This window comes from Chiloscyllium plagiosum, unplaced genomic scaffold (genome assembly GCF_037043375.1).
Source record: "Chiloscyllium plagiosum isolate Xiang-an unplaced genomic scaffold, Cpla_swu_hap1 HiC_scaffold_30, whole genome shotgun sequence".
Taxonomy (NCBI): domain Eukaryota; kingdom Metazoa; phylum Chordata; class Chondrichthyes; order Orectolobiformes; family Hemiscylliidae; genus Chiloscyllium; species Chiloscyllium plagiosum.
Window position 1 is genome coordinate 1,489,818 of NW_028270168.1, and position 288,358 is coordinate 1,778,175.

Below are 288,358 nucleotides of genomic sequence, written 5' to 3' on the forward strand. Positions count from 1 at the left end.
AATAATTTGGGTGATGTACTGAAGTAATCCTGAGACAGAGTGTCCCACGTCATTGGTCATGAGTTGCACCATTCATACCCAACAAAGGGGCTGCTGGAGGAGTGTTGTGTGAGGGTAGGAGATATAGGAGTGATAGGCCTCTTTCAGTGAAGAAGGGGAAGGCAAGATTCCTGGTGCGGGCAAGGAAAGTCGTTAACACTTGGGAAGAAGCCAAGGCAATGGTCTGCTAAGGCAGAGACACCCTGACAATCTTTATTGCTAATTGCATGGTGTCTAAGCTTCCTAAACTTGTTTGCTTTTCCAATGTGGTGTTTGGTTGCTGATGTCTCTGTGGGATGTGAATTCCAGAGGCTCACTACCCTCTGAGTGAAGAATAATCCCTCATCTCAGTCCTAAATAGTGTACACCTTATTCTGAGACTGTATCCCTGGTCATAGACCCCCCAACCAGGGGAAGCATTCTCCTGACCTCGTGTCTTTCCAGTCCTGTTAGAATTTTATACATTTCAATCAGATCCCCTGTCATCCTTCTAAACTCTAGTGAATACAGGCCCAGCCAGACCAACCTCTTTTCGATGGACTGTCCTCGGTATCAGCTCTGTAACACTGCAGCAAGGATATCCTTTCTTAGGTAGGGAGACCAAAACTCCATGTAATAGTCTAGTTATGTTCTCACCAAGGCCCTGTATGACGACAGTAGGACATGTTGATGCCTGAACTGAAATCCTCTTGCACTGAAAGTCCAAATATCATTTGCCTTCTTAATTGCTTGCCGCAGAAGCATGTCTATTTTTGTTGACTGGTGCACATGAACACTCAGATCCCATTATATCACCATGTCAGTAATACTCTTCCTTTCTGTTTTTCACACCAATGTGTACAACTTCACATTCAGCCACATTATACTGAGTGTGACGCCCATTCACTCAACTTATCTAAATCGCCCCGAAGCCTCCCTTGTATCCTCCTCACAATTGTGTTTTGGCATCACAATTCCACTCAGATTTGTATTGTCAGCAAATTGGAAATGTTGCATTTGGTTCCCTTCTACAGATCACTTATATTCATTGTAAATAACTGGAGCCAAAGCACTGATCCTTGTGATACCCCACTAATCACTGGCTGCCATTTGGAAAAAGACCCAGTTATTCCCATTCGCGGTTTCCTGTCTCACTGTGGTGCTGGAAAAGCACAGCAGGTCAGGCTGCATCTGAAGAGTAGGAGAGTCGACATTTTGAGCGTAAGCTCTTCATCAAGAATTCCTGTCTCAGATGTTGCCTGAGCTGCTGTGCTTTTTCAGCACCATACCTTTTGACTCTGAACTCCAGCATCTGCAGTCCTCACTTTCTCCTAGTGGTTTCCTGTCTGTCAAACAATTCTCAATTCATGTTAAAATATTATCCTACGTCCCATTACCTTTGCCCACTAACTGCTCATGAGAGATCTTATCAGAAACCTTTTGAAAATCCAAATTCACCATATCCACTGGTTCTCCCTTGTCTATTCTACTGGCTAAATCCTCAAAAAACTCCAGTAGAATTGTTAAGGATAATTTCCCTTTTATAAAGTGATACTGGCTTTGTCCAATCCTGTTAATGTTTCCAAGTGTTGTCACATCTTTTATAATAGACTCTAGCATTTTACCACGACTGATGTGTGGCGAACGGGTCTGTAATTCTCTGCCTTTGTACCTCCCTCCTTTTTTAAACAATGGCGTTACATTTGTCTTCCTCTGATCCGTGGGAACTGACCCATAGTCCTTAGAATTTTGGAAGATAGCCACCAAATCATCCAATATTTCCACGGCCACTTCAATTAGCACTTTGAGATTTAGATTAACAGGACTAGAGGATTTGTCAGCCTTTAACCTCATCAATTTCCCCAGTATCATTTTTTTACTAATAATGAGTGTTTTTCAATTCAGTTAGACCTTTAGCCTCTGAACATTTCTGAAAGATTGCTTGTGTTTTGGCATCATAGAATTCCTACACAGTGTGGAAGAAGGCCATTTGACTCATTGAAGGACATCCCACCCATACCCACTCTCCTATCCCTGTAACCCTGAATTTCCCATGGCCAATCCACCTAACCTGTACATTCCTGAACACTATGGGCAATTGAGTCTGGCCAATTCACCTGACCTGCACATCTTTGGACTGTGGGAGGAAACCGGAGCACGTGAAGGAAACTCACGCAGACACGGGGAGAATGTGCAAACTCCACACAGTCAGTCACCCAAAGGCCGCATTGTGCCCGGGCCCAAATGCTAATCACTGAGCCACCATCCTCCCCTTTTGTAAACCTGTGATTGAAATCAAGACTCAGTGATGGTAACTATGGAGTTATTATTGATTGTTGTAAAAATCCATATGTCTAACTAATGTTACTCAGAGAAGGAAACTGCCATCCTTACCTGCTCTGGCCTACATGTGACTCCAGATCCACAACAACGTGGTTGACTGTTGACTGTCATCTGAAATGGCTATGCAAGCTGTTCACATCAAGAGCAGGTAGGGATGGGTGAGAAATGCTGGGATTCCCAACAATACCCACATCCCAAGAAAGAACAAGGAAAATAGAAAGCCCACTTGATTAGTAGCCCAATCATCACCTTCCACCATCGATGCTCAGTTGCAGCAGTATATACTATCTACAAGATGCAGTGCAGCATAACAAAGGCTCATCAGACAGCACCTTCCAATCCCAGGGCCACTTCCATCAAGGAGGACAATGGCAGCAGGTAAGTGAGAATGTGCAAGTTCCGCACCAAGCCGCTCACCATCCTGACTTGGAAATATATCACCATTCCTTCCGTGTTGATGGGTCAAAATCCTGGAATTCCCTCCCTAATGGCATTGTGGGTCAACACACAGCACACAGTGGGTTCAAGAAGGTAGCTCACCACCACCTTCTCAAGGGTAACTAGGGATGGACAATAAATGCTGGCCCAGCCAGCGACAATCACATCCTGAAGAATGATGATAAAAAGTGTTCCATTCCCTCCTCTCCACTCTGACTGTTTATGGGTCTGAAGGTTGTTTCTTGAAACTCGGCTCTCGTTGCTCAGTTGCAACTTGAGGTTGGATAGTTTTAAACGTGCAGCTCATTCACATGCAGCCTAACAGATAATCACCAGGAAAACTGCTTTCAACATAAAATTACTTGTTTGACTTCATGGAAAAGTTCTAGAAGCACAGTGGTAGTGTCCCTACCTCTGAGCCAGGAGGCTCTGATTCAAGTCCCACCTGCTCCACAGTGAATCGTAACATCACTAAAGATGGTGATTAGAAACTATCTACTTGAATGTGGAGCAGGTAGAGGAATTCTCCTCTCAACCCTCCTATCCAAAAGCCACAGGATTCTTCAGAGTATCAATTTATAGTCTCCCTACTCCCATCATTACCTGCCAGTACCCTTTTCAATCCTGGCCACCACTCTACCCTTTGAGAGCTCACCGCTCCCTCAGCTTCCTTTGAGGATTTATCATCTCCACTGAGCTGTCGGTAAGATCCATTTAGTTTCTGAGGCTTCTCCACAGGAGGTTGAAACTAAAGTAATTGTTGATGTAGATAGTCTCGTCTGAAACACTAACGGTGGTGAGTTTCATTGAGTGTTAACTCTAACTGATGCCAGGTAGTAACATAGTTAAATTATGGGATTACTAATTCAGTTTATGAAGCAGTGTCTGTATTAGTGAGGGTGAAGAACTCTGAATAGTCTCTTTGTGTAGAACAGGGAATGTGTTTTCCTTTGGTTGAGGTTAAAGGGCATTGTTGAAATAACAAGTGGCTTTTCTCTTGAATCTAAACCATGCAGCAGTTGATTAATGTAGTGGCAAGGTGAATAGGTCAAATGTCGCTATTCTGGACTCCAAGCTGATATGAAATATTTCATTGTGCGCTTTAACACATGAACCTATTAATTTAAGTCAGTTTAGTCAATGAAGAGTAAATAGTCTTCGGTTTATGGTTCGTCACATTTACAAATTAAAGAGACAATAGTACTTAGGTAAGTGACTGATTAAATCCTCAAGCTATTTGTGAACTCTAAATCAAATATAACTCACCAGGTACGGCAATGTTAAATCCATCAGCTGGTGTAAATTCCAGGTGCCTTATCAAACAGGTTGAAGCTTGTTTCATTCATTCATTCTCGTTATTGGGATTTGCGCCTCACAACTTAATAGATTATTTTTTAAAAATGCATACTTTGGATGTCACCATTTCTGGCCACTCCATCCCTAATTGTGCTTCAGAAGGTATGGACTGTCTTAGAGACTGTCTTCTTGAATCACGATAAATGACATGGCTTACTCACAGTAAGTCTGAGAGGCTGTTCCACGTTTTTAACGCAGTGACAGTGAAGGTATGGTGATTTTCCTCTTCAAACTGAGGATATTGTGTCCATAGGAGGGAATCTTGCGGGTCCCTATAGATTTGCTGCCCTTGTCTTTCTAGATGGTGGGGATTGCTTGTTTGGAAGATGCTGTTGAAGGAGCCTTGGTGAGTGTCAACAGTGAACTTTGTTCTTGGAATGTGCATTAATAAATAATCTTCTGTTCTCTGTCATGAATGATGCTGTAATTAACAAGTCCTTTGATTACATGCAATTGTGTTTAACTCTGGGTACATAACAGTGAAAATGTCTTTTTGAAACAAATGTCACTGTGCATTAATAATTTGGGATGTTGAAATGTGCTGTTTTTGAAGTTTGAATTATATATCTTCATTGAATTCATGATTGGCTTCCTGTTTCAGCAATAATTACTTTCTAAAGTCTGAAAGGACTATTTCATGTTTGTATTTAAAAGTCAGACAAAGCCTGTGTTATCATAGAGTTAATACATTATCTGATAATTTAAAAGAGAAGTTCTTAGATGGTAGTGAGCGGTTCAGATTCTATTACACTTCAGTGTCAAACAGACACTTTGAAAATGTGAAATCCACGATGGCAAATCACCACATGACTTGATTAGGCAGGTTGCTGTGTGGCAAACTAGAGGGAGAGGGACAAGGGGAGATGAGTTATATACCGAGTATTGGCTGAGAGGGTTGATAGATTGAAATAAATCACTTCCCCCACTGTTTCTAAGGACAAAGACTGACTCTCTATATTCCACGATGGAGGTCTGAAGAGATATTTACTGTCTGGACACAGTTGGCAAAGACCACTGCAAAATCTACGCTATCTCAGAATCTCAGCTGCAAATGCTTAATTTATTTAAATAACTCATTTTTCATTCTATGGAAAGTTAAACTTCGTGTACCATTGTGTTTTGAAGAACTGCAGTTTGTCACTGTATTTTTAATATGTACTATGTGGTTATAGATCTCAGTCTGATCGATGTGTTAAAGAAGTTTGAGTTAAAAAAAAACTTGAATATTTATAACCCAAGTAACAAAAGGCTGGGAATAAAGTTTCTATATGAAATCATACATGGTTAAATGTTTTATGCAGCAGCATTTATTATCAGAGAGTAATTATGATCAAGCTATTTCATTGTAAATATGAAGCACAGTAAACTGTAACCACCTGGAAGGGTGTTTCTAACTTTGTGAGGATTCTGTGCATGATTCTAAAACCTAGGTACATTTGGATGAGTTTGATTCAAAAACAAAACCGTTGTGACTGTTTGTCCCTCTGCCCACACTCCCCAACCCTACCCCATCAACACCCTCAGCAAAACATCCCTTCTGGCATGTCTTCCTTCTGGTATATTAAGACATGAGGAATATTCACCTGTACAAGTTGTGTTTGTTCCTTTTCGCTGGTGGGCTGGTGGGCTGATGGGCTGATGGGCTGTATGTAATGTTCCTGTGGGAATATTCTCAGTTGTAATGTGGTGATATAGTAATGGTACTTTCCTTAGGATATGTACAGCAAAATGCAAAGGCTTTCATTAAAAGTGCTTAATCTTCATTTAACATAGTGGTACAGGGAATTAGGCCTATAGTCCTGTATTGTTTAAACGTTTACAAGTTTAAATTCTAATTTTCTCAATGTTTTCTTTAGAATTGATCTGATAATTCACTAATGTCCTTTCGGGAAAGAAATCCACTGTCCTTACCAGGTCTGGCCCACATGCGACTCCAGACTCACAGGAACGTGGTTGACTCAAAACTGTCCTGTGGGCAATAAATACTGTTCTGGCCAGCAGTACCCACACTCCATGAACACATTTTTTAAAAAAAAGCTCGTGAGAAGCCAAGAGGTTCAAAACCAGGCCAGTGTTCACTATAGAGTCTGTCATAATGGGTGGATTTCCAGTAAAAGATCACAATACCACAATATGTAGGAGTAGAATTAGGCCCTTCGGCCCACTGACACTGGTCCACCATTCGATCCTGCCTGATGTATTTCTCAACCTATTCTCCTGCCTTCTCTTAGTAACCCTTGATCCCTTATTAATAACAAACTTATCTACCTCTGTCTTAAATACACTCAATGACTTGGCCTTTGGGGACAGTCATTCCACAGATTGACAACACTCTGACTGAAGAAATTGCTCCTCATCCTAGTACACACTCAGTAATCATCATGCTCATGCTGGGTCAGTGTGACAGGCCCTGAAGTACTGAGTAAATCTGCTCATCTTTCACAATTATATTTTTTGGTGCACCCTCACAAATGGCTGGATTTTTTGCTTTGAAACTTGACCTGGTGGGATTGACACTCTCATCCTCATTATAGCCATTTCAAATGACAAGGAGTATATCATTGTACCCACAGTGTCATTAAAATTCCAGAGTAGCAAATCTTCCAATGTCGTCAGTGAATACAGACAAAAGCAACATGGAGACACAGTGCAACTCCCTCATCTGAACAAAGTTGATAACAGCCATCCGTTATTTCACGTTTCAGGGCAATGAACTGACCAATCAAAATCTACAAGCCTGGTTTAAAATATAAAGTCTGGCTGTTACCTTTCAATTAGCATTGATGGGTAGATTCTCCATGGCAACACCTCCACCAATCAGAGGACACCTGCCAACCATCACCATGCTCATCTCAGGTAGTATAATTTTTTCTCTTAATTTTTGTATTTCTTGCAAGTTGCCCTGATGATTTGACAAAATATGTCTTTTTACAGCAAAATTAGGGAGCTTTTCCTACAACTATACAAGGCACTAATCAGATCACAGCTGGGATACTGTGAACAGTTTTGGGTCTCTTACATAAGGAATGAATACCGGCATTGGAGAGTGTCCAGAGAAGGTTCACTAGACTGACTCTAGGTATGGAGGGATTGTCTCATGAGAACAAACTGAGGTGATTGGGCCTGCACTCACTGGAGTTTAGAAGAAGGAAAGGTGACTTATTGAAACTTACAAGGTTCTTCGGGGACTTGACCAGGTAGATGTGGAAAGGTTACTTCTCCTTGTGCAGGAGTCTAAAACCAGAGGCATAATCTCAGAATAAGGAGTCACCAATTTAAGATGGAGATCAGGAGGAATCTCTCCTCTCAGAGGGGAGTGACTCTGTGGAATTCTTTACCACAGAGAGCTGTTGAGACTTGGTCATTAAGTATATCCAAGGCTGAAATAGATAGATTTCCAAACAGTGTGGTACCAAGGGTAGTGGGAAAAGATGGGAAAACAATTAATTGATAAGTTATGATCTCATTGAATGATGAAGCAGACTTGATGGGCTGAATAGACCACTGCTGTTTCTGCGCCTTATGGTCTCATTTAAGTGTTGTGGCTGGCATCTGGTTTTCTATGTTGTTCCTGTTTATTGACACAAGGAATTAATGTATTGCAGTTTGAAATATATTTTCACTTTTGTATTTCTTGAATACTCTGCTTCCTTAACTCCTGTGAAGTTCCGTGCACCAATTCCCTCCCTGGCCATGCTGAGCTATTAGCTCCCAATACAACAACATTCTTGTACTTGTTTTTAAATCCTTCATTATCTCCGTGGTTCCCTCCAACTTATAACCTTCGGAAATCTCTTCACTTCTCCCACAGTTTACTCACACACTCCGACAACCTTCAGCTGCTTGGAGCCGATGATCTGGAATTCCCACCTTAAACCTCTCACTTCTCAAGCTCTCCCTCACCATCTCATGCACTCCCTAAAACCTATCTCCTTTAAGCAGTTTGGTTGTCTGTCCTAATATCTCTTTATATGATTCTGTGTGAAATCTTGTTTGATCAAGTTTATCAAGTGGCTGGGATATTTAAATCTATTAAAGTTACTGTATAAATCTACATTGTTTTTATAGGAATGATTTGATTTTGTTCAGGTGCTGCTTGTCACTGTGTTACTGAAGATAACACATATTCAATAGTTTAGATCAGAGTGGTGCTGGAAAAGCACAGAAGGCCAGGCAGCATCCGAGGAGCAGGAAAATCGACATTTCGGGCAAAAGCCCTTCATCTGGAATAGAGGCAGGGAGCCTCCAGGGTGGAGAGATAAATGGGGGGTGGGGCTGGGGAGAAGGTAGCAAAGAGTACAATAGGTGAATGGGGGTGGGGATGGAGGTGATAGGTCAGAGAGGAGGGTGGAGTGGATAGGTGGAAGGGAAGATAGGCAGGTAGGACAGGTCATGGGGATAGTGCTGAGCTGGAAGGTTGGAGCTGGGGTGAGGTGGGGAAAGGGGAAATGAGGAAACTAGTGAAGTCCACATTGATGCCCTGAGGTTGAAGTGTTCCGAGGCGGAAGATGAGGCGTTCCTCCTCCAGGCGTCTGGTGGTGAGGGAACGGTGGTGAAGGAGGCCCAGGGCCTCCATGTCCTCGGCTGAGTGGGAGGGGGAGTTGAAATGTTGGGCCACAGGGCGGTGTGGTTGATTGATGCAGGTGTCCCAGAGATGTTTCCTAAAGCACTCTGCTAGGAGGCGTCCAGTCTCCCCAATGTAGAGGAGACCACATCGGGAGCAATGGATACAATAAATGACATTGGTGGATGTGCAGGTAAAACTTTGATGGATGTAGAAGGCTCCTTTGGAGCCTTGGATGGAGGTGAGGGAGGAGGTGTGGGAGTAGGTTTCGCAATTCCTGCAGTGGCAGGGGAAGGTGCCAGATTGGGAGGGTGGGTTGCTGGGGGGCGTGGACCTCACCAGGTAGTCATGGAGGGAACGGTTTTTTCGGAAAGCGGAAATGGGTGGGGAGGGAAATATATCTTCGTTGCAGAAAGCACTTATCCGCTCCACCCTCCTCTCTAACCTATCACCTCCATCCCGACCCCCATTCACCTATTGTATTCTTTGCTAGTGAAGTCGGAGCGCAGAGGGGGGGTTGGGAAGGTGAGTGACTGTTATTTAAGTAGGTGTGTTCTAAACCTCAGGTCCTACACAGTCGGGCCTCCTCTAAACTAAATTAAAAGTCCGCAGACATGCACCAATAAAAAGGGGGTCCAGGGAAGTTTCTGTTGAGGGAAGAGCGAGTCTTTAGCTCAGAAGTTTTCGACAAGGAGGTTGAGTGAAGTGAAGTGATGGGCGGCATGGTGGCACAGTGGTTAGCACTGCGGCCTCACAGCGCCAGAGACCTGGGTTCATTTCCCGACTCAGGCGACTGTCTGTGTGGAGTTTGCACATTCTCCCCGTGTCTGTGTGGGTTTCCTCCGGGTGCTCCAGTTTCCTCCCACAGTCCAAAAATGTGCAGGTTAGGTGAATTGGCCATGCTAAATTGCCCATAGTGTTAGGTGAAAGGGTAAATGTAGGGGTATGGGTCTGGGTGGGTTGTGCTTCGGCGGGTCGGTGTGGACTTGTTGGGCCAAATGGCCTGTTTCCACACTGTAATTAATCTAATCTAATTACACCACAGTTGAAGAGGGTGAAGACATGACTGCCAAGCTGGTTCAGTGTGCCACGTGCATTATGTGGGAGGTCAACGACTCTGGTGTGTCTGGCTCGTATAAGTGTGGAAAGTGTGTGCACGTTCAGCTACTGACAGAGCATATTGCAGCACTGATGAAAGAACTAGATGACCTCAGGCTCATCCAAGAGAACGAGATCTTTCTGGACAGGACCTTCAGCGAGGTTATTACACCGACCATACCAGAAGAGAGTCGAAGGGAGAAGACGATGAGGAAGGCAGAGAGGAGACAAGTGCAAGAGACCCCGGGGGAAATACCTGTCAGGAACAGGTTGAATCTCTTGGAAACTGTAGAGACAGACGACACTGCCAGTCCGCGAGGCGGTCAGGTCTGTCAATCAAACGTTGGTGTAGAGGCAGAGCCGAGGAGTCAGACATCAAACAGAGCCGTGGTGATAGGTGACTCCATAGTGAGAGGGACTGAACAGGGTTTCTGTGGCAGCAGGCAGGACTTAAGGATGGTGTGTTGCCTTCCTGGTGCCAGGATTAAGGATATCACGGACAGAGTGCAGGAAATGCTCAAGGACGAGGGTGAAGAGCCAGAGGTGGTGGTACGTGTCGGCACAAATGATGTCGGGAAGAAGAGGGACATTCTACAGTGGGACTTCGGAGAACTCGGAAGAAGGCTGAAAAGCAGGACGTCCAGTGTGGTTATCTCCGGTTTGCTTCCAGTTCCTCGGGCTGGTGAGGCCAGGAACAGGGAGATAATGGATTGAACGTGTGGCTGGGGAACTGGTGCAGGAAGCAAGGATTTAAATTCTTGGATCACTGGGGTATGTTTTGCGGTAAGGATAAATTATACAAGAGGGACAAGTTGCACCTTAATAGGTGGGGGACCAGCATTCTGTCAGGCAGGTTTACCACTGCAACACCGCTGCATTTAAACTAAACAGCGGAGGGGGAGGGGACAAACTGGGAGTTTAAGAAGGAAATTGAAGGGAAAGTTAGAACAAAAGAAGTCAAGAAAGACAACGGTATCAATGGAGCAGAAAACTCAAAAAGGGATCATGCCGTAAGGTTGAGTGAAATAGGGATTGATGGGAAGGGTGAGGGCAGTAACAAATTAAAAATATTATATATGAATGCACAAAGCATTAGAAATAAGGTGGATGAGCTTGAGGCTCATTTGGAAATTGGCAGTTACGATGTTGTGGGGATAATGGAGACGTGGCTTCAAGTGGACAGGGCCTGGGAAATGAATATTCAAGGCTATACGTGCTATCGTAAGGACAGACTAACGGGCAGAGGGGGTGGGGTGGCCATGTTGGTAAGGATTGATATTCAGTCCCTTGTGCGGGAGGACCTAAAATCAGGGGATGTAGAGTCAGTATGGATAGAGCTGAGAAGTTCTAAGGGTAGAAAGACCCTCTTGGGAGTTATCTTCAGGCCCCAAAACAGTAGTCTGGATGTAGGGTGTAAGTTGAATAAGGAGCTGAAATTGGCCTGTGGCAAAGGTATAACTACAGTTGTTATGGGGGATTTCAACATGCAGAAAGACTGGGAGAATCAGGATGGTACTGGACCCCAAGAAAGGGAATTTGTGGAGTGCCTCCGAGATGGATTCTTAGAACAGCTGGTGCTGGAGCCGATCAGGGAGAAGGCAATTCTGGATCTGGTGTAGTGCAACGAACCAGAATTGATCAGGGACCTCGAAGTGAAGGAGCCATTAGAAGGTAGTGACCAAAATACAAGGACCGCAATTTCCCCCCCGACGTGGTCGACGATGCCTTACACCACATCTCTTCCACTTCCCGCTCCTCTGCCCTTGAGCCCCGCCCCTCCAACCGCCACCAGGACAGAACCCCACTGGTCCTCACCTACCACCTCACCAACCTCCATGTACAGCGTATCATCCGCTGTCATTTCCGCCACCTCCAAACGGACGCTACCACCAAGGATATATTTCCCTCCTCTCCCCTATCAGCTTTCCGTAAAGACCACTCCCTCTGTGACTCCCTCATCAGATCCACACCCCCCACCAACCCAACCTCCACTCCCGGCACCTTCCCCTGCAACCGCAGGAGGTGCAAGACTTGCGCCCACACCTCCCCCCTCACCTCCCTCCAAGGCCCCAAAGGAAACTTCCATATCCGCCACAAATTCACCTGCACCTCCACACACATCATCTATTGCATCCGCTGCACCCGATGTGGCCTCCTCTATATTGGGGAGACAGGCCGCCTACTTGCGGAGCGTTTCAGAGAACACCTCTGGGACACCCGGACCAACCAACCCAACCACCCTGTGGCTCAACACTTCAACTCCCCCTCCCACTCCACCAAGGATATGCAGGTCTTTGGACTCCTCCATCGCCAGATCACAACGACATGACGGTTGGAGGAAGAGCGCCTCATCTTCCGCTTAGGAACCTTCCAACCACAAGGGATGAACTCGGATTTCACCAGTTTCCTCATTTCCCCTCCCCCCAGCCTGTCTCAGTCAAATCCATCGAACTCAGCACCGCCTTCCTAACCTGCAATCTTCTTCCTGACCTCTCCGCCCCCACCCCAGTCTGACCTATCACCCTCACCTTGACCTCTTTCCACCTATCGCATTTCCAACACCCCTCCCCCAAGTCCCTCCTCCCTACCTTTTATCTTAGCCTGCTGGACACACTTTCCTCATTCCTGAAGAAGGGCTTATGCCCGAAACGTCGATTCTCCTGTTCCCTGGATGCTGCCTGACCTGCTGCGCTTTTCCAGCAACACATTTTCAGCATAATACAATAAGCTTCAATCTGCAATTTGAGAGGGTGAGGGTACAGTCGGAAGTGACAATATTTCAGTTGAATAAAGGGAACTATGGAGCTATGAGGGAGGAGCTGGCCAAAGTTCAATGGTGCAATACCTTAGCAGGGACGACAGTGGAGGAACAATGGCGAATATTTCTGTGATGAAGATGCAGGATCAGTTCATTCCAAAAAGGAAGAAAGATCCTAAGAGGAAGCAAGGGCAACTGTGGATGATGAGGGAAGTTAAGAAACATATAAAGTTAAAAGAGAAAAAGTATAACATAGCAAAGATAAATGGGGAAACGGAGGACTGGGAAGCTTTTAAAGAACAACAGAGGATTACTAAGAAGGAAATACGCAGAGAAAAAATGAGGTATGAAGGTAAACTGGCCAAAAATATAAAGGAAGATAGTAAAAGTTTTTTTGGATATGTGAAAAGGAAAAAAATGGTTAAGACTAAAACTGGGCCCTTGAAGACAGAAACAGGGGAATATATTACAGGGAACAAAGAAATGGCAGAAGAGTTGAATTGGTACTTCAGATCTGTGTTCACTGGGGAAGATACAAGCAATCTCCCTGAGGTAACAGTGGCTGAAGGACCTGAACTGAAGGGAATTTATATTTGCCAGGAATTGGTGTTGGAGAGACTGTTAGGTCTGAAGGTTGATAAGTCCCCGGGGCCTGATGGTCTACATCCCAGGGTACTGAAGGAGATGGCTCTACAAATTGTGGATGCGTTGGTGATCATTTTCCAATGTACTATAGATTCAGGATCAGTTCCTGTGAATTGGAGGGTGGCTAATGTTGTACCACCTTTTAAGAAAGGAGGGAGAGAGAAGGCAGGGAATTATAAACCAGTTAGTCTGACCTCAGTGGTGGGAAAGATGCTGGAGTCAATTATAGAGGATGAAAGTACGACACATCTGGATAGTAGTAATAGGATAGGTCAGAGTCAGCATGGATTTATGAAGGGGAAATCATGCTTGACTAATCTTCTGGAATTTTTTGAGGATATAACTTTGAAGATGGACAAGGGAGATCCAGTGGATGTAGTGTACCTGGACTTTCAGAAAGCCTTTGATAAAGCCCCACATAGGAGGTTAATGAGCAAAATTAGGGCGCATGGTATTGGGGGCAAAATACTGACTTGGATTGAAAATTGGTTGGCTGACAGGAAACAAAGAGTAGTGATAAACGGCTCCCTTTCGGAATGGCAGGCAGTGACCAGTGGGGTACCGCAGGGATCAGTGCTGGGACCACAGCTTTTTACAATGTACATTAATGATATAGATGAAGATATTAAAAGTAATATTAGCAAATTTGCTGATGATACAAAGCTGGGTGGCAGGGTGAAATGTGAGGAGGATGTTAGGAGATTACAGGATGACCTGAACAGGTTAGGTGAGTGGACAGATGCATGGCAGATGCAGTTTAATGTGGATAAATGTGTGGTTATCCACTTTGGTGGCAAAACAGGAAGACAGATTACTACCTAAATGGAGTCAAGTTAGGTAAAGGGGCAGTACAAAGAGATCTGGGTGTTCTTGTACATCAGTCAATGAAAGCAAGCATGCAGGTACAGCAGGCAGTAAAGAAAGCTAATGGCATGCTGGCCTTCATAACAAGAGGAACTGAGTATTGAAGCAAAGAGGTTCTTCTGCAGCTGTACAGGGCCCTGGTGAGACCCCAGCTGGAATATTGTGCGCAGTTTTGGTCTCCAAATTTGAGGAAAGACATTCTGGCTATTGAGGGAGTGCAGCGTAGGTTCACGAGGTCAATTCCCGGAATGGCGGGACTATCTTACGCTGAAAGATTGGAGGTTAGAAGGCTGAGATGGGATCTGATTGAGACGTATAAGATTATTGAAGGATTGGACACTCTGGAGGCAGGAATCATGTTTCCGCTGATGGGTGAGTGCCGAACCAGAGGACACAGTTTAAAAATACGGGGTAGGCCATTTAGAACAGAGTTGAGGAGAAATGTCTTCAACCAGAGAGTGGTGGCTGTGTGGAATGCTCTGCCCCAGAGGGCAGTGGAGGCCCAGTCTCTCGATACTTTCAAGAAAGAGATGGATAAAGCTCTTCAGGATCGTGGGGTCAAGGGTTATGGGGATAAGGCAGGAACAGGATACTGATTGAGGATGATCAACCATGATCATAATGAATGGTGGTTCTGGCCCGAAGGGCAGAATGGCCTACTCCTGCACCTATTGTCTATTCTCCCCAGCCCCACTCCCCCATTTATCTCTCCACTCTGGAGGCTTCCTGCCTCTATTCCTGATGAAGGGCTTTTGCCCGAAACATCGATTTTCCTGCTCCTCGGAAGCTGCCTGACCTTCTGTGCTTTTCCAGCACCACTCTGATCTAAACTCTGGTTTCCAGCATCTGCAGTCCTCACTTTTGCCTGCATACTCAATGGTGTCAAATGTCAGACTAAGAGAAATTTTAAAAGGCCAGTGTGAAATACAAACATAGGCTTGCATGAATCTTTTGTGATTAAGAGGATTCAACATTTAGAGACTTCTATTATGAAGCTGCAAATAGTCAAGTTTCACCCTTAAGTAAACTAATCTGAAATATTCTGGCAGCAGAATTCTTTTCTATTTTCTACATTCCCTTGTGTCCCATTCAGTTTGATGTCTAAATTAATGCCAAAAGCTGGACAGTTCTAATTGGTTGGAACTTTGCTGTGAGCTGGACCAGGGGCATTCTGATGCAGAACATCCTGCCCTGAAAATGAATCACATCAATTCCTTTTTCTTCCTTTTGACAGATCTTTAAGCAAACTTTGGTCAATCTTTAGGCAGGAAACTCAGTGGCTCAGTGGTTAGTACTGTATCCTCACACCGCCAGAGACCTGGGTTTGATTCCAGCCTCGGGTGATTGTCTGTGTGGAGTTTGCACATTCTCCTCTGTTTAAGTGGATTTCCTCCTAGAGTGCAAAGATATGCAGTTTAAATTGGCCATGCTAAATTGCCCATTGTGTGCAGGCTAGGTGGATTAGCCATGAGAAATGTAGGGTTAGGGGGTGGTATACTCTTTGGAGGATTAGGGTGGGCTGAATGGTCTGGTGCCACATTGTAGGGATACTATGATCAGACTGAAATCTGTGAGCGTAAGGAGATGTTACCACTAAATAAGTATCCCTTCTATTTTTTTTCTGCTATTAGTCAATATGTTTTCTCTGATTTTGCTGCTCGTCGGATGCTGCCTGAATTGCTGTGCTCTTCCAGCACCACTGATCCAGAATCTGGTTTCCTCAGTCTGCTTGATTTAGGAGCTGCAGTTGATCTTGTTGCTTCCGTGTTTCTTGCTGATCGGGGGTTTCTGGAACAATGTCTCAGCTCCTGCCCCATCAGTTGTATTGGGTGAAGTGAAACTCACTTTAATTTTGATCTGGAGAGGGATAGGAAAGGGAGGGAGGCAGATATCCATCAAGCTTTGGTCTACTTCAGACTTCAGATACTCTATGAAGTTGAATTTGTGATAATTGGGTGCTCTATACTGGCATACTGATCAATCAGAGACCAACACATGTCTCATTAAACATGGAAGAATTTAATTATTCAATAATCTTTAATGAAAGATTTTAAATTTATTTGGACATATAGTGAGCTAAAGGACAAGGCAGTAGTGCTAGATACTGATACAGGCAATGATAACCAAAGCAGAAGGGGACAGAGTTAGTTTAAACACCAATGCACTTGAAGAAAACTGAAAAATTCCAGTCTGCAGAATTTCAGCCTTGGTGAGTATTGATGAGGCAGCCTTAGGATCGACAAACCTTCAATCCCAACCTTCCTAGGAGAATGAGAAAATTGTACCAAGAAGCAGCAATAAGTGTATTTTAATCTATACATTACATATATATTTTAATCTATACTTAACATATAAAGCGTACGAGACCCCCCTTCTCCACTCCGATAACAGGATTGTTTGCAATCATTGCAGAAAGTGAGTATGGACAATGGTCTCTGCCTCTTGGAGAAATGATGGTTCTCCTGGGACACAACCAACATCTTCCCTGGCAAAAGGAAGTGATAGAAATTTCAGCTTACAGAGTAGATGGATAATGTAATGATGTGTTTGAAAATAAGATGCCACCTCCGTTTATTCTGTTTAAATATAACTGTGGCATAAATCAATTTATTATCACTAAGCCAGTTCCACAGGAGAATGCAGCATTTCTGTCGAACCACTCCCCAAGCAGATGTGAACTTCTTGCAGAGATTACTACTGGAAAATTTCTCACACTCTACTCTCAACAAACCACAAACAAAGTCAGCAGATTTTATAATAACAAGTACAGTATACAAACAGAAAAACAAAGGATGGCAAAAAATTGTCAAACTTAAAGTCTCAACCAGAGTGGATAGAAGGGAACCAGTAGATGTATTGTATTTGGACTTCCAGAAGGTGTTCAACAGGGTCTTTCCCCATGACTGAACTTCTAAAAATAGAAATGACTACCAATGTATCTTTAGCTATGTAAGAAAGAAAAGATTAGCTCAGAATTGCATCAGTCCTTTACAAGTAGAAACGGAAGAGTTTATAACAGAGAATATGGAATGGCAGAGGAACTGAACATTACTTTTTGTTTATTTTCCTGGAGGGCAATATAGTAAACCTGCCAGATACACTAGGCAACTAAAAACAATCTTGTGACTGAGAATTTTTTTAAATGTTATGAATAAAGAGGGAACAGTTGAAAAATTCATTTGATTGTTGGTGTTGGTGTTAACACATAAATGCCTGAGATTTTTCCCTTCATATTAACACAGTAACAGCTTAATATTAACACGGTAACAGCTTCATATTAACACGGTAACAGTTTATCACTAATTGTTCAAAGTGTATAAGGAAACAAAATGGCTTCATGTAGATTCAACATTGCTCTGTGCTGAGGCATAGTAACAGGTAATGGGCCAAATCCCTGGCTTTGTGGCTAATTGCTAAGCATGTTGAAGCTGTCTAGATACATTACTGTGACTTGACACTTTTACAATTTCTCACCCATACCTTCTGATCATAAGACCATAAGATATGCGAGCAGAATTAAGCCATCGGCCCATAGTGTCTGCTCCACCATTAAATCATGGCTGAGATGTTTCTCAAACCCATTCTCCTGCCTTCTCCCTGTAACCCTTGATCCCCTGACTAATCAACAACCTATCTATCTCTATCTGAAGTACACTCCACAGCCCTCTGTGACAATGAGTTCCACAGATTGACCACCCTCTGGCTGAAGAAATTCTTCCTCATCTCAGTCTCTGCCATATTGAAGGACAGCACAGTTTATGTGAAGGTTGATTGTTCAGCATGTTGTAATACAGGCCTAGGAAACTAAACCCAGTCAGCCCTGCAAACACCAGATTCACAACACACTGACGTTAAAACAGTTCATGATCCTCAAAATTGACCAATTGTTTCCAACCAGATTTTAACAGACTGAAGTCACCAAGTTGGTAACTTAAACAGAAATTAACAATTTTTATTAATACAGTATCTTCAGTAGAACAAATCTAAACAGCAAGATAATCTATTTAATGTCTAGATTCAAACCTAAGCTTCTTTGATTGTAATCCCCTATCACGCACATAGTTAGTCTCTCTCAGACACAGTTAAGGGGTCAGTTCAAAACAAGAGTTGTCTCTGGCCAGTATGATAATCATTCCAACAGTGAATACCAGGTCTTTACAGAATCCTTGGACAATGCATTGTACTCCAGTGACATAGGATCATATCTTGTTTGAATTCTAAATGCACCAATCAATGCAAACAACTTCCAGCAGGCTCTGATGAATATTCACTTATTTCTTATGAACTGAGATTGTTTTCTTAGAAGATTCAATAATGCTTTAACTGCATATAAAACTAGAGAGAGTGAGACACAGAAAGAGAACACACAGCCTTCTGCCCCTAAAGCCCAGTTAAAGACCATTCTATAGTAGTTTATTTTCCTTTGTCCACATTCTCTGTGGTTGGATGGCCAGCACCATCCTCCCCTTGATTGGCCACTGCACCATCCAGTCAGCTGCCTGCCCTTGAGCATAAAACAGCCTGGTACAGAAATGTTGCAGTGTTTTTAGAATAATAATTAACCTGCAATTGTCTTTCCAGGCCAGTTTCTGTGAGCAAAGATCAGTTTGATTTTTCTCATTTTTTATATAATCAGCTGTTGTTCGAAGTCCAGTTTTCAACTTTACCTCACAGTTCCAAACCAAAACAACGCTAAACAGTGTTCGCCTCAAAGAGAGATGGAATAGTTTTAAACAGAAGTTGTTCTTACAGATATGTTTTATTCCTGATGAAGGGCTTTTGTCCAAAACGTCGATTTCGCTGCTCCTTGGATGCTGCCTGAACTGCTGTGCTCTTCCAGCACCACTAATCCAGAATATGTTTTGTCAGATCCAAGCCTTTCAATAAATCAACTAATATGAGTTAGTTAATGGATGAATGGGCGGTCAGTTCTGGTTGGAGGACTAGTAGAAGAGGGAAATTGTTTTATTCAAGTGTAGGATGTGGGTGTCACTGCCTGGGCCCAGCATTAATTGTCTTTCCATAGTTGCCCTTCTTAAACCATTACACTCCACATACTGTAGGTCGACCCATAATGTCATAAGGGAGGGAATTCCAGGATTTTGACCTAGTGATGCTGAAGGAATGACAATACATTTTCAGGTCGGGACAGTGAGTGACTTGTGTTCCCATATATCTGCTGGAATGAACAATTTTTCAGGTTGTATTGATGGGTCCTTCAGAAACTGGTGGCTGAATCTTATGTATTTTGACCAAATGTCAGTTGTGAATTTCACGGAGTATTTTCATGCTGAGATTTCTGGCCTTCTCTTAGCAAACTCGCTTATTAACTACCTACTCCCCTCCTCTCTAACTATTCTGTCACTATCTTACTGCCTGTTGTTCCACTGGCAATATATTTCCCAGTCAGGGTGGTGAGTGGCTTGGAGGGGAATTTTCAGTGGGTGGTGTTCCCACGTATCTGCTGCCCTTGTCCTTCTAGGTAGAAGTGGTCATGGGGTTGGAAGGTGCTGGTGAGGATCTTTGGTGAATTTCTGCAGTGCATCTTGTAGATAGTACACCTGCTGCTCCTAATACTGGGGACCACTGGAGGAGTCCGAGATGGATCATCTACTTGGCACCTCTGGCTGAAGATTGCCACAAATGCTTCAGCTTTGTCTTTTACACTTATGGGCTGGGCCCTTCCATTATTGAGGATGGGGATATTTGTGGACACTCCTCCTCCAGTGAGTTGTTTAATTGTTCACCACCATTCACAAGTGGATGTGGCAGGACTGCAGAACTTAGATCTGATTCATTGGTTGTGGGATTGCTCAGCTCTGTCTATCACTTGCTGTTTATGCAGTTTGGCAAGTAGTCCTGTTTGGTGGCTTCATCAGGTTGACACCTCATCTTCAGGTATACCTGGTGCTGCTCCTGGCATGACCTCCTGCACTCTCCATTGAACCAGGGTTGATTCCCCGGCTTGATGGTAATGGGTGAGTGGGGGATATGCCGGGCCATGAGGTTACAGGTTGTGCTAGAGTACAGTTCTCCTGCTGTTGATGGCCCACTGCACCTCATGGATGCCCTGTCTTGAGCTGCTAGATAGGTTCAAAGTCTGTTCCATTGAGCACGGAGATAGTGCCACATAACACAATGGTGGTTATTCTCAATGTGAAGGTGGGACTTTGACCCCACAAGGACTGTGCGATGGTCACTCTTTCCATACTGTCATGGACGGACGCATCTGAAGCCGGCAAATCGGTAAGGATAAGGTCAAGTACGGTTTTCTCTCTTGTTGGTTCCCTGATCACCTGCCGCAGACCCAGTCTAGGAGATATGTCTTTTAGGACCCGCTGGTTGTGGTGTTCATTGAGTTACATTAGTCCAGGTGTTAAAATGCCCAACATCTCCAGCATAAATGTTCAGGCAGGTGCTGTGCATCTGGCCCATGTATCCTGCCTGGGATGAAGGTCACACACATTCGTGGGGACTCCTGGATGCAGCAGAATTGCTTTTCGGAAATTTCCGTGCACATGGTCAGTGTGTCAGAATTTCCAGTGGGATGCTGATACACTTCTGACCAGATACTTCCCATCTGTGATGGTGCATGGACAAGAAAATGTGTGCCAGAGGTTATTGATGGTGCATTCTTAATCACTTTACAGTGAATTGGAAAAATGGTCAAATTGTGAGCTTTATTCTCAGAGTATTTTGAGGGTCAGGCAAAGCTGTCTAACCTGATATTTATAAAGGGTTTTCCATTTGCTTATCCTTGCGCTGACAGGTGTTTGCAGGGGAGAGAGTGGTCGGCAGTCTCTACAAATTACTGGAACAATGGATGTTGAATCATTTTCCCACCTGTGTGTGCATGTGTGTATATGTGCATGAGAGAGTGTATGTGTGTGTGCATGTATGTGTGTGCACATACTTAAGTGCATGTGTGTATGTGTGCATGTGTGTTTGTATGTGTGCACCTGTGTGTGTGCATGTGTGTATATGTGTGTGTGTGCATGTGAGTTTGTGTGTGCACCTGTGTGCGCATATTTATGTGTGCGTGCATGTGTTTATGTGTGCATGTGTATGTGTATTGTGTGTTTGAGTGTGTGCACGTGTGTGTCTATGTGTTTGTGTGTGTGCATGTGTGCTTGTGTGTGTAATGTGTGTACATATGTGTGTGTGTGTGTTTGAGTGTGTGCACCTGTGTGTGCTTGTGATGTGTGTGTAATGTGTGTGCAAGTGTGTGTGTGTGTGTGTTTGTGTTTATGGGACAAAAGCAGAGGCCTCAATCTGTCACTCAGTTGAGACTTGTGTATGATTGTAACTTGGACCATGGCATTAGATCGGCATGGCTGGATGGCTGAGACTGGAACTGTGGGCTCCACTGAACGTTGCCCAACAAATGCAAACTAGAAAACCAGAAAGTATCTGCACACTTAAATAGGCTGGTCTCAATAAGTTATACAACACATGTTTTTACTCAATCATTGCTGAAATTCCCAAGCATCCCCAGAGAGGGTCAAAAGTTACGCTTTCTCAAGTTAAAACACAACAAGAGCTGGAATTGTACTGTCTTTTGTTTCAGTATAACATTTCACAGATTCCTGTGGATTTCTGACCTTTGAAGTTCCCTCTCCACACTGTCCTTTTGGTCCTATATCAGATAATGAAAGGCTTGTCCATTTCCTCTCCTATTTGAATGCAAGACAAACAGAAAAAGATAAAAAATTGTCTGCCCCTGTTTTTGGATGTGGGAGAGGAAATTCACAAATGGCTTGCACTAGTTGCTTTGAGTCAGGAAGCACACAAGAGCCTTCCTACTGAGAGGGATTACAGACCGAAGCTGAGCTGGAACCATGCATCAGGCTGGTTGCTCAACAGGGTGTAACAGCGGGTAACACAGGCATGGATTCTGCCGACACATCAGTTTTTAAGGATAGTCTGTCCCTCTTGAAGAGAAGCTGCTGCTGTTTGCCAGTTCTGTCACTGGAGTCAGGTCTCGAGGACTCAGGTGGAGAGACAGTGCCCAGGTTTCTCAATGTAATGATGTGGGATTTCCTTCAGGAGAGCTTTAGCTGAAGATGCAATATCTTCTATAACAAAAGAAACTGGGGGTAGATAATGTGGTATCATTTATTACATTTAACTATTATGTTCAAAAATTACCTTCCTCGGTCACTTAGTTGTCTGAACTAATATTAAGTTAATAGCTTGCTCCCTGCAGTGTGTCCAGCTCTGGATGATCCTGGGCTCAGACAAAGTCTATGACCTTTAGATCTTTAGTGCACAGGCCTGTTACAAGTGATGATATGAGCATGTCATCTAAAGGTATCTTGACATACTGACTATAGGACATCACAAAGCATCTCCCTTTTTGCAAAGATACAAAGTTACCCTGAAGTATATATGATTATATACCAACATGTGGTGATTATACAAGCAGGTAAGTCTGAGTTCTGAGGAAGGGTCACTGGACTCATAACGTTAACTGTGATTTCTCTGCACAGATGCTGCAGACCTACTGAGCTTTTCCAGCAATTTCTGTTTTTGTTTTTACAGCATCCACAGTTCTTTTGGTTTTTATGCCTACAAGAGATATTTAAGTTTTGCTAGTTGTGTAATGATGTGATATGGTTCAGTACAAATGTCCCTGAAATAATTTCCCAATAAACCACAGTCCAGTATTGGGCAATATCTGATCTTAGATACTGGATAAACTGAAAATGTTGTTCTTTATGTCAGTGATGGTAATGCTCACAGTGTGGCTGGTTTGTTACACAATAGGGAATTTAGAGAATGAATCCATCACAGGGTGTAATTTTCCTCATGCATTGTGATTTGTTGTGACTTTCTTCCAAGGAGTGGTTGGAACATTGTACAGATGGGGAGAGAGGCTCCAATTGTCTTTGAGGTCCATATGTTTGGCATGCCTTGTGTATTCATGTGTAGTTGAATATCCTGATTCATCCCTGGCTGGCACTAGACATCTCATGGGTTCCATCCCCATGTGTCCCTGATGTTATATGGTCATGATAGTTTGATTTTTGTAAGAGGACTTGTTTGCCCTTGAAGATGACTCACTCTGATGCCACAAATTTGTCTCTGTATCACTAAAATGAATAAATTTTCTCAGGCATTTTTAATACTGTCAGGCCATCTCTGGATAATGGTAACAGAAATTGCTAGAGTACCTCAGCAGGTCTAGCAGCATCTGTAGGGAGAGAAACAGAGTTAACGTTTTGGGTTCAATATGACTCTTCAAGTTCTGGGGTTGCTGTCTGTATGGCATGAGTTGGAGTCAGTTAAGCCTGAAATTAATTCTTATCCTTGGATGGTGTTTGAGTTTGATTTACTGTTGTCACATGTAACAAGATGCAGTGAAAAGTGTTGGTTTGTGTGCTATACAGGCAGGTTGTACCATACAAAACACATCAGGGTAGCAGAACAGAGTGCAGAGTACAGTGTACAAGCCACAGAGAAGGTGCAGAGAGATCAGAATTAACATTTGAGAGGTTTGTTCAAAAGTCTAATAACAGTGGGGAGAAAGCTGTTGGTGCATATATTCAAACTTGAACCTGTTGGTATGCATATCCTAACTTTTATATCTTTTTTCTAATGGAGGAGGGTGGAGGAGAGCGTAACCGGGGTGGGAGGAGTCTTTGATGATGTTGGCTGCTTTCCTGAGGCATTGTGAAGTGTGGACAGAGTCAATGGAAGGAAGGTTGGTTTGTCTGATAGACTGGACTGTGTTCATAACTCTCTGTAGTTTCTCTGTATGGGAACAGCAGTTGTCATAACCCACTGTGGTGCATCTGGATAGAATACTTTCTATTGTGCATCTATAAAAATTGGAAAGAGTCCTTGTGGACATGGCAAATTTCCTTAGCCTCCTGAGGAAGCAGAGACGTTGTGATTTCTTGACTGTCGTGTTGACTTGGGTAGATCAGGACAGATTGTTGATGATCATCACTCGCAGGAACTTGGCGCTCTTGACCATATCCACCTCAGCACCACTGATACAGACAGGGGCATGCCCTCCACTCTGCTTCCTGACGTCAATGACCAGCTCCTTCATTTTGCTGATGTTGAAGGAGAGATTGTTGTTTTTGCATCATGCCACTAAGCACTCAGTCTCTTTCCTGTATTCTGTCTCATCATTATTTGAAGTTCGACCAATGATGTTGGTGTCGTCAGCAAACTTATAAATGAGGTTACAGCTGAATCTGGTCTCACAGTCATGTGTGCGAAAGGAATATAATAGGGTGCTGAGTACGCAGCCTTACAGGGCACTGGTGCTGAGGATTATTGTGGAGGTTGTGTTGTTGCCTATTGTTATGAAGATGTGGGTGTACTGTATCTTTAAGAGAGTTAAAAGCTAGCAGAACAACCTGACAGCACAAGTGTTCTGAACAAGATATATTGTAACAGGTGGTTCAGTAGCTAGTGTAGCTTGTTGCCTAGAAACGACAAAACAGATTCAAATTAGGCCAATCAGTTTAAATGCACCCCCCAAAACACCAAACTCCAATCAAGTTTTAACTTAGTATATTGACAATCTTAAAAGCCAATGGCACAATCCGATGCTTTGGGGAAAATTGAACAATTGGGAGGAGAACTGCCATGCCACCAGCATGTAGACACTGCCTGAAAAATAGCTCTCTTAAAGGTACCTTGATTGATCAGTGATCTGTGAAATAGAAATCACTAAGAAGAAGAAAAGAAGACCGAGGAAGAGAAGATTTGACTCCTGGTTGGTTTTGAAAACTTGAATTTTTGGTAAACCTTAATTAGGGATTTTATCGGACTCGTATTGTAGATGGGGAAGGTAGAAGATAGGTTAGAGGAAGGAGTTGTAAATACTGGTTAGTTAATTATTCTATTATACTTTAAGAAATAAATTTGTTATTTTTTACTTTAAGTAGTTCTTGGCCTCTCAAATTTTCACAGATTACTGCATAGGATAAATCTTTTCTGTGTTGCTGGTTTAATTTCAGCAGGAGTGTTTACCCCATGATGTAACACCTATTCTTACGGATTGTGATCTATGAATTAGGAATTCAAGGATCCAGTTCCAGAGGGGAGAGATCAGACCTAGATCTCAGAGTTTAGAGGTGAGTTTGTTTGGAATTATGGTGTAGATGTCAATAAGTAGGAGCCTGAGGTAGATATTGTTGTTATCCACATGTTCCAGAGATAAGTGTAGGGCCAGGGGGATGGTGTCTGCCGTGAACCTGTTGCGTTGGTTGGTGAATTGTGGTGGATCAAAGCAATCTGGGAAGCTGGAGTTTAATGTGAGCCATGACTAACCTCTCAAAGCACTTCATAAGATGGAGGTCACAGTCACCGGGCAGTAGCCATTGAGGCACGCTGCATGTGTTTACTTTGGCACAGGGATGATGGTGGTCTTCTTAGACCATAATACCATAAGACATGGGAGCAGAAATTAGGCCATTCAGCCCATTGAGTCTGTTCTGCCATTCAATCATGGCTGATAGGTTTCTCAACCCCATTCTCCCACTTTCTCCCTGTAATCCTTGATCCCCTTGATACTCAAGAACTTATCTATCTCAGTCTTAAATATACTCAATGACCTGGCCTCCACAGCCTTTTGTGGCAGTGAATTCCATAGATTCCCCACTCTCTACTCTCTAAAGAAGTCTCTACTTATCTCTGTTCTAAAATGGTCATCCCTTTACCTTAAGGTTGTGCCCTTGGGTCCGAGTCTCTCCTACCAATGGAAACATCTTCCCACCGTCCAATCTGTCCAGTCCATTCAGTATTCTGTATGTATGAATTAGATCCCCTCTCATCCTTCAAAACTCCATTGAGTATAACCCCAGAGTCCTCAAACGTTCCTCATATGTTTAGCTTTTCATTCCTGGGACCATTCTTGTGAACCTCCTCTGAACATACTCCAATGCCTGTACATCCTTCCTGAGATATGGGGCCCAAAATTGCACACAATATTCCAAATGTGGTCTGACCAGAGCCTTATAGAGCCTCAGAAGTACATCCCTGCTTTTATATTCAAGTCCCCTCAAAATAAATGCAGCATTGCATTTGCCTTCCTAACTACTGACTCAACCTGCAAATTTACTTTTAGAGAATCCTGGACGAGAACTCCCAAGTCTCTTTGCACTTCAGACTTCTGAATTTTGTCCCCATTTAGAAAATAGTCCATGCCTCTATTCTTCCTACTAAAATGCATGACCTCACACTTTCCCATGTTGTACTCCATCTGCCACTTCTTTGCCCACCCTCCTAATCTGTCCAAGCCCTTCTGCAGCCTTCCTGCCTCCTCCATGCTACATGCCCCTCTACCTATCTTTGTTTGTCTGCAAATGTAACCAGAATGCCCTCAGTTCCTTCATCTCGATTGTTAATGTATAAAGTGAAAAGTTGTGGTCCCAAAACTGAGCCTTGAGGAACACGACTTGTCACTGGCTGCCACCCTTTTATCCCCACTCTCTGCTTCCTGACAGACAGCCAGGTGTCTATCCAAGATAGTACTTTGCTTCTGATACCATGGGCCCTTATCTTACTCAGTAGCCTCCTGTCTAGCACCTTGACAAAGGCCCTTTTGAAGTCCAGGTATATAACATCCATTGGCTCTCCTTGGTCTAACCTGCTTGTTGCCTCCTCAAAGAATTCTAGCTGATTTGTCAGGTATAACGTCCCCTTGATGAAACCTTGCTGACTTTGCCCTAATTTACCATCTCCCCCCTCACTTCTCTCCAAGGCCCCAAAGGAAACTTCCATATCCGCCACAGATTCACCTGCACCTCCACCCACATTATCTACTGCATCCGCTGCAGCCGGTGTGGCCTCCTCTATATTGGGGAGACAGGCCGCCTACTTGCGGAGCGATTCAGAGAGCACCTCTGGGCCACCCGGACGAACCAACCCAATCACCCTGTAGCACAGCATTTCAACTCCCCCTCCCACTCCACCGAGGATATGCAGGTCATTGGACTCATCCACCGCCAAACCACAACAACGCGACGGTCGGAGGAGGAGCGTCTTATCTTCCGACTGGGAACCCTCCAACCACAGGGGATGAACTTGGACTTCACCAGTTTCTTCATCCCCCCTCCCCCCACCTTGTCTCAGCCGAATCCCTCCAGCCCAGCACCGCCTTCCTGACCTGCAGTCTTCTTCTTGACCTCTCCGCCTCCACCCTACTCCGACCTATCACCTTCACCTTGACCTCTTTCCACCTATCACATTTCCAACGCCCCTCCTCCAAGTCCCTCCTCCCTACCTTTTATCTTCTCCTGCTGAACACTCTCTGCTCATTCCTGAAGAAGGGCATGTGCCCGAAACGTCGAATCTTCTGTTCCCTAGATGCTGCCTGACCTGCTGTGCTGTTCCAGCAATAAAGTTTCAGCTTTGATCTCCAGCGTCTGCAGACCTCACTTTCTCCTCCTAATTTACCATACACATCCAAGTATTCAGAAATCTCATCCTTCACGGAGAATTGATCTTACCTATGACTGAGGTTCAGTTAATCGGTCTGTATTTTTCCCTCTTTTGCCTTACTCCCTTTTTAGACAGGGGTGTCACGTTAGTGATTTTCCAGTCCTCTGGGACCCTCCCTGATTCTAGCGATTCCTGAAAGATCACCACTATCGCCTCCATTATCTCTTCAGCTTTAGAACTCTGGAGTGCAGTCCATCTGGTCCAGGAGATTTATCCTCCTTCAGACCATTCAGTTTTTCTAGCAACTTCCCCTTGGTGATGGTCACCATACTCAGTTACGCCCCACACTCTTTTGATTTTTTGGGATATTACTCATGACTTCCACCGTGAAGACTGATGTGAAGTAATTATTTAGTTCCTCAGCCATTTCCTTATTCCCCACTACTATCTCTCCAGTGTCATTTTCCAGTGACCCAACGTCCACATTTGCCTCTCTTTTGCCCTTTATATATCTAAAGAAAATCTCACAGTTTACCTTGATATTACTGGCTAGCTTACCCTCCGATGTAATCTTCTCCCTCCGTGGGCGGCACGGTGGCACAGTGGTTAGCACTGCTGCCTCGCAGCGCCAGAGACCCGGGTTCATTTCCCGCCTCAGGCGACTGACTGTGTGGAGTTTGCACGTTCTCCCCGTGTCTGCGTGGATTTCCTCCAGGTGCTCCGGTTTCCTCCCACAGTCCAAAGATGTGCAGGTCAGGTGAATTGGCCATGCTAAATTGCCCGTAGTGTTAGGTAAGGGGCAAATGTAGGGGTATGGGTGGTTTGCGCTTCGGCGGGTTAGTGTGGACTTGTTGGGCCGAAGGGCCTGTTTCCACACTGTAAAGTAATCTTATTTCTTTTTTTGTTGCCCTCTGTTGGTCTTTGTAAGCTTCCCAATCCTCTGGTGTCCCACTGCCCTTTGCCACATTATATGCTTTCTCTTTATGCTTTTATGCTATCCTTGGCTTCCCTAGTCAGATGTGGTTGTCTCACCATCCCTGTACCATGCTTCTTTCTCCTGAATGCTCAGCTTCCAATCCTGATCCCCTTGCAGCCACATCTCCATGAAGCCCACCACATCATACCTGCCAGTTTCTATCTGCATCACAAGCTTATTTACCTTATTCCATACACTGCTTGCATTCAGATATAACACCATCAGTCCTGTGTTAACCGTTCCTCTTCTCATTGTCATACGTTTGTCCAGTGTGTTTGAAGTTTGATTGCTAACCCTTTCCATACACTCTGTCATGTTTGTGTCACTGCTGGAGATTTTAATAACCTCGGCTGAGTTCCTCAGTCTTACCTCCTCTTTTTATTTGGGTTTTCCAATTTCCCCTATAACTGAACCACAACACCCCACCCCACTCCTTGTTAGATTAAAGCCCTTTCTATAGCCCTAGTTATGTGATCCACTAGGACACTGGTCCCAGCATGGTTCAGATGAAGACTGTCCGATTGGAACAGGTCCCTTCTTCTCTAGTGCTGCTGTCAATGTCCCTTCTTCTTGAAGCAAGTGAGAACTTCAGATTGTAGTGAAGGGGTTAAAGATTTCTGCAAATACTCCTGCCAGTTGTTCCACACAGGATCTGAATGCACAGTCAGGGACTCCATCCAGGCCAGTCACTTTCCAAGGGTTCACTCTCAAGAAGGCCGATCTGCCGTCTGCCGTGGTGACCATGGGTACAGGTACACACCAGGCTGTTGGGAAAGATCACATCATTTCTCCGACCTTCTGTTCAAAACGAGCGAAGAATACATTGATTTCATTGGATGGGGATATGAAAACTTTCCATATCTTTTCTGCATACTTCTGATCACATATGGAGTGACCAGATATATCAGTTCTGCAAAACCCTTCCTTGCTGGTGGCAAATAAAATCTTTAGAGCTTGTTTCTCAGGATCATCTATCACTTCATCTGAAAATCAAGTATTGTACATTGTTTGAAGAGTTGTAATTCAGTAAAGACTGTCCCTGATGCTGCACAATCAACAATCAAGTGTTTGTCTTCCAATTCTCTTTGCAAATTTTGATTTTATTACGAAGCACAGTGCAGTACAGTGTTTGTTTATTTATTTATTTATTTTACTGGTCTTGCTTGCCCCTCCATTTTAATTGTCCCTTTTTCACATCGGGACAATCTGGATGAAGGAATTGAGGGCATTGTTGCTAAATTTGCGGAAGACATGAAGGTGGGTGGAGGGATGGGTAGTGTTGAGGAAGTGGGGAGGACAGGTTAGGAGAGCAGGCAAAGAAGTGGCAGATGGAATACAATGTGGGAAAGTGTGAAGTTATGCCCTTTGGTAGGAAGAATAGAAGCATAAACTGGTTTTTAAATAGAGAAATACTTCAGAAATTTGAAGTACAAATGGACTTGGAAGTCCTAGTTCTGGATTCTCTTAGGGGGAACATGCAGGTTCAGTTGGCAGTAAGGAAGGCAAATGCAATGTTAGCATTCATTTCAAGAGGGCTTGAATATGAGAGCAGGGATGTATTGCTGAGTCTGTGTAAGACTCTGGTCAGACCACATTTAGAATATTGTGAGCAATTTTGGGCCCCGTATCTAAGGAAGGATGTGCTGGGGAGGGGGTCCGGGGAGATTTAAAAGCATGACCCTGGGGATGAAGGGCTTATCACATGAAGAGAGGTTGAGGATTCTGGGCCTGTATTTGATGGAGTTGAGAAGGATGAGGGGGAATCTGATTGAAACTTACAAAATACTGAGAGGACTCAACAGAATGGATGTGGAGAAGATATTTTTGCTCATGGGAGAGAGTAGGACCCGAGGCCACAGCCTCAGAGGGAAGGGACGAGCTTTTAGAACTGAGAGGAGGAGGAATTTCTTTAGCCAGCGGGTGGTGACTCTTGGAGTTCAGTGCTACAGAGGCCTGTAGGTGTCAAGTCATTAAGTGTATTGAAGACAGAGATAGATAGATTCGTAAAGAGTAAAGGGATCAAGGGGGAAAGCAGGAGAACGGGGTAGAGAAACAATCAGCCGTGATCGAATGATGAAGAAGAATCGATTGACTAAAATGGCCGGATTCTGCTCCTTTATCTTATGGTTTTATGGCTTCCACTTATATTTCCCTGGTCAATGCACCTTTCAGAATTGCAGGATGATAGTCACGGGTTTCTGTGTCTGGTAGCATTCACGCTAAAGCTGGTGTGATCATGTCACATGGGCTTTTTAAAGTTTTTGGCCAATTTGGAAAACAAATAGCAGGACCACCTGACTGTCTGGACTCAAGTAAGATTTTGTAATGTATGAAACCACTTTGGGAAGTGTTTTAGGATGTATTCTGTTCTCAGATGGCTTTTGAATCAGAGTTTTAAGGAGCATTTAATTGTTTTTTGATTAGATCAGCAGCCTCTCACTTTATTGCATAGAGAGGGCAGGTTGACTCTCTGTTGTGGTGTTTCATTATAGGTCTGAAACTTTTAGCTTTGATTGTCTGTGAAACTTCAACCTTTTTTAAGTAAAGCATTTTTAGAAATTTGTTTATTTTGAAACAACTTACATTCTGATCAAAAATCAATTAGTTTTGTCTTCTTTGTGCTCAATATCCTATCTACAGATCTGTCTGGTACTGACAAGTTGGTGCTGCTGAAGAGTTTGAGACTGTCTATTTGTCCAAATTCTTATTGTCTAAGTTGTCGTCTGGATGGTCCCATTCGGTTTCCAAATATCTGCCACGTAGGTCTTTGGAGTCTATTTAGATTGCCACCACTGCCACCATGCAGTGAGTTTCTGTCCAGCACAGTGTTTTAACTGATGCAGCAATATTAATGTCATCTCTCCAACTTAAGAAACTGAATATTGATATTTTGGGACTGCTGAATCTAACAGATACTTATTACAGCTCATTTTTACATGCAAACTGAACATTGTCAGGCACAGGAGTGTCAAGGATAATATTAATTTTACAACAGAGGAGCCAGCATCTAGCAGTTTCTTTCTAAGGTTAAGATGTTAACCATCCCAGGTTGAGAGGAAGTGTAAAACCCCGTGCCCTTGGGTCCCTTGCTATGGTACAGAGAGATAATATCATAAAGCATCAGAAAATACTGAGCTGAAAACTGTGTTGCTGCAAAAGGAATCCTGAAGAAGGGCTTATGCCCGAAACGTCGATTCTCCTGCTCCTTGGATGCTGCCTAACCTGCTGCGCATTTCCATCAACACATTTTCAGCTCTGATCTCCAGCATCTGCAGTCCTCACTTTCTCCTATAAGAAAATACTGACCATGAATCATAAAATAACACACTGTGGATCTTCATCATAGACAGAAACAGTGGGAATGAAGACATTACTTTGGGAATTTTTAACAGTGATGAGAGAACTGATTTGAAGAAGTTATTGAACATGATGGTGGTGAAGCTAATAATCCCTTGTTGCAATTGCAGTTCTAATGGATTCTGCATCCATCTGGGTGTCATTTTAACAATGGATGATCATTTACTCTTTACACAGTCAGGAAAAAAACCTCATTTAGCCCATTAGGTTGGATATTATCTGCATTTATTCTTCAAATATTGTGGAAGTCAATAGAATTTGGCCTGGCTCTGCAGAAGAACTGTAAGTATTTGTAACAGATTTATTTGTAAAGAAATACTTTTGGTGATATATATTTGTAATGAAGCTGTTAGTTGCCATATATATTTCCAGCTTTAATAACGCTGTCCCACCAGGACACACTGTAATGGGCAGAAAGGAGAAGCTTTTGACCCACCTGATAGATTTTGTTAAAATGTTTTCTTTTTTTTTAACAGACAGCATACATACGTCAATTAAATCATTGCCAGTTACCAGATGATTGAGTTTCAATATTCATTAACGGTGACTTTGCCTCTAACGGTGAGTATGTAAAATGCTGAATTTTCACTCCTAATTAGGTTTGAGTGCACTGTAGCGACAGAATTGCAACACCTCCTGAAATGAATCTCAGACCCTCTTTTGATATTAATTCAATGGTAACCCTGTGGGACCACTATGTTATCTGAATCTGTAACAAATAAAATGATAGAGTCCCTTCTCTAGGATTAACTAGCGGTCACAATTCCAAGATCATCAGCAAGGGAGTGAGGAGTAAGAGGAGGAGAAACCTCTTTTCTCAGAGAGTTGTTTAGATTTGAAAAGTGCTGCCTGGGCGAGTGGGGGGAGGTGGATTCCATTGGAGGTTTCAAAAGGGAGCTGGAGAGATATTTGAAAGGGATGAATTTACAGGGCTATAGAAATAGGGCAGGAGGGTGGGACTCATTGGATAACTCTTTTGGGAGCTGATACAGACACAATGGGTTGAATGGCCATCTCCTGTCCTGTAGGATTCTAAGATTCTATGATTCTATTAAATATTGAACTTCATGACGTGTTATATTGGAAGGCCATCGCATATCATATCTATTTGGGAGAATGGACTATGAAGATGGAAATAATGAGAGCTTGTCAGAGAAAAGTATGATGATAAGTATGGAGAATTTTAATTTGGACTGGAAACATTGGATAGACAAAGGCACCGAAAGGAAGATTTCAGAGAATGTTATCCAAGCAGTTTCTTGGAACTGCATATTGAGCAGCCAACCAGAGAGCAGGCTACACTCAAACTGGTTTGTGCAGAGAGATAGGATTGATGGACAACCTCAGAACTAAGGCACCTCCAAGTTACAGTGGTCACAATATGCTTGCACTTTGCTTTCAGTTTGAAGGGGAGAAGAGTGAATCCAAGACTAGTGTTTTGGACTTAAATCTCAGGGGTTGGTGAATCTTTGGAATTCTCACTTCGGAGACCTGTGGAAGCTCAAGGAAGGCACTTAGAAAAAAATCAAGGTAATCAGGCAAGGTCAACAGAGTTTTTTGAGAAAGAAATCATGTCTAATCAGTTCTTTGAAGTAGTAACATGTGATGTGGATGATGGGGGAATTGGTGCACTTGGATTTCCAGAAGACATTTGTTAAGGTGCTACATCAAAACTTATTGTGGAAAATAAAAGCTCATGGTCTATGGGTTACACACTGGCAAGGATAAAGATTGGCAAGCCAACAGGAAGCAGACCACAGGAATAAACAGGTCTTTTCAGGTTGGCAGGACATCATGAATGGCATGCCGTAGGGGCTGGTGCTGGGTCTTAAGGGAATATTCAAAGTTTGTGAGAAGATTTGTAGTTCGGGTGCTCGTTGTTGTGGTTCTGTTCGCCGAGCTGGGAATTTGTGTTGCAAACGTTTCGTCCCCTGTCTAGGTGACATCCTCAGTGTTTGGGAGCCTCTGTGAAGAGCTTCTGTGATGTTTCATCCAGCATTTATAGTGGTTTGTATCTGCTGCTGTGAACGGCACTGTTCACCTCTATCAACAAAACCCCAGCCAGAGAAACAATAGCCAACCTGCTTGATATACAGAACAGACAACAGGACGTTGAACCTATCAACAAAGACGGCATACTCAAACTACTGGACCTGTGCCTCACAACACACTTCACATTCAACAACCAAATATATGAACAAATCAAAGGCACATCCATGGGCTCACCCATCTCTGGACTCATAGCAGAAGCGCTAATGCAAAGGTTAGAACAAACAGTCTTACCGCAAATTCAACCCAAACTCTGAGTCAGATACGTTGATGACACCTTTGTAATCATTAAAAACACAGAAATAGAGACCACACACCGGATCATCAACGCCACACTCACAGGAATCCGATTCACGAGAGAGGAAGAAAAGGACAACCAACTCCCTTTCCTAGACGTGATGGTACAGAGAACACCAAACGGAGAATTCACCACTAAAGTACACAGGAAAGCCACACACACACAGACCAAGTCCTGAACTACGAAAGCAACCACCCCAACACACACAAAAGAAGTTGTATCAAGACACTGTTCAAAAGGGCCACAACACACTGCAGTACATCAGAACTGCAAAAAGAGGAAGAAGAACACCTATACAATGTATTCGCCAAAAACGGATACCCCCGCAATTTCATCAACAGATGCCTAAGGGAAAGACAACGGAATGAGGACATGCCACAACCCAAAGGACTAGCTACACTACCATACATCAAGAGCATTTCCGAACTGACAGCCAGACTACTGCGACCACTAGGACTCATAACAGCACACAAACCAACAGCCACGCTCAGACAACAACTCACCAGGACGAAGGACCCGATACCCAGCATGAGCAAAACCAACGTAGTGTACAAAATCCCATGCAAGGACTGCACAAAACACTACATAGGACAAACAGGAAGACAGCTAACAATCCGCATCCATGAACACCAACTAGCCACGAAACGACACGACCAGCTATCCTTAGTAACCACACACTCAGACGACAAGCAACATGAGTTCGACTGGGACAACACTACTATTATAAGACAAGCCAAACAGAGAACAGCCTGGGAATTCCTAGAGGCATGGCACTCATCCACAGATTCAATCAACAAACACATCGACCTGGACCCAATATACCGGCCACTGCAGCGGACAGCTGAAACTGACAACCGGAAGCGGCAGGGACAGGCCACTATAAATGCCGGAGGAAACACCACAGAAGTGCTTCACAGGAGGCTCCCAAGCACTGAGGATGTCACCTAGACAGGGGACGAAATGTCTGCAACATAAATTCTCAGCTTGGCGAACAGAACCATAACTTAAGGTTATATATTTTTTATCAATGATTTGGATGAAGGGACTGAAGGTGCGTATGCTACATTTGCTGATGACATAAAGATAGGTAAGAAAGTGAGTTGTGAAAAGCAAAGAGATATAGATGTAGTATCACGAGAACATTGACAGCCTATTAATCCCAAGACCCAGATTCAAATCCCACCATGGCAGATGGTAGAATTTGAAAAAGAAAACAACCTGGGCATTAAGAGTCTAATGATGACCATGAAACCATTGTCAATTGTTGGAAAAACCCATCTGGGTCACTGATGTCCTTTAGGGAAGAAATCTGCCATCCTTACCTGGTCTGGCCTACATGTAACTACAGATCCACAGAAATTGCTGGCTGGGCAATTAGGGATGGGCAATAAACACTGGGAGAAAGTGAGGACTGCAACTGTTGGAGGTCAGAGTTGAGAGTGTGGTGCTGGAAAAGTACAGTAGGTCAGGCAGCATCCGAGAAGCAGGAAAATCGACGTTTTGGACATAAGCCCTTCATCAGGAAAGAGGCTTGTGGCCCTGGGTGCTGAGAGAGAAATGGGAGGGGGTTGGGGTTGGTGGGGGTAGGTAGCTGAGAATGTGATAGGTAGATAAAGGTGGGGGTGAAAGTGATAGGTCAGAGAGGAGGGTGGAGCGGATAGATGGGAAAGGTGATGGACAGGTCAAGAGGGCTTTGCCGATTTGGAGGCTTGGGACTGGGATAATGTGGGAGGAGGTGAAATGAGGAATCTGGTGAAATCCACATTGATCCCATGTGGGGGGTTGCAAGGTCCCAAGGCAGAATATGAGCATTCTTCTTTCAGGCGTTGGGTGTAAAGGGTTTGGCGATGGAGGAGGCCCACGACCTCATGCTCTTATACTGGTCTGACCAGCGACGTCCACGTCTCATGAATGAATAATAAAAAAGAATTGTTGGAGTTGTAGGCTGACTGGTCTCTGGGTTTTGATGGACTTCATCCTAGGATCTTAGAAGAATTGGCCACGAGGATAATAATGCATTGATTTGAAATTTCCAGAAGTCCCCAGATTTGTAAGGTTTCACTAGATTGGAAAATAGCAAATTTCTTCAATAAGGGAGGGAGACAGAAAGCTGTAGGCTAGATGATTCAAGATTAGTCACAGGGAGATGTTAGAACAGTTAGATTGGGTGGGTGAGTGGCTGGTTGGACTTCAAAATCCTGCAATTGGCTGGTAAGTATTTTTGTACATTGAGGTCATCGGCCTCACCCTGGATTAGATGCAAGGCACAAGAATTAAGGGTCATTGCTTAAACAGAAAGGGTCACCTATTTAAGATCAAAATGTGGAGAAATCTTAACTCTCAGACGATCAAAAGCCTTTGCAACTTGCTTCCTCAAAAGGTGGGGGAACCGGAGTCTTCGGTTATTGTTACAGCAGAAGGGGGTAGGTTTTTGATGAACAAGGGGGTGAAGGTTTAATCAAGGTAGGCAGGAATGCAGAGTAATCAGATCAGCTCCGATCCTACTGTATAGCAGGGGCTGGAGGGCTGAGTAGGGCTGAGTGGCCTACACCTCTTAATGCATATTTTCCTGTCAATTTAGCTGCATTTTCATGGCAAAATCTGGCTCATTCTTCTAATTCCCATTGTCCATTAAAAACAGTAAAATGTGGAGAGTCTTAAAGTGCTGATAAATGCATTATGTTGTTTGGCCAAGTGAAAGCAATTTCGACATGTAATTCAGGAGTATTGAACACGAAGCAGCAATGCTTCCTGTGTCTAACTGCACATGAGATTAAAGTATTCTTTGTAAAACATTGGTTTCTCATTCACTCGTTCAGAAATTAAAGATATTTCTATCAATAAGCTACAGAAATTGAGACTGATTTGTGTGATGAATTTGACCCCTGAGAATTGGATGAGACTAATTTCATTCTCAGTCTCTGTAATAGCTAGCAGCAGAAAGCTTTTATCTCCACTCTCCAGCCAATATTAATGTCGCACGCAATTCCCAGCTTCAATTTTACAAAGTGGGGGATGAAAGCAGAGAAATTTCAAATATTCAAATTTAAATACAATGTTGACACATTGATAGCTAGTGATTGTGCAGGAGAAATTAGGTTTGGCATTGAGTCTCTGCTCGGTGTGTTTATATTGGAATAGTAGACAAGTAGAGCAAGAAGAGGTCATTTGGCCCATCATTGCCTAACCTTCCATATCTACTCCATTTTCTTGCTCTAGTCTCATTTGCCTTTCTATTTTTCCTGAACAGTCGACAAAGACCAGTGTCACAGTTACACTTGCACCTACTCTCTTTGGGGCATTTGGTGGCAGTAGATTTTCAGTTATTGTTTTGGGATAATCATTCTTGGTATTTACTGTTGGTTAAGGTTGAGTCAACTCAGGTTCTATTAACAGTGAAAGAGAATGAACAATGTGAATCACAGAATCCCTACTGTGTGGAAACAGGCCATTCCACCCATCCAGTCCACACTGACCCTCCAAAAAGCATCCCACCAAACCCACACCCCCTACCCTATCCCTGAAACCCTCCATTTCCCAAACCCACACATCCCTGAACACTACAGGTAAGTTAGCACGGCCAATTCACCCCAACCTGCGCATCTTTGAATTGTGGGAGGAAACCAGAGCACCCGGAGAAAATCCACACCGACACGGGGAGAATGTGCAAACTCCACACAGACTGGCAGGCATTGTGAGGCAGCAGTGCTAACCATTGAGTTACTGTGCCACCCCGTGTCAATCCGTGATGCTCCGTGCCGCTCCGTGATGCACCGTGATGTTCCGTGATGTTCCGTGATGCTCCGTGATGCTCCGTGATGTTCCGTGCTGCTCTGTGCCGCTCCATGATGTTCTATGATGTTCCATGATGTTCCGTGATGCTCTGTGCTACTCTGTACCATTCCGTGATGTTCCGTGATGCTCCGTGTTGCTCCATGATGCACCGTGATGCTCCGTGATGTTCTGTGATGTTCTGTGCCTCTCCGTGCCACTCCGTGATGGTCCGTGATGTTCCGTGATGCTCCGTGATGCTCCGTGCCTGTCCGTGCCACTCCATGATGCTCCGTGATGCTCCGTGCCTGTCCGTGCCACTCCGTGATGCTCCGTGATGTTCCGTGATGTTCCGTGCTGCTCCGTGCTGCTCCGTGATGCTCCGTGCTGCTCCGTGATGGTCCATGATGGTCCGTGATGCTCCGTGATGCTCCGTGATGTTCCGTGATGTTCCGTGATGCTCCGTGCTGCTCCATGCTGCTCCGTGATGTTCCGTGATGCTCTGTGATGGTCGATGCCGCTCCGTGATGTTCTGTGATGGTCCGTGATGCTCCGTGATACTCCGTGCTGCTCCGTGATGTTCCGTGATGCTCCGTGATGCTCCGTGCCGCTCCGTGATGCTCCGTGATGCTCCGTGATGGTCTGTGATGGTCTGTGATGTTCCGTGATGCTCCATGATGCTCCGTGATGCTCTGTGATGCTCCGTGATGCTCCGTGATGGTCGATGCCGCTCCGTGATGCTCCGTGATGGTCCGTGATGGTCCGTGATGGTCCGTGATGTTCTGTGATGGTCCGTGATGGTCCGTGATGTTCCGTGATGTTCCGTGATGGTCCGTGCCACTCTGTGCTGATGTGGATGCAAACAAGTCAATATCATCTTGACAGCTCTGAGCTTGTTCTGATACTTGGTCAGCTTTTGGCTGAGAAAAATCAAATTAATTTACCATTTGCGCATTTTTTGATGTTGAGCATGTTCTGTTGCTATATTGCCAGCTCCAAATCACTGAAATGCTTCTATCAATCCTTGCTACAGCTGAGTATTGATCATGAACTGCACAGGTCACTAAAGGTGAAAACTGAACCTCACCTCCTCACTCCCTCACCCCCTCCAATTAGCTTCACTTAAAGTTGAATTGAAATTGACTCCGGATCTTGCATGACAGAATTCCATTGTCCAAAGTCATTGCGTTTCCTGGTCAGTTTGAATAGAAAGTTCATCAGTGAATTGTTGTTGACACTGCTCCCAGTGTAGATGAGAAAGGTGAATGCGTCTTTGCTTATTGATTCAACTCCTGTTTGGAACTGAAGAGAGAGGTGGAAAAGTGATGGGTTGTAAGACAGAAAATTGGGGAGGAGCAAGTGGAACAGAAAGGCAGGTCAGGGAAGGATACAGGAAGATTAGAGATGTCACAGAACACAGGACAGAAAGAGCAGTGATGATTGTCGAGAAAATGGATTGGAGTTCTTACAGGAAACAGAGTGTGAGGATGTTTAGTCAAGGTAACTGTGGGAGTCCGTGGGTTTGTAGTGAAAATTGGTGGCCAGCCTATCCGCTGGGATGGAAACAGAGAAGTCAAGGAAGGAAAGGAAAGAGTCAGAGATGGCCCAGGTGAAGGTGAGTGCTGGATGGAAAAAGGAAGCAAAATCAATTAACTTTTGCAATTCTAGATGAGAGCAGGAAGCAGGACCAGAGCAACAGTAGTGGGTGACTAATCCCCACAATAATTGGGAGCCACAAGGGTACCCACAGTAACACTTCACATTTGAAGGCAGTGAGATGTAATGAAGGAGAAGTTGTTCAAAGTGAGAGTGAGCTCGGCTGAGCAGCGGAGGTGGTGGGGGGCCTGGGGTCAGGCTCCGGTCTCTTTTCAAGGAGTAAGTGGAGAGCTTTCAGACCATCCTGATGGGAAATGGAAAGGTAGAGGGACTGCACAGCCATCGGGATGAAATGTTAGTGTTCCAACAAAATTCACCATGACGTTAGTCTGAGCAATGACAGTAGCAACAACAGACTGAAGGAAAGTGAACCTGGGGGTGAAAAGCAGGATAAATACCTGAGGAGAGGGGTCAGAGTGAACCTGGGGGTGAATCTAGGGGTGGAACACCAAAGGCGATGTCACAACTCAAAAGCGACCTGGGTTTGGCTGGTGATGAAGCAGGTTTGCAGACTGTTAAAAATCACATTATAGTCCAACAGGTTTCAGAGTGCTGCTTCATCAAATCATGGTTTGCAGACTGAGTGAGTACTGTCGAGAGAGAGAGAGATAAAGTACTTCATAAAGTTGTAATCTACTCGGAATAAAGAGTGAGAGTGAGAGACCTGACTTTGATGATGAGTGGGTAAAGTTGTCTAATCAGTTTCTGGATTGTTTGTAGTTAATAAAGTTCACAACAGCAGGAGAACTCAGCCCCATGGAATGCTCCTCCCCCAACATGTGGGAAATCAGGACACTTCGAATCTCCACAGTAACTGCGTACACGGGAACTGTGTCCAGCTGCAGCTCCTGATTTGCTGCGTGGAGCATCTGGAGCTGTGGATGGACTCACTATGGAGCATCCATGTGACTGGGAACGTTGTGGAGAGCACGTTTAGTGAGCTAGTCGTGCTACCAGTAAGAGCTATATAGGCCGAGAAGATTTGGGTGACCACCAGGGGGATGAATAAACATGAGCAGGCAGGTACAGGACTGACCATTCCCCTCTCAACCAGGGATAGAGTTTTGAGTACTGTTGGGGGCATGGCCTCTCAGGGGAACGTAGCAGTGGTCTGGTCAGTAGCACCTTGACTGGCTCAGTTCTACAGCAGGGAGGGTCAAGAGAGCAGTTGTGGCTGGGATCTCTATGGTCAGGAGCACAGATTAGCGTTTCTGTGGTGGCCAGTGAGACTCCAGGATGGTGCATATTTTTTCCTGGTGCTAGAAGTGAGATGTAATGAAGGAGAAGTTGAGAGAGAGAGAAGTTGAAGTGAGAGATAAGAAGATAATGCAGTTAAATACGTGGTTAAACAGCTGGTTTAGGAGGGAGGGCTTCACGTTTGTGGATGTCTTCTGGGGCAGGTGGGACCTGTACAATAAGGATGTGTTGCACCAAAATTGGATGGGCACCAATATCCTGACAGGAAAGTTTACTAGTGCCATTCAGTTTAAACTAGTGTACAGTGTGGAGGAAACAGATCAGTAGGTCAGCAAGTGAAATAACTGAGGAGGAGTCAAAGACTAAGGCCAGATTAGGCTTAGAGAAAGAACAGACAGGGAGAGGTTACTGAACACGGCAGGATTGGTCATCTGAAGTGTATATGTTTTAGGCAAGGAGTATACCAGGTAAGGCAGATGACCTTAGAGTTTGGATGAATATATATATAACTATTATGATATAGCTATTACAGAGACTTGGTTGAGAAAGGGATGACTGGCAGCTTAATGTTCTGGGATTAAGGTGAGAGAGGGATGTAACAGGTGGGAGAGTTGTAATTGGAGAATATGACAGATGTAGAAAGGGAAGACACTTTGGATGGCTCATCTAGCAAGGCCTTATGGGTACAGCTCAGGAGTAGGAAGACAGTAATCACTTTGGGATTGTACTACTGGCTTTCCAGCAGCCAGCAGGTGTTAGAGGAATAGATCAGTGGAGAGATTGTGGAAAAATGTGGTGGATAATATTAACTTCCCCTATTGACTGGAACTCACTTAGTATCAGCAGCTAGGATGGAGGGGAATTTATTAGGTGTGCCCAGGACAGATTTTGAAACAATATGTAAAGAGCTCAACCTAGGGAAGGGGCCATGCTAGACCTTGTATTGGGGAATAAGCCTAGCCAGGTGATCAAAGTTTCAGTGGGAGAGCATTTTGGAAACAGCGACAGTAATTCTGTAAGTTTTAAGTTATTTATAGATAAGGATAAAAATAAAAGTAGTTCTTGTGTGAAAGCACTAAATTGGGGGATGGCTACCTAGCACACATTAAGTAGGAATTGGGGAATGTAGATTGAGGGCAGATGTTTGAGGGTAAATCTACATCTGACAATTGATTAGAATTCAGGACCAGCATGTTCCTTGAAAATGAAAGACAAGGATGATAACAGTTGGAAACCTTGGATGACAAGAGAAATTCAGAGCTTACTCAAGAAGAAAAAAGAGGCATATGTAAGATTTAGGAAACTAAAGACAGTCAACCCGGAAGAATACAAAGATACCAGAGAATAACTCAAACAAAGAATTAGGAGAGATAAGTGATTTTGGCAAATAGGATTAAGGAAAATCCCAAGGCATTTATATATGTTTTATACATGCATAAAGGAGCAAGAGGGGAACTAGGAAAAGGAGATCTACTTAAGGACAAAGGATGGAATTTATGCTGGAGGAAGTGAGTGAGGTTCTTGATGAATAATTTGCATCAGTATTCACATAGGAGAAGGACATGGTGGATGGTGAGTTTTCGGGAGGGGTATGTTGATATTCTAGGGCAACTCAATATAAAAAAGGGAGGAGGTGTTGGGTATTTTGAAAAGCATTAAAGTCGTTAAGTTCCCAAGCCTGCCGGGATCTATCCCCTAATGCTGAGGAAGGAAGGTGAGGAAATTGTTGGGACTTCGAAAAGAATCTTTGTATTCGCTTCAGCTAATGTTGTTCCTTTGTTTTCGAAGGGTAACAGGAATAATCCATAGGATTACAGGCTGGTGAGCCTTCCCTCAGGCGCTTGGAAATCATTGGAGAACATTCTTTGGATTTACTCACATTTGGAAAAATATAGATTTGTTAGCAATAGGCAGCATGACTTTATGTGGGGCAAGTTATGTCTCACAAACTTGGCTGAGAGTTTTGAGGATTGATGAGGGCAGATGGTGGATGTTGTCAACTTGGACTTCAGCAAGGTCTTTAACAAGGTCCGTCATGGCAGGCTGGTTCAAAAAGTGAGTCACATGGTGGTGAGCTGGTAAGATGGGTACAGAACTGGCTTAGTCAGAGAAGACAGAGAGTAGTGATGGAAGGGTGGTTTTCAGACTGGAGATCTATGACCAGTGGTGTTCCACCTGGATCAGTGCTGGGACCCCTGTTGTCTGTAATATACATAAGTGATCTGGAAGAGAATGTAGGTGGCATGATGAGTAAGTTTGTGGATGACATCAAGATTGGGGGAGCTGAGGATAGTGAGGAGGATTGATTGTGGATATAGAGTCTATAGATAGGTGGAGAGAAATGCAATATGGAGTTTTATCTGGATATTTTTGAGGTGATCCATTTTGGAAGATCTATTGCAGGAGAGAAGTATACACTAAATAGCAGACCCCTTAGTAGTAGTTAGGCAATCAGGGATTCAGTTCCCTGAAAGTGATAACATTGGACAGAGTGGTCAAAAAGGTAAATGGTTTGATGCCTTCAGTGGCCAGGACATAGAGTATAAACTTCCCAAGTCATATTGCAGCTGAATAGCACCATAGTTAGGCCATATTTGGAATATTGTGTACAGTTCTGGTCTGCCACACTACCAGGTGGAGGCTTTGGAGGTGGCACAACAACAGTTTACCAGGATGTAGCCTGGTTTGGAGGGTATTGGCTATGAGGAAAGATTGGACAAACTTGGTTTGTTTTCACTTGACTGTCGAAAGATGAGTGGTGACCTGACAGAAGTTTGCAAAACTATGACAGGCATGGATAGAATGGATAGTCGGAGTCTTTTTCCCAGTATTGAACTGTCAATTACGAGGGGATATAGGTTTAAAGTAAAAGGGGGAAAGTTTAAAGGAGATGTGAGAAGCAGGTTTTTTTACACAGAGGGTAGTGAATGCCTGGAATGTGCTGCCAGAGGAGGTGGTGAAGTTGGATACGATAACAACAATTAAAAGGCATCTTGTCGGATACACGAAGAGGCAAGGATTAGAGGGATACGGACAGCCTAGAGGCAAAAGTTTAGAAAGGCCTCATGTAAAAAGGGCCTGTTTCTGTGCTGGACTGTTCTTTGTTCTTCATAAGCTGAAGAAACAGCACCTAACCTTTCACACTGGCACTTTAAGCGTGCAGGATTCACTATGAATTCAATACATCAGAGCACAACCTCTGCCTTTCATTTTGATTACAACTCCTGTTAATATTTCAATTCTGATATGACTTTTCTTCACTTCAGAACAGTTAGCTCTGTTTCTCTCTCCATATCTCCAGATATGACCAGATCACGTTTCTCCAGCAATTTATGCTTTAGTTATTAATCTAAAATGCATTCTAACTTGTTCCCTGGATTTCTCTGCCGTAGTGTTTCTTATTGTCAAAGCATTCCCACTTGTAGTCTTTCTTCAGAACCTTCCATCCAGAGCATGATCATTACTAGAATAATTGCCCTTTTCTGTGAACTTGCTTCTTTAGATCAACTTGTTTCTCTGGTTTTGTTTTCCTATTTTCTTAAATTCATGCAGATAAATTGTACATTGAAGAGATTTAGTTGCTCCAGACATTTCACCTGCAAAGGATCATATGTCTCAGTAACAGACTATTGCACCAGGGAGGCCCCACAAGTGGCCACATATCCCCGAACACTCAGAACTGAGGATCCTGTCCCCATGTTTTCTCACTTCTCCTGGGAGAGCTAACACTATTTGTGAAATGCCACATACTAACAGGATTTAAATTGGGTATCTCTACACTTTCCAGTCCCTGCCTTATTTAAACTGTTCATGGAATGAGCACATAGGCTCGAGAGAACAATTTTATTTTGTTAAATTCACAACTTGAATTGTATTGATGGAGACCTAAATGTGCATGGACTACAAATCCTTAATCCTGAGGGTATCCACATCATTTCAAACATACTGCATCATTCTCCACTTGCTATAATCTCACAAGGAAGAAGCAACATTTGAAGATGACTGAACAATTGAAATGTAATCTTGCTCTGGCTGTTCTGGGATATTAATAGATTTATGAAAGAATGAAGCTCTTTAGAATAAACTGTAATCACAAAGTATTGAAGGGAGGATGTTCTGATTCAGTGACCTTATTGTACAAAGACATTTTTCAAGGGCGTGAAAGCTGAAACCCTCCTGTTATTTTTATAAAAAATACTACAGGGATCTTAGTCACAGCTGCTGAGGAGAAGACATTTAGCTTCATTAAGCAGGTCCAAGGACTGCTCTTTATGTGTGACCTGATCCTGTATTTCAAATGTCAATATTTGTTTTGGTTATGATTGTAAATATTTGGAGACCTGGATGGGTGCCTACACGGTTGAAATATTTTAATGACTTTCTTCACATCATATTCTATTGGTTTGAACTGAGGAAAACATGTTGGGTCAGGATTAGTTTCTCTGTTACAAATTTACAGATCCATGGTAGAAAGCTCTTCAGCATTGGTGCCTCTAGACTGTAGCTACTTGAGTAGGCTGTGTCTGTTTTCTCTGGATCGTCGGATGCTGAGGGGTGACCTTACAGAGGTATATAAAAACCATGAGGGGCATGGATATAATAAATAGCCAAGGTCTTTTTCTAGAACTAGAGGGGATCGGTTTAGGGTGAGGGGGAAAGATTCAAAAGGGACCTAAGGGGCATTTCTTTTCACGCAGAGCGTGGTACGTGTATGGAATGAGCTGCCAGAGGATGTGGTGGAGGCTGGTACAATTGCAACATTTAAAAGGCATTTGGATGGGTATATGAATAGGAAGCGTTTGGAGGGATATGGGCCGGGTGCTGGCAGGTGGGACTAGGTCAGACTGATATATCTGGCCAGCATGGACAAGTTGGACTGAAGGGTCTGTTTCCACGCTGTACATCTCTATGACTATGACTGTAGAAGCCAACAAACATTTGTCTAATCACTGCAAATCAGCCCTTAACCAAGTTTTTCTTTTTAAACACACATTAAAGTGTTTACTAAATAATTGCTAAGTAATAGAACTCTCAGCCAAAATAGTTACTCAGTTGGCATTACTATACATTCCAACCCCAGGTGAGATGGAGACAATTTCTCAAAGGCAACTAGGAATGAGAAATAAAACCCCTGGCCAGCCAGTGATGCTCACATCCCATGAATGAATAAAAGAGAGTGTGTTTGTGAATGAGCTATAACAACTATTCTGTTAGTACAACATCCAGATGCTCAACCTGCAGAGACATGTCATCAAAAACTAATCACTTGGAGAATAGGATCTTGGTCAGTGGGAGAAATGCAAGATCAGATCCAACCAGGTTATGATTGGAAAACACAATTGTGATTGAGTTACTGGTTAATTGGAGAGGATTGTCACATGACAAGGTGAGGCTCTCTCTAAATTTTAAACACCTGTTTTCTCGGTAGGTCATGAGGACAAACCACTTAAAGAAAACTCTTAGGAACTGGGTCCTTTCTACTTCCCTCCTTTTCTATCTCTCTGTCTCCTGATAAATCTCAGGCCTGTGCTGACTGCCCACCTAGGGACATCATGCTGTCAACAGAGAATTCTTTTAAAAAGAAATTCAAGCCAGCATAGCTGCCTGCGGGAGAATAGCCAAACTAGTCATCTGCATCTTTAAATAGGCAGCATTGATACCACTGAGTTCAGCTTAAAGCCAGGTAAGTCACCAAACTATGGATTGTATACTCCCTTACTATAGCCTCTATTTGGCCAATGTGAAGGTTACTCAATAGAAACAGTGTGCGGGATATGGGGAGAGGGGAGAAGCTTGGCACTGGGTAACAAAGCTACTGCAGGCCTGATGGGTCAAATGTGGTCCTCCTGTGCTAAAAAAATTCTGATAGTGCCCCAGAATGGGTTGTACACTTCCAGACCCTGTGTCAATAAGCTGACAGCAAATGGCCCTCTCGATATGCTCCATCTCTTTCTAAGCCTCTCTATTTTGAACTGATTGGAACTTTTCCTCTGTCATATAGAAGGCTGAGCTAAGTTTTGTTCAGAAACTACTGCATTATATTCAATCCCTCTTTGAACTATTGTGTGAATTTTGATTTGCAGCCGACTTCTGGAAAGTGATTCTGAGAAGCTTGAACTGTAAAAAGCAACTTGTTATCGTAAATCAATCTGTTTTAAGAAAAAATAAGAAACTAGAGTTGATTTTCTCTGCTTATTGTTCTTTCTTTTTTCTTCAAATAAGATGAATCTCACTTGAAATCGAATTGCCTTGCGTTGATCTGTGAGAACCAAAATTATTTAAGTTTCCTGCTTAGGGGTGAATCCAGGTGAAAGGTTCTGACATCAGTCGGACTAGCTCTGCACTGTTTATACTTGATGATTTTGGAAAATTAATGTGTATTTAGCAATCTATAACATCTGCCTGTTTTTTTGTGTTGTAATATCCTGACTGAAATAGCAAGGTGAACCATCCTGAGATGCTGCTTCCACAATCACTTGACCAGCATCACTTGGCGGCACAGTGGTTAGCACTGTTGCCTCACGGTGCCAGAGACCTGGGTTCAATTCCTGTCTCCGGCAACTGTGTGGAGTTTGCATATTCTCCCCGTGTCTGCGTTGGTTTCTTTTGGGTGCTCCGGTTTCCTCCAACAGTCCAAAAATGTGCAGGTTAGGTGAATTGGCCATGCTAAATTGCCTGTAGTGTTAGGTGAAGGGGTAAATGTAGGGGAATGGGTCTGGATGGGTTGCTCTTCGGAGGGTCAGTGTGGACTTGTTGGGCTTCACTAAGTAATCTAATCTGATAAAATTGCTAACATGGCACAAGTCAGGAGTGTAATGAAATATTCTCCACATGTTTGGATGGATGCAACTCAACAATACTCCAGAAGCTTGACACCAGCCAGTGCCCAACTCGTGAAATCTCCTCCAACAGCTCCTTCCAAACCCACTACCACTTCCGTCATGAAGGATAAGGTACATGGGAACACCACCATCCTGGAAATATATTGCAGTTCCTTCACTGTTACTGGATCAAAATCTTGCAATTTCCTCCTAATGGTAACTAGGGTAACCAGAAAATCCTAATCAGCATCTAAATCCATCTTTAATGAAATTCTTCAGATTCATTGGCTGTCGGCCTCCGGACGGTGTATATCTTTCCTGAGCACAGACAAACATCCTGGCGTTGACACTCTGCACCAGTGTCAACAGGCCATCCCCATTGCACCTTTGTCATTGTTCACTAACCTGGGGGGGGGGGGGCGCGGGCCCTAACTTCTGACCTCTCCTGTTCCCTCCCCTCCCCTTCTCCCAGTCCTCCCCCTGTTTCTGCTCCTTCAAAACACTCCTTAAAATTGACTATTTTTATCCCACTTTTGGTCACATGTTTTAACATTGAATCATGTATCTTGTTTCATTTCGCTATATGAATGCAGGTCGTTGTATTAGAAATCAGTATGAGGCAATGAATTAACCCGGTAATCCTACACAAATTGAATCTGTAAGGGCTTGATTGTGTTCTGTAAATGTGATATGGGACTGAGTGAGGGGCAGGTTTACTCCCATCAGGGTAACATCTTCACCTATTCTTGCTTCTCTTTCTTATTAGACACTGACATAAAGTAGATCCAAATTTTCCGATGCACACAGCTCTTTCTCGAGTGAAGATTGAAGATGTGTACAGGAGCTGTGCAGAGATTGAGGACAGTTCCCGTGATTCCCTGGGCAGCCTGGAATGTATCCATTAAAACAAGAGAATCCAATGAAAAGAGCTCTAATGTACCTCACACCTCTCCAAGTACAGCTCCCCAGACTCTGACTCAACTCCAAATCTCATCTCTGACCTTTCACTATTTATTTGGGCTGCTCCTGTACAACATTGCGCTGTCCACTTTTGTCGAGAACTGTTGTTACTTAGACTCAGGATTAATCCTGAGTCTATCTTACAGACTAAAGTAACATGAATTCTCTCTTTAGTTGGATACAGGCAGTTTAGGTCTGTGTGTGTATAGAGTCAGATATACAGCACGGAAACAGACCCTTTAGTCCAACTTATCCATGCTGATCAAATATTTTAAATTAATCTAGTCCCATTTGCCAACACTTGGCCCATATCCCAGTAAACCCTTCCTATTCATATACCCATCCAGGTGCCTTTTAAATTTTGTAATTGTACCAGCCTCCAACATTTCCTCTGGCAGCTCATTCCATGCATACCACTTTGTGTGAAAAAGTTGCCCCTTGGGTCTCTCTTATCTTTCCCCTCTCACCCTAAACCCATGTCCTCTAGTTCTGGATGCCCCTACCCCAGGGAAAAGACTTTGTCTATTTATCCTATCCATGTCCCTCATGATTTTATAAACCACTATAAGGTCACCCCTCAGCCTCTGACACTCCAGGAAAAACAGCCCCAGCCTGTTCACCCTCTCCCTGTAGCTCAAACCCTCCCAACCTGGCAACATCCTTGTAAATCTTTTCTGAACCCCTTCAAGTTTCTGGTAGGAAGGAGACCAGAATTGCATGCAATATTCCAAGTGGTCTAACCAATGTCCTGTACAGCCACATGACCTCCCAACTCCTGTACTCTATGCTCTGACCAATAAAGGAAAGCATACCAAATGGTGCCTTCCTACCTGAGACTCTACTTTCAAGGAGCTATGAACCTGCACGCCAAGGTCTCTTTGTTCATCAAGACACCCTAGGACCTTGCCATTAAGTGTATAAGTCCTGCCATGATTTACTGAGATTTTGTAGAATCTGACCAGGCAGAGTTATTATATCAAAATGAGCAATTTGGAACATGAAGCAAGGAAATAGAAACCATTTGATTGTAACACTTAACTGTAGTGTAAATGGAAATGTAAACAACCTGATTTGGAAACGAATTGTCATTTGAATAAATTGGTTGGGATCTTTTAAACAATCTACATGTCTTTCACCCTCCAGAAGACTGATTTTGTTTGCCTATGCAACAAAGTAAACTGGCTGTGTAAACAGTTCACCATTCATTCCCTGGATATATTGCTGTGGAGTAAACCAAGCTGCTGATTGTACTCATCACTGACCACCTTTCACTCCTGCAGACTCAGCATTGAAACTAAAGACCCATTTGTAAATTGGTTTGTACAAATTGCACTTCAGTGGATTCCTTTCTGTGATTTAAGTTCATTGTCCTCTGGTTCAATGGCAATCGATCATCTTGTGAAGAGACAGTATTACCTATGATTGAAGTCATTCTTCTGAAATGCTTTCCTTGAAACTGGGTTTCTCCCCAGCTGTAATAACGTTTACTTTCCATTAATCTGTACTGGGCTTCCTTCCCTTCTATTTCACCCAGCCTGGCACTGGGGATTGGAATAAGCACCACATTATAATGGCTGTGTTTAAATGTTCTGAAGTTCAGAACAAGGGGCCATGTCTCCCCATTTTTTTTAAGAAAAAAACAATGTGGAGTAATGTCTGCTTTTGATTAAAATATGACCCTCTAATAACCTTAAGAGAATGTTTGTTTGATTTTGTGGTGTGAGATTCCTGAGAATATGATTTTGCTAGAATTAGCTTTATTATCATGTGTACTTAAATAGTTCAGTGGAAAGTTTAGAAGTCACTACTTAGTGTCATCTTCAGAACAAGGTACTGAGGTACAGATTCTTTAGTACAGGTTCTTAAGAGGAGAAAAAAAAAGTGAAAATTTATAACATAGATTATAAGAAGAAACGCAGACTAACAGTCTGCACCAGGCCATTACTCCAGACTACGCTGGGCTTCACCTCAAGGCTGGGAGACTGCTCTAGAACCATCTCGGCTAAAACCCATGCTGAGGTCGGGCTGAGCCAGGCCTGTTAGTGACTGGGAGTTCAGGACTTGGCCAAGAAGGGAAACAAATCACAAAGGAAAAAACAAAGTAGCTTGTTGTCAACACTGAATATTTAAGCAGTCAATAACAATACAATTGGAATATCAATCTTTTCACTGCTCCAAAAAGTGCAACAGCCTATTCTGTATCCTGTAAATGTCAATGCTTGTTGAATGGCTGAATGTCTGCTTGGAGGAGGCTGGATGGATTGATGGGTGTTGCTGTGGAGAAACAAAACCAGGCCAGTGCCAGAGCTCCCCAGAAAATACAAACTAGGCACCAACAACAACTGTATCTCTTAAAAATCCATTGGGATGCCATAGCTCCAAGGCCCAACTGAGTACTCAAAAGGAAGTTTAAAAAGGATAAGACTATGGCAGCAATAACAGTAAGGGAATTAACAGCTTTCAAAATATATTGATACAAGGAAGAAATAAACTCTCGTAATTATGGGTGAGAAGACTATTCTGACCTCTCTCATTCTTTAATGAAGGAAGCTTCTAAAGCTCATTGTAACCTTCAGCTGATTTTTCAAATAATTCCTGTGCTTTTGCCTCCTGTACTTTAACCAATTCTAAAGAATTATTTGTTTATTTTAAATTTAGGTTTTAATAGTTCGTATTGGTATCTCCATGATTTGCAAGGTCAGAAGTCACAAGACACTGGATTGTGGCACAATAGGTTTATTTGAAATCACAAGCTTGGCGAGTGCTGCTCCTTTGTCGGGTGAAGGGATGTGTGAAGGACTTTACCTGATTAAGGAGCAGCGCTCTGAAAGCTTGTGATTTCAAATAAACCTATTGCGCCATAATCTGGTGGCTTGTGACTTCTGTCCTTGAATACCCTAGTCCAACACTGGCACCTCATTTTGCAATCACAATTTAAAATAATATTGACTTGGAGGAACGATTAAGTGATACGAAGTACCTGAGGGTCAGGACTGGAGTTCAGATACAGAAGGAGGTTTTAAATGGTTCCAGTGTTTGGCAAATGACATTTTAACATAATTGTACAGTGCATTCATGTATGCAGGCAAAATCCCAAACATTTGTACACCCTACAGGAAAATTAAAGTCAGTGCTGGTGGAGATCAGTGAATACCCAATGTTTTATGATTTGTGGTAAATATTGTGAAATTATAGCTAAAATTGGAGTATATTGTAATTCCACAAAAAACCCACTAAGGTTTATGGTTTTATTTTTCCATAACACTCTGTTCGGGGGAGTACCACTGTTGGCATCTTTAACAACGTGAGGTGATATTGAAGCTTTGGGAAAAATACAAAGGAGGCCACAATTAATTAAATCATTCCAGTTTTGGAGCAGTCTCCATGTCCTATGCAGGGCTGTAATTTAGTAGAAACACTGAAAGGTGACAAATCCAGAACTGTGGTCAGGGTGAGGGTGCTGTCAGTTTAAAAAGCTCTTTTATAGAAACTAAAATGAAAGATCATCATTTGAGTTTTGAGGAATGCAATTTGTGCTGTAAATCCCATTATCCACTGTACTGATTCAATAGTTAAGAAAATACTTTCAAGAAATAACTTCTAAAAATTGAACAACTGAGCTGAAACTCCAGGTCAGTATTCATGGGAAAACTGGATCTAATGTATGTGGTGAGTACTTAATTTATGTATAATCTAATCTATATGTCTATAAAAGAATGATCATAAATTCTTCTGATTTGAGCTGTACTGGATTGGTTTTGAGTTCAGTGTTGTTTGCTCATCTCTAACTGTTGGAAATGATTGGCATCAAGTTTACAGCAACTCTTCAATTCCAATTGTCAGCCTCAATCTCATTGTACCCACCATGGAATACATGTTATAGACTCAGTTTTTTAGATATTTAAAACTGACATAAAGGAATGTTAACTTGATGGTAATGTGACCATCAGGGTCTGAGAGACAGTTTATTTTGTTGTGAAACTGTCCATTTTCAATGTCTGTGCTCTGATTGTAAATATCCAAAACATTTGTGGAGGTAAAAACATTGACTCCCTATGTAGCAGGCCATTCTGTTCAGCAATCCCACACCAACCCTTCAGAGACCCTCCCACCCAGATACAACAGGTTAGACCACCTGACCTGCACATCTTTGGATTGTGAGAGGAAACCCACATAGACACAGGGAGAATGTGCAAACTCCACATAGTCACCTGAGGGTAGAACTGAACCCAGGTCCCTGGTGCTGAAAGGCAGCAGTGCTAACCACTGTTGCCCATGTACATAAAATGACCACCTGACCACAGACTGAGGCAAGGAAACCAATGTGGAACAAATAATTATCTGAACTTAAATTGCCATTTTTATTCAAAGATATTGAAACCATGAGGCGAGAATGACTCCTCTTACTATTGAGGCTGCATTTGACTGAGTGAGGCAGCAAGTGACCTCAACAAAACTGGTCAATGGGAGATGCGAAAACTGAGTTAGTCATACCTGGCACAGAGGAAGATGGCTGTCGTTGTTGCAGGTCAGTCATCTCGGCTCCAGGATATCTCTGCAGGAGTTCCTCTGGGTAATGTCCTAGATCCAACCACCTTCAGCTGCTTCATCAATGACCTTTCCTCCATCATAAAGTCAGAAGTGGGGATGTTCAGCACCAATCGTAACTCCTCAGATACTGAAGCAGTCTATGTCCAAATACACAAACACTACGCTACTTAGGCTTGGGCTGACAAGAAGCAAATAAAATTCACACTACACAAATTACCATTGCCAACATTAGTGAATCTAACTATTTATCTCTTAACATTCAGTAGCATTACCATCCCTGAATTCCCCCACTATCAAAATCCTGGGGTTATCATTGATCAGAAACTGAACTAGACTCATCACATACATTGGTTATAAGAACAGGCCAGAGGCTAAGATGGTGCTGGAAAAGCACAAGATCAGGCAGCATCTGAGGAGGAGGAGAAGAATAGACGTTTCGGGCAAAAGTCCATCAGGAATGAGGTAGAGCACCTCTAGGGTGGAGAGATAAATGGGAAGGGGGTGGGGCTGGGGAGAAGGTAGCCAAGAGTACAATAGGTGGATGGGGGTGGGGATGGAGGTGATAGGGTGGAGTGGACAGGTAGGAAGAAAGGTTGGCAGGTAGGACAGGTCATGAGGAAGGTGCTGAATTGGCAGGGTGGAGCTGGGATAAGGTGGGGGGTGGGGGAGGGCAATGAGGAAATTTGTGAACTCCATATTGATGCCCTGGGGTTGAAGTGTTCTGCCTTGATTTTCCTGCTCCTCAGATGCTGCCTGACCTGCTGTGCTTTTCTAGCACCACTCTAATCTAGATTCTGATCTCCAGCATCTGCAGTCCTTACTTTCACCCAGAGGCTAGGAATACTGCGGCGAGTAACTCCCTTCCTGACTCCCCAAAGCCTGTTCACCATCATTCCTGAAGAAGGGCTTATGCCCGAAACATCGATTCTCCTGTTCCCTGGATGCTGCCTGACCTGCTGCGCCTTTCCAGCAACACATTTTCAGCTCTGATCTCCAGCATCTGCAGCCCTCACTTTCTCCTCCACCATCTAAAAAGGCACATCTCAGGAGTTTGATCATATATTCTCCACTTACCTGTTTCAAGTTCCACCTGCTTTTGGAGGTTGATTTAGAAAATACCCATATCCCTGTTCCTTCAGGGTTGCTGGGTCAAAATCCTGGAGTTTCCTCTTTTAACAGAGACTGGATCAGATAGGATTATATTCACCAATTTAGCAGAAAAGGAGGGAAACTCATAGAAACCTGTAAAATTCTAACAGGATTAGACAAGGTGGAGACAGGAAGGATGTTGTCAATGGCCAGGACTCAGTCTACAATAAAGGGGTAAGCCTTTTTGGATAGTAAATGTGTATTTTGCTCACCCAGAGAGTAGTGAGCATCTGGAATACACTGACACAGAAAACTGCTGGCTCAAAAACATTGAAGACCTCCAACAAAGCTGTAGGTAGCATTCTTAGGACTAAAGGGGGTAAAACAGGAACTGGGGACTGAGATGGATGATCAATAATAGAGCAGGGTTGAATGGCCTACTCCTGCTCTGACAGGAGTAGGCCATTTCTATGTTACAGCACTGTGAGCGTGCCAATAGCAAATGTACCGACAAATCAAAAAGGCAGCAGATTGCAGATGGGAAACAATGTTGGTCTGGCTAGTAATGCCCTTGTCCCTTGAGTTTATAAATTTGAAAAGCCACTGTATAAATGTCAAAAAACACATACATCCCCTGTTTTACGTTAAGTTTGTTTTAAGTTTGTGAGAAGATTTGTAGCTCAAGTGCTCGCTGTTGTAGTTCTGTTAGCTGAGCTGGGAATTTGTGATATCATTACAAATGCCGGAGGAAAGATCACTGAAGCGCTTCACAGGAGGCTCCCAAGCACTGAGGATGTCACCTAGACAGGGGACGAAACATCTGCAACACAAATTCCCAGCTTGGCGAACAGAACCACAACAATAAGTTGTTTATGAATTTTGACCAATAGGACGAATGCATTCCTCTATGCCAACTACTTCATCCCCTGCTCGCGATCAGACTGGAATACTGTGCTCCTTCTCCCCGTTTACAAGCAGAAACTGAAACAGGAGGATCCGGTACAGAAAGGTGTACCATACTGCTCTGGGGTAATGGATGAGCTCTTGCATGAACGTTTGGAGTCAGTGGCCTGGTCCATATTCAAGAACTCAGCGGCCAACCTAAATGAGTATGCCACTACAGTTACAGACTTCTTCCGTAAGTGTGGAGAGGGCTGTGAACCAAAGACGTTGATCAGTGTTCCCCCCAACTGGAAACCATGGATGAACAGGGAGATCCAGTCCCTACTGAAGTTCAGGTCTGGGGTGTGCAAGTCAGGAAATCGAGGTAGTCTTTGCAAAGTCATCAAGAGATCATACCAGACTAAAACACTACCAGACTGACCACACAAACACATATAGACTGCGGCAAGGCTTACACAATATAACATCAATGCATCCCTCCCCAATGAGCTCAATGCATTCTATACTCATTTGGAACAGAGGCTTAGTGAAATGATGTCGCCTGCTCTAACAGCCTTTGCTGCCCTTGTATCCACAGTCCCTGCCGCAGGGGCAGACTGGCCTTCGTGAGGGTGAACCCTGGATGGAGTCCCTGGCTGTACGCTCAGGTCCTTGTGTGGACCAGCTGGTGGGAGTATTCACTGAGACCTTTAACCTCTCCTCACTGTGATGAGGCTCACACCTGTTTCAAGGAGACCACTATCATGCCGGTGCCAAGGAAACATCAGGCAACATGCCGTAATTACTACCGACAGGTGGCTCTGACATCCATCATTATGAAGGGCTTCACGAGATTAGTAATGACTCACATAAACTCCAGCCTCCCAGATTGCCATGATCCATTACAATTCACCTTGTGTTGCAATAGACAGATGCCATCTCCCTGACCCTACACACATCTCTGGAACATTGGGATAACCAGAGCACCTACATCAGGCTCCTATGTATTGACTTTAGCTCTGCCTTCAATGTAATTCTAGCCAAAGTCATGGACTCTGCTCCCCAGTCTGCAACTGGATCCCAACTTTCTGACCCACTGACTGCAATCAGTCAGATTAGGCAATAACACAATCCCCACGATAATTCTCAAAACGAGTGCCCTGCTAGGCTGTGTACTCAGCCCCTTACTATACTCCTTATACACTCATGACTGTGGCCAAATTCAGCTCGAACTCTATTTACAAGTTTGCTTATGACTCTACCATTGTGGATCAGATATCAAGCAAAGATGAGACAGTACAGGAACGAGAGAGAGAGAGACTGCTTAGTGGTATGGTGTAAAGACAACTACTTCTCCCTCATTGTCAGCAAAATGAAGGAGCAGGTCATCAACTTGAGGAGGATGACACGTCCATGTCTGTATCAATGGTGCTGAGGTGGAGATGGTCAAGAGTGCAACGTTTCTAGGAATAAATATCACCAACAATCTGTTCTGGTACATCCACTAGAGTTGACAGTACAGTTAGGAAACCATACTGTGGAAGATCCAAGATGGCAGTGATCTAGGAAGATCGTGTTGCAGAGTTTTGCACCGCATCACAAGCAGAATGAAGTCCTAGCCTGCCCTATCTGGACTACCAAGATATCCTGGGGCTCTGGAAAGGTTGTAGAGTCCCAGGAGACTGTCAGAGAGCAACTTACCTTGGTTTTTGCCATACAGGAATGCCAAAGAAGGGGGGGGGAGGTACGTCTGAGGCTGGGCGCGTGGCCCAGCCTGCAGGATCCTCGGACTCTTTCTTACCAGGACCTGATGAAGGAGCTCATGAAATCTCTCGATGTTAGGTAAGCAGATAGAGGAGAAGCTGGTCCCAATCTCTTGATCATGCTACAGAAGCTTGAACAGCAGCTGGGAGCCTGGAGAAAAGGATGGATGAGATAAAACAGTCACAGTGGTGGAAGCTGAGACCGATTCCTCTACAGATAGGATCCAGACCTTAGAGACCCAGGTCCATAATTTGCTTGACCAAGTTGATGACCTTGAACAGGGGCCAGAGAAAAAGTATTCAGATCATCGGTTTGCCAGAAGGAAAGGAAAGTGGGTGGCCAGTGGAATTTATTGAGGACTGGTTGGTGAAATTCCTTAACTTGGAGACTGGAATAAGAAGCTTGAAGATCGAGAGTGCTCACTGGGTCATGGCATGGAGGTCAGGTCTGGGTCAGCATCCTCATGCTGTCTTTGTGCAGTCTTATCATTATAGAGATAAGGAGAGAATCATGGAAGCTTCCAGAATCCAGGGGAAGGATCAGAAGGCCCTAATTTACCAGGGCTCTAAGATAATGTTCTTCCAGGACTTCTCAGCAGCTTATGTAGGTGATAAGAGACTGAGGGAGCTCGAGATCCAGTACTCTGAGGTATCTGCTGGTGCTTCGGACATCTTAAATGGATTTGAACGTCTCTTTGACATTTCGGAGAAGGCAAGAGACTTTGTGGGCAACTTTAATATGAACAATTTTTAGTTTGGACAGATAGCGTTGTTGTTTGGGTATGTCTTTGTTTTTCTTTTTAAAAGGTGGAAATCCAGTCGAGGCTTCCATTTCCTCTTTTATTTTTATTGGTAATAATCTAGTCTAAACTGGTTGGAATGTGTACTTTTGATTTCTAAGTTATACCAAAGGATGGCTGGGCTCCTTTCCCTTTTTTTTTTAAAAATGTTCTTTGTTCACATTGTTATTTCATGGTGTATTTTCTTTCTTTTCTGCTGGTGTTTGCGATGTGGTTCCAGCTAGGAGGGAAATTTGTTGGGATGACTAGATGCCTACTTATGGGCAGTTTGTACCTGGTTCAGGGATTTAAATGCTCTGGCAGCAAGATGGGAAGTTGTGTTCTGGGATATGTAGATGCCCCCTTTGAGCAGGGGGTGAGTTCCCTATTCAGTGCCACTGGCACTTTGTGTTGGTTTGTATTTTGTTTTTTGTTGTGTATATAGTCTTTGACAGGTTTGTTAACTGTAGTGGTTTTAGTTTCTACAGTTCTGTTTGATAGATCTTGAGACACTAAAGCTCAGCTATTTGTAATTCGACTTGCTCCTCTCTGGAACCTAAATGTTACTGCAGAACATTATGGCTAATGACTTGATTAAATGGTGGACCTGCAACAACAAGAGGAGTCACTCATCAATTAAGAGGAGGAAGGTACTATTGAGTCTAAAAGGAAAAAGTGGATATGGTGTTTTTAAACACCCTCCGGCCCATCTCCTCAAATTTCTGGTAGGTGTGTTCTCTGAATTGATCAGTCCTGAGCCCTGGCACATCATTATCGGGGGAGATTTTAAGTGTCTTCTGGATCTCTCAGTAGATTGCTCAAAGGCCCCTCGATACCCTTTGTACAAACTAAACAATTAGTGGATCTGTGTATGGAGTTAGGATTGGTGGATGTCTGGAGGCATTTTTTCCAATCCACACAGATGTCACATCAGGATTGTGGTTTTTTTTTCTAAACCCCCACCTGAATTTGGTGGCATCTTGTATGATTGGTAACATTACCATCTCCAATCACACTCCAGTGTACCTGTTAGTTAAGATTAAGGATGCTATAGTGGGCCCAAGACACTGGCAACTGGATCTCTTTATCCTCCCGGGGTAATAAGTTTGTGGAGTACTTCTCTAGGGAATTTCGGGCGTTCTTAGACATTAATTCAGGCTTGGTTAGTAGCTGATCCATCCTTTGGGGAAACTGCCAAAGCCTATGCCGGGGGTTAGTTATTTCCTACTCTGACGGTGGGAAGCGGCAGAAGGGTGAGCAGCAACATCTCCTTGAAGCACGGTTGAAGGCAGCCGAGAAGGCTTACTTTGACAGCGTCTCGTTGGTCAAACTACAGAGGATTTACAGTGCTGTGGTCTGCATTGAATTCCATGCTCATGCAGACAGCAAAGAAGGAGCTTACTTTCGCAAAACAAAGGTAATATGAGCATGGTGACAGGCCAGGCAAATACTTAACATATCTTGCCAGGAAAAGGAGTGCCCCTCAAGCCGTTATGTTAATTAGGGAAGGGTTTGGGAACCTAACGTATGATTCCAAAAAGATTAGTATAGCATTCCAGCGATTTTACTCTGAAATATACCAAACTGAGGGGCGGGCCAAGATGGAGTTGTTTTACAAGGATCTGGAGCTCCCGGGCATGACCCCCGAACAAGTCTTTTCTCAGTGCCCCCTTATCAGAGCAAGAGGTGCAGGAAGCTGTGAGGCAGCTTCAGAGTGGAAAGGCGCCTGGTCCTGATGGACCTCCCGGAAAATTCTATAAGGAATTTATGAACCTATTGTCGGGCCCGATGTTCAACATGTTCAGTGGCTCATACAGTCATGATTGTCTCCTGCCATCTCCTAAGAGAGGCCAATATATTTCAGTTTTTCTTAGAGGACTGTGCTTCGTACAGGCTCATTTCACTCCTAAATGTGGACTTTAAAATCCTCTAAGACACTCGCGTTAAGGCTGGAGTCTGTTACCTTCTATTGTTAAAGAGGAACAGATGGGCTTCACAAAGAGCCTCCAAAAATGATAGGAGGCTGCTTAATGTAATTCAAGTGTCAACAACAGTCAGTATAGGGATTGGTGGTTTCACTCGATACAGAGAAGGCATTTGACAGAGTTGCATGGCCATACCGTTTTATACTCTGGAGCGGTTTGGCTTGGGCGAAGCTTTTAAGGTGGGTAAAAGTTCTCTACAGTGACCCTTTTGCTGCAGTCATCATTAATGGGGTACAATCAAGCAATTTTAATCATTTTAGGGGCAGCTGACAGGGCTGTTCCCTTTCACCATTGCTTTTTGTGTTGGGTGGTTGAACTGTTGGCAGAGGCCATTCGTACGGATCCCAATGTATCAGCTCCAGAAGTGGGGTCAAAATTGCTTAAGATGTTGTTGTACATGGACAATGTCCTTTTTTTTTGTCAAATCCAGTTTCAGTGCCTTGCCTGACGCAATGCATCAGCTCGTTTGGCACCTTTTTCGGGGCACAAGATTAATTTTGCAAAATCAGAGGCTATGCCTATGGATGGTCTTACAAAGGTGCTTGGTCTTACGGGTGAACCTCTATTCCCATTTAAGTGGTCACGGGGGGTGGTTTTCTGTATTTGAGCATATTCATTACTCCAGTTCTTGATCAGTTGTTTAAAGCTAATTTTCAATTATTTGACAAAATCAAACCAGCCCTTCAAAGATGGGATGTGCTCCGGTCTCATGGTTAGGTTGGATAGTGCTTATTAAGATGAATATTCTCCCCTGTTTATTGTACACTACATGAATGCTCCCCCTGATTTTCGATAAGCAAATGTTCAGGAGACTGAACAGCTGGTTCAACTGTTTTATTTGGCATCGTTAGTAACCCCTCATTAAATTAGCTAAACTGCAGTTGCCTCACAGATTGGGGGGAGTGGATATCCCCTAAGCTCGCTTTTCTCTTACGTGAGTGAGTGGGCTTGTGGGGTCCCTCTTTTAAAATGGTTAGATATTGAAACCTCTCAGGCAAAGTGCCCCCTTACTGGCTTGCTGCTGTTGGACAGAATGAGGACAGCTGGGGAATATTGCCACAACCCAATAGGTATTAATACTGTTAAAGCATGGAAGGCAATATTGGCAAAACATTTTTTTTTCTTGTATAGTGGGTATGATGGGTTTTCAACCGGGGAGGATGGATTCAAGACTCAAACATTGGGCAGCTGGGAGTATGTCTTGGGCAATTTATTTGAGGGAGACAGAGGTCCTTTGATTAGTTAGCACGGAAATATGAGCTTTCGTTTTTTCAAGTTAGGAATTTTATTCAAAAAAAGACTACACTTCTGACTGTCCCTACAAATCCAACATAGAGAGGAGGATGCTCAATGCACTTTTTATCGTCAGTTGGGGAGCAGCCCCTCAGATGTGTTCGATTGACTCTGCAGGCTATGGGAGAGAGCATTAAGCATTGAAGTGTCCTCAGGCATGGGAAGATATTTGGGGAAAATGCAAGAAAGATATCAATTTGCAATAGGACCCATGCTTTACATTGAAGATTCTCCACAAGGTCCACTTGGCTCTGGATTGTTTGTGAAAATTTAAATCGGGGGTATCTTCAACATGCCACGAGTGTAAAGTTAGTATGGACAATCTTACCCATTGTCTCTGTCTCTGGTCCTGTGGCAGACTTCAAACATTCTGGAGCGCTGTGGTGGCTGCAATGGAGGGGTTTTTGGGTGTAAGGGTGGAGAAGGACCCAATCTCTCCTCTTCTTGGCCTGCCCAGTGTGTTCCCTGTAGATGCGCATAAGAAAAAACTTTACAAAATCCTCACTTCCTGCGCTCGAAAGAATATCATTTTAGGATGGGTGTCCAAAAATCCTCCAGATCTGTCAGGTTGGCGTAAGATTGTTATGGAGCATATCCCCTTGGATTTTCTCAAGTATGGTACACTACAAGACTGAATTTCTATAAGACATGATGGCCCTTTTTGGAATGCCTGGACACAGATTTGTCTGCCACCTTAATAAGGGCTTTTATATAGCTGAAATGGTTGTGTTTTACGAGTTCAATATCCAGAGTGGGGAACCTGCAAATGTAGGAATAGGTGAAAATTAATGCTCTTAATATTTGAGTTAGTTTTGTTTAGCTGAGCTGTATTTTTATTGTTGTTGTTATTTATTTTTAGTAGTTGGGGTTTTAAAATTTTTTTATGTACATAAATATCTGCATACGAGGGCGGTTTGGGCTTTTTACTTTTTGATGTTCTTTCTTTGTATTGTTTTGAATTGTATTGTTTTTATATTTGTAATATTAAAATCATTGTCAATAAAAATATATTTTTAAAAAAACATTGCTTTCTCAGAAGTCTACAAGATTTAGCATTTACACAATTCTTGCCAATTGTTATAGATACATCATGGAAAGCATCCATTGGGTCGAAAGCTAGTGTGGAAACACATTTGGAAACACGTACTAACAGATTCAAGAACAGCTTCTTCCCTGTTATGAGACTTATGAATGGACCTCCCAAATATTAGAGCTGATCTTTCTGTTCACCTTTCTCTGTAGCTGTAGCACTGTATTCAGCATTATGTTCTATTACCCTGCTGTACTTATGTAACATGATTTGTCTGGATAGTCTCTGTCCCTCTCTCTGTTTTTATTATTTTTCTTGGAGGTTCGTAAGTAATAAAACTCCTTTTCCTTCACTCAAGAAAACATTGCAATAATCTCCTTGATCTGGCTTGTATTACACTTTTAATTGAAATGTGATATAACTTGTGAAATGGGATTAAAGATCTTTGTCATGGCTGGTTGAGGCAAGAGTTCATCACCCTGCAGGTAAGATCAAGGGAACTGTCTCCGGTGTTGGGAGGAAGACATTTGAGACCTAAATACCAAAAGTAATTGAGAGCATATTTGACCTATTGTGGTTATTGAATATAAATCCACACCCAGTTATCACATTATTACATATTTGTGAGAATTAGTCTTTTGTTCTATGCTCACAGACTTTACCATTAATTTTTCCTCATTTTGGAAACCATTAGATTTATTTTCCTGTTGCACTTGAATGCAGTGTGTTTAGCTCCATAAATGATTGTAAATGATATGATGAATCTAAAAACTGCAGGAAATGCTTTATATCTGCAGTGTGTAAACTGATCCCACCATCTGATTTATTCTGGCCTCAGAAAACTCCCTCACTGCGTGGAAGGTAATTTGTGTAAGTGCCTGTGCTGCTGACAAAGTGACACTCCCAGCCAGACAGTGTCAGATCATAACGTCAGAAACATATACAACAAACATGCAACTCTTTCCAAATACATGCAGGTTGTATCTAGGGTTTAAGGGAAGTACAAACCAGAATTGAATTTATCAAGATTTATTAAACTCAGTTAAAAATCACACACCAGGTTATAGTCCAACAGGTTTAATTGGAAGCACACTAGCTTTCGGAGCGCCACTCCAGGTGGTAGTGGAGGATACAATTGTAAGGCGCAGAATTTATAGCAAAAGTTTACAGTGTGATGTAACTGAAATTATACGTTGAAAAATACTTTGTTTGTTGAGTCTTTCATCTGTTCGAATCCCATGATAGTTTCACTTCTTTAATGTAAAAAAAAATTCTTTCATTTAAATTCAAGAGAATTAAATTCTTCAACAATAGCTGTTTCTCTTCATGGAATGGTTCTAATGACAGGAATTATTTGATGCTGTTACAAACTGTCATCAAATTATGGAAAATTTATCAACAAATTAATGGAAGATGATAGCAAAATTCACATTGTCTAAGTGTGAGCTATGATTTGTTCTAGTATGGGAAATCTCTCACTGAAAGGAATGTGGGACTTACATTGTTTTAAATACAGCCTATCAGACAATGAATTTACACTGAAATAGTCAAACACTACAGGTTGTACAGATTTAGATGATGCTCATTAAATTCAAATTTGGGGGCCCTCTTGTAGTGTCATTTTCCCTGGAGCAGGAGGCCTACATTAAAGTTCCACCTGGCCTGGAGGTGTGCAATAACATCTCTGAACAGGTGGATTAGAAAAACAGGTTAAATTGAACAGAATTTTTTTTCAATATTAGGAATTGAGGTCTGAAATTGTTTTTGTTTTTTCCTAAAAGGAATGTCTCGAGCATTGCTGTTTTTTGGATTTATTGTCACCTTGGAGTGCAGGTTCATAGCTCCTTGAAAGTGGAGTCGCTGGTAGATAGGATAGTGAAGAAGGCGTTTGGTATGCTTTCCTTTATTGGTCAGAGTATTGAGTACAGGAGTTGGGAGGTCATAGTGCGGCTGTACAGGATATTGGTTAGGCCACTGTTGGAATATTGCATGGAATTTTGGTCTCCTTCCTATCGGAAGGATGTTGTGAAACTTGAAAGGGTTCAGAAAAGATTTACAAGGATGCTGCCAGGGTTGGAGGATCTGAGCTACAGGGAGAGGCTGAACAGGCTGGGGCTGTTTTCCCTGGAGTGTCGGAGGCTGAAGGGTGACCTTTATAGAAGTTTACAAAATTGAGGGGCATGGATGGGGTAAATAGACAAAGTCTTTTCCCTGGGGTTGGGGAGTCCAGAACTAGAGGGCATAGGTTTAAGGTGAGGGGAAAGATATAAAAGAGACCTAAGGGGCAACTTTTTCACGCAGAGGGTGGTACGTGTATGGGATGAGCTGCCAGAGGATGTGGTGGGGGCTGGTAAAATGTAAGAGGCATTTGGATGGGTATATGAATAGGAAGGGTTTGGACGGATATGGGCTGGGTGCTGGCAGGTGGGACTAGATTGGGTTGGGATATCTGGTTGGCATGGACGGATTGGACCGAAGGGTCTGTTTCCATGCTGTACATCTCTATGATCTGAAAGCTTACTGTTTTACAGCTAGAATTATTGTGTGGTAGTGTTTCTCTCTCAGAACCAGGAGGCCCATGTTCAATCTCACCTACTGCCAAGGTGTATGATACCATCTCTAAACAGATTGATCAGGAAATATCTACAATGAGACTTTTTAACCATAATGGAGACAGTACATAAATGCAGCTTATTATAGTTGGTTAGCCACTTGAAACGGGAATGATCAGATTATTCTTCTTAAATACAAACACAAAGCTGTAATGCCATCTCAGTTGATCCCAGTCAATGTTCAGTCTTTCGGGATTGGAACACGGCTTCCTTTTGAGATTTGGGTGTAGATGTTTCCGGATTTCGTTGGCAGTGAAAGAGGTCCGGTCTGGATCTAATTCTCCCATTTCCTTGTGGTGCAGGAAGGAAGAGAATAACGTCTATTGGTTATGAAGCTAAACTAATGAAGTTTCAATTACACAAGCCATTCCAAATTCTGTTCAGTGTGTGAATACGAAGAAGCATGTAAACATGTGACCTGAACACAATTGGAGTGGTGTTAGCGATAAATGAGTGTGGTGCTGGAAAAGCACATCAGGGCAGGCAACATCAAAGGAGCAGGAGAATCGACGTTTCAGGCAAAAGTCCTTCATCAGGAATAGAGGGCTTTTGCCTGAAACATCGATTTTCCTGCTCCTCGGATGCTGCCTGACCTGCTGTGCTTTTCCAGCACCACACTCATCTAAACTCTGGTTTCCAGCATCTGCAGTCCTCATTTTTGCCTTAGGGATAATGAGATGATTCTTGTTTCCCATTTCCCTTAATTTGTGTTTTGTAATGAGAGGCTTATGCTCAAAATGTCAATTTTCTCTGCAAATTATGAAGGAAAGTGTAAGATCTTTATATACCCTTTGTCTCAGACTGTCCCTGATGATTCATAAAGGCTTGTTAATTGTTATTATGTGCAAGGACCAGCAGAATTGAAGCAGTTCTTGACAAAGTTTCAGATGTCAACTTATTCATGTCTAGCAGGTAAATAATTACTTCTTGGCTCTCACTGTTCACTTTCTTATTTTAAACCTATCTCCGAGATCCGGTGTCACAATTCGGTGATAAAGAGCTTGAACAGACGTATATGGCATGTCCTGCATGTCACCAACATTATTAGCCAAATTGCACATTGCTACATCAAACCTTGATAAATCCCAGGAATAAACTTTTTAACCATCATTATTTATAGTCATAATAAAAATCATAATTTAAAGTGATAATCTTGATGAGATTAAACCAAATCCTAATCCTTTTTCCATAAATATCAACACAAGGAGAATTTCTGCTGTCAATATACTGGGAATGGTGACCGTTTGGTTTGGGTGTTATTCGGTGGTGCAGTGTAGTGACAGGGTGACATTATCTTATACGTTGGGAATGTCTGTCCTGATTTCTAACCCTTTTAGCCGGATGATTTGATAGTGGCATTAGTGACTTTTGAAGGTGATGAAACAGTTCCTTTGTCCCAATGAAGAAGGAAAACTCTGACAACACACAAGACCAAAACAAGATTTGATTCCCCTTAGACAACCAAAACCCTGACCATGTGAACATGTGAATGAGAGCAGGAGAAGGCCATTCAGCCCCTCAAGCCTGCTCCACCATTCAATAAGATCATGGCTGATCTGATTACTCCACACTGTCTTGTCTGTCCTCAATAACCTTGCACCAGCTCCACCACCCCCTCCCCCGCACCACCAGCCCACCACTTTGTTTAGCAATTACCAATCTTCCTTCCTACCCCTCTTCCCACCACCCTGCCCTGACCTCTTTTAACCACCTCTCAATCCCTCCAGTTCCGATATCCTTCTCCCTTCCCCCTCTCTCGCTGTATTCCCCTGAAATTTGCACACCTGCAATTCAAAGCTGGCATGGTGTGCATGCATTGGTGTCCGCAAACATGCGCAGCCTTTCCTGCAATGTTTTTGAGACAGAATTCTACACACTCAACCCTCTGCAAGAAAATAATTTTTCTAATTGCTGTCTGAAATTGGTGGCAATTTTTGTTTAAAGTGACTCCTAGTTCTAGATTCTCCTAGAAGTAGAAATGTCCTTTCCACATTCACCCTGCCAAGACCTCTCCAGTTCAAATATATATTTCAAACAGGTCACCTTGTATTCTTCTAAACACAATGGATACAACCCCAATCTATAAGACCTTTCCTCATAAGACATCCTCCCCATTTGAAGTATTACTCTGGTAAACATTTATCCGAATTCTTTCCAATGCATTTATATCTTCCTTAAGGATATTGGCCAATACTGTAGACACTGTTTCTAATCTGATTTCACCATTACAGACTATAATTATTCCTTTACCTCCCTATGTCTGGATTACATAACCTCCCAACACATGGATTCCATTCTCCTAGCAATAAATGACAGCTTTCTCTTTAGCTTCCTGATTATTTGTTGTGCCTGTATTCTAACCTTTTGCGATTCCTGTAAAAAGGACACCCAGATCTCGCTATATCTCTGAGCTTCATAATCTCTCACCACTGAGATAGTTTGCTTCTTTTTATTCTTCCTGTTAAAATGGATAATTTCAGTTTCCTTTTATGTTTGATTTACCAGATCTTTGCTCACTCAATTAACCTATTTACAATGAAAGAATTGTTATAGTTAGACCACTTTGTAGTCTCCCTGTATTGTCTTCCCAACTTTACATTCCTATCTTTGTGTAAAAATACTTTCCTCCTCTTCGTCCAAGTCTTTTACGTAAATTGTAAAAGATTTGAAATCACAGAATTGATCCCTGAGGCATTTCACTCTCACATCTTGCCAATCCAAGCATCACCCATTTATACTCTCTCTTTCCTATTCGTGGCCAGTCCTCTCTGTGCAATAAACTCCCCGCCTTTATTTTCCACAATAACCTTTGTGGTGCCTTATTCTGGAAGTCTAAGTGCAACACAGGCTTCTCTTTACCCACACGTTGTTTCTTGAAGGAGGTCCAATAAATTGATTAAACTCTATATCCCTTTTTTACAAAGCCACATGATGTTGCCTGGTCACCTTGTATTTAAGTTATTTGCTACAATATCTTCAATTCTACCTTCTAACATTTCCCAATAACAGTGATAACCTAACTGACCTGTAGTTTCCTGCTTTCTGAAAATGACAAATGCTGGAGATTACAGTGGGTCAGGCAGCATCCATGGAGAGGGTGTCCGCTAACATTTCAAATCTAGATAACTACTCATGACAGCTTTGAAGAAGAGTCATCTAGACTCCACATTAGCTTGCTTTCTCTCCATGGATACTGTCTGACCCATTGTGAGCTCCAGTATTTGCTGTTTTCAATTCAGATTCCAGCATCTGCAGTAATTTGCTCTTGCATTGTTTCCTGCTTTCAATCTCCCTTTTTGTTTTGAATGAAGGAGTTACATTTGTTATTTATCAGCCTAGGGAAACCTTTCCCAAATCTAGGAAATGTTAGAAAATTAAAAGCAGTGTATTGACTATCCCACTAGCCTGTTGTTTTAAGACCTGAGGATGAAGTTCACCATGAACTAGGCACTTGTCAGCCCGCAGCTCCACCAAAGTCCTCACTATCACTTCGCAGGTGACTCTGTGTAGTTTTCATGAATTCCACCTTGCCTTCTATTATATTTCTTGCTAACTTTCTCTCCAGCTGAAACTCCTTTCCCCCCCCGCCACCCCTCCCCACCCCCTTATTAATCTGGTAACCATTCTTTGCAGGTTTTAATATTCTGTCTAATCTCTGACCTGCCATCTATCTTTATTTAATTTAATTCCTTTTCCTTCAGTTCAATGCTATCCTTAACTTTTTATAAACTTAACAATTGATGGTGGGAACTCCTATTGGAATATTTTTCCTTCTTGTTGGAACGTACCAATTCTATCTATTCAGAAATATCTCATTAAATGCTTGCCTCTGCAATTCTATTCATCTATCCCTTAACCTAATTTGTCAATTCACTTTTGTACAGTGTTTTTAGGTTCTCCTAATTGCCCTTTGATTTGATTTGTTGTCACATGTGCCTAAGTACAGTGAAACTTTGTTTGTGAGCAGTACAGGCAGACCACAGTAAACAAGGACACACAGATTATAGGGTGAAAACATCTTGGACAGAATGAAGCATACAGGATGCATGCAAGGCAAGGTCAACATTAACAAGATCAACAATATTTGAGGCTAGAGAGTCTATTCATCAGTCTAATAACGGTCAGGGAGAAGCTGTTCCTGAACCTGTTGTTGTGTGTTCAAGCTTCTGTATCTTCTGCCTGATGGAAGAGGTTGTAGGAGATCATTTTCAGGGTGGGAGGGCCTTTGATGATATTGTTAGCTTTTTTGTGGCAGTGAGCCGTGTAAATGGAGTCCATGGATGGAAGGTTGGCTTCTGTGATGGTCTGGGCCATGCTCACAACTTTCTGTAGCTTCTTATGGTCCTGGGCAGAGCAGTTACCGTATCAGGCTGTAATGCACCTGGACAGTGTGCTCTCAATGGTATACCTGTACAAGTTGGTGAGGGTTCTTATGGACATGACTAGTTTCCTGAACTGCCTGAGGAAGCGCAGGCGTTCATGACCATTGTATCCATATGGTGTGTCCAGTTCAGGTTGTCGGTTCTCGTCACTCCAAGGAACTTGATGCGCTCTCCACCCTCTCAACCTCAGTTCCACTGATGTAGATGGGGAATGTGTTCTCTTCCTTTCTTTATGAAGTCAAGTTCATTTAGTTCAGTTCTTTAGTTTTGCCGACGTTGAGAGACAGGTTGTTCTCATTGCACCACGTCACCAAGCTCTCTATCTCCTTTCTGTATTCTTACTCATTGTTTGATACTACCACGATAGGATAAATATCATCGGCAAAGCTGTAGATGGTGTTCATTTGAAATTTGGCACCACAGCTGTGGGTGTACAGGGAGTACAGTAGGGGCTGAGGATGCATCCTTTGGGGGGGGGGGGGGGGGCTCTAATGCCCTTATTTAAGTTTGAAGTAATAGTCTTCTACCTACTCTTCAGTCCCTTCGATTGTATGTAAATTTCAATCATAATGTAACTGTCATCTGAATTTACTAATTCATCATAAACCCATTATATAATACCTGTTTTACTGGAGCTTACTTTCAGCTCAATTCCAGAATGAGCTATTGTCAGAAACTATCCCCAAAACATTCTGTGAACTCCAGACCAGCTTTGCCAGCTGATGTTTCCAGTCATTGAGGACTAGAATCCCCCATCATTGATTATTTCTGTCTGACCAGGTAATTACTCTTCGGGGACCTGTACTTCACTCCTGCTTCTTGTCATCTTTATTATTTCTCATCGCTACCCAAACCATTCTACATCCTGATTTCCTGAACTTGGGTCATCCTTCTCTATTGTACTAATACCGTTGTTATTAATCCTTTCCTTGCTGTCAGTTCCTTTGAAATATCTTCAACCCTTCAATATTCAGATCCCAATACACATCCTCCTACATCTATAATCTCAGAAATGACTATCATTTGTATTTGCATGCTCAGTTCATGTTTTAAATGCTTTATGTTGTCTTTAGTGTTGTCCTTTTATGACATTTTTAGCCTCTAACCTTATCTGCTGATTCACTGTCTTAGATTTGTACTAATACTTCCTGCCATGGTCTGTTTATCATTGACTCTCTGCCTTATTGATACTGTTGCTGTGGTTCTGTTCGCCGAGCTGGAAGTTTTTGTTGCAAACGTTTTGTCCCCTGTCTAGGTGACATCCTCAGTGCTTGGGAGCCTCCTGTGAAGCACTTCTGTGGTGTTTCCTCCGGCATTTATAGTGGCCTGTCCCTGCCGCTTCCGGTTGTCAGTTTCGGCTGTCCGCTGTAGTGGCCGGTATACTCGAAACGACACGACCAGCTATCCTTAGTAGCCACACACGCAGACGACAAGCAACATGAATTCGACTGGGACAACACTACCATTATAGGGCAAGCCAGACAGAGAACAGCCAGGGAATTCCTAGAGGCATGGCATTCATCCACAAACTCCATCAACAAACACATAGACCTGGACCCAATATACCGGCCACTACAGCGGACAGCTGAAACTGACAACCGGAAGCGGCAGGGACAGACCACTATAAACACCTGAGGAAACATCAAAGAAGCGCTTCACAGGAGGCTCCCAAGCACTGATGATGTCACCTAGCCAGGGGACGAAACGTTTGCAACAAAAACTTCCAGCTCGGCGAACAGAACCACAGCAACGAGCACCCGAGCTACAAATCTTCTCTCAAACTTTGAACAATTATTGATACTGTTTTAACTTCGTGTTTAAGTAACTCAGTCCCAAAGTCATTGGTCAAACAATGATAGGAGCTTGTGATTCTGAGAGGATTGATGCAGAATTCATTCACCTTTACATTCTGCCAGTCACAAAGACAAGCTTTATGTCACCTCCACATTCTGATGATCTGTAAGCTACCCAATTAAAGAAAAGTCAAAAGTCAATTAAATTCTTTCAGTTTGTCCATCTCCAACCTCCAGGTGGTAAAGAGTCTCTGACCTGTTTACCAGGCAGTGTCAAGTAACTGCAGGCAACTCTTTCAGTTTCATGCTGTTTGACAGCGCTGCTGTGCTGGGAAGCATTAGTGGAAAATCTGTGTCAAAGAGACATTGATTTGGAGGAGCCTGTTGGAAGTTAAAGATGATCCATCTGTCTGTACATCTTTAATTCCAAAATCTGTGACTTCCTGAGGAGCCCGTGGCTCTGATGTCCCTTTGACTTTGCCATTCTGTATATTTGGATGTAAAACTATCTTAGGCTCATTTGGTAAAATTAATTTCTTGTAGATCCTATCTCAATCCAGTTTATATAGGAATACTTTGCAAGAATTAACATTTCCAGAATGTGTCACTAAACCCCTCTTCAGATCTGAACTGATTTGTCTTTTGTTCTTTTAATGTTGAGTTTGGAAACACCTGAATGGGACAGGAATATGAATACTTTTTTTCATAGCAAACAGATAAACAATTAAACTTCTACATTTCACACTAATGAATATAGTCAGTTCAGTCAAAAAAAAATCACCCTGTAATAAAAAGACAATAAGTGTCTTGTATTTCTCACATCAAGTGCTATCAAGCAGCACCTGCTCAGTGACACCAGTTTGGGTTCCACCAGGGCCACTCAGTTCCTGACCTCATTACAGCCTTGGGTCAAACATGGACAAAAGGAGCTGGATTCCAGAGGGGAGGGGAGAGTGACTGCTTGTACTAGAGTCTGAACATTAATGTTTAACACCAAACTATCACTGATGATACGACCAGTTTGGATATCAGCCCCGGTGAAGTGAAATCAGTACGGGGAGAGCTCAGAACCACCAAGGGGCAGAAAATTGCCTCGATGGAAGTGGGGAGATTGTTTATAAATCCCCAAACTGTAGTGGGAAAAGCTTTAAATAGTAAATTAGAGATGCAAGCAATAAATGTCAAACTGTAAATATGGGCAACATATATAATTGGGCAAAACAAATTGATAACAGTGTCTAGGAGAAGGAATTTCTTGTGTGTATCAGATGGTATCTCAACATATTGATCCAGGAAAACAACTTGAGGATAGAGTAAGTCTTTTAGGAATATAAAAGGAGTAGGAGTACTGTATACTTAAGAGGGAAATCAGGAGGGCAAAAGTGGGACATGAGAGAGCTTTAGCAAATAGGGTTAAGGAGAATCCAAAGATTTTTTTCACAAATACATTAAGGGCGAAAGGGTTAATACGGATCGAATAGGACCCCTCAAAGATCAGCAAGGCAGCCTGTGTGTGGATCCGCAGGAGATGGGGGAGATACTAAACAAGTAAGATATAGAATGTGGGGAAATGGATGGTGACCTCTTGAAAAATGTCCATATTACAGAAGAGAGGTGCTGGATGTCTTGAAATGCATAAAGGTGGATAAATCCCCAGGACCTGATCAGATGTACCCGAGAACTCTGTGGAAAGCTAGAGAAGTGATTGCTGGGCCCCTTGCTGAGATATTTGTTTCATCGATAGTCATAGATGAGATGCCGGAAGACTAGAGGTTGGCTAACGTGGTGCCACTGTTTAAGAAAGTGGGTAAGGAAAAGCCAGGGAACTATAGACCAGTGAGCCTGATGTCGGTGATGGACAAGTTGTTGGAGGGAATCCTGAGGGACAGGATGTACATGTATTTGGAAAGGCAAGGACTGATTAGGGATAGTCAACATGGCTTTGTGTGGGAAGCAAATTTAAAACAGTAGAGGAGAAACTACTTCTCCCAGAGAGTTGAGAATCTGTGGAATTCCCTGCCCCAAAGTGTGGTGGATACTGGGACAGAGAGTAAATTCAAGGAGGAGTTAGATTTTTAATTGGTAATGGGTTGAAGAGCAGGAAAATAGGTGTGAGGAGCATATCAGCAAAAGATCAAATGGCGGAGCAGACTCGATGGGCCAAATGACCAAATTCTGCCCCTATATCTTATGAAATCATGTCTCATTTGTTTAAGTTTTTTTGAAGTAATGAAGAAGATTGAGGGCAGAGTGATGGACATGATCTATATGGACTTCAGTAAGGCATTTAACAAGGTTCCTCTGGTTAACTGGTTAGCAAGGTTAGGTCACATGGAATACAGGGAGAAGTAGCCATTTGGATGCAGAACTGGCTCGAAGATAGATGACAGAGGATGGTGGTAGAGGGTTGCCTCTCAGACTGGAGGCCTGTGACCAGTGGAGTGCAACAAGAATTGGTGCTGGGTCCTCTACTTTTTATCATTTATATAAATGATTTGGCTGTGAACATAGGAGGTATAGTTAGTAAGTTTCAAATGACACCAAAATTGGAGGTGTAGTGAACAGTGAAAAATGTTATCTCAGAGTATAACAGGATCTTGATCAGATGGGCCAATCGGCTGAGGAGTGGCAGATGGAGTTTAAATTAGATAAATGCGAGGTGCTGCATTTTGGAAAGGCAAATCAGGGCAGGACTTATATACTTAATGGTAAGGTCCTGGGAAGTGTTGCTGAACAAAGAGACTTTGGAGTGCAGGTTCATAGCTCCTTGAAAGTGGAGTCGCAGGTAGATAGGATAGTGAAGAAGGCATTTGGTATGTGTTCTGTTATTGATCAGAGCATTGAGTACAGGAGTTGGGAGGTCATGTTGCAGCTGTACAGGACATTGGTCAGGCTGTTTTTTGAATATTGCATACAATTCTAGTCTCCTTTTTATTGGAAGGATGTTGTAACACTTAAATGGTTCACAAAAAGTTTACAAAGATGTTGCCAGGTTTGGATGATTTGAGCTAAAGGGAGAGGCTGAATAGAACAAAGAAAATTTACAGCCCAGCAACAGGCCCTTCAGCCCTCCAAGCCTGAGCCAATCCAAATGTAATGTCTAAACCTGTCAGTCAATTCCTAAGCATCTATATCCCTCTGCTCCCCACCTACTCATGCATCTGTCCAGACGCATCTTAAATGAATCTACCGTGCCTGCCTCTACCATCTCTGCTGGTACCGCGTTACAAATGCCCACCACCCTCTGTGTGAAGTACTTGTTGCGTGTATCCCCCTTAAACTTTCCACCTCTCACCTTGAACGTGTGACCTCTGGTTATTGAATCCTTTACCCTGGGAAAAAGCTTATCTCTATCCACCCTGTCTATACCCTTCATGATTTTGTAAACCTCAATCAGGTCCCCCCTCAATCTCCTTTTTTCTAATGAAAATAAACCTAACCTACTCAACCTCTCTTCATAACTAGCACCTTCCATACCAGGCAAAATCCTCGTAAACTTTCTCTGCACCCTCTCCAAAGTATCCACATCCTTTTGGTAACGTGGCGACCAGAACTGTACACAGTATTCTAAATGTGGCTGAACCAATGTCTTGTACAATGTTAACATGACTTGCCAGCTCTTATACTCAATACCCCGTCCAATGAAGGCAAGCATGCTATCTGCCTTCTTGACCACTCAATCCACCTGTGCAGCAACCTTCAGGGTACAATGGACCTGCACTCCCAGATCTCTCTGCCCATCAACCTTTTCCAAGACCCTTCCATTCATTGTATAATTCACTCTAGAATTAGATTTGCCTAAATGCATCACCTCACGTTTGTCTGGATTGAATTCCATCTGCCACTTTTCCGCCCAACTCTCCAGTCTATCTATATCCTCCTGTATTCTCTGACAGTCAGTTATGCTTTCTGCTACTCCACCAATCTTCGTGTCAGCTGCAAACTTGCTGATCAGACCAACAGTGCCCTCTTCCAGATCATTTATGTATATTACAAACAACAGTGCCCCCAACACTGACCCCTGTGGAACACCACTGGTCACCTCTCTCCATTTCGAGAAACTCCCTTCAACTACTACTCTCTGTCTCCTGCTGCTCAACCAGTTCTTTATCCACCCAGCTAGAACACCCTGCACTCTATGTAACTTCACTTTCTCTATTAGTTTACTATGGAGAACCTTATCAAATGCCTTACTAAAGTCCAGCCCTTCCTTCATCTATCAACTTGGTAAGGAACGATCTCCCCCTCACAAAACCATGTTGCCTATCACTGATAAGCCCATTCTTTTCCAAATATAAATAAATCCTATCCCTCAGTACCTTCTCTAGCAACGTCCGCACCACCGATGTCAGGCTCACTGGTCTGTAGTTACCCGGAATATCCCTACTACCCTTCTTGTACAAAGTGACAACATGGGCAACCTTCCAGTCCTCCGGCACCTCACCTGTGTTTAACGATGCCACAAAGATATCTGTCAGGGCCCCAGCTATTTCCTCTCACCTCCCTCAGCAACCTGGGATAGATCCCATCCTGTCCTGGGGAATTGTCCACCTTAATAACCTCTAGCCTACCCAACATATCTTCCCTACGTATGTCAACGTGATCCAGACTAATCAAACTTTTATCTCTAATCGCAAGATTCATCATGTCCCTCTCCTCAGTGAACACTGATGCAAAGTAATCATTCAGAATCTCACCCATTCTCTCAGGTTCGGCACACAGCTTCCTTCATTATCCTTTAGTGGACCAATCCTTTCTCTAGTTACCCGCTTGCTTCTTATATAAGAATAAAATGCTTTGGGATTATCCTTAATTCTGCTCACTAAAGCTATTTCATGACCACTTTTAACCCGCTTGATTCCTCGTTTAAGACTTGTCCTCCTCTTCTGACATTCCTTCAGGGCCCGTTCTGTTCTTAGCTGCCTGGACCTTATGTACGCTTCCCTTTTCCTCTTGGCTAGTTGTACAGTTTCTCCTGTCATCCACGGTTCACAAATCTTGCCCTTCCTATCCTTTGCCTTCAACGGGACATGCTTATCCTGCACTATCTTTGATCTATCTTTGAAAGCCTCCCACATCTCAAATGTGGACTTCCCTTCAATTGGCTGTGTCCAATCCACATTTCCCAGCTCCTGCCTAATTTTGATATAATTGGCCTTGGCCCAGTTTAGTAATCTTCCCTTAGGACCACTCTCGTCTTTGTCTACGAGTATTCTAAAACTTACAGAATTATGGTCACTGTTCCCAAAGAAATCCCCCACCGCAACTTCTACCACCTGTCCTGGCTCGTTCCCCAACACCACATCCAATATGGCCCCTTCCCTCGTCGGACTATTGACATACTGCTCTCGAAAACTCTCCTGGACGCTTCTTACAAATTCTACGCCATCCAGACCTCTGATACTAAGTGTACCCCAGTCAATGTTGGGAAAATTAAAATCCCCCAAAACCACTACCCTATTGCCTCTACATCTTTCCATAATCTATTTACCAATTTGTTCTTCTACCTCATGTTCACTGTTGGGAGGCCTGTAATACAGCCCTAACAATGTAACTGCACCCTCCTTATTTCTCAGCTCCAGCCATAATGTCTCACTGCTCAAGCCCTCCATAGTGTAGGCTGGGGCTGTTTTCCCTGGAGCGTCGGAGGCTGAGGGTGAACTTTATAGAAGTTTATAAAAGCATGTGGGGCATGGATAAGATAAAGAGACAAGGTCTTTTCCCTGGGGTGGGGGCGTCCAGGACTAGAGGGCATAGGTTTAGGGTGAGAGGGGAAAGAGGCAATGTTTTCACAGAGGGTGGTGCGTGTATGGAATGAGCTGTCCAGAGATACTTGAACTCAAACAGTAGAGGCACTAGCTGGGTCAGACAGTAGTCAGTTTCTTTCTCGTGTAAATCATTTCCAACATTTTATTTATTGATAACTAGATACCTATAACCTTTTTTAAAAAGTAAAAGATCTTGAATTGATAATTAAATAGTACCTTTTTAAAAATCTCTTTTCATTGCCTGAGAAGCAGAAATTCTGCAAACATTTGAGACTGGGGAAGCACAGATGAAGAAAAAATCCATTTTCTTCCCCAAAATTACTGAAACAAAATATTTCATTTTTGTTATGAACTATAACAGCACCAGTGGAATAGAATTGTGATTTATTGAATGATACATGTTAATTTTTCAAATTGAAATCCTCCAACTTAAGATGTAAACTTGTATCAAATGACATTTTCATGTCATTCTTTGTAACTCTTTTATTTTTAACATAAATAAGCACAGCCATAAATTTTGTTTGGACTTTTATTTGATTTAAATGACTTCAAAGAGAAGGAGTACTCTCTGAGCTGGCATGCTTGTCCGTTTGGAGCAGATCCACAAAATATCATATGGTTTAGTTATGGATTTAATGTAAGAAATTGAATTGTTGAACATCCTGTAATCAGTCCATTGATTTATCCCCACCTTAATTTCTAAACATTAAATACAGCTGACAAGGGTGAGTTTTTTATTTCATCCTCAAGTCCAAGTCTCAAAAATCTTTTTATACTAATGTACTCTTGCTGCCAGATTCATCATTAATTTACACTGTGGTTCCCTGTTTGTTTTCTTCAATGAGCAAGCATGGAGTGGACTACAACAGAGTTTCTGCACACCGTTCAGATGCAAAATTAGATTTCTCATTTTTTCTAAACCCATGATCACGAAAGCTTTTCCCATATGCTTCTGGGTACTTAGAAGGCAGATTCGTTCCTTCATCCTTAGTAATGTTTGACCTTTTAGGTTGTAGCTTGCCTAGACCACATCAATGAGCAATTTAGGACTCTCTTGTTCGGAGTCAGTTGATTAATCATGAGACAATAGGAGCAGGAGTAGACCATTCAGCCCCTTTGTCTCTCCTACCATTCTATAAGAATATGGCTGATCTTTCTTTCCCAGTCACATTTCATATCCCCTGATTCTTCTGGGACACCAGAAATCTGGTGCTGGTTTAAATATATTTAATGATGGAGCATTCACAATTCTCTGGGATGAAGTTAAAAATCACACAACACCAGGTTATAGTCCAACAGATTTAATTGGAATCACTAGCTTTCAGAGTACAACTCCATCAGGTGGTTGTGGATACTCCACAACCACCTGATGAAGGAGCGGCGCTCCAAAAGCTAGTGATTCCAATTAAACTTGTTGGACTATAACCTGGTGTTGTGTGATTTTTTAACTTGTACACCCCAGTTCAACACCAGCATCTCCAAATCATGACTACCATTGACACCACTAACTCTGGGATGAAGAATGCCAAATGTTCACAAGCCTCCAAGTGAAGTTACTTTTCTCCTCTCACCCCAAAATGACTGGCTCTTTCTCCTCAAACCATGCCCCTTTGTCATAATACCCCAGCCAAGAGGGAACAATCTCTCGGCATCTAACCCACGACGACCCTTCAGAATCTTGTACATCTCAGTGAGATCACTCGAATTCTTCTAATGCCTAGAGGAGATCAGCCTGGTTTATTGACTCTCTCATCTTAGGCCAGCTCCCTCCAGTTGGGGCTGCTCTAGTGAATCTTCATAGAACTGCCTGCAATTGAGTCTATCATTCTTTAATAATGGAAGATGCTTCCACCCAAAATTCTAGCTGTGGTCTCCCCATTGTTCTGTATGACTGGAGCAAGATTTCATTATTCCTATACTCCAATCCCGATCCATTAAAAGCCAAGCTGTCATTTGCCTTCCGAATTATTTGTTGTACTACATGCTAATTTTCTGAGGACACAATCTCTGTACTCTGAATATTTTCTCTGGGTATCAACATTTACAATTTGCATACCTTTCAAAAAGTATTCTGCTGTTCTATTCTTATAGAAAGAGAGTAACTTTCCACTTTTCCACATTGGAGTCCATCTGATGCTTGTTGGGAACTCACTTAATCTGCTTATTTCCCTTTGCAGCTTGTTCGTGATCTCCTCCACAGTTAATGTTCTCACCATGTTTTAGGTCAATGGCAAACTAAGATATATTAATTTCTGTCTCTTTGTTTAACTCATTAACATAGATTGTAAGTAGCTGTGACCTCAGCATTGATTCATACAACAGGCCACAGATGTTGTGGTTCTGTTCGCCGAGCTGGAAGTTTTGTTGCAAACGTTTCGTCCCCTGGCTAGGCGACATCATCAGTGCTTGGGAGCCTCCTGCGAAGCACTTCTTTGATGTTTCCTCCGGTGTTTATAGTGGTCTGTCCCTGCCGCTTCCGGTTGTCAGTTTCAGCTGTCCGCTGTAGTGGTTGGTATACTGGGTCCAGGTCGATGTGTTTGTTGATGGAGTTTGGGGATGAATGCCATGCCTCTAGGAATTCCCTGGCTGTTCTCTGTCTGGCTTGCCCTATGATAGTAGTGTTGTCCCAGTCGAATTCATGTTGCTTGTTGTCTGCGTGTGTGGCTACTAAGGATAGCTGGTCGTGGCGTTTTGTGGCTAGTTGATGTTCGTGGATGCGGATCGTTAGCTGTCTTCCTGTTTGTCCTATATAGTGTTTAGTGCAGTCCTTGCAAATCTGATTACATCCAAAAAGCACAACAACTACTTGAAGATACCAACACCTACCAAAAGAGGGAGTTTGACCCCACCCCACAGCTCACCAATAGGATAAACAACACACTGAGGAATCTACAAAAAAACGGACAGATAACCAGAGCTGACCAACAAAGAATGAAACCGGAAAGCAACAACACCCCCAGATTCTATGGATTACCTAAAGTACACAAACCAGACATCCCACTCAGACCCATAGTATCACTACCAGGGACACCATCATACAAACTGGCCAAAGAACTACAACAGAAACTGAAACACCTGGTCAGCGGATCCAAACACTCTATACAATCAACACAGGAATTCTTGGACATCATCAGAAATATACACATAGATAAAGAAGAAACCATGATATCATTCGACGTGACGGCACTGTTCACTTCGATTGACAAAACCCTAGCCAGAGAAACAATAGCCAACCTACTGGACATACAGAACAGAAAACAGGACGCTGAACCTATCAACAAAGACGGCATACTTAAACTACTGGACTTGTGCCTCACAACACACTTCACATTCAACAACCAGATATACAAACAAATCAACAGAACACCCATGGGATCACCAATCTCGGGACTCATAGCAGAGGCAGTTATGCAAAGGTTAGAACAAACAGTCCTACCACAAATTCAACCCAAACTCTGGGTCAGATATGTCGATGACACGTTTGTAATAATTAAAAACACGGAAATAGAAAAAACACACCAGATCATCAACGCCACACTCACAGGAATCCGATTCACGAGAGAAGAAGAAAAGGATAGCCAACTCCCATTCCTAGACGTGATGCTACAGAGAACACCGAACGGAGAGTTCACTACAAGAGTATACAGGAAAGCCACACACGCAGACCAAGTCCTAAACTATGAAAGTAACCACCCCAACACACACAAACGAAGCTGCATCAGGACACTATTCAAAAGGGCCACAACACACTGCAGTACACCAGGACTGCAAAAAGAAGAAGAGGAACACCTATACAAGGTATTCGCCAAAAACGGATACCCGCGCAACTTCATCAGCAGATGCCTAAGAGAAAGACCATGGAACGAGGACATACCACAACCAAAAGGACTAGCCACACTACCATACATCAGGAGCATCTCGGAACTGACTGCCAGACTACTGCGACCCCTAGGACTCATAACAGCACACAAACCAACAGCCACGCTCAGAAAACAACTCACCAGAACGAAGGACCCGATACCCAACATGAGCAAGACGAATGTAGTGTACAAAAGTCCATGCAAGGACTGCACTAAACACTATATAGGACAAACAGGAAGACAGCTAACAATCCGCATACATGAACATCAACTAGCCACGAAACGACACGACCAGCTATCCTTAGTAGCCACACACGCAGACAACAAGCAACATGAATTCGACTGGGACAACACTACTATCATAGGGCAAGCCAGACAGAGAACAGCCAAGGAATTCCTAGAGGCATGGCATTCACCAAAAAATCCATCAACAAACACATTGACCTGGACCCAATATACCAACCACTACAGCGGACAGCTGAAACTGACAACCGGAAGCGGCAGGGACAGACCACTATAAACACCGGAGGAAACATCAAAGAAGCGCTTCGCAGGAGGCTCCCAAGCACTGATGATGTCGCCTAGCCAGGGGACGAAACGTTTGCAACAAAAACTTCCAGCTCGGCGAACAGAACCACAACAACGAGCACCCGAGCTACAAATCTTCGCACAAACTTAGGCCACAGATTGCCACCTTTCTCCATTTACACCTTCTCTTGGTTTCCTATCTGGTAACTAATCCCATCTCCATACTAATAACTCACCCCTAACTCCGTAATCTTGTGCAGTAACGATTAGTTTATTTAATGAAATACCTTTTTTGAAATCCAAGTGTGTTGACCGATTCCCCAAAGGTTAGCTCAGGCGGCCAATCCTACTGTTTACCTGGTGTCTGTGAGTAGGTAAAGATAGATCTGACTTTCAGCAGCTTCCTTCAAGATTTCAGACAGTTTTAAGGCAGTTTATATCCATGAGGCAGTTGTGAAGTGTTGTCACTGTTTCAGTGTGGGAAACATCCTACAATGTCTTTCAGATAGTGCACTTTTCCTGTTCTACCTGACAGACTTGTGCCTGAGACAGAAAGGAAAATGGATTAGATGTGTCTCTGTCAGGTAAAACATTCAAGCTCCATCGATGGAGCTAAGTGTCAAACTTAACAGTTCTTCAACCATTTCATTAACGTATGTGGTTAAGCTTCTATCCCATGTTGGACCGACATTGAGAATTTGTTGAGAGAATGAAATCACATGTAAATCATCAAAGGTTAAAGTTAAAGGTTGCAGCAACTTCACAATACTTTGGTAACATGGAAATCTATTCAAGCCTGTTTTGCCAGCACAAATTAAACAGCAGGCATAGTGTGAAAGTCAAGGGTTTGGTCGGGAAGCAGGTGGCATGGATCTAAGTGGTGAACGAACATGAAGTGGATTGACTGATGTGGGAACAAAGAAGTTGCTTCTGCTTCCCAATCCAAGAAATAATCATCTCCTTGGAATAAGAACAACATTGGAATGTGAGTAAGGGCACATTTTGGTAGGAAAAATAAGGTCTATACTCTTTGCAAATGAAGTCAATCTAAGTGAGATTGAGGAGTAGAGTAATGTGGGTGGGGGAGGGGAACAGATACACAAGTGCTAAAAGTTAATAAGGTAATTAATTACAAAAAACAAATATAGCGCTGGAGTTTATTTCTGGAGGGATACAGTTGTGAAGAAATGTGATGTTAGCTTTGTATAGAACTTTAGACCACACTCAGATTACAGTACACAGTTCTGGGGCCAGATTTTCTACTTGGTCTCAGGAGCCTAATGCTGGTGTAATTTTTGAGTCCTACCTCACAATGCAATCATCAAATATAGAACCCTAATCAGGACAGGGTGAGTTCACTATCTAATTAACAGGATTGAGGATTGGCAGGAGACAGGAGCTGCCACCATAACACAAGCAGCAAACACAGACTGCAGCCATAATGAAGCCTGCTGTCTTGTGGAATACGAGAGTCAGCCAATCAGTGGGTGAAAGGGAATGACAATACTCTCAATCCTGACCACCATTTAGAGGTTCCTGACCTTTTCAGCAGAAAAGAAGTTGTTCCTTTCCGATCATGTTGAACCTGAGCACTGTCTACAATCATCATCAGATTGTTTGGGTTCAGTAATTCACAAATTTAAAATGATACTCTGATTCTTTTCAGATCATTAATAGGCTGCTAAAGGAGTTTGATGTGCTGTGAATTGGAAATGCACAAGTTCATGATTTTCACACCCTCCCTCCTGTCCACATTTTGACAATCCCAGGTGTTGGGATAATGACACTATTCTAGACATAATATTTAAGTGTGACTACTCCCATTCTAGCCCCCAAAGCAAATGAAAATGCAACCTTGCCTCTAATTGGAGCCTCTGGACCAATTTTCCAAGGAGCTTCACGTGGATGGAAGCAGGTTATGATTGGAGTAGATTCCCTACAGTGTGGAAACAGGCCCTTCGGTGAAAACCAGATCGCACTGACCCTCTAAAGATTAACCCACCCAGACCCATTTCCCTCTGACTAATGCACCTAACACTATGGGCAATTTAGCATGGCCAAAGATGCACATCTTTGGACTGTGGGAAGAAACCAGAGCACCTGGAGGAAACCCACGCAGACACAGGGAGAATGTGTAAACTCCACACAGACAGTCACCGATGGCTGGAATTGAACTTGGGACCCTAGTGCTGTGAGGCAGCAGTGCTAACCACTGAGCCACCGTGCCACCCTTATATCTAAGGGTCGGAGCATTGGGCTGGTGGGGATTTCAATGTTGTCAGTATGTGATGGGTGAGTATTGTTAATGGATTTTCTTTCACTTATACATTCCTGGGATTTGAGTGTCACTGGACAAGCCAGCATTTATTGCCCTTCCTTAATTTCCCCAGGAGGGACCTGCCTCTTGAACTGTTGCAGGTTTTGGGATGGGAGGAAGACTTATGACTTGTGTGGGAGGGAGTGGACACAAAGTTCCAGGATTTTGACCAAATGACACTGAAGGAGCAGTAATATATTTCCAAGTCAGGATGGTGAGTGGTTTGGAGGGGAACTTGCTAGTGGTGGTGTTCCCATGTATTTGCTATCCTTGTCCTTCTAGATGATAACAGTAGCTTTTTGTTAGTGTTTTTGCCTGTAGCGGGGTGTTTTTACATGAGGTAGCAATAGTTATGTTAACTACCGGTACATCAGAAAATGGGTGAGGATATTATGGTGTTGAAGAGTCTAACAGACATTTATCACACCTACCTATTGTACAAAAGCAATACGTTCACAGGCACGTGAGTGTGTGGAGATTCCCAAGGGTTGTGGAGTGATGTGAGCATGAAGTTTAAAGGGAATGTTGATGACAATAGAGAGTAGCCTGCTTCCTGTAGTATGTTGGGTGATTCCAGAGTAAAATGCGATTTGAGACCTTTATACTTTCACATCACATGCTTCTCATTGTTTTATACCATCGACCTGGAGTGGGAAGTTACCAATAGTGAAAGCTTAGTCATCTTCTAAAATTTGACTTTTGTTTGGTTGTCTCTGAACCCTTTTTGACGAGTTTCAGTTTATGAATCTTTTTTATACCTGTCTATCTGAAAGTGTCATTGTGTTGGGCTATCTCATGGGTCATCTGTGCTTTGTCCTGGTCTCTGTTTCTTGGTCTTCTGAATCAGATTTCCTGCACATGCCCAGTGTCCCTCGGTGCCATATGCATTACAGATATCAAGAAGAGCTAGACAGGTTTTGTGTTGGAGTTACAATTGGCATTTGTACTCAATTGTTGTAAGTTTGACGGGGGTTGCAATAGGGTTGGCTGCATCTGAAGCAGGTAACTATTGTTATTCTCTCACTGTAGCTTTGTACTTCTATCCATCCTCAAGTAATGTGTCAGTGGCATGGTCCTTTCTCCTCCCCAAAATGACCTTCTTAAAGCCTTTATTGGTGAGGAGGCAATAATCAACTCAATGAGCCACTCTGACAGATTCTTTTTGGAAAAGTCATTCTTAGGCTTTTCACTGTGGCACCTTCAGAAAGGTTGGTCAATGGGCTTTTGGGGTGACTGTGTGAATGACATGGGCTGGAGTCTGTTAATCCTGAAATTAAGTCTTACCTTGAGCTGGTCTTTGAGAACCTTACACATCTTTTATTGGATCTTTCTGATTGTCCAAGCAAAGACTTCATGTATGAATCGACCTTTAAGCCAACTAGCTCCTTGTAATGAGAAGCAAAACCTTTACAGCTATTTTCTTGGAATCATACATCATTTTATTGGTAAAATAGAACTGTGTGTCATTTGAATAGTTGTGATTCAGTTAGGATGCCAATGGATACCACCGAATCCATAAAGAGTTCTGTTATCCAATATTCCTCCATTAGAATATTGTGCTGTATTTTGAGATCATTGTATTATTTTTAAAAATGCTCCTTGATTTTGTGTCAGTGAAATTAAAAGGGCACCTTCTATAAGAGCCACTCACTGGAGCTGTTGTGAGGGATTATTACCTTTTAGCATTAGCTTTCAGGTTACAAACATTCTTGTCTCAGTGTTCAGTTGTGAATGATGCTGAGGCTCTGCTCAAAAGTAAATTGCAGCATCGTTATTTTTAATTGAGGCAATGCTAGAAATTTGTTTTACCTCTTAAAAAGTTTATACTCCAATCAAATGAAATGAGCTCTGCCTCATTGATGGATAACACCTTAGCTGCAGATCTATGCAGCTGCCTGTTCTCAAAGAAACTGCTGCTGCTGATCGCCTGAATTCTCTGATGTCAAAATCTATTGTCTGGTTTTTCTTCAGTTAGCTGTCCAATTACCTACTATCAAAACATTGGAGTCATCTTTACAGATGGTCACTGCTGCTAAAATTGATATGAACTTGGCCTCCAGTAGGGTATTTTAACCTGTTGTAGCTTTGGGAAACTGGGAATGAATGTCATGGTATTGAAGAATCTAACAGACATTTATCACAGCTACCTATTATCCACAAAAATTATATTCATAGGCACACAAGTGCCTGGGCTAACCTTGAACTATTAGATTACAATAGAGAGCTCCATACCTCTAATTGTGTCTTGCTGCAAACAAATCCAGGGATAAAATGGAATATGATACCTTAATATCTTCAGGTTGCAAGCAAAACTTCCATGAAGATATCATGAATATGTCTCTATGTTATAATGACATATCGTCAGAATACCATAAAGATCATATACTTTTATTTTCTGTTTTTGTTTGTGGACTATTTTAAAGCCAAAGGATTGTGGAAGGAATTGCTGCACTCTTTAAAAACAAGTTCCTGAAACTCTGTGTGGGGTTTACACTGCTGCATTGATCAAGCAGTGGGAGTTTGACTCTGTGTCTGTGTGCATGTCTGTGTGTACGTGCATGACTGGTTGCAGTCTGACCCTCTCTGGTTCCTAGACAGTGGGAACAGTTTATGGCTGTGAACAATGTATACTCACAGTCAAAGTAGCAGAAGAGTAGTTAAAACGTTCACAGACAAATATGAAAGGATAGGCAGAAAAGCTGAAACCAGACCCTTTGAACAGGAAACAAAGTGTTAGTGTTACTAAATCTACAGGCTGAACCTCTGAAAGCAAGGTTCTGTGGTCCATACAAGCTTTTTAAGAGAATTAGTCAAAGAATTGTGGGTGGCACGGTGGCACTGTGGTTAGCACTGCTGCTTCACAGCGCCAGAGACCTGGGTTCAATTCCCGCTTCAGGCAACTGCCTGTGTGGAATTTGCACATTCTCCCCGTGTCTGTGTGGGTTTCACCGCGTGCTCCGGTTTCCTCCCACAGTCCAAAGATGTGCAGGTTAGGTGAATTGACCAGGCTAAATTGCCCGTAGTCTTAGGTGAAGAGGTAAATGTAGGGGAATGGGTCTGGGTGGGTTGCTCTTCGGCGGGTCGTTGTGGACTTGTTGGGCCGAAGGGCCTGTTTCTACACTGTAAGTAATCTAAATCTAAAATGACCAGAGAGATGCTCCACATTACAGGAGGTTTAATCAGTTCTGCCTTATCAATATGTTGCCGCAATGCCACTGTAAAGAGGAAGGTAAGAAGGAGTGAGTATGTCAGGTAGTAAAAGCAGTGGAAGATGAGAATAGAGAGAGTCAAAGTTTGGGTGAAGATTTGTAGCTCGGGTGCTCGTTGTTGTGGTTCTGTTGTGCAGCTCGGCGAACAGAACCACAACATAGAGAGAGTCAAGTAGAGGGAAAAATCAACAACACACAAACTGAATCTCCTACTATCCAGTTAGTTGATACTGAAATACTATTAGACCCTCTATATTTTTGTATCTGAAAGAAGCCCAAGAGGAGAATCCAGTGAGATTGCTTATGCAGTTAAAGTAATCTGTCGAGTTAAATCACAGTGGGGGTGGGGGGGGGTGAAATACAGCACAGTGGCTCCATGGTTAGCACTGTTGCCTCACAGCACTAGGGTGCTTTATTCCTGATGAAGGGCTTTTGCCCGAAACGTCGATTTTGCCTGTCCTCGGATGCTGCCTGAATTGCTGTGCTCTTCCAGCACCACTGATCCAGAATCACAGCACTAGGGACCCGGTTTTGATTCCAGCCTTGGGCAACTATCTTTTAGGAGTTTGCACATTCTCCCTGTGTCTGCCGGTTTCCTCCGAGTGCTCTGGTTTCCTCCCACAATCCAGAGATGTTCAGGTTAGATGGATTGGCCATGCTAGATTGCCCGAGGTGCTCATGGATGTGTAGGTAAGGTGCATCAGTCAGGGGTAAATGTAGAGTAATAGGGGAATGGGTTTGGGTAGGATACTCTTTGGAGGGTTGATATGGACTTGTTCGGCTGAAGGATCTGGTTCCACACCGTAGGGATTCTATGATTTAGCATTCACAGTATTTCATTGTGTGAATGCAGAGAAACTATACCACAAAAAATGACAGAGTTGTGAACACAGCTCAGTCCATCACACAAACCAGCCTTCCATCCATTGACTCCATTTATACTTCCCACTGCCTTGTGGTGTCAGATCTCATGGTGGGAGAACACTTTGGTGACAGTGATCACAACTGCCTAACATTTACCATGGCCTTAGAGAGGGAAAGGAGCAATTACCGAGGGAAGATATTTAATTGGGGAAAAAGAAATTATGACGCTATCAGACAGGAGTTGGGAAGTACAGACTGGGAGCAATCGTTCCACAGAAAGGGCACAGCAGACATGTGGAGACTGTTTAAGGAGCAGCTGTTGTGAGTGATGCATACATTTGTTCCTCTGAGACAAACAAGAAGGGGTAAGATTAAGGAACCTTGGATGACGAAACAGAGGAGCTTCTCATCAAAAGGAAGAAGGCAGCTTACGGAAGGTGGAGGAAGCAAGGATCTAGCACAGCTTTAGAGGATTACAGGCTTGCTAGAAAGGGGCTCAGAAATGGACTGGGGAGAGTCAGGAGGGGGCATGAAAAAGGCTTGTCAAGAAGGATTAGGGAGAACCCAAAGGCATTTTACTCCTATGTGAGGAATAAGAGAATGATCAGGGAGAAGGTAGGGCCAATCAGGGATAGCATAGGGAACTTGTGCGTGGAGTCTGAACAGATAGGGGAAGCCCTATGTGAGTTTTTTGCTTTGGTTTTCACTAAGGAAAGGGAACCTGTTGTGAATGAAATCTTTGAGGAGCTGGGAAACAGGCTTGACCAGATCGAGATTGAAGAAGTTGATGTGCTGGAAATTTTGGCAAGATTGATAAGTCCCCAGGGCTAGACCAGATTTATCCCAGGCTGCTCCGGGAAGGGAGAAAGGAGGTTGCTAAGCCGCTGGCGAGGATATTTGCCTCCTCACTCTTCACGGGAGTCGTACCAGAGGATTGGAAGGAGGCGAATGTTGTTCCTCTTTTCAAGAAGGGGAATAGGGAAATCCCTGGCAATTACAGACCAGTCAGTCTTACGTCTGTGGTCAGCAAGGTTTTGGAAAGAATTCTGAGGGATAGGATTTATGACTATTTGTCAAAGCATAGTGTGATTAAAGGCAGTCAGGACAGCTTTGTGAGGGGAAGGTCATGCCTCACTAACCTTATTGAGTTCTTTAAGGAGGTGACAGGACAGGTCAACAAAGGTCGAGCAGTGGATGTGGTGTATATGGACTTCAGCAAGGCATTTGATAAGGTTCCCCATGATAGGCTCATTCATAAAGTCAGGAAGTATGGGATACAGTGAGATTTGGCTATCTGGATTCAGAATTGGCTGGCTGACAGGAGGCAGAGAGTGGTTGTAGATGGAAAGTATTCTGCCTGGAGGTCAGTGGTGAGTGCGGTCCCGCAGGGCTCTGTTCTCGGGCCTCTGCTCTTTGTAGTTTTTATAAATGGCTTGGAGGAGGAGATTGAGGGGTAGGTTAGTAAACTTGCAGATGACACAAGATTGGAGGTGCCGTCGATAGTATCGAGGGTTATTGCAGGCTGCAATGTGACAGACAGGATGCAGAGCAGGGCTGAGAAATGGCAGATGGAGTTCAACCTGGATAAAGGTGAAGTGATGCATTTTGCAAGGTCGAACTCGAATGCTGAATATAGGATTAAAGACAGGACTCTTGGCAGTGTGGTGGAACAGAAGGATCTGGATGTGCAAGTATATAGATTCCTCAAAGTTGCCACCCAAGTGGATAGTTTGTTAAGAAAGCATATGGTGTTTTGGCTTTCATTAACAGGGGGATCGAGTTTAAGAGCCGCGAGGTTTTGCTGCAGCTCTACAAGTCCCTAGTGAGACCACACTTGGAATATTGTGTCCAGTTCTTGTCACCCTACTATAGGAAAGATACAGAGGCTTTGGAGAGGGTGCAAAGAAGGTTTACCAGGATGCTGCCTGGACTGGAGGGCTTGCCTTATGAAGAAAGGTTGAATAGGCTCAGACTTTTCTCTCTGGAGAGAAGGAGGAAGAGAGGAGACCTGATCGAGGTGTACAAGATAATGAGAGGAATAGATAGAGTCAATAGCCAGAGACATTTCCCCAGGACAGGACTGACTGGTACGAGGGGTCATAGTTTGAAGATATTAGGAGGAAGGTATAAAAGAGACGTCAGAGGTAGGTTCTTTATGCAGGGAGTTGTGAATGCATGGAATGCATTGCCAGCTGTGATGGTGGAAGCAGAGTCATTGGGGACATTTAAGCGACTGCTGGACATGCAAATGGATAGCAGTGAGCTGAGGGGTGCGTAGGTTAAGTTACTATATTTTACATTAGGATTAAACCTCGGCACAACATCGTGGGCCAAAGGGCTGTTCTGTGCCGTACTTTTCTATGTTCTGTGCCTCGGGAAAGCAGCCATCATCATCAAAGACCCTCCTACCCTAGTTATACTCTCTTCCATCCTCTTCCATTGAGCAGCAGATACAAACGTTTGAAAGCACATACCAACATATTTAAGAATAGCTTCTTCCACGCTGTTATTAGACTTATCTGGGCCACATTGCAGGTCAAGGGCAAGAATTGACAAGGGCAGAAGAAGAAAAGTTTTTGAGGGATTTCCCCATTCCTCCTTTGCTAAATCCTTTTAAAGTAGCAATTGATGCTAGTGACTTGGGTTTGGGGGTGGGGCGTCATCTTATTGCAAAAAGACAAATCAAGAATAGACCAACCACTATAGTAGTTTCCTAAAATGACCCAATCAGCATTAAAATAATTAGTATATAATAGAGAAGGAAACCCTGGAATTATTACCGGATCTTAAAAATTTTGGAATTTACGTTTGTAATGACCACAAAGAAATAATCATTTAAACTGGCCATAATCCATTAATTATTGTAGAATGGTCAAAGGTTAACAATGTTAGATTATTTCAATGGAGTTTGCTGATTCAGCTTTATAACATAAAGATTGTTCATATTATTGGGAAACATAATATTATTGCTGATGCACTATCATGACTACAATGATGTTGGAATTATTTAGAAATTAAATAAACAAGAAACTGCATAGATTTTGTGTAATGAGTGAATGAAGATAAATTAATGTAAGTTTTTTGTGCTTTGTATATGTTTTAATGACTAAATCACATTGAAATGCATTTGGAAGTGGCATTTCATTTTTCCAAGTGAGAGAGATATATATATGTGTACAAATATGTATATACACACACGCCCGCGTACACGCGCGTATATGGGAGTGTACACGGCTCTTCAGCCGTCAATGTTGTGCCAGTCTTTTATCCCATTCTAAGGTCAGACTAACCTACATCCCCTTCATTTTATTATCTTCCATGTGCCTATCCAAGAATCGCTTAGAAGTCCCTAATGTCTCTGACTCTACTACAAGCACTGGCAGTGCAATCCATGCACCCACCACTCGGTGTAACGAACCTACCTCTGACATCTTCCCCCAAACCTTCCTCCATTCCCTTAAAATGATACCCCCTCGTGACAGACATTTCGGCCCTGGGGAAAAAGCCTCTGGCTATCCACTCTATCTATTCCTCTCAACATCTTGTACTCCTCTATCAAGTACCTCTCATCCTTCTTTGCTACAATGAGAAAAGCCCTAGCTCTCTCAACCTTTCTTCATAGGGCATGCCCTCCAATCCAGGCATCATTCTATTAAATCTCCTCTGCACCCTCTCTAAAGCTTCCACATCTTTTCTATGATAAGTCAACCAGAACTGAACACCATATTCCAAGCGTCGTCCAACCAGGGCTCTCTAGTGCTGCAGCATAACCTATCGGTTCTTAAACTCAATCCCCCTGCTAATGAAAGTCAACACACAATACCCTTTCTAACAGCCCTATCAACTTGGGTGGTAACTTTGAGGGATCTATGGACATGGACCTCACAATCCCACTGTTCCCCCACACAGGCAAAAATCCCAGTTATTCTGCATTCAAATTTGACCTTCCAAAGTGAATCACTTCACACTTTTCAAGGTTGAACTTCAACTGCCAAGTCTCAGCCCAATTCTGCGTCCTGTCAATGTCCCATTGCAGCTTACAACCACCCTCCACTCTATCCACAACTCCACCAACCTTTGTGACATTGGCAAACTTACTAACCCACCCTTCTACTTCCTCATCCAAATCATTTATAAAAATCAGAGTAGAGGTCCTAGAACAGATCCCTGTGGAACACCACTGGTTACTGAGTTCCAGGTTGAATACTTTCCATCTACCACCACCCTCTGTCACTTATGGGCCAGCCAATTCTGTATCCAGACAGACAGGATTCCCTGTATCCCAGGCCTCCTTACTTTCTGAATGAGCCTACCATGGGGAACCTTATCAAACACCTTGCTAAAATCCATATTCACCACATCCACTGCCCCGCCTTCATCATGCTTTGTCCCTTACAAAGCCATGCTGAGTATCTCTAAACAAACTATGGGTTTCTATGTACTTGTCAAACTGACTGGTCTGTAAGGAGTGTAAGGCTGCAAAATCTCTTCCTCTCTTTCTCCTGTTTGAAATTTGGAAACCTGATAAAGTCAGCAGAGTAGATAACATTCTGATAATGTTGAAAACTGAAAAGCTGATCATTATCCAAACACATGGATCCAGTTTGATTTCCAGTTGAATGAAAGCTTTGTTTAAAAGAAAACATCACTCTATAGCTGAAAACAATTTAATTTTGTCAACAAGATGCTCAGTGGGATGTGAGAATTCGTTAGCCTACATTTTGTTGTTTTACAGATCATTATGGATGCATTTTTTGCTTTGGTGCTTTTGTGAGATAGACTTCGGCAGGTGTGAGTGTGAGTGGACGTGTTTAAGTGTCCATATGTGTTTGTGTGTTTGCTTAAAAGGGATAAAATTCTAAAATTGGATTTTAGCTTTGATATTAATCAGTTTTTTCACCTGTTTCAAGAATGAATTTATAATATGTGGATTATTTTGAGTTTACTGTAGAGGTTGGTAAAACTGCCTTTTATTCTGGATGCCAATACCATAGAGAAACAATTGTTTTACACAGATGGTGTCATTTGTTGAGCAGTGGGACTGGAGTATCACCACATTCCTTCTATCATCTTTATAACAATTGAATGTGACAGCGGACCAAAAACTGATCCCTGAACTCTATTAGTAACACCTAGCCATCCTGAGAATAATCTGTTTATTCCTATGCTGATTTCTATCTATCAACCAATTCTCAATCCATATTCTGCCAATCACATGTGCTTTAATTTTATTTACTACCTTCCTGTAGGAAATTTATCAAAAACGTTCAGAAAATCCAAAGGCACCACATTTACAGCTTCTCCTATTATCTCTGCCATAAGTAACATCTCCCAAAAACTCCAAAAAAACTTCATTTTCTTTTCATAAATCCTCGCTAACTCTGCTTAATTTTGCAACATTCTAAAAAGCTGCCCATTTGATTGGCACCACATCCACAAACATCCACTCTGTTCCCACCGACACTCAGTAGCAACAGTATGTACCAGCTACAAGACGCACTGCAGGAATTCACCAGAGATCCTCAGACAGCACCTTCCAAATCCACAGCCACATCCATTTAGAAGGACAAGGGCAACAGATAAATGGGAATACCACTCCTGAATGTTCCCCTCTACTCACCATCCTGATTTGGAAAAGTATCACTTCCTTCATTGTTGCTGAGTCAAAATCCTAGGAACTTTCTGTTTAGATTAGAGTGGTGCTGGAAAAGCACAGCAGTTCAGGCAGCATCTGAGAAGCAGTAAAATTGACATTTCGGGCAAAAGCCCATCATCAGGAATACAGGCAGAGTGCCTGAAGGGCACACTGCCTGTATTCCTGATGATGGGCTTTTGCCCGAAACGTCAATTTTCCTGCTCCTCAGATGCTGCCTGACCTGCTGTGCTTTTCCAGCACCACTCTAATCTAAACTCTGGTTTCCAGCATCTGCAGTCATTGTTTTTACCTAGGAACTTTCTCCCTAACAATGCTTGGGGGTCCCTATATCAAATCTACTGCCACAGTTCAAGAATAAAGCTCACTGCCACCTTTTTAAAGGGCAACTAGGGACAGGTAATAAATATTGGCCCACCCAGCGATATCCATGTCCCATGAATGAATAAATATAAATTCAGTTATCGCAACCTTTATCTGCTAATGCGTCTGTTATCTCTGCTGCTACTTCGGTCAACACTCTGGGATGAAGCTGATCTATGCCAGAGGACTTTTTTTCAAGTATTATCTATTTACTAATGCTTCTTTCAGCTCTTCAGTTACTCAAGGTCCTTGGTTACTCAGTATTTCTGGGAGTTTTGTTTTGTATTTTCTTCTGTGAAGACAATCACAAAGCAAATGGATTCTAAGGGGCACTGTGGAGTAAATGTTACAGATTCATTTTGCAGTTAATTAGGTTATGGGGAACATAAAGGGGAATGGAATGGGAGGATATATACCCCTCAGGTGAGATGAAGAAGAGTGAAAGGAAGCTCATGTGGAGGAGAACAAACACCAGTATAAACCAGTTGGACCCAATAGCCTGTTTCTGTGTCGTCCATCCTGTCACTCGGTGTGGTATTGACTGTAATTATCCCAGCATTATTACTGAACATCCCAGTTTCTCTCCTTGCCACTTGGTGGAGCACTGATATTGCTGGGGATTGTGTTTTGTGGTTTGGGATTTGCTGCCTTGCTATGAGTCTTTCCATCTCTGGATATTCTGAAGCTGGATTCACTTTCCAGGGTGAACACAAAGGTTAGTTTGCAGAGGAAAAAAAATCTGCAAACACAAAGGAAAAAGACAAAGCATTTTACCAAAGTAATTTCAATAAATGGGGCAGTTCAGATAATTGGAATGTAGAAAGAGAGGGGGTGAAGCTAGACTCAGTGAAGCCCCTCTCTGTTTTAGTCCTGACTGCTGAACTGTAGCCAGCTCCCAACATGTATAGGATATACAACTCGACAACTGTAAATTGCAATGCAACACAGCTGGACAGGGTTAATAGGGTTATTGTTGGACTATAATGACCCGATAGGAAAGCCATATCAAACTGTTATTTCAATTGACAGTTGTCATTACCACGCACTGTGAAGCTTCTTTTTCAATCAAGACTGCGTTTTAATAAATGCTTAAATGTTTAGCTGATGAAATACTCACTGATAAAGGTTGGAATGAAGCTGACTCAGCCTTTGTGCAAAATAATTGTTGCAAATGTAATTTAAGCTAAGTGTAGACCACAAAGACCTTCAGTCATAATTAGTAAAAGATTAGAGATTCTTCCCATTAAATGAGGGGCATGGATAGGGTAAATAGACAAGGTATTTTCCCTGGAGTGGGAGAGTTCAGAACGAGAGGGCATAGGTTTAGGGTGAGAAGCAAACGGTATAAAAGGGACTTAAGGGGGCAATGTTTTCACACACAGCGTGGTGCGTATATGGAATGAGCTGCCAGAGGAAGTGATGGAGACTGGTACAATTACAGCATTTAAAAGGCATCTGGTTGGGTATATGAATAGGCAGGGTTTAGAGGGATATGGGCCAAGTGCTGGCAAATGGGAATAGATTAGATTAGGATATCTGGTCAGCATGGAGGAGTTCGACTAAAGGGTCTGTTTCTGTACTGTACATCTCTGACTCTATAACTCTAAATAGAAACAGCTTTGAGTTTAACACACAGTTCATTTCTGCTACCATAGTAACAGAACACTTGCTTAATATGGTGGTGCAGGATAATATTGTTGAATACAAGGAATGCTGAGTAAGATTGAGGACATGCTTCATAATCACTAGCTTGTTATTTGCTTAAGGTGGTGTTTGTTAAAACATTACTTTGTTCTGATTTGCTATTTATTGCTTCAGAGAAAAGAATTGAACAAACAGGACACCTTGAGGGTGAGAGCAGCTTTGGTTCTCTGATTACATCGGAGGGCTATAACAACATTGTCAATGAGCTAAAAACCTGAAACTTCACATAAAATTGCACTGGTTGTGCACTGAATGCTGAAATGCATCAAAGGACAGTCCATGTCTGAAAGGGAACAATTTAACTGTTTTTGGATTTGATCCTTCATCCCAATTTATCCCCAAACATCCACCAATTATGAAGCTGACGTTGTGAGTGTCAGTAATGAGTACTGAGCAGCTTAATGGTTAATGAATTTATCTCTCAATGTGCTACAGCCTTGGCAGTAAAGATGTGTTTTGCTGGCACTGATTGCTAAATATAGCAGTGGATGATGATGTAATTGAATACATGGCACTGTTCCAATGCCTAGTGATGAAATTCTGTGCAATATTGGAATATTTCACGATACCTCTGATACAACCAGAATCTTCAATATATTCACAGCTCATTTACTGCACAGAATTACAAATTGGCAGTGGAACAAAGTCTGTTTGACCAGCACCCTCGTCCATTGTTACCATGTCAACAGAAAACATAATTGTTGACTGTTCCCTCTCCCTACAGTTACGTGTCATTAACCCCCAGAGCACTCGCCATTCTATTTGTTATGACAACATATGGGGCTTGTCTACGCTCAGCAGGATGGAGATGAGAGTTACCAGCTCCCAATAGCGTGTACACAGATCATTTCAGTTTCAATGCAGTTTGCACTTGTTCCCTTAATTAAAAGCTTGGATAGAAATTTTTGAGTACTGTATAACTAAACAGAAAATTTATTTTGCTTTGCTGGTTAGGACATCTTAATTAATGTTCTGTGTTTTACACGATTATCCTTTGTTTGTGAAACTGCTTCTCTTCTGTCTCAGAGTCTCTGCCGGGGTAAATTTTCCTGGATACAGTGGTAATCTGGTACCTTACCAAGGCAAGAACTGTTCATATGAGTTACCTTTGGCCTGGTTACCTCTCCTGAGACCGTCTTCCAGAATACCGTTAAACAATGTCAAGGGGCATGAGTGAGACTGGTATCAACCAGTGGGGACAGTGACATTATGTCTATGTTACTGGATGATAATCCAGAGGCAGAGTTGATGTCCCATAGTGACAACTGGGGGAATGTGAGCGCAAATAACTGAACTCAAATCTGGAATAAAATGTTTGTCCCAGCGTGTTGGATTAATTCATCAAATGGATGGCTGACGGTCATTTTTTGCCCAGGCGATACCTTTGTTTGTAATGGAGAGTGAAATATAACTGACACATGATAGTGGCCCAGATACCAAGCATTAACCTGCTGGATGGGCTGATCATGCTCACATACTAATTGCATGCTGCAGGAATGGAATAACTTTAGATTTTGTAAGAGGAAGTATTGAGGGTATTCCTCCAGCCCTTGTATCTGCCATCAATGGAACCCTGCATTTGGAAGTCATGTGAACAAAGACCAAAGAAAATTTACAGCCCAGGAACAGGCCCTTCGGCCCTCCAAGCCTGAGTCGATCCAAATCTACTGTCTAAACCTATTGCCCAGTTCCTGTATCCCTCTGCTCCCCACCTACTTATGCATCTGTCCAGATGCACCATAAATGAATCTACCGTGCCTGCCTCTATTACCTCTGCTGGCAACGCGTTCCAAGCACCTCTCACCCTCTGTGTAAAGTCCTTTCCACGTGTATCCCCCTTAAACTTTTCACCTCTCACCTTTGAAAGCATGATCCCTCGTTATTGAATCCCTTACCCTGGAAAACCTTATCTCTATCTACCCTATCTATACCCTTCAAGATCTTGTAGACCTCAATCAGGTTCCTCCTCAATCTCCTTTTTTCTAATGAAAACAATCCTAACCCACTCAACCCCTCTTCATTACTAGCACCTTCCATACCGGGCAACATCCTTGGAAACCTTCTCTGCACCCCCTCCAAAGCGTTCACATCATTTTGGTAATGTGGCCACCAGTATTCTAAATGCAAGGTTTGTGAAGGTTTGTAGCTCAGGTTGAGGTTTAGGGTGTAGGTTTGCTCACTGAGCTGTCGGTTTGATATCCAGATGCTTCATTACCTGGCTAGGTAACATCATCAGTGGTGACCTCCAAGTGAAGCGAAACTGTTCTCTCCTGCTTTCTATTTATATGTTTGTCCTGGATGGGGTTCCTGCGGTTTGTGGTGATGTCATTTCCTGTTCGTTTTCTGAGGAGTTGATGGTATCTAGATCTATGTGTTTGTTTATGGCGTTGTGGTTGGAGTGCCAGGCCTCTAGGAATTCTCTGACATGTCTTTGCTTAGCCTGTCCCAGGATAGATGTGTTGTCCCAGTCAAATTGGTAGGGCTATGAGGGACAGAGGGTCGTGTCTTTTTATGGCTAGCTAGTGTTCGTGTATCCTGGTGGCTAACTTTCTTCCTGTTTGACCTACGTAGTGTTTGTGACAGTCCTTGCATGGAATTTTGTAGATGACGTTGGTTTTGTCCATGGGTTGTACTGGGTCTTTTAAGTTTGTTAGTTTTTGTTTGAGAGTGTTGGTGGGTTTGTGTGCTACTAGGATTCCGAGGGGACTTAGTAGTCTGGCTGTCATTTCTGAAAGTTCTTTGATGTATGGTGAGGTGGTTAGGGTTTCTGGCTGTGTTTGGTCCAACCACAACGCCATAAACAAACACACAGATCTAGATGCCATCTATTAACCCCTCAGAAAACGAACAGGAAATGACATCACCACAAACCCCAGGAACCCCCATCCAGGAGAAAGATATAAATAGAAAGCAGGAGACGACAGCTTCGCTTCACTTGGAGGTCGCCACTGATGATGTTACCTAGCCAGGTAATGAAACGTCTGGATATCAAACCGACAGCTCAGTGAGCAAACCTACACCCTAAGTATTCTAAATGCGGCCGAACCAAAGTTTTGTACAATTTTAACATGACCTGCCATCTCTTATACTCAATACCCCGTCCAATGAAGGCAAACATACCATATGCCTTCTTGACCACTCTATCCACCTGTGCAGCAACCTTCAGGGTACAATGGACCTGAACACTCAGATGTCTCTGCTCATTAACTTTTCCCAAGGCTCTTCCGTTTACAATTTTAGTTGGCTCTAGAATTAGACTTCCCAAAATGCATCACCTCACATTTAAAACATAGAACATTACAGCGCAGTACAGGCCTTTCGGCCCTCGATGTTGCGCTGACCTGTCATACCAATCTGAAGCCCATCTAACTTACCCTATTCCAAGTATATCCATATGCTTGTCCAATGATGACTTAAAGTTGGCGAGTGTACTACCGTTGCAGGCAAAGCATTCCATACCCTTACTACTCTCTGAGTAAAGAAACTACCTCTGACATCTGTCCTATATCTATCACCTCTCAATTTAAAGCTAGGCCCCCTCGTGCTCGCCGTCACCATACTTGGAAAAAGGCTCTCCCTGTCCACCCTATCTAACCCTCTGATTATCTTATATGTCTCTATTAAGTCACCTCTCAACCTTCTTCTCTCTAACGAAAACAACCTCAAGTCCCTCAGCCTTTCCTCGTAAGACCTTCTCTCCATACCAGGCAGCATCCTAGTAAATCTCCTCTGCACCCTTTCCAAAGCTTCCACATCCTTCTTATAATGCAGTGACCAGAACTGTACACAATACTCCACAAGTGCGGCCACACTAGAGTTTTGTACAGCTGTAGCTTAACCTCATGGTTCCAGAACTCGATCCCTCTATTAATAAAAGCTAAAACACTGTGTGCCTTCTTAACAACCCTGTCAACCTGGGTGGCAACTTTCAAGGATCTGTGTACCTGGGCACCGAGATCTCTCTGCTCATCTACACTACCAAGAATCTTACCATTAGCCCAGTACTTTGCATTCCGGTTACTCCGACCAAAGTGAATCACCTCACACTTGTCCGCATTAAACTCCATTTGCCACCTCTCAGCCCAGCTCTGCAGCTTATCTATGTCTCTCTGTAACCTACAACATCCTTCGTCAGTATCCACAACTCCACCGACCTTTGTGTCGTCTGCAAATTTACTAACCCACCCTTCTACACCCTCATCCAGGTCGTTTATAAAAATGACGAACAGCAGTGGACCCAACACCGACCCTTGCGGTACGCCGCTAGTAACTGGACTCCAGGATGAACATTTCCCATAAACCACCACCCTCTGTCTTCTTTCAGCAAGCCAATTACTGATCCAAACTGCTATATCTCCCACAATCCCATTCCCTCGCATTTTGTACAATAGCCTACTGTGGGGAACCTTATCGAATGCCTTGCTGAAATCCATATACACCACATCAACCTGTTTACTCTCATCTACCTGTTTGGTCACCACCTCAAAGAACTCAATAGGTTTGTGAGGCATGACCTACCCTTCACAAAACCGTGCTGACTATCCCTAATCAAATTATTCTTTTCTAGATGATTATAAATCCTATCACGTATAACCTTTTCCAACACTTTACCAACAACTGAAGTAAGGCTCACTGGTCTATAATTACCAGGATTGTCTCTTCTGGAACAGGGGAACCACATTTGCTATCTTCCAGTCTTCTGGCACTATTCCTATAGACAATGACGATTTAAAGATCAATGCCAAAGGCTCCGCAATCTCCTCCCTGGCTTCCCAGAGGATCCTAGGATAAATCCCATCCGGCCCAGGGGATTTATCTATTTTCACACTCTGCAGGATTTCTAATACCTCTTCCTTGTGAACCTCAATCCCACCTAGTCTAGTAGCCTGGATCTCAATAATCTCCTCGACAACATTGTCATTTCTAGAGTGAATACTGTTGAAAAGTATTCATTTAGTGTTTCCCCTATCTTCTCTGACTCCACACACAACTTCCCACTACTATCCTTGATTGGCCCTAATCTTACTCTCGTCATTCTTTTATTCCTTAAATATCTATAGAAAGCCGTAGGGTTTGCCCTGATCCTATCCGCCAACAACTTCTCATGTCTCCTCCTGGCTCTTCTGAGCTCACTCTTTAGATCTTTCCTGGCTACCTTGTAACCCTCAAGCGCCCTAACTGAGCCTTCACATCTCATCCTAACATAAGCCTGCTTTGACCTCTTGACCAGAGATTCCACTTCCTTCGTAAACCACAGCTCCCACGCTTTACAGCTTCCTCCTTGCCTGACAGGTACATACTTATCTAGGACACACAGGAGCTTTTCCTTGAATAAGCTCCACATTTCTAATGTGCCTATCCCCTGCAGTTTCCTTCCCCATCCTATGCTTCCTAAATCTTGCGTAATCGCATCGTAATTGCCTTTCCCCCAGCTGTAACCCTTGTCCAGTCGTATACACCTATCCCTTTCTATCACTATTGTAAACATAACAGAATTGTGATCGCTATCACCAAAGTGCTCACCTACTTCCAAGTCTAACACCTGGCCGGGCTCATTACCCAATACCAAATCTAATGTGGCTTCGCCCGCCTATCTACATACTGTGTCAGGAAGCCCTCCTGTACACACTGGACAAAAACTGACCCATCTAGTGTTCCCAGTCAATATTTAAAAAGTTGAAGTCCCCCATGACAACTGTCCTGTCTCTCTCGCTCCTATCGAGAATCATCTTTGCTATCCTTTCCTCTACATCTCTGGAACTATTCGGAGGCCTATAGAAAACTCCCTACAGGGTGACCTCTCCTTTTCTGTTTCTAACCTCAGCCCATACTACCTCAGTTGACGAGTCCCCAAACATACAGTCCTTGACGAACAATACCACACCTCCCCCCCTTTTACCATCTTCTTTGTTCTTACTGAAACATCTAAATCCTGGAACCTGCAACAGCCATTCCTGACCCTGTTCTATCCATGTCGCCGAAATGGCCACAACATCGAAGTCCTAGGTACCAACCCATGCTGCACCATATAGAACAATAGAACAATACAGCACAGAACAGGCCCTTCGGCCCACTATGTTGTGCTGAACATTTGTCCTAGCTTAAGCACCCATCCATGTACCTATCCAATTGCCGCTTAAAGGTCACCAAAGATTCTGACTCTGCCACTCCCCCAGGCAGTGCATTCCATGCCCCCACCACTCTCTGGGTAAAGAACCTACCCCTGACATCCCCCTATACCTTCCACCCTTCACCTTAAATTTATGTCCCCTTATAACACTCTGTTGTACCCGGGGAAAAAGTCTCTGACTGTCTACTCTATCTATTCCCCTGATCATCTTATAAACCTCGATCAAGTCACCTCTCATACTTCACTGTTCCAATGTGAAAAGGCCTAATACTCTCAACCTATCCTCGTACAACCTATTCTCCATTCCAGGCAACATCCTGGTAAATCTCCTCTGCACCCTCTCCAAGGCTTCCATATTTTTCCTAAAATGAGGTGACCAGAACTGCACACAGTACTCCAAATGTGGCCTTACCAAGGTCCTATACAGCTGCAACATCACCTCACGACTCTTGAATTCAATCCCTCTGCTAATGAACGCTAATACACCATAGGCCTTCTTACAAGCTCTATCCACCTGAGTGGCAACTTTCAAAGATCTATGAACATAGACCCCAAGATCCCTCTGCTCCTCCACCTTACTAAGAACCCTACCGTTAACCCTGTATTCCACATTCTTATTTGTCCTTCCAAAATGGACAACCTCACACTTGGCAGGGTTGAACTCCACTGCCATTCCTCAGCCCAGCTCTGCATCATATCGAAGTCCCTTTGCAGCCGACAACAGCCCTCCTCACTATCCACAACTCCACCAATCTTCGTATCGTCTGCAAATTTACTGACCCATCTTTTGACTCCCTCTTCCAAGTCATTAATAAAAATTACAAACAGCTGAGGACCCAGAACTGATCCCTGTGGAACTCCACTTGTAACTGGGCTCCAGGCTGAATATTTACCATCTACCACCACTCTCTGACTTTGACTGGTTAGCCAGTTCTCTATCCAACTGGCCAAACTTCCCACTATCCCAAGCCTCCTGACTTTCCGCATAAGCCTACCATGGGGAACCTTATCAAATGCCTTACTAAAATCCATATATACTACATCCACTGCTCTACCCTCATCCACATGCTTGGTCACCTCCTCAAAGACTTCAATAAGACTTGTAAGGCAAGACCTACCCCTCACAAATCTGTGCTGGCTGTCCCTAATCAAGCAGTGTCTTTCCAGATACTCATAAATCCTATCCCTCAGTACCCTTTCCATTACTTTGCCTATCACCGAAGTAAGACTAACTGGCCTGTAATTCCCGGGGTTATCCCTATTCCCTTTTTTGAACAGGGGCACAACATTCACCACTCTCCAGTCCCCTGGCACCACCCCAGTTGACAGTGAAGATGAAAAGATCATTGCCAACGGTACTGCAATCTCCTCTCTTGCTTCCCACATAATCCTAGGATATATCCCGTCAGGCCCGGGGGACTTGTCTATCCTCAAGTTTTTCAAAATGCCCAACACCTCTTCCTTCCTAACAAGTATCTCCTCTAGCTTACAGTCCGTTTCACACTCTCCTCTTCAACAATACGGTCCCTCTCATTTGTAAATACTGAAGAAAAGTACTCATTCAAGACTTCTCCTATCTCTTCCGACTCAATACACAGTCTCCCACTACTGTCCTTGATCGGACCTACCCTCGTTCTTGTCATTCTCATTTTTCTCACATACGCATAAAATGCCTTGGGGTTATCGTTGATCCTACCCGCCAAAGATTTTTCATGCCCTCTCTTAGCTCTCCTAATCCCTTTCTTCAGGTCCCTTCTGGCTATCCTGTATCCCTCCACTGCTCTGTCTGAACCTTGTTTCCTCAACTTTATGTAAGCCTCCTTCTTCCTCTTTACAAGACATTCAACCTCCCTCGTCAACCAAGGTTCCCTCACACGACCATCTCTTTCCTGCCTGACAGGTACATACATATCAAGGACACGTCGTATCTGTTCCTTGAAAAAGTTCCACATTTCCACGACATCCTTCCCTGACAGCCTATGCTCCCAACTTATGCTCCTCAGATCCTGTCTTACAGCATCGTAATTACCCTTCCCCCAATTGTAAAACCTACCCTGTTGCACGCACCTATCTCTCTCCATAAGCAAGGTGAAAGTCACAGAATTGTGGTCACCATCACCAAAATGTTCACCCACTAACAAGCCCATCACTTGTCCCGGTTCATTACCAAGTACCAAATCCAATATGGCCTCCCCTCTGGTCGGACAATCTACATACTGCGTTAGAAAAGCTTCCTGGACACACTGCACAAACACCGCCCCATCCAATCTACTTGATCTAAAGAGTTTCCAATCAATATTTGGGAAGTTGAAATCGCCCATGACTACTACCCTGTGGCTTCTGCACCTTTCCAAAATCTGTTTCCCAATCTGTTTCTCCACATCTCTGCTGTTATTGGGGGGCCTATAGTAAACAAGGTGACTGTTCCTTTCCTATTTCTGACTTCAGCCCATACTACCTCCAAAAGCAGATCCCCCTCGAACTGCCTTTCTGCAGCCGTTATACCATTTCTAATTAGCAACGCCACCCCCCCCTCCTTTTTTACCACCCTCCCTAATCTTACTGAAACATCTGTAACCAGGAACCTCCAACAACCATTCCTGTCCCTCTTCTATCCACGTTTCTGTGATGGCCACAACATCGTAGTCCCAAGTACCGATCCACGCCTTAAGTTCACCCACCTTATTTCTGATACCCCTTACGTTGAAGTATACACACTTGAGCCAATCTCTGTGTCCGCAAGTATTCCCTGTCAGTGTACCTTCTCCACAGCCTCCCTACATTCTTGGACATCCTGAAAAACAGCTAAACTACTTGCTGGACTACAAGTCCGGATCCCATCCCTCTGCCAAACTAGTTTAAACCCCCCTGAAGAGTGCTAGCAAACCTACCTCCCAGGATATTGGTGCCCTTCTGGTTCAGGTGCAACCAGCACCCACCTTATTCCGGATGCTCCTGGCGTTGAAGTAGACACACTTCAAACCAACTTCTTGCTTGCTGGTGCCATCTTGCATCCCTGAAACTTGATTTTGGACCTCCCTACTCAACCTTTTCTATACTCGAACTACAATTTTGATTCCCATCCCCCTGCTGGATTAGTTTAAACCCACCCCAATAGCATTAGCGAATTCCCTCCCCAGGATATTGGTACCCCTCTGGTTCAGATGAAGACCGTCCCGCTTGTAAAGGTCCCACCTACCCCAGAAAGTGCCCCAATTGTCCAAGAATCCAAAACCCTCCCTCCTGCACCATCTCTGTAGCCACGTGTTCAACTCCTCTCTCTCTCCCTATTCCTTGCCTCACTAGCACGTGGCACGGGCAACAAACCAGAGACAACAACTCTGTCCTAGCTCTAAGCTTCCATCCTAGCACCCTGAATTTCTGCCTTAAATCCCCATCTCTCTTCCTATCTATGTCGTTGGTGCCTTTGTGGACCGCGACTTGGGACTGCTCCCCCTTCCCCTTAAGGATCCAAAAACACAATCAGAGACATCACGAACCCTGGCACCTGGGAGGCAACATACCAACCGTGAGTGTCTCTCATCCCCACAGAACCTCCTACCTGTCCCCCTAACTATGGAGTCCCCAATGACTACTGCTCTGCTCCTCTTCCCCCTTCCCTTCTGAGCAGCAGGGACACTCTCTGTGCCAGAGCCCTGTGCCCCACTGCTTTCCCCTGGTAACGCCACCCACCCCCCCCCCCCTCCCCCCCCCCCCCCCCCCCCCCCAACAGTATCCAAAACAGTATACTTATTGTTGAGGGGAATGGCCACAGGGGATCCCTGCACTGCCTGCCGGTTCCCTTTCCGTCCCCTGACTGTAACCCATTTGCCTTTTTCTTGTACCTGAGGAGTGACTACCTCCCTGTAACTCCTCTCAATAACTCCCTCTGCCTCCTGAATGATCCGAAGTTCATCCAGCTCCAGCTCCAGATCCCTAACGCGGTTTTCGAGGAGCTGGTGTTGGGTGCATTTCTCGCAGATGTAGTCAACTCCATCTACCACTTCTCCGCCCAACTCTCCAGTCTATCTATATTCTCCTGTATTCTTTGACAGTCCCCTTTGCTTTCTGCTGCTCCACCAATCTTCGTGTCTTCTGCAAACTTACTGATCAGACCAACAATGCCCTCTTCCAAATCATTTATGTATATTACAAACAACAGTGGCCCTTTAGCCTACTCAACACATCTTCCCTATTTATGTCAACGTGATACAGACTAATCAAACTTCTATCTCCAATCTCAACATTCATAGTGTCCCTCTCCTCAGTGAACACTGATGCCAAGTATACATTGAGAATCTCACCCACTTTCTCAGGTTCGACACACCTTCCTTCCTTATCCTTTAGTGGACCAATCCTTTGTCTAGTTACCTTCTTGCTTCTTATATATGAGTAAAAGGCCTTGCGATTCTCCTTAAATCTGCTTGCTAAAGTTAGTTCATGACCCCTTTTAGACCACTTGATTCCTCGTTTAAGATTGGTCCTACTCTCCAATATTCTTCCAAGGCCTGTTCTGTTCTTAGCTGCCTGGATGTTGTGTATGCTTCCTTTTTCCTCTGGGCTAGGCACACGATTTCTCCTGTCATCCACTGTTCATGAATCTTGCCTTTCCTATCCGTCGTTTTCAAAGGGACATGCCTATCCTCCCGCATATCAAGTGTGGACTTCCCTTCAAATAGTTGTGTCCAATCCACATTTCACAGCTCCTGCCTAATTTTGATATAATTGGCCTTGGCCCAGTTTAGTACTCATCCCTTAGTACCACTCTCGTCTTTGTCTACGAGTATTCTAAAACTTACAGAACTGTGGTCACTATTCACAAAGAAATTCCCCACTGCAACTTCTACCCTGGCCTAGCTCATTCCCCAACACCAGGTCCAATATGGCCCCTTCCCTCATCGGACTATTGACATACTGCTCCAGAAAACTCTCCTGGACGCTTTTTACAAATTCTACCCCATCCAGAACTCTGACATTAAGTGTATCCCAGTCGATGTTGGGAAAATTAAAATCTCCCCAAATCACCACCCTGTTGCCTCTACATCTTTCCATAATCTGTTTGCCTATTTGTTCTTCTACCTCACACTCCTATAATACAGCCCCAACAATGTAACTGCACCCTTCTTATTCTCAGCTCCACCCATAATGCCTCACTGCTTAAACCTCCAGAGTGTCCTGTGAGTCAAGATAAGTCACAAGCTCACTCGGAATTACCGGATCATGGAATTGTTACAGTTCAGAAGGAGGCTATTCAACCTAATGCCAAGTTGCTGCCTTTTCCCTCATCTCCCTGCACGCAATTTCCATCCAAATCATCATCCGCTAGTCCTTGAGTGCCTCGGTTGATCATTTCTCCACCTCATTTCCAGGCAGTGCTTTCTAAGAATTAACTACTTGCTGAGTAAAATGTTTTTTCCTCACTTTACCTTTGCTTCTTTGGCACATCAATTTGAACCCTCTTTCTTGTTCATTTACAAGTGGGAACAATTTCTCCCAATCAACTCCATTCAGCCCAATCATGATTTCAAAAATCTCAGCACAACCTCCTTTTACTCTTCTCTCAAAGGTGAACTGTTCCAACTTCTTCAATCTAACCCCATAACAGAAGTTTCTCATTCCTGTCTCCATTCTTTTGAATCACTTTTGCACTCTCCCCAATGCATTTACATCTTTCCAATAATATGGCATCCAGGACTGTATGCAATATTCCAGCTGAGGCATAACAATTGTTTGAACTTGTCCTGCTTCTCTCTGACAAGCGAGAATGAAATAAAATTAACTCTGATCAAGTTATAGAGTCATGGAGATGTAAAGTACAGAAACAGACCCTTTGGTCCAACTCATCCATGCCAACCAGGTATCCTAATTAATCTAGTCCTATTTGCCAACATTTGGCCTATATCCCTCTAAATCCTTCCAATTCATATACCCATCCAGATGCCTTTGACTCAGGAGCCTATCCTTACACAACTCTCACTGGCAAATGCCTCCAGTTGCAGCCTAAAAAGCCCTCACTAGGGACAGCCTCACAGCCATAGTGCCCAGGATTCTGCTGTGAGGTTGTACTTTCAGATACAATCGATGTCAGATTCCAGTGATAACCTCCTCCCTAAATCACAAACATTGAGCATTGTTGACTGAGGTTCAAGCAAGAGAATGACTGACTGACTGACTGACTGACTGTCTGAGCAACCTGAACAGATGTGGTCTCCCACAAAGAGATTTCCTCCTCCTCCTCTCTCTTTCAGCTGCTTGCCCATCTCTGTCTGTCCTCTGCCCATTCTCTCAGTCAAGCTGTAAACCAAAGTAAGTGTCTACCCCATGAGCATCTCTGTTTGGGAGCAGCTGGTTCATTCAGGAACCTTAAAATCAGAACAAACTCCTTCAGCAACTCCCACCTCATTCTCTGCAGACATTTGCAATTTTAACAGTTGAAAATGGCAAACACTTCTAGAATCATAGCAACAGTCAGTTGATATCAATTGACAAGTAGCAAATAATTAAAAGATAATCCTTTTAAATTGAACTGAGGGGTGAGTCCCTGTGCTGCTGAATGTGCATGTAACTGTGTGGGAGTAAGACTGGGCCTGGGCTGTAATGCTGAGCTCCAGAATGGCAGAATCTAACATTATCCACAGATTGACATGGTGCTCAGCCTATTCTGCACACCTCCAGCAGCATTCACTGCATACACATTCACACCTTTAAACTGTGTCTGTGTGGCATGGAGATCAAAGCACACTCGCCATTCAAAATATCAAAGCAGACAATCCCAATTTCCTATCACAAAAGTTTTAGTGCCACCATTAAACCAGCAGTTAGTGGTGTTGATAGTAGTAATGATTTGACAACCACCTGATGAAGGAGCGTCGCTCCGAAAGTTAGTGTGCTTCCAACTAAACCTGTTGGACTTTAACCTGGTTTTGTGTGATTTTTGACCATTAAACCAATGTATGATCGTGATGAAAATCATAGAATCCTTACAGTGTGGGAGCAGGCCATTCAGTGCATCAAGTCCACACCAACTCTCTGCAAACCATCCCACCCAGAGCCACCCCCTACCCAATCCCTGTACCTGCATTTCCCATGGCTAACCCACCTCGTCTGCATATCCAGAGACGCTATGGGGCAATTTAGCATGGCCAATCCACCTAACCTGCACATGTTTGGACTGTCAGAGGAAACTGGAACACATGGAGAAACCCATGCAGATATGAGGAATACATACAAACTCCACACAGACAGATGCCTGAGGGTGGAATTGAACCCAGGTCCCTGATGCTGTGAGGCAGTTGTGCTAAACATTGAGCCATGCTGCTGCCGCTCTTTGCTCACTCAATAAATAAACACTAAAATGATCTTGAACCTGAAATGTTCGCAATTCTACACACTGCACAATCATTTGACTTACATATCACTGACTGCCAACATGTGGCTTTTGCAGATCACAAACCTTTAACTGGCGTATTTGTGTTGCCAAACATGTGTCCTGCTCTTAATACATCTTCCCAAATCTGATCATTTTGCTGACTGCATGCAATGATGACCAGATACAGATACAGCTGCAAGTTATTAAATGGATAGCGATAAGGAATTCAATTAATTTATAGCTTTACTTTCTAAAATTCTGTATTTCTACTGATATGAGTTATCATCCCTGGGATCACGACAATGATCAGCTGTCATTTTCAAAATGAGGGAGACATAATTCAGGCAGCATGCAGAAAGATTGATATGATCTTTTTCCTTTCACCATGTAAGTTGAAAGTAAGAAGCATGTTTTTTTCAACAAGACTATTTTCTAATTTATTCTTTCACAGGAATTGGGTATTTATTGTCCATCCGAATTGGCCAGAGGCCAATTAAGAGTCAACCACATTGCTGTGAGTCTGGCGTTATGTGTAGACTAGACCAGGTAAGGATGGCAGTTTCCTTCCCTAAATTACATTAGTGAACCAGATGAGTTTTTTCACAAATATCAGAAATGATTTCATGGTCATCATTAGACCCTTAATTCCAGATGTTTTATTGAATTCAAATTCGCCAAACTCGCCATTCTGAGTCTCCAGAACATTACCTGGGTCTCTGGATTAATAATAATTAATATTATATAATTAATTAAATCTACTGATTCCACAGGGCCATTGCCAAGTTGCAAGTTACTCAGATAGTGACCAAAGTCAAAAGGAGGAGAGTGGCACATCTGTATGAAATAATCATCAATCAAATGGACAGTATTTCTCTGCAGCACCAACTAATCACTGGTGTTACAATGCAGAAGAAGGCTTTTCAGTGCATTATGCCTACACCAGCTTGTGAAGTGAACAAGTTGCTTCATGTCAATCTGCTTTCCTCCCCTTGCACATTATTTTTCTCCAAATAATCATCCAATGCCCTCCTTGGATGCCTCAGTTGAACCTGCCTCCATCATACTTTCAGGCAGTGCTCTCCTTTTCTAACTTCTCACTAAGTGAACACATTTTTCCTTACTTCACCCTTGCTTCCTTGCAGATGACTTTAAATCTATGCCATGTCCTTTCTGTTCCTTTTCCAAGTGGGAACAGCTTCTCCCAATCTACCGTACCTAGTTCACTCATGATCTTGAAAACCTCGATCAAATCTGTTTATCAGGTTTTTTTCTCTCTAAGGAGAACAGTCACAATTTCTTCAATCTATCCTCAGGACCACTTGGAATAAGTCAACACTTTCAGAAGAAAGGAAATTTGTTTCTGTTTACAAAGATATACAATATGCCCCCCCCAACCTCCGAACCCATGGGGATATGTTCCACAACCTACCTTGGAAGCCCAAAACTGCAGATAGGAACGAACCCAATCATTTACATTCCCAGCAGCCTCCTAGTCCCTGGTTCCAGAAGGTTCCCTGTAGTATGTGCAGGCCGTGGTAAACCATGGGTAACTGAAACCATGGAAAATGATTACGCAGACATGGCGGTGACCTGTATCTTATAGTTAAAGTTAAGCCGAAATTATAATAGTATGGTAGGCTTCCATTCTCTAAATAACCAAAATAATATGTGCAATGATAATAAGGCAGAGTTTATAAAGATTTGGTATGTTATTGTTGGACTTACAGAAAAATTATGGAGATGTATGAATTGAGAAGAACACAAGCTTTATTCATAGACCGTATCGTGTTACTGGATTGCAGATTCATTGCAGGTAGAGGTGTTCTAATTGGTGCAGAATCTCGGCTTTAGGAGTAGATTCCCATTGGGATCTATATGCCCAGCTCAATCTGCAGCCTCCTCTGTTTACAATTACTGTCAGCGCCGACACATCAGGAATGAGCACCTGGACATAGTGACTACCATCAGAAAGTTAGTTTTCATTTGTAAAGATTTGTTTCTGGAAGTTTCAAGTAGATTCATTAATATGCTCCAATTATTTTTTTTCTTGCTTTTTCTTTTGGAAACACAGAGTTGATCCTGGCATCAACTCTCACACAATGTGTAGCTCATTATGTAATTACATGCTACAATGTGAAGCGAAAAGTGAGGGTTTTGATTAATTAATAATTCACTCCATGAATTGCCAATTAACCTATTCTAAATCTGGACTGTGTTATTGCCTGTAGGGATTTGATTTGATGGAACGTGGCTTTAGGAATATTACCTGAAGGAAAAGTATCTTTAAAAGATGTTGCTCTGGAGTCTATGCCAATGGAGCTGCTTTGAATGTGTGAAAGTGGAATCTTCAGCCTGTTCTCTTTGGGTAACAAGGTCATAAGTTGGTTTATCAGAAATGAATTTTGATATTGTCAACATTCCCAGGGAGTGGATTTGTTGATATCAGTGAGAACCCTGAGTATATTTATGATATTGGGGACAGTGTGACACTCACTTTGAAGTGATTTAAATTTAATTCTTGGGGCTTGGATGTAAGGTTCAAATTGGCTTTTGGCATCAAATTCAAGAATGAATTTGATGAATTTCGAAGCATCTTCCAATTTGAATTTCAGGTTGTGAATGTACTTTTCTTCATTTGAAACTGTAATCCATGAATTGGATTTTTCAATATTTACTCATGATGAGAATTTAAAAATCTCATTTAAAATTGAAAATTAGAAAGAAACATGAATTGAAAAACACTGAAATGAATTCTATAAAGATCTGATTCTCACTTTTCTGGCTTCCTTGATTACCAGGATTACAGTATAAATTTAGACAGCTTTTCAGTTGTAATTTATTTAACTGAGGTTCATTGCTCCGTATTAACATTATAAGTACACTTCTATAAAACATTGGGAAGAAGAGCCTACACTCTCTCAATGAAGGGCATTTTCTTGTCACATGAAGCATGCCCTCCTCCTATCACAAGTGAGCTTTGTTTCACTGACAATTGTTGGGGTGTGTGAACTGTACTGGCATCTATCCTCTGGGAGTTAGTAACAGCTTCTCATGAGATTTAAGTCATTGTTAATTGATCAGGAGTGGCATGATGATTCACATTCACCATAAAGCCATGAAACCCACACTGCAATACATTAATTAGTATGGATGCATGTGTACCTAACTGTTCAGTGCTTGCAAAATACTCATAGTTTTTTTTATAAGTTGTAAGACCTGCTCAAGAATGTAAGGCTTTTTATCCACTTATCATGTCATCAATTGTATAGAAAGGAACAAGATTGTGTGAGAAATTATTTACATAATTTGTGCTACATTTAAATATTTTGATGATTCTATTCAGCCCCTGAGTGGTCTGAACAGAAAGACCAAGAGGCACAGTGCCGGCTTTCCTTTTCTTGTGTTTCAGATTGAACAAATTGGCCATCGCTAATCAATGTGAGCATTCTTCTTTCTCAGTGTCTGAAAGAATTCCCTTCATTGTTCGTTTCTGCACAAGTGTTAATCAGTCAGGATACACACTTTAATTCCTCAGCTGTCTGCAGTCCAATGCTATTTTGTCACAGGCATAAATTGATTTAAACATCAATTGCTGCAAAAACACACGAAAGGGCTTGCCAGGCAGGTTGGGCCTGTTGAATGCACAATAAGCCTCAGACCCTCTTTTCCCACCATCCACAATCAAAGCCTGTTCCACCCTCACAATATGAAGGTCACGAGTTCAGCTTCCAGTTGAAAGTAGCATCTTGCCAAAGAAGGACTATTCATGCAATTCTGCCAGTCAGAAAAATCTTCCCTTCAGTTCAGATATTGGTGACTGGGTGCTGGGCCTACTTTCTCTGGTATCAAAATGGATGTAAAGCATTCCAAATTTAACAGTGAGATTAATAACTGACTGTAGAGGCATGGGCCCCTTCCTAATTATCAGGGACCTATGCTTTAGGTGAATTAGGCAGATGCTTCAACTCAGAGATACAGTCTGGCCACATTTTCTGATAGTTTTCCACTCTGTTTCAGTCTGGGGTGAAAAACTGCAGAGTATGAGCATTAAAGGGTTAAATTTATAAAGCCCAGGACCAGAGTTCAGGTAGCTACATTGTGATATTGTCAGAGGAAGAGTCTTCCTTTAGGATTGTGAATATATGACAGACCCGAAACGAGGAGAAGTTAATTGTAAAAGGCCAACAATTGCAGAAGTGAACAGCTGTTGGTTCAGCGTCACTGGTCAGGGTCTCACCTGAGTCAGGAGATTGTGGCTCAGTTCTCACCCCGACCTTTACTCCAGGCTGACATTAGATTAATTGAAGATTTCTCTTGTAACTTAAACAAAACCAAAGGCTGTAAACTATGGTTTGTGACACACCTTTAAGGGACATGCTCGTGATGTCATCACCATATCAAGGTGTAAAGCTCACAGACTCCATCTTACTGTCCTCTTGCAGCATGACAAGCTGCAGCATGTCCCAATTTGTGCTGTCAACTTATCTTGTTACAAATGTTACGTGCAGTTAGAGAAAGAGCCTCTAGATTTGGCAGAGGGATTGAGTTCTGGAACCGCAATATCATGCTGCAACTATACAAAACACTGGTGCGGCCACACTTGGAATATTGTGTACAGTTTTGGTCCCCATATTTCAGGAAGGATGTGGAAGCATTGGAAAAGGTGCAGAGGAGATTTACCAGGATGTTGCCTGGTCTGGAGGGAAGGTCTTATGAGGAAAGGCTGAGAGACTTAGGTCTGTTCTCATTGGAAGGAAGAAGGCAAAGGGGGGATTTGATAGAGACATACAAGATGATCAGAGGATTAGATCGGGTAGACAGTGAAGGTCTTTTTCCTAGGATGATGACGTCAGCTTGTACGAGGGGGCATAACTATAAATTGAGGCGTGATAGATTTAGAGCTGAAAATGTGTTGCTGGAAAAGCGCAGCAGGTCAGGCAGCATCCAAGGAGCAGGAGAATTGACGTTTCAGGCATGAGCCCTTCTTCAGGCCCGATTCTCCTGCTCCTTGGATGCTGCCTGACCTGCGCTTTTCCAGCAACACATTTTCAGCTCTGATCTCCAGCATCTGCAGTCCTCACTTTCTCCTGGGTGATAGATTTAAGACAGATGTCAGAAGCAGGTTCTTTACGCAGAGAGTGGTAAGGGCGTGGAATGCCCTACCTGCTAATGTAGTCAACTCAGCCACATTAAGGAGATTTAAACAATCCTTAGATAAGCACATGGATGATTTTGGGATAGTGTAGGGGGACAAGCTGAGAATAATTCACAGGTCAGCGCAACATCAAAGGCCGAAGGTCCTGTTCTGTGCTGTATTGTCCTATGTTCTATTTGACTTTGTAACAAGCCTGGGAGCAGAGGGCTTGAGTATCAGCACAGATTCTGTGGAGAAAAACAAACCATTCGGCCTGCCCATCGCTTGCTCATAGAAACCATGTCTGTCCTTAGCCAAACAGAGCTTACCCATAATGCTACCAGCACCTCAGTTTGACTATACTCAGCTCAGGAACTAACAGTGAAATGAGATATTACCTAAGCAGTTTCCTGACTGAAGGAATACACTACCTAGATGACCTAACTGGTTTTCCTGCCTCACAATAGTATCACCGCTCCTGAAGCCCTGAGGGCATCCCCTGTCACCCTAGGTACTCAATCACCACAAAGCCCACACAGACTAGGTGGCACCAAGATACTTGGTAAAAACAATAACTGCAGATGCTGGAAATCAGATTCTGGATCAGTGGTGCTGGAAGAGCACAGCAATTCAGGCAGCATCCGACAAGCAGCGAAATCGACGTTTCGGGCAAAAGCTCTTCACCAAGATACTTGACAAGAATGAACACTACCCTAGGGACCCTTTGGAGCCAGGATGCTGGCCGTTAGAACCCGCTTCTGCAGATTGTGAAACCTCCTGTTACAATTGTTAACTGGTGGATACTGCTGGACAAGCAATTGTTTTCTATTAACTGTAATCAAAACTGCATTGTTTTACTACTGTAACCCTATAATAACTGTCTGTATCTGAAGGTCAGGGAGGAGAGTCCTTGACTTAGCTGTGCAAAGTGTCTGTTTGGTATCAGTCCAGTCAATTTCTCCTCCACACCATATTGTGAGAAATAAATCAGTGTTCCTCAATTTCACAAGATCTGTTTGTGGCCTCAATTAGTAATTGGACAATTCTCTGACAGTTTCCCAACTGGGTCATAATAAACAATTGGGGATGCTTTTCAGCAGTATTTTGAAACAAAAACAATGAGGTTTTGTGTCTGTTATTAGACAGTGTCAAAGGTCACTGAAACACCAGGATGAACCCTAGAATCATGGATATAAGGCATAGCTTTGGAAATTGCAAAGAACTTACTGCAGGTGGTAGAGTTGTCCCTGATGGACAGAAATACATTTCAGAATCTAGGTTGGTTGAATTGGCAAGTATGTTGGAGATAGAATTTCCTGCTAAAGCCAAGATGATACTAAAGTAGGTGGGAATGTAAGTTGCAATGAAGAAATGGATATGGATAGTTTAGGTGAATAGGTCAAAATCTGCCAGATGAATTTTAATGTGAATGAGTGTGAAGTTATCCATTTTGGTCAGTGGAATAGAAAGGCAATTTATTATCTCAAAGAAAAAAACTTCAGAATGCTTCGGTGCAGAGGGATCTGGGTATCCTTGTGCATGATTGTTGAATTGAGAGAAAACTGGTCCTGTATTCGCTAGAGTTTCAAAGAATGAGAGACAATCTTGTTGAAAGTTAAAACATTTAGACCCGGTTTTAGTGTGAATGGAGATTGAATGTTTCCCTGGCTGGTGACTTGAACCAGCCGATATAATCTCAGAATGAAGGGCGGGCTATTTAAAACTGACATGAGGAGGAATTTCTTAATTCAGGGAATGGTGACTCTTTGGACTTCTTTAACACAGAGAGCTGTAGAAGGTCAGTCATTGAGAATATTCAAATCCAAAATCAATAGATTTCTGGAAACTAATGACATTGTGGGATATAGTGATAGGATGGGTATGAGGCTTTGAGTTAGAAGATCAGGTCCTGATCTAACTGAAAGATGAGAAGCTTGATGGATTGAATGGCCTATGTTCCTGTGACATTGATCTGGGGGATGTCAATGTCAAGGATAAAAGAATTGTAAGATTTCTTATTAATGGATACACTTTAAAACTAAATATCAAATGGATGGTTCATTTATGAAACAATTTTCTGAGGGAAGCACTTAGTAACCTGTATGAAAGTGCACAAATAGATCCATAATGTCTCATTTCAATGTGATCCTGGCAGTGATCCAGACCAGCATGGATACAGTGGGGCAAATGTCTTCCAACGTAATTACCATTTTATTGGTTCAAAGAATGGGGCAGGCTGGATTATGTCAGTGACATCATTTGACAATCATCAATTCGACTCAGAAAACGTATAATTTTGGTTACCATAGCAACAACTTTCCAGTAAAATACTAACCTAATAAGTTCACCATGACCTGCCTGGTAAGTAGACATGAAACAGGAACTGGATCAGGATTAAGAACTTGGCAAAAGTGAGGACTGCAGATGCTGGAAACCAGAGTTTAGATTAGGTCTGGCAGTAGGTCTGGCAGGATCGAGGAGCAGGAAAATTCTCGTTTCGGGCAAAAGCCCTTAATCAGGAATAGGGGCAGGGAGCCTCCAGGATGGAGAGATAAATGGGGGTGGAGGGGGGGGTTGGTGGCTGGGGAGAAGGTAGCAAAGAGTACAATAGATGTATGGGGGTGGGGATGGAGGTGATAGGTCAGAGGGGAGGGTGGAGTGGATAGGTGGGAAGGGAGATTAGCAGGTAGAACAGGTCATGGAGACAGTGCTGAGCTGGAAGGTTGGAACTGGGGTAAGGTGTGAGGAGGGGAAACGAGGAAACTGGTGAAGTCCACATTGATGCCCTGGGGTTGAAGTGTTCCGAGGTGGAAAATGAGGCGTTCTCAGGATTAAGAACTTGTCACTTCCATGTTGCCAATTGGTTAAGCATTATGTTTAAAAAGTCTTGGGGTTTTGCATAAAATTGTTTCTTGCTGAACCATTATTGGCTATGTAAATATCACCATCTTTATATTTCAATTGGCATTCAATATCACCAAATACTTTGAAATCATTTGGCTGACTAATTGAATAGATTTCAAATCACCCAGTCATGTCAAAATATTTCCCTCTAACTGATTGTATTCGTGGTATATTGAGATCACTTTAAAAACCCTTTTATTTAAAAATATAAAGCACTGACTGAGCTTTCACAAGATTTGTAAAACCACTTGGAAATCTGTTGAAGAAATATTTTAGTTGAAACTTTATTGCTGGAACAGCACAGCAGGTCAGGCAGCATCCAGGGAACAGGAGATTCGACGTTTCGGGCACAGGCCCTTCTTCAGGAATGAGCAGAGAGTGTTCAGCAGGAGAAGATAAAAGGTAGGGAGGAGGGACTTGGAGGAGGGGAGTTGGAAATGTGATAGGTGGAAAGAGGTCAAGGTGAGGGTGATAGGTCGGAGTAGGGTGGAGGCGGAGAGGTCAAGAAGAAGACTGCAGGTCAGGAAGGCGGTGCCGGGCTGGAAGGATCCGGCTGAGACAAGGTGGGGGGAGGGGGGATGAAGAAACTGGTGAAGTCCAAGTTCATCCCCTGCGGTTGGAGGGTTCCCAGTCGGAAGATAAGACGCTCCTCCTCCGACCGTCGGGTTGTTGTGGTTTGGCGGTGGATGAGTCCAATGACCTGCATATCCTCGGTGGAGTGGGAGGGGGAGTTGAAATGCTGTGCCACAGGTTGGTTGGGTTGGTTCGTCCGGGTGGCCCAGAGGTGCTCCCTGAATCGCTCCGCAAGTAGGCGGCCTGTCTCCCCAATATAGAGGAGGCCACACCGGCTGCAGCGGATGCAGTAGATGATGTGGGTGGAGGTGCAGGTGAATCTGTGGCGGATATGGAAGTTTCCCTTGGGGCCTTGGAGAGAAGTGAGGGGGGAGGTGTGGGTGCAAGTGTTGCACCTCCTGCGGTTGCAAGGGAAGGTGCCGGGAGTGGTGGTTGGGTCGGTGGCCCAACCACCACTCCCGGCACCTTCCCTTGCAACCGCAGGAGGTGCAACACTTGCACCCACACCTCCCCCCTCACTTCTCTCCAAGGCCCCAAGGGAAACTTCCATATCCGCCACAGATTCACCTGCACCTCCACCCACATCATCTACTGCATCCGCTGCAGCCGGTGTGGCCTCCTCTATATTGGGGAGACAGGCCGCCTACTTGCGGAGCGATTCAGGGAGCACCTCTGGGCCACCCGGACGAACCAACCCAACCAACCTGTGGCACAGCATTTCAACTCCCCCTCCCACTCCACCGAGGATATGCAGGTCATTGGACTCATCCACCGCCAAACCACAACAACCCGACGGTCGGAGGAGGAGCGTCTTATCTTCCGACTGGGAACCCTCCAACCGCAGGGGATGAACTTGGACTTCACCAGTTTCTTCATCCCCCCTCCCCCCACCTTGTCTCAGCCGGATCCTTCCAGCCCGGCACCGCCTTCCTGACCTGCAGTCTTCTTCTTGACCTCTCCGCCTCCACCCTACTCCGACCTATCACCCTCACCTTGACCTCTTTCCACCTATCACATTTCCAACTCCCCTCCTCCAAGTCCCTCCTCCCTACCTTTTATCTTCTCCTGCTGAACACTCTCTGCTCATTCCTGAAGAAGGGCCTGTGCCCGAAACGTCGAATCTCCTGTTCCCTGGATGCTGCCTGACCTGCTGTGCTGTTCCAGCAATAAAGTTTCAACTTTGATCTCCAGCATCTGCAGACCTCACTTTCTCCTCGAAGAAATATTTTAGTTCACCTTGGGTGGGTGGAATGACGAATATGGCATTTATCTGCTGAAATTTCTCTTACTTTAGCAACTCAGCATGAATTAATTGTTTAATTTTAATGTATTTTCTGTTCTGATTTGAATTTCAAGGCTCCAACTGTGAAAATAAAATATACTTTTGACAAAAATCAAAGACCAAGGAACAATTTGGATACTTGTAAATTTAATGTCTTCCAGCAACGAATTGTCAGATTTAGCCTGTATAGTGTCTGCGGCAAGAGAAACAAAGTTGATGTTTCGAGTCCCGGAACAATTCCTCTTCAGAATGGTTCCAGCATCCACTGTACATTGCTTTTATTTGAGTCAGAAATAGTTCTTTTTGCAGGAGCAACTGTTAATAGTTACAAACTGGAAAGAAGCAAGTCACACAGGCAATAAATCTAGACAAACTGTAATTATAGAGTTCACAAAATATGCAATTTCAATATGATCTCATTTTTATCAGAGAATCCCTACAGTGCTGAAAGAGGACATGCAGCCCATCAAATCTACACCAACCCTCAGAAGACCATCCCACCATACCCAGCCATTGCCATGGCTCACCCACCTAACCTGCACATCTTTGGACTGTGGGTTGAAAAGTGTGGTGCTGGAAAAGCGCAGCAGGCCTGGACTGTGGGAGGAAACCATGAGAGAACATGCAGATTCCTCACAGTCACCACAGGTTGGAATCAAACCTGGGTCCCTCTCACTGTGAGGCAGCAGTGCTAACCACAAAGCAACTGTGCCACACAAATATAGTTGACTGGATTATCTGTAATGCATAGAATGACTTACATTGTACAGTGGGTTTGATTAGTTTTCACACATGTTATAGTTGGGATACATTAGAAAAAAGTAACAGTTGGTTCCTTAACAGGTAGAATCCTGTTAGCTTAGAACTGCATTTAGAATACTGTGTACAGGTCTGGTCGCCACATTACCAAAAGGATGTGCACACTTTGGAGAGGCTGCAGAGAAGGCTTACAAGGATGTTGGCTGGTATGGAAGGTGTTAGCTATGATGAGAGGTTGAGTAGGTTAGGATCGTTTTCATTAGACAAAAGGAGATTGAGGGGGAACCTGACTGATGTCTATAAAATCATGAGGGGTGTAGACAGGGTCGATAGAGATAAGCTTTTTCCCAGGGTAAGGGATTCAATAACGAGAGATCATGCTTTCAAGGTGAGAGGCGAAAAGTTTAAGAGGGATACATGCGGCAAGTACTTTACACAGAGGGTGGTAGGTGCCTGGAATGTGTTGCCAGCAGAGGTAGTAGAGGCAGGCACGGTAGATTCATTTAAGATGCATCTGGACAGATGCATGAGTAGGTGGGGAGCAGAGGGATACAGATGCTTAGGAATTGGGCGATAGGTTTAGACAGTAGATTTGGATTGGCTCAGGCTTGGAGGGCCGAAGGGCCTGTTCCTGGGCTGTAAGGTTTCTTTGTTCTTTGAACTAGAAAAGAACCAAGAATTGACTCAGAATAAAAGAATGTCCATTAAAGAGGAGCATCCTTAAATGTGAAATTTTCAAATTATATGCAGTTTGCTTTTTAATACTCCTGCTAATGCTCAGTGAAAGTTTACAGAAGATATTTATGAGATAGGGAAAACAATTTTCGACTTAGCAATTGCTCCAAAGCAAGGGCTCAAACAGCAAGTTTAAAATTTGCAATACTCTTTGTTATTGGTATTTTGCTTTATTTTCATATTAATGATCGGAAGTGAAATTCTGAGCCAAGTTTCCAAGAAATAGGACAAATTAACTTTCGGAGTAGGGTAGGAATTTGTAATGGTGCATCTCAAGTGCAGATCGGGAATGGTGATAAAAAGTTTCTGATGGAAGTGACGACCGCTGGAAGGCTACCTGAGTTTATTGAACTCAGTGAAAGTGATTCCAAGATATCAAGGCATGTTATTCTGAGGAAAGGCCATTTGAGCCAAAATGTTAACTTTGATTTCTCTCCACAGATGCTGCTAAACCCGCTGAGCCTTTCCAGCAATTTTTGTTTTTGTTTCACTAAATCTTGCCTGATTCAACATTTCAAATTCCAAGAATGTGCTGCTGGAAAAGCACAGCAGGTCAGGAAGCATCTGAGGAGCAGGAGAATCGACGTTTCAGGCATTAGCCCCTCAACTGGAATAGTTCAAATGCTTGAACATAAACGTGCATAGAGTATTGAGCATTTTAAATTTGCTCTTGTACATAAGAGGTGCATTGCGAGCCATCAAGTGACAAATGAGACCAATTTAAGGGGCGACTGAAACCAAACATCAAAGTTCTTTGTTCTATAGTTTCTCCAGAGTTTGCACGGTGTAACCCTGTAGCATCCACTTCACACACTTTCCCAGGGAGGCAATCCAAAACTCAACCTGACTGCATTTTGAGGGTGAATTTCCCATTCATGGATTGGTTGGGAGGAATGTTACAATATTGTTCAGCAAGAGCTTCAGGAACCTTCTTCTGAACATCTCTTCAGAGTGAGGCCTGGCAGAGGGGGACAAAGGAGTGTGAAGCCCCAACAGGTGAATGGAGGGGGATGGAAAGGATCATATGTGCTCTGCAAGTGATTTTCATGTCCATCTAATAGAGGACATCTTCTCAACACATATTTGTCACTGTGAATGTTGTTTATGGAAATGGTGAGGGTCCCCATCCACAGACTCTGTCCATCATGAGATCCACATTCAAGCTGCCCGCAGATTCCCCTGCCCACGAGAGGACACTTTGTTCTAACAAACATCAATATGCACTTCCCACTGGAGTACAGTAGCAGAGCATTTGAAACAGGGGCAAACTAATAAGAATTCTCAATAAAAAGAACTATTTTGTTAATTTCCCTCTTTTTGCATCACCAGGTTTGATGTTGTGGCTGTAAACATATCTGTCAAGTGTTACACTCGGGTGAGGTTCCCTTGTTGGTTACACCTTCAGATGTGATACCACAAATTCTGGGCTGGGGAGAGATTAATCATCTCCCTTTCCACAGTCACTTGGCCTCTTGGTTGGTTGTAACAAGATTAATGTTGAAAAGTGTCGTGCTGGAAAAGCACAGCAGGTCAGGCAGCATCCGAGGAGCAGGAAAATCGATGTTTCAGGCATAAGCCTTTCATCATCAACATTCCTGATGAAGGGTTTATGCCCAAAATGACAATTCTCCTGCTCCTCGGATGCGGGCCAGCCTGTTGTGTTTTTCCAGCACCACGCTCTCTACCCTGATCTCCAGTTGATCTGCAGTCCTCACGTTCTTGTGCAACAAGATTAATGTAAAACTGGATCCCTTCCCTGTGGATACTGTCACTCACATGAACTTGTGCTTTAAAAGGAACCAACATTACCCATATTTCTTGAGTTTAAAAATGGAGTGAGTTTATAAATCACTAAACACAAGAAGAATTAATATTGTTACACATAAACACACAGATTAGAAATAACAGGTGAGACCTAGAAGATAGACGTTTTAAAAAAAAAATTGTTAAAAAAAAGATACACCAAGGAGTCTCCAAATTGTTTGTAATGGGTAGATAGTTGACTGTTGCAGCTGCTGAGTCAGTTACCATGTTGATATTGGTGACTGAAGTTTGGTTGAAATTCTGTTGTTCAGATTCCTTTCAATTTTGTTCCGTTCATTCATGGATGTGGTTAATTGTTGTCCATTCCTAACTGCCCGGTTATGGTCCAAACACAATGCTGTGGGTCTGGAGTCACATGTAAGCCAAACCAGGTATGATGGCAACATAAACAGAAAGTGCTGGAGAAACTCAGCAGGTCTGGTAGTATCTTTGGAGAGAAAGAAACTGAGGTAATGTTTGGGGGCCAGTGACGCTCCTTTAGATCTGATAGCAGTTTTTTTTTAATTCATTCATTGGATGTAGGTGTCGCTGGCTAGCTAGCATTTGTTTCCAGTCCATAGTTACCTCCCCTAAAGTACATTAGTGACCCTGATGTGTTTTTCTCCACGCGGTCCCATGGTCATTATTACACTCTTAATTCCAGATTTATTTAGGAATTCATATTCCACCAAGTGCCACAACAAGATTTGAACCCAGCTCCCCGGAACATTACCCAGGTGTCAGGATTAAGCACCTAATGATAATGCTATTATTCCATTGCTTCTCCTACTCATGGTGAGAGGGAGACATTTTGTTGTCTTGTTTCCTTTGTCTGATTTACTGGTTGGCTGGCTGCTAGCACTCAGTGAGAGAATCCATTTATCAACAACACAGGTGACTAGGGATACCCCTTTGACTGTCACCTTCACAGCACACAATGCTGAAACCCAGGCTGGTACATACAGGTATCTTAGCTCACTGACATACATGAGAATATTCAGACCAACTAGTCAACTCCAGCAGAGTTGAAACTGCTTTTTAACCCCTGTCTTTGAGCATTCTTCAAAGAGAGTAGGCAAGTTTTGTTTCCAGCTCTGGACTTCATCTGCAGGAGTCGTAAACTCCTTGTCATTTTTGTTACCAAGGAGATCAGAGACCAATCTGTAATGATTTGGAGATGCCGGTGTTGGACTGGGGTGTACAAAATTAAAAATCACACAACACCAGGTTATAGTCCAACAGGTTTAATTGGAAGCACACTAGCTTTCGGAGCGACGCTCCTTCATCAGGTGGTAGTGGAGGGCTCAATCCTAACACAGAATTTATAGCAAAAATTTACAGTGTGATGTAACTGAAATTATACAGTGAAAAATTGATTGTTAAGTCTTTCATAAATCTGTATTGACCTGCCTCTTCCCTCTTTGAAGATGTTGCATCTTTAGTGTGACATTCCATAAGTGTCTCTTTCCAGACAGACACCTAATTTAATTCACAGTGCAGCAAAAATATATTTTGCAATTACAAGTTAGAAATGTCCACTTAGCATTCCAACCCATGAGCTATGAGAAAATCCTCAAACTGTCACATAGGTCTGGAAACAACTATGTTATAAAAAGTCATGAATTTGATTGAGTTTTTTGAAGAAGTGACTAAGAAAGTAGGTGAGGGCAGTGCAGTAGATGTTGTCTATCTAGACTTTAGCAATACCTTTGACAAGGCTGCACATGGTAGGTTGTTGAGAAAGGTTAAATTTCACGGGATCCAGGGAGAGCTAGCCAACCGGACACAAAATTGGCTTGATGGCAGAAGATAGCAGGTGATGGTAGTGAATTGCTTTTCAGGATTGGTGCTGGGTCCACTGTTATTTATTATTTATATAAATGATTTGGATGAGAACTTAGGAGGTATGGTTAGTAAGTTTGCAGAGGACACCAGAATTGGTTGTACATTGGATGAAGAGTCAACAGAACCAAAACATTAACTCTGATTTCTCTCCACAGATGTTGCCAGACCAAAAGAGCTATGGAAGCTGTAAATCAGAAACAAAAACAGAAGTTGCTGGAAAAGCTCAGCAGGTCTGGCAGAATCTGTGGAGAGAAATCAGAGTTAATGTTTTGGTTCTGTTGATCCTTCATCAGAACTGACGGTGGCTAGGAAAATGTTGGTTTATATGCAGAAGATAGGGTTGGAGTAGGGGGTAGGAAGTAAAGGATAAGGGGGTTAGAGCTTTAAGACAGAACAGTTGGACAGACAAAGGCGTGGATAATGATCTGGCTGGGAGAGCAAATAACTGTTAATGGAAACTGTTAGAGGCTAACGATAGGTAGTCCGTAATGGCAGACCATGTGATAACAAGGCCTGGTGTGTGTGGTAGGGGGCTCGGGCCATGGGAGAGCTCAGGCCCTAAAATGATTGAACTCGATACTGAGTCCAGAAGGCTGCAGTGTCCCCATGGGGAAAATGAGGTGCTGTTCTTCCAGCTTGTGCTGACCCTCTCTGGAGCACTGCAGCAAGCCTCAGACAGAAATGTTGGCCAGGGATTGGAGTGGGGTGTTAAAGGGGCAGGCAACTGAAAGCTCAGGGTCTTTTTTGCAAGCAGTTCGAAAGTGGTCACCCAGTCTACACTTCGTTTCCCCAATGTAGAGAAGACCACATTGTGAGCAGCAAATGCTGTAGACTAGATTGTGGGAAGTGGAGATCAAGTGTTCTTTCACCTGTTTGTATGTTTGGGCCCTTGGATACTGGGAATGGGAGCAGTAAATGGGCAGGTGTTACACCTTTCAGCAGTTGAAGGGGAATATGCTGTGGGACTGTTGGCGGGGTGTAGGGAGTGAAGGAAGAGTGGACCAGGGTGTCCAGGAGGGAATGGTCCCTGCAGAAGATGGACAAGGCAGGAGACGGGATATGTGTCTGGTGGTGGCATCTTGCTGGACGTGGCAGAAATGTGAGCTGATATCTTCTCGATGTGGATGCTGGTGGGATGGTAGGTAAGGACATAGGACCACGTCCCGCACCTCCGCCCTGGAACCCCGCCCCTCCAATCGCCACCAGGACAGAACCCCACTGGTCCTCACCTTCCACCCCACCAACCTCCGGATACAGCGTATCATCCGTCGTCATTTCCGCCACCTCCAAACAGACCCCACCACCAAGGGATATATTTCCCTCCCCTCCCCTATCAGCGTTCCGGAAAGACCAGTCCCTCCATGACTCCCTCGTCAGGTCCACAACCCCCACCAACCCAACCTCCACTCCCGGCACCTTCCCCTGCAACTGCAAGAAATGCAAAACTTGCGCCCACACCTCCCCCCTCACCTCCCTCCAAGGCCCTAATAGATCCTTCCATATCCGTCGCAAATTCACCTGCACCTCCGCACACATTATTTACTGTATCCATTGCACCCAATATGGTCTCCTCTATATTGGGGAGACAGGCCGCCTACTTGCGGAACGTTTCAGAGAATACCTCTGGGACACCGCACCAACCAACCCAACCACCCCGTGGCTGAATACTTTAACTTCCCCTCCCACTCTGCCAAGGACATGCAGGTCCTTGGCCGCCTCCATCGCCAGACCATGGCAACATGACGCCTGGAGGAAGAGCGCCTCATCTTCCGCCTATGAACCCTCCAACCACAAGGGATGAATGCAGATCTCTCCAGTTTCCTCATTTCCCCTCCCCCCATCTTATCTCAGTCCCAACTCCCGGATTCAGCACCTCCCTCTTGACCTGCAATCTTCTTCCCAACCTCTCCGCCCCCACCCCCTCTCTGGCCTATCACCCTCACCCTCACCTCCTTCCACCTATCGTATTCCCAGCGCCCCGCCCCCACCTTTTATCTCAGCCCGCTTGACACACCAGCCTCATTCCTGAAGAAGGGCGTATGTCCGAAACGTCGATTCTCCTGCTCCTCCGATGCTGCCTGGCCTGATGTGCTTTTCCAGCACCACACTTTTCAACTCTGGTCTCCAGCATCTGCAGTCCTCACTTTCTCCTAAGGACATAGGGAACCCTATCACTGATGCGGGAAGGAAGTGTAGGAGATGAGTCAGATCCAGCTGAGGGCCTGTCAATAATGGTGCTGGGGCATCCTAGGGTGAGGAAGAAGGTGTACATTTCGGAGGCTCCTTTGTCGAAGTTGGCATCATCAGAACAGATGCAACAGAGACAGAGAAACTGAGAGAATGGAATGGAGTCTTTGCAGGAAACAGGGTGTGAGGACATATCGCCCAGGGAGCTGTGGGAGTTGGTAGGTTTATAGTTGGTAGGATATTAATGGCCAGTCTATCCCCCGAAATGGAAACAGATGTCGAGGAAGGGAGGAGGCGGAGAGACACCAGATGAAAGTGAGGGGTGGAAATTGGAAGCAAAATTGATTAACTTTTCCAGTTCCAGACGAGAGAGGAAAGCAGCACTGATGACATCATCAATATATCGAAGAAAGAGTTGAAGATGGAGGCCAGAATAGGACTAGAACAAGTAATGTTTCACCCACCCCATGAGGAGACAGATCTAACAGGGGCCCATGAGAGTACCCACAGCCACCGCCTGACCTGGAGAGTGTGAGAAGAGTTAAAGGAGAAGTTGGTGAGGGTGAGCTCGGCAAGGCAGAGGAGGGTAGGGCAGGTGGGACAGTTCAGGAAGAAGCTGAGACCATCCTGGTGGGGGATGGACGTGTAAAGGGATTGTCCTTCCATGGGAAAGGGGAAGCAGCTGGAGCCCACAAACTGGACAGTCCAAAACAGGGGTAAAGTGTCAGAGGAATCGTGGATGTGAAGAAGGTTACTTGAGAATACAACAAGATATTGATCAACTGGGCCAGTGGGCTGAGCAATGGCAGACGGAGTTTAATTTAGATAAACGCAAGGTGTTTTTCTCAGCAAACCAGAGCAGGACTCACATAGCCAATGGCAGGGCCCTGGGGAGTGTTATAGAACAAAGAGATTTAGGGATACAGATTCATAGCTCCATGAAAGTGGATTCACAGGCAGACAGGATGGTGAAGAAGGCTTTCAGCATGCTAGCTTTCATTTGTCAGAGCATTGAGTACAGGAGTTGGGATGTCTAGTTGCAGCTGTACAAGACATTGGTGAGGCCACATTTAGAATACTGCATGCAGTTCTGATCACTCTACTATAGAAAGGATCTGATTAAATTAGAAGGGGTGCAGAAAAGGTTTACTCGAATGCTGCCTGAACTGGAAGTTATGAGTTATAAGGGTAGCCTGGGATTTTCTTCCCCTGGAGTGTAGGAGACTGAGGGGTGATCTTATAGAAGTCTATAAAATCATGAGAGGCAAAGATAAGGTAGATAGCCAACAGCGTTTCCCCATGTAGGCGAGTCTAAAACTAAAGGGCATAGATTTAAGGGTCCAAATGGGCAATTTGTTTGAGACAGGATGTTGAGCATCTGGAACGGGCTCCAGAGGTAGTGGTGGAAGTGAGTACAATTTTGTCATTTAAGAAACATTTGGGCAGGTACATGGATGGGATAGATATGGAGGGATATAGAGCAAATGGGACTAGTTTAATTGTTAAAAATGGGTGGCACGCGTAAGTTGGGCTGAAGGGCTTGTTCCCAGGTTGCAACCTCTATGAAATGTTACAGGAAAGAGAGGAGGGGGAATGGTGTTTTTGATAAGGGATAGCATTACAGCTATGCTGAGGGAGGATATTCCTGGAAATATATCCAGGGACGTTATTTGGGTGGAACTGAGAATTAAGAAAAGGATGATCACTTTATTGGGATCGTATTATAGACCCCCCAAAAGTCAGAAGGAAAATGAGAAACAAACGTGTAAGGAGATCTCAGCAATCTGTAAGAATAATAGGGTAGTTATGGTCGGGGATTTTAACTTTCCAGACATTGACTGGGACTGCCTTAGTGTTAAGGGTTTAGATGAAGAGGAATTTGTTAAGTGTGTACAAGAAAATTTTCTGAGTCAGTATGTGGATGTACCTACTAGAGAAGGTGCAAAACTTGACCTACTCTTGGGAAATGAGGCAGGGCAGGTGACTGAGGTGTCAGTGGGGGAGCACTTTGGGGCTAGTGACCATAATTCTATTCGTTTTAAAATAGTGATGGAAAAGTATAGACCAGGTCTAAAATTGAAGTTCTAAATTGGAGAAAGGCCAATTTTGATAGTATTAGGCAAGAACTTTCGAAAGCTGATTGGAGGCAGATGTTCGCAGATAAAGAGACGGCTGGAAAATGGGAAGCCTTCAGAAATGAGATAACAAGAATCCAGAGAAAGTATATTCCTGTCAGGGTGAAAGGGAAGGCTGGTAGGTATAGGGAATGCTGGATGACTAAAGAAATTGAGGGTTTGGTTAAGAAGAAGAAGGAAGCATATGTCAGGTATAGACAGGATAGATCGAGTGAATCCTTAGAGTATAAAGGAAGTAGGAGTACACTTAAGAGGGAAATCAGGAGGGCAAAACGGGGACATGAGATAGCTTTGGCAAATAGAGTTAAAGAGAATCCAAAGGGGTTTTACAAATACATTAAGCACAAAAGGGTAACGAGGGAGAGAATAGGGCCCCTCAAAGATCAGCAAGGCGGCCTTTGTGTGGAGCTGCAGGAGATGGAACAGAAATTAAATGAGTATTTTGCATCAGTGTTTACTGTGGAAAAGGACTTGGAAGATACAGAATGTAGGGAAATAGATGATCACATCTTGAAAAATGTCCATATTACAGAGGAGAAAGTGCTGATGTCTTGAAATGCATAAAAGTGGATAAACCCCCAGGACCTGATCAAGCTGGACCAAACGGTCAGTTTCCATGACTCTATGACTCTACGACAAAAATAAACAAAAGTAGGGTGATTATTTGGACAAACGTGCAGTACCTCCAATTGTTTAAGCAAAAATAATGAGATCCAATATCCATCAAAAGATAATTGTGGATAAATCTTCAGGACCTGATCAAGTGTATCCCATGATTTTGTGGGAAGTTATGGAAGAAATGGTGGAGCACCTAGCAGATAGGTGAGGTGGCGGAGGACTGGAGGGTGGCTAATTCTGTGTCTTTATTTAGGAAGGCTGTAGGGAAAAGCCTGGGAACTGTAGACCTGTGAGTCTGATATCAGTGGTGGGTAAGTTAGAGTCATAGAGATGTACAGCATGGAAACAGACCCTTCGGTCTAACCCATCCACGCCGACCAGATATCCCACCCCAATCTAGTCCCACCTGCCAGCACCCGGCCCATATCCCTCCAAACCCTTCCTATTCATATCCCCAGCCAAATGCCTCTTAAATGTTGCAATTGTACCAGCCTCCACCACTTCCTCTGGCAGCTCATTCCATACACGTACTACCCTCTGTTTTAAAAAGTTGCCCCTTAGGTCTCTTTTATATCTTTCCCCTCTCACCCTAAACCTATGCCCTCTAGTTCTGGACTCCCTGACCCCAGAGAAAAGACTTTGTCTATTTACCCTATCCATGCCCTTCATGATTTTGTAAACCTCTATAAGGTCACTCCTCAGCCTCTGATGCTGCAGGGAAAACAGCCCCAACCTATTCAGCCTCTGCCTATAGCTCAAATCCTCCAACCCTGACAACATCTTTGTAGATCTTTTCTGAACCCTTTCAAGTTTCACAACATCTTTCCGATAGGAAAGAGACCAGAATTGCATGCAATATTCCAACAATGGCCTAACCAATGTCCTGTACAGCCGCAACATGACCTCCCAACTCCTGTACTCAATACTTTGACCAATAAAGGAAAGCATACCAAACGCCTTCTTCACTACCCTATCTACCTGCAACTCCACTTTCAAGGAGCTATGAACCTGCACTCCAAGGTCTCTTTGTTCAGCAACACTCCCTAGGACCTTACCATTAAGTGTATAAGTCCTGCCAAGATTTGCTTTCCCAAAATGCAGCACCTCACATTTATCTGAATTAAACTCCATCTACCACTCCTCAGCCCATTGGCCCATCTGGTGCAGATCCTGTTGTAATCGGAGGTAACCTTCTTCGCTATCCATGACACCTCCAATTTTGGTGTCATCCGCAAACTTACTAACTGTACCTCTTATGCTCGCATCCAAGTCATTTATATAAATGACAAAAAATAGAGGACCCAGCACGATCCTTGTGGCACTCCACTGTCACAGGCCTCCGGTCTGAAAAACAACCCTCCCACCACCAAGTTGCTATTGAAGGTGATTCTGAAAGGCAGGATTTACATGCATTTGGAGAGGCAAGGACTGATAAAAGATAGTCAGCGTGGCTTTGTGTGTGGAAATCATTTCTCACAAATTTGAGTTTTTTTTCAGGATGTAACCATAAAGATTGATGAGGGCAGTGTTATAGATTTGTCTAAACGGATATTAGTAAAGCATTAGAGAAGGTTCTGCATGGTTGACTAATTAGTAAAGTTGAAGCACACGGGATTCAGGAAGAGCTTGGCAATTGAATACAAAATTGGCTTAACTGTAGGAGACAGGATGGTGGGGGAGGGTTGTTTTTCAGACTGAAGGCCTGTGACCAGTGGTGTTCCCCAGTGAGGTGTGCGAGGTCCACATTGTTTGTCATTTATGTAAATGGTTTGGATGACAATTTAGGAGGCATGGTTAATATGTTTGTGGATGACATTAAAATTGGTGGTGTGGTGGACAGTGAAGAAGTTTATCTAAGATTACAACTGGGTCAATGGGCTGAGGAGTGGCAGATAGAGTGTAATTTGGATAAATGAGAAGTGTTGCATTTTGGTAAAACAAACCAGGGCAGGACTTATACAGTTGATGGTAGGGCCCTTGTAGTGTTGTCAAACAGAGACCAGGGTTCAGGTACATAATTCTTTGAAAGTTGCATCACAGCGAGACAGGCTAGTTAAGGAGGCATTTAGCACAAGTGCCTCCATTGCTCAGAATATTGAGTATGGGAGTTGGGATATCATTTGCAGGATATTGGTGAGGCCACCTTTGGAATATTGTGTATAGTTCAGATCGCCCTGCTGTAGGATGTATATCAATAAATTGGAAAGGGTTCAGAAAATATTTAGCTGGATGTTGTCGGGGCTGGATGGTTTGAGTTATAAGGAAAGGCTGGATAGGTTGGGTGCTTTGTCACTGGAGTGTAAGTGGTTAAGGGGTGACCTTATCTGTGCACCTTGTGATTTTATAAATCACTATAAGGTAAATAGCCAAGGTGTTTTCCTGAAGGTGGGGGCATTTTTTAAGGTGAGAGGAGAAAGATTTGAAAGGGACCTGAAGGGCAACATGTTTACACAGAGATTGGTTTGTGTGTGGAATGAACAGCCAGAGGAAGTGGTAGATGCGGGTATGGTTATGACATTTAAAGGACATTGCAATGGTATATGGATCGGAAAGGTTCAGAGGGATGTGGGCCAAATGTAGGTAGGTGGGACTAGTTTAGTTTGGGAACATGGTCAGTATAGACTTGTTGGACCGAAGGGTCTGTTTTCATGGGCCAAACACAAACTTTCAACGATCTGAAGGGTCTGTTTCCATGCTGTACATCTCTATGACTCTATAACTCTATGGTGTACAAAGATGCTCAGGTCTCCTTGCACCTCCCCTTTCCCAATCTATTGCCATTTAGATAATAATCTACCTTCCTGTTTTGTGGCCAAAGTGGATCGCCTCACATTTAACCCCATTATAATTCATTTATCATATATTTCCCCATTCACACAGCCTGTCCAAATCACAGTGGAGCATCTTTGCATCCTTCTCACAGTTCAGTCTGCCATCCAGAATTATGCTATCTGCCCATGTGGAGATATTACATAAAATTCCTCATGTATGGATGTATTATGTATAGATTGTTAATAGCTGCATGCCTGGCACTGATCTCTGAGGTACCTCACTAGTCACTGGCTGCCACTTTGCATAAGACCCATTTATTCCTACTTTTTGTTTCCTGTTTGCCAGCCAAATAAACTCTCTCTTCTCTCTTCATGTCAACACATTACTTCCAATCCCATACACTTTGAGTTTTTACACTCATCTCTTACGTGGGGCCTTACAGAAGTTTGTCTGTAACTGCAGAGAGGATCTCATTAAGCAGATTGTCAAAGAGAATCAGTTGTTTACTCATGTTCAGAGGTTGTGCTGCTGACTGTGAACATACAAGGGACTGTTTATACAAAGAACAGATATTTTTTGGAAACCTCACCCCACATTCTATCAAGTTATACCACTGCTTATTGCCACATCTGGTTTGTTTTCCAATCAATCAGCCAAATCCTTCTCACTATCGAGTGCCAAGAAAATACTCAGACCTTTATAAGAAATATTATTTGAGATTGTTCCATTTTTCTAAGCTGAAGCTGTGAAATTCCAATATCTTTTTGCTGGCTTCAGTCAAAGCAACTCATCTCGATGGTCATTAGCAGGGGTTTGAGGATATCCTTCCATCAATACTCATCTATGGAACTCAATGACATTTCAACGATCTACATATTGTCCCAAACTCATGAATGTTGGTGAGGGACTAACTTGGCTGAGAGCTCCTCAACAATGATTAGGATAGCCTCCTATCTAATTTTGGATCAGTTTATCCATGTCAGAAATAGAACTTTGTCTTTTTCTTTGTCTTTGGACTCCAGGCACTGAAACTAAAAAGCTTTCTTAAATAGTAAAAAATGGACATTTAATTATTAATCTCTGTCTTATGAAGAGATAGAATTTATGATTAAAGTGAGAATCCCATTCTAGGAATCCCTGGTTGATGCTTAATGAATGGCCTTAGGCTGGGTGACAGTTTAGGGTGTTACATAGGAACCAGGAACAGGAAGAGGCCATTCAGCCCCTCGAGCCTGCTCTGTCATTCATATGATCATGGCTTTCATGGTTCAGTCTTGATCAAGGGCTTTTGTCTGAAACGTTGATTTTCCTGCTCCTCAGATGCTGCCTGACCTGCTGTGCTTTTCCAGCACCACACTAATCTTGACTCTGATCTGCAGTCCTCACTTATGCAAACAACAGTGTCCCCAACACTGATCCCTGTGGAACACCACTGGTCACCTTTCTCCATTTCCTTCAACTGCTACTCTGGCTCCTGTTGCTCAACCAGTTCTTTATCCACCTCGCTAGAACACCCTGCACACCATGTGACTTCACTTTCTCCATTACTCTACAATGAGGAACCTTATCAAATGCCTTACTAAAGTCCATGTATATGACATCAACAGCCCTTCCTTCATCTATCAACTTGGTCACTTCCTCAAAGAACTCTATTAAGTTGGTACGGCACGATCTCCCCCGCACAAAACCATGTTGCTTATCACTGATAAGCCCATTCTTTTCCAAATATAAATAGATCCTATCCCTCAGTACCTTCTCCAGCAACTTTCCCACCACTGACGTCAGGCTCACAGGTTACCTGGAATATCTCTAGTACCCTTCTTGTACAGGGGAACAACATGAGCAACCCTCCAGTCCTTTGGTACCTCACCTGTGTTTAAGGATGCTACAAAGATATCTGTCAGGGCCACAGTTATTTCCTCTCTCAGCAACCTGGGATAGATCCCATTCAGTCCTGGGGAATTGTCCACCTTAATAACCTCTAGACTACCCAACATATCTTCCCTACTCATGCCAACGTGATCCAGACTAATCAAACGTCTATCTCTAATCTCAACATTCATCATGTCCCTCTCCTCAGTGAACACTGATGCAAAGTAATCATTCAGAATCTCACCCATTCTCTCAGGTTCGGCACACAGCTTCCTTCATTATCCTTTAGTGGACCAATCCTTTCTCTAGTTACCCGCTTGCTTCTTATATAAGAATAAAATGCTTTGGGATTCTCCTTATTTCTGCTTGCTAAAGCTATTTCATGACCCCTTTTAGCCCACTTGATTCCTCATTTAAGATTGATCCTACTGTCCCGATATTCCTCCAGGGCCCGTTCTGTTCTTTGTTGCCTGGACCTTATGTACGCTTCCCTTTTCCTCTTGGCTAGTCATACAGTTTCTCCTGTCATCCACGGTTCACGAATCTTGCTTTTCCTATCCTTTGTCTTCAACGGGACATGCCTATCCTGCACTACCGTTAACCTATCTTTGAAAGCCTCCCACATCTCAAATGTGGACTTCCCTTCAATTAGCTGTGTCCAATCCACATTTCCCAGCTCCTGCCTAATTTTGATATAATTGGCCTTGGCCCAGTTTAGTATTCTTCCCTTAGGACCACTCTCTTCTTTATCTACGAGTATTCTAAAACTTACAGAATTGTGGTCACTGTTCCCAAAGAAATCCCCCACTGCAACTTCTACCACCTGTCCTGGCTCGTTCCCCAACACCAGGTCCAATATGGCCCCTTCCCTCGTCGGACTATTGACATACTGCTCTAGAAAACTCTCCTGGACGCTTCATACAAATTCTACGCCATCCAGACCTCTGATACTAAATGTATCCCAGTCAATGTTGGGAAAATTAAAATCCCCCAAAACCACTACCCTATTGCCTCTACATCTTTCCATAATCTATTTACCTATTTGTTCTTCTACCTCACGCTCACTGTTGGGAGGCCTGTAATACAGCCCCAACAATGTAACTGCACCCTTCTTATTTATCAGCTCCACCCATAATGCCTCACTACCCAAGCCCTCCATAGTGTGCTCCTTTAGCACAGCCGTGATATCATCCCTGACCAGCAATGCAACTCCGCCCCCCTCTTTTAATCCCTTCCCTGTCCTGTCTGAAGCATCTATATCCTGGAACATTTAGTTGCCAATCATCATGCCCTTCCTTCAACCAAGTCTCTGTGATTGCAGTAACGTCATACTCCCAGGCACCAATCCAAGCCCTAAGTTCATCTGCCTTACACACAATACTCCTTGCATTAAAGTAGATGCATTTCAGGCCACCAGTTCTTTTGCAGTCACCTGCTCTCTGCCGACTCTTCCCTTTATTAATGTATCTTCATAATTCTTACAGTCTCCAGTCTCCACCTCGCTGTCTACTTGTTTTCTCTTCTGGTTCCCAGCCCCCTGCCACATTAGTTTAAAACCTCCCCAATAGCAGTAGCAAAGTCTCCCCCAAGGACATTGGTTCTGGTCTGGTTCAGATGTAGACCGTCCCTTTTGTAATAGTCCCATCTTCCCCAGAACCGGTCCCAATGTCCAACAAATCTGAACCTCTCCCTCCTACACCATCCCTCAAGCCACATGTTCATCCTGGCTATTTTTTCATTTCTACACTGGTTAGCACGTGGCACTGCTAGTAATCCCAAGATCACTACCTTTGAGGTCCTCCCCTTTAATTTCTCTCCAAGCTCCCTGAATTCTACTTTCAGGACCTGATCTCATTTTCTACTTAAATCATTGGTACCTATATGCACCAAGACAACAGGCTGTTCACCCTCCCCTTTCAGAATGCTCTGCAGCCAATTGGTGACATCCCTGACCCGATCATCTGGGAGGCAACATACCATCCGGGAGTCCTGTGTTTGGCCACAGAACCGCCTATCTACTCCCCTCACAATAGAATCCCCTACGACTATGGCCCTACGAGTCTTTTTCCCGTCCTTCTGAACAGCAGTGCCCGCCACGGTACCATGATCTTGACAACTGCTGCCCTCCCCTGGTGAGCCATCTCCCCCAACAGTATCCAGAATTGTATACCTGTTTTGGAGGGAGATGACCGCAGGGGACACCTGCACTGCCTTCCTACTCTTTTTCTGTCTTTTGGTCACCCATTCACTGTCTCGCTCAGCAATCCTAGCCTGTGGTGTGACCAATTCACTAAACGTGCTATCCACGACCTCCTGAGCATCGCGGATGCTCCACAGTGAGTCCATCCACAGCTCCAGAGCCGTCATATGGTCAAACAAGAGCTGCAGCTGGACACACTTCTTACAAGTGTAAGAGTCAGGAACGTCAGACACGTCCCTGAGCTCCCACATCAAGCAAGAGGCACATGCCATGGGTCTGAGGTCCCCTGCCATTGTAAGCCTTAACTTTATATCAACTAATTAAAACCAAACAATGCACTTAAATATATGAAAAAGAATAAGAAATAAAAGCCTTACCTTACAGAGTCTTTTCCTTCTGGTTAGAGGAGGGAGATGGGAGGGAGATGTACTATCTCTGGTTTAGCCACTGCCCAAATATATACCAAGTCTTTACCTTCCCGGCACCCTCCTGGTCTCCACATCACCTCTGCTGTGTCTGCTGCTGCTCCCGGACTGGAAAACCCTTAAACCGTTATTAATTACAAATCTGTGCATTTCCTTTTACATTTAATTCATGTCTGAGCATCCCCTGCCCGCTGGGGGAGTGAATCCCACAGATTTGTGACCCTTTGAGAGAAGCTATCCTTTATCTTCAATCTACAACCTCTTATCCACAAGGGGAATCAACCTCTTTATATCAACTTTATCAATATTCTTTAGCATTTTATACATATCAGTTAAATCCCTATCCTTCTAAACTCCATACAGTATCAGCCTCAATATATCTTCGTAAGAAAAACTCCTCATTTCTGAAAGCAATCCAATGAATCTAATTGGTTACAACTGACCTCCCCATTGCTTTTGATCGGGAATGAAATACTCTACACCAACTCTGGCTGGAAGGTATACATCTGTGGGTCTGGGATCTCAGTTACATCAGACTTGTCCACATCAGTAAAGCAAACACTTGAACTGAATAAAAAACAACAAATGCTGGAAATAACAGCAGCTCAGGCAGCATCCATGGAGAGAGAGAAAGCTCACATCAGCTCTGATGAAGAGTCAACTAGTCTCGAAATGCCAGCCCGCTCTCTCCCCATGGATACTGGCTGGCCCACTGTGATCTCCAGCATTTGTTGTTTTCAGTAGATTCCAGCATCTGCAGGAATTTGTTACTTGAACTAAATGATTGGTTCGGTTTACTTGCCAACACAGCTTTAGCCTTGATAATCTTTCAAATTTAACTGACTGTTGGCTTTTAAAAGCCGAGTTTTGTTGTATTCATCGGGTGATTAACTTAGTTAGCCCCCATCCCGAAAAGGGATCAAGTGGTTTACGTGAAACTGTTTGAAAATTCAGGTTTCAAGTTTATTTTCCCAACTTGCAGTGTGTACTTGGCTTTTTGTTACATCACATTTGCCAACCCTATTACTGTAAATATAAATTCAAATGACAAAATAACATATTTTTCAAAAGGATTCATTTTGAATGCAGGAACAGTATCACTCCCTCCTGGTTACACTCGGATATTTCCCTGATCATTTCAGGAATGGTTCTTTACCAAGGTTCATGAGTCCAGCCTTCAGTCAAGCAGGAATTTGCTGCTGATTGGTCACATGCTCAGTAAGGGACCCAGCAGTCCAATGCAACAGCTGATAGACCTGTTAAAGGTGCTCCCCTCTTAAAGGGAAGGTTCAGTCAGGCTCCAGCTGGCTCAGGAAGAGTTTGAGAGAAGGAAGAACATTGATAAGGGAGCAACAGGCCAGAGAGCCATCTCTCTGTTTCTCAGAGGTAGTGCTGGAGGCTTCAGTGATGCAGGTCAGGAGCAGGAGAGGGGCCATGTGTTCATATGGGGTTAGAGTCACATACTGTGAAGGGAATGGTAGAAGGTGATGAGTGAGGTGAATCAGCACACTGTCCCCAAGGGAATACTCACTAACAGAGGAAAAATATTCAATTGTAACATTTAAGAGGCATTTGGATGGGTATATGAATAGGAAGGGTTTGGAGGGATATGGGCCAGGTTCTGGCAGGTGGGACTAGATTGGGTTGGGATATCTGGTCAGCGTGGACGGGTTGGACTGAAGGGTCTGTTTCCATGCTGCACATCTCTATGACTCTATGACATGGTGTGAGGGTAGAGATTCACTCATTACAGGAACAGTTTTTACTTTTATTCATTTGTTTCAATCTTCAGTATTTTTGTTGGAATATTGTCCAGACCCACAGCCTTTGCAGTATCCAGTATCTCCAACTGTTCCTTGATATCACACGAAGCGAATCAAATTGGCTGAAGCCTGATATCTGTGATGCTGGGGACCACTGGAGGAGACTGAGATGGATCATCAACTCGGCACTTGTGGCTGACGATTGCTGTGAAAGCTTCAGCCTTATCTTTTACACTGATATGCTGGGCTCCTCCATCATTGAGGATGGGAATATTTGTGGAGCCTCCTCCTCCAGTGAGGTGTCCACTACCATTCACGACTGAATGTGGGAGGACTGCTGAGCTTAGATCTGGTCCATAGATTGCTCACCTCAGTCAATCACTTGCTGTTTATGCTGTTTGGCAAGTAATACTGTTTGGGGCTTCACCAGGTTAACACCTCATTTTCAGGTGTGCCTGGTGCTGCACCTGCCATGCCCTCCTGCACTCTCCAGGGTTGATTCCCTGGCTTGATGGTAATGGGTGAGTGGGGGATATGCCGGGCCATGAGGTTACAGATTGTGCTGGAGTACAGTTCTGCTGTTGATAGCCCACAGCGCCTCATGGATGCCCTATCTTGAGTTGCTCGATCTGTTCAAAGTCTGTTCCATTGAGCACGGTGATAGTGTGACACAACACGATGGAGATTATTCTCAATGTGAAGGCAGGACTTTGTCTCCATAAGGACTGTGCGGTGGTCACTCTTACTGATACTGTCATGGACAGATATATCTGCAGATGGCAGATTGGTAAGGATGGGGTCAGGTATGCTTTTCCCCTTTTGATGGTTCTCTCACCACCTGCTGCAGACCCAGTCTAGCAGCTATGTCCTTTAGGACCCGACCAGCTCGATCAGTGATAATGTTGAGGCAGCAGAGAAAAACATAAATATTGCTAGTTATCACAGGCAGTATCCTTACCCAACGCTTAATTCAGATGTTGCTCCTTGTTTGGTGGCTCCTGAACTTCCAGTTGCCAACCACTTTAACGCCCCACCCCACGCTGTACCCTGGCCAACATCTCTGTCTCAGGCTTGCTGCAGTGCTCCAGTGAAGCTCAGTGCAAGCTGGAAGAACAGCATCTCATTTTCCACTTGGGGACACTGCAGCCTTCGGGTCTCAACATAAAGTTCAATAGCTTTAGGGCTTGAGTTGTCCCATATCCTTACCTCAACCCCCTACAATCAGGCTTTGTTACCACATGGTTTGCTATTACATACCAGGAGAAAGTGAGGTCTGCAGATGCTGGAGATCAGAGTCGAGAGTGTGTTGCTGGAAAAACACAGCAGGTCAGGCAGCATCCAAGGAGCAGGAGAATCGACATTTCGAGCAAGAGCCTTCATTCCTGATGAAGTGCTCTGGCCTGAAATGTCGATTCTCCTGCTCCACAGATGCTGCCTGACCTGCTGTGCTTTTCCAGCAACACAATCTCGACTCTGCTATTACACACAACCCATTGGTAGCCACTAACAGTCCCCATTGACAGGTATTTACCCTCCTAACTAGATCATTATCCACTCCTTTGTCTATTTAACTGCTCTTCTCTCTGTTTGGGCTCTACCCCCATCCATCAGTAACTCCTTACCCCCCACCCCCACCCCCACCCCCACCCCCACCCCTATCTTCTGCATATAAACCAATATTTTTCACACTACCATCAGTTCTGAGAAAGGGTCACTTGGCTTGATACCTTAATTCTGATTTCTCTCCACAGATGCTGTCCATCCTGATGAGCTTTTCCAGCAATTTCTATTTTTGTCTCTGATTTACAGCATCTACAGTTCTTTCTACCTATCTTTGTATCATTAAATGTAGCTCCCACACTTCCTACTTCTGCATTACCCCTACACTATGAGCTCTTTGTTCCCCAGTAACATTTAAAGTTGCACCTTGTCAAATACCTTCTGGAAATCTAAGTACAGTTCCCCTTTTACCCATGTTGCTTATTACTTCCTCAAATAATTTAAATAAATTAGTCAAGCACATTCTCCCTTTTCCAAAACACTGTGGGTCTCCCTGGACTGAATGGTCTGTGGTGGTCCCAGAAGGCAGCACCCACCAGGGGCGTGGTTGCTCAGTGGTTAGCCCTGCTGCCTCACAGTACCAGAGACCCGGGTTCAATTCCCACCTCAGGCGACTCTCTGTGTGGGTTTCCTCCGGGTGCTCCGGTTTCCTCCCACAGTCCAAAGATGTGCAGGTCAGGTGAATTGGTCATGCTAAATTACCCGTAGTGTTAGGTGAAGGGGTAAATGTAGGGAATGGGTCTGGGTGGGTTGCGCTTTGGCAGGTCGGTGTGGACTTGTTGGGCTGAAGGGGCTGTTTCCACACTGTAAGTAATCTAATCTAATCTAATCTAATCTAATCACCATAAGGGGAGGTGATGACCGTGTGGTATTATCGCTGGACTGTTAATCCAGAGATCTAGATAACATCACAGGGGTCCGGGTTCAAATTCCAATATGGCAGATGGTGGAATTGGAATTCAATAAAAATCTGGAATTAAGAACCTAATGCTGACTATTGTTGGGGAAAAATCCACCTGGTTCTTTAGGGAAGAAAGTGCCATCCTTACCTGGTCTGGCCAAATGTGACTCCACACCTACAGCAATGTTATTAACTCTTAACTGCCCTTTGGGCAATAAATGCTGGCCTAGCCAGTGATATTCTCATCCCACATTTGAAAATAAAATGTAGGAGCAGATGTCGACTATTCAGTCCATAAAGTCCACTCTGCCAATCAATGAGATCACAGCTGATCTGATAATCCTCAAATTGGCTTTACTGCCTTTTCCTCGTACATCCTGAGCTCCTTTCTGATTAAAAATCTGTCTATCTCAGCCTTGAATATACTCAATGACCTCTCTGATAAAGATTTCCACAGATTCACTCCCTTCTGAGAGCAGATATTTCTCCTAGTCTCTGTCTTAAATGTACGACCCCGATTCTGAGATTGTATCCTCTGGTACTAGACTCCCCCACGACCTTTCTGCACCTACCTTGTCAAGTTTCCCAAAAATCTTGTATGTTTCTCATTCTTCTAAACTCCAGTGAGTACAGGCCCAACCTACTAAACCTCTGCTCCATAAGACAGTCCCTCTATACTTGGTATCAGTCAAGTGAATCTTCGAAGGGGCACCTCCAATACCAGTACATCGTTCCTTAGATAAGGAGATCAAACTGTTGACAGTATTCAGTATTCTGTCTAGTACTTTGTATAGTTTTAGCAAAAAACCTCATTATTTTTATCCTCATTCACTTTGAAGTAAAGGTTCATGTGTTTTGTGATTTGCATAAATTATCTTTTCATCCTTATGTCCATCTACGACACACTGCTGAAGCAATATTTCCATCGAATCAATGTCTATTTGCTTTATTCAGACAGTTTAGTGTCTGCAGTGGCGTTTTGACTCAAGTGAATAGTATCCTTGACAACTTGCTGAGAGATTTAAGTATCCAATAGTAACCGACAATAGCACTTTACCTCGGTTTCCCGAATATGAATTGAACAGAGAAACGAGGAGTATACAGTCATTGCTGCAAAATGTTTCCTGTTAAACATGGCCGTTAAAATCCGTGCAGTTTATAGGGTCGAGGGTGGAGAATTGTCGAGGCAAATGGAGATTAATGCTTCAATGTTGAAGCTTGCAGCTGGTGAGATTGAGTGAAAAAGACAAACCCACATCTAGCAGGAATACAGGGCACTTCCTATCTGTCCTTTTGGGAACACAGACTAAATCAGGGCTTTCGTTTATATTAATCTGTCCTTGACACTTCAACAAGAGAAACATAACATTTACTGAGGTTGATAAATGTGTAGGCTAAGTAATTTCTGACATTTGAGAGAAACATTGCTCTGTATTTTGTATTAAAGAGTGTTAGGGGGCTTTATGCATTTCTGGAGTAGAGACTATTTCAGTTGAATCCGATTTTCTAATTTATTTTAGTGCAATGCTTCATTAGTAATGATAATTTATTACTGTGGAAGAGAATCATGGGATTCTCAAATGTTGAATCTGCTTAATGAGATTTACAGAGGAGAAGCTCTGGTGAACCCACGTGACCCCATCTCTCTTGGGATAAAGTGATTTACCATCAAAAAGAAACAAAAACTCTCTTGTTCCAGGGAGTTGCTTCTTGTTGTGTTTTTTTTGTTTGAATGTGGTCAGCATGTGAAGGAAACAATTCCTTTTGAATCAACAGGATAGGATCTTGGATGTGAAGGAATTCATTCCAAATATTGGGAGTTTTGCCTGGCTTTTGTTGGCCAGATGGTTTAGTTATGTGCTGTGTTTCTTTTGCTAGACTCATAATGATATCTGTGACAAATACATCTGGGAATTTCCTAGTTCAGGAGATGGGGAACAGCAACAATAGACCCTTCGTGATCTTCAGGAAGAGGTAGGGTCAGGATCCACCCTCACCAGTCTCTCCCTCCGTAGACTGGCCCTGCCCAAACACTGACATGGGGAGAGAGGGAGGGTAAGTATTGGTGCTAGCAACATTTCTCTTTTGTACAGGTCACTGAATCTGGAAGTGATAAACACTACACACATTTTAAAATCCAGCCTTGAGCATGTAAAAAGGTAAGGCAGAGTGATATCAGAGAGAATCTGTTTTGTGTAGGACATGGACTCTGTTTGAGAATAGGTTCTTCCTGCGAATTGGCCCAATGCATTGAAATTGTTAAACAGAGACACAGATACTAATGTTCTGTCCAACATCTAGTATTTGAAGGCCTGAAGACGGAAGTTTCAAAATCAACAAATGAAGGGCTTATGCCTGAAACATTGACTTTCCTGCTCCTCAGATGTTGTGCGAGCTGCTGTACGTTATCAGTACTGCACTTTTCGACTCTGACTCTCCAGCGTCTACAGTCCCCACTTTCATGTCAATGTCTGACAGTCACTTAATCCATCAGGACTGCAACAATTTTCACCTATGATTCTGTGAGAAGGAGCAAACCCTTTTTGGTTCTTGTTTCAGTACATTTTCAGCATCCGTGGGACAGGATGAGAGGCAGTCCTGTTACAGCGCACTGAGCATGGAGCCTGAAACAGTTATATGGCCTGGAAAGAGGGATTCATGGTGGAGAGGAGCTCTACATGCGTTTGTGTGCAGCTGAAGCTTTGGCCATGGAGAGACTTGAGGAATCCCGTCTGTGGAGAAATCGTGGAAGTTTGGTGACTGCGGGAAAGTCTTCCATGCCCCATCTGGCCAGGAGACTCACTGACGGGGGGGAGGCTGTTCTCCTGCCCCGAGTGTGGGTGGACGTTCACATTTTCCTGCAACTTGCTGAGTGCTCCCAACAACTAACATCCACTGGTAACGTTGCTGTGAGTCACCCCTAGGACTGAACCTCCTGCCCATTTTGGCAGGGGGTGTAGTAGGAGAGTCAGTGGGCCTTATTTTGTTTTCTGCTGGAATACACCTCCCTCCCTCCGCGCCCCCCGCAACCCCAAACCCTACAGTGGCTAGCACTGCTGCCTCACTGCACCACGGAACTGGGTACAACTGTCTGTGTCGAGTTTGCACAATCCCCCCCCCCCCCATGTCTGCATAGGTTTCATCTGGGTGCTCTGGTTTCCTTCCTACAGTCCAAAGATATGCAAATTAGGGTGGATTGGCTATGCTAAATTGCCCATAGTGTTCAGAGATGTGTAGGTGTGGTGCATTAGTCAGGGGTTAATGTAGAGTAATAGGGTGGGGAGAATGGGTCTGGGTGGGTTACTCTTCGGAGGGTCAGTGCGGATTTGTTGGGCCAAAGGGCCTGTTTCCACACTGTAGGGAATCTGAGTCTATTTGATAAGATCATGGCTGATCTGTTGGTGGTCACATTCTTGCCTGTCTCCAAAACCAGATTAACTCCTCATTAGACAAGAATCAGACTTGTATGTGTATCTTGTTTTTAACAGAGCTCGCTTTTAAAGATGGCACGTGGTACATACACACTGTTTACAGCTCTGCTTTATGCAGTCAGCCTGTTGTGGTTTATTAGGCATACACTCAGTAATGGAACCATGGAGAAGTCACAGTGCAGGAATAGGCTATTCAGTCCATCATGTCTCTCAGTCGTCCAGTCTGTTCCCACTGCAGCCCCTGGTCTGTCACCTTGTAAATTCCTGTGTTTCAGGGGCAGCTCCAGGTTCCTTTCAAATGATTTGAGGGTTTCTACTTCAACTCCAAAGGAGGCAACAAATTCCAGACACCTACCACCCTCCAGATGTACAGGTTTCTCTTCATATCCCCTCCAATTTATTTACCAATCAGATTAAACCTATGGTCCCTGATGTCTGCTCGAGGACATCCGTTAATTTGCTGTAATGTCGACTTAATGATGTGTTTCACTGTTTTAGACCAACCCACTGAGTCAATCAGTTACTGATGGAGGATTTGTTGGTGGTAACATGGTGATGACACCACACGGCTGAGGCCTCTCAGTCAGTAAGTTCGACAGTCAGTCAGTAAGTTCAGCATGTGTGCGTGAAACACATTGTCCACAGTCTTATACCGCATGGAAGTGCATTTGACAGCTCTTAATGGGTTTGCTCATAACGGTGTCAGAGAGCGTTAAATACTTTTGTTACCTGCAAAGATTGACACGGGGGCAAATGCCAATATATTACAGCTGCAAATGATCAAAATCACATGCCCTTTGATACGGAAAACCATGACATAGACCAGCTAGCACCTGGTGGCTGTAATAACTCCTCAGAGACTGGTATCCTGTCACTGAGTCACCCTTTATTTATATATACACAGTACACTGCCTGTGACCAGCCAGCTCAGAGCCAGTCCTTATACTGAGGAGACCTTCAGGATCTCCTGTTTATATCTGCTTGACAGAGCTCCCAATTGACACAAGTCAAGAACCCCAATCAGGGATCTCATAGCCAATGAGATCTTTCTGGCCATTGTTCTAATCACTACAGTGACAAACGTTACTATATGGAAGGCTGAAAGAACTGTGGAAGCTGGAAATCAGAGACAAAAACACAAATTGCTGGAAAAACCCAGCAAGTCTGGTATCATCTGTGGATACATTTTGTGTCCAGTGATCCTTCTTCAAAACACTGGAATATGAGAGAAGACTAGGCCAATCAGGTAATAAGTGGCACCAAACCTGGGTTTGCAAAGATTGTGGATTGAGAAGGGAGAGGAATGCTGAGCAATTGGAGAGTCCACGAGGTAAAGCTGCCTCGATGGAGCTGCACAGGAATCGGAAATGAAAGGTTTTTGTAAGTTTCACACTTGACTTTGAATGATTATATAGTGCTTTTCTATTCAATTGAAGTGTTTATCAAATGACTAACCTTGAGCTTCACTCTAGAAAGTGAGAGATATTTAGGACCGAGATGATGAGAATTGTGGTGAGCCTGTGGAATTACAATCAGAGCGAGCCAGAGAGAGTGAGCGTCAGAGATCCAGACAGAGAGAGAGAGAGCCACAGAGAGAGAGAGAGAGAGAGAGCCACAGAGAGAGAGAGAGAGAGAGAGCCACAGAGAGAGAGAGAGAGAGAGAGCCAGAGAGAGAGAGAGAGAGAGCCACAGAGAGAGAGAGAGAGAGCCACAGAGAGAGAGAGAGAGAGCCACAGAGAGAGAGAGAGAGAGAGAGCCACAGAGAGAGAGAGAGAGAGAGAGCCACAGAGAGAGAGAGAGCCACAGAGAGAGAGAGAGAGAGAGAGCCACAGAGAGAGAGAGAGAGAGAGCCAGAGAGAGCAGTGAAAGTCAAAACATTGTACTATTTCAAGAAAGAGTTGAAGATAGCACTTGGGGTTAGGGATCAAAGATTGTGGGGGAAAGTGGGAACAGGCTAATGACGTGGATGCTCAGCCATGATTGTAATGAATGGCAGAGGGGGCTAAATGCCCTTCTTGTATTTTCCATGTTAAGCCATTACCAATAAATCACCAAACTCTCACTGGGTCACAAACAGAGCCAAGTGGGGAGTGGGTTGAAGAGCAGATAATAAAAATTCAGGAAGCTAAGGTATTTTGTCATGAATTATTCCATTTTGTTTCCATGTCACAATGTTAACGAGTGAAACACAAAATAATTGCTTCATGCTTCTGTGAATAAATGGAACAAAAGCCAGATAGGGTTTTACATCCAACATTCTCATGCAAAGTAAATTCATTTGTGGCCCAATGTTCTTTAATAAACAGGGCGTAAAATCATCGCACATATATTAATTCCAGCTTCCCAATCTACCATTGGTTTTATTATGTTGCTTTGAGAGCAGTTATTGTGTATTTTATAGACATTTATAAATTAAGTGACATTCTGGATAAGTGAGTGTGGAGGATCAGGGTTATATAAAGTGAAATGCATTGAATCAGAGCGTATAAAGTTATAGTAACAACAAATAAAGATCAGCTAATATTTAATAGAATGGCTGAACAGACGTAAGGGACTGAAAGGCCTCCTTTTATTCTTGTGATCATATGTCAGTTTTTCTACATTTATATATGTTTTCTTTTTTGACATTTAATGAAGTATTTTCAGTTTCCTTTCATTCCTCTATCTTGTCTTCATTGCCATATAACCTGGGACAGGAGAGATGGGCACACAGAATTGTAGCCTGCACTCCCTGCATTTACTACCACCTGACAAGAAAGCTCCTCATCAGGACAACATGGATTCATTCAAATCATTGCCAGCACATCCTGGACTATACGGAGTTCATCTGATGTACTTGGACAAGCTAATGACTTTTATCTCTAGTATACTGCTCCATAATTGGTGGAAAGCTGCCCTGTTATATATGCATCATACCCTGGGATATCCAGGATCTGGCACAAATGAATGAGATCACAGCTTCCAGTATCATAGGGTTTGCTGTATTGCTATGATAAGATCAGATAACATAGAACGTTACAGCGCAGTACAGGCCCTTTGGCCCTTGGTGTTGCACTGACCTGTGAAAATAATTTGATGCCCATCTAATCTACACTGTTCCATTATATCCATATATATGTCCAATGCCCTTAACAGCGGTGAGTCTACTCCTGTTGCAGGCAGGCTGTTTCACGCCCCGACGACTCTCTGAGTAAAGAAACTACCCCTGATATCTGTCCTAAATCTATCACCCATCAATTTAAAGCTATGACCCCTCATGTTTGCATCCAAATAAAAAGGCTTTCACTGTCCACTCTATCTAACCCTCTGATTATCTTATACATCTTGTGGGCGGCACGGTGGTTAGCACTGCTGCCTCACAGCGCCTGAGACCCGGGTTCAATTCCCGACTCAGGCGACTGACTGTGTGGAGTTTGCACGTTCTCCCTGTGTCTGTGTGGGTTTCCTCCGGGTGCTCCGGTTTCCTCCCACAGTCCAAAGATGTGCAGGGTCAGGTGAATTGGCCATGCTAAATTGCCCGTAGTGTTAGGTAAGGGGTAAATGTAGGGGTATGGGTGGGTTTCGCTTCAGCGGGTCGGTGTGGACTTGTTGGGCCGAAGGGCCTGTTTCCACACTGTAATGTAATCTAATCTAATCGACTAAGTCGCCTCTCAACCTTCTTCTCTCCAATGAAAACAGCCTCAGTTCCCTCAGCCTGTCCTTGTAAGACCTTCCCTCCATACCAGGCAACATCCTAGTAAATCTCCTCTGAACCCTTTCCAAAGCTTCCACATCCTTCCCATAATGCACCAGATTATGCAATACTCCAGGTGCAGCCAACCCAGTGTCAGTGTGACGCTGCACATTGTTATTCATTTCTTGCATGTTCTTCCTTTGGTTTGGAGATTAACTTTGCCTGGTTTGGGTGATAATAAGGCAGTGTTAGTCTAGTAAGGTGTGCAGTAAAGGGTTAATTATACCTTTACTCTAAGATTGGTCCTTGCACACATGATCAGTAGTTAATGTCATAGTGACATTAGGAATTCACAAGGCTCTTTAGACAGTACCTTCCAAATCCACAAACACTTCCATCCCGAAGAACAAGGGCAGCAGATGCATGGGAACACCACTATCTGCAAATTCCTCTCCAAGCCACTCATCATCCTGACTTGGAAATAAACCATCATTCCTTCAATGTCACTGGCTCCAAATTCGAGAGCTCCCTCTCTAACGGCATTATGGATCCACCTACAACACATGGACTGCAGTTTGTCAAGAAGACAGCTCATCCCCATCTTCGCCAGCTCACCTAGGGACAGGCAATCAATGTTGACCCAGCCAGTGCCATCCATGACCCATGTGTGAATAAAAACAAAATCATGTGAAAGTGGGACTTGAGTCTGTCAGGTTTTGGGGATGATCTTTCTTACCATCCCTTGTATGTGTTGTATAAGATCTGAAAGGGTTAATGCTGAAGAGTGCCTGAAACACCTCCCACAATAGTGATGTCAGACAAAGTTGGTGAGGGAACAGCTTAGAATCTTTGAAGGAGTTGGACTCATCGTCATGGAATCAACTTGATGAGCAGGGTATAGATTGCTCATTTGTCATGGTGGCACCTGATGGGCTCTAGTTAGCTGCTTCCAACACCGTGGGAACAGTAACAGTCTAGTGATATCTTCAAACACAGATTTAAGAAGCTGCACGTTCAGACACATGGAAGCTGGGAGAGCTCAACTTTCACCGCCCCTTCAGAAGGAAACCTTGTGGTAAAATTCAACAAGGCAGAGTCTCCAGTCAATTGTAAGAGCATTTCAGACCTGACAAGAGACACATTGCAGCAAGAGAGAGCGCAGATCTCCCTGGAGCTGAGTATTGATCTCTCACTAAGTTCCAGATTCCATCAGAGGATCTGTGAGTGAAGTAAAAATCTCTGGTGGCCAAGGGAAGACATTAACAAAAGGGACAGATTTCCAGGTTGGGATAGTAAGAAGTGAAGAAAAGAACTTACAGCTCATACAGAGTGGGCAACACAAGGTAGTGCTACAGTAAGGGAAATCAAAGGGCATAAAAGCAATTTAAAAAGAGGCTTTATACCTGGGAATGGCATGGAGCCAGAATTAACCTGATAAACAGGCAGGTTGGAAACCCAAGCAGATAAAGTCTAACAGAAGAAGAAAGTTAAAAGACTATTGAGGCTATAGATAATTAAATTGCAATAAAGGTTCAACTTTCATGTTACAAATATTCAAAGTGTATGGTTTGGAAATAAAACAGTTGATATTTTCAGCTTGACTTTTCACAATCTCAAGGACCATTGGGAATATAGCATCAAACTTAACTTCTTGTCAGGAATGCCTTCCTTTTTCCTCTTTGCCATTAAGAATATTCCAAGTGATTCCACTGGATTCAGTCCTTCTGGATTAGCGTACTGACAGGAGGTGAGAGCATTTACAATTCTTGAATGAATTGTTTAATTGCTTACCAATTTTGTCATAAGTTTAGTCAGAAGTGAAATTGTTGAAATGAAGATAACGTATTTGGGCCACACTGTGGGACAAGACCAAGTGGCACCCAAAGAAATGAATGTAAGGAATGCTGTGGATTTTCCAGTTCCGAAGAGGAAATAAAAGACAGCGGGGTGTCTGTACGTGAATAGAGTATATCAAAACTTTGTTCCAATTTTCAGCCAGTAGAGAAAGAGGGAGAGTAGATTTTATTTATCATTTCTACCATATACACTGATACAGTAAAAACGTGACAGCGTTCCTCCAGGACCATGGTGTTACATGCACCAGCATAATCATACACAGGGTCGCATAAAATACACAAGAAGTGCAAAACACGCAAGTTACAGTGTAATAAAAGAATGATAATTAATAGACATTGCACAACTTCAATTGCTGCTAAAACAAAGAATTTCAGATGGAAAAGAGTCCAATCATATAGTGTTAAGGAGCCTGATGGCTTTGGGGAAGTAGTGGCTACCCTAACCAGCTTGTTAAAGAAAGACTAGACATTTTAGTGAACTTAGGGGTCTCAGAGTGCGTTTGACAACCGGAACACTATTATCACTACTGCATCAGCTTTAGCAGCAGCTAATTTATTAAGCCATTTCAACTGGCTGTAGATGCCAGTAATTCTGGTGTTGTTGCAAATTATTCTTTTGTCAGCAGAAATATTCAACAATGGGAAAAGAAATGAGTTTGGTATTGGTGTTACAACATTTTGAATGTACATTTTTTTTATATATATATATATATATATATATATATATATATATCCAGTATATCTGTAGAGACTTAGTTATATGGACAATTCATTCACTTTCTCAGCAAAGATGTGGAGGAGCCTGTGTTGGATTGGGGTGGACAATGTTAAAAATCACATAACACCAGGTTATAGTCCAACAGGTTTAATTGGAAGCACTAGCTTTCGGAGCACTGGCAACAACACAAAGTGGCCGAGCAGAGGCTGATAGCCAAGTTCGGTCCCCATGGGGATGGCCTCAACCGGGACCTTGGGTTCATGTCACACTATAGGTGAGCCCACTGCACTATACACTCACACTCACACACACAAGCATGTGCACACTCACAGACACACACACACACTCTCACACTCATGCAGACTCTCTCTCACATACACAGACACATACATCCCCTACACTCACACCCATACACACACCCTCTCTCAGGCTTATACTCCATCTCTCTCACACACACACACTACCAAGCTTTCGCACACACATTCTCCCACATGCACGCGCATACACATAAGTCAATGGTGTGAATTTGTATTTGCAGAATTATATATGCAGGTACATTCTATTTTGCTCAAAAATGCACAACCTACAGGCAGTCAATCCATGTAATATTTTGTAAATTCCACTTTGGAAATCGAACCAATCTGACCCAAGATTGGGATACAGACAGACTCTAACCTCACACTTTTAATGCATTGTCTGAGCTGAGATATCACCTTTTGTTATAAAACCTTAAGTTATCTCAAGAAGGTGACTGAAGTTGTGGGATTTACATATTAATGAACTGAAACCTGCAACCCATTCTAAAAGATGAAAGACTTAACAAAAATCCAGATTTGTTCAATATATAATTTCAGTTGTGTGACATTATTATCTTTTGCTGTAAATTCTATGTCTTATGATCTTATGCTCCACAACCACCTGATAAAGGAGCGTTGCTCCGAAAGCTAGTGCTTCCAAATAAATCTGTTGGATGAGAACCAGATGATGTGTGATTTTTAACTTTGTCCACCCCAGTCCAACACTGGCTCCACTAAATCATTGTCAAAGTGAACTCTATATAAGTAAAATAGAAATGGTGTTAAGTGGAAATCGTAAAAGAATTGAAAATGTCCCTTTGATGTACCTTCTCACTTTTTTTCCTGCCAGGAGATGTTTTGAAAGCTCGTAATATGTCAGTATTATTTGAGAACATAGGTTTTAAAGTGGAGGAAAATTAGATTTTAATTTTTCAGTCTTGTGAAGAGCCACTGCTGTGAGTATAGAGTATGTAGGCCAGACCAGGTGAGAATGGCAAATTTCCTCCTCTGAACCAGCTGGGCTTTTTTTGAGAATTGACTATAGTTTCATGGTCATCAATAGATTCTTAATTCCAGATTTTTTAAAAATTGAATTCAAATTCCACCATCTGCCATGGCAGAATTCAGACCCAGGTCCCTGAACATGAGCTGAGTTTTAGCAACAATACCATTTGGCCATTGCCTCCCCGCCATCTACATTAATTTATAAATATTCACAATCGGGAAAAGTGCTTGGGGAGAGATATTGTCTGAAGGTGTAAAGCTCTGAAATGGTTAGTCCTGTGTTTGGCTTAAGCTTTACCGACTATGATAATACCATATGGACCCAATAAAGGAACAGCTTCAGAATCTCCAAAGCAGTAAGACGCACAATCTGAATCTCCCACCCAGTCTCTATCCCAGTGTCCCTCACATTGGTGTAACTTGTTGCTATCCTGCAACAAACAGCATTTTGTTTAAGACTGGAGCCTGTTCTCATTAGACCCCCCTCGTGGTTTTCCTCTCCCACAGCAGACTCTGCAAGTCCTGTTGTAGACCGCCACCCTGAAAGAGAGTACCTTATAGTGAACAATTGCCTAGACAGCTCATGCAACAGTGTCTCATCATGCTTAATGAAGCCTGTGAAGATTCACTTGCCTGAGTATAGATCTACTGTTATGAGGTAAGGTTCCTGACACACAGTTAGTACATGGTCAAGTGCTGAAATGTGAAAGGATAACATCTCAATGTTCACATGGAAACATCGGATGACTCTAGGATTGTCTGACAGATCACACTGTAACGTTTTGCTAATTTAACGATTAACAAAACTGTCAGGCCTAACAACTTGAATCACGACCATAACAATACATTTAAATATATTCTTGGGAAGGTATGGAGAAAGACTGGTTCTCTGTATATAGACCTAGGTTTTGCAATAAAATGCAGAAGGTTGTCAATAAGCAATACACTGTCACACTTTGACTCACATCTTCCGATTTAAAACAAGGCATTTGGCAGGTAATTAATTCATTGTGCACAGATCTGGTCTTTTTTTTCAATAATATGTATGTAATTGGAGTCTTTCACTCTGAGAGATCTTGTTTGGAAGATAGTGTAAAATTTTAATTAAGATGACTGTGGTCAGGTCACAGGCAGTAAAACAAATATTTCTTTAAATAAACTATTGGGGACAATATTTCTTGGTATTGCCCATTCCACACATCTGTGTTTATGAACAGTTCAAACATTACAAACAGGACAGCAAATCCCTATTTATAAAGAGTGCAAAAAATGTATACAAGAGGTTTATGCATGGGAATGCTTACTGTTCACAAGCACGTACCGAATAGTAAAGCCTGAACTTCTCCTCGGCTCTTCAACCACAGGACTGACTTGCCATTAACATTATTAGTTGTCTTATTCAATCCTTTTTAAATCCACCACAGGAAGATTCTTAAAATATATGAATGAAAGCTCTTCAAAAACAGAATTTTTTTGTTACAAATTAAAGGCAAGGAATTCTGTGAAATATATAAGAAGCAAAATGGCATTGAGATTTCTTCAAAAAGTTTACTTAAAAAAGACCCTTAACTGACACCATCAACTGTTGCCTCACTGAGGGAAATAAAGCACTTTCCTAATGACTCTGATGAGGAAAGAGAGCGGCAAAAACCTTCACAACTCTGTCTGTGTTGCTGAGGAATGAATTACTTTGCGATTGTCTCGATGGGAGAGATTTGAGCTCCTCTCGTCCAGAGAGAAGGTGCCTGGATGACTCCCTCATCGAGGGAAGCAGCACCAAGTCTCTGCAAGGTCAGGACCTCATTTAACCTCTAACTTGATTACCTCATTGTTATGGCAGTGTGACATTTGGGAAGCTCCGGGGAAGTCCATCCAAGGTTGACCCCACTCTCCCCCAGAGGATGCTGGAGAGACACAGAACAGCCAGCAGAGGGCAAGCTCTTTGCAGAAGGAGCAGAGAACAGGTCTCTCTTCCCTTGCTGTATGACCACTTTTAACATGATGTCCCTTTAAGGAAAATCAACATGCAAATGAGCCAAATGCCTGATTATCACGTGATGGTGCTGTAGGCTCTCTGCATTATAGCACTCAGGGAGTAGACTGTGTTTGGAGATCACTGTTATGTATTGATTTAGCTGTAAGTAACTTTGCCAGAAATTTTCAAGTAAATGGAATCATGTACCTCTTTAGTGTTACACTTAGAATCACAAGAATATGATTACGTGGTGTGCAGCTGGGATTTCTGTTTCTTTAGAAAGGTAACAAGGAAGAAATCAACCTTAAAGTTTAAAGAAAAAGGGCCTTCCAAGTATAACAGCAACCTAGACATTTTGACAGAGCAGAACACAGAAAAAAAGGTTTGTTTTGCAATTTGTGAATATCTCTGAGTTGACCAGTTTCATGCTAGCATCTAATTGATTTGAACTGCCATTTTCTATAAACTATTACAAAACTGAACAACCACTAGTAGTCACCCCACTGTAAATTAAATGAAATTCACCTACATTCAAACAACAAAGACATGGGTTTCATCTGAGAAACAGTGTAGAGCCAACAAAACACCTCATACAAGGTTCAAGCCAAGAAATAGAAAGGAACAGGATGTCTAATGATGAAAGTGCTGAAGAAATGGGTAATACAGCATGAAAAAAAACAAACAAACAGCAGTAGATGGAGATTAAATCCCTGAGAAAAGTTCAAGGTAATGAAAAAGAGTCACCATTGTTTTAGGAAAGGGAAGTCATGTTTCACCCATTCATTGGAATTCTGTGAAGAAAAATATTGACACAGCTTTATACTTTTTCCTTTTTTTTGGTATTCCAACTCAACCCTCTTCATTTTATCATCTTTTGCTTATTTCTAAAATGTTCTCAATCTTCCAGTCTACCACTAATCTTTGCAGCATGGTACACCTCTCCTTTCAATTTAATTGCACTCTTAATTCCTTTGTGAGGCACGAATACACCTCTCTCGGAGAATCTCTCTTTCTCAGTCGGATATATATTTATTAAGAGCAATCAAATACATCCTTAAAGATGCTGCTCAATCTCTCCCATAGTAGTTTTTAAGCTACTTTCCCATTCCACATTAGGTAACTCTGTCTTCATAACCTTGTAATTCTCTCATTTAAGTTTGAGACACTAGTTTTAATTGAATTTCTCACTCTCGGGTTGATTGCTATGACATAATTAATTAATTCTGCCTTATTACACATTACCAGGTCTAACCAGCTCCCTAGATGGTTTCAGAACATATCATTCCAAGAAACAGTCCTGAATACACTCTATGAATTCGTAGGCTCCAGGTTACTTTGCTAATTTGATTCATCTGATGATATGAAAGTTGAAATAGCCTACAAACCCCTATTACTTTTGAATTTAATATAAAGTATAGCTCATACAGCTTAGTTACCAAGGAGTTATAAGTCAATCCGACCAGTGACTACTTTGCTATTTTTCATCACCTCTCAAACTGATCCCAAATCCTGACCTTCTCAACCAAGACTTTTTCTCAGAACTGTACTGATCTTATCCTTTATTAACAGAGCCACCTTCCAAAGTGACAAACACTTGAATGTTCAGAAATCAGCATTGTCACTGCAGCCTTGCCTCTATCGTGGTTATCATATCCTTCATCTTCATTCCTATTTGTACAACTAATTCATCCATCTTGTTCTGAATGCTCCAAGCTTTCAGGTATGGTGCCTCTAATTCTGTTTTTTTAAACATTTTTCTCTACTCCTGCCTTACCTGCTGATGTGCTTATATGTTTGTATGTTCTGTACCTTCTTGTTGCATTTTTGTTTTCTTTACCCTGTCACTACACTGCAATACTGCCTTGTCATTTGACTTTAACTTTCCAAATCTCTCATCCAGATCCTTCCCCTGCCCTCCTCCACAACTTGAGTAAGTGCTCTAGCTCTCTACAATCCCAGTTGTGTGAGTTGTTGAGACATTGGTCCCAGTGCTGTTCATGTTGCAGGTCACTGTCCGTCAGTACCTTTGGCTGGTCACAGAGGTCATACACAGCTGGAGTGAGGATTTCTTTGTCTTCTGTCTAAACAGAGAGGAGCAGGAGGAGCCAGGATATGACAGTGCCGGAACCAGAAACTATCCTCAAGCTACAGAGAGCCTAGACTGACTGGACACACGTGGTATGGCGGGCAAGTCACATCTCAGTCTCTTTAATATGGCTGCATTTCCCATCAGGATCAGTTTGAGAAATTCTGACCTCTACCTCCCTGCTGAAACACCACCATCTCCCTCTCCCACACCCCCAACCTCACACCCCACCGCAACATACAACATCATTTGATAAAAACACAGTTGATCCCAGTAAAGTCATGTGACAAAGGCAACGTGATGTGATGGTACAGCAGCAATGAGCACATTGTACAGTGACTTTAATATTTGCTCCTGAATCATCACATAGTCTGCTTCACTATTTCACCCTGGATGTGAAAATCTTGATGGTACATGAAATCCTGATTGCTGTCTCATCCTTTCTCATATTCCATTGATTCGTATTTCATTTATTACATTTGGAAGATGGATCTGGGATTGTTTTCTGCTATTGTCATCCTCTTGATGTTTCTCCAGCTTCTGAACCTCTCCGGGAGTCTGATTTCTCAGCTGCCTTGAATTTTTCTCCTTTACTCACCTTCAGAATCATCAAAACTAACTAATGTTCTCTCCGACCCTATGGCAGGCACTGACAATGAACCCTCCGTAAACTGTGCTGTAGGTGATTCCTGTGAAAATCAGAATGCACAAATTATTTATATAAGGCTTTTAGCAGATCATCTGTGAATGCATTTTTAATTTGAAACCATTTCAATTTTTAAAGAATGCAGATATTGTATTACTTTTCTTCATTAACTGCTGCATAAAGTGATCTATGACTGAATTGTTCAACATGTAAGTTTAGTTAAAGTTAAGATTTACATCAAGGTTTGGAAATGTAAAACTTGGCCGAGCAATTTCATCACAGCAGTGCACCCCAAACCCCTTCCTGGTGTCATCCAATTTTAATGCCTCATTATGGGACTCAGAGGAACCTTTGAGGGTCTGAGTATGTTGGGTTTCTGGGTCAGATGAGGATCTGAATGTGAGGATGAAAGGACAGGGCTTTTACAAAAGGAAGGAAGCATTGCCTGTTCTGAACATCATTGTAGCAACCAGGCTCCAGGGAGCAGCCCATTAAAGTCACGGGAGTCAGTTAGCTCAGTTGGTTGGTGATACAAAATGAAGTCAGCAGCATGGGCTTAATCTCTGAATTGGCCGGGGGTTGGGGAGGAGGGGGCGGGGGTGGTGGTTGGTGGCAGTGATGATGAGGTTACCAATGAAGGACTCTCCTTCTCAACCTCTCTTCTCGCCTGAGGTGTGGTGACCCTAAGGATAAACCCCCACCAGTTGGCTCACTCTAACGAGAGAGCTGCTTCAAGATTCTTTGGGACTGGGGAGGTGTTAAAGCCACCAACACAATCAGTGCAGCGTTGAGAGTGACCTTGCAATTGTCAGCAATCAGCCTGAGCTCCATTGCTCACAACCCCAGATCCCCCACCCCCCCCCCCCCACCGGACCCTGAGGTAAAGGTCACAGTTCACCATTTGGGAAGGCTTGGTCAAAGGTCTCAGACAGGGCAGCAGGAAGCAAGTCACCCCTTATATTGGCTAGGGGCAATTGCAAATCCTCTTTGGGGCCCTCTACTGTTTCTATGAATATTTTGTATTTTTGCGTGTTTTATATTTCTGATTAAAGAAAAGTTTGTACTGCCACGGAGGGCAGCCAAGGAGACCGGGTGATTTCAATGAAAGGGGCATATTCTAATGTTGAATTATTTCAAGGCAAGTGAGTGGGAGTGGGGGTGAGACAGGATTTAGGATTGCTGGCGCTTTAAGGGTTAACCGAATAAGTGCTGGGATTTTGGGTGGATGACATTGCAGCCAGCTGTGAATGTGAAGGGGCGAGGGAGTAGGAACTGAGGGTAGTTTGAGGAATGAGAGGGAAGGAGATAGAGGGGAATATCAAAAATTATTAGAAGTAGATGGATCTGTGCAATTTGCAACACAAACATATTAGCCATGATCTCAGCAATGCAAGATTGAAGGACTGGATGGCCTGGTCCCCTAACCATTGAATTTTCAAGATTAACAACTCTCTTTGAGAAATAATTTTGTTTCATCTCTGTCTTAAATGGGCCCACACCCTCATCCTTTAATAATGGCCTCTAGTTCTAGATTCTCCAACAAGAGGGAATATCTTCACTGTACCCAGCCAGTCAAAACCTCTCAGGATCTTCCATGTTTCAATCAAGTCACCCCTCATGTTTTTCAACTCCAGCAGATACAAGCCTAACCTGTTCAACCCTTCCTCATAAGACAACCCATCCATTCCAACTATTAGTCTAATAAATCCTTTCTGAACTGTTTCCAATCCAATTACGTTCTTCCTTAAGTAAGGTGACCAGTACTGCATATGATATCCCAGATGTGGCCTCACCAGAGCCCTATATGTCTGAAGCATAATGCCTTCACTCTTGCAATCAACTCCTCTCTCAATTAAACATACCATTCTATTAGCTTTCCTGATTATTTGTTGTTCCTGCAGATTAACCTTGTGTCATTCTTGCCCTGGGACACTTAGCTCCCATTGCATTTCAGAGCTCAACAATTGCTAACCATTTAGATACTAAGCTCCTTTTTTTATTCTTCCTGACCAAATAGATACTTTCATATTTCCCCCCATTATACACCATTTGCCATATTTTTACCACCCACGTAACCTATCTATATCCACTCGTAGCTCCTTACATCTACTTTACAACTCACTTTCCCACCTATCTTTGTGTCATCCACTACTGTACCTTTGGTACCTTCATCCAAGTCATTTGTCTAAATTGTTGAATTTTGAGTTCCCAGCACTGACCCTTATGGCACACCATCATTACATCTTGCCAGCCAGAAAATGTTACATTTAAGCTTATTATCTGTTTCCTGTTAGCCAGACAATCTTCTATCCAGGCCAATATGCCCTGATACCATGAGCTTTCATCTTCTGCAGTAACCTTTGATGTATTTTGTACTTGCGTAAGGTATGATTTGTCCGGTTAGCATGCAATACAATATTTTTCATTGTATTTCAGTACATGTGACAAGAATAAATCAAATATTTTGGCAGCGGCAGGGAGGTGGGCAGAGGGGGCAGGGTTGTCCTGTTAGTTAAGAATGAAATTAAATCTATGGCACTGAATGACATAGGGTCAGAGGATGGGGAGTCTGTGTGGGTGCTGAGCTGAGGAACTACAAAGGCAAAAAAACCATAATGGGAGTTATGTACAGACTTCCCCGCAGTGGTCAGGACCAGGGACAGGAACGCAAGATAAACCAGGAAATAGATAGGCATGTCAGAAAGGCAATGTCACAGTGATCATGGCGGACTTCAATATGCAGGTGGACTGGGTGAATAATGTTGCCAGTGGATCCAAAGAAAGGGAATTCATGGAATGCTTACAGGATGGCTTTTTGGAACAGCTTGTGATGGAGCCCACAAGGGAGCAGGCTATTCTGGACTTAGTGCTATGTAACGAGCCAGACTTTATAAAAGATGTTAAAGTCAGGGAACACTTAAAAGGCAGCGATCGCAATATGGTAGAATTCAGTCTGCAGTTTGAAAGAGAGAAGGCAAAAATTGGATGTAATGGTGTTACAGTTAAATAAAGGTAATTACAGGGGCATGAGAGAGGAACTGATGAAAATCGACTGGAAGCAGAGCCTAGTGGGGAAGACAGTACAGCAATAATGGCAGGAGTTTCTGGGTATAATTGAGGACAGAGTGCAGAGGTTCATCCTAAAGAAAAGAAAGATTATCCATGGGGAGATTAGACAGCCATGGATGACAAAGTTAAAAATCACACAACACCAGGTTATAGTCCAACAGGTTTAATTGGAAGCACTAGCTTTCGGAGCGCTGCTCCTTCATCAGGTGATAGTGAGAGACGCTCCGAAAGCTAGTGCTTCCAATTAAATCTGTTGAACTATAACCTGGTGTTTTGTGATTTTTAACTTTGTAGACCCCAGTCCAACACCGGCATCTCCACATCATGGCTGACAAAGGAAGTCAGGAAATACATCACAGTAAAAGAGAGAACCTATAAAGTGGCCAAGAGCACTGGGAAATCAGAAGATTGGGAAGACTACAAAAACAAACAGAGGATAACAAAGAGAGAAATAAGGAAGGAGAGGATCAAATATGAAGGTAAGCTAGTCAGTAATATTAGAAATGACAGTATAAGAAACAAACAAGAGACAAAAGTAGAGATTGGGCCACTCCAAATTGATGCAGGAAGGCTAGTGATGGGAGATCAGGAAATAGCTGAAGAACTTAATAAATACTTTGTGTTAGTGTCACAGTGGAAGATGTGAGTAACAGCCCAACAATTAAGGAGAGGCAAGGGCAGAGTTGAGTATGGTGGCCATTACAAAGGAGAAAATATTTGATAAGATAAAAGATCTAAAAATTGATAAATCTCCTGGCCCAGATGGGCTATGTCCTAGAGTTCTGAGGGATGTGGCTGAAGAAATAGCAGAGCGTTGGTTGTAATATTTAAAAAATCACAGAGTCAGGGAAAGTCCCAGATGATTGGAAAATCACTGTTGTAACCCCCTTGTTCAAGAAAGGATCAAGACAAAGATGGAAAATTACAGGCCGATTAGTCTAACCTTGGTTCTAGGTAAACTTCTAGAATCCATTGTTAAAGATGAGATTTCTAAATTCTTGGAAGTGCAGAGTCGGATTAGAACAAGTCAGCATGAATTTAGTAAGGGGAGATTGTGCCTGACAAACATGTTAGAATTCTTTGAAGAGGCAACAAGTAGGTTAGACCAGGGAAACCCAGTGGATGGCATCTATCTAGACTTCCAAACGGCCTTTGATAAGGTGCCTCATGGGAGGCTGCTGAGTAAGGTGAGGGCTCATGGTGTTCGAGGTGAGCTACTGGCATGGGTTGAGGATTGGCTGTCTGAGAGAAGGCAGAAGATAAAAGTTCTTTTTCAGAATGGCAACTAGTGACAAGTGATGTCCCTCAGGGTTCGGTGTTGGGGCCATAGCTGTCCACTTTATATATTAATGATCTGAATGAGGGGACTGGGGGCATTCTGGCGAAGTTTGCTGATGATACGAAGTTAGGTGGACAGGCAGGTAGTTCTGAGGTGGTGGGGAGGCTGCAGAAAGATTTAGACCATTTAGGAGCGTGGACCAGGAAATGGCTGATGGAATTCAATGTGAGCAAATGCGATGTCTTGCACTTTGGAAAAAAGAATACAGGCATGGACTACTTTCTAAACGGTGAGAAAATTAATAAAGCCAAAGTACAAAGGGATCTGGGAGTGTTGGTCCAGGCTTCTCTAAAGGTTGACTTGCAGGTTGAGTCCATTGTAATGAAAGCAAATGTAATGTTGTCATTTATCTCAAGAGAGTTGGAATGTGAAAGCAGTGAGGTGCTACTAAGACTTTATAAAGCTCTAGTTAGGCCCCATTTAGAATACTTTGTCCAATTTTGGTCCCCACACCTCAGGAAGGACATACTGGCACTGGAGCATGTCCAGCAGAGATTCACACGGATGATCCCTGGAATGGTAGGCCTAACATACGATGAATGGCTGAGGATCCTGGGATTGTATTCATTAGCGTTCAGAAGGTTGAGGGGAGATCTAATAGAAGCTTAGAGGATAATGCATGGAGTAGAAAAGGTGGACGCTGGGAAATTATTTCTGTCAGGCAGGGATAGTAGAATTAGTTGGGGATCAATTTATAACGGACATTTCTTCAGCCAGAGAGTAGTGGGCCTGTGGAGGTCGGGACATTAAATGTCTTCAAGGCAGAGATTGATAAATTCTTAATCTCATAAGGAATTTAGGGCTACGGGGCGAGTGTGGGTAAGTGACATTGAAATGCCCATCATCCATGATTGAATGGTAGAGTGGACTCGATGGGCCTTACTTCCACTCCTATTTCGTATGTTCTTAAGGTCTTAAATCAAATATGGTCACCTTTATCAAATATCTTTTTGTGATAGGTTTGGCTTAGAGTCAGTGAGATATAAGGTCATACAGCACAGAAACTGACCCTTTGCTCCAACCAGTAATGAGTTGATGACATTCTCCTGCTCCTATTTCTTCATATCTTATGTTTGCAATGTTAGTGGTTCTGGCCTGTTAAGATCAGTTGGTGTTAAAATTCAGCCCCACTGTTACCTTGACGATCATTGGTCAAACTGTTTACTCTCCAGGTTTCATCCAAAAGTCCTCGTCAGCATATTGTCAGAGTTGTTCAGGAGAGCCCCTCCCTTCTCCATCTTGCTTCGGTCTCACCAGCTCTAATAGCAGCAGCTCCCGATAAAGCCAGGCAGCCAGCTCTAGATTCCAAATCCAGGCAGTTTTCCTGGGATGTGGTGAGCAGATTGTGGTTACTGCAATATTTGAAAACTGCCAGTTCTGGAATGTGTGATCTTACAGACATTGACTTCTTTTCAGCTGCCCCAGAGATTAAAAGATTATGACCAGCCCATAAAATAGATAAGTAATAAATTGGTCTGACAGATATATCAATAATATAAAGCTGACTCTCTTTGGCATCACTGCAAATGTGATTCTAGTTTCAACTCAGTTCCCTCCAGTCATAAAAAGTAAACAGCACTAAATGTCAGATCAAATAAGCAAGAACACATTTCCCATGGCTAACACTGTCTAACAAGCCAGCAGGGTAATGCAGCTTTTCTATTCTTGGCTTCATCTCTGTGTAACCTCAATAAAAAGGGACAGGGCTTGGGAACAGAGTGAACATTTTACATAAATCCTAAATTATTTATTTTCTGAATTTGGGACATGGCGCTGTCTACGTGTAAGGTCAGAAATGTTCAATCTAACGGAGATAACTCAGGAACTTTGGTCAACCTCAAATTAACCTGCAAATAATTTTAAACCTTCACATATTTTAGTTTGAATTTTACTTTGACATTTCACTTTTTTACCTTGACCAGAACAAAATCATTTGTGTCATGTAGCTACCTGGTTTTCATTTTAATTAAATAGATTCACATTGGAAATTGCCATAGTCACTGAGATGCCAGGCAGATTTCAGGGAAAATGGTATGGAATTGGAGATTGGTAAATGTGATAAGCTGCGCTGTAGGCACCTTTACAATGTTGTTGTCATTTTAAACCGATTCAAGTACATACAATCATTGGTAAGGTAAAAACAATGACTGCAGATGCTGGAAACCAGATTCTGGATTAGTGGTGCTGGAAGAGCACAGCAGTAGCACAGTGCGAGCTTAGAAAGTGGGGAGATGTAATTATCTCAATTGCTGGATATTCCTCTGTAATACCAGCCCATACCAGATCAAATAGCAGTGGAAACAGGAAAATTGGAAAAACAGTCCATTGGTCTGATCTCTACATGATGTTTACTAGCTCCAGTTACAAAGGTCATGAGTTGCCCTTCGGGAGGAAGGGTCAGGATGGAGGCAAGCTGAAGCTGAGGGAGAGTAAGGTGGGCAAGAAGCTACTGGCAAAGTGATCTTTGGGAAAGGAAGCTTGGAATACCATTAATGCAAAATCAAGTGGATTTAGGAGCAATCGGGAAACATGGTGTAAGTGGTTTGGAGTACTGGGTTAAAATGTGCTATTGCTAACATATAAACCACCATTACCATCCCTGGATATGTCCTGTCCCTCCAGCAGGACAGACTCAGCAGAGGTGGCAGCACAGTGGGATGCAGTCGGGAGGGAGTTGCCCTGGGAGTCCTTGACATTGACTCCGGACTCCATGAAGTCTCATGGCTTCAGGTTAAACATGCGCAAGGAAACCTCTTACTGGTTACCACATACCGTCTTCCTTTGGCTGATGAATTTGTACTCCTCCATGCTGAACAACACTTGGAGGAAGCAGTGAGGGTGGTAAGGGCACAACATGTCCTCTGGGTGGAGGATCTCAATGTCCCACCATCAAGAGTGGCTCTGCAGCAGCATTACTGACCAAGCTGGTTGGGTCCTAAAGGACATAGTCGTTAGAGTGGATCTATGGCCTGACCTCATCTCTACTAACCTGCCGGCTATAGAAGCATCTGTCCATGACAGTATCAGTAAAAGTGATTGTGGAGACAGTCCTTGTGGAGACAAAGTCCCACCTTCACATTGAGAATAACCACCATCGTGTTGTGTGGCACTATCTCCGTGCTCAATGGAACAGACTTTGAACCTATCTAGCAGCTCAAGACAGGGCATCCATGAGATGCAGTGAGCCATCAACAGCAGGAGAACTGTACTCTAGCACAACCTGTAACCTCATGGCCCAGCATATTCCCCACTCATCCATTACCATCAAGCCGGGGAATCACCCTGGTTCAATGGAGAGTGCAGGAGGTCATGCCAGGAGCAGCACCAGGTATACCTGAAGATGAAGTGTCAACCTGGTGAAGCTACCAAACAGGACTACTTGCATTCCAAATGGCATAAGCAGCAAGTGATAGACAGAGCTAAGCGATCCCACAACCAACAGATCAGATCTAAGCTCTGCAGTTGTGAATACTGGTGGATAATTAAACAATTCACTGGAGGAGGAGCATCCACAAATTAAATGATGGAGAAGCCCAGCACATCAGTTCAAAAGATAAGGCTGAAGTGCCGAGTAGATGGTCCATCTCGGGCTCCTCCAGTGGTCCCCAGCATCACAGACACTAGTCTCCAGCCAATTCAATTCACTCCACGTGATATCAAGAAACGGCTTAAGGCATTAGATACTGCAAAGGCAATGGGCCCTGATGACATTCCGGTAATGGTACTGAAGATGTAAGCTCCAGAACCTGCTGCTCCCCGAGCCAAGCTCTTCCAGTACAGTTACAACACTGGCATCTACCTGACAATGTGGAAAATGGCCGAGGTATGTGCTGCACACAAAAAGCAGGACAAATCCAACCCAGTCAATTACCACCCAATTGGTCTACTCTCCATCATCACGAAAGTGATGGACGGTGTCAACAACAATGCTGTAAAGCAGCACCTGCTCAGCAACAAACTGCTCAGTGATGCCCACTCCCCCAGGATCACTCAGCTCCTGACCTCAATACAGCCTTGGTTCAAATATGGACAAAAGAGCTGGATTCCAGAGGGGAGGAGAGAGGGACAGCCCTTGACATCAAGGCTGCATTCGACTGAGTGTGGCATCAAGGAGCCCGGGCAAAACTGGAATCAATGGGTATCGGGGGCAAACTCTCCACTGGTTAGAGTCATACCTGGCACAAAGGAAGATGGTTGTGATTGTGGAGGGTCAGTCATCTCAGCTCCAGTGCATCTGTGCAGGAGTTCCTCAGGGTAGTGTCCTAGGCCCAACAATCTTCAGCTGCTTCATCAATGACCTTCCCTCCATCATTAGGTCAGAAGTGGGGCTGTTCGCTGATGATTGCACAGTGTTCAGCACCATTCGCCACTCCTCAGATTCTGAAGCAGTTCGTGCTCAAGTGTAGCATGAGCTGGACAATATCCAGGCTTGGGTTGACAAGTGGCAAGTGACATTCGTGCCACAGAAATGCCTGATTATGAGCACCACCAATCAGAGACACTCTAACCACCACCCCATGACATTCAACAGTATTACCATCACTGAATCTCCCACTGTCAACATCGTTGGAATTACCATTGACCAGAAGCTCAACTGGACTCACTATAAAAACACAGTGGCTACAAGAGCTGGTCAGGGACTGTGGATACTGCAATGAGTAACTCACTTCCTGAGACCCCAAAGTCTATCCACCATCTACAAGGCACCAGTCAGGAGTGTGATGGAATACTCCCCACTTGCCTGGATGGGTGCAGCTCCAAAAACACTCAAGAAGCTTGACACCATCCAGGACAACGCAGCCCGTTTGATTGGCACCACATCCACAAACATTCAATCCTTCCATCACAGGCATTCACTAGCAGCAGTGTGTACTATTTACAAGATGCACTGCAGAAATCCACTAAAGATCCTCAGACAGTATCTTCCAAACACATGGCCACTTCCACCTAGAAGGACAAGGGCAGCAGATACATGGGAACACCACCCCCTGCAAGTTCCCCTCCAAGCCACTCACCACCCTGACTTGGAAATATATCGCCATTCCTTCACAGTCATTGGGTCAAAATCCTGAAATTCCCTCCTTAACAGCATTGTACATCAAACCCTCAGCAAGTGAACTGCAGCAATTTAAGAAGGCAGCTCACCACCACATTCTCAAGGACAAATAGGAATGGGCTATCAATGCTGGCCAGCCAGTGATGCCCATGTCCCACAAAATGAATTAAAAAAAAACTTCCTGTTTGGTATGCTCCATGAAACTGATCCCCAAGCCACAGGTCTTTGGGTACATGGTGCAGGGTGACCCATGAGGGGGTGGGATCAGTATTCATTTTCCTTTCATTCCTTCTCCAACATGACTCTGCCGCATCACTCAGGTGTTTGGGATCAAACTGTGAAGCAGCTTGATGGATGAGATGTCATCATTCGGAGCTTAATGCTTTGAACAAAATGACTGGGAAGAGCTTCTAACCACTGAACATGATGAATCGGCAATGTATCTGCTTCCCCTGCATCACTGTATTTATAATTATTCAATATTTGCTCGTGTTGTTTCAAGGTCTAGATCTGCAATTATCAATTCTTTAAATAAATGGGTTATCATCAGTGCTTTAATAACCCTAATTAGAAAATGCATCCCATGAATGGGATACTTTACTGGGAAAGTGTAATGTAATGGGAAGGCGATGGTCTGGTGGCACTATGTTCTGGGGACCCAGGTTCAAAACCAGCCATGGCAGACGGTGGAATTTAAATTCTTAATTCCAGGTTTTTATTGAATTCAATGATGACCATTTTGATTGTCAGGTAATTCTCATCTGGGTCACTAAGGAATGAAACTGCCACCCTTCCCTGGTCTGACGTACATGTGACTCCAGCAACGTGGTTAACTTCTAACTGCTCTCTGGGCAATGAATGCTGGGCTGGCTAGTGATGGTCTCATCCAGTGAATTAATGTTTAAAAATCTATATATATATATATTATTTTATATATATATAATAATTTACTTTCAAGTCATTTATCCTTTCCCTTTGAAACATATTCTTCCTCTCGGATTGTTGCTTACATAAGGCAATGCCAGCTGCTTCTAGATCAGTCACTAATATAAAGACCCTACGAGTTTTAATCTGTTGCTGTATCCCCAGCAGCCTCTGCTGGATCTTTCTCCAAACGATGTGTTTGCTCTCTGAGGTCAGTGAATAATAAAACGTTACATCTAGCATAAGACAGGCATATTCCCACTGGTAGAGCACTGTGTCCAAAAGATACAGAATCAATTGATAAATGTTTTCTTCAGGAGACGTCATATCAATTCCAAAAATAAAAGCTTCTGCATTTAGGGATGCATTCAATTCTTCCTCCAGAAATTGTATCTTTGTTTCTGTATCAGTATTCAGGGAGGGCTTGCTAATTGGGTACAAAACTGGCTTGACAGTAAGCAATGGACGGTAATGGTAGGGGGTTGTTTTTCAGACTGGAGGCCTGTAATCAGTGGTGTTCTGAAGGGATTGGTGCTGGGTCCACTTTTGTTTACCATTTATATAAGCTATTTGGATGAGAATTTAGAAGGCACAGTTAGTAAGTTTGTGGATTACATCAGAATTGATGGTATAGTGGACACTGTAGATGATTATCTAAGATTTGCAAAGGGATCTTGATCAATTAGGTCAATGGGTTGAGTAGTGGCAGATGCAATTTGTGGATAAATGTGTGGTATTGCATTTTGGTAAAACAAACAGGGGTCAGAATTATACAGTTAATTGTAGGGCCCTGAGTTATGTAGAGACTGAGGAGTTCAGGTACATAATTCTTTGAAAGTTGGATCTCAGGTAGACAGGGAGTTAAGAAGATGTTTAGCATTCTTACCTTCATTGCTCAGACCTTTGAGTTTAGGAGTTGGGACATCATTTGAGGTTGTACAAGATGTTGGTGAGGCCTCTTCTGGAATACTGTGTACAGTTCTGGTTACCCTACTTTAAGAAGGATTTTATTAAATTGCAGAGTGTCTGGAAAAGATTTACCAGGATGTTGTCATTACTGGATGGTTTGAGTTATAAGGAGAGGTTGGATAGGCTGGAATGTTTTTCACAGAAGTGTACGAGATTGAAGGGTGACCTTATAGAGGTTTATAAAATCATGAGGCATGGATAAGGTGAATAACAAAGATTTTTTCCCTAGAGGGGGGAGTTCAAAATCAGGGAGCATATGTTTAGGGTGAGAGGAGAAAGATTTAAAAAGGACAGGGGGTAACTTTTTTACACAGAGATAGTTAGTGTGTGGAATGAACTGCCAAAGGAAATGGTGGATGCAGGTACAGTTACAACATTTAAAAGACATTTAGATAAATACATGAAGAGGAAAGGTTTGGATATGGACCAAACACAGGAAGGTGGGACTATTTAATTTGGGAAACTTGATAATTGTGGACAAGCTGGACCGAAGGGTCTATTTCCATGCTGTATGACTCTATCAGGCTGAAATAGTGCAGCCTCACTCAACAACATATTCATGTGAGGTCTAAGTTGATAGACAATGTCTGTCTGACACAGTAAAATCCATTTCAAATGTTCTCGCGCTGTTGATAAAGTTTGTTCAGAAGAAAGAAAATGTCAATCCAGTGAACTTTGTTCTGTTGACCGAAGGATGGCTGAAAATCTTTATAGTTTTTTTAGAAGCTGCTATAGATTAAAGGAAGTGTGTAGGTGCACAGTATTGCTTGGATCTTTGTCTTTCCAACCTGGGTTTCAAACCCAAATTAAATTCAAGCTGCAGACTTTGTAATAATCGGTCATGTTGTGCTGCAGTTGCTTTCATTTATCAACCAGGTCAATGTTTCTTATTCTTTACCTTCTCAAAATGGATCGTTCCAACAGGACACTGTGGCCTAACCCTGATGTTATAATCACAATGAGAAATGTGAACATTAGTCACTGTTGGTTCTCTCTGAAAGCTAATGCCGTTACCATTGGTTTTATGGATTACTTTGGTATTTATGAATTACAAATCCAAAGCCTTGTCTGTGTTTTATCCAATTAAACTCTCTGCATTTAAAAAGAGCTCATCCAGACTTGTTGAGTCACCACACTGTCATTTTAATTTACATATTTGTTAAAATTTGTTTTATGTTATTGTGTGGTGTGCAATCATAACTAAAATAAAACACTTAAGATTTAATCTACTCAATGGTGACAAAAAAATTGAAGTCAATTGGTTTGAGAGATTATTTTTGAAGCAAGGAATTTAAGTAAATTACAAAAAGGGAAAAAGCTGAATTGCTTTCTTGATTTGACTCAGACAGAGAACATTTGCTGTTGGATCTGGTAGTCTGGGTTGCATCGCACTCTCGAGCAAAGTTGTTACTTCTGCACAGACTTAGCTCTCTTTATAAAAGCAGCATGCGGCTGGAAAGCATTAGGCTGGAAAATTCAATCGGTCATCATACATTCGCTTTCATTTCACAGGTCAGAACATGAGGTGAAAAACCACCTCTCCTGTCAATCAGAGAGAGAGAGAGAGAGCGCGTGAGAGGCAGTGCCTGCAGTCTTCCTGAATATGATTCAGGAAGAAGTTACAGCCCCCCACCCCTCCTCCATGATGTGAGAGATGGTGTGACTGAAAGGGCAGTGTCCGTACACACTCTGATCATGGTCTGACATTTAGAGGTTCGGGAGAACAGGCTGGGAGATCAGGGAGACTTAAAACAATTTCATTTCCATTCCTATCCTTTCACGATCCAGTGCAGGGCTCATTGGGTCCTACCACTGCAATAGAAGAGCTCCTATTAGAGTCACGACTGTCCAAGATACAGTCAGCTGAACACCCCCTGCAGCTGATTGCTCCAAGCATTGTGCCATTCTCACAGGTGCCTCATTGAGGGAACATTTTCAGTAAAGGGACGAAAAGCAGTTTATGCAAAACCAGCAAGAAATGGAAACTTTGCTGAAATAATTTCCTTTTAAATATTAATTCAGCATTTCATAGATACAGGATTACTTGTTGAAATACTCATGAGAGAGGGGTGGCACGGTGGCTTGTGGTTTGCACTGCTGCCTCATAGCCTCAGGGACCAGGGTTCAATTCTAGCCTTGGGCGACTGTGTGGAGTTTGTACATTCTCCCCAGGTCTGTGTGGGACACCTCCAGTTTCATCCCACAATCCAAAGGTGTGCAAGTAAGATGGAATAGCTATGCTAAATTGTTCATTGTGTCCAGGGATGTGTAGATAAAGTGGATTAGTCATGGGAAATGTCACGTTATAGGGCAGTGGGGTGGGTCTGGGTGGGATACTCTTCGCTGGCTCAGTGTGGACTTGGGCCAAATGGCCGTTTCCAACACTATGGGGGGAAACATGAAATGACAGAGAACTGTGTCTCCATCTGGAAAGAGAGGAGACAGGTTAATGATTCAATTCAGGATCTTTCATTTAAATTGGAAGATGGGAACACATTATTAAGGCAATGAAGGACTAATAAATCCAACCTGTTATGACAGAGCTGGATGTTAACCTAAGTAATGCTAAGCCAAGGGTAAAGCATCAGATGCTGAAGCTGCTTCAGCAGAACCCACTAAGTACAGCCTGTACAAACACCTGGGTCTCTGTGGGAGGGTGGGCTGGAAGGTGCTGCCCCAAGACATGCCTGACGGAGAGATTGTGACTCTGAAGAACAAGGTCACCACTGAAATTACAACAAATATCAAGGTCTGTCGGTAGCTAGCATCATGGAAGCTGTATCCGCCTGCGTAGTCCTTGTCAATCTGCAGATCCTGGCTGAAAACGTCCAGCTGCTTCCAAGAGCAATTCCCAAACTGGGAGATGGACATTGACCTGATTGTTTCAGTCCAGCAGATCCTGTGATCTGTATACGTGTGGATCCTGTGATCTGTATACGTGCTGATCCTGTGATCTGTATACGTGCTGATCCTGTGATCTTTATGCGTGTGGATACTGTGATCTTTATGCGTGTGGATCTTGTGATCTGTATACGTGTGGATCCCGTGATCTGTATACGTGTGGATCCTGTGATCTTTATGCGTGTGGATCCTGTGATCTGTATACGTGTGGATCCCGTGATCTGTATACGTGTGGATCCTGTGATCTTTATGCGTGTGGATCCTGTGATCTGTATACGTGTGGATCCTGTGATCTGTATACGTGTGGATCCTGTGATCTTTATGCGTGTGGATCCTGTGATCTCTATGCATGTGGATCCTGTGATCTGTATACGTGTGGATACTGTGATCTTTATGCGTGTGGATCCTGTGATCAGGTGCTGCTGTGTAACCTGGGGAGACATCGTACTGACTGATGACTGTTTCTTCTGTTGCAAAAGGTCCACTCTCTGGAACTTACCCTGATCCCTTTCGATTTACCTTACCCGGCTTTTCAGACACTCAATGGCACTTACTTGATGGAAAGGGTTTTTTGCTCATCTGGCCTATTATCTCCTGATATGACTCAGTGTTATATTTTGATTCATATTGTTTCTGAGAGGCATTTCAAAATATTTATTAAGGGCGCTATAGAAATATAAAAAGAAGAACTGCAGATGCTGGAAACCAGAAACAGAAATAGCTGGCAGAATTCAACAGGTCTGCAGCTTCTATGGAGAGAAAGTAGTGTTAATGTTTTGGGTCCAGTGACCCTTCTTCAGAACAGTCACTGGGTCCAGTCACTTCAGGAGTATAAGCTGTTGTTGTTGTATGACTATTCCAGTGTTTACCATTTGTGGCTCCCCTGGATTTGACTGGCACCACTGGCCTTGCAAAGAGACTAACTGCAAAAAGGGGAAGGTTAGGGCTAACAATTCAGACAGACAGTTGTTGAAGAATCTGTTGGAGTGATACCGGGAACAGAATGAACATTTCGAAGGATCAGTTTAAATATCACTTACATGAACAACTTTAAAGTGTACAATAAGCAAGAACTGATATTATTGTGAACTCGAGAGCACAGCTGATGGCAACACCAATTCCTTGAAATGAGTGTGCAACATACCTTACAATGAGATTCAAGAGGTTGTATTTGTAATAAGGAGTAACACTGCTGCTTCAGAAGTATTAGTCATAACATCAGAGCAGAATACAGCTGAAAGAATATGGAAATTGATCTATTTGGTTGGCGCTAAGGAACAGAAAAGATGCAATTTCATTTCTCAATGTAAATTACTGAGGTGTGCACTTAAATGATTTTGATATAAATCGGGAAAGCAAATAAAAAAATAGTAAAAAGGGACCAGAGTTCCTAAAGCCTGTTCAGGAGCGTTTTGACAGCAGTGTGTTTGCAGTCCAGTGAGAAAGGGGGCCCTGCTGGAGTCGGCTCATGGGAAGGAGGTAAAACCATCAATGATGACCAGATATGAATGGATTCTTCATGTCAATTTTCACAAAGAATGACTTGGGACTGAACTTCAGGGTCTCCTAAAGATGGAAATAGAAGCGGGGGCCCTGAAAGTGCTTGTGCCAGGGAACCAGGGAATGTCAAAACCCAGTTCCTGATGCTGACAGTAATCACTGGTGCAGGGAGGTGGAGGTACAGGACAGCAGGGTTCTCTCCATTTGACATCAATTAACATGTTCGAGTCTTGGTAAGACCATACCAGTAGCTGGGCCTTTCAGTTGAGAAAAGGTGACAAGTCACTGGCTGAAGTAAAGCCGTGGGTGTCCCAGGTGTGGTCAGGTGACCAATGGCCCAAAGTTGGACATTCCAAATGGATCCACAGCCGGAGAAATCAGCCGAAAATTGTCCAAACTAAATTAAACAGCAGTAACAGCAACTGAGAACCAAGGTCAAAGACATCACAGAAGTTCATGGAGCAGCAGTTACAATCAGCCCCAGCATCAAGTATTGGAGAAATATTGGTCACATACCAAAACAGAAATTGCTGAAGAAACTCTCATAGGGCAAGTCTGATCTCCCAGTCATAGCCCATTTTAATTCCCTTCCCACCCCCTCTCTGACATGTCCATTCTCATCCTCCTCATTGCTGCACTGAATCAGATGCAAATTGAAGAAATAACACCTCATCTTCCACCTGGGCAGCCTACAGTCCAGAGGACTCAACACTGAGTTCTCTAATTTCAAATAACCTCCCACTCATCCCTCGACTCCCTTTCCAGGCACGCCTCCTCCCTTCCATCCCTCTGACTGACCCCTCCTTCCATCTACTGGACTCATTCCTTCTATCGATCCACCAGTTTGTACCCATCACTTGCATTCTCCAATCACCACCTCACCACTCTGCTGCTCTCCCCACCCATAACCCTTCCCCATTTTATCTGACTTCCCCTACCCCCACCCCCATTCCTGAAGAAGGGTTATAACCAAAACGTCTCCATCTCCTGATGCTGCCTGGCTTGCTGTCCTCTTCCAGCCTCCTGCCTGTCTATGTGCAGAGAAAGCAGAGATAATGTTTCAGGATCACTGACCCTTCTTCAGAACTGATGGTAGCTAGAACAAAGTTGGTATATATGCTGAAGATGGGGTGTGGGGAGGGGGAAGGTGTAAACAGAGCCCAGAGAGAGAGAGAGAGAGAGAAAGAGAGACAGAGAACAACAGCTGGACAGACAAAGGAAAGGGTAAAGGTCAGCCCGGGAGAATGGGCAACCGCTAATGGGACCCTTAGTGGCTGACAATGGGGTGTTTGTTGTAGCTGCCCATGGGATGACAAGGCCTGGTGGGTGGGGTCGGGGTAAGGACATGGAAGAAGATGTCTAGGCCCTAAAATAATTGAACTTGATATTGAGTGCTGAAGGTTGCAGGGCCCCAAGTGGAAAATGAGGTGTTGTTCTTCCAGCTTGCACTGAGCTTCACTGGAGCACTACAGCAAGCCTGAGACAGGGATGTTGGCCTGGGTACAGGGTGGGGCATTGAAGTAACAGGCAACTGGAAGCTCAGGGTCATTTTTATGGATGGATTTGAATTCTACCGTGGGAAAGTGAGGACCACAGGTGCTGGAGATCAGAGTCGTGTGTGTGTGGTGCTGGAAAAGCACAGCAGGTCAGGCAGCATCCGAGGAGCAGGAGAGTCGACCTTTCAGGCAAAAGCCCTTCATCAGCCCTTGAATTCTAACATAGCAGGCGGTGAAATTTGAATTGAATAAAAGCTGCTAACCTAATGGTCTTTATGAAACAACTGTCAATTGTCATAAAAACCCACCTGGTTCACTCGTATCATTCCAGGAGGGAAAGCTGCCATCTTCATCTGCACTGGCCGACACGTGACTCCAGACTCAGAGCAACATGGTTGACTCCCTAATGCACTGTAGATGTTCTCCAAGGCTCCTTAGACAGCACCTTCCACATCTGCAACTTCTAACAGCTAGAGGGAGAGAGGCAACAGATACATAGGAACATCATCAACTGCAAGTTCCCTTCAAAGTTACACACAGGTCCTGATTGGAAATATAGTTTTGGTCCTTCATTATTGTTGGCTTCAACCCCTGGAATTCCTTCCTTAACAGCATTTATGTGGAATTTTTGTTTAAAAATTCCAAATGTTCTCTTTGAAATCGATTATTATGTTACATGGGATCTGGATGCGATACAGCTTGTATACAGTTGGCACAATCATGGACAACTAAACAAATGCCCCAACATGAGCCTTAACCCCTTAACATAGAATCCCTACAGTGCAGAAGGAGGCTATTCAACCCATTCAGTCTGCACCAACCCTCTGAAGAGCATCCCTCCCATAACTAACCCCATATTCTATCTCTGTAAACCTGCATTTCCCATGACCAATCCACCTAACCTGCACATCCTTGGACTGTGGGAGGAAATCGGAGCACCCAGTGGAAACCCATGCAGACACGGGGAGAAAGCGCAAGCTGAGAATTTGAAATGTACAGTTTGTGGAAGAAGCTGATGTCAGACCTTGCATCAGTAAACTGTTGCTATCACCCTCACTGGCCAGCTGTCCCGAGGGAGGAAAGAGAACAAGGCTGAGGGAGGTCAGTGGTACTTGTTTCTGACTGGTCATTAATGTATTTATCAGTGTTGTAGCAGGAGTTGTATTTCTGTTTGTCTTGTACTGGATACCGGCAGATGAGAGATATTGCATTCATGAGCAGATCATGAAGAAAATATGAAACAAAATCAGACATTTCTGGAGAAATGCAGCATGTGCAGGCAGCAGTTGTATTCATGGTCACACTGAAAAGAGTTTATGATTACTTTGACCTGTAAATTAAACTGTGAACCTGATTACCACCCCACTGTGATAATGAAAGGTTGTGAAATCAGTCATGTAGCGCAAATCCTGTAATGATGACCCTCAGGTTTATGACAAGAGGGAAAGTGAAACAGCAAGTGCTGATTTTTTTGAACATTGTAGGTGGTCTTCTCCAAATATTTAAAGAGAAGAATGTTTAACTGCTTTGAAAATGTTTCAGTTTTCTAGACAGCTATCTTGACAACTTCAATGAGTTTACAAACATAATGCACTTTATATCTGCCTCCTAGTAACCTCCAAGGATACTTCATTTTCTTGCAAAGATGTCCCAGAGTCAGATCCAAAATGGCAGTTTAACTCTCCAAAAGAAGAACTCTGGTAGATTTAAATCTTCTCCTACCAGGCCTCATCTGCCGAAGACATGTTTTGGACAGCCCATGGACAGCTGCACTTGAACATTTGCAGGGACCTCCATGGATAACTGGTGAACAAATTAGGCCCCTCTCACCCCACCTCACACCCTCATCCCAATGTGAAAATAGTACTGGCCAGATGCAGGGGTGGGACATCTGGATTTTAGCCTCCATCCCCATTTTCACAAAAATTGAGATCCTCTCTGTCTGGGTGAAAATTCTTGGGAAAATATTTCATGTGTGGCCCACCCTTGTTGGTATTTAAGGGCCATTCAAGTCCAGGCTACACCTTGAAATGTAAAGAATCAGTCAGAGGAATTTAGTCCAAAGGTCAAACCTATCACAAACCTCTTAGTGAAAGAATGTTCTAGGATCTGACCCTTCACTATGGTTGTGATAATGAAACTATCTACTGGAACAATAACAGCAACAACCTGAAATTAAGTAGCTGCTTTAACAGTGATGAGACATCCCATAACCCTTCACATGAGTGTTACTGGACACACCTGGTCACTGAGTCACATAGATGAAAGGAGGTCAGGTGTAGAAACCTGGTCAAAATGGTGGATTTGAGGGCGATCCTAAAGGAAGTGAGATGTAGATGTAGTTCAATGAGCATAGGACTGAGAGGAAGTTACAAAACAGTGCAACAGAACTTTGAATAACCTGCTATTGAAGAGGTTTGTGTTGATTGCAGGAGACCATTGGAATGGCCATGTTGTGTGCAGAGATAGAGCTGTCAGGGGCAGCAGAGATAGAGCTGTCAGGGGCAGCAGAGATAGAGCCGTCAGGGGCAGCAGAGATAGAGCCGTCAGGGGCAGCAGAGATAGAGCTGTCAGGGGCAGCAGAGATAGAGCTGTCAGGGGCAGCAGAGATAGGTCTGCTGCGTTCTGATAGGCTAACAATGAACCAACCCCACCAACAGAAGCTGGTCACAAAACAAACTGACAAATGCTGATTAGAGCCTGGAGCATCCTGTCAATCAGATAAATCAGATCTGGATTACTCATCAAACCAAATTAAACTGACATTGTACACATTTCATTTTATTCATTCATGGGATGAGGGAGTCACTGGCTGGGCCAGCATTTATTGCCCAACCCTAATTGCCCAGAAGGCAGTTAAGGATCAACCCCATTGCTGTGGGTCTGGAATCACATGTAGGCCAGACCAGGTAGGCCATAGCAGTTTCCTTCCCTAAAGGACATTAATGAACGAGATGTGTTTTTCCTGACAACCAACAAAGGATTCATTAGAATCTTAGTTCCAGATTTTTATTGAATTCAAATTTCTGCCATGGTGGGATTTGAACCCAGTCCCCAGGATATAATCTGGATTAACAGTCCAGTGATAACACCACTCGGCCATCACCTCCCCACATTACATGAAAGACGATGGCAATTCTGAAGAATGTTGTGAAACTTTGGACATTTCTGTAAAGGATACAGTGGTAGTAATATCAGTGCAGCTGGGAGTTACCAGGATAACAGCAGACCTTAGGAGTCTGTGTCATGTAGAAACACTAAGGAACTAAATTAGAAAAGACTGAGAATGCTGAATATATTGTAGCATTCAGATAAGGTTGAAGCAAACAAACTATTGAACTCAGGCAGTTGGCAGAGAATTTGAACAAATGAGCTGCTGTAGAGGACACACTTCCCCAATCTGTTACAAAACCCGACAGAAACCACAAATGGCGAAGATCCTGAGTGAGCTGGAATGATCTGGCACCTCTTCCTTATTCAGCCATCACCTTAATTGGTTGCAACAAAGTTAATTTCAAAGTATCCTTTCTCTTGTGGATATCTTTCTCCCAGACAAAAGGTGTTTAGGTTTTTAGAAGAAGCCAATTTAAGCCAGCTGTAATAACTCAGGAAGCCCAATTGGAAAGCAGTTTCACTTACTGTTACACACCAAAGTAGAGCCACTCCTTGTTACATTCAGAGGCGACCCTCAGCCCAGTCAGACGGTTCTGCAGATTCAGCCCTGAACCTGCTTTACTTTTTGGTTTCCCTTTTATATCCCAAAGTGTTCTTACGCACAATGGAAATTTTTTTTACTCATCAGCAAATCACCTTAACATTTTTTATTCTTCATGTATTAACTGCCACCAATTATCTGTGCAGCCAATTAACTACTTACATACAAAGACCACTATGGGCAATGCAACCATTAAAGCAAAGGAGAGGTAGAGAGAGTGGGAAGGGACTAAAACAACATGAAGCTGGAGGGGAAAATAAAGCATTTACATCCTCAGTCAGCTTTAGACAGTAGTAGCCCTCTTTTTACAAAAACTCATGAGGAACTAAAAGTTCAATATGTTGAGTTCCAATCAATGGTCATGACAGTACCTTTTGGTAAAATAACATTTCCACCGAATGGTAAATCCACGCTCAGAATTGTTCATCAATCCAAAGTGAATTCACCTTTTTAAAGAGAGCTGTCCATTTATTCGAACTTAGTTTCTTGAGGTTTCCTGAGCTGCATCCATTCAACTCATTTTAACACAGTGTCGTGTTAGGGATGAGAAGTGAAACTGTCATGGTATTCTAACAGATGAAAGGCTTAACAGACAATCAATTTTTCAATGCATAATTTCATTGTAAATTTTTGCTATGAATTCTGTTTGTTAGGATTGCGCCCTCCAAAACCACCTGATGAAGGAGCGACGCTCTGAAAGCTAGTGTGCTTCCAATTAAACCTGTTGGACTATAACCCGATGTTGTGTGATTTTTAACTTTGTACACCCCAGTCCAACACCGACATCTCCAAATCATGTTAGGGAGACTGGATCAGTCACTAGTTAAACATTTTATTGCCATTTTCATTAACGTTAGCTGGGTTGCTCTTTCCTCTTGGAGATAGTAGCGAGTTTTGAGAAGATTTGTAGCTCAGGTTGAAGTTCTGGATGTAGGTTTGCTTGCTGAGCTGGAAGGTTCATTTCCAGACGTTTCGTCACCATACTCGGTAACATCTTCAGTGGGCCTCAGGGTGAAACACTGCTGATGATTCCTGCTTTCTATTTATATGTTTGGGTTTCTTTGGGTTGGTGACGTCAATTTCTGAGGTGATGTCATTTCCTGTTATTTTTCTCATGGGGTGGTAGATGGGGTCTAACTCGATGTATTTGTTGATAGAGTTCCGGTTGGAATGCCGTGCTGTCCTCTGTAAGTCTCATGAAGCTTCTGTGTATTGCATCACAGAAAAACAAAAACAGATCTTTTGGTCCAACCAGTCCATGCTGACCATGCAAAGCTAGTTCCACCTGCCTGCTCCTGACCCGTATCCCTCCAAACGTTCTGTATTCATGTCCCTGTCCAAAAGTCTTTAAATGTTATAATTGTACCTGCATCCGTGAAATGCATCTCAGAGATTGGCTAAAGTCATATAGAGCAGAATGGAGATGCTGCTATAGTGGTAATATCAGTGAAGATTTATTCCAGAGTTCAGGGTTCATGTTCTGGGGAGGTGGTATTAAATCCCACCATAGCGGATGATGAAATTTGAATTCAATGAAAATCTGGAGTAAAAAGCTAGTCTCTTGATGACCATATAACCTTTGTCACTTGTCGTAAAAACTCCATCTTCTTCACTCACGTCCTTTAGAGGAGGAAATCTGCCATCCTTACCCAGTCTGGCCTACATGTGACTGCAGACCTAAAGTGATGTGATTGATTATTAATTGCTTCTGGGCAGTGACTCCCATTCCCTGTGAATGAATTAAAAGGGTAGAGAAATTTGGAAAAACAGAGAAAAGGGTGACCAGAAATAAACTAAGATAATTTTGGAGCAACTCTTCATAAGTGCTGTGTACAAGTTATGAGATTAGATAGGAGCAACAAATTTACTGACAAAACAATCAAGAATTACAGCTCAGCGAGCAAACCTACACCCTAAACAATCAAGCCTGAGGCATGTTCTCATTTAATATTTCTTGTGTTTGTAGGATTTTGTTCAAATATTTATAATCCTCCAGTTCACTGCTCACAGAATTTGGGACTAAAGGCTTCATTCCTTTTTGTGGTCTAACTGTCTTTTTATTTCCTGCCCATTTCTTCCGACAGCTTTATTTTGATGAATATTTAATGTGACCTTAAGGAGCTCACAAGGTTTGTTTTCTCAAATTTGCACAGTTCCTGCAAGTTCATTGGAACTATAACTAACATGGATAATTATCAGAATGAAGGGCCACCCACTGATATTAGCACATTCCTGTGCCCTGTTCCTATTTTCTAACAAAGGAAATCACTGCTATCAGTCCAGAAGGTTTTGTTACGAGCTGCAGAATGTGGTGCTGGTATGCTAATGAACCAGAAGAATTCAGAAATAGAAGTTTGAATGCCTTCTCCCTGAGGGAAGCTGGGCCTTACTCTATAGTACTTTAAGATTATTTATTTGTTTCCATTCATTCCTTTTTTCTCTGTTTCTCGAATGATATTTGTTTGTATTCAATATCTGGTCACATTTTGGCATCTGAACTTCTCTTGGGGTGGTACGGTGGCTCAGTGGTTAGCACTACTACCTCACTGCACTAGGGACCCGTGTTCAAGTCCACTCTTGGGTGACTGTCTGTGTGGAGTTTATACATTCTCCCTGTGCCTGTGTGGGTTTCCTCCCATAGTCCAAAAGCGTGCAGGTTAAGTGGATTGGCCATGCTAAATTGCCCATCACAGCTAGAGATATGTAGGTACGGGTCAGCTCATCTTGGGAAATGCAGGGTTACACGGATTGGGTGGGATGCTCTTAAGAGGTTTGGTGTTGACTGGATGGGCCAAATGGCCTGCTTCCACACTGTAGGGATTCTAAGAGAAGAACAGAATTTTATTTCCATTTTTCCTGTGATTTCTTTTCCTCTGGGAAGCTAGTCCTGGCAGGTCCAGCCTTTGTTGCCTCGTTCCTAATGTCCTCTGAGTCAGGCAGCTTGCCAGGTCATGATGAGATAACCACATCACTGTGGGTCTAGAGTCATGTATATGCCTGACCAGGTAAAGATGTCAGATTTCCTTACCAAAGGGACTTCCTGACAAGGCTAAGGAAATTCATCATACCCTTAAGGACTCTTACCAATTTATATGGTTGCACCATAGACAGCATTCTATCTGGATGCATCACAACTTGGTACGGCAACTGTTCTGCCCAAGTCTGCAGGAAACTACAGAGAGTCATGAACACAGCCCAGTCCATCACACATACCAGCCTTCCATCCATTGACTCCGTCTACACTTTCTGCTGCCTTGGGAAAGTAGCAAACATACACTGATTATATTCTTTTTCACCCTCTTCCACTGGGCAGAAGATGTAACAGTTTATATACAAATACAAAAAGGTTGAAGAACAGCTTCTTCCCTGCTGTTGTTAGACTTCTGAATGGACCTCTCAAATTTTAAACTTAATGTTGACCTTGCTCTCTGTGCACCTTCTCTGCAGCTGTAACATTGTATCCCTCGCTCTGTTCTATTACCCTAATGCACTTTGTATGGTATGATCTGCCTGTACTGCACCCAAAACAAAACTTTACACTGTACCTAGGTACAATGTGACAATAATAAATCAAATGATTGAATCTTGCAACAATCAATGACAGTCTCAATGATTATTAAGACTAGCTTTCAACTCTAGAGATTCTTAATAGAATTTAAATTTCACCCTGAACTTCTCAGTTACAATTCTAGCGACATTACCATTCCACCATTCAGCCTGTCCCAGCATCGTGTGGGTGTCAAGCTAGCTTTCTGTTCTCACCACTCCTCTCTCTGAGAGTAGACTTTTGGTGGGTTTTGTCAACAAAAAAAGAAGAAAGCAATCGTTTCCATTTCACTTCCCTGGGGAGAGGATCTGAACTTGTATTCCTTGTTGGAATTAGTCCAAGGATATTTTATAATTATTTAATTGTGTGGGAATATTTTACATTTTTTTAATAGGAAAACAGAACGAGGGAAAGGCAACAGTGAAAAAGAGAGGACAGTAACAGTGTGTTATGTTTAATCAGGTTTTATGATGTGAGGATAGGGAAGGAATCATGATGTTGTATTGTATGGTGTTGGCTTTGTCCAGACATCAAAAGGTCAGTTTTACCAATCAGTGCTCCCACTGAGCTACACACATTGGGAATCGGGATGGGGTGAAAATTCAGGGGACTGAATTCCTGAAGGATGGTGTCAAGAACTTGCTAACTGCTATGAGAGCTGTGTCTCTGTATCGGCTCATCAAGTGGAGACATAATCTTCTTCAGTAAAATAATAACAAGTGGATATACATGTCAAAGATATTTGAGAATGAAGAAGCAGTTTTGATGTTCTATTTTCCATCCATTCTGGAAAATTTAAGTGAACTCCAGTTTTAAATAATAAAGACCGCTGATTATTGCAGGTTTTTGGCAAAACGTAACCATCCCCCTGAGAAATGGATACGGGAACAGTGAGAGAGAATGGCTGATTATTGATGGGGAGTAAGAATCACGGTGTCATTGGTCAGCTTGATGCACAACGTCCCGATCCCAGCTGCTGTGGCTTCATATATCATAGATTTAATCATTGCAGTTGGTTACCATGGTGATTGCTCATTGAAACATATTCACATGATGCTGTAGATTTTTTTAACAACAGAATATAGCTTTATTAGACAAAAGGAGAAAAAAGCATTGGTCTCTCTCTCTGTATATAAGGCTGAAAGCTCAACACTAATGTCAGAACAGAATTTCAACCTGTTTCCCAACGTTACCCTTTACAGAGACTCAATCCTAGAGAAATATATCTCCTGTCTCAGCTTTTTAAAATTTTAATTAACTGACTTTCCTCGTTTTTTGCTTCATGACTGCACAGACAATATTATGACTCCTTTCTGAGTCCACTGCCTTGAATCCCTCCCAATTCTAATAGCCTAAACTTTCTTAGTTCTTAGAACTTGAAGATTTCTATCCAAACTTCACAGACAAGAAACTATTGATGATGATGTGACTGGCTTGTACTAAGAGAAAATATTCTACTTTCTAAACTAAGCTCGAATTCTTCTGAACTCAACCCAATATAAACATTTTTAACAATTAATTCAACAGGGGTTTTCCCAGTAATTCAGTTGCAATCTCTAGCTTTTTTGAAATTGATATAGATACGTCACTGTTCCAATTTGACTTTCTGACCCTCCAAAATAAATCTTCACAGTTACTGACCCATGTACATTTGCCTCTATTTTGAAATCTAAAATTAAAAATGACATGTTATACATATTTATCACAGCAGACAGCAAATAAAGATTTACAGGTGGAAGATTTCTTAATCGGTGTTTGTCCTCACTGGGAGAACACTATCGAAGACCCAGGAAATAAATGGGGAACACTTTTAAAAGATGGTTATTAGTTCGAATTGGTCAAAAAGTCTGCCTCTGTTCTTTCAAGGTAGATTTTGGGTGAGCTTTCAGAATCCTTCATTATTAATAATCCTGTGAGACATAAATACCTTTATGATTAAGCTTCATAATTACAGTTGTTTGCAAATCCTACCACCTCGTCCAGGTGTTTGGGTGCAAAAGGTCCTCCCAGGATAGAGACCTTGTGGAAATAATTGATCCAAACATTCAAAACAGTGTGGAGCTAATCTCTAACCCAATTCAATATTCATGAGAATGACTCACTGAACTCAGTGCATGCATTAATCCTTCAAACAGGACCTGGACATGACTTGTGCACTTACTGTAGGCTCTGGCGTGGTTTAACAGAAGGTTTGTCGTCTTCCCCAAGGGAGCATAAAGCTTTGGTTTGGGTAATAAATTGAAACCTACTCTTGCACTCACAGGGCCACTGCTAACATCATTCCTAACAGGTCATTAACAGGGTTTTAACATTACATTTTACCATGTTGTACAAAAGCCTTAAGCAGCACTAAATATATCCAGCACAGCGAGGGACTGGGACTTAATACCAATGAATAATTCTTCTTTAGCTCTCAATTCAAAATGTTGCCTGTTTGCTGCTGGTTACTAATATGGTTAGCATGGATAGCTAACAGATAAGTAAACATTTATTGATGTATAGAATACGTAAGAAAGCAGAATGGTCCACCGTATTTAGGATGTATAATTAGAATGTGTGGAGAATGATGTCCTCAATCTGTAGAGACTGAGAACTGGCTTGTTTCTCAATAATGGAAATGTGTTGCTGGAAAAGCGCAGCAGGTCAGGCAGCATCTAGGGAACAGGAGAATCGACGTTTCGGGCATTAGCCCTTCTTCAGGGTTTCTCAATAAGCAGATTTTGGTTTGAATTCTGATATGTGTAGGAATAGAATCAGAGGGGCCACAGTGGGCAGGAAATGGGCCAGATCAGGTCCATCACTGTTACACATATAAAAACCAAAACAACTGCGGACGCTGTAAATCAAAAACAGAAGTTGCTGGTAAAGCTCAGCAGGTCTGGCAACATCTGTGCAGAGAACTCAGAGTTAACATTTCAGGTCCAGTGACCCTTCCTCTGAGTTAATGGTAGCTAGGAAAAAATCGGTTTATGTGCAGAATTTAGGGTGGGGGGAGGGTTTAAGGAGTAAAGGATAGGTGGGGATAGAGCCCAGAGAGAGAGGAGAGCAGTTGGACAGACAAAGGAGTGGATAATAATCTGGCTAGGAGAGTGAATAGCTGTTAATGGAGACTGTTAGAGGCTAACAATAGGTAGTGTGTAATGGCAGACTGTGTCATAACAAGTTTTTGGATTAGTGGTGCTGGAAGAGCACAGCAGTTCAGGGAGCATCCAAGGAGCAGCAAAATTGACGTTTCTGGCAAAAGCCCTTCATCAGGAATAAAGGCAGAGAGCCTGAAGCGTGGAGAGATAAGCTAGAGGTGTGTAGGGGGGGCTAGGGCCATGGGAGATTTCAGGCCCTACAGGTATAAATGGTTAACTCCACGTTCTCAATGCAGCTTCTGTATCTGAATTCGTTAGATAAAACTAGTTGATGCAAAGATTATTCAATTGTGTCAGCTTTCTGTTTCACAAGACAGTGTTCTTTGTGATGATCCACCCTGTGAAGTATTGCTTTGTGATGCCCCACAGCCGCACTCTATCATGGCAGGCTCTGCCTCATGCTCTGCTGAAGGGAACACTGCACTGAGGAAGTATATGATTCACTCGCTTCTGTCTTCCCTGGAATCTCTTCTCAGTCAGCTCAGGTATTTTCATTTCTGATCGCGTCTTCCAAACAGTCAAGTGCCAGAGGGCATTGCGAGGAGGGCCTGCTGTCCAGTTGGCAATATCAATATCTGCCAACTTTAATTCTTGCTCACAGCTGTCAATGTAACAGAGGTGTGGACACTCACACCTAAGGCCCTCAGGTCACCATGTTGAAGGACTTTGGGCAATTGGCTGCCGTCTATGAACGTGGCTGAGGCAGCACAGGCATTGCTCGCTCAAGTCCAAGTGGATTCACCTACTCCAGGACCTTAGAGTTCGTAACCATTACCTTGAGATGCTGAGGATATGAATGAGAGAGCGAACGTAGAATCTGTCCAACATTGTCTCCTGGTTGGCAAATATTGTCCAGGTCTCTCCACTGTCACAGGGGGACACTGGGGCTCAGTAAACTCACAGTCTGGTCGTTTCAGTCAGGCTGCTGTTGGTCCACACTCTCTTACTCAGCTCAGTCAGAGCAGCTGCACTGACTGTGAGATGTGTGCACTCAGTTTTAGCTTCAGATGATGGATTGTTGGTGATTGTGGGGCTGAGATATGAGAAGCCAGCAGCAGGTTCCAGGCCCACACTGACAGCACAGGCAGGGACAGGTCTGATAAGACCCTGAACACCAGGAAGGGCTTATGCCCAAAACATTGACTCTCCTGCTCCTTGGATGCTGCCTGACCTGTTGTGGTTTTCCAGCACTACATTCGCGACTCTGATATCCAGCACGTGCAGTCCTCACTTTCTCCCAGCTTCAGGGGTGACTTGATTGAAACATGAAAGACCCTGAGGGACTTTGACTGGAGTAATGGGAATATTTCCTGTGGTGGGAGAAACTAGAACGAAGGGTCATTGTCAGGGGTTGCCCATTTAAATCAGAGAGACGGTGAATTCCTTCCTGTTGGAAGTTTTCAAACCTTTGGAACTCTCTTCCTCAAATCATAATGGAAGCAATAGGGTCAGATCAGGGTCAGGGATAGGGTCAGATCAGGGTCAGGGATAGGGACAGGGTCAGGGTCAGGGATAGGGACAGGGTCAGGGACAGGGTCAGGGATAGGGACAGGGTCAGGGATAGGGACAGGGTCAGGGTCAGGGTTATGTTTAGGGATAGAAGTTAGGGTTAGGGTTAAGCTCAAGGTTCAGGTTAGGGTTATGATTAGAGATCGAGTTAGAGTTAGAATTAAGGTGAGGGTTAGGGTGAGGGTGAAAGGTTTTTGGATATACTTCATAGGCTGAATGGCGAGTCACTAAAACTGTATGATTACTTTATAAAGAAAGTTTTGAGCCCTCAGTGCTATGGTAGTGTCCCCACCCCTAGACCGAGAGACCCAGGTTCAATTCTTACCTGCTCCAGAGGTGTGTAATAACATCTCTTCACAGTCGATTAGAAAAATAGGTGAAATTTCAAAAAAATAAAGTTTTGAAGTGGGTGGCTCTATCCTGTGGCAGTGTCCCCAACTCTGAGTTAGGAGGCCTGGGTACAAGTCCCACCTGCTCCAGAGGTGTGTAATAACTTCTTTGAAAAGGTTGATTAGAAAATGTCTATAATGACAGTTTGAACGGGCTGGGCCTGTGTCCATTGGAATTCAGGAGAACCAGAGGTTCTGTGGTTAGAATATTAGATTTGGAGGAGGCTGGATAGGGTGGATACCCGAGGCATGTTCCCTGTTGTGAGGGAAATGAGCGCTCAGGGCCACCGTTTAAGAATAAGAGTCTCCCATTGCGGTGAAGCTGAAGAGAAATGTTTCCTCTCAGAGTCAAGTAACTTGAGAAACTGTCTTCCCGAGACAGCTGGGCAGGCTGGTCAGTGAAGAGATTTATGGCTGAGCTTGATTTTTGATGCATATCAGATTTGAGGACGATGGCGGGGATGGGGTTTGGGACAGACTGGGAAGTGAAATTAAAATCCCAACGAGAGCAGCCATAATTTTATTAAAGGTCTCGAAGAGCTAGATGCCTAATCATGATTTTAAATCCCATAATCCAATTTTGACATCAAGCAGCACCTGATCATCTTATCAATTGCAGAATGGGCAAGAATGGTGAATGAGCACAGCAGGTCCGGCAGCATCAGAGGAGCAGGAAAATCGACATTTCGGGCAAAAGCCCTTCATCAGGAATTTCATGCTCTAACATTGATTTTCCTGCTCCTCGGATGCTGCCTGACCTGCTGTGCTTTTCCAGCACCACTATAATCTTGACTCTAATCTCCAGCATCGACAGTCTTCACTTTTGCCAAGAATGGTGAATGGCTGCAATGATTCTATTCCATCACTTGGTGGCAATGTGTTAATTCTGTAATTAAAGGATGGGTTTTACCTTTTTTCTTTTAGAGACCAGGAGTTCTCAAAATCTCTCAGGGTCAGGGTCAGGGTTAGATCAGTCTGGAATTGAAAACAGTGATGTAGTGTCAGGGGCTGGGTTAAAATCTGTTCTAAATCTTTATAAAGAGGTACCCAAGAACCTGATAGAAGGCGTTGTCCTCCTCTTCCTGTGGTCTGTCAATGTCATAGTGATGGACACATGAAATTTTCAAACATGTTTTGAAAACTTCTCAAAATTTTCATTAGAGAGGTAGAGCGAAGATCTGAAAGGATCATTATTATGATGGATTGTTGTCTTATGGTTTTAACTTTTCTCTCCTTGGTAATTAATTAAAAATGCATCTCATTTCATTTGCACCGTGGGTGAAATGTTATAATGACAAGCCAGAACTCCATAGTATTTAGAGATTTTTAATACTTTTAATTTCAAATGTGCTTTTTATTTTAGAAACAGACTGCTTAAAACAAGAGCTGCAAATGTCAATTCAGTATCTGCCCAAGTCCTGTTGAAACCAATGGAACGACACACCTTCGAATCCCTACAGTGTGGAAGCAGGCCATTTGGCCCATCAAGTCTACACTGACCTTCCAAAGAGTATCCCACCCAGACCCATCGCCCTTACCCACCCTGCATTTCACCTCAAATAGCCTACATGCCCCTGGACACTATGGGCAATGTAGCAAGGCCAATCCATCAAATCTGCACATCTTTGGACTGTGGGAGGAAACTGGAGAACCCGGAGGAAACCCATGCAAACACGGGGCAAATGTGCAAACTCCACCCAGACAGTCGAGCGAGAGTGGAAAGGAACCTGGGACCCTGGTGCTGTGAGCCACCGCTGAAAGGTGTGACATTGGAAAAGCACAACAGGTCAGGCAGCATCCGAGAAGCTGGAGTATCGCTGTTCCTGATGAAGGGCTTACACTTGAAATGATGACTCCCTGCTCCTCAGATGCTGTCTGACCTGCTGTGCTTTTCCAGCACCACACTTTTCAACTCTGATCTCCAGTATCTGCAGGCCTCACTGTCTTCTAGTCACTGACTTCATCAGACTCAAAACATTATCTCTGCTTTCTTCCCATAGATGCTGAGTTTCACCAGCAATTTCTGATTTTGTTTGCTACAATTCTTCCAACTGAGAATCACATACATTTGAAATATTTCAGTAGGCACTTAAAAATGTTTAGGAAGCAAATTTTGTCACCTAACTGATGGAGAGTATGTTCAAACGTTCACAAAGTTCATAATTGATTTAAAAAATCACTTAAACTTAACTGAGTAATTAAATTCAAAACTTTTGAATCACTAAGTCTAATTAGGAGTTTGTGTGTTTCAGTTTTGCAATGTAGCACTCGAAGTTAATAATGTGTGGAATTATGCTTTGTTCTATTCTGACTCTCCGCTACTGAAGCACTAAAGTTTACAGTAATATAATCCCACACTAACATCCAATAGTCATGTGCAGCTCCCATTCTCCATCATCTGTTGAATGGTTCCTGTCCTGGTTATGAACACATTCTAAACCACAAACATTTTGCTCCTGATTTATGGTAGAGACTTCTCACATTAGACAGTGAGAATGGGGAATTAATAGGAGATAATTTGAAAATGGTGGATTAAATGAACAAATATTTTGTTTCTGTCCTCATTGTAGAGGATAGCATTCCAGTAAGAGCTGTAAGTAAGGAAGTGAAATGGACAGAAGAATTTAGTCAAATTACAATCCCTGGAGAAGTGGTACTGAACAAATGATGAAGCTGGGGCTGACTAGCCTCAGGATCCTAGAGTCTGAGAAGAGATTTCTAATGAAGTTGCAATCGTGTTGGAATTGAGTTTCCAAATTCTGATGATTCAGAAAAGGAACCTTCAGACTGGAAAGTAACTCATTGGTTCAACAAGGGAGGAAGGTGAAAAGAGAAACCTCTGGGCATCTATCATGGGAAACGTGTTCAAATCAATTATTAAAGAGAATACAATCAGCATTTAGTAAAACTCAAGTAATCAGGAGGAGTCAGCATGGATGAATTAGTGCTGATTACTTGACCAATCTATTTAGCCAACCTATTGGAGTTCTTCAAAGGAGCAAAGGGGAGCCTGTAAACATACTACACTTGGATTTTTAGAACAAGATTTAGTTTGGATCCACGTAACAGGTTATTGTGCAAAGTAGGAGATCATTATGTTGTGGGGAACTATTAACACAAATCAAAAATTGGTTGGCTGGCAGAATACAGAGAGACATTTTCTGATTGGTAGGATGTGATGGGGGTCTAGTCCCCTAAGGGTCTGCCATGGGGTCTGAGATTTTTACCATTGATATCCATGACTGCAATGGCAGGAGGGAAAGCGTTGTGGCTAAATGCCAAATAGAACATAGAACATAGAAAAGTACAGCACAAAACAAGCCCTTTGGCCCATGATGTTCTGCCGAGGTTTAATCCTAATGTAAAATATAGTAACTTAACCTACGCACCCCTCAACTCACTGCTATCCATGTGCATGTCCAGCAGTCGCTTAAATGTCCCCAATGACTCTGCTTCCACCACCACCGCTGGCAACGCATTCCATACATTCACAACTCTCTGCGTAAAGAACCTACCTCTGACGTCTCTTTTATACCTTCCTCCTAATATCTTAAAACTATGACCCCTCGTACCAGTCAATCCTGTCCTGGGGAAATGTCTCTGGCTATTGACTCTATCTATTCCTCTCATTATCTTGTACACCTCGATCAGGTCTCCTCTCTTCCTCCTCCTCTCCAGAGAGAAAAGTCCGAGCTTATTCAACCTTTCTTCATAAGGCAAGCCCTCCAGTCCAGGCAGCATCCTGGTAAACCTTCTTTGCACCCTCTCCAAAGCCTCTGTATCTTTCCTATAAATAGGACGACCAGATCTTGACACAATATTCCAAGTGTGGTCTCACCAGGGTCTTGTAGAGCTGCAGCAAAACCTCGTGGCTCTTAAACTTGATCCCCCTGTTAATGAAAGCCAAAACACCATATGCTTTCTTAACAATCCTATCCACTTGGGTGGCAATTTTGAGGGATCTATGTACTTGCACACCCAGATCCCTCTGTTCCTCCACACTGCCAAGAATCCTGTCTTTAATCCTATATTCAGCATTTGAGTTCAACCTTCCAAAATGCATCACTTCGCATCTATCCAGGTTGAACTCCATCTGCAATTTCTCAGCCCAGCTCTGCATCCTGTCTATGTTGCGCTGCAGCCTGCAGTAGCCCTCGATACTATCGATGACACCTCCAATCTTGTGTCATCTGCAAATTTTCTAACCCACCCCCAACCTCCTCATCCAAGTCATTTATAAAAACTACAAAGAGCAGAGGCCCAAGAACAGAGCCCTGCGGGACTCCACTCAACACTGACCTCCAGGCAGAATACTTTCCATTTACAACCACTCTCTGCCTTCTGTCAGCCAGCCAATTCTGAATCCAGACCAGCCAAATCTCACTGTATCCCATACCTCCTGACTTTATGAATGAGCCTAGCCTTGGGAACCCTATCAAATGCCTTGCTGAAGTCCATATACACCACATCCACTGCTCAGCGTCATCAACCTGTCCTGACACCTCCTCAAAGGTTAGTGAGGCATGCCCTGCCCCTCACAAAGCCATGCTGACTGCCTTTAATCATACTATACTTTGCCAAATAGTCATAAATCCTATCCCTCAGAAATCTTTCCAAAACTTTGCTGACCACAGACGTGAGACTGACTGGTCTGTAATTGCCAGGATTTCCCTATTCCCCTTGAAAAGAAGAACAACATTCGCCTCCTTCCAATCCTCCAGTATGACTCCCGTGGAGAGTGAGGAGGCAAAGATCCTCGCCAGCAGCTTAGCAACCTCCTTTCTCACTTCCCGGAGCAGCCTAAGCAGGAGGGAAAGCCACAAACATATATTGTAAAAAAGACATGGAGAGACTGCAGATGGATAGAGAGAGGATGAGTAAATGGGCAGATGGAGTATAATGTGACAAAAGTGTTCAGTTTGGCAGGAAGAATCAGAAAAGTATTGTTCCAATTGAGAGTGACTGTAGAATGGCTCTAAGATGCAGAGGGATCAAAGAGTTTGAGTTTATGAAAGGTCCAGGAAGTTATAAAAAAAAAGGTTAATGGGATGCTGTCCTTTATTACAAGAGCAAAGTCAAGATGGTTATGTTTCAGTTATACAGAGCAATGGTGAGACCACAGCTCGAAATCTGCGTGCAGTTTATGTTGTCTTATTTAAGGAAGAATGTCAATGCATTGGAACTGGTTTGGGGCAGGGTGGGGCTGGGGGTGGGGGTGGGGTGGGACTGGGCTTTACTTGATTGAGCCCTGCAATGAGTGGGTTGGATGTGGGGAAATGAAGTGATTCCACTGAAGTGAGGGATGACTTGAATGTGCAAGGTCCTGAATGATCTTGACAAGGTGGATGTAGAAAGGATGTTATTGGAGAATTAGGAATGAGGAGGAACTGTTTAAAATGAGGGTCACCATTTTTAAAAATAGTACTCAGCACCACCTTCCACCAGCTCACTCACCTTTATTCTGAACCAGGGCAGCCTACACCTCACACAACTTCTCATCAGGAGTTTCCATGGCACTAAACCTGGTTTGGGGTGAGACCCTAATATGAATATCAGACACACGTATAAAGTTTTACAGATTTTCATCATCTCCAGCTCTTCCACATTCACCCATCTTTCATCCAGAACCCTCTGACTCCTAACTTCACACATTTCACATTCTGCTTGCAACTGTCACATAGGAACAATCACAGTTACAAGATTCACACCTGTACCTGTTTGATCAATGCAGACAAACTGCTAATGTCTCTTGATGCTTCTGCCTTTCTGCAGGAGAACGTATACACCGAACCAAGTTATCTTTAGAATTTAGATGGTTAAGGGTGATCTGACCAAGTCTTCAAGATATTAACAAGACAAGGGTAGATAAAGATGAACTATTTTTACTGGTTGGGGATTCTATAACTAAGGGTATAGTCTGAGAATTAGGGCCAGACCGTTCAGGAGAGATGTTAGGAAGCACTTCCACACACACACAGGGTGGGAGAGGTTGGGAAATCTTCTCTACAAGTGAATGCTGGATCAGTTGTTAATTTTAAATCTGAGATAGATAAATGTTTGTTCAGCAAAGGTATTGAGGAATCTGGGCCAAAGGCAGAAATATGGAATTAGGCCACAGATCAGCCATGATCTCATTGAATGGTGGAACAGACACGAGGGGCTGAATGGCCCACAACTATTCCTATGTTCCTGTGTTGGTGTGTTGCTAGGTGCACTTGGGCAGGGAGTGACATGCAGAAATCAAGACAATGCGCAATATTTGAAGAAGTTACTGATCACAGAAACAGACAGTGTTGCCAACTACCATCCCTCTACTCTGAATTGAAACAGACATCACTATCAGGACAGTCAGCAGCACTTCCTTCCTGGAGTTACACTTCATCTGCAGTCTACTCAATAAGCTGTTCCATACCCATGCTTAACACCCCGGGAAAAAAACGACCGGACCTTTAACCTCTTGTTCATTCATGTACCCTCAGGCCTCAGGCTTCTCCTCCATGTGCAGTAACCAGCTGGGTGCAGTTAATTCCTGTGCTCCCCTACCCCCACGTCAGTGTGGTACTTCTCAGCCTTAGCGGTAGACTCTGGTTTGGTCATTTGGACACTGTTGTAACATGGGTGAAATGTTTGGCTCTCGTTCAGTGGAAAGTGACAATAACCAACATGTATCTCAGTACCAGCGACGTTGAGGAAGTGACAAAGTAACCTTCACTCTGAAAGGCAGGTCCGTCAATACACAGATCCATGACTGTGACAGACACAGGGCTGACTAGGCTCTTTCTGCTGAGACATTTGTCAACAGATACTTGGCTCCATTTAACTTCTCAAAGATCAGGATCATATAAAGCAAAGGCTGGTTGGCAGTTGCTTCAAGCCACTTAACTCCCCATAACCCTCTCACAGAAATACGGTTTGATTAAAATCAACAGTGATATCCACAAACTTTCCAATTGCCATGTTTGTTACATATCCTGCATCTCCTGCACTGCGTTATACATTAATCCTTCGCACTATGTGACCCTAACATGGAATTTGGACAGCTCTTATTCAACCTCTGTGAAATTTGCTTCACTGGAGGGTAAGAATAGAAACAATGGTGGCTCAGAGGTTAGTGCTGCTGCCTCACAGCGCCAGGGATCCGGATTCGAGTCTAGTCTTGGTGACTGTGTGGAGTTTGCACATTCTCCCCATGTCTGCATGGGTATCCTCACATTGTGTTCAGGGATGTGTGGGTTAGGTGCATTAATCAGGGGTAAATGTAGGGGGACAGGTCTGGGTGGGTTTCTCTTCAGAGGGTTGCTGTGGACTTTTTGGGCCAAATAGCCTGTTTCCACATTGTAGGGATTCTATGTTTTTCTTTATTTTATAATAAGAACAACTTGCATTAATATAGTGTATTTAATACAGTGAAATGTTCTGAGGTGTATTAAGGGAACTTGATTAAGGGAACCTAGCTTTCTACCTCTATCTAGCATTGCAACATCTGTGGGAGATAAGCAACTTACATGTATTCGCAATGAAGTTCACACTGACAAAAAGCACAGCATACATTGTAACAGGATATAATCCAGTCACCATCTGCTTCCTGTATATTTCCAAACAATCCAGGACAAGGGGAAGGCAATGGTCCTGTGGTAGTACCACTAGGGACTGTTACACCAGAGAGATCTGGGTTTGAATCACAACATGGCAGATGGTGGAATTTGGATTCAATGAAATATCTGGAATTAAGAGTCTACCTGATGACCATGAATCCATTGTTGATTGTTGGAAAAACCCATCTGGGTCACTAACAGCCTTTAGGGCTGGAAACTGCAATCCTTACCTAGTCTGGTCCACATGTGACTCCAGATCCACAGCAATGTGGGTGACTCTTAACTGCCCTCTGGGCAACTAGGGGTGGGCGATAATTGCAGCCCAGCCAGTGACCCCTCATCCCATGAATGGATTAAGAAATGGAGATCCTCAGTATACAGTTTTCATCACAGTAATTCCTTGAACATTGAGAGCGATATATTCCATAACGTGTTCACTAAATCTCCCAATTTAATTGGTTTCAAATGTATAAAACAGTTAAAATTGACAGACAAAATTGAAAAACAGAGATTTCAGTTTCAAGGCAATCTGCGTTTACTTCATGTGTAAACCTATCATTTGTCAGTTGTAATTGTTTTAATAGGATTCCTGAAGAAGGGCTTATGCCTGAAACGTCGATTCTCCTGTTCCCTGGATGCTGCTTGACCTGCTGTGCTTTTCCAGCAGTAATTGTTTTAATACCCACTCTCAACTTATTTAGTCATTCACAATGTAAATCTCAACCTGTTCCATCTCATGATGTTTAAAATATTTAAATAGCCAATGAAGTCTAAACTTAACAATTTGAATACTTTTCAACTGTGATATGGCAATGAAATTAAAACTGTCTAAAGCACTTACATGACTTAATGTAATAAAACAGACAAATAAATCTTGGTTAATTTGTAAATCAAATGGAATTTGTCTTATTAGCCAATGAACATTTCAGTTGAGGTAACCAAGACATAACAACAACTTAATGTAGCAATGCACTCACATCAAATAGAATTCCTGATCTAATCAAAATATTTCAATGGAATATTCAAATCAAAAATTACATTGTTTTCAAATTACTTTAATTATTCAGCCTGACCAACTTACAGCAACAGATTTTACATTTAGTCACCTGTTTGAGGAAAGTCTCAATTGGTGCAGGCTTTCCTTTGACTTTGATCAGATTGATATTCTTGGTGAATGACTAAAGGCCTCAGAAGACACTAAGTTTCAATCAGATCCACTAAAAAACCCTCCCAAAAACTCAGTGGATGCTCTTCCTCCCAACACCCCCTTCCCCCACACTCTGACCTGATAACTTGATCAATTTATTTAATTACTAACTCAGTCAGACAGTGATTCTGATCTGTGCTAGTTTACCAAGTCCCTGTTCGACTGCTGTTCTGGTGTTTTAATAGGTTTCAATGTGTTTTGTTTCAATTAAACCTCTGCAGTACTTCTCTGATGGAGAACAGACATTTTGACTTTACATTGGTATCACTGATTTAAGTGCAGTTAGATTTCCAGGTTTTTAGCTGGATTGTAGGATAGAGAATCATTTCAACAATATTACCACATGATCCAGACACATAATGAAAAGTATTTTCAGAAACTTGAGCCTAAACATCCTCTAGTCCCAGGGGGATAATAACTTAATCTTTCTAACAGGAACACAACAAAGAATGAGTATCCTAGTTGCAGATTAAACAGCCTGCTCTTGTGGTCTGATTAATAAACACCAAACATTATCCATTAAACCTTGCAATACATTTTTCGTTCCATACATATTAATGTCTAGAAGCATGTACAGGGTCAGTGAGAATGACGAGGAGCACGGGACTTAAGGCACTTCAACAATGAGCACAATACAATCCCACCACTTTTGGATTCATTGCAAATTCCAGCTAGCACATTTACTACTGCCTTGAAGTCTTGACATTGACCCCAGTGATTTGTAATACAAGCTCCTTTGTAGCATCATCCTGGAGAATATTGTGACATTATGATTTTGAGTAGCTGCGGGTAACACTGTCTTGCACAGCCCAGTTGCACAGTTGTTTGGAAATTCTCTGTTTATTTTATTTTTAAGTTTCCCAAAGTAAAAAGTGTTTAACTGATGTTTCAGATCATTTACAGCAACAATTCTGCTTGGTCCATGGAATAATGAACAGACTTAGATTCCATCGAGTGCAAGAAAGAAAAGCAAATAGGATGTTTTTAAAAGTTGTTTTCAAATGCCTGACCCTGACAATGTTTCCTATCATGTATATAAAACACAGCGGAACCAATGAGTGTGTGGAATCTCCCAGCACTTTATGTTATGGCATCAATGTGGAAAAGATACAAGCCTGTGTGATGTAAACAGACCTAATATCTTGGTAATGGATCATGCAGAAGGTTACTACAAGGTTATCTTGGGTTTCTTGCAACTGGCTGTCTGGATTTCTCATTCTGTACTTGTTGGTCAATCTCAGCTTGACTCCAGGTCATTCTCAGTCACCTGACTATTCTCTTCCTGGTTTGCTTTGAAGCAGCCTACCAAAGTAAAATGGCAAAAAACCCTCCACGATCTTCAGGTTTCACAGATGTTCTCAGGTACAAGCCTAATGTATTGAGCTGACTTTAATGGTGGTGCTGGATGTTCTGCGCTTAGTCTGGAAAGCTGATGGTAAATGGATCATTACTGTTTCAGATGCTGTGCCAGGATTAAATATCAATCAGGTGCTTGATTCTCAGTTCCACCATAATGACCAACCACTCCACGATCTCATCCCTCACAGTTTCTCTCATCTCCTCCAGACCCACAACCTTCTCAGATTTCTGGGTTCCTCAAATTTCCTGATTCAAATAGCTCAACTCTTCATTGCAATTCCTTCATGTGCTTAAACCCTCTGCTTTGAGATACTGTCTCTGACCCTCCTGAAGAAAAATACAAACAAGCTGTCTTCTTTGATCAAATTTTCATTCGCTGAAACCAATATCTCTGTGTGTGGCTTGATGTCTGTTTTCAATAGAAACACTAAAAACAGGAGCAGAAGTGGGCCATTCAGCCCCATCAACCAGCTCTGCCATTCAATATGATCATGGCTGGTCATCCAACTCAGTCCTCTGTTCCTGCTTTCTCCCCATATCTTTACATCGATTTAGCCCGAAGAACTATCTCTAATTCCTTCTTGAAAATATTCAATGTTTTGGCCTTAACCATTTTCTGTGGTAAAAAATTCCACAGGCTGCCTACTCTCTGGGGTGAAGAAATTTCTCCTCATCCCAGTCCTAAATGGTCTATCCTGTCTCCTTAAACTCTAACCCCCGGTTCTGGACTCCCTCGGACTCGGAAACATTCTTCCTGCATTTACCTTGTCTAGTTCTATTAGAATTTTATAGGTTTTCTTGAGATCCTCTTTATTATTTTAAACTCCCAGTGAATATGGTCCTAACTGATCCAAACTCTCTCTATATGTCAGTCCCCAGATACTCTCCCTCCCATAGCCAGATCATCCTCCCTCAGATAAGGAAACCAAAACTGCATACAATATTCTGGGTAATCCAAAATGGAGGACAGGAAAAAGTTGTAATTGTAGAGCTGCTCCTTTTTTGAGGTATTTTAGGTGTTGGAGGTGATTTCCTCAAATTCCAGGAGCAGCAATTACTGTTGTACATACTGTTGCATTGTTTTGGAACTTTGGAGAAAAAGAAAGTCAAAACAATGGTACTTTTAAAAGGGAGAAAGACAAAGACAGCGTGCACATGGTCAGCGAGGGAGAGAGAGCAAGAAACCCAGACACTGCCAACTGACCAGCAGTGAATCTACATAGTTATTGTGCTTGCTGTTTGAATTCATGTGTCTCAGAAAAATTAACAAACAGCAAAATTCACAGCTGATCCTGGAGGAACCGGTGTGGGAGAGCTCACAGCACAGGAACAGATAAGTGCATAGTTTTTAATGTGTAATCTTGCCGTAAGTCTGCAGTAGTAAGTGGAGTGGGTTCTTCCTTGATTGTATGTTTTATTGAAATCTGTCTCTTCATTAAATTTTAAAAATATAAACCATAAGTCCTAAGTTAGCCTAGAGTCCTGTTTTCTTCCAGAGCAAAACAGTGATGCTATTTTCTGGGTCTGTAGATTGTAAAGGAGCAAAGATGGTCTTTAGTAGAGTGATATGTGCTTCTTTTTGGATGTGGGAGTTTAGGGAGAGTTTACAGGTCACTGAGGATTATGTCTGCAGGAGGTATCTTTGGTTGTGAATCCTATCATATTGCATGGATCGATTGGAGTGATAGAGGCAATGAGGAATTTACAAGAACAAGGGGGTGTGATTGATAGCAGTTATAGGATGTGGAGAAAAGCCACAGATACAGTCATATAGATGGGTTAATTCCAGGAAAGATCAGGGTGGTAGGCAGGTAGTGTAGGAGTCTTCCGTGTCTATCCCCATATCAAACAAGTATGTAGTTTTGGAAAATGTAGGGGATGATGGACTGCCAGGGGAATGTAGCACAAACAGCCAAGTTTCTGGTATCAAGACAGGCTTTAATGTAATGAGGGGTATGTCGGTGTCAAATTTTCCAAGATGTTAGAGATAACAAAACACAGTTCGAAGTGAAATTGACAAATAGTTTATTGCAAACCATATGCTGGAGGAGAAATTGACCAGGCTGACACAGAACTGACAGTCTGCAAAGGTAGATCAGATTTAGGGCGGCACGGTGGCAAAGTGGTTAGCACTGCTGCCTCACAGCGCCAGAGACCTGGGTTCAATTCCCGCCTCAGGCGACTGTCTGTGTGGAGTTTGCACGTTCTCCCTGTGTCTGCGTGGGTTTCCTCCGGGTGCTCCGGTTTCTTCCCACAGTCCAAAGATGTGCAGGTCAGGTGAATTGGCCGTGCTAAATTGCCCGTAGTGTTAGGTAAGGGGTAAATGTAGGGGTATGGGTGGGTTACGCTTTGGCGGGTCCGTGTGGACTTGTTGGGCCGAAGGGCCTGTTTCCACACTGTAATCTAATCTAATTTCTCCTCCCAGAGCTGAGGATGAGACCAATTTTATAGTAATGCTGCACAATGACACTGATTAAGAAATGGGAAACTACAATGTTTCTGGAAATGGAGTAATTTAGTTGCAAGGATGCTAATTGGAAAACAGTTTATTGGATGAATGTCCTGTTCCTTCACACAATGCAACATCCTGTCAGTATCATGGTTACATTCCTCTTCACAGGTAGGTGTTAAAGTCTCTTCTGAAGGGGTGAGGTGCTTCCATTGTCCTGATCCTGGAGCATGTCCTTGCTGGTGCCTGTCTGTCTGTCCTGCTCTTTGTGTGGCTTTGGTATTGCTGGGTTGTGAAACTGCCCATAGGGCTTTGAGATATCTGTGGTGCTCTGTCATGTCCATGGGAACTTAAAGCATATTGCCTTGTCTGTGTGCTGTCTGATTCAGCTTGTGAGCTGTTCGGGAATTCTGGGTGTTCTGGTACAGTTTGGTCAATTTTGCTTTTGTGGGCCTATCGTGGTTAGCAAAACTTTCCCCACAATCAGTTTCCAAACAATCGATTGTGATAGAGGACACTCTAGTCAGAGGCACAGACAGATGTTTCTGCGGTCAGCAGCAAAAAATCAGAATGGTGTGTTGCTTCCCTGATGCCAGGATCAAGGATGTCTCAGAGAGATGCAGTATGTTCCCATGGGGGAGAGGGGTCAGCAAGAGGTCATTGTCCACATTGGAACCAATGACATAGGAAGGGTAAAGAATGAGATTCTGAAGAGAGATTACAGAGAGTTAGGCAGGAATTTAAAAAGGAGGTCCTCGAGAGTAGTAGTATCTGGATTATTCCCAGTGCTACGAGCTACTGAGGGCAGGAATCGGAGGATAGAGCAGATGAATGCATGGCTGAGGAGCTGGTGTATGGAAGAAGGATTCACATTTTTGGATCATTGGAATCTCTTTTGGGGTAGAAGTGACTTGTGCAAGAAGGACCTAAATTGGAAGGGGACTAATATACTGGCAGGGAGATTTGCTAGAGCTGCTTGGGAGGATTTAAACTAGGAAGGTGGAGGGGTGGGGTGGGACCCAGGAGATAGTGAGGAAAGAGATCAATCTGAGACTGGTACAGCTGAGAACAAAGACGAGTCAAACAGTCAGGGCAGGCAGGGACAAAGTAGGACAGATAAATTAAACTGCATTTATTTCAATGCAAGGGGCCTAACAGGGAAGGCAGATGAACTCAGGGCATGGTTAGGAACATGGGACTGGGATATCATAGCAATTACAGAAACATGGCTCAGGGATGAGCAGGACTGGCAGCTTAATGTTCCAGGATACAAATGCTACAGGAAGGATAGAAAGGGAGGCAAGAGAGGAGAGGGAATGGTGTTTTTGATAAGGGATAGCATTACAGCTGTGCTGAGGGAGGATATTCCCGGAAATACATCCAGGGAAGTTATTTGGGTGGAACTGAGAAATAAGAAAGGGATGATCACCTTATTGGGATTGTATTATAGACCCCCTAATAATCAGAGGGAAGTTGAGAAACAAACATGTAAGGAGATCTCAGCTATCTGTAAGAGTAATAGGGTAGTTATGGTCGGGGATTTTAACTTTCCAAACATAGACTGCGACTGCCTTAGTGTTACGGGTTTAGATGGAGAGGAATTTGTTAAGTGTGTACAAGGAAATTTTCTGATTCAGTATGTGGATGTACCTACTAGAGAAGGTGCAAAACTTGACCTACTCTTGGGAAATAAGGCAGGGCAGGTGACTGAGGTGTCAGTGGGGGAGCACTTTGGGGCCAACGACCATAATTCTATTAGTTTTAAAATAGTGATGGAAAAGCCTAGACCAGATCTAACAGTTGAAGTTCTAAATTGGAGGAAGGCTAATTTTAACAGTATTAGGCAAGAATACTGTTAAATAGGGTTCCCAGGCAGAAGATGAGGCGCTCTTCCTCCAACCGTCGTGATGCCATGGTCTGGCGATGGAGGAATCCAAGGACCTGCATGTCCTTGGTGGAGTGGAACCCTCCAACCACAAGGGATGAACTCAGATTTCTCCAGTTTCCTCATTTCCCCTCCCCCCACCTTGTCTCAGTCAAATCCCTCGAACTCAGCACCGCCTTCCTAACCTGCAATCATCTTCCTGACCTCTCCGCCCCCACCCCACTCCGGCCTATCACCCTCACCTTGACCTCCTTCCACCTATCGCATTTCCAAAGCCCCTCCCCCAAATCCCTCCTCCCTACCTTTTATCTTAGCCTGCTGGACACACTTTCCTCATTCCTGAAGAAGGGCTTATGCCCGAAACGTCGATTCTCCTGTTCCTTGGATGCTGCCTGACCTGCTGCGCTTTTCTAGCAACACATTTTCAGCTCTGATCTCCAGCATCTGCAGTCCTCACTTTCTCTTAAAGAAATTGAGGGTTTGGTTAAGCAGAAGAAGGAAGCATAGGTCAGGTATAGACAATGTAGATCGGGTGAATCCTTAGAAGAGTATAAAGGCAGTAGGAGTATAATTAAGAGGGAAATCAGGAGGGCAAAAAAGGGACATGAGATAGCTTTGGCAAATAGAATTAAGGATAATCCAAAGGATTTTTACAAATACATTAAGGACAAAAGAGTAACTCGGAGAGAATAGGGCCCCTCAAAGATCAGCAAGGCGGCCTTTGTGTGGAGCCGCAAAAAATGGGGGAGATACTAAACGAGTATTTTGCATCAGTATTCACTGTGGAAAAGGATATGGAAGATATAGACTGTAGGGAAATAGATGGTGACATCTTGAAAAATGTCCAAATTACAGAGGAGGAAGTGTTGGATGTCTTGAAGTGTATAAAGGTGGATAAATCCCCAGGACCTGTTCAGGTGTACCCAAGAACTCTGTGGGAAGCTAGAGAAGTGATTGCTGGGCCACTTGCTGAGATATTTGTATCATCGATAGTCACAGGTGAGGTGCCGGAAGACTGGAGGTTGGCTAACGTGGTGCCACTGTTTAAGAAGAGTGGTAAGGACAAGCCAAGAAACTATAGACCAGTGAGCCTGACCTCGGTGGTGGGCAAGTTGTTGGAGGGAATCCTGAGGGACAGGATTTACACACATTTGGAAAGGCAAGGACTGATTAGTGATAGTCAGCATGGCTTTGTGCGTGGGGAAATCATATTTCATGAACTTGATTGAGTTTTTTGAGGAAGTAACAAAGAGGATTGATGAGGGCAGAGCGGTGGACATGATCCATATGGAGTTCAGGAAGGCATTTGACAATATTCCCCATGGGAGACTGGTTAGCAAGGTTAGATCTAACAGAATACAGGGGGAACTAGCCATTTGGACACAGAACTGGCTCAAAGGTAGAAGACAGAGGCTGGTGGTGGAGGGTTGGTTTTCAGACTGGAGGCCTGTGACCAGTGGAGTGCCACAAGGATCGGTGCTGGGTCCACTGCTCTTCATCATTTATATAAATGATTTGGATGTGAGCAAAAGAGGTACAGTTAGTAAGTTTGCAGATGACACCAAAATTGGAGGTGTAGTGGACAGTGAAGAGGGTTACCTCAGATTACAACAGGATCTTGACCAGATGGGCCAATGGGCTGAGAAGTAGCAGATGGAGTTTAATTCAGATAAATGCGAGGTGCTGCATTTTGGAAAAGCAAATCTGAGCAGGACTTATACACTTAATGGTAAGGTTCTAGGGAGTGTTGCTGAACAAAGAGACCTTGGAGTGCAGGTTCATAGCTCCTTGAAAGTGGAGTCACAGGTAGATAGGATAGTGAAGGAGGTGTTTGGTATGCTTTTCTTTATTGGTCAGAGTATTGAGTACAGGAGTTGGGAGGTCTGTACAGGACATTGGTTAGGCCACTGTTGGAATATTGCATGCAATTCTGGTCTCCTTCCTATCGGAAAGATGTTGGGAAACTTGAAAGGGTTCAGAAAAGATTTACGAGGATGTTGCCAGGATTGGAGGATTTGAGCTACAGGGAGAGGCTGAACAGGCTGGGGCTGTTTTCCCTGGAGCATCAGAGGCTGAGGGGGTGACCTTATAGATGTTTATAAAATCATGAAGGGCATGGATAGAGTCTTTTCCCTGGGGTCGGGGAATCCAGAACTAGAGGATATATGTTAGGGTGAGAGGGGAAAGATATAAAATGGACCTAAGGGGCACCTTTTTACGCAGAGGTGGTACATGTACGGAATGAGCTGCCAGAGGGAGTGGTGGAGGCTGGTACAATTGCAACATTTAAAAGGCATCTGGATGATTATATAAAAAGGAAGCATGTAGAGGGATATGGGCCAAGTGGGACTAGATTAGGTTGCGATATCTGGTTGGCATGGATGATTTGGACTGAAGGGTCTATTTTCCTGCTGTACACCTCTATGAATCTATGACTCTATTCCTGCTCCTGTAATCAAATCCTCTCACTGTGAAGGCCATCATACCATTTGACTTCTTTAATACCTGCTGCACCTGCATGCTTACCTTCAGGGATGTGTGTACAAGGACATCCAGATCTCACTGCACTTCCCCTTTTCCCAATCTGTCACCACTTGGTAATAATCAATTTTCCTGTTTTTGCTCCATAAGGGGATAACCTCACAGTTATCCACTTTATAGTTCATCTGTTATGCATTTGCCAACTCACTCAGCCTGTCCAAAACTCACTGAAGCATCTTTCCATCTTCCTTGCACCTCACCCAACACTCAGTTTTGTGTCATCTGCAAATTTGGAGTTATTTCATTTTGTTCAATCATCAAAATGGTTAATTGTTTGTGAATAGCCTGACGTCCTAGCACTGATCCCTTTAGCACCCGACTAATCACTACCTGCCATTTGGAAAATGACCCATGCATTCCCACCCTTTGTTTCCTGCCTGCCAACCAGTTCCCTTCCCGTGTAAGTAACCCCTTCTGTGGGACCATATCGAAAGCTTTCTGAAAGTGAAGATGAGCCACACCTACTGGCTCTCACCTTATAGATGTTTGTGTAAAACATTTCAGGGATGTTAATCTGTGAATACTGCTACATAAAAATAAGTTGTTGTTGTTATCTCACTTAATCGCTCATTTAAACTCTCTGACCCATATTTGCAGACACTCCCTTGACCCTGCTACTCTCATTGTTTCAGTTACAGATAAGACCCTTTCCGTTCAGCTCCTCATTTCATTGTTCACCCACATCCCAATTGTGCTTCCTTCTGTAACTGCTTTTGGAAACATTTATCCTCCTATTCACGAACAACTGCATTTTCAAATTTCCAACTATATCCCCATTCACCCTCTTCTCGTATTGCCTTTCTGCAGCTATTGATGCCCTCTTCCCAAAAAAATCCTGTTCCCTGTGCTGTTCCCCAAATGACTTCGCCCAAATCCCTAGTAGCATTGCACCTGCAAGATGGACTGAGGTCCTGTCCCTGTATTGCATTGATTGGAAGCCCCGGTCCATGACCACCTCACGTGGCTGACTGACCATGTCCAAGCCTCAAACTGAGATTGAAACCTGTCTTTGATTGTGCAGACACCCCTACCTGATGAGAGACCCCCTTGACTGACTGAGGATACTGCCGTTAGACTTTGAGACACAACCAAATCAACATGACATTGGCAGAACATGGTGCTGTTCAGGAACATGACCACCCCTTGTCTGATCACAGCTGCCAAATGCTGATTTGCTGCCTGGCTTTATGTCAACTTGAAATGTGAGGAAACACAGCAATATTGTGAGGCTGTGAGTTTTGAGTCAGGCAGCAAGGCCAAGTTACTGTGAGCATTCCAAATCAACGCAAAGTGAGTGAGCACTGGAAATGTTTCTGTGTAAATTATATTTAGTCTTTCTATAATTCATTAATAGTTTTCTAAAGGAAATCTTTCCTGACCTTACAAAAAATTCCATAAACGTATTTGCCATAAAATTCCGCTATCTGCAAAATTGAAATCATAGTCAATGCATTTGAATTAAGAAGCTTAATTTGAGATCTATAATTTAACCCCAAATGTTGCTGCTTCATTATGAAGGTACTTCTGGTTTTGTTTAAGAAACTTATTTCTGAACAATTAGGATATTGTCCAGGTCTTGCTGCATTTGGACACAGACTGCTGCAGTATCTGAGGAGTCACGAATGGTGTTGAACATTGTGCAATCATTGGCGCACACTCCTGCTTCTGACCTCATGATGGAGGGAAGGTCATTGATGAAGCCGCTGAAGGCGGTTGGGCCGAGAACATTACCTGAGGAACTTGTGCAGAAATATCCTGGAGATGACCTGACCGCTAACTGTCATCTTCTCTTGTGCCAGGTATGACTCCAAACAGTAAAGAGCTTTCCCTTTGAAAGACTTTGTTTGCAGTTTTGCTCCTTGATCCTACAGTTGGTCTAATGTAACCATGAATCATACAGAACTCTAACTGGGCTGGATAGCCTAGATGCTGGGAGAATGTTCTCCTGCTTGGAAAGTCTAGGACCAGGGGATGAAGTCTGAGGATATGGCGTTGGCCATATAGGACTGAGATGAGGAAAAGGTTCTTCACTCATTGGGTAGGGAACTTTTGAGCACAGAGGACTATAGAGGCCAATTCACTGAATATATTCAGGAAAGAGATTTTTTTAAGAGTTAGGAAGTTTGGGGAGAAAATATTAATGTGTCATTGAGACAGTGGAATTATATTGAAGAGTGGAGCAGGGTCAAAGGCCAAACAGTCTGCTCCTCTGCTAATTTCTAGATTCTTTGTTGATGTTAAGGGCAACCCCTCTGGAATTCAGCTCTTTGTCCATGTTTGAACCAAGGCTGTAATGAGGTCAGGAGCTGAGTGACCCTGGGGGAACCCAAACTGGGCGTCACTGAGCAGGTTATTGCTGAGTAAGTGCTGCTTGATAGCACTGTTACTGACCCCTGCCATCCCCTTCCTGATGGCCAATACATCATTCAGTAAACTAGAATAAAAATTGCTGTAAATGCTCAGCAGGTCAGGCAGCATCGTTGGAGAGAATTCAGAGTTAATGTTTTGGGTGCCTTGACCTTTCCTCTACACAGCTGAAAATGTGTTGCTGGAAAAGCGCGTTTCATGCATAAGCCCTTCTTCAGGACCGAACCATTGATTCTCCTGCTCCTTGGATGCTGCCTGACCTGCTGTGCTTTTCCAGCAACACATTTTCAGCTCTGATCTCCAGCATCTGCAGTCCTCACTTTCTCCTTTCCTCTACACAGTTCTGTTTTAGTTTCTGATCTCCAGCATCTGCAGTTCTTTGGGTTTTCATTCAGTAATGTACCTTGTTATGACAAGTGCCTCTTGTCTTTAGACTCATGAATGGTCTACCCACTAGCACTGAGAATGAAACAGACCTGTGTCTCAGCAGAGGAAAGGGTGGGCTGGAGGCAGCAAACTCTCCAAACTGGAATCTGACTCAGCTCATCACCAGCTTCTCAAGGACAATTAGGGATGGGCAAGAAACACTGACACAGTCAGTGATACCCAAATAAATTCATAACTTGGTAACAAATTGTAAGGAAATCCTTATTGAATGAGCAAAATAGAATTCTGAAAAGCAAGAGCAGCTGCTCAGACTGTGTTGAAAAAGCATAATCCCAGTGTTTTGTGTTTCTTTTCTTGTTGATGAGATTATTGATGTACAAACAGGTCATGTCTCTTATGAAGAAAATGCTGTAACTTTAATCTCTATGCTCTTTGGATTATTGTAGTCAAGTATGACGTCGATCTCCAAATCCTATGTCTCGACAGCTTTGTTAAGTAAAAAGATACTTTCCCTTTGGTTGACTCTGTTTTGAAAATGTTCCATTGATATTGTCATGACCCATTTGGGAGAATGCCCTCCAGTCCCTGTATCCCTGGAGCTCTTGCCAAAGTTTAAGATTTAGCAGAGTACCGAGTCAACCTGAATCAGGTTAACACAAAACAGAACCAGGTTCCTGCACTTAACAATAACTTACTAGTTATTACAAAGAAATTAATTCTAACCACAGGCAAGATAAATGAATTATCAACAAATATCTACTAGCTGAAGCTTCTTAAAGCTCTCCACATAAGCATGCGTTCACACAGAGAAACAAACACACAAACATCACGTTATGGCTGAAGAAAGTACTACTGGGGAAACACGGTTTGATTGTACCAATCCACAGGATTTGATGAGATCTTCCTTTCACTTCCTGGCTCCTTCTGATCTCCAAGCTTCTTACTAGCTCCATGCCCTTTCAGTTCTTTATTGGGCAATTGGCACACTAACTGTTCAGCCTTTCAGTCTTTGATTACAGACTTATAGCAAATGGGGAAAAGAATGGCTAATTAACATCTGGGCTTTGGTTCCTTCACTGCAGAGAAAGAAAGAGGGAGAGAGAGAGGGGGAGAGAGAGAGAGAGAGAGAGACCCTTTCTCAGTTGGAATCTTGAGGCTTCTGCCTCTGTATTGTTCACAAACAAATTGTTCACCTGCCAATCAGACAGTTGTTGTCATACTGGTGACTCCTGCCCTCCACAACTAGTCCCAGTTGCACAAACTAGTCAGCAATCTGTCTCTAAGTGAAGATTGCTTTGCATAGATCCATGGCTTCGTGGTATCTTAGACACATCTTGTCTCATTGTTTCAACAAAGCAGCAGTGCAAACATAATCCACAAAGAATTCCAGCAACTTGCTCTTAAAACCACAGCAACTCCTTCCGTGGTTCGGAATGAAAACAATCCATTACCCATTTTGGTTGACAATCCAAAGTAATGAAAAATAAAAGACAGTCACCTTTACAACATCATGACATTATTACATTATTACAAAAAGAGTATTTATGGGAGACACAAATGAGGCAAATGCAGAGTAAAACACCAGAGAGGCTTGAATGTTGTTGAAGACTATTTACTGATTTTGTAAATAAATGTTGTAATAACTGCCATGAATATCAAATGTTGCATGCATGTCATTCTGAATCAAAGTGCAGTTTGTAAAGCTTGCCCTGGAACAACCCCGTAATCTGCCTTCATAACCAGGGAGTCTGTACTGCAGCTGGAGATTCAAAAATAAATCCCATCAGATTTTATTCAAAACTATGAATTCAATACCTTATTGCTGGAGTATTAGAATCTTTTTCTAACCAGCTATTTCTCTGCTTTGGAAGGTTCACCTTAAAAATTAGTTTGTTTCTTACTTGTGTCACTCACAATGTTGCTGCCTGTAAATGTATTAAACAGTGATGCTTGTCATATGGCCATTGGCCATCAGGACTGGATCCATTTCCTGTCATCCTTGGCGTAGCTGTGGATGTATGTGTCTGGGCCTCTGCTCCCAGTCTGTCTGGTTTGTTGCCAGAGTTGGGGTTTAGCACTTACTGAGAGAAAGAGAACCTTTGTGATTTGGAAGCTTTATTGAGTAAATGAGAATTGGGAGTGGTGGAATAATAATTTCTGTTGAATGTTTATTTGTAATTCTGAAACATTCCACTTTTCTTCCTGAAACATAAATTCCTATCTCTGTTCACGTGTATATTTTACTGTAACAATGTTAACTGGCTTTACTCTGAACTTAGTAACTAGGCACAGTATTTATTTTGGCTTTCCCCAGGCAGTGGTCAGATCTAAAACAAACCTGCGTTCTCAACTCACAGTGTCATGACAGTAGAAATTAGAAGACGCGCTTATATTTTATAAAAGCGATTAGCTTTTAGCAAGTGGCAAAATAAAAGGGTGTTTGCAAATCATTGATGAGAGTTTAGTTGGTTTAAATTTGACACACACTGAATCCTTATTCCAAAAAAATTCTTGCATTTGATTGGTTACTGCTTTGTAACTGGAGTCAGTGCAGTCACCTGAGATCCATGGATTGACTGTGGGTGGGAGGGGGAAGGGGGTTAATGAGAAGAGGGGGATAGGAGGTGGGTGTGGGGTTAAGTGAGTGATGGGCATTTGCTATTTCTGCTGCTTTACCCGAGGGCTCTGCTCTACTTCAGTGTGTTTGAAGCAGATTTTGGAATTGAAAGGAAGCAAAATATTGAGTTTGTTACAGAAGTTATAAACTAGTTTGGAGGGAACATACAGGGGAAGCTTTAGCTTTGATGTGAGTTTACATTAGAAACATTGAGTGCAGTCCTATAGAGGCCAGAATGATGTGTTGTGAAAACTAAGAGAATCGAGGGAGGAGCCCAATAAGGTCTTTCTCAATGTTGGGAACAACAGGTTACATTTTTCAACAGAGTTCTGGGAATTGGGATGAGATTCTCGGTAGTGAGGGGTGAGAGACTATTAACAGGGATTATTACTTGTTCTTATCCTCAGTAGCCGCCCTCCCTCACCTCAGTAACATGAAGCTTCCAGTCGTACCACACAGTGGATAGAAACTGTACACCGAGAATCGCAGACATGGAAGTTTGAGTAGGTACCTGGTGATTCCAACTCACAGCCAGCTCCCCTGGACCTCCATCTGGGATTCCCAACACCAATGCCTCAGGGCAAGATCCTGGGCAGGAACTCCACACTGGCATCAGCCTGCACAGATACTCCACACCATCGTGGGCAGGATCTGCTGGATTTCACTGCTGCATGTTGGGGTTCTGTAGCAGTGACTGATGCAATGCTGCTGCAAGGACACTGTGTGGATGGAGCCATTGTAGGCGGCTCCCAGGCTGGGTGAGGGAACACCTCTGGGTTCCTCGCTTACTGCATCAATGCTCACTCACTTTGTGAGGAACTGGGTGTACACAGCATCTCTGCCTTGGCCTTCTTGTGCTTTAGCTCCTCAGCCAGAGCTGGAAGGTTCTTGAACATGGCATTGGTTAGCACCGACACCGAGACTGGCTGCTGGGAGGTGAGGGGACTAGGGGGAGGTGGTGTGGGGGTACGGGGAAACATGATGCTGTCTAGTATGTTGTAACATCAATCTGAGTCCAGGAGGTGGTCAGGGTCAGTCTGGGGTCGGGTGTCACGGTCAGTCTGGAGTCAGGGGTCACAGTCAGTCTGGGGACAGAGGGTCAGGGTCAGTCTGGGGGAAAGGATCAACGTCAGGGTCAGTCTGGGGTCAGTAGGTCAGGGTCTGGGTCAATCTGGGGGAAGGGTCAAGGTCAGGGTCAGTCTGGGGTCAGTGGGTCAAGGTCAATCTGGTGGAGGGGTCAATCTGGGAGGAGAGTGCGATTAAACCCCGGGAAGTAGTTACTGAATTAGGGAACACTCTTTTAAAACTGTGACACAATGAACTTTTCCCAGAGAGTAATGAAGGCCTCGTATTCTATGGCTCAGGGGCTCTGGAGGCTAGATCAATGCAAGTATTTATAAGAGATACATTTATGAAATATTGAGGATTTGGGGGCAATGTGGAGCTTGTGTGAGTGAGGATTGGAACCTTGGGGCCGATCAGCTGTGGTGTTGAGAAGCAGCAGGGTAGGCCCGAGGGCTGACTGGCCCCTTTCTGTTCCAGTTTGTTTTGTCCGTGTGACTACGTGTCCCCTTAAGAAGCCATCTACCTTGAGCTGTTTGTTTCTCATCCAGGAACATGTTGCCACCAACAAACACAAACATTCATCTCTCTCACTGCTCTTTCTGCTTGCCTTCTACTGTAATGAAGACATTAGCGCAGCAACAGAGATGTCCCCTTGAATTCCCTTTCCAGTGTGTGGTTCACTTTCCAACAGACTGTATGATCAAGCTCATGGATCAGGAAGAGGGTGAGGAATGGGAACAGGAAGAGGAGGTTAAGGAGGGAGAGGGTCCCTCAGCTTGTTAATCCTGGATCCCCTTGAAGTTTGACTGCCCCTCGGGTCATGTGACCGTCCCCAGTTTGCTGTGGGCCTCCATTGACCAAGAGCTCAGATGCCTCTTTGTCATGGAGCACAGAAGAGGCCCTTCAGTCCATCAAGGCTGTGCTTACCTATCTACACTAACCCCACTTTCCAGCTCTTGGCCCAGAGCCTTGAATGTTGAGCCTCTCTACTGAGGGGCTCAGGAATTTTTCAATGGACAGAATGAAGTGGGATGTCCAAATTGTCCCCTTGCCTCATATCCGCTGCAATGATGGGTCATTAGTCAACGCAGCAAAGCCCCAGGACAGTGCTGTAGTGCACGGGCAGGATGCTAATGGCTGGCTGCCTTTTATTCTTTCCAGCTACACCTCAGGTTCAGGTATCTTTCCACAGATGCTATAGTGAAAAATAGTTCTTCTGGCTGTCTTCCTCTCGACCCTTTTGAAGTTGCTGTCTCATAGGCTGTCTACTTTTCTATTATAAAGTCATTTCTCGCTCCTTCCCCAGGAGGTGGGTGTCATTGGCTGGGCCTGTATTTATGGACAAACTCCATAAGACATAGGAGCAGAAATTAGGCCATTCAGCCCATCGAGTCTGCTCTGTCATTTAATCATGGCTGAGGGGTTTTCTCCCATCCTTGATTGCTTTGGAGGAGGTGGTGGTGTGTTGCCTTTTGAACCTTGGCAGTGTGTGGGAACACTGACTATCTCCAGCAAGCAAGGCCATATCTCCTGCACTGGCTCTGCCTCGTATTCCTGGTAGTATAAAGGGTTACTGCGTGATATGCAAATGAGAAACAGTAGACAACATCACAGGAAGTGATGCAGTGTCATGTAGCATAATCATGAACTGCTCCTGGCTTCTAGCCTTATGGTAATTTGAAGTCCCTTTGTGTGCTATGTGATGGTCAGCAGTAAGTGTTCAGAGGGAAAGGACAAGAATTGAAGGGTTGCTTTCTAGTGAGGGACAGGCTATCATCCAGCATTTGATCACATCCAGGGAACAGTGTTGGGCTCATGTTCCTTGAGTGTTGCTCTGAAAGAATACCTCTCCATTCCTGCTTCCACATTTAGGCAAATGTATTTTTCAGACCCATTTTCCTGATGGTAAATGCCCCTTTAAATATGGCCCTTGTGATGACATACACTGAGGAGGCCCTGAGTGAAAGTCAATGCAATCACACCAGCCCCTTACTGATGCAAATTGGGGCCAAGATGTGTGAGGATTACTTCTCAAAGTTTTGGCCTTTATCAAAATTTATTAAATCTTAACTTATTGAGAATGAGGAGATACGTCAGTCTGAGCTGACATATCTCCTCACTTTATGGTGAGTAGTTCCTGGGATGTCCAGGAGCTGAGAGTCTGGGAGGGTGAGGATTGAAGTAATGGAGCAAGTAGGAGATGAGGAGTGAGATGGAGAAGAAGACAACCTTCACTTCAGAAAATTATAAACCGAGGGAGCTGGGGGAGCAGCTACACAAATGACTAGAGTAGTGACACCAGTAAAGGGGTCTTGAAATAACAAACCCTAAAGTCTGGAATAAACAAAGAATTGCTGGTACTAGAAATCTGAAACCAGAACAGAAATCGTTTGAGAAACTCAGCAGATCAGGCAGCGTGGGTGGACAGAGAGACAGAGTTAACATTTCGGGTCCAGTGACTGTTCTTCAGAATGGATAGTAATGAGGAAAAGGTGGTATTTACTCTGATGGTAGAGGGTAGGGGAAAAGGATTTAGCGAATGGGTGGAGGTGGAGCCCAGAGAGAGACAGAGAAAGCTAGGCAGACAGGTACCTCATAGTCTAGAGCAGGGAAGACAGGTGGGTGACCATGCAGAGATCTTTGAGATTATGGATTGGTTTCACAGGAAAAATGCAGAGAAGCTGTGTTCACAAAGGGCCATAAATATAAGACAATCACAAATAAATGAATGCAGGAGTAATTTCCTTATCCAGTCGGAGGTTAAAAAGTGACACTTATTGTCAGAGAGCAGCTGAAGTGACAAAAGTCACTTAAACAGAGGAACTCCTTAAACATGAGGGAGGAACAGAATGCTGTATGGATTGAGGGAGATGAGGAGGGGCTAGGAGGAGGCTTGTGTGGAGAATAGACAGTGAATTAGCTCCTGCAGGGGACCAAGTGGTCTCTCTGTAGATTGTAAATAGTTTATAATGCCCTTGTTTGTCCCGACACACAAGTTGCATTGACTTGCAGCACAATCAAATGAACTGGAATGATCCAGTGATGTTGTATGTTTTGTATCTGATCTAATCATCCCGTAGAGCTCTGTTATCACTACTGCCAATGGGGATGGGTGAAAGCATTAAAATATAGAGACATCAATTACACTTAATAAAATCAGAAAGTTTCCCAATGCTGAAGCTGGGTTTAACAGTGGAAAAATGGATTTTCCATTATTGCATCCTGTGTTTAGAAATGATCCATCTGTAAATTCTGGGAGTGGCACTGTTTGACTGTTGACGCCTTCACCTTTGGCATAAAAGAGCTGAAAGTTGATGAAATAATGTGTGCAGATTGTGATGGGAGGTCAAATGTCTTTAAGCAGTTCTTTGTTTGGAATAAATATCTTTTAGAGTATTTCATTGTTTAATCTGTAGACCAAAGTTTAGTTTTTACTATCTGGCCTGAGAAAGGTTTCAGTGGAAGAACATTGTGACAGGAAACATTGCCCTCGTTATAACTGAGGTTAAAGATCGGTTCAGATGAGTTCATTTGGTGAAGCTGGTAAAGTTGGAATATGAATATTAATGAGGCAGTGTTTGACAAGTAATTATCACCAGTAAATGGCATCTCACCTTAGGTGCCCAATAAGAATCTCACCATGCCACTTGTGAAAACTATAAAAGATGGCATGAGTTGTTCCTGACATCAACAGGGGTCTTACTGCATTTGTCGCTGACCCAGCCACAGCTTGCGTCATATACATAGACCCTGAGAAAACTCTGTCCGGGCTTTTCCAAAGGAAGTGGGTGGTCACTGAAATACGGAAATCTAGAGACACAGAGAGCTACAAGGCAAAAACAAAACTGGTCAAAAACAACCACTTAACGATTCTAATCTCATTTCCCAGCACTTGGTCCTTAGCCTTGTCTGCCTTGGCATCACAGGTGCACATCTAAATCCTTCTTCAATGTGATGGGGGTTTCTGTCTCTCCAACCCTCACAGTCAGTGAGTTCCAGATTCCCACCTCCCTCTGGAGGGGTGTGTCTCCCCCCCACCTCTCCTCTAAACTTGCCTTAAATATATACCCCTCCCCCCTCACCCACTCATTGATCCTACCAATAAGGGAAGAAATCTCTTCCTGTCTATGCCCCTCTTAATCATGTCCCCTCTCAATCTCCTCTGCTCTAAGGACAAACAACCTCTTGAAGTTGTCCAATGTCTCTTCATAACTGAAACTCTCCAGCGCAGGCAGAATCCTGGTAAATCACCTCTAAATCCTCTCCTGTGGAATCACATCCCTCCCATTATGTGGACATTGAGTTCTGGAGAGATGAGGCTATTCGGGTGGCTCTACAAAGAGCCAACAAGTACTTGACTGGATGAATGGTTCCCATAGTGATGAGCAGGTGAATCAATGAAGCTGTTTGCAAGTCCTGAGAGATTGATAGTGCAGTGATGTCAAAAGTGGAGTTGATATTAACTGCCCAAAAGGTTGCATTACCATAGCAACAGTAGACATATTAGACTCAACTAGCTGTACATGAACAGATAACAGGTTGAAAACACACATCACTGGGGCTACAGTGATTTATCATTTACTTGGACTCTTACAACTAATTCCCTGGGGCAGTGCAGGAGACAACAACTTGCCATTATCCAGTGTCTTCAACTTAGAGATACATTGCATAAAGTTTTACACAAGGAAGATAAAAGCAACAGCCAAGACATCAATAAACAGAAAGAATTGTGGATGTTGTAAGTCACAAACAAAAACTGAAATTGCTGGAAAAGCTCAGCAGATCTGGCAGCATGTGTGGAGAGAAAACAGAGTTAACGTTTGGATTGAGTGACCCTTCCTCAGAACTGACAATAGCCAAGACATTTAACCAGTCAGTATCCATCCTATAGGAAAGCCAGACAGGGAATACTGGACTAACTCAGCAAGTCTGATAGCCCCATGCGAGCAAGAAATCAAGTTAATGTTTCATGTCCAGTCTGACTGTTCTTTGAAACAGATGCTGCCAGATCTGCTGAGTTTCTCCAGCACTTTCTGTGTTTGTTTCCAGCTACCAAGGCATTTAACTTTTGTTCCATTTGACGGTGATGAATGGCCCTAAACTCTGAGAACACGTAAATATAGGATAAAAGGGTAGGAGAATGGATCTGGGTGGGTTACTCTTTGGAGGGTCAGTGTGCACTTATTGGGCCAAATGGCCTGTTTCCACACTGTAGGTAATCTAATCTAATCTTATCCCATATTTTTTTCAATTCAACATCTTTACCATGTAGTCACTGTTGTAATGAATAATGAAGTGTTCTAGTTTATAACACAAATACAGTCGGGATCAGGAACTGCACCAGTTTCAGTGGTCTGAACATTTCCCTGATGTACCACTCACTCCTGAAAGCAGAAAGTACACAAGAGACAGCCATCCAGAAAGATTTTCTGTACAGTTTCTGAAGATCACCAGAGAAAATTACGCGTACAAATGAGCCTTTTATGATATTATGTGTAACTATTAGAAACATGCAAAGGTTCTGCAATGGCATTTGATCCATACACTCAAAAGCCAGCTTGAGGCTAAAATTATTCTGTTCATTGAAAGCTGTAGCAATGTGACCAAAAGTCAAAACTAATGGAATTCAATTAGAATTGGAATGTTTTCAAATGACATGTCATGCATCTTCTGTTCATTGTTTTCATTTGATAGAGGTCTGTTTCATGAATAACCTATTTTACACAACCTATTTTACACAATATTATTTTACACAATATCATTTTACACAATATTATTTTACACATTATTTTACACAATATTATTTTACACAATATTATTTCACACATTATTTTACACAATATTATTTTACACAATAACCTATTTTACACAATATTATTTTACACAGTATTATTTTACACAATTACCTATTTTACACAATATTATTTTACACAGTATTATTTTACACAATAACTTATTTTACACAATATTATTTTACACAGTATTATTTTACACAATTACCTATTTTACACAATATTATTTTACACAATATTATTTTACACAATATTATTTTACACAATATTATTTTACACAATTACCTATTTTACACAATATTATTTTACACAGTATTATTTTACACAATATTATTTTACACAATAACCTATTTTACACAATATTATTTTACACAGTATTATTTTACACAATAACCTATTTTACACAATATTATTTTACACAGTATTATTTTACACTATTATTTTACACAATATTATTTAGACATTTTCCTTTGAGATATTTACAGTAAAATATTATCAGAGTGCTCTGAAATACAATTTCTTCCAGTCTGTTAATTGCAATGGCAGCTTTCCAAAGTGAAAGGCAATTCATGTTACAATAAATTTCAGCGATTAGAATTTGGGCGGGAAGTGGAATTTCTGTTTTTCACACAGAAAGGGACCAGTGTTTAAGTTGGGTTCAAACTTGGAAAAATGTCTAATGTGGTTAAAACAAAGAGTAAATTTTACCACAGGAAATGTAATACGTGCTGGGAGAAAATCATTTTCAAATGTTTATTCATTTCTCAGTCACTCAGCTGAGTGTAGTTGCCTGGATTTTTAATTTATGCATTATCAGAAGATCAGTTTACAAGGAAAGCAATGACTAATGGGGCAAAAGAAGGGCCGTTTGTCAGAAACCGCCACCCTTAGGTCCTTGGAGAGCGGAGAGCTTTTCCAAGGGAACAGTCATAAATATTTTATGATAACTTGACAAGAAATCTTTTACTCATAGAATATTTCTTAGCTACATGGCATAGCTTTCTTTTAAAATTTGTCAAGAATTTTAAGAATTTCAGTTGCGTAACCTAAAGAAGAACATAAAATAATTTCATTTTTCAAAATTGAGTCCCTGCCTATAAAAATGGAAACATATCATTCATGTCTGAAAATATTAATGTGTGTTTTTACTCATATTTGTCTCCCAGCGTATTGATAGGTATTTTTCAGTTAGTGATTTTTGTGTTGGTGGGAAGTTAGTTGAAATCTGGCAATAACTAAATCACTAAAGTCTCTCATTCATTTGAAAGTGAATAATATTAGTAAACCCTCGAATAAAACTCTGCCAAATAGAGTTTGATTTGGGAGCAAGCTACTAAATTTTGTCAAATTGTGGATGCTCTCTTAAGTAAGAATTTTTTCCTTCATTCATGGGAAAAGGGGGTCACTGGCTGGGCCAGTATTTATTACTCATCCCTAATTGCCGATAGGACAGTTAAGAGTAAACCACATTGCTGTGGGTGTGGAGTCCCATGTAGGTCTCACCAGGTAGGCACGGCAGTTTCCTTCCCTAAAGAACATTAATGAACCAGATATGTTTTTCCAATAATTGACAATGGGTTCATGGTCATCATTAGACTCTTAATTCCAGGTTTTTATTGAATTCAAAATCCACCATCTGCCATGACGGGATTTGAACCTGTGTCTGCAGAACATTACTGGAATTTCTGGTTTAACTGTCCAGCAATAATACCATTAGATTATTGTCTCTTCTATGTTTGCATTTTGTGAAATTGTTACAAACCAACTGGTAAATGGTTTCAAATCAAGGGTTAATCAGAGTTTAGAAATCCACTTGCAATGGAATGTACTGTAGTAAGATGTTGACACATTGAAACAGTTCATTCCTCAGTTTAGGAAGGTACAAGAGATTATAATCAGCAGCACTAAAATTTCCAGTTTTGACAAGGATATATGATAGAACCTCAACTGAACTTGTGACATAAACACAGTGGCTATAAGAGCAGATCGGAGTTTGGAGTGTGTACTATCTACAAGATGCACTGTAGACATTCACCAAGTATCTTCAGGCAGCGCTTTCCAAACCCATGATCCTTGCATTTTCTTTGACAAGGTGCTGCATAAAAGACTGATCCATCACCGTTCCTTTGCTGTCTCTGGGTCAAATTCCCTCCCAAATGGCATTGCGGATCTACCGACAGTGGTTCACGGAGGCATCTTCTCAAAGACACAATGGATGGGTAATAAATGCCAGCTCAGCCAGCAATGCCCACATCCCACAGCTGAATAACTGAGATGTAAAATAGATGTAAATGGTAGGTTAGAATAAGAGAAAGGCTGTGTTTGATGACAACAGAGCTATGTGTCACTTCTAATCACACTTACGCATTCGAACGGCTTTGGGGTAACATGATCGGGATTGGAGTCAGGTCGTGATTGGGACACAGGAAGAAGGGGAGATTAGGACCAGAGTGAGAGGGAGATTGGGGTGAAGGGGAGATTGGAATTTGTTTTAGGGGGAATTGGGAATGGGAGAGAACAGAGGGGTTATGGGGGCAATTGGAAGAGAGTTGGGAGGAGCATGGAAGAACGGAGACAGAGGGGCCAAGTGCCTCCCAGCTCCTGGATACTTGTGCCCCCCCACTCTCTGCCTTCCTTGCTGTCTTCCCTCCTCACTCGGGGAGATCCCCACTGCCTCCACCGCACCCCCCCCCCATTCCCCATTGAGTGTCCTCTCTCCCCATTGCTTCATCTCATTTCAAAATCATGCAGTTCCTTGCAAATATGCAATAATGCATTTCTGCATGACATCACATTTAAACACTGCCTGATGATGTCTTGTGTTTGGAATTGTGCGCATTCCCAAATCACTGACCATGTGTAGCTGCCCATAGCCACCACTGGGCAGGAGCAAAGGCTCTCAGCAGAGTCGACCCATTTCCTCTTTTACACACTGATTATTAACACTTGTTTTACATCTCAATTACCTTTGTCTTTTGCTCTGGGGATGCTCATCACCGTGCTCTTCCTCCACTGTTTTCAACAGCATCAAAATCATCATTAGACAACTCCCTTCTATTCCAATGGAAGAGTCATTGACTCAACATTAACTCTGTTTCTCCCTCCGCAGATGCTGCCAGACCTGATGAGTTGCTCCAGCACTTTCTGTTTTTATTTTAGATTTCCACCATTAACAGTATTTTGCTTTTATTTGAAGGTTCCTACTTAGACTATGCTGTTTCAGTTTATATTAAAGTGGGTCTTGCATAAATATTGTGTCGACATCTGTGTTCAGAGTGATGTTTGGGCTGAATATTTAAATGAAATGGGCAATAAATAAACATTCACTTTTTTTTGTCATACTGGGCTATCTTTTCAATCGGTGTGCAATGTACTCTCTTATCCTTGGGGTGAACAAATTTACTGAATCTGAGAATTTTTCTGCATTGACATTGTTCATCTTTCCCGAGACAGTTTGCTAGTTTGCAGAAATAATAATCTGGAAAGCATATTGTTTAAGGGATGATTCCATTTTCCAAGTACAGAACTGTTATAACCACCTTACTAAACACAGATATCATCCAGGCTGCAGCAGTTCCTGATGAAGTGGAAAGGATCTCTTCATTAACTTTGTAAACTGTCCCTGTCTCCAACCAGGGCCAAGTTTCCAGGATCCTTACAGCTGCTCAGGTCCAGCCACCTCCAGACCTGAGCTCGGGCTCTCACTGCCCTGGCAATGGTCCAAGGGAGCAGAAAGAGTCGGGGTTCTGGCCACTCTGTTTGGTGGTCATTTCTTTTTGGGTCCTTTGTCGATTTGGGTTGGATTAGCAGCATGAAAACTGAGGCATGGAATTCCATGTTTCACACGACTACAGAGAGCCTGATTACTAACAGAAAGCTGGAGTCATGCTGCTGAAACTGGATCGACTTCGTAATGTTTAATCATCAAAATAATGCTGCCTTGGTGAAACCTCCAGCCAGTAACTGATGCTCCTGTGTATATTGTCTTGCTGGAAAAATAGAGACAATTGCATCATTATCAGTGTGTGATGTCTCAGCCTCATGTGCTTTGCATTTTGATCAAGGCACCTTTGTTGGTATTTGAGGATAGCAACCTCCTGTTATTGGGCGAGGGCTGTCACCTCTTTAAGCTGCACCACATCAAGCTGGAGTATTGAGCAGAAAAATCTCCAAACTGATGCATTCAGGACTTCCTGTTGTGAAGTGGAGCTTCTGAAGGGTTAAGTTGTTTTATTTTTCACAGTTAGAGATGGAGCTGGAAGCAGCATGGTGACTGTACCCAATGTCACATCCTTCCCAAGGAATGTGGTCACTTCCTTTGACCCCCATGCCCATTGGTCTTCTGGCTGTGGGAACCTGGCTCATATCCAAAGCTGCTCAGGTGAGTAGCACCAGGTGGAGGTGACCTGCTGTCTATTGAGACATCTCGACTCTCAGGTTTACAACTAAGGGCCAGTTTCAGGAAAGCCCTGAGTGTCCTGGTTAGGATGCAAACTGACTGTTTATTATCCATCTGTAACTCAAAAGGATGTACAGCACATTGACTGGGCCAGCTCTCTAATTTTACACACACATCACTCTCTCTCTCACACACACACATACATATATCATACTCTCTCCCACTCTCTCTCTCTCTCACACACACACACACACACACACTCTCCCTCTCACACACACACACATATCATACTCTCTCCCACTCTCTCTCTCACACACACACACGTATCACACTCTCTCCCACTCTCTCTCTCTCTCACACACACACACACACACACATATCACACTCTCTCCCACTCTCTCTCTCTCACACACACACACATATCACACTCTCTCTCTCTCTCACACACACACACATATCATACTCTCTCCCACTCTTTCTCTCTCTCACACACACATATCACACTCTCTCCCACTCTCTCTCACACACACACACATATCACACTCTCTCTCTCTCTCACACACACATATCACACTCTCTCTCACACACACACACACACACATATCATACTCTCTCCCACTCTCTCTCTCTCTCTCACACACACACATATCATACTCTCTCCCACTCTTTCTCTCACACACACACACATCACACCCTCTCCCACTCTCTCTCACACACACACACATATCACACTCTCTCTCTCACACACACACACACATATCACACTCTCTCCCACTCTTTCTCTCACACACTCTTTCTCTCTCACACACACACATATCACACTCTCTCCCACTCTTTCTCTTTCACACACACACATATCACACTCTCTCCCACTCTCTCTCTCTCTCACACACACACATATCACACTCTCTCCCACTCTTTCTCTCTCACACTCTTTCTCTCTCACACACACACATATCACACTCTCTCCCACTCTTTCTCTTTCACACACACACATATCACACTCTCTCCCACTCTCTCTCTCTCACACACACACACATATCACACTCTCTCCCACTCTCTCTCTCTCACACACACACATATTACACTCTCTCCCACTCTTTCTCTCTCACATACACACACATATCACACTCTCTCCCACTCTCTCTCTCTCTCTCACACACACATATCACACTCTCTCCCACTCTCTCTCTCTCACACACACAAATATCATACTCTCTCCCACTCTCTCTCTCTCTCTCACACACACACACACATCACACTCTCTCCCACTCTTTCTCTCTCACACACACACATATTACACTCTCTCCCACTCTTTCTCTCTCACATACACACACATATCACACTCTCTCCCACTCTCTCTCTCTCTCACACACACACACATCACACTCTCTCCCACTCTTTCTCTCTCACACACACACATATTACACTCTCTCCCACTCTTTCTCTCTCACATACAAACACATATCACACTCTCTCCCACTCTTTCTCTCTCTCACACACACACGCATATCATACTCTCTCCCCCTCTCTCTCTCTCTCTCACACACACACACACACGATGCTGGATTGGGCGCAAGGACAGACTGCAGCCTGGGGAAGGGGTGACCCGGTACAAGCAAATAAATAAATAAATAGATTTGAAAGTTTGAGTTAATGTTCTTCTTTGTGGACTCTCTCCTCATGTTTGTGAAAGTACCTGGTGGATGAATGTACAAAAGCAGCCCCATGTCTTTAATTAGACGCACTTCATGATGTTTGAGAATGCTACTCTATCTGTCAGTAGCCAGTTGCTACCTTGAAGTGTCCCCTAATCATGCAGCTGCAAGTTTGAGTAGTGCTGATAGATCCCATCAAAACCATCCCTATTCCTTCAACTGCCTGAAACGAATGAAAACAGACTTCTCTGAACTTACCAACATAGATGTTTTTGGCAAGAAATTATTTTATGACCCAGGTTTATCTGATTAAGTTCCATGGTAATTTGAGGCTTCATCTAATCTGTGTTCGTTTAGTCTGACCCACTTGTGTTTAGAATGAAAGAAATCAGTGATTTTTGCTTGAATTTAATTTTATCCAATCCAAATAAATCTCCCTGCAGTAAAAGCAGACACTTTCTGCACCAGTTAATCCCTCACAGTCTGCACCCATTTGATCCTTTTGCCTTTTGACCTGTAATGCTCAATATGGGAGGTCACTCACTTACTAACATTCTTTTTATTGAACTACACCGTATTGAAAATTTTATGCAAATGGAATTACCAATGTCTCACCATTGGAAGGAATAAACTTTGTGATATGTAACTTTAACTATTTCAATGTTGTGTGAAATAGACCAGAATTTGAATTGTATTTGAGTGTAATTGGTTAAACTCACTGATCCTCAGATCCCAGGGGGAAGGAACAGGGTTTGAAAAGTTAACAATACAATTCAGAAATATTGCTTCAAGCTAAACTCCCTTCAGCTGTGGCTCCGTAGTTTTAGGTTTGTGAATTGACCCTATGAATTTGCAGCACATTCCCTGTCCTGTGAAATACCAGTGAATCATTCACTTTCATTTACCTCAGGTCAGAAATGGATACGGTGGTCTCAGGTTTATAATCCTTCGTCAGTAATACCCTTGGCCACGGGCTCAACATTCAACACAGCAAGTTGTGAAATCTGATGCAGATAGTTTTAACACCTCAGAGTTAGTGGAATAGTTTAGGTGAGATGTAAAAAATGAAAAATGACAATCAGAAATCCAACACATCTCAAATCTGCCCCAATTCCATTTCTCCAGGAGATGAGACAAATGATAAGCTTCACCAATCTGCTCTCAAAGGGCATGAAGATTGTCAGAAGCTGACAGCTTCATTTTACAGCCGTTTCGTTTTGAGCCCATTGTGATGAGCTTTCCCTGGCCTTAGAAAACCCAACAGGTAAATGAAGCCGAGAATGGCAGGTACATCATATCAGCAGTTTTGAGGCACAACTTGTGAGTAAGCTCACCAGGAACTCTGGAGATCAGCAGATACATTAGCAAGTTTCAATGCAGAGAGGGATAAAGGATTGTTAAAAGAGGCAAACGGACATTTTATCTGCCAACTAGAATGAAGACAATAACCCCCAAAGAAATTTTAGTCTGATTTGTATGTGAAAAATCTAGGTACATCTTCTTACATCTTGGTACATCCAGGGTTATTTAACCATTGTCTTTATAAACGATTCTCTCTCCAGAACCTTGTGATTTTATTTTTATTAATTCACTGGCCAGGAAGCATTTATTACCCATCCCTAATTGCTTTGAACTGAATGGCTTGCTAGGCCATTTCAGGGAACAGTTCAGAGCTAACCATATCGCTGTGGGTCTGGAGTCACATGCTGGTAGTAGGATGGTAGATTTCCTTCTCTAAAGGACATTAATGAGCAGATGCATTTTTAACCACAATTGACAATGATTATATGGATGTCATTAGACTATCCATTAATTCCAGATTTTATTATTGAATTTAAATATCACCTTCAGACAAGGTGAGATTCGAATTCATGTCGTCAACAACATTAGCTCAGGGAGTCTGGATGATTAGCCCAGTGACATTACCACTGTGTCTCCACCTGCTCCTAGGTAATGCCAACAGACGTCCTATGTCACCCCCCACTTAAATGAGCCAAACTATACATAAACACAACACCCGAGAAGCTGGGTTTGTTCTCAATATAATAGAAAAATCTGCTTGGAATTTAAAAAGAACTGTTAACAATTCTGAGGGATGAAATATCCAATTAGCAATATTTCTGAGACTGTTAAAAGCCCAGGTATTATGATTCCCTTACAGCCCAAATCTTTTAAAAATAAATTACAATTTCCTGTTTAAGATTAAAAGAATTGTTCAATGTTATTTCAATTTAAGACTTTTACAGTAACAAAGAAACTAACAAAGAAACTCAGCAGAGAGCGGCGCGAGCTGGGCGGAAGTGAGGTTGGAGCGCAGAGCTGGTCGGGAAGGTAAGTGATTGATATTTGAGTGGGTGTGTTCTATACCCCAGGCCCTACTCAGTAGGGCCTCCCTCCCGTCCTCCTCCTCCAACCTAACTTTAAACTCCACAGGTAAGCTACTCAGTGTTCTTGCTTTGGAGACGAGGTGTAGAGTAATGGCAGCGCAGGCAGTGGAATGTTCCTCCTGCAGGATGTTCGAGGTAGGGGTGACCACCGATACTCCTGCTGACTTCATCTGCAGGAAATGCAGTCAGATCCTGATCCTCACAGAACGCGTTAGGGAACTGGGGCTGGAGTTGGATGAACTGAGGATTATTCGAGAGGCTGAGAGGGTGATAGATAGAAGCTACAGGGACATAGTTACGCCAGAGAACAGAGGGAGCTGGGTAACAGTTAGAGGTGGGAAGGGAAGGAAGCAGGCAGTTCAGGGATCCCCTGTGGTCGTTCCCCTCAACAATAAGTATACCACTTTGGATACTGTTGGGGGGGACGGCCTAGCAGGGGTAAGCTGCAGTGACCGGGTCTCTGGCACGAGGTCCGGCTCTGAGGCTCAGAAGGGAAAGGGGGAGAGGAGGAGAGCGCTAGTTATAGGGGACTCTTTAGTTAGAGGGACAGACAGGCGGTTCTGTGGACATGGGCGAGACTCTCGGATGGTTTGTTGCCTCCCGGGTGCCAGGGTCCGAGACGTCTCGGACCGTGTCTTCAGAATCCTTAAGGGGGAGGGTGTGCAGCCAGATGTCGTGGTGCACGTTGGCACCAACGACATTGGTAGGAAGAGGGGTGGGGAGGTCATTCAGGAGCTCAAGGAGTTAGGCTGGAAGCTAAAAGCTAGGACGGACAGAGTCGTCATCTCTGGGTTGTTGCCGGTGCCACGTGACAGTGAGGCAAGGAATAGGGAGAGAGTGCAGTTGAACACGTGGCTGCAAGGATGGTGTAGGAGGGAGAGCTTCAGGTATTTGGACAATTGGACTGCATTCTGTAGAAGGTGGGACCTGTACAAGCAGGATGGGTTGCACCTGAACCAGAAGGGCACCAATATCCTGGGAGGTAGGTTTGCTAGCTATCTTCGGGGGGGTTTAAACTAATTTGGCAGGGGGATGGGATCCGGACTTGTAGTCCAGCAAGTAGGCTAGCTGTTTGTCAGGATGTCCAAGAATGTAGGGAGGCTGTGGAGAAGGTACACTGACAGGGAATACTTGCCGACACAGAGATGGGTTCAAGTGTGTATACTTCAACGCAAGGAGTATCAGAAATAAGGCGTGGATTGGTACCTGGGACTACGATGTTGTGGCCATCACGGAAACGTGGATAGAAGAGGGACAGGAATGGTTGTTGGAGGTTTCTGGTTACAGATGTTTCAGTAAGATTAGGGAGGGTGGTAAAAAAGGAGGGGGGGGTGGCGTTGCTAATTAGAAATGGTATAACGGCTGCAGAAAGGCAGTTCGAGGGGAATCTGCCTTTGGAGTAGTATGGGCTGAAGTCGGAAATAGGAAAGGAGCAGTCACCTTGTTGGGTGTTTACTATAGGCCCCCCAATAGCAGCAGAGATGTGGAGACACAGATTGGGAAACAGATTTTGGAAAGGTGCAGAAGCCACAGGGTAGTAGTCATGGGCGATTTCAACTTCCCAAATATTGATTGGAAGCTCTTTAGATCAAGTAGATTGGACGGGGTGGTGTTTGTGCAGTGTGTCCAGGAAGCTTTTCTAACTCAGTATGTAGATTGTCCGACCAGAGGGGAGGCCATATTGGATTTGGTACTCGGTAATGAACCGGGACAAGTGATGGGCTTGTTAGTGGGTGAACATTTTGGTGATGGTGACCACAATTCTGTGACTTTCACCTTGGTTATGGAGAGAGATAGGTGCGTGCAACAGGGTAGGTTTTACAATTGGGGGAAGGGTAATTACGATGCTGTAAGACAGGATCTGAGGAGCATAAGTTGGGAGCATAGGCTGTCGGGGAAGGATGTGGTGGAAATGTGGAACTTTTTCAAGGAACAGATACGACGTGTCCTTGATATGTATGTACCTGTCAGGCAGGAAAGAGATGGTCGTGTGAGGGAACCTTGGTTGACGAGGGAGGTTGAATGTCTTGTAAAGAGGAAGATGGGGGCTTACATAAGGTTGAGGAAACAGGGTTCAGACAGAGCAGTGGAGGGATACAGGATAGCCAGAAAGGACCTGAAGAAAGGGATTAGGAGAGCCAAGAGAGGGCATAAAAAATCTTTGGCGGATAGGATCAAGGATAACCCCAAGGCATTTTATGCGTATTTGAGAAACATGAGAATGACGAGAACGAGGGTAGGTCCAATCAAGGACAGTAGTGGGAGACTGTGTATTGAGTCGGAAGAGATAGGAGAAGTCTTGAATGAGTACTTTTCTTCAGTATTTACAAATGAGAGGAACCGTATTGTTGAAGAGGACTGGTAAGCTAGAGGAGATACATGTTAGGAAGGAAGATGTGTTGGACATTTTGAACAACTTGAGGATAGACAAGCCCCCCGGGCCTGATGGGATATATCCTAGGATTATGTGGGAAGCAAGAGAGGAAATTGCAGTACCGTTGGCAATGATCTTTTCATCTTCACTGTCAATGGAGGTGGTACCAGGGGACTGGAGAGTGGCGAATGTTGTGCCCCTGTTCAAAAAAGGGAATAGGGATAACCCCGGGAATTACAGGCCAGTTAGTCTTACTTCGGTGGTAGGCAAAGTAATAGAAAGGGTACTGAGGGATAGGATTTATGAGTATCTGGAAAGGCACTGTTTGATTAGGGACAGCCAGCACGGATTTGTGAAGGGTAGGTCTTGCCTTACAAGTCTGATTGAATTCTTTGAGGAGGTGACCAAGCATGTGGATGAGGGTAGAGCAGTGGATGTAGTATACATGGATTTTAGTAAGACATTTGATAAGGTTCTCCATGGTAGGCTTATGCGGAAAGTCAGGAGGCATGGGATAGAGGGAAATTTGGCCAATTGGATAGAAAACTGGCTAACCGGTCGAAGTCAGAGAGTGGTGGTAGATGGTAAATATTCAGCCTGGAGCCCAGTTACAAGTGGAGTTCCGCAGGGATCAGTTCTGGGTCCTCTGCTATTTGTAATTTTTATTAATGACTTGGATGAGGGAGCCGAAGGGTGGGTCAGTAAATTTGCAGATGATACGAAGATTGGTGGAGTTGTGGATAGTGAGGAGGGCTGTTGTCAGCTGCAAAGGGACTTGGATATGATGCAGAGCTGGGCTGAGGAGTGGCAGATGGAGTTCAACCCTGTCAAGGAGAACTGAGTATAAATACTCACTGTTTCACCACCAACGGTCATTTGAGTGGGAGCAGCGGCCGAGTTGAGGTGAACCCGGGAGACTACAGCTAAGGTAAGAGTTTTTTTCAAAATTACTTACCTGTAGCGGGCATCGGTGTTTTGTTTTCTCTCTCCTTCACAGAAAGAGCGGGAGCAGCAGAGGAAGTGACGGCAAGCAGAGGGGCAGCCGAGACCCGGAAGCAGTTAGTGTAAGCTTAGCTGGGTTAGTTTTTTCCCCCTTTAAAAGCGTGAAGGAGAGGAACCCGAGGCACTACACGGGTAGTGCCTCCCACCCGCCCTCCTCCTCTAACCTAATAATAACATCTGTTGTGGCAAGCAGGTAAGTGCTGAATTTTGCTTGTATTATTTAGACACAGTTTTTGTTTAAACAGTTAGCTTTAGAGGGATGGCAGTGAAGGCAGTGCAATGTTCCTCCTGCAACATGTATGAGGTGAGGGATGCCATCGACGTCCCTGCCGATTACACTTGCAGGAAGTGCACCCATCTCCAGCTCCTCCAAGACCGTGTTAGGGAACTGGAGCTGGAGTTGGATGAACTTCGGATCATTCGGGAGGCAGAGGGGGTCATAGATCAGAGTTATAGGGAAGTAGTAACTCCAAAGATGGCAGATAGATGGGTTACAGTGAGGGGGACTGGGAGGAAGCAGCCAGTGCAGGGACCTCCTGCGGCCATTCCCCTCAAGAACAAGTATACCGTTTTGGATACTTGTGGGGGGGATGACTTACCAGGGGTAAGTAACGGGGCTCAGGTCTCTGGCACGGAGCCTGTCCCCGTTACTCAGAAGGGAAGGGTGAAGAAGAGCAGAGCAGTAGTAATTGGGGACTCGATAGTTCGTGGCACAGATAGGCGGTTTTGTGGGAACGAGAGAGACTCACGTTTGGTATGTTGCCTCCCAGGTGCAAGGGTACGTGATGTCTCTGATCGTGTTTTCCGGGTCCTGGAGGGGGAGGGGGAGCAACCCGAAGTCGTGGTCCACATTGGCACCAACGACATAGGTAGGAGGAGTGCTGAGGATGTTAGACAGGCTTTCAGGGAGCTAGGTTGGAAGCTTGGAGTTAGAACAAACAGAGTTGTTGTCTCTGGTTTGTTACCCGTGCCACGTGATAGAGATTCGAGGAATAGGGAGAGAGAACACTTAAATGCGTGGCTTCAGGGATGGTGCAGGAGGGAGGGGTTCCAGTTTTTGGATAACTGGGGTTCTTTCTGGGGACGGTGGGACCTCTATAAACAGGATGGTCTACACCTGAACCTGAGGGGAACCAGTATCCTTGGGGGGAGGTTTGCTAGTGCTCTTGGGGGGGGTTTAAACTAACTCGGCAGGGGCATGGGAACCCAGATTGTAGCTTCAGGGTGCAGGGCCTGGAGTGTAGGGAGGTGAGGAACATGGCATCAATTTCCAAGGAGGGTGCCTGTAAACAGGGAAGTGGCTTGAAGTGTGTATACTTCAATGCAAGAAGTATACGAAATAAGGTAGGTGAACTTGCAGCGTTGGTTGGTACCTGGGACTTCGATGTTGTGGCTATTACGGAGACATGGCTAGAACAGGGACAGGATTGGCTGTTGCAGGTTCCGGGATTTAAATGTTTTAGTAGGTTTAGAGGTGGGGGTAAAAGAGGGGGAGGTGTGGCATTGCTTGTCAAAGATAGTATTACAGCGGTGGAAAGGACGATGGAGGAGGACTTGCCATCTGAGGTAGTTTGGGCTGAGGTTAGGAATAGGAAAGGTGAGGTCACCCTGTTAGGAGTCTTTTACAGGCCTCCTAATAGTCTTAGAATCATTGAAGAAAGGATTGGGAAGGTGATTCAGGAGATGAGTGACAGTAATAGGGTGGTTGTTATGGGGGACTTTAACTTTCCTGATATTGATTGGGAAAGCTATAGCTCAAGTTCGTTAGATGGGTCAGTGTTTGTTCAATGTGTGCAGGAGAGTTTCCTGACACAATATGTAGACAGGCCAACAAGAGGTGAGGCCATACTGGATTTGGTTCTGGGTAACGAACCAGGCCAGGTGTTAGAATTAGAGGTAGGTGAGCACTTTGGGGATAGTGACCATAATTCGGTGATTTTTACACTTGTGATGGAGAGGGATAAGTGTGTACTACAGGGCAAGAATTATAGCTGGGGTAAGGGAAATTATGATGCGGTGAGGCATGACTTAGGATGTGTGGCTTGGAAAAGTAGACTCCAAGGCAAGAGTGTAAATGATATGTGGAACTTGTTCAAGGGGCAACTATTGAGTGTCCTTGATAATTATGTACCTGTCAGGCAGGTAGGAAAGGGTCGTGCGAGGGAGCCGTGGTTTAATAAGGAATTGGAATCCCTTGTTAAATGGAAGAGGGCGGCCTATCTCAAGATGAGACGTGAAGGTTCAATTGGGGCGATTGAGAGTTATAGGGTAGCCAGGAAGGACCTGAAGAGAGAGCTAAAAGCAGCAAGGAGGGGACATGAAAGGTCCTTAGTAGATAGGATTAGGGAAAACCCTAAGGCTTTCTATAGGTATGTTAGGAATAAAAGAATGACTAGGGTAGGAATAGGTCCAGTCAAGGATAGTAGGGGGAAGTTGCGTGTGGAGGCGGAAGAGATTGGGGAGACACTGAATGAATACTTTTCTTCAGTATTCACTCAGGAACAGGGCATTGTTGTCGATGAGAATACTGAGGCACAAATAAGTAGAATGGATGGCTTTGAGGTATGTAGAGAAGAGGTGTTGGAAATCCTGGAAAAGGTGAAAATAGATAAGTCCCCTGGGCCTGATGGCATTTATCCTAGGATTCTCTGGGAAGCAAGGGAGGAGATTGCAGAGCCATTGGCCTTGATTTTTATGTCCTCTTTGTCTACAGGAGTAGTCCCAGAAGACTGGAGGATAGCAAATGTGGTTCCCTTGTTCAAAAAGGGGAGTAGGGATAGCCCTAGTAACTATAGGCCGGTGAGTCTCACTTCTGTTGTGGGCAAAGTCTTAGAGAGAATTGTAAGGGATAGGATTTATGCACATCTAGTTAGGAATAATGTGATCAAGGATAGTCAGCATGGTTTTGTGAAGGGCAAGTCGTGCCTCACAAACCTTATTGAATTCTTTGAAAAGGTGACGAAGGAGGTTGATGAGGGGAAAGCGGTAGATGTGGTATATATGGATTTTAGTAAGGCGTTTGATAAGGTTCCCCATGGTAGGCTACTGCAGAAAATACGGAGATATGGCATTGAGGGTGAGTTGGAGGTTTGGAATAGGAATTGGCTGGATGGAAGAAGACAGAGGGTAGTAGTTGATGGCAAAGTTTCTTCATGGAGTGCCGTCACTAGCGGTGTTCCGCAAGGATCTGTTTTGGGACCATTGCTGTTTGTCATTTTTATAAATGACCTGGAAGAGGGGTTAGAAGGTTGGGTGAGCAAGTTTGCGGATGACACGAAAGTCGGAGGAGTTGTTGACAGTGAGGAAGCATGTGGCAGGTTACAGCAGGGTATAGAGAAGCTGCAGAGCTGGGCAGAAAGGTGGCAGATGGAATTCAATGTAGCTAAGTGCGAGGTGATTCACTTTGGGAAGAATAACAAAAAGATGGGGTACTGGGCTAATGGTCGGATACTTGGTAGTGTGGATGAGCAGAGGGATCTTGGTGTCCATGTACACAGATCTCTGAAAGTTGCCACCCAGGTAAATAGTGCGGTGAGGAAGGCATATGGCGTACTGGCTTTTATTGGTAGAGGAATTGAGTTCCGGAGTCCTGAGGTCATGATGCAGTTGTATAAGACTCTGGTACGGCCGCATCTGGAATATTGTGTGCAGTTTTGGTCGCCATACTATAGGAAGGATGTGGAGGCATTGGAACGGGTGCAGAGGAGGTTTACCAGGATGTTGCCTGGTATGGAAGGAAAATCGTATGAGGAAAGACTGAGGCACTTGGGGCTGTTTTCACTAGAGAAAAGAAGGTTTAGGGGTGACTTGATTGAGGTGTACAAGATGATTAGGGGGTTAGATAGGGTAGACAGTATGAACCTTTTCCCGCGTATTGAGTCGGGTATTACAAGGGGGCATAGCTTTAAATTAAGGGGGGGTAGATATAGGACTGAAGTTAGGGGTAGGTTCTTCACTCAGCGAGTCGTTAGTTCATGGAATGCCCTGCCAGTAACAGTGGTGGACTCTCCCTCTTTATGGGCATTTAAGAGGGCATTGGATAGGTATATGGAGGATAGTGGGTTAGTGTAGTTTAGGTGGGCTTGGATCGGCGCAACATCGAGGGCCCAAGGGCCTGTACTGCGCTGTATTCTTCTATGTTCTATGTTCTAAGTGTGAGGTTGTCCATTTTGGAAAGACAAATAAGAATGCGGAATACAGGGTTAACGGTAGGGTTCTTAGTGAGGTGGAGGAACAGAGGGATCTTGGGGTCTATGTTCATAGATCTTTGAAAGTTGCCACTCAGGTGGATAGAGCTTGTAAGAAGGCCTATGGTGTATTAGCGTTCATTAGCAGAGGGATTGAATTCAAGAGTCGTGAAGTGATGTTGCAACTGTACAGGACTTTGGTTAGGCCACATTTGGAGTACTGTGTGCAGTTCTGGTCGCCTCACTATAGGAAAGATGTGGAAGCTTTGGAGAGGGTGCAGAGGAGATTTACCAGGATGTTGCCTGGAATGGAGAATAGGTCGTACGAGGATAGGTTGAGAGTGCTAGGCCTTTTCTCATTGCAACGCGAAGGATGAGGGGTGACTTGATAGAGGTTTATAAGATGATCAGAGGAATAGATAGAGTAGACCGTCAGAGACTTTTTCCCCGGGTACAACAGAGTGTTACAAGGGGACATAAATTTAAGGTGAAGGGTGGAAGGTTTGGGGGGATGTCAGGGGTAGGTTCTTTACCCAGAGAGTGGTGGGGGCATGGAATGTGCTGCCTGTGGGATTGGCAGAGTCAGAATCATTGGTGACCTTTAAGCGGCAATTGGATGGGTACATGGATGGGTGCTTAAGCTAGGACAAATGTTCGGCACAACATCGTGGGCCGAAGGGCCTGTTCTGTGCTGTATTGTTCTATGTTCTATGTTCTATGTTCTATGTTCAATATTGACTAAACACTATTTCAGTGGGAGTGTTATGCTCTAAACTACAAAAAATATTTCCCATTCCCTATCTAAGATAACCATTGTCACATTTTACTCCATCCATTAAGAAAATACTACATTCTCCAGGAACCAGTCCAAAGCTAATCTCAACTCCTTTTCCAAATCCCAGCCAGACAATTACAAGGATGTTGCCAGGGTTGAAGGATTTGAGCTATGGGGAGAGGTTAAATAGGCCGGGGCTGTTTTCCCTGGAGTATCGGAGGCTGAGAGGTGACCTTATAGAGGTTTATAAAATCATGAGGGGCATGGATAGGATAAATAGACAAAGTATTTTCCCTGGTGTCGGGGAGTCCAGAACTAGAGGGCATAGGTTTAGGGTGAGAGGGAAAAGATATAAAAGAGACCGAAGGGGCAAAATTTTCAAATAGAGGGTGGTACGTGTATGGAATGAGCTGCCAGAGGAAGTGGTGGAGGCTGGTACAATTGCAACATTTAAAAGGCATTTGGATGGGTATATGAATAGGAAGGGTTTAGAGGGATATGGGCCATGTGTTGGCAGGTGGGGCTAGATTGGGTCGGGATATCTGGTCAGCATGGACGGGTTGGACTGAAGGGTCTGTTTCTGTGCTGTACATCTCTATGACTCTATGTTTTAAAAAAAATCCTACTTCTCAAAATGATGTTCACGGTGAAGATTGAATTGTAAATCCTCTCTCTGGCCAAAGCGAGGCAAATCATTCGGCTTTGGTAAACCCTCATGAACTTCAGTTCTTCAAAAGATGAGCATGAGTTTATTTTCTATGCTTTTATAGGGTGTGATTGGGCCAGCATTCATTGCCCATCCCTAATTGCCCTTGAGATAGTGGCACGTTGGCTCAATGGTTAGCACTGCTGCCTCACAGCACTAGTGACCCGGGTTTGATTCCTGACTCGGGTGACTGTCTGTATGAAGTTTGCACGTTCTCCCTGTGTCTGCGTGGGTTTCCCCCGGATGGTCTGGTTCCCTCCTACAGGCCAAAGATGTACAGGTCAGGTGAATTGGCCATACTAAATTGCCAATGGTGTTCAGGGATGTGTGGGTAAGGTGCATTAGTCAGGGATAAATATAGGGTAGGGGGAATGGGTTTAGGTGGGTTACTCTTTGGAGAGGTCAGTGTGGGCATGTTGGACCAAAGGATGTGTTTCCACGCTGTAGGAATTCTATGATTCCTCTATGAACTGTCGTCTTAAACTACTGCAGCTGATGATGTGTTACAAGGACACCATGATGCTGTTAGGACGAAAATTCCAGGATTGCAACGTGGCAATGGTGGAAATATATATCTTAGTCAGGATGATTGATTAATTGATTGATTTATTGTTGTTACATGTACCGAGATATAGTGAAAGGTATTGTTTTGTATGCTATACAGGCTGATTGTACCATACAAAGTGAATCAGGATAGCAGAAGAGAGTGCAGAATACAGTGCTACAGCCACAGAGAAGGTGCAGAGGGAGAGAGATCAGAAGTAACATTTGAGTGATTTGTTCAGAAGTCTAATAACAGCAGCAGAAAAGCTGTTCTTGGAATCTATTTGTATGTGTTTTCAAACTTTTATATCTTCTGCCCAATGGAAGAGGGTGGAAGAGAGTGTTACTGGGGTGGAAGGGTTGATTGCTTTCCCGAAGCAGTGGGAAGTGTAGATGGAGTCACTGGATGGAAGGCTGCTCTGCGTGATGGACTGGGCTGTGTTCATGACTCTCTGAGGTGAGTGGCTTGGAGGGGAATGTGCTGGTGTTTGTGTTCCCGTGTATTTTCTTCCCTTGTCCTTCTAGATGACGGGAGCCATGGGTTTGAAAGATGCTTTTGAAAGAGCCTTTGGTGAATTACTGGTGATCCTCAACCTGCAGTCTACATGATGTACAATAAGGACTGCCTGGTTCTATCTATCTGCTCTGATTCTCCTGGCTTCTTTTGGATTCATGCTGTTTGAGAGATTCCATGATATTTAGGAAAACCTACAATTTGATCCACTAATGACTCCCAACGGTTTTACTTGGCTCTGTGGGTTTTAGTAACTCACAGAGCCAAGAATCCCAAAACCAGCTGCTCAATTATCAACATCCCACTCTCTACTCGTCACAAGCAACATAGGCAGCATTGTGGCTCAGTGGTTAGCACTGCTGCCTCACAGCACCAGGGTCCCAGGTCTGATTCCAGCCTCAGGTGACTGTGTGGAGTTTGCACATTTTCCCCGTGTCTGCGTGGGTTTCCTCCAGGTGCTCCGGTTTCCTCCCACAGTCCAAAGATGTGCAGGTTAAATGAATTGGTCATGCGAAATTGTCTGTAGTGTTAGGGGCATTACTCATAGGGAAATGGGTTTGGGTGGGTTACCCTTCAGAGGGTTGGTGTGGACTGGTTGGGCCGAAGGGCCTGTTTCCACACTGTGGGGAATCTAATAAAAAAAAAATCAAAGTCCATCTCCATTGTAATGTGAATCATCTTTTTTCCAAGCAGGAATACTAATTAGCTATTGTCTAAGCCTGTCACTCCATTCTATCTTATAATTAAAAGGCAGTTTAGAAAATAGTTCATAAAAGCTGACATTCCTATAACTCTTGGGATTTGGAGTCTAATCACTGTCAGCGTATCTGTTCTGGTCACCCTTTGCAAGAGGGAATGCTTTGTATCTTATTGTAAGTAAAAGGTTTCCTTTAAAACGTTAACCTTTGGGCCAACCAAGCCTATTGTCGGGAAAATTCAGAGCAAATGACATTCACCCCTTCAAGCCTCCATCCTACCCTGAAACTAAATACATTCCCAAACCACACAAACTGTAACTCAAAACCTGGCCCCTAAATAATGCACATGAACTGAATAATGAACTTTACCTTCAGTAGTATAAGCTGTTTAGTTCTGGATGGTTAATGGTGAGGAGTGCATGGAGATCTTCACAATATGATGATGGTATAAGGAGGTTAATGGAGAGAACAACACAAGATCTTCAAGGAGACAGACCTAATTTTGAGCTCTCCTCATGATAGTGATCTTTAGCACCAGAATCATTCTCACAATAACAGAATCGTTCTCACAATTACTGCAATTGTAAAAGCAAATTCCATCAACTCAAGCCAAATGGGTGGATGTTTCATCTGAATTTAACTCCAGTTTCCCAAGAGTTGTGGTTGGGCTAGTTTAACTCATGGTCAATATAATATGTTGTTTGCTGTGGTCCACTAGTCATTGGAATGAATGGCCTGTATACCTGACATCACAGCAGCATTGAAACTCACCAAACAGTTGCTCCTTTGGGTGGGAGGCAGAACATCTTTTGGGTTTGACAGCAGCAGTGGAGGGAACCACACATGCATTAGCTGAATTATAGCAGCTTGGGACAGCTCACGGCACCTGTTGTTCAAACCCTCCCCTTTCCTGGGTCCTCTGAGATGGACTGGACACTGCTCAGGGCTCAATGTGATGGATGCAGGCTCATCCAGCCCATGCTTTCAGGCCTCAGAAAAGTACACCCACCATTAGATATAATTCTTTATTGGAAGTCATTTATTAAATAATCCAGACTATGCTCAGAGTTACGCTGGAAACCAAATTAAGAGGGTCAGCGATGTGACATATTTGTACATACTCAGGGCTACACACTTCAATACGCAGAGGTCTGTCTCATGTAGGCCAAAGGTGTTTGTACAGATATCTCACCATTAACATGGAATAAAGGAAATCATGAAACTGCTGATCTTTGCTGTATTTCCATGGAAACACCCTGATCAATTAAAATCATCCTGCTAATTAAGATTGACAGCTCCAACCAATCAGCATCCTCATCTCATTCTGTGTAAGACGATGCCTCTTTTTCCTGAGACTGTCTCTTGCTCCTCGTTCTGATGAGTGCAAGGTGAAAAGTTTCATTTCCTTTTAGTCATATAGAACCTAAACATTACTATGTATTTATAAATATTTCAAAATTTAAAAAACTTTCATATGTTATATTCTCTGTGCACTTTAAAAGCTTCATACAGACGGGCACAATGAATGCCTCACTCTGATCTGGGGAAAGGCCAGTTTGTAGCAGGATGATTGTTTTCAATGAGTGTGAAAGATTGTAGAAATCTGCATTTCACTGCTTTTAAATACAACCTCCTAAACCTCCAGATCAAAACTTCCTCACTGTGGGAATTATCTCGAGAAACACTCTATCTGTTTAACTATTAATTATAGATCATTGTTAATGTATAAGGGAAACATGTTTTCCAATCTAGCTTTGTTGAAATTGGCGACGCTGTATGGTACTTGATGTACATGTTGAAAGGTAGCTCCTTGTGCCTGATCCAGTTAATTTGGAAACTGTCCTCAGTCCAATGGCCCTTTGTCATGGTGGATCACATGGTGAGTTTGCAGTCTCTTAACCACAGGACACAGTGTTTAATTGATGTTGTGTATCTCTCTACATACAAACATTATCAGTAGAGCATGACAATGCAGTCATCAACTAAGAAAATGTTGGCCAATTACTCTATGTTGTCATCACTGAGATATACAGTAAAATAAACTGTCTGCGCTGCCACTTAGCTCCAGCACAACCATTGACTGCAATGACTTCACAACAGACTAGCAACTGAGCTCAGAACGTTCTGTTTGTGTCAAAGTAGCTGATGAGGTCACACATTTACTACTACAGAGAAAGCCATTTTGTTCTCAAAAGATATTAGTTGAATTTGATCTCAAATATTCAGTTTAATCTGAAGTATCAGAAACAAAAACAGAAATTACAGGAAAAACTAAGCAGATCTGGCAGCATCTGTGGAGAGAAATCAAAGTTAATGTTTCGGGTCCAGTTCTGTTCTGAAGAAGGATCACTGGACCTGAAACGTTAACTCTGCTTTCTCTCCACAAATACTGCCACACCTGCTGAATTTCTCCAGCAATTCCTGTTTTTGTTTCTGATTTGCAGCATCCAAACTCCTTTCTGCTGTTTTGTTCACTGAAGTATCAGTCAAGCTCAGGTATAACTTTTGAATCAAAGGTTTGTGTGTGAAATTCACTCCCAGACTCGTGAACACAGTCCAGGCTGTCCTATTGTGTCCTTTGAGCGAGTGATGTAGAACTGGCTCAGAGATTATACTTTAGGGTGTCTCGGCAAGTCTAGGTGGGATTCTTTGTTTTTATTCATTCCGAGGATGTGGGCTTCAGGGGCTGGGCCAGCATTTATAAGATCCCATCGATATAAGGCATAGGCAATCCTGTGGTACTATCTGAAGAAACATAGGAAATTATACAATTGTTCATTACCTTGCTTATGAAACAACACCAAACAAAATTAACTAGTCATTCATTTATTTTGTACAGAAATTGGCTGCTGAACTCTTTCTACTTTTGTTGGGAGGCAGGCATTACTGGCTGGGTCATTATGGCGGCACGGTGGCACAGTGGTTAGCACTGCTGCCTCACAGCGCCAGAGACCTGGGTTCAATTCCCGCCTCAGGCGACTGACTGTGTGGAGTTTGCACATTCTCCCCGTGTCTGCGTGGGTTTCCTCCGGGTGCTCCAGTTTCCTCCCACAGTCCAAAAATGTGCAGGTTAGGTGAATTGGCCATGCTAAATTGCCCGTAGTGTTAGGTGAAGGAGTAAATGTAGGGGAATGGGTCTGGGTGGGTCGCGCTTCGGCGGGTTGGTGTGGACTTGTTGGGCCGAAGGGCCTGTTTCCACACTGTAAATAATCTAATCTAATCTAATTATTTATTGTCTATCCCTAGTTATCCTCGAGGAGGTGGTGGTGAGCTACTTTCTTGAACCGCTGCAGTCTGTATGTAATAGGTAGATCCACAATGCAGGTGGTGAGGGAATTCCAGGATTTTGACCCAGTGAAAGTGAAGGAACAGCGATATATTTCTAAGTCAGGATGGTGACTGACTTGGAGGGGAACTTGCAGAGGGTGGGGTTCCCATCTATCTGCTGCCCTTGTCCCTTCAGATGGAAGTGGTCATGGGTTTGATGAATTTCTGTAGTGCACCTAGTAGATGGTACACATTGCTGTTAATGAACATCAGTGGTGGATGGCCTGGATATTTGTGGATGCTGTGCCAACCAAGCGGGCTGCTTTGCCCTGGATGGTGAAAGGCTTTTAGAGTGATGTTGGAGCTGCACCCATCTCGGCAAGTGGGGAGTATTCCATCACATTCCTTGAGCCTTGTAGATGATGGGCACGTCTTGGGGAATCAGGGAGTGAGTTACTCACTGCAGCATTCCTAGCTTCTAATCTGCTCTTGTAGCCATTGTATTTATAATGGCTTCTTAAGAAGGGTCACTGGACCTGAAAAGCTAATTCTGCTCTCTCTCCACAGATGCTGCCAGACCTGCTGAGTTTCTCCAGAGTTTCTGTTTTGTTTCAGATTTATATGGCTAGTCTAGTTCATTTTCTGGTCCATGCTGAATGCCAGGATCCTGATGGTCTGGGATTCAGTGATGATAAATGCCATTGAATATCAATGGATTATGGTTCGATTCTCTCCTGTTGGAGATGGTCATTGCTTGCACTTGTGTGGCACAGATGTTACTTGCCATTTATCAAACACAAAGCTCGATTTTGTCCAGATCTTACTCTGTTTGAACACAGACTTCTTCAGTATCAAAGATGTCACGCATGGTGCTAAATATTATACAACCATTAGCAAATATTCCCATTAGCAAAATTACCTCATAAAAGAGCAAAGGTCATTGATGATACAGCTGAAGATGGTTGGGCCTAGGACACTCCCCTGAGGAACTCCTGCAGAGATGTCCTGGAGCTCCAACAACCATGACCATCTTCTTATGTGTTAGGTATGACTCCAAACCTGTTTCCCCCTGATTTCTGTTGAGCCTGTTTCACCCGGGTTTCTTGAATTGACATTCTGTCATATGCAGCATTGATGTCAAGTCACTGTCATTTCACTCTGGACTTGAGCTCAAACATATTTCAGATTTTAAAGTAGTAATTGTCCTTTGAATATACCTCCGGCTTCTGATTGAATTAACATATTCTCATTGTTTACAGGTTTGAAGCAGATGTGATGTTCTCATATGGTTAAAGTATTAAAGTAAATATTCAACTTGTATCTGACTGTTCCAGAACTGAGAGAAAGTGAGGACTGCAGATGCTGAGATCAGAGTTAGGAATGATGAAGGGCTTATGCCTGAAATGTCAATTTTCCTGCTCCTCGGATGCTGCCTGACCTGCTATGCTTTCCCAGCAACACACACTCAACTCTGCAGGTAAATAAAAAGAGAATAGTTATATGGGACTCTTGGGGGATGTGACAGGGAATTTATAAAAAGTAAGAGGGAAATGGCAGATACTTTAAACCAATATTTTGCATCTGGCTTCAAGGTAGTAGAACATAGAACATAGAACAATACAGCACAGAACTGGCCCTTCGGCCCACGATGTAGTGCCGAACATTTGTCCTAGCTTAAGCACCCATCCATGTACCTATCCAATTGCCGCTTAAAGGTCACCAAAGATTCTGACTCTACCACTCCCACAGGCAGCGCATTCCATGCCCCCACCACTCTCTGGGTAAAGAACCCACCCCTGACATCTCCCCTATACCTTCCACCCTTCACCTTAAATTTATGTCCCCTTGTAACACTCTGTTGTACCCCGGGAAAAAGTTTCTGACTGTCTACTCTATCTATTCCCCTGATCATCTTATAAACTTCTATCAAGTCACCCCTCATCCTTCGCCGTTCCAATGAGAAAAGGTCTATCACTCTCAACCTATCCTCGTACGACCTATTCTCCATTCCAGGCAACATCCTGGTAAATCTCCTCTGCACCCTCTCCAAAGCTTCCACATCTTTCCTAAAGTGAGGCGACCAGAACTGCACACAGTACTCCAAATGTGGCCTAACCAAAGTCCTGTACAGTTGCAACATCACTTCACGACTCTTGAATTCAATCCCTCTGCTAATGAACGCTAATACACCATAGGCCTTCTTACAAGCTCTATCCACCTGAGTGGCAACTTTCAAAGATCTATGAACATAGACCCCAAGATCCCTCTGTTCCTCCACCTCACTAAGAACCCTACCGTTAACCCTGTATTCCGCATTCTTATTTGTCTTTCCAAAATGGACAAGCTCACACTTGGCAGGGTTGAACTCCATCTGCCACTCCTCAGCCCAGCTCTGCATCATATCTAAGTCCCTTTGCAGCCGACAACAGCCCTCCTCACTATCCACAACTCCACCAATCTTCGTATCATCTGCAAATTTACTGACCCACCCTTCGACTCCCTCATCCAAGTCATTAATAAAAATTACGAACAGCAGAGGACCCAGAACTGATCCCTGCAGACTCCACTTGTAACTGGGCTCCAGGCTGAATATTTACCATCTACCACCACTCTCTGACTTCGACCGGTTAGCCAGTTTTCTATCCAATTGGCCAAATTTCCTTCTATCCCATGCCTCCTGACTTTCCGCATAAGCCTACCATGGGGAACCTTATCAAATGCCTTACTAAAATCCATGTATGCTACATCCACTGCTCTACCCTCATCCACATGCTTGGTCACCTCCTCAAAGAATTCAATCAGACTTGTAAGGCAAGACCTACCCTTCACAAATCCGTGCTGGCTGTCCCTAATCAAGCAGTGTCTTTCCAGATACTCATAAATCCTATCCCTCAGTACCCTTTCCATTACTTTACCTACCACTGAAGTAAGACTAACTGGCCTTTAATTCCCGGGATTATCCCTATTCCCTTTTTTGAACAGGGGCACAACATTCATCACTCTCCAGTCCCCTGGTACCACCCCCGTTGACAGTGAAGATGAAAAGATCATTGCCAACGGTACTGCAATTTCCTCTCTTGCTTCCCACATAATCCTAGGATATATCCCATCAGGCCCGGGGGACTTGTCTATCCTCAAGTTGTTCAAAATGTCCAACACATCTTCCTTCCTAACAAGTATCTCCTCTAGCTTACCAGTCCGTTTCACACTCTCCTCTTCAACAATACGGTCTCTCTCGTTCTTAAATACTGAAGAAAAGTACTCATTCAAGACCTCTCCTATCTCTTCCGACTCAATACACAGTCTCCCACTACTGTCCTTGATCGGACCTACACTCGTTCTCGTCATTCTCATGTTTCTCACATAAGCATAAAATGCCTTTGGGTTATCCTTGATCCTATCCGCCAAAGATTTTTCATGCCCTCTCTTAGCTCTCCTAATCCCTTTCTTCAGCTCCCTTCTGGCTATCCTGTATCCCTCCACTGCTCTGTCTGAACCCTGATTCCTCAACCTTATGTCAGCCTCCTTCTTCCTCTTTACAAGACATTCAACCTCCCTCGTCAACCAAGGTTCCCTCACATGACCATCTCTTTCCTGCCTGACAGGTACATACATCAAGGACACGTCGTATCTGTTCCTTGAAAAAGTTCCACATTTCCACGACATCCTTCCCTGACAGCCTATACTCCCAACTTATGCTCCTCAGATCCTGTCTTACAGCATCGTAATTAGCCTTGCCCCCAATTGTAAAACCTACCCTGTTGCATGCACCTATCTCTCTCCATAACCAAGGTGAAAGTCACAGAATTGTGGTCACCATCTCCAAAATGTTCACCCACTAACAAGCCCATCACTTGTCCCAGTTCATTACCGAGTACCAAATCCAATATGGCCTCCCCTCTGGTCGGACAATCTACATACTGAGTTAGAAAAGCTTCCTGGACAGAGCGCAAACACCGCCCCATCCAATCTACTTGATCTAAAGAGCTTCCAATCAATATTTGGGAAGTTGAAATCGCCCATGACTACTACCCTGTGGCTTCTGCACCTTTCCAAAATCTGTTTCCCAATCTGTTTCTCCACATCTCTGCTGCTATTGGGGGGCCTATAGTAAACACCCAACAAGGTGACTGCTCCTTTCCTATTTCTGACTTCAGCCCATACTACCTCCAAAAACAGATCCCCCTCGAACTGAAACTCTGTTTCAGAATTGAGCTTCCTGGAGCCTATCCCCCTGATATCGCTGTGAAAATTATCCAGCAACCTGTGCTTAGGATATCTAAAACTCAATCTATTGAGGATCTTGGCTGATGAGTGAGTTATAGGGTCTCATGGGCAGTGACAGGGAAACTGTTTCTTTCTCAAAGTGTAAGGTTAAGATGATAAATTGTTGGTTCCAATGTTTACTGATGGATTGCTGTTCTTGCTGGTGTCATGGTCCCCACTGCTGGTCTCAGGGGAGGAGGAAGTCCTGCCTCTGCCCCATCCATTCAGCAGGAGTTCCAGGTTCCTGCCCACAATGCAGGCACCGATTACCCCCGTCTGCCATGTCCCGGGGAAATGTCAGGAACGATGCAAGGCAACTCCGGGCTGGCAGTCCTTCTCCAGGTACACAATAGGATTTTAAAGTAGGTGTGAGTTCCAGGATGCTGGCAAATTCCGGGATACCACTGAGTGGTGAGTTATTACAGGAACAGTGCGTTGTCAGGCAGTGTGGAAATAGGCATGATGCATGCCATGTGAGAGGTAGGTAGTTAATGAGGAGAGTTGGGTAAGATACAGAGAGACAACTTGTTACATCCCATGCCAAAAAATCCTTCAAAAGCTCAACATAAACCGAATTAGCAAAAACAATGTGTTTGCACCGAACATTTAAACTCTGACTGGTCAAACGGAGTGAATGGTCAGTCCACAAAATATCTCGTGTCAACCTGGGGTCCAAAGCCATTTAGCTGGGGGATTGACTGTCTTGTGCATTTGGAAGGTATTTCTGGCTGGTGTCTGCAGGATTTAATGGACTTTTTTGACGGAAATGTGAAGATAATTTTCTCACAAACGTAGTGATCTTATTGCGACGGCAAGACTTTGTGCATCAAGAAAGGATTTTGTGTTTGTTTTGGGTCATTTCAATAAATTAGAATTATAAATAGCTTATTATAGGTTATATTGCCATTTAGTTTTATTATTCTCAACACTTTTATTTTTCAACCAAAATAGCTTGCAATATTTCTTTTAGAAATGGTTGCCTAATCTCTAACTGATTATTAGGTAGTAATGGGTCATTAGGAGAAGGTAGTAAGTGGAGATCAGACTCTGAGAAAGGAAGAAATCTTAATAAACCATTGATCCTACATTGATCCTTCTGCACCTACACTGAACTGCATTAACAAGTTAAAATTATTGTGTATTTAGCAGTATTGAAAGGTAATTTACAGTCAATGCTTATGTGGTTAATCGTTGGATTAACCTTGGTAAAGTAGGGATCATAAGTAGCCATCCTCTGATTTTGTTTTTCCCAAAATCCCTGCCTTGAGGTATGTTACTGAGGGAATCATATTCGAGTTCCTTTCTGAGGTTAATTCATGGTTCCACAGGCTCAAGCTGAGACTTGCTGTGTCAATAGGTTTCCTGTTTCCTGCACAAAACTATTTGGGTCCAATTATTCACATCGTAAAGCATGTAAGCAACAAGTATTCCTACTGTGCTCTCTCCACACGAGCACTTACATCTCTCTCAGTCCTTCATTCTGTGCCTGATGTCAAATATTGATAAACAGTTCATTGTCTGTCAGGGCCTGTTTTCACCAGATAATGCCGTGCTAAGACATACTCGATTAGTTTGTTGAATCCTTACTCCAGTAAACAGACTAGGAGCTCATTAATAGTGCATTTATATCAGCAATATATTACAGAGTGATGTGTCAGAGCCAAAGCCGAGAGTTTCATTACCCTATACTAGTTTCTCCAAGCTCAGTGTCCAATCAGAATGCTTAATGCACCAAACATGAGAACCACAACAATCTTAACCTGGGTTAGACTTAAAATTCCTCATTCAGTTTCTCCCTTCCCAAAGATTTCACAATGCACACATTATTTGTTAGTTTTTGATTTTTTGATGGTGCTACACTTACCCTGAATGGACAATATCTTCCTGGATCCAGCAATGAGGGGATCAATGTACATTGGAGATGGAAATGTACAATCCAAGTAATGGGCTATTGCTGTTCTCGGGCAATCTTTATTAGGATCAAGAGCTAGGCAGAAACGCTGCAAACCCTCTCAGGTGGATCTGTCAGATCTCACGGCACTATCTGGAAAAGGAGCAGCTGAGTCCTGGCCAATATTGATCCTTGTATCTATGCTGCCATTGTACCTTTTGTACCATGACCTATATCATTCCTCACAAGTCTGGTGTGTGGCCCTCTATTAAACACCTTCTGAAAGTCCATGTACACAACATCAATAGAATTACCCTCATCAATCCTCACTGTTACCTGTTCAGAAAACTCCTGCAAGTTAGTTAGCTCAAGGAGATGTTGTAATTTTTGAGTGAATAAAATCTCAACTGACCTGCAAAATCAAGGATCTTGAAATTACCTCCCAACACCAAACCTCCATTGCAACCACTGCTGTAACCTCCACTGTAACCATCACTGCAACCTTCACTGCAACCACTGCTGCAACCTACACTACAACCACCATTGCAACCTCCACTACAAACACCACTGCAACCTCCATTGCAACATCCAGTGTAACCAGCACTACGACCACCACTGCAACCACTACTGCAACCTACACTACAACCACCATTGCAACCTCCACTACAACCACCACTGCAATCTCCACTGCAACCTCCAGTGTAACCAGCACTACGACCACCACTGCAACCACCACTGTAAACTACACTGCAACCTCCACTGTAACCATCACTACAACCTCCACTGCAACCACCACTGCAACCTCCACTGTAATCTCCACTGCAACCACCACTGCAACCACCACTGCAACCTCCACTGTAATCTCCACTGCAACCACCATTGCAACCACCACTACAATCTCCACTGTAACCTCCACTGTAACCTCCACTGCAACCTCCCCTGTAACCACCACTACAACCACCACTGCAACCTCCACTGCAACCACCACTGCAACCTCTACTACAACCTCCACTGTAACCACCACTGCAACCTCCACTGTAACCTCCACTGCAATCTTCTCTAACCTCCTCTGCAACCTCCACTGTAACCTCCACTACAATCTTCTCTAACCTCCTCTGCAACCACCACTACGACCTCCACTGCAACTTCCACTGTAACCACCACTGCAACCTCCACTGTAACCTCTACTACAACCACCACTGCAACCTCCGCTGTAACCACCATTGCAACCTCCACTGCATGCTCCACTGTAACCACCACTGTAACCACTACTGCAACCACCACTGCAACCTCCACTGCAAGCTCCACTACGACCACTACTGTAACCACCACTGCAACCTCCACTACAACCTCCACTGTAACCACCACTGCAACCTCCACTGCAACCTTCTCTAACCTCCTCTGCAACCTCCACTATAACCACCACTGTAACCACCACTGCAACCTTCTCTAACCTCCTCTGCAATCTCCACTGCAACCTCCACTGTAACCACCACAACCTCCACTGTAACCACCACTGCAACCACCACAACATCCACTGTAACCACCACTGCAACCACCACAACTTCCACTGCAACCACCACTGCAACCTCCACTGCAACCACCACTGCAACCTCCACTGCAACCACCACTGCAACCTCCACTACAACCACCACTGTAACCACCACTGCAACCTCCACTGCAACCTTCTCTAACCTCCTCTGCAACCTCCACTACAACCTCCACTATAACCACCACTGTAACCACCACTGCAACCTTCTCTAACCTCCTGTGCAACATCCACTGTAACCACCACTGCAACCACCACAACTTCCACTGCAACCACCACTGCAACCTCCACTGCAACCACAACTGTAACCACCACAATGTTCACAACTACCTGCTGTTCGGGAATAATTCACAGAAAATGAATTTACCCAATGCTTCTTTGACTTTACCTTTTTTGGACTCATTTCCTTTCCATATTTGAGTGTTGCGTTATTAATTCTTCCGGTGCTTTGTAATGAGTAAATGCACTCTCTGTTAACTCAACAAAGTCTGCGCTCAGGTTAAATTGAGTCCTTTGCAGATCTGCCCACTCTCATGTCTGAAGGTAACCACAGACTTGTGCATATAATCTCAAGAAAAGGAAGTTAAAATCTGTGCCTTGCAAAAAAAAAATCAGCTCTGAAAATACCAACCAACATGATTCCTGCAGTTTGGGATTAATATTTTAGGCTAATGCACCTAATCAGTGGAGTTGGTGCGACCTGTCCAGGTGACGCAAAAGCCCTGGCTGGGCTTCCCTCGTCTAGCCTCTGCCACACTGTGTGCAGCCTGGACTGATGCTAATCAGGAACACTATGAATTTAATTTGATGGAATAAATCAGTTTTAATGTTATATTAAGCACAATATATTAAAAGTACAGATATAACCTCCCACACATGTACAACCAATCCTCTAAAGTATTGCAAGTTAATTGCTCCTCACCAGCTGAAGGTAGCTGGTGCTATATTCATGTGACAGCAGCAGAAGTGTCACGTTTTCTGAGGTATAATGATGTGCACCATATCCAGATGGTCACAGGCTCAAATCCCAGGCTGATTGATTCACATTTGCATCCACCTGCAGGGTGGAAAATTCTATTCCCCAACACACTGAGGACTTCCCTTCCCTGCCTCAGCTGGCCTGAAAAACAAAGCCCATGAGCAGCTTGCAGATTACATCAGCGGGTTTATCTTTCCATCTCTAATCCTCCATTGTTTTTGTGTCTGTGTTCAGGCAGGATCAAAGCTGTCTTCACTCATTACCAGCCTGTGTACTTGTCTGTCAGGCACCTCCACATCTAGCAGGCAGTGCACCTCAGACAGTCAGAAATGACTCACATTCTCGGGTCTCAGGAAATCCTCAGCTTGACTTTGAAATTCACTTCTTGTTGAAACATAGCCTTTCACTGAGACCAAGGGAGAAAGGGCTGATCATTTCTCCGTATTTCTCCATATGAGAAATTAGGAGCCTACCTAATCCCAGAATGCACAGCATTCTGATCTGCTCCAGTGCTTTCAGCAGATGGCACTGATTGGATAGAAAGGCTCTTGTGGGAATGCCACTCACATTTGTGAAAAGCAACATAATTTTCACAAAAGCTTCTTCTCAAAATCAAACTATTCCACTTGCTAAAGGCATGTGGAACCTGCTGTTAGTGTGTAAGCATTATTTGTGCTGCTAAGGTGAAGAGCTATTGGCTCTCTGTAATGTTCTCCCATTGTGTATTCACCCAGCCTTTCCTGTAGACGTTGGCTGTTTTCCTGGGACTGTCCTGAGGGATTATCTTTTACCAAACCCAGCCATTAAAGTTCAATTGATGTGAATCAATGATGACTTGAAAACAGATCAGATAATGTCACACGGATTGGGAACTGAATCTGAGGTTTGGCGAAGTGTGCGTTGCGTTGGGGTTTTTTAGGGTTTGACATCACAAGGCAGATTCTTTCACTGCATCTGACCAATCAAGCTTCATTCACTCCCCACCCTGCCCCATGGCATCTCTCCATCCAATTCCAAATCCTTTTTATCACCTGCAATTCCCAGAAATATCTCACCAACTCAGCGGATATCCCAGACTGAACCAGCATCCCTTGTAGCTGCACAATCCTTAAAATCCCATTGTGTTCCGGACAAGCACTGCCAGTCAGCAGCTGCCCTGCACCATTCCTGACATTTCCCCCGGACATGGCAGATTGGGGGGTAATCAGAGCCCACTTTGTGGGCAGGAACCTGGGGGTCCTGCTGGACAGGATGGGCAGAGGCAGGAGTTCCTCTTCCCCTGGGACCAGCAGTAGGGGCCATGGCACCAGACCCTGCCCAGCCTGGTCTAAGGGTGCCCCCTCCCCCAGGGTCAGTGCAGTCTCAGCGTCTGGGGGAATGCCCAGTGCTGAAGGAAGGTCCTTCTTAACTCCCCCCCCCCCCCCCCCACCACCCCCCCCACCGGGTAAGTGCCACCATCTTCTCCCCGATACCTCACCCTCACTCACCCTCTGCTCCTGCACCCACCTCCCACCAAGGCTCCTGCTCTCCCACTCTCACGATTACCTGGACCATCTTCCCCCACTCACCCTCACCCACCCCAATCCCCAACACCACTCACCCTGTGTGCCCTCTGTGCTGCCCTCTCTCTCTCTCTCGTGACCCCTCCCCACCTGCACCAACAGGAACAGCCCCTTTCATCTCTCTCAGTCCCTGCCTCACTCTCACTCCAGGAGGAACACGGCCCACAATCAGGCAGGAAGAGTCCATACGGGTGACGAGCTGCCCCTCATTCAGCTCCCCACCCCCTTATCAGTGGAACATCCTGACCCTGACCACCCTGAGTGGGCTCTGGACTGGTATCGGAGGCTGCCCTTGGCTGACTGTGCCAGGACCCTCTGAGTGAAGGCTATTCCCCCTTGTCCTGACTGAGTCCTGCTGAGATTGAGGGGAAGCTTCCTCCCATTGTGCCTGTGCTCAATGGCACAGCAATCGAGCAGCACTGTGAGCCTGGTATCTCTGGCTGAGGGGGCAAGGCAGGGATGCTGTGGGTATCCAGGAACACTGGGGGAGTGGGCGCTCTGACAGGGGGTGAAGATTCCAGAGATACAGCCTGGGGCAACCCCTGAGCTGGGGGTCCCTGAACTCACAGTGTCCTTGCTGCAGCATTACAATGAGAGTTACAGGGGCAGCCTGAGGGACAGCATTGAAGGGGCAGAGTGTCCTGTAAGTGAGTTGGGGATGGGCCATTAGGGTTCTTACAGGTTGGCACATGTCAGATGCCAATATCTCTGTGTGGTGTGTGCCCGCCCGTGCCCATGTTGCGTCTTCGTGCCCAGTGTTCAGTATGGAGGTGTTTTGGAGCCCACAGTGAGCTGAAAACTCCAGGAACCCTCTCTGGCCTCCCTGTGGAGATTTCTCAATGTCTATTTGTTTGGCAATTTTGGTAAAAAAGCTGAAGATTAATGAGACAAGTCGGGCCATTAACAAGGCATTTAACGAGCGTTAATCTAACCAGGTTAATGAGCGTTAATCTAACCAGGTTGGGAGCTTCCTGCTGTTTTATGAGAAACTCTGCAGGCTGCTGGTCAAACTCATTAAAGATGGAAGGAGAGGCTCCCAATGTTGGGATTGGCTTCGTCAGGACTCCTTTCTGATTCTGCCACAAATCTTTCAAAGCTCCGGCTGATCAGGTCCTAGTAAGGTTTTGCACAGAGTCTTAAGGATCAAGTACTTGATGAACGGAGTCATCAGGCTAAAATATTTCAAGTAATCGATCAAGAATCGCCAGAATTCAGATACAAATCAGAGGCTACAACGCAGTGAGTGTGAAATGAAGCTGACCTTTCCAAGGGTAGCCATGATGTGGAGGAGCTGGTGTTGGACTGGGGTGGACGAAGTTAAGAATCACACAACACCAGGTTATAGTCCAACAGGTTTGTTTGGAAGCACTGGCTTTCTGAGCGCTGCTCCTTTGTCAGGTAGCTAGCCCAATGAAGGAGCAGCGCTCTGAAAGCTAGTGATTCCAAATAAATCAGTTGGACTACAACTTGGTGTTGTGTGATTCGTAACCTTTTCCCAAGGGTAGGCAGGACATTTGGAATGTTCCAGCAGCTCTGAAATAATGTAACCAATTCAAAAAATTACAATTCTTTGTAAACTTTAAAATAGCTGAGGGTAGTTTGAAAAGTTTGTCACTTTTTTGTTACGATTTCTGTAGAAACTGAAAACATTTATTAAGAAATTCAAACTTCCAGTTAATATTTAAACGATGATACATCTTGATCTTTTGTTTTAAGACATTGGTACAATACAATGCAGCACAGGAACAGGCCCTTCGGCCCATCAACCTTGCGCCAATTCCTAATCCTTATTTCGACCTGCTACTTATTGCTCATACACAAATTCTATTCCTCTGTTCACTTCCCAATCACCTGTCTATCAGGATATGCCTTAATCATTACTAATGTGCCTGCTCCCACCACCTCCACTGGCAGTGGGTTCCACACACCCACTATCCTCCTGGTGAAACATTTTCCCTGCTTACCTAAACTTCCCCCCCTCATCTTGAACCTGTGACCTCTTGTAATTGACCTTTCCATCTTGAGAAAAAGCCTCTGACTATCCACCCTATCTGTATCTCTCATAATTCTGTAGACCTCCACTGGGTCACGCTCCTCACACTCTGTCTTTCCAGTGAAAACAGTGCATGTTTATCCACCCTCCCCTCAGATCTAAAACCCTCCCGACCAGGCAATGACCTGGTAAACCTTCTCGACATCCTCTCCAAAGCATCCACGTCATTGTGGTAATGGAGCGACCAGAACTGAGGCAATATTCTAAAGGTGCCGAACAAAGGTGTTGTACAGCTGTAATGTAACTTGCCCCAACTTTTACATTTGCAGCCCCAGCTGGCGTAGGGTGAGTGAGCAGTATGCCTTCCTGACCACCTTATCCCACCTGGATGGCTACCTTCAGGGATCAGTGGACCTGAAAGCCCAGATCCCTCTGTATGCCAATGCTCTAAAGGGTTCTGCCCATTATTACATAATTTGGACGTTAATGTGATCTTCAAAAATGCATCACCTTGCATTTGCCTAGATTAAATTTCTTTGTCATTTCTCTGCCCAAATCTGCAACCTATCTTTATCCCACTGTCTCCTTTGACAATTCTCCTCACTATCCACAACTCCACCAATTTTGGTGTCATCTGCAAATTTATTAATCAGACCACCTACACTTTCCTCCTGATCATTAATATATATTACAAATAAGAAAGGTCTCAGCACTGATCCCTGAGTAACACCACCAATAACTGATATCCATTCTGAAAAGTGCCCATCCACCATTGTCTTCTGTCTTCTATGACCAAGCCAGTTTTGTATCCATCTAGCCAGCTTACCCTGGATCCCATGAGACTCTACCTTCTGGATCAGGAGAAAGTGGGTACTGCAGATGCTGAAGATTAGAGTCAAGAGTGTGGCGCTGGAAAAGCACAGCAGGTCAGGCAGCATCCGAGGAGCAGGAGAATCAACATTTCAGGCATAATTCCTTTATCAGGACTAACCTCTGTATCAGCCTGCCATGAGGTGTGCCTTGTCAAATACCTTACTCATATCCATGTAGACAACATCCACTGCCTTTCCCTTATCAATCATTCCTGTCACCTCATCAAAAGACTCAATCAAGTTGGTGAGACATGGCCTTCCCCGTACAAACCCATGCTGACATTAGCTGACAACACTAATAATAACTAGGATCTTTGTAGGCAGACTCTACTTTAAACTTCACAATAGAATATCCTGCCTTCCTATTTGAACTGAATAAATCATGTTCTACAGGTTTACACTGTCCTTCACTTGGACATTCAACATTCCCATCATCGATCCAAAGTGGTTTTCATGCTCCTGAGAGTTTATTGCTGTGTTTATTCCGCAGCTTGGTAATTTGCAATTTTAGAATGAACTTTCACAGAGAGGTTCTGTCTTCCCTTTGTGCAAAACCTCAGACCTCCTTCCAGTCTTGTTTCCCACAAATTTAGTCTGAGCAGATTATGAGCTTCTACCTCCATTCTAACTGCCCACTCTTTCCCTGATCCCAGCAGACTTAAAGATAAGCTGATTTTTAGGAATGTCTAAGGCGGGTGTGTGACCTGAACTTTACAATGGCTCGCTCAGTATCTCCGCAATGGCATGTGAATACTCTGAGCTTGTCTACATACAGAAATGCTGATTAACTACTCCAACCCTAATCTTCAAACTGTGTGGAGATTTTTAAGGATAAATATTTACAACCTGACATTCTCTAAAATATTTTGGGACTTTGGAGCTGTCACTGTTCATACACAAGCGACAGCCTTTGGCTCCAAATAGCACCACCCTCTCCTCCTGTCTGCAAAAGAGGCGCTGCCAAACCCTCCTCTCACAGTGGAACCAGCCAGGCCCACAGTCAGGCACACTCACAGTCAGGCACACTCACTGTCAGGTACACTCACTGTCAGGTACACTCACTGTCAGGTACACTCACTGTCAGGCACACTCACTGTCAGGTACACTCACTGTCAGGTACACTCACTGTCAGGTACACTCACTGTCAGGCACACTCACTGTCAGGTACACTCACTGTCAGGTACACTCACTGTCAGGCACACTCACTGTCAGGCACACTCACTGCAAGGCACTCTCAATCTCAGGCACACTCACTGCGAGGGACAATCACTGCGAGGGACACTCACTGCGAGGATCACTCACTGTCAGGCACGGTCAATGTCAGGCACACTCACTGTCTGGCACACTCACTACGAGGTAGACTCACTGTCAGGTACACTCACTGTCAGGCACACTCACTGTTAGGCACACTCACTGTCAGGTACACTCACTGTCAGGTACACTCACTGTCAGGCACACTCACTGTGAGGCACACTCACTGTCAGGTACACTCACTGTCAGGCACACTCACTGTCAGGTACACTCACTGTCAGGTACACTCACTGTCAGGCACACTCACTGTCAGGTACACTCACTGACAGGCACACTCACTGTCAGGTACACTCACTGTCAGGCACACTCACTGTCAGGCACACTCACTGTCAGGCACACTCACTGCAAGGCACACTCACTGCAAGGCACACTCAATCTCAGGCACACTCACTGCGAGGGACAATCACTGCGAGGGACACTCACTGCGAGGATCACTCACTGTCAGGCACGGTCAATGTCAGGCACACTCACTGTCTGGCACACTCACTACGAGGTAGACTCACTGTCAGGTACACTCACTGTCAGGCACACTCACTACGAGGTACACTCACTGTCAGGCACACTCACTGTCAGGTACACTCACTGTCAGGTACACTCACTGTCAGGTACACTCACTGTCAGGCACACTCACTGTGAGGCACACTCACTGTCAGGTACACTCACTGTCAGGCACACTCACTGTCAGGTACACTCACTGTCAGGTACACTCACTGTCAGGCACACTCACTGTCAGGTACACTCACTGACAGGCACACTCACTGTCAGGTACACTCACTGTCAGGCACACTCACTGTCAGGCACACTCACTGCAAGGCACACTCAATCTCAGGCACACTCACTGCGAGGGACAATCACTGCGAGGGACACTCACTGCGAGGATCACTCACTGTCAGGCACGGTCAATGTCAGGCACACTCACTGTCTGGCACACTCACTACGAGGTAGACTCACTGTCAGGCACGCTCACTGTCATGCACACTCACTGTCAGGCACACTCACTGTCAGGCACACTCACTATGAGGTACACTCACTGCAAGGTACACTCACTGCGAGGTACACTCACTGTCAGGCACACTCACTGCAAGGGACACTCGCTGCGAGGTACACTCACTGTCAGGCACACTCACTGTCAGGCACACTCACTGTCAGGTACACTCACTGTCAGGCACACTCACTGTCAGGCACACTCACTGTCAGGCACACACTGTCAGGCACACTCACTGTGAGGTACACTCACTGTGAGGTACACTCACTGTCAGGCACACTCACTGCAAGGCACACTCACTGCAAGGCACACTCAATCTCAGGCACACTCACTTCGAGGGACACTCACTGCGAGGATCACTCACTGTCAGGCACGGTCAATGTCAGGCACACTCACTGTCTGGCACACTCACTACGAGGTAGACTCACTGTCAGGCACGCTCACTGTCATGCACGCTCACTGTCAGGCACACTCACTGTCATGCACACTCACTGTCAGGCACGGTCAATGTCAGGCACACTCACTGTCTGGCACACTCACTACGAGGTAGACTCACTGTCAGGCACACTCACTGTCAGGCACACTCACTATGAGGTACACTCACTGCGAGGTACACTCACTGTCAGGCACACTCACTGCGAGGTACACTCACTGCAAGGCACACTCACTGCAAGGGACACTCGCTGCGAGGTACACTTGCTGTCAGGCACACTCACTGTCAGGCACACTCACTGCGAGGGACACTCGCTGCAAGGGACACTCACTGTCAGGCACACTCACTGTGAGGTACACTCACTATCAGGCACACTCACTGTCAGGCACACTCACTACGAGGTACGCTCACTGTCAGGCACACTCACTGTCAGGTACACTCACTGTGAGGTACACTCACTGCAAGGCACACTGACTGTGAGGTACACTCACTGTCAGGCACACTCACTGCAAGGCACACTCACTGTCAGGTACACTCACTGTGAGGTACACTCACTGCGAGGCACACTCACTGCGAGGTACACTCATTGTCAGGCACGCTCACTGCGAGGTACACACTGCGAGGGACACTCACTGCGAGGGACACTCACTGGGACGCACACTCACTGTCCGGCACATTCACTGTCAGGCACACTCACTGCGAGGTACACTCACTCAGGCACACTCACTGCGAGGTACACTCACTCAGGCACACTCACTGCGAGGGACACTCACTGCGAGGTACACTCACTCAGGCACACTCACTGCGAGGTACACTCATTGCGAGGTACAATCACTGTGTGGCACACTCACTGCGAGGTACACTCACTCAGGCACTCTCACTGCGAGGGACACTCACTGGGACGCACACTCACTGTCCGGCACATTCACTGTCAGGCACACTCACTACGAGGTACACTCACTGTACCTCGCAGTGAGTATGCCTGACAGTGAGTGTACCTCGCAAAGAGTGTGCCTTGCAGTGAGTGTGCCTTGCAGTGAGTGTGCCTGACAGTGAGTGTACCTCGTAGTGAGTATGCCTGACAGCGAGTGTACCTCGTAGTGAGTATGCCTGACAGTGAGTGTACCTTGCAGTGAGTGTACCTCGTAGTGAGTGTACCTCAGCATAGTCCCTCATCACAGTCCCTCGGCACGGTCCCTCAGCACGGTCCCTCAGCACTGTCCCTCATTAAAGTCCCTCAGCACGGTCCCTCAGCACTGTCCCTCATCACGGTCCCTCATCACGGTCCCTCAGCACTGTCCCTCATCACAGTCCCTCATCACAGTCCCTCAGCACCGTCCCTCAGCACAGTCCCTCGGCACGGTCCCTCAGCACAGTCCCTCGGCACGGTCCCTCAGCACAGTCCCTCATCACAGTCCCTCAGCACGGTCCCTCAGCACAGTCCCTCGGCACGGTCCCTCGGCACGGTCCCTCAGCACTGTCCCTCATTAAAGTCCCTCAGCACGGTCCCTCAGCACTGTCCCTCATCACGGTCCCTCATCACGGTCCCTCAGCACTGTCCCTCAGCACTGTCCCTCATCACAGTCCCTCAGCACTGTCCCTCAGCACAGTCCCTCGGCACGGTCCCTCAGCACAGTCCTTCAGCACGGTCCCTCAGCACGGTCCCTCAGCACCGTCCTTCAGCACAATCCCTCAGCACAATCCCTCAGCACTGTCCTTCATCACGGTCCCTCAGCACTGTCCCTCAGAACTGTCCCTCATCAAAGTCCCTCAGCACTGTCCCTCAACACAGTTGCTCAGCACGGTCCCTCAGCACGGTCCCTCAACTCTGTCCGTCAGCATAGTCCCTCAGCACAGTCACTCAGCACTGTCCTTCATCACTGTCCCTCAGCACGGTCCCTCAGCATGGTCCCTCAGCACGGTCGCTCAGCACTGTCCCTCAAAATAGTCCCTCAGCACAGTCCCTCAGCACGATCCCTCAGCACCGTCCCTCAGCACAATCCCTCAGCACAATCCCTCAGCACAGTCCTTCATCACGGTCCCTCAGCACTGTCCCTCAGAACTGTCCCTCATCAAAGTCCCACAGCACTGTCCCTCATCACAGTCCCTCAGCACTGTCCCTCAGCACTGTCCCTCAACACAGTTGCTCAGCATGGTCCCTCAGCACGGTCCCTCAACACGGTCCCTCAACACGGTCCCTCAACTCTGTCCGTCAGCATAGTCCCTCAGCACAGTCACTCAGCACTGTCCTTCATCACTGTCCCTCAGCACGGTCCCTCAGCATGGTCCCTCAGCATGGTCCCTCAGCACGGTCCCTCAGCACGGTCCCTCAAAACAGTCCCTCAGCACGGTCCCTCAGCACAGTCCCTCGGCACGGTCCCTCAGCACAGTCCTTCAGCACGGTCCCTCAGCACAGTCCCTCAGCACGGTCCCTCAGCACAGTCCTTCAGTACGGTCCCTCAGCACGGTCGCTCAGCACTGTCCCTCAAAATAGTCCCTCAGCACAGTCCCTCAGCACAGTTCCTCAGCACGATCCCTCAGCACCGTCCCTCAGCACAATCCCTCAGCACAATCCCTCAGCATGGTCCCTCAGCACGGTCCCTCAGCACTGTCCCTCTAAATAGTCCCTCCGCACGGTCCCTCAGCACTGTCCCTCAAAACAGTCCTTCAGCACGGTCCCTCAGCACGGTCCCTCAGCACGGTCCCTCAAAACAGTCCCTCAGCACGGTCCCTCAGCACTGTCCCTCAGCACTGTCCCTCAGCACTGTGCCTCAGCACTGTCCATCAACACAGTCCCTCAGCACAGTCCCTCAACACTGTCCCTCAGCACTATCCCTCAGCACTGTCCCTTAGCACTGTCCCTCAGCACGGTCCCTCAGCACTGTCCCTCAGCACCGTCCCTCAGCACTGACCCTCAACACAGTCCCTCAGCACGGTCCCTCAGCACGGTCCCTCAGCACGGTCGCTCAGCACAGTGCCTCAGCACTGTCCCACAAAAAAGTCCCTCAGCAAGGTCCGCAGCACAGTCCTTCATCACGGTCCCTCAGCACTGTCCCTCATCACAGTCCCTCAGCACTGTCCCTCATCACAGTCCCTCAGCACAGTCCCTCAGCACTGTCCCTCAGCACAGTCCCTCAGCACAGTCCCTCAGCACGGTTGCTCAGCACTGTCCCTCATCACAGTCCCTCAGCACAGTCCCTCATCACTGTCCCTCAGCACTGTCCCTCAGCACGGTCCCCCAGCACGGTCCCCCAGCACGGTCCCTCAGCACAGTCCCTCAGCACAGTCCCTCAGCACTGTCCCTCAGCACGATCCCTCAGCACCGTCCCTCAGCACAATCCCTCAGCACAGTCCTTCATCACGGTCCCTCAGCACTGTCCCTCATCACAGTCCCTCAGCACAGTCCCTCATCACTGTCCCTCAGCACAGTCCCTCAGCACAGTCCCTCAGCACTGTCCCTCATCACAGTCCCTCATCACAGTCCCTCATCACAGTCCCTCAGCACGGTCCCTCAACACAGTCCCTCAGCACTGTCCCTCAGCACTGTCCCTCAACACTGTCCCTCAGCACTGTCCCTCAGCACAGTCATTCGGCACTGTCCCTCAGCACAGTCCCTCGGCACGGTCCCTCAGCACAGTCCCTCGGCACGGTCCCTCAGCACTGTCCCTCATCACAGTCCCTCAGCACGGTCCCTCAGCACAGTCCCTCGGCACGGTCCCTCGGCACGGTCCCTCAGCACTGTCCCTCATTAAAGTCCCTCAGCACGGTCCCTCAGCACTGTCCCTCATCACGGTCCCTCATCACGGTCCCTCAGCACTGTCCCTCAGCACTGTCCCTCATCACAGTCCCTCAGCACTGTCCCTCAGCACAGTCCCTCGGCACGGTCCCTCAGCACAGTCCTTCAGCACGGTCCCTCAGCACGGTCCCTCAGCACCGTCCTTCAGCACAATCCCTCAGCACAATCCCTCAGCACTGTCCTTCATCACGGTCCCTCAGCACTGTCCCTCAGAACTGTCCCTCATCAAAGTCCCTCAGCACTGTCCCTCAACACAGTTGCTCAGCACGGTCCCTCAGCACGGTCCCTCAACTCTGTCCGTCAGCATAGTCCCTCAGCACAGTCACTCAGCACTGTCCTTCATCACTGTCCCTCAGCACGGTCCCTCAGCATGGTCCCTCAGCACGGTCGCTCAGCACTGTCCCTCAAAATAGTCCCTCAGCACAGTCCCTCAGCACGATCCCTCAGCACCGTCCCTCAGCACAATCCCTCAGCACAATCCCTCAGCACAGTCCTTCATCACGGTCCCTCAGCACTGTCCCTCAGAACTGTCCCTCATCAAAGTCCCACAGCACTGTCCCTCATCACAGTCCCTCAGCACTGTCCCTCAGCACTGTCCCTCAACACAGTTGCTCAGCATGGTCCCTCAGCACGGTCCCTCAACACGGTCCCTCAACACGGTCCCTCAACTCTGTCCGTCAGCATAGTCCCTCAGCACAGTCACTCAGCACTGTCCTTCATCACTGTCCCTCAGCACGGTCCCTCAGCATGGTCCCTCAGCATGGTCCCTCAGCACGGTCCCTCAGCACGGTCCCTCAAAACAGTCCCTCAGCACGGTCCCTCAGCACAGTCCCTCGGCACGGTCCCTCAGCACAGTCCTTCAGCACGGTCCCTCAGCACAGTCCCTCAGCACGGTCCCTCAGCACAGTCCTTCAGTACGGTCCCTCAGCACGGTCGCTCAGCACTGTCCCTCAAAATAGTCCCTCAGCACAGTCCCTCAGCACAGTTCCTCAGCACGATCCCTCAGCACCGTCCCTCAGCACAATCCCTCAGCACAATCCCTCAGCATGGTCCCTCAGCACGGTCCCTCAGCACTGTCCCTCTAAATAGTCCCTCCGCACGGTCCCTCAGCACTGTCCCTCAAAACAGTCCTTCAGCACGGTCCCTCAGCACGGTCCCTCAGCACGGTCCCTCAAAACAGTCCCTCAGCACGGTCCCTCAGCACTGTCCCTCAGCACTGTCCCTCAGCACTGTGCCTCAGCACTGTCCATCAACACAGTCCCTCAGCACAGTCCCTCAACACTGTCCCTCAGCACTATCCCTCAGCACTGTCCCTTAGCACTGTCCCTCAGCACGGTCCCTCAGCACTGTCCCTCAGCACCGTCCCTCAGCACTGACCCTCAACACAGTCCCTCAGCACGGTCCCTCAGCACGGTCCCTCAGCACGGTCGCTCAGCACAGTGCCTCAGCACTGTCCCACAAAAAAGTCCCTCAGCAAGGTCCGCAGCACAGTCCTTCATCACGGTCCCTCAGCACTGTCCCTCATCACAGTCCCTCAGCACTGTCCCTCATCACAGTCCCTCAGCACAGTCCCTCAGCACTGTCCCTCAGCACAGTCCCTCAGCACAGTCCCTCAGCACGGTTGCTCAGCACTGTCCCTCATCACAGTCCCTCAGCACAGTCCCTCATCACTGTCCCTCAGCACTGTCCCTCAGCACGGTCCCCCAGCACGGTCCCCCAGCACGGTCCCTCAGCACAGTCCCTCAGCACAGTCCCTCAGCACTGTCCCTCAGCACGATCCCTCAGCACCGTCCCTCAGCACAATCCCTCAGCACAGTCCTTCATCACGGTCCCTCAGCACTGTCCCTCATCACAGTCCCTCAGCACAGTCCCTCATCACTGTCCCTCAGCACAGTCCCTCAGCACAGTCCCTCAGCACTGTCCCTCATCACAGTCCCTCATCACAGTCCCTCATCACAGTCCCTCAGCACGGTCCCTCAGCACAGTCCCTCAGCACTGTCCCTCAGCACGGTCCCTTAGCACTGTCCCTCATCACAGTCCCTCAGCACAGTCCCTCAGCACTGTCCCTCAGCACGGTCCCTCAGCACAGTCCCTTAGCACGGTCCCTCAGCACGGTCACTCGACACAGTCCCTCAAAACAGTCCCTCAGCACTGTCCCTCATCACTGTCCCTCAACACAGTACCTCAGCACGGTCCCTCAGCACGGTCCCTTAGCACAGTCCCTCAGCACCGTCCCTCAGCACAATCCCTCAGCACTGTCCCTCATCACAGTCCCTCAGCACTGTCCCTGATCACAGTCCCTCAGCACTGTCCCTCAGCACTGTCCCTCAGCACTGTCCCTCAGCGAGGTCCCTCAGTACAGTCCCTCAGCACTGTCCCTGATCACAGTCCCTCAGCACTGTCCCACAGCACAGTCCCTCAGCACTGTCCCACAGCACAGTCCCTCAGCACTGTCCCTCAGCAAGGTCCCTCAGCACAGTCCCTCAGCACAGTCCATCAGCACGGTCCCTCAGCACAGTCCCTCAGCACTGTCCCTCATCACAGACCCTCAGCACTGTCCCTCAAAATTGTCCCTCAGCACAGTCCCTCAGCACGATCCCTCAGCACCGTCCCTCAGCACAATCCCTCAGCACTGTCCTTTATCACAGTCCCTCAGCACTGTCCCTCAGCACTGTCCCTCAGCGAGGTCCCTCAGCACAGTCCCTCAGCACTGTCCCTCAGCACTGTCCCTGATCACAGTCCCTCAGCACTGTCCCTCAGCACGGTGCCTCAGCACTGTCCCTCATCACAGTCCCTCAGCACTGTCCCTCATCACAGTCCCTCAGCACTGTCCCTCAGCAAGGTCCCTTAGCACTGTCCCTCAGCACAGTCCTTCATCACAGTTCCTCAGCACTGTCCCTCATCACAGTCCCTCAGCACTGTCCCTCAGCACAGTCCCTCAGCACTGTCCCTCATCACAGTCCCTCAGCACGGTCCCTCAGCACTGACACTCCTCAAAGTCCCTCAGCACTGTCCCTCAGCACTGTCCCTCATCACAGTCCCTCAGCACGGTCCCTCAGCACTGTCCCTCAGCACTGTGCCTCAGCACTATCCCTCAGCACGGTCCCTCAGCACTATCCCTCAAAATAGTCCCTCAGCACGGTCCCTCAGCACAGTCCCTCAGCACAGTCCCTCAGCACAGTCCTTCAGCACAGTCCCTCAGCACAGTCCCTCAGCACAGTCCCTCAGCACAGTCCCTCAGCACCGTCCCTCAGCACAATCCCTCAGCACAGTCCTTCATTACGGTCCCTCAGCACAGTCCTTCATCACGGTCCCTCAGCACAGTCCCTCAGCACTGTCCCTCATCACAGTCCCTCACCACGGTCCCTCAGCACGGTCCCTCAGCACAATCCCGCAGCACTGTCCCTCATCACAGTCCCTCAGTACGGTCCCTCAGCACAGTCCCTCAGCACTGTCCCTCAGCATGGTCCCGCAGCACAGTCCCTCAACTCTGTCCCTCAGCACGGTCCCTCAGCACTGTCCCTCAGCTCAGTCCCTCAGCACTGTCCCTCAGCACTGTCCCTCAAAACAGTCCCTCAGCACGATCCCTCAGCACCGTCCCTCAGCACAATCCCTCAGCACAATCCCTCAGCACAATCCCTCAGCACAGTCCCTCATCACAGTCCCTCAGCACTGTCCCTCAGCACTGTCCCTCAGCACTGTCCCTCAACACTGTCCCTCAGCACAGTCCCTCAGCACAGTCCCTCAGCACGGTCCCTCAAAACAGTCCCTGAGCACAGTCCCTCAGCACGGTCCCGCAGCACAGTCCCTCAACACTGTCCCTCAGCACGGTCCCTCCGCACGGTCCCTCAACATGGTCCCTCAACATGGTCCCTCAACACTGTCCGTCAACACAGTCCCTCAGCACTGTCCCTCATCACTGTCCCATCATCACTGTCCCTCATCACTGTCCCTCAGCCCAATACCTTAGCACAGTCCCTCAGCACTGTCCCTCAAAACAATCCCTCCGCACAGTCCCTCAGCACTGTCCCTCAAAACAGTCCGTCAGCACGGTCCCTCAGCACGGTCCCTCAGCACGGTCCCTCAGCACAGTCCCTCAGCACTGTCCCTCAGCACTGTCCCTCAGCACAGTCCCTCAGCACTGTCCCTCATCACAGTCCCTCAGCACGGTCCCTCAGCACTGACCCTCCTCAAAGTCCCTCAGCACTGTCCCTCATCACAGTCGCTCAGCATGGTCCCTCAGCACTGTCCCTCAGCACTGTGCCTCAGCACTGTCCCTCAGCACGGTCCCACAGCACAGTCCCTCAGCACTGTCACTCAGCACGGTCCCTCAGCACAGTTGCTCAGCACAGTCCCTCAGCACGGTCCCTCAACACGGTCCCTCAGCACAGTCCCTCAGCACTGTCCCTCATCACAGACCCTCAGCACAATCCCTCAGCACTGTCCCTCAGCACGGTGCCTCAGCACTGTCCCTCATCACAGTCCCTCAGCACTGTCCCTCAGCACTGTCCCTCAGCACTGTCCCTCAGCACAGTCCCTCATCACTGTCCCTCATCACAGTCCCTCAGCACTGACCCTCCTCAAAGTCCCTCAGCACTGTCCCTCAGCACTGTCCCTCATCACAGTCGTTCAGCATGGTCCCTCAGCACTGTCCCTCAGCACTGTGCCTCAGCACTGTCCCTCAGCACGGTCCCTCAGCACGGTCCCTCAGCACTGTCCCTCAAAATAGTCCCTCAGCACGGTCCCTCAGCACAGTCCCTCAGCACAGTCCTTCAGCACAGTCCCTCAGCACAGTCCCTCAGCACAGTCCCTCAGCACCGTCCCTCAGCACAATCTCTCAGCACAATCCCTCAGCACAGTCCTTCATTACGGTCCCTCAGCACAGTCCTTCATCACGGTCCCTCAGCACAGTTGCTCAGCCCGGTCCCTCAGCACAGTCCCTCAGCACAGTCCCGCAGCACAGTCCCTCAACACTGTCCCTCAGCACGGTCCCTCAGCACGGTCCCTCAGCACTGTCCCTCAGCTCAGTCCCTCAGCACTGTCCCTCAGCACTGTCCCTCAAAACAGTCCCTCAGCACGATCCCTCAGCACCGTCCCTCAGCACCGTCCCTCAGCACAATCCCTCAGCACAGTCCCTCAGCACAGTCCCTCAGCACTGTCCCTCAGCACTGTCCCTCAGCACTGTCCCTCAGCACTGTCCCTCAACACAGTTGCTCAGCACGGTCCCTCAGCACCATCCCGCAGCACTGTCCCTCATCACAGTCCCTCAGTACGGTCCCTCAGCACAGTCCCTCAGCACAGTCCCTCAGCATGGTCCCGCAGCACAGTCCCTCAACACTGTCCCTCAGCACGGTCCCTCAGCACTGTCCCTCAGCTCAGTCCCTCAGCACTGTCCCTCAGCACTGTCCCTCAAAACAGTCCCTCAGCACGATCCCTCAGCACCGTCCCTCAGCACCGTCCCTCAGCACAATCCCTCAGCACAATCCCTCATCACAGTCCCTCAGCACTGTCCCTCAACACTGTCCCTCAGCACGGTCCCTCTGCACTGTCCCTCATCACAGTCCCTCAGCACAGTCCCTCAGCACGGTCCCTCAAAACAGTCCCTGAGCACAGTCCCTCAGCACGGTCCCGCAGCACAGTCCCTCAACACTGTCCCTCAGCACTGTCCCTCAGCACGGTCCCTCAGCACTGTCCCTCCACACAGTCCCTCAGCACGGTCCCTTAGCACAGTCCCTCAGCACAGTCCCTCAGCACAGTACCTCAGCACGGTCCCTCCGCACGGTCCCTCAACATGGTCCCTCAACATGGTCCCTCAACACTGTCCCATCATCACTGTCCCTCATCACTGTCCCTCAGCCCAATCCCTTAGCACAGTCCCTCAGCACTGTCCCTCAAAACAATCCCTCCGCACAGTCCCTCAGCACTGTCCCTCAAAACAATCCCTCCGCACAGTCCCTCAGCACTGTCCCTCAAAACAGTCCCTCAGCACGGTCCCTCAGCACGGTCCCTCAGCACAGTCCCTCAGCACAGTCGTTCAGCACAGTCCCTCAGCACCGTCCCTCAGCACAAACCCTCAGCACAATCCCTCAGCACAATCCCTCAGCACAGTCCTTCATCACGGTCCCTCAGCACTGTCCCTCATCACAGTCCCTCAGCACTGTCCCTCAGCACAGCCCTTCAGCACAGTCCCTCAGCACGGTCCCTCAGCACAGTCGTTCAGCACAGTTCCTCAGCACAGTTCCTCAGCACAATCCCTCAGCACAGTCCTTCATCACGGTCCCTCAGCACTGTCCCTTATCACAGTCCCTCAGCACAGTCCCTCAGCACAGTCCCTCAGCACAGTTCCTCAGCACAGTTCCTCAGCACGGTCCCTCAGCACAGTCCCTCAGCACTGTCCCTCATCACAGTCCCTCATCACAGTCCCTCATCACAGTTCCTCAGCACTGTCCCTCAGCACTGTCCCTCAAAACAGTCCCTCAGCACAGTCCCTCAGCACAGTCCTTCATCACGGTCCCTCAGCACTGCCCCTCATCACAGTCCCTCAACACTGTCCCTCAGCACAGCCCTTCAGCACAGTCCCTCAGCACTGTCCCTCATCACTGCCCCTCAGCACAGTCCCTCAGCACTGTCCCTCATCACAGTCCCTCATCACAGTTCCTCAGCACTGTCCCTCAGCACTGTCCCTCAAAACAGTCCCTCAGCACGGTCCCTCAGCACTGTCCCTCATCACAGTCCCTCATCACAGTCCCTCATCACAGTCCCTCATCACAGTCCTTCAGCACAGTCCCTCAGCACTGTCCCTCAGCACAATCCGTCAGCACAGTACCTCAACACTGACCCTCAACACTGACCCTCAACACTGACCCTCAACACAGCCCCTCAGCACAGTACCTCAGCACAGTACCTCAGCACAGTACCTCTGCACGGTCCCTTACCACAGTCCTTCAGCACGGTCCCTCAGCACTGTCCCTCAGCATGGTCCTTCAGCACTGTCCCTCAGCACTGTCCCTCAGCACTGTCCCTCATCACAGTCCCTCAGCACTGTCCCTCATCACAGTCCCTCAGCACGGTCCCTCAGCACTGTCCCTCATCACAGTCCCTCAGCACTGTCCCTCAACACAGTCCCTCAGCACAGTCCCTCAGCACTGTCCTTCTTCACGGTCCCTCAGCATTGTCCCTCATCACAGTCCCTCAGCACAGTCCCTCAGCAATGTCCCTCATCACAGTTCCTCAGCACTGTCCCTCAGCACTGTCCCTCAGCACTGTCCCTCAGCACTGTCCCTCAAAACAGTCCCTCAAAACAGTCCCTCAGCACAGTCCTTCAGCACAGTCCCTCAGCACAGTCCCTCAGCACAATCCCTCAGCACAGTCCTTCATCACGGTCCCTCAGCACTGTCCCTCAGCACAGTCCCTCAGCACTGTCCCTCAGCACTGTCCCTCAGCACCGTCCCTCAGCACAGTCCCTCAGCACAGTCCCTCAGCACGGTTGCTCAGCACTCTCCCTCATCACAGTCCCTCAGCACAGTCCCTCATCATTGTCCCTCAGCACTGTCTCTCAGCACAATCCTTCAGCACAGTCCCTCAGCACAGTCCCTCAGCACGGTCCCTCAGCACGGTCCCTCAACACTGTCCCTCAACACTGTCCCTCAACACTGTCCCTCAACACTGTCCCTCAGCACTCTCCCTCAACACAGTTGCTCATCACGATCCCTCAACACGGTCCCTCAGCACTGTCCCTCATCACAGTCCCTCAGCACTGTCCCTCATCACAGTCCCTCAGCACAGTCCCTCATCACTGTCCCTCAGCACAGTCCCTCAGCACTGTCCCTCAGCACGGTCCCTCAGCACAGTCCCTCAGCACAGTCCCTCAGCACGGTTGCTCAGCACTGTCCCTCATCACAGTCCCTCAGCACAGTCCCTCATCATTGTCCCTCAGCACGGTCCCTCAGCACGGTCCCTCAGCACTGTCCCTCAGCACGGTCCCTCAGCACGGTCCCTCAGCACTGTCCCTCAGCACAATCCTTCAGCACAGTCCCTCAGCACAGTCCCTCAGCACGATCCCTCAGCACCGTCCCTCAGCACGATCCCTCAGCACAATCCCTCAGCACAGTCCTTCATCACGGTCCCTCAGCACTGTCCCTCATCACAGTCCCTCAGCACTGTCCCTCATCACAGTCCCTCAGCACAGTCCCTCATCACTGTCCCTCAGCACTGTCCCTCAGCACGGTCCCTCAGCACTGTCCCTCATCACAGTCCCTCATCACAGTCCTTCATCACGGTCCCTCAGCACTGCCCCTCATCACAGTCCCTCAGCACTGTCCCTCAGCACAGCCCTTCAGCACAGTCCCTCAGCACTGTCCCTCATCACTGCCCCTCATCACAGTCCTTCAGCACTGTCCCTCAGCACAGGTGCTCAGCACGGTCCTTCAGCATGGTCCCTCTGCATAGTCCCTCAGAACAGTGCCTCAGCATGGTCCCTCAGCACTGTCCCTCATCACAGTCCCTCAGCAAGGTCCTTCAGCACGGTCCCTCAGCACGGTCCCTCAACACTGTCCCTCATCACAGTCCCTCAACACAGTTGCTCAGCACGGTCCTTCAGCACGGTCCCTCAGCACAGTCCCTTTTCACAGTCCCTCATCACAGTCCCTCATCACAGTCCCTCAGCACTGTCCCTCAGCACAATCCGTCAGCACAGTACCTCTGCACGGTCCCTTACCACAGTCCTTCAGCACGGTCCCTCAGCACTGTCCCTCAGCCCTGTCCCTCATCACAGTCCCTCAGCATGGTCCCTCAGCACTGTCCCTCAGCACTGTCCCTCATCACAGTCCCTCAGCACTGTCCCTCATCACAGTCCCTCAGCACGGTCCCTCAGCACTGTCCCTCATCACAGTCCCTCATCACAGTCCCTCAGCATGGTCCCTCAGCACTGTCCCTCAGCACAGTCCCTCAGCACTGTCCTTCTTCACGGTCCCTCAGCATTGTCCCTCAGCACAGTCCCTCAGCACAGTCCCTCAGCAATGTCCCTCATCACAGTCCCTCAGCACAGTCCCTCAGCACTGTCCCTCAGCACTGTGTCTCAGCACTGTCCCTCAAAACAGTCCCTCAGCACAGTCCTTCAGCACAGTCCCTCAGCACTGTCCCTCAGCACTGTCCCTCAGCATGGTCCCTCAGCACTGTCCCTCAACACAGTCCCTCAGCACAGTCCCTCAGCACTGTCCTTCTTCACGGTCCCTCAGCATTGTCCCTCATCACAGTCCCTCAGCACAGTCCCTCAGCAATGTCCCTCATCACAATCCCTCAGCACAGTCCCTCAGCACTGTTCCTCAGCACTGTGTCTCAGCACTGTCCCTCAAAACAGTCCCTCAGCACAGTCCTTCAGCACAGTCCCTCAGCACTGTCCTTCTTCACGGTCCCTCAGCATTGTCCCTCATCACAGTCCCTCAGCACAGTCCCTCATCAATGTCCCTCATCACAGTCCCTCAGCACAGTCCCTCAGCACTGTCCCTCAGCACTGTGTCTCAGCACTGTCCCTCAAAACAGTCCCTCAGCACAGTCCTTCAGCACAGTCCCTCAGCACAGTCCCTCAGCACAATCCCTCAGCGCAGTCCTTCATCACGGTCCCTCAGCACAGTCCCTCAGCACAGTCCCTCAGCACTGTCCCTCAGCACAGTCCCTCAGCACTGTCCCTCAGCACCGTCCCTCAGCACAGTCCATCAGCACAGTCCCTCAGCACGGTTGCTCAGCACTGTCCCTCATCACAGTCCCTCAGCACAGTCCCTCATCATTGTCCCTCAGCACGGTCCCTCAGCACGGTCCCTCAGCACGGTCCCTCAGCACTGTCCCTCAGCACAATCCTTCAGCACAGTCCCTCAGCACAGTCCCTCAGCACGGTCCCTCAGCACGGTCCCTCAACACTGTCCCTCAACACTGTCCCTCAACACTGTCCCTCAGCACTCTCCCTCAACACAGTTGATCATCACGATCCCTCAACACGGTCCCTCAGCACTGTCCCTCATCACAGTCCCTCAGCACTGTCCCTCATCACAGTCCCTCAGCACAGTCCCTCAGCACAGTCCCTCATCACTGTCCCTCAGCACAGTCCCTCAACATGGTCCCTCAACATGGTCCCTCAACACTGTCCGTCAACACAGTCCCTCAGCACTGTCCCTCATCACTGTCCCATCATCACTGTCCCTCATCACTGTCCCTCAGCCCAATACCTTAGCACAGTCCCTCAGCACTGTCCCTCAAAACAATCCCTCCGCACAGTCCCTCAGCACTGTCCCTCAAAACAGTCCGTCAGCACGGTCCCTCAGCACGGTCCCTCAGCACGGTCCCTCAGCACAGTCCCTCAGCACTGTCCCTCAGCACTGTCCCTCAGCACAGTCCCTCAGCACTGTCCCTCATCACAGTCCCTCAGCACGGTCCCTCAGCACTGACCCTCCTCAAAGTCCCTCAGCACTGTCCCTCATCACAGTCGCTCAGCATGGTCCCTCAGCACTGTCCCTCAGCACTGTGCCTCAGCACTGTCCCTCAGCACGGTCCCACAGCACAGTCCCTCAGCACTGTCACTCAGCACGGTCCCTCAGCACAGTTGCTCAGCACAGTCCCTCAGCACGGTCCCTCAACACGGTCCCTCAGCACAGTCCCTCAGCACTGTCCCTCATCACAGACCCTCAGCACAATCCCTCAGCACTGTCCCTCAGCACGGTGCCTCAGCACTGTCCCTCATCACAGTCCCTCAGCACTGTCCCTCAGCACTGTCCCTCAGCACTGTCCCTCAGCACAGTCCCTCATCACTGTCCCTCATCACAGTCCCTCAGCACGGTCCCTCAGCACTGACCCTCCTCAAAGTCCCTCAGCACTGTCCCTCAGCACTGTCCCTCATCACAGTCGTTCAGCATGGTCCCTCAGCACTGTCCCTCAGCACTGTGCCTCAGCACTGTCCCTCAGCACGGTCCCTCAGCACGGTCCCTCAGCACTGTCCCTCAAAATAGTCCCTCAGCACGGTCCCTCAGCACAGTCCCTCAGCACAGTCCTTCAGCACAGTCCCTCAGCACAGTCCCTCAGCACAGTCCCTCAGCACCGTCCCTCAGCACAATCTCTCAGCACAATCCCTCAGCACAGTCCTTCATTACGGTCCCTCAGCACAGTCCTTCATCACGGTCCCTCAGCACAGTTGCTCAGCCCGGTCCCTCAGCACAGTCCCTCAGCACAGTCCCGCAGCACAGTCCCTCAACACTGTCCCTCAGCACGGTCCCTCAGCACGGTCCCTCAGCACTGTCCCTCAGCTCAGTCCCTCAGCACTGTCCCTCAGCACTGTCCCTCAAAACAGTCCCTCAGCACGATCCCTCAGCACCGTCCCTCAGCACCGTCCCTCAGCACAATCCCTCAGCACAATCCCTCAGCACAGTCCCTCAGCACTGTCCCTCAGCACTGTCCCTCAGCACTGTCCCTCAACACAGTTGCTCAGCACGGTCCCTCAGCACCATCCCGCAGCACTGTCCCTCATCACAGTCCCTCAGTACGGTCCCTCAGCACAGTCCCTCAGCACAGTCCCTCAGCATGGTCCCGCAGCACAGTCCCTCAACACTGTCCCTCAGCACGGTCCCTCAGCACTGTCCCTCAGCTCAGTCCCTCAGCACTGTCCCTCAGCACTGTCCCTCAAAACAGTCCCTCAGCACGATCCCTCAGCACCGTCCCTCAGCACCGTCCCTCAGCACAATCCCTCAGCACAATCCCTCATCACAGTCCCTCAGCACTGTCCCTCAACACTGTCCCTCAGCACGGTCCCTCTGCACTGTCCCTCATCACAGTCCCTCAGCACAGTCCCTCAGCACGGTCCCTCAAAACAGTCCCTGAGCACAGTCCCTCAGCACGGTCCCGCAGCACAGTCCCTCAACACTGTCCCTCAGCACTGTCCCTCAGCACGGTCCCTCAGCACTGTCCCTCCACACAGTCCCTCAGCACGGTCCCTTAGCACAGTCCCTCAGCACAGTCCCTCAGCACAGTACCTCAGCACGGTCCCTCCGCACGGTCCCTCAACATGGTCCCTCAACATGGTCCCTCAACACTGTCCCATCATCACTGTCCCTCATCACTGTCCCTCAGCCCAATCCCTTAGCACAGTCCCTCAGCACTGTCCCTCAAAACAATCCCTCCGCACAGTCCCTCAGCACTGTCCCTCAAAACAATCCCTCCGCACAGTCCCTCAGCACTGTCCCTCAAAACAGTCCCTCAGCACGGTCCCTCAGCACGGTCCCTCAGCACAGTCCCTCAGCACAGTCGTTCAGCACAGTCCCTCAGCACCGTCCCTCAGCACAAACCCTCAGCACAATCCCTCAGCACAATCCCTCAGCACAGTCCTTCATCACGGTCCCTCAGCACTGTCCCTCATCACAGTCCCTCAGCACTGTCCCTCAGCACAGCCCTTCAGCACAGTCCCTCAGCACGGTCCCTCAGCACAGTCGTTCAGCACAGTTCCTCAGCACAGTTCCTCAGCACAATCCCTCAGCACAGTCCTTCATCACGGTCCCTCAGCACTGTCCCTTATCACAGTCCCTCAGCACAGTCCCTCAGCACAGTCCCTCAGCACAGTTCCTCAGCACAGTTCCTCAGCACGGTCCCTCAGCACAGTCCCTCAGCACTGTCCCTCATCACAGTCCCTCATCACAGTCCCTCATCACAGTTCCTCAGCACTGTCCCTCAGCACTGTCCCTCAAAACAGTCCCTCAGCACAGTCCCTCAGCACAGTCCTTCATCACGGTCCCTCAGCACTGCCCCTCATCACAGTCCCTCAACACTGTCCCTCAGCACAGCCCTTCAGCACAGTCCCTCAGCACTGTCCCTCATCACTGCCCCTCAGCACAGTCCCTCAGCACTGTCCCTCATCACAGTCCCTCATCACAGTTCCTCAGCACTGTCCCTCAGCACTGTCCCTCAAAACAGTCCCTCAGCACGGTCCCTCAGCACTGTCCCTCATCACAGTCCCTCATCACAGTCCCTCATCACAGTCCCTCATCACAGTCCTTCAGCACAGTCCCTCAGCACTGTCCCTCAGCACAATCCGTCAGCACAGTACCTCAACACTGACCCTCAACACTGACCCTCAACACTGACCCTCAACACAGCCCCTCAGCACAGTACCTCAGCACAGTACCTCAGCACAGTACCTCTGCACGGTCCCTTACCACAGTCCTTCAGCACGGTCCCTCAGCACTGTCCCTCAGCATGGTCCTTCAGCACTGTCCCTCAGCACTGTCCCTCAGCACTGTCCCTCATCACAGTCCCTCAGCACTGTCCCTCATCACAGTCCCTCAGCACGGTCCCTCAGCACTGTCCCTCATCACAGTCCCTCAGCACTGTCCCTCAACACAGTCCCTCAGCACAGTCCCTCAGCACTGTCCTTCTTCACGGTCCCTCAGCATTGTCCCTCATCACAGTCCCTCAGCACAGTCCCTCAGCAATGTCCCTCATCACAGTTCCTCAGCACTGTCCCTCAGCACTGTCCCTCAGCACTGTCCCTCAGCACTGTCCCTCAAAACAGTCCCTCAAAACAGTCCCTCAGCACAGTCCTTCAGCACAGTCCCTCAGCACAGTCCCTCAGCACAATCCCTCAGCACAGTCCTTCATCACGGTCCCTCAGCACTGTCCCTCAGCACAGTCCCTCAGCACTGTCCCTCAGCACTGTCCCTCAGCACCGTCCCTCAGCACAGTCCCTCAGCACAGTCCCTCAGCACGGTTGCTCAGCACTCTCCCTCATCACAGTCCCTCAGCACAGTCCCTCATCATTGTCCCTCAGCACTGTCTCTCAGCACAATCCTTCAGCACAGTCCCTCAGCACAGTCCCTCAGCACGGTCCCTCAGCACGGTCCCTCAACACTGTCCCTCAACACTGTCCCTCAACACTGTCCCTCAACACTGTCCCTCAGCACTCTCCCTCAACACAGTTGCTCATCACGATCCCTCAACACGGTCCCTCAGCACTGTCCCTCATCACAGTCCCTCAGCACTGTCCCTCATCACAGTCCCTCAGCACAGTCCCTCATCACTGTCCCTCAGCACAGTCCCTCAGCACTGTCCCTCAGCACGGTCCCTCAGCACAGTCCCTCAGCACAGTCCCTCAGCACGGTTGCTCAGCACTGTCCCTCATCACAGTCCCTCAGCACAGTCCCTCATCATTGTCCCTCAGCACGGTCCCTCAGCACGGTCCCTCAGCACTGTCCCTCAGCACGGTCCCTCAGCACGGTCCCTCAGCACTGTCCCTCAGCACAATCCTTCAGCACAGTCCCTCAGCACAGTCCCTCAGCACGATCCCTCAGCACCGTCCCTCAGCACGATCCCTCAGCACAATCCCTCAGCACAGTCCTTCATCACGGTCCCTCAGCACTGTCCCTCATCACAGTCCCTCAGCACTGTCCCTCATCACAGTCCCTCAGCACAGTCCCTCATCACTGTCCCTCAGCACTGTCCCTCAGCACGGTCCCTCAGCACTGTCCCTCATCACAGTCCCTCATCACAGTCCTTCATCACGGTCCCTCAGCACTGCCCCTCATCACAGTCCCTCAGCACTGTCCCTCAGCACAGCCCTTCAGCACAGTCCCTCAGCACTGTCCCTCATCACTGCCCCTCATCACAGTCCTTCAGCACTGTCCCTCAGCACAGGTGCTCAGCACGGTCCTTCAGCATGGTCCCTCTGCATAGTCCCTCAGAACAGTGCCTCAGCATGGTCCCTCAGCACTGTCCCTCATCACAGTCCCTCAGCAAGGTCCTTCAGCACGGTCCCTCAGCACGGTCCCTCAACACTGTCCCTCATCACAGTCCCTCAACACAGTTGCTCAGCACGGTCCTTCAGCACGGTCCCTCAGCACAGTCCCTTTTCACAGTCCCTTTTCACAGTCCCTCATCACAGTCCCTCATCACAGTCCCTCAGCACTGTCCCTCAGCACAATCCGTCAGCACAGTACCTCTGCACGGTCCCTTACCACAGTCCTTCAGCACGGTCCCTCAGCACTGTCCCTCAGCCCTGTCCCTCATCACAGTCCCTCAGCATGGTCCCTCAGCACTGTCCCTCAGCACTGTCCCTCATCACAGTCCCTCAGCACTGTCCCTCATCACAGTCCCTCAGCACGGTCCCTCAGCACTGTCCCTCATCACAGTCCCTCATCACAGTCCCTCAGCACGGTCCCTCAGCACTGTCCCTCAGCACAGTCCCTCAGCACTGTCCTTCTTCACGGTCCCTCAGCATTGTCCCTCAGCACAGTCCCTCAGCACAGTCCCTCAGCAATGTCCCTCATCACAGTCCCTCAGCACAGTCCCTCAGCACTGTCCCTCAGCACTGTGTCTCAGCACTGTCCCTCAAAACAGTCCCTCAGCACAGTCCTTCAGCACAGTCCCTCAGCACTGTCCCTCAGCACTGTCCCTCAGCATGGTCCCTCAGCACTGTCCCTCAACACAGTCCCTCAGCACAGTCCCTCAGCACTGTCCTTCTTCACGGTCCCTCAGCATTGTCCCTCATCACAGTCCCTCAGCACAGTCCCTCAGCAATGTCCCTCATCACAATCCCTCAGCACAGTCCCTCAGCACTGTCCCTCAGCACTGTGTCTCAGCACTGTCCCTCAAAACAGTCCCTCAGCACAGTCCTTCAGCACAGTCCCTCAGCACTGTCCTTCTTCACGGTCCCTCAGCATTGTCCCTCATCACAGTCCCTCAGCACAGTCCCTCATCAATGTCCCTCATCACAGTCCCTCAGCACAGTCCCTCAGCACTGTCCCTCAGCACTGTGTCTCAGCACTGTCCCTCAAAACAGTCCCTCAGCACAGTCCTTCAGCACAGTCCCTCAGCACAGTCCCTCAGCACAATCCCTCAGCGCAGTCCTTCATCACGGTCCCTCAGCACAGTCCCTCAGCACAGTCCCTCAGCACTGTCCCTCAGCACAGTCCCTCAGCACTGTCCCTCAGCACCGTCCCTCAGCACAGTCCATCAGCACAGTCCCTCAGCACGGTTGCTCAGCACTGTCCCTCATCACAGTCCCTCAGCACAGTCCCTCATCATTGTCCCTCAGCACGGTCCCTCAGCACGGTCCCTCAGCACGGTCCCTCAGCACTGTCCCTCAGCACAATCCTTCAGCACAGTCCCTCAGCACAGTCCCTCAGCACGGTCCCTCAGCACGGTCCCTCAACACTGTCCCTCAACACTGTCCCTCAACACTGTCCCTCAGCACTCTCCCTCAACACAGTTGATCATCACGATCCCTCAACACGGTCCCTCAGCACTGTCCCTCATCACAGTCCCTCAGCACTGTCCCTCATCACAGTCCCTCAGCACAGTCCCTCAGCACAGTCCCTCATCACTGTCCCTCAGCACAGTCCCTCAGCACTGTCCCTCAGCACGGTCCCTCAGCACAGTCCCTCAGCACAGTCCCTCAGCACGGTTGCTCAGCACTGTCCCTCATCACAGTCCCTCAGCACAGTCCCTCATCATTGTCCCTCAGCACTGTCCCTCAGCACTGTCCCTCAGCACAATCCTTCAGCACAGTCCCTCAGCACAGTCCCTCAGCACGATCCCTCAGCACCGTCCCTCAGCACGATCCCTCAGCACAATCCCTCAGCACAGTCCTTCATCACGGTCCCTCAACACTGTCCCTCAGCACGGTCCCTCAGCACAGTCCCTCAGCACAGTCCCTCAGCACGGTTGCTCAGCACTGTCCCTCATCACAGTCCCTCAGCATTGTCCCTCAGCACGGTCCCTCAGCACTGTCCCTCAGCACGGTCCCTCAGCACGGTCCCTCAGCACTGTCCCTCAGCACTGTCCCTCAGCACAATCCTTCAGCACAGTCCCTCAGCACAGTCCCTCAGCACGATCCCTCAGCACCGTCCCTCAGCACGATCCCTCAGCACAATCCCTCAGCACAGTCCTTCATCACGGTCCCTCAGCACTGTCCCTCATCACAGTCCCTCAGCACTGTCCCTCATCACAGTCCCTCAGCGCAGTCCCTCATCACTGTCCCTCAGCACAGTCCCTCAGCACGGTCCCTCAGCACTGTCCCTCATCACAGTCCCTCATCACGGTCCCTCAGCACGGTCCCTCAGCACAGTCCCTCAGCACTGTCCCTCAGCACGGTCCCTTAGCACTGTCCCTCATCACAGTCCCTCAGCACAGTCCCACAGCACTGTCCCTCAGCACGGTCCCTCAGCACAGTCCCTCAGCACTGTCCCTCAGCACTGTCCCTCAGCACGGTCCCTCAGCACGGTCCCTCAGCACGGTCACTCGACACAGTCCCTCAGCATGGTCCCTCAGCACTGTCCCTCAACACTGTCCCTCAGCACAGTACCTCAGCACGGTCCCTTCGCACGGTCCCTCAGCACGGTCCCTCACCACTGTCCCTCAACACTGTCCCTCAGCACAGTACCTCAGCACGGTCCCTTAGCACGGTCCCTTAGCACGGTCCCTCACCACAGTCCGTCAGCACAGTCCCTCAGCACAGTCATTCAGCACTGTCCCTCATCAATGTCCCTCATCACTGTCCTTCATCACGGTCCCACAGCACTGTCCATCAAAACAGTCCCTCAGCACGGTCCCTCAGCACGGTCCCTCAGCACGGTCTCTCAGCACAGTCCCTCAGCACCGTCCCTCAGCACTGTCCCTCATCACAGTCCCTCAGCACTGTCCCTCATCACAGTCCCTCAGCACTGTCCCTCAGCGAGGTCCCTCAGCACAGTCCCTCAGCACTGTCCCTCATCACAGTCTCTCAGCACTGTCCCACAGCACAGTGCCTCAGCACTGTCCCTCAGCAAGGTCCCTCAGCACAGTCGCTCAGCACAGTCCCTCAGCACGGTCCCTTAGCACAGTCCCTCAGCACAATCCCTCAGCACTGTCCTTCATCACAGTCCCTCAGCACTGTCCCTCAGCACTGTCCCTTAGCACGGTGCCTCAGCACAGTCCCTCAGCACTGTCCCTCAGCACAGTCCCTCAGCACTGTCCCTCAGCAAGGTCCCTCAGCACTGTCCCTCAGCACAGTCCCTCAGCACTGTCCCTCAGCAAGGTCCCTCAGCACTGTCCCTCAGCACAGTCCTTCATCACAGTCCCTCAGCACTGTCCCTCATCACAGTCCCTCAGCACTGTCCCTCAGGACAGTCCCTCAGCACTGTCCCTCATCACAGTCCCTCAGCACTGTCCCTCAGCACTGTCCCTCATCACAGTCCCTCAGCACGGTCCCTCAGCACGGTCCCTCAGCACGGTCCCTCAGCACTGTCCCTCAGCACTGTGCCTCAGCACTGTCCCTCAGCACTGTCCCTCATCACAGTCCCTCAGTACGGTCCCTCAGCACAGTCCCTCAGCACAGTCCCTCAGCACGGTCCCGCAGCACAGTCCCTCAACACTGTCCCTCAGCATGGTCCCTCAGCACGGTCCCTCAGCACTGTCCCTCAGCTCGGTCCCTCAGCACTGTCCCTCAGCACTGTCCCTCAGCAAGGTCCCTCAGCACAGTCGCTCAGCACAGTCCCTCAGCACGGTCCCTTAGCACAGTCCCTCAGCACGATCCCTCAGCACCGTCCCTCAGCACAATCCCTCAGCACTGTCCTTCATCACAGTCCCTCAGCACTGTCCCTCAGCACTGTCCCTTAGCACGGTGCCTCAGCACAGTCCCTCAGCACTGTCCCTCAGCACAGTCCCTCAGCACTGTCCCTCAGCAAGGTCCCTCAGCACTGTCCCTCAGCACAGTCCCTCAGCACTGTCCCTCAGCAAGGTCCCTCAGCACTGTCCCTCAGCACAGTCCTTCATCACAGTCCCTCAGCACTGTCCCTCATCACAGTCCCTCAGCACTGTCCCTCAGGACAGTCCCTCAGCACTGTCCCTCATCACAGTCCCTCAGCACTGTCCCTCAGCACTGTCCCTCATCACAGTCCCTCAGCACGGTCCCTCAGCACGGTCCCTCAGCACGGTCCCTCAGCACTGTCCCTCAGCACTGTGCCTCAGCACTGTCCCTCAGCACTGTCCCTCATCACAGTCCCTCAGTACGGTCCCTCAGCACAGTCCCTCAGCACAGTCCCTCAGCACGGTCCCGCAGCACAGTCCCTCAACACTGTCCCTCAGCATGGTCCCTCAGCACGGTCCCTCAGCACTGTCCCTCAGCTCGGTCCCTCAGCACTGTCCCTCAGCACTGTCCCTCAGCACTGTCCCTCAAAACAGTCCCTCAGCACGATCCCTCAGCACCGTCCCTCAGCACCGTCCCTCAGCACAATCCCTCAGCACAATCCCTCATCACAGTCCCTCATCACAGTCCCTCATCACAGTCCCTCATCACAGTCCCTCAGCACTGTCCCTCAGCACTGTCCCTCAGCACTGTCCCTCAAAACAGTCCCTCAGCACGATCCCTCAGCACCGTCCCTCAGCACCGTCCCTCAGCACAATCCCTCAGCACAATCCCTCATCACAGTCCCTCATCACAGTCCCTCAGCACTGTCCGTCAACACTGTCCCTCAGCACTGTCCCTCAGCACGATCCCTCAGCACGATCCCTAAGCACCGTCCCTCAGCACCGTCCCTCAGCACAATCCCTCAGCACAATCCCTCATCACAGTCCCTCAGCACAGTCCCTCAGCACAGACCCGCAGCACAGTCCCTCAACACTGTCCCTCAGCACTGTCCCTCAGCACGGTCCCTCAGCACTGTCCCACAGCACTATCCCTCAGCACTGTCCCTCCACACGGTCCCTCAGCACGGTCCCTTAGCACTGTCCCTCAGCACAGTCCCTCAGCACAGTCCCTCAGCACAGTACCTCAGCACGGTCCCTCCGCACGGTCCCTCAACATGGTCCCTCAACATGGTCCCTCAACACTGTCCATAAGCACAGTCCCTCAGCACTGTCCCACATCACTGTCCCATCATCACTGTCCCTCATCACTGTCCCTCAGCCCAATCCCTTAGCACAGTCCCTCAGCACTGTCCCTCTAAACAATCCCTCCGCACAGTCCCTCAAAACAGTCCCTCAGCACGGTCCCTCAGCACGGTCCCTCAGCACGGTCCCTCAGCACAGTCGTTCAGCAGCGTCCCTCAGCACAATCCCTCAGCACAGTCCCTCATCACAGTCCCTCAGCACTGTCCCTCAGCACTGTCCCTCAACACAGTTGCTCAGCACGGTCCCTCAGCACTGTCCCTCATCACAGTCCTTCAGCACTGTCCCTCATCACAGTACCTCAGCACTGTCCCTCAGCACTGTCCCTCAGCACTGTCCCTCAACACAGTTGCTCAGCACGCTCCCTCAGCACAGTCCCTCAGCACAGTTCCTCAGCACAGTACCTCAGCACAATCCCTCAGCACAGTCCTTCATCACGGTCCCTCAGCACTGTCCCTCAGCACTGTCCCTCAGCACTGTCCCTCATCACAGTCCTTCAGCACTGTCCCTCAACACAGGTGCTCAGCACGGTCCTTCAGCATGGTCCCTCTGCATAGTCCCTCAGAACAGTCCCTCAGCACTGTCCCTCAGCACGGTCTCTCAGCACAGTCCCTCTGCACCGTCCCTCATCACAGTCCCTCAGCACTGTCCCTCAGCATAGTGACTCAGCACTGTCCCTCAACACAGTCCCTCAGCACTCTCCCTCATTACAGTCCCTCAGCACTGTCCCTGATAACTGTCCCTCATTACAGTCCCTCAGCACAGTCCCTCAGCACGGTTACTCAGCTCAGTCCCTCATCACTGTCCCTCAGCACTGTCCCTCAGCACAATCCCTCAGCACTGTCCCTCAGCGCGGTTGCTCAGCACGGTCCCTCAGCACGGTTCCTCAGCACGGTCCCTCAGCACGGTCCCTCATCACAGTCACTCAGCACGGTCCCTCAGCACGGTCCCTCAGCACGGTCCCTCCACACTGTCCCTCAGCACTGCACCTCAGCACGGTCCTTCAACACTGTCCCTCAGCACGGTCCCTCAGCACGGTCCCTCAGCACGGTCCCTCAGCAAAATCCCTCAGCACGGTCCCTCAGCACGGTCCCTCAGCACGGTCCCTCAGCACGGTCCCTCAGCACGGTCACTCAGCACAGTCCCTCAGCACGGTCCCTCAGCAAAGTCACTCAGCATGGTCCCTCAGCACGGTCCCTCAGCAAAGTCACTCAGCATGGTCCCTCAGCACAGTCCCTCAACACAGTCCCCCAGCACGCTCCCTCAGCACTGTTCCTCAGCACAGTCCCTCAGCACAGTCCCTCAGCACTGTTCCTCAGCACAGTCCCTCAGCACTGTCCCTCAGCACTGTTCCTCAGCACAGTCCCTCGAAACAAACCCTCAGCACTGTCCCTCACCACAGTCCCTCAACACAGTCCCTCAGAACAGTCCCTCAACACAGTCCCTCAACACAGTCCCTCAGCACGGTCCCTCAGCACTGTTCCTCAGCACAGTCCCTCAGCACACTCCCTCAGCACACTCCCTCAGCACACTCCCTCAGCACTGTTCCTCAGCACAGTCCCTCGAAACAAACCCTCAGCACTGTCCCTCACCACTGTCCCTCAACACAGTCCCTCAGCACACTCCCTCAGAACAGTCCCTCAACACAGTCCCTCAGCACAGTCCCTCAGCACAGTCCCTCAGCACAGTCCCTCAACACAGTCCCTCAGCACTGTCCCTCACCACAGTCCCTCAACACTGTCCCTTAGCACAGCCCCTCAGCACGATCCCTCAGCACCGTCCCTCAGCACAATCCCTCAGCACTGTCCTTCATCACAGTCCCTCAGCACTGTCCCTCAGCACTGTCCCTCAGCGAGGTCCCTCAGCACAGTCCCTCAGCACTGTCCTTCATCACAGTCCCTCAGCACTGTCCCTCAGCACTGTCCCTCAGCGAGGTCCCTCAGCACAGTCCCTCAGCACTGTCCCTGATCACAGTCCCTCAGCACTGTCCCTCAGCACGGTGCCTCAGCACAGTCCCTCAGCACTGTCCCTCAGCACAGTCCCTCAGCACTGTCCCTCAGCAAGGTCCCTCAGCACTGTCCCTCAGCACAGTCCCTCAGCACTGTCCCTCAGCAAGGTCCCTCAGCACTGTCCCTCAGCACAGTCCTTCATCACAGTCCCTCAGCACTGTCCCTCATCACAGTCCCTCAGCACTGTCCCTCAGGACAGTCCCTCAGCACTGTCCCTCATCACAGTCCCTCAGCACTGTCCCTCAGGACAGTCCCTCAGCACTGTCCCGCATCACAGTCCCTCAGCACGGTCCCTCATCAAAGTCCCTCAGCACTGTCCCTCAGCACTGTCCCTCAGCACTGTCCCTCAGCACGGTCCCTCAGCACGGTCCCTCAGCACGGTCCCTCAGCACGGTCCCTCAGCACTTTCCCTCAGCACTGTGCCTCAGCACTGTCCCTCAGCACGGTCCCTCAGCACGGTCCCTCAGCACGGTCCCTCAGCACGGTCCCTCAGCACAGTCCCTCAGCACCGTCCCTCAGCACGATCCCTCAGCACCGTCCCTCAGCACAATCTCTCAGCACAATCCCTCAGCACAGTCCTTCATTATGGTCCCTCATCAAAGTCCCTCAGCACTGTCCCTCAGCACTGTCCCTCATCACAGTCTCTCAGCACGGTCCCTCAGCACGGTCCCTCAGCACGGTCCCTCAGCACTGTCCCTCAGCACTGTGCCTCAGCACTGTCCCTCAGCACGGTCCCTCATCACAGTCCCTCAGCACTGTCCCTCAACACAGTTGCTCAGCACGGTCCCTCAGCACGGTCCCTCAGCACAATCCCGCAGCACTGTCCCTCATCACAGTCCCTCAGCACAGTCCCTCAGCACGGTCCCGCAGCACAGTCCCTCAACACTGTCCCTCAGCATGGTCCCTCAGCACGGTCCCTCAGCACTGTCCCTCAGCTCGGTCCCTCAGCACTGTCCCTCAGCACTGTCCCTCAGCACTGTCCCTCAAAACAGTCCCTCAGCACGATCCCTCAGCACCGTCCCTCAGCACCGTCCCTCAGCACAATCCCTCAGCACAATCCCTCATCACAGTCCCTCATCACAGTCCCTCAGCACTGTCCCTCAGCACTGTCCGTCAACACTGTCCCTCAGCACTGTCCCTCAAAACAGTCCCTCAGCACGATCCCTCAGCACCGTCCCTCAGCACCGTCCCTCAGCACAATCCCTCAGCACAATCCCTCATCACAGTCCCTCAGCACAGTCCCTCAGCACAGTCCCGCAGCACAGTCCCTCAACACTGTCCCTCAGCACTGTCCCTCAGCACGGTCCCTCAGCACTGTCCCACAGCACTATCCCTCAGCACTGTCCCTCCACACGGTCCCTCAGCACGGTCCCTTAGCACTGTCCCTCAGCACAGTCCCTCAGCACAGTACCTCAGCACGGTCCCTCCGCACGGTCCCTCAACATGGTCCCTCAACATGGTCCCTCAACACTGTCCATAAGCACAGTCCCTCAGCACTGTCCCATCATCACTGTCCCTCATCACTGTCCCTCAGCCCAATCCCTTAGCACAGTCCCTCAGCACTGTCCCTCTAAACAATCCCTCCGCACAGTCCCTCAAAACAGTCCCTCAGCACGGTCCCTCAGCACGGTCCCTCAGCACGGTCCCTCAGCACGGTCCCTCAGCACAGTCGTTCAGCAGCATCCCTCAGCACAATCCCTCAGCACAGTCCCTCATCACAGTCCCTCAGCACTGTCCCTCAGCACTGTCCCTCAACACAGTTGCTCAGCACGGTCCCTCAGCACTGTCCCTCATCACAGTCCTTCAGCACTGTCCCTCATCACAGTACCTCAGCACTGTCCCTCAGCACTGTCCCTCAGCACTGTCCCTCAGCACTGTCCCTCAACACAGTTGCTCAGCACGCTCCCTCAGCACAGTCCCTCAGCACAGTTCCTCAGCACAGTACCTCAGCACAGTTCCTCAGCACAGTACCTCAGCACAATCCCTCAGCACAGTCCTTCATCACGGTCCCTCAGCACTGTCCCTCAGCACTGTCCCTCAGCACTGTCCCTCATCACAGTCCTTCAGCACTGTCCCTCAACACAGGTGCTCAGCACGGTCCTTCAGCATGGTCCCTCTGCATAGTCCCTCAGAACAGTCCCTCAGCACTGTCCCTCAGCACGGTCTCTCAGCACAGTCCCTCTGCACCGTCCCTCATCACAGTCCCTCAGCACTGTCCCTCAGCATAGTGACTCAGCACTGTCCCTCAACACAGTCCCTCAGCACTCTCCCTCATTACAGTCCCTCAGCACTGTCCCTGATAACTGTCCCTCATTACAGTCCCTCAGCACAGTCCCTCAGCACGGTTATTCAGCACAGTCCCTCATCACTGTCCCTCAGCACAGTCCCTCAGCACAATCCCTCAGCACAATCCCTCAGCACAGTCCCTCAGCACAGTACAACAGCACGGTCACTCAGCACAGTCCCTCAGCACGGTCCCTCAGCAAAGTCACTCAGCACGGTCCCTCAGCACAGTCCCTCATCAAAGTCACTCAGCATGTTCCCTCAGCACAGTCCCTCAGCAGAGTCCCTCAGCACAGTCCCTCAGCACGGTCCCTCAGCAAAATCCCTCAGCACGGTCCCTCAGCACAGTCCCTCAGCACGGTCCCTCAGCACGGTCACTCAGCATGGTCCCTCAGCACAGTCCCTCAGCACGGTCCCTCAGCACGGTCCCTCAGCACGGTCCCTCAGCACTGTCCCTCAGCACTGTCCCTCTGCACGGTCCCTCTGCACTGTCCCTCAGCACGGTTACTCAGCACTGTCCCTCAGCACTGTCCCTTAGCACGGTCCCTCAGCACGGTCCCTCAACACAGTCCCTCAGCACGGTCCCTTAACACAGTCCTTCAGCACAGTCCCTCAGCACAGTCCCTCAGCACTGTCCCTCAGCACTGTCCCTCAGCACTCTTCCTCAACACAGTCCCTCAACACTGTCCCTCAGCACTGTCCCTCAGCACTGTCCCTCAGCGCGGTTGCTCAGCACGGTCCCTCAACACAGTCCCTCAGCACGGTTCCTCAGCACGGTCCCTCAGCACGGTCCCTCATCACAGTCACTCAGCACGGTCCCTCAGCACGGTCCCTCCACACTGTCCCTCAGCACTGCACCTCAGCACGGTCCTTCAACACTGTCCCTCAGCACGGTCCCTCAGCACGGTCCCTCAGCACGGTCCCTCAGCAAAATCCCTCAGCACGGTCCCTCAGCACGGTCCCTCAGCACGGTCACTCAGCACAGTCCCTCAGCACGGTCCCTCAGCAAAGTCACTCAGCATGGTCCCTCAGCACGGTCCCTCAGCAAAGTCACTCAGCATGGTCCCTCAGCACAGTCCCTCAACACAGTCCCCCAGCACGCTCCCTCAGCACTGTTCCTCAGCACAGTCCCTCAGCACAGTCCCTCAGCACTGTTCCTCAGCACAGTCCCTCAGCACTGTCCCTCAGCACTGTTCCTCAGCACAGTCCCTCGAAACAAACCCTCAGCACTGTCCCTCACCACAGTCCCTCAACACAGTCCCTCAGAACAGTCCCTCAACACAGTCCCTCAACACAGTCCCTCAGCACGGTCCCTCAGCACTGTTCCTCAGCACAGTCCCTCAGCACACTCCCTCAGCACACTCCCTCAGCACACTCCCTCAGCACTGTTCCTCAGCACAGTCCCTCGAAACAAACCCTCAGCACTGTCCCTCACCACTGTCCCTCAACACAGTCCCTCAGCACACTCCCTCAGAACAGTCCCTCAGCACAGTCCCTCAGCACAGTCCCTCAGCACAGTCCCTCAGCACTGTCCCTCACCACAGTCCCACAACACTGTCCCTCAGCACTGTCCCTCAGCACAGTCACTCGGCACTGTCCCTCAACACAGTCCCTCAGCACTGTCCCTCAACACTGTCCCTCAACACAGTCCCTCAGCACAGTCCCTCAGCACAGTCACTCAGCACAGTCACTCGGCACTGTCCCTCACCACAGTCCCTCAGCACAGTCCCTCAACACAGTCGCTCAGCACTGTCCCTCAGCACAGTCCCTTAGCACAGTCACTCGGCACTGTCCGTCAGCACTGTCCCTCAGCACGGTCCCTCAACACTGGCCCTCAACACTGGCCCTCAACACAGTCACTCAGCACAGTCCCTCAGCACAGTCCCTCAGAACAGTCCCTCAACACAGTCCCTCAGCACAGTCCCTCAGCACAGTCCCTCAGCACAGTCCCTCAGCACAGTCCCTCAACACAGTCCCTCAGCACTGTCCCTCAGCACTGTCCCTCAACACTGTCCCTCAGCACTGTCCCTCAGCACAGTCACTCGGCACTGTCCCTCAACACAGTCCCTCAGCACTGTCCCTCAACACTGTCCCTCAACACAGTCCCTCAGCACAGTCCCTCAGCACAGTCACTCAGCACAGTCCCTCAGCACAGTCACTCAGCACAGTCACTCGGCACTGTCCCTCACCACAGTCCCTCAGCACAGTCCCTCAACACAGTCGCTCAGCACTGTCCCTCAGCACAGTCCCTTAGCACAGTCACTCGGCACTGTCCGTCAGCACTGTCCCTCAGCACGGTCCCTCAACACTGGCCCTCAACACTGGCCCTCAACACAGTCACTCAGCACAGTCCCTCAGCACAGTCCCTCAAAACAATCCCTCAAAACAGTCCCTCAGCACTGTTCCTCAGCACAGTCCCTCAACACAGTCCCGCAGCACTGTTCCTCAGCACAGTCCCTCAACACTGTCCCTCAGCACTGTCCCTCACCACAGTCCCTCACCACAGTCCCTCACCACAGTCCCTCAGCACAGTCCCTCAGCACAGTCCCTCAGGACTGTCCCTCAGCGCTGTCCCTCAACACAGTCCCTCAGCACGGGCCTTCAGCACGGTCCCTCAGCACTGTCCTTCAGCACTGTCCCTCAGCGCTGTCCCTCAGCGCTGTCCCTCAGCGCTGTCCCTGAACCCAGTCCCTCAGCACGGGCCTTCAGCACGGTCCGTCAGCACAGTTCCTCAGCACAGTCCCTCAGCATGCTCCCACAGCACGGTCCCTCAGCACTGTCCCTCAGCATGCTCCCTCAGCACGGTCCCTCAGCACGGTCCCTCAGCACGGTCCCTCAGCACTGTCCCTCAGCACTGTTCCTCAGCACATTCCCTCAGCACAGTCCCTCAGCATGCTCCCTCAGCACGGTCCCTCAGCACTGTCCCTCAGCACTGTCCCTCAGCACTGTCCCTCAGCACGGTTCCTCAGCACATTCCCTCAGCACGGTCCCTCATCACTGACCCTCAGCACTGTCCCTCAGCATAGTGACTCAGCACTGTCCCTCAACACAATCCCTCAGTACTCTCCCTCATTACAGTCCCTCAGCACTGTCCCTGATAACTGTCCCTCAACACAGTCCCTCAGCACAGTCCCTCAGCACGGGCCTTCAGCACGGTCCCTCAGCACTGTCCTTCAACACAGTCCCTCAGCATGCTCCCTCAGCGCTGTCCCTCAACCCAGTCCCTCAGCACGGGTCTTCAGCACGGTCCCTCAGCACGGTCCCTCAGCACAGTCCCTCAGCATAGTCCCTCAGCATGCTCCCTCAGCACGGTCCCTCAGCACTGTCCCTCAGCAAATTCCCTCAGCACAGTCCCTCAGCACAGTCCCTCAGCACGCTCCCTCAGCACGGTCCCTCAGCACTGTCCCTCAGCACGGTCCCTCAGCACTGTCCCTCAGCACGGTCCCTCAGCACAGTCCCTCAGCACAGTCCCTCAGCATGCTCCCTCAGCACGGTCCCTCAGCACGGTCCCTCAGCACTGTCCTTCAACACAGTCCCTCAGCATGCTCCCTCAGCGCTGTCCCTCAACCCAGTCCCTCAGCACGGGTCTTCAGCACGGTCCCTCAGCACGGTCCCTCAGCACAGTCCCTCAGCATAGTCCCTCAGCATGCTCCCTCAGCACGGTCCCTCAGCACTGTCCCTCAGCAAATTCCCTCAGCACAGTCCCTCAGCACAGTCCCTCAGCACGCTCCCTCAGCACGGTCCCTCATCACTGCCCCTCAGCACTGTCCCTCAGCACTGTCCCTCAGCACGGTCCCTCAGCACTGTCCCTCATCACTGTCCCTCAGCACTGCCCCTCAACACAGTTGCTCAGCACGGTCCCTCAGCACTGTCCCTCATCACAGTCCCTCAGCACTGTCCCTCAGCACTGTCCCTCAGCACTGTCCCTCAACACAGTTGCTCAGCACGGTCCCTCAGCACGGTCCCTCAGCACAGTCCCTCAGCACAGTCCCTCAGCACAGTTCCTCAGCACAGTGCCTCAGCACTGTCCCTCAGCACAGTCCCTCAGCACTGTCCCTCATCACAGTACCTCAGCACTGTCCCTCAGCACTGTCCCTCAACACAGTTGCTCAGCACTGTCCCTCAGCACTGTCCCTCATAGTGGGTGGCACGGTGGCACAGTGGTTAGCACTGCTGCCTCACAGCGCCAGAGACCCGGGTTCATTTCCCGCCTCAGGCGACTGACTGTGTGGAGTATGCACGTTCTCCCCGTGTCTGCGTGGGTTTCCTCCGGGTGCTCCGGTTTCCTCCCACAGTCCAAAGATGTGCAGGGTCAGGTGAATTGGCTATGCTACATTGCCCGTAGTGTTAGGTAAGGGGTAAATGTAGGGGTATGGGTGGGTTTCGCTTCGGCGGGTCGGTGTGGACTTGTTGGGCCGAAGGGCCTGTTTCCACACTGTAATCTAATCTAATCTAATCACAGTCCCTCATCACAGTCCCTCAGCACTGTCCCTCAGCACTGTCCCTTAGCACTGTCCCTCAGCACAGTCCCTCAGCACAGTACCTCAGCACGGTCCCTCCGCACGGTCCCTCAACATGGTCCCTCAACATGGTCCCTCAACACTGTCCATAAGCACAGTCCCTCAGCACTGTCCCACATCACTGTCCCATCATCACTGTCCCTCATCACTGTCCCTCAGCCCAATCCCTTAGCACAGTCCCTCAGCACTGTCCCTCTAAACAATCCCTCCGCACAGTCCCTCAAAACAGTCCCTCAGCACGGTCCCTCAGCACGGTCCCTCAGCACGGTCCCTCAGCACGGTCCCTCAGCACAGTCGTTCAGCAGCATCCCTCAGCACAATCCCTCAGCACAGTCCCTCATCACAGTCCCTCAGCACTGTCCCTCAGCACTGTCCCTCAACACAGTTGCTCAGCACGGTCCCTCAGCACTGTCCCTCATCACAGTCCTTCAGCACTGTCCCTCATCACAGTACCTCAGCACTGTCCCTCAGCACTGTCCCTCAGCACTGTCCCTCAGCACTGTCCCTCAACACAGTTGCTCAGCACGCTCCCTCAGCACAGTCCCTCAGCACAGTTCCTCAGCACAGTACCTCAGCACAGTTCCTCAGCACAGTACCTCAGCACAATCCCTCAGCACAGTCCTTCATCACGGTCCCTCAGCACTGTCCCTCAGCACTGTCCCTCAGCACTGTCCCTCATCACAGTCCTTCAGCACTGTCCCTCAACACAGGTGCTCAGCACGGTCCTTCAGCATGGTCCCTCTGCATAGTCCCTCAGAACAGTCCCTCAGCACTGTCCCTCAGCACGGTCTCTCAGCACAGTCCCTCTGCACCGTCCCTCATCACAGTCCCTCAGCACTGTCCCTCAGCATAGTGACTCAGCACTGTCCCTCAACACAGTCCCTCAGCACTCTCCCTCATTACAGTCCCTCAGCACTGTCCCTGATAACTGTCCCTCATTACAGTCCCTCAGCACAGTCCCTCAGCACGGTTATTCAGCACAGTCCCTCATCACTGTCCCTCAGCACAGTCCCTCAGCACAATCCCTCAGCACAATCCCTCAGCACAGTCCCTCAGCACAGTACAACAGCACGGTCACTCAGCACAGTCCCTCAGCACGGTCCCTCAGCAAAGTCACTCAGCACGGTCCCTCAGCACAGTCCCTCATCAAAGTCACTCAGCATGTTCCCTCAGCACAGTCCCTCAGCAGAGTCCCTCAGCACAGTCCCTCAGCACGGTCCCTCAGCAAAATCCCTCAGCACGGTCCCTCAGCACAGTCCCTCAGCACGGTCCCTCAGCACGGTCACTCAGCATGGTCCCTCAGCACAGTCCCTCAGCACGGTCCCTCAGCACGGTCCCTCAGCACGGTCCCTCAGCACTGTCCCTCAGCACTGTCCCTCTGCACGGTCCCTCTGCACTGTCCCTCAGCACGGTTACTCAGCACTGTCCCTCAGCACTGTCCCTTAGCACGGTCCCTCAGCACGGTCCCTCAACACAGTCCCTCAGCACGGTCCCTTAACACAGTCCTTCAGCACAGTCCCTCAGCACAGTCCCTCAGCACTGTCCCTCAGCACTGTCCCTCAGCACTCTTCCTCAACACAGTCCCTCAACACTGTCCCTCAGCACTGTCCCTCAGCACTGTCCCTCAGCGCGGTTGCTCAGCACGGTCCCTCAACACAGTCCCTCAGCACGGTTCCTCAGCACGGTCCCTCAGCACGGTCCCTCATCACAGTCACTCAGCACGGTCCCTCAGCACGGTCCCTCCACACTGTCCCTCAGCACTGCACCTCAGCACGGTCCTTCAACACTGTCCCTCAGCACGGTCCCTCAGCACGGTCCCTCAGCAAAATCCCTCAGCACGGTCCCTCAGCACGGTCCCTCAGCACGGTCCCTCAGCACGGTCACTCAGCACAGTCCCTCAGCACGGTCCCTCAGCAAAGTCACTCAGCATGGTCCCTCAGCACGGTCCCTCAGCAAAGTCACTCAGCATGGTCCCTCAGCACAGTCCCTCAACACAGTCCCCCAGCACGCTCCCTCAGCACTGTTCCTCAGCACAGTCCCTCAGCACAGTCCCTCAGCACTGTTCCTCAGCACAGTCCCTCAGCACTGTCCCTCAGCACTGTTCCTCAGCACAGTCCCTCGAAACAAACCCTCAGCACTGTCCCTCACCACAGTCCCTCAACACAGTCCCTCAGAACAGTCCCTCAACACAGTCCCTCAACACAGTCCCTCAGCACGGTCCCTCAGCACTGTTCCTCAGCACAGTCCCTCAGCACACTCCCTCAGCACACTCCCTCAGCACACTCCCTCAGCACTGTTCCTCAGCACAGTCCCTCGAAACAAACCCTCAGCACTGTCCCTCACCACTGTCCCTCAACACAGTCCCTCAGCACACTCCCTCAGAACAGTCCCTCAGCACAGTCCCTCAGCACAGTCCCTCAGCACAGTCCCTCAACACAGTCCCTCAGCACTGTCCCTCACCACAGTCCCACAACACTGTCCCTCAGCACTGTCCCTCAGCACAGTCACTCGGCACTGTCCCTCAACACAGTCCCTCAGCACTGTCCCTCAACACTGTCCCTCAACACAGTCCCTCAGCACAGTCCCTCAGCACAGTCACTCAGCACAGTCACTCGGCACTGTCCCTCACCACAGTCCCTCAGCACAGTCCCTCAACACAGTCGCTCAGCACTGTCCCTCAGCACAGTCCCTTAGCACAGTCACTCGGCACTGTCCGTCAGCACTGTCCCTCAGCACGGTCCCTCAACACTGGCCCTCAACACTGGCCCTCAACACAGTCACTCAGCACAGTCCCTCAGCACAGTCCCTCAGAACAGTCCCTCAACACAGTCCCTCAGCACAGTCCCTCAGCACAGTCCCTCAGCACAGTCCCTCAGCACAGTCCCTCAACACAGTCCCTCAGCACTGTCCCTCAGCACTGTCCCTCAACACTGTCCCTCAGCACTGTCCCTCAGCACAGTCACTCGGCACTGTCCCTCAACACAGTCCCTCAGCACTGTCCCTCAACACTGTCCCTCAACACAGTCCCTCAGCACAGTCC